This window comes from Phymastichus coffea, unplaced genomic scaffold, assembly GCF_024137745.1.
Source record: "Phymastichus coffea isolate CEN01 unplaced genomic scaffold, Cenicafe_Pcof_1.1 PCOF00046, whole genome shotgun sequence".
NCBI classification, from domain to species: Eukaryota; Metazoa; Arthropoda; class Insecta; order Hymenoptera; family Eulophidae; genus Phymastichus; species Phymastichus coffea.
The window spans coordinates 340,909-593,294 of record NW_026706857.1 but is presented as its reverse complement, the minus strand read 5'-3'; the positions used below and the strand labels follow the sequence as shown (position 1 = coordinate 593,294).

The 252,386-nt window shown below is 35.4% G+C and overlaps 35 protein-coding genes and 1 non-coding gene across 70 annotated transcripts; 23 read left to right on the top strand and 13 right to left on the bottom strand.

Annotated features, from left to right (window-relative positions):
- Window positions 1-13,277: 13,277 nt before the first annotated feature.
- On the top strand, window positions 13,278-25,678 carry LOC131664880 (homeotic protein labial-like). Its single transcript, XM_058936313.1, has 3 exons — window positions 13,278-13,292; window positions 13,387-14,346; window positions 24,794-25,678. The coding sequence occupies exons 2-3, from the start codon at window positions 13,443-13,445 to the stop codon at window positions 25,333-25,335; spliced, it is 1,446 nt and encodes a 481-aa protein (XP_058792296.1). The 5' UTR covers window positions 13,278-13,292; window positions 13,387-13,442; the 3' UTR covers window positions 25,336-25,678.
- Window positions 25,679-30,541: 4,863 nt separating this feature from the next.
- On the top strand, window positions 30,542-31,241 carry LOC131664863 (uncharacterized). The gene is made up of 2 exons (XM_058936287.1): window positions 30,542-30,977; window positions 31,060-31,241. Exons 1-2 carry the CDS (start codon window positions 30,861-30,863, stop codon window positions 31,237-31,239), a joined length of 297 nt encoding a protein of 98 aa, XP_058792270.1. The 5' UTR covers window positions 30,542-30,860; the 3' UTR covers window positions 31,240-31,241.
- A 319-nt stretch (window positions 31,242-31,560) lies between these two features.
- LOC131664862 (mitochondrial import inner membrane translocase subunit Tim17-B) lies at window positions 31,561-33,032 on the bottom strand. Its single transcript, XM_058936286.1, has 2 exons — window positions 32,802-33,032; window positions 31,561-32,062 (listed from the first exon to the last, which is right to left on the bottom strand). Exon 2 carries the CDS (start codon window positions 32,051-32,053, stop codon window positions 31,562-31,564), a length of 492 nt encoding a protein of 163 aa, XP_058792269.1. The 5' UTR covers window positions 32,054-32,062; window positions 32,802-33,032; the 3' UTR covers window position 31,561.
- Window positions 33,033-33,456: 424 nt separating this feature from the next.
- LOC131664861 (uncharacterized) lies at window positions 33,457-35,328 on the top strand. The gene is made up of 4 exons (XM_058936285.1): window positions 33,457-33,517; window positions 33,832-34,048; window positions 34,169-34,255; window positions 34,470-35,328. Exons 2-4 carry the CDS (start codon window positions 33,878-33,880, stop codon window positions 35,019-35,021), a joined length of 810 nt encoding a protein of 269 aa, XP_058792268.1. The 5' UTR covers window positions 33,457-33,517; window positions 33,832-33,877; the 3' UTR covers window positions 35,022-35,328.
- Window positions 35,329-37,042: 1,714 nt separating this feature from the next.
- LOC131664905 (speckle-type POZ protein-like) lies at window positions 37,043-38,735 on the top strand. The gene has a single exon (XM_058936356.1). The coding sequence runs from the start codon at window positions 37,210-37,212 to the stop codon at window positions 38,236-38,238; it is 1,029 nt and encodes a 342-aa protein (XP_058792339.1). The 5' UTR covers window positions 37,043-37,209; the 3' UTR covers window positions 38,239-38,735.
- Window positions 38,736-39,338: 603 nt separating this feature from the next.
- Window positions 39,339-41,732, top strand: LOC131664873 (speckle-type POZ protein-like). 2 transcript variants are annotated; one of them, XM_058936300.1, is made up of 2 exons: window positions 39,339-39,893; window positions 40,527-41,732. In XM_058936300.1, the coding sequence occupies exon 2, from the start codon at window positions 40,829-40,831 to the stop codon at window positions 41,555-41,557; it is 729 nt and encodes a 242-aa protein (XP_058792283.1). In that variant the 5' UTR covers window positions 39,339-39,893; window positions 40,527-40,828; the 3' UTR covers window positions 41,558-41,732. The 2 variants fall into 2 exon arrangements, with proteins under 2 accessions (XP_058792283.1, XP_058792282.1); XM_058936299.1 differs by having other exon boundaries at window positions 39,982-41,732.
- Window positions 41,733-42,613: 881 nt separating this feature from the next.
- On the top strand, window positions 42,614-43,928 carry LOC131664874 (uncharacterized). The gene is made up of 3 exons (XM_058936302.1): window positions 42,614-42,805; window positions 42,897-43,283; window positions 43,357-43,928. The coding sequence occupies exons 1-3, from the start codon at window positions 42,697-42,699 to the stop codon at window positions 43,776-43,778; spliced, it is 918 nt and encodes a 305-aa protein (XP_058792285.1). The 5' UTR covers window positions 42,614-42,696; the 3' UTR covers window positions 43,779-43,928.
- Window positions 43,929-44,505: 577 nt separating this feature from the next.
- LOC131664906 (uncharacterized) lies at window positions 44,506-45,761 on the top strand. Its single transcript, XM_058936358.1, has 2 exons — window positions 44,506-44,866; window positions 45,014-45,761. The coding sequence occupies exons 1-2, from the start codon at window positions 44,536-44,538 to the stop codon at window positions 45,601-45,603; spliced, it is 921 nt and encodes a 306-aa protein (XP_058792341.1). The 5' UTR covers window positions 44,506-44,535; the 3' UTR covers window positions 45,604-45,761.
- Window positions 45,762-46,163: 402 nt separating this feature from the next.
- On the top strand, window positions 46,164-47,318 carry LOC131664847 (uncharacterized). The gene is made up of 5 exons (XM_058936266.1): window positions 46,164-46,280; window positions 46,361-46,402; window positions 46,494-46,514; window positions 46,725-46,839; window positions 46,932-47,318. The coding sequence occupies exons 1-5, from the start codon at window positions 46,194-46,196 to the stop codon at window positions 46,994-46,996; spliced, it is 330 nt and encodes a 109-aa protein (XP_058792249.1). The 5' UTR covers window positions 46,164-46,193; the 3' UTR covers window positions 46,997-47,318.
- A 106-nt stretch (window positions 47,319-47,424) lies between these two features.
- On the top strand, window positions 47,425-47,497 carry Trnav-aac (transfer RNA valine (anticodon AAC)). Its single transcript has one exon. It is a non-coding gene; the product is annotated as a tRNA-Val (tRNA).
- On the bottom strand, window positions 47,477-49,331 carry LOC131664845 (protein AAR2 homolog). 2 transcript variants are annotated; one of them, XM_058936263.1, is made up of 6 exons: window positions 49,012-49,331; window positions 48,829-48,944; window positions 48,578-48,731; window positions 48,219-48,494; window positions 47,697-48,155; window positions 47,477-47,589 (listed from the first exon to the last, which is right to left on the bottom strand). In XM_058936263.1, exons 1-5 carry the CDS (start codon window positions 49,197-49,199, stop codon window positions 47,741-47,743), a joined length of 1,149 nt encoding a protein of 382 aa, XP_058792246.1. In that variant the 5' UTR covers window positions 49,200-49,331; the 3' UTR covers window positions 47,477-47,589; window positions 47,697-47,740. The 2 variants fall into 2 exon arrangements, with proteins under 2 accessions (XP_058792246.1, XP_058792245.1); XM_058936262.1 differs by lacking the exon at window positions 47,477-47,589 and having other exon boundaries at window positions 47,593-48,155.
- LOC131664844 (putative malate dehydrogenase 1B) lies at window positions 49,291-51,272 on the bottom strand. Its single transcript, XM_058936261.1, has 7 exons — window positions 51,126-51,272; window positions 50,846-51,058; window positions 50,488-50,801; window positions 50,127-50,416; window positions 49,880-50,064; window positions 49,683-49,821; window positions 49,291-49,624 (listed from the first exon to the last, which is right to left on the bottom strand). Exons 1-7 carry the CDS (start codon window positions 51,270-51,272, stop codon window positions 49,380-49,382), a joined length of 1,533 nt encoding a protein of 510 aa, XP_058792244.1. The 3' UTR covers window positions 49,291-49,379.
- Window positions 51,273-51,370: 98 nt separating this feature from the next.
- LOC131664846 (uncharacterized) lies at window positions 51,371-53,335 on the bottom strand. Of its 2 annotated transcripts, none has more exons than XM_058936265.1 (5): window positions 52,991-53,335; window positions 52,427-52,683; window positions 52,145-52,259; window positions 51,954-52,058; window positions 51,371-51,871 (listed from the first exon to the last, which is right to left on the bottom strand). In XM_058936265.1, the coding sequence occupies exons 1-5, from the start codon at window positions 53,052-53,054 to the stop codon at window positions 51,771-51,773; spliced, it is 642 nt and encodes a 213-aa protein (XP_058792248.1). In that variant the 5' UTR covers window positions 53,055-53,335; the 3' UTR covers window positions 51,371-51,770. The 2 variants fall into 2 exon arrangements, with proteins under 2 accessions (XP_058792248.1, XP_058792247.1); XM_058936264.1 differs by having other exon boundaries at window positions 52,145-52,355; window positions 52,991-53,333.
- Window positions 53,336-53,795: 460 nt separating this feature from the next.
- On the bottom strand, window positions 53,796-71,403 carry LOC131664918 (multidrug resistance-associated protein 1). 10 transcript variants are annotated; one of them, XM_058936386.1, is made up of 22 exons: window positions 70,975-71,403; window positions 69,549-69,851; window positions 69,186-69,323; window positions 68,994-69,107; window positions 68,716-68,915; window positions 68,499-68,515; window positions 68,227-68,416; window positions 67,515-68,151; window positions 67,278-67,424; window positions 67,006-67,090; window positions 66,725-66,924; window positions 66,150-66,651; window positions 65,478-65,655; window positions 65,291-65,420; window positions 64,989-65,208; window positions 61,780-62,000; window positions 59,350-59,535; window positions 57,337-57,626; window positions 57,008-57,134; window positions 56,410-56,932; window positions 56,084-56,330; window positions 53,796-55,996 (listed from the first exon to the last, which is right to left on the bottom strand). In XM_058936386.1, the coding sequence occupies exons 1-22, from the start codon at window positions 71,026-71,028 to the stop codon at window positions 55,879-55,881; spliced, it is 4,827 nt and encodes a 1,608-aa protein (XP_058792369.1). In that variant the 5' UTR covers window positions 71,029-71,403; the 3' UTR covers window positions 53,796-55,878. The 10 variants fall into 10 exon arrangements, with proteins under 10 accessions (XP_058792369.1, XP_058792376.1, XP_058792374.1 ...); XM_058936393.1 differs by having other exon boundaries at window positions 69,694-69,851; XM_058936391.1 differs by lacking the exons at window positions 59,350-59,535; window positions 61,780-62,000 and adding an exon at window positions 63,718-63,938.
- A 2,997-nt stretch (window positions 71,404-74,400) lies between these two features.
- Window positions 74,401-98,673, top strand: LOC131664926 (uncharacterized). 5 transcript variants are annotated; one of them, XM_058936405.1, is made up of 15 exons: window positions 74,401-75,279; window positions 86,423-86,612; window positions 86,702-86,849; window positions 86,926-87,220; window positions 87,292-87,630; window positions 87,706-87,878; window positions 87,980-88,140; window positions 88,698-88,778; window positions 89,328-89,564; window positions 89,876-93,490; window positions 94,056-94,163; window positions 94,394-94,504; window positions 95,075-95,179; window positions 96,111-96,320; window positions 96,414-98,673. In XM_058936405.1, exons 2-15 carry the CDS (start codon window positions 86,442-86,444, stop codon window positions 96,591-96,593), a joined length of 5,934 nt encoding a protein of 1,977 aa, XP_058792388.1. In that variant the 5' UTR covers window positions 74,401-75,279; window positions 86,423-86,441; the 3' UTR covers window positions 96,594-98,673. The 5 variants fall into 5 exon arrangements, with proteins under 5 accessions (XP_058792388.1, XP_058792389.1, XP_058792387.1 ...); XM_058936406.1 differs by having other exon boundaries at window positions 74,401-75,375; window positions 88,004-88,140; XM_058936404.1 differs by having other exon boundaries at window positions 74,402-75,375.
- Window positions 98,674-98,733: 60 nt separating this feature from the next.
- Window positions 98,734-100,184, bottom strand: LOC131664928 (protein phosphatase 1 regulatory subunit 42-like). 2 transcript variants are annotated; one of them, XM_058936411.1, is made up of 6 exons: window positions 100,044-100,184; window positions 99,672-99,977; window positions 99,357-99,591; window positions 99,138-99,257; window positions 98,931-99,068; window positions 98,734-98,858 (listed from the first exon to the last, which is right to left on the bottom strand). In XM_058936411.1, the coding sequence occupies exons 1-6, from the start codon at window positions 100,182-100,184 to the stop codon at window positions 98,734-98,736; spliced, it is 1,065 nt and encodes a 354-aa protein (XP_058792394.1). The 2 variants fall into 2 exon arrangements, with proteins under 2 accessions (XP_058792394.1, XP_058792395.1); XM_058936412.1 differs by lacking the exon at window positions 99,138-99,257.
- A 701-nt stretch (window positions 100,185-100,885) lies between these two features.
- Window positions 100,886-104,690, top strand: LOC131664927 (WD repeat-containing protein 35). The gene has a single exon (XM_058936409.1). It carries the CDS (start codon window positions 100,963-100,965, stop codon window positions 104,506-104,508), a length of 3,546 nt encoding a protein of 1,181 aa, XP_058792392.1. The 5' UTR covers window positions 100,886-100,962; the 3' UTR covers window positions 104,509-104,690.
- A 1,348-nt stretch (window positions 104,691-106,038) lies between these two features.
- Window positions 106,039-110,467, top strand: LOC131664869 (integrator complex subunit 8). The gene is made up of 11 exons (XM_058936292.1): window positions 106,039-106,244; window positions 106,410-106,833; window positions 106,927-107,164; window positions 107,233-107,469; window positions 107,552-107,797; window positions 107,875-108,124; window positions 108,216-108,659; window positions 108,730-109,219; window positions 109,290-109,408; window positions 109,497-109,843; window positions 109,904-110,467. Exons 1-11 carry the CDS (start codon window positions 106,121-106,123, stop codon window positions 110,021-110,023), a joined length of 3,039 nt encoding a protein of 1,012 aa, XP_058792275.1. The 5' UTR covers window positions 106,039-106,120; the 3' UTR covers window positions 110,024-110,467.
- A 6-nt stretch (window positions 110,468-110,473) lies between these two features.
- Window positions 110,474-114,530, top strand: LOC131664870 (importin subunit alpha-7). Of its 2 annotated transcripts, XM_058936295.1 has the most exons (9): window positions 110,474-110,667; window positions 111,169-111,378; window positions 111,458-111,655; window positions 111,725-111,945; window positions 112,016-112,279; window positions 112,348-112,552; window positions 112,647-112,950; window positions 113,109-113,424; window positions 114,485-114,530. In XM_058936295.1, exons 2-8 carry the CDS (start codon window positions 111,169-111,171, stop codon window positions 113,303-113,305), a joined length of 1,599 nt encoding a protein of 532 aa, XP_058792278.1. In that variant the 5' UTR covers window positions 110,474-110,667; the 3' UTR covers window positions 113,306-113,424; window positions 114,485-114,530. The 2 variants fall into 2 exon arrangements, with proteins under 2 accessions (XP_058792278.1, XP_058792277.1); XM_058936294.1 differs by lacking the exons at window positions 110,474-110,667; window positions 114,485-114,530 and adding an exon at window positions 110,744-111,028 and having other exon boundaries at window positions 113,109-113,312.
- Window positions 114,531-116,025: 1,495 nt separating this feature from the next.
- On the bottom strand, window positions 116,026-117,549 carry LOC131664871 (uncharacterized). The gene is made up of 3 exons (XM_058936296.1): window positions 117,371-117,549; window positions 116,398-117,267; window positions 116,026-116,323 (listed from the first exon to the last, which is right to left on the bottom strand). The coding sequence occupies exons 1-3, from the start codon at window positions 117,377-117,379 to the stop codon at window positions 116,030-116,032; spliced, it is 1,173 nt and encodes a 390-aa protein (XP_058792279.1). The 5' UTR covers window positions 117,380-117,549; the 3' UTR covers window positions 116,026-116,029.
- Window positions 117,550-119,941: 2,392 nt separating this feature from the next.
- LOC131664850 (palmitoyltransferase ZDHHC6-like) lies at window positions 119,942-124,463 on the top strand. The gene is made up of 7 exons (XM_058936268.1): window positions 119,942-120,262; window positions 120,674-120,852; window positions 120,937-121,021; window positions 121,099-121,373; window positions 121,446-121,658; window positions 121,727-121,914; window positions 122,001-124,463. The coding sequence occupies exons 1-7, from the start codon at window positions 120,208-120,210 to the stop codon at window positions 122,257-122,259; spliced, it is 1,254 nt and encodes a 417-aa protein (XP_058792251.1). The 5' UTR covers window positions 119,942-120,207; the 3' UTR covers window positions 122,260-124,463.
- Window positions 124,464-125,120: 657 nt separating this feature from the next.
- On the top strand, window positions 125,121-129,018 carry LOC131664851 (putative defense protein 3). 2 transcript variants are annotated; one of them, XM_058936270.1, is made up of 4 exons: window positions 125,121-125,200; window positions 125,749-126,093; window positions 128,491-128,701; window positions 128,850-129,018. In XM_058936270.1, the coding sequence occupies exons 2-4, from the start codon at window positions 125,892-125,894 to the stop codon at window positions 128,911-128,913; spliced, it is 477 nt and encodes a 158-aa protein (XP_058792253.1). In that variant the 5' UTR covers window positions 125,121-125,200; window positions 125,749-125,891; the 3' UTR covers window positions 128,914-129,018. The 2 variants fall into 2 exon arrangements, with proteins under 2 accessions (XP_058792253.1, XP_058792254.1); XM_058936271.1 differs by having other exon boundaries at window positions 125,165-125,200; window positions 125,857-126,093.
- A 3,974-nt stretch (window positions 129,019-132,992) lies between these two features.
- Window positions 132,993-173,402, top strand: LOC131664829 (uncharacterized). Of its 8 annotated transcripts, XM_058936230.1 has the most exons (8): window positions 132,993-133,102; window positions 133,426-133,604; window positions 135,450-135,726; window positions 162,746-162,883; window positions 167,455-167,595; window positions 167,726-167,840; window positions 168,328-168,515; window positions 171,190-173,401. In XM_058936230.1, exons 3-8 carry the CDS (start codon window positions 135,633-135,635, stop codon window positions 171,465-171,467), a joined length of 954 nt encoding a protein of 317 aa, XP_058792213.1. In that variant the 5' UTR covers window positions 132,993-133,102; window positions 133,426-133,604; window positions 135,450-135,632; the 3' UTR covers window positions 171,468-173,401. The 8 variants fall into 8 exon arrangements, with proteins under 8 accessions (XP_058792213.1, XP_058792218.1, XP_058792217.1 ...); XM_058936235.1 differs by having other exon boundaries at window positions 133,426-135,726; window positions 171,316-173,402; XM_058936234.1 differs by having other exon boundaries at window positions 133,426-135,726; window positions 168,328-168,542; window positions 171,316-173,402.
- LOC131664828 (uncharacterized PE-PGRS family protein PE_PGRS54-like) lies at window positions 149,853-151,754 on the top strand. The gene is made up of 2 exons (XM_058936227.1): window positions 149,853-149,950; window positions 150,284-151,754. Exons 1-2 carry the CDS (start codon window positions 149,936-149,938, stop codon window positions 151,658-151,660), a joined length of 1,392 nt encoding a protein of 463 aa, XP_058792210.1. The 5' UTR covers window positions 149,853-149,935; the 3' UTR covers window positions 151,661-151,754.
- A 3,518-nt stretch (window positions 173,403-176,920) lies between the features above and the next one.
- On the bottom strand, window positions 176,921-179,715 carry LOC131664948 (zinc finger protein 830). The gene is made up of 4 exons (XM_058936442.1): window positions 179,487-179,715; window positions 178,751-179,249; window positions 178,354-178,648; window positions 176,921-177,505 (listed from the first exon to the last, which is right to left on the bottom strand). Exons 1-3 carry the CDS (start codon window positions 179,582-179,584, stop codon window positions 178,355-178,357), a joined length of 891 nt encoding a protein of 296 aa, XP_058792425.1. The 5' UTR covers window positions 179,585-179,715; the 3' UTR covers window positions 176,921-177,505; window position 178,354.
- Window positions 179,716-179,773: 58 nt separating this feature from the next.
- Window positions 179,774-180,874, top strand: LOC131664949 (guanosine-3',5'-bis(diphosphate) 3'-pyrophosphohydrolase MESH1). The gene is made up of 3 exons (XM_058936443.1): window positions 179,774-180,082; window positions 180,198-180,529; window positions 180,628-180,874. The coding sequence occupies exons 1-3, from the start codon at window positions 179,941-179,943 to the stop codon at window positions 180,772-180,774; spliced, it is 621 nt and encodes a 206-aa protein (XP_058792426.1). The 5' UTR covers window positions 179,774-179,940; the 3' UTR covers window positions 180,775-180,874.
- Window positions 180,765-183,325, bottom strand: LOC131664947 (phosphoserine aminotransferase). Its single transcript, XM_058936441.1, has 7 exons — window positions 182,991-183,325; window positions 182,207-182,337; window positions 181,981-182,093; window positions 181,713-181,874; window positions 181,546-181,640; window positions 181,306-181,475; window positions 180,765-181,230 (listed from the first exon to the last, which is right to left on the bottom strand). The coding sequence occupies exons 1-7, from the start codon at window positions 183,054-183,056 to the stop codon at window positions 180,864-180,866; spliced, it is 1,104 nt and encodes a 367-aa protein (XP_058792424.1). The 5' UTR covers window positions 183,057-183,325; the 3' UTR covers window positions 180,765-180,863.
- Window positions 183,326-189,943: 6,618 nt separating this feature from the next.
- On the top strand, window positions 189,944-197,808 carry LOC131664853 (pyruvate kinase-like). Of its 4 annotated transcripts, XM_058936277.1 has the most exons (8): window positions 189,945-190,064; window positions 193,284-193,319; window positions 195,082-195,426; window positions 195,501-195,687; window positions 195,766-196,287; window positions 196,365-196,703; window positions 196,789-196,945; window positions 197,274-197,808. In XM_058936277.1, the coding sequence occupies exons 2-8, from the start codon at window positions 193,293-193,295 to the stop codon at window positions 197,284-197,286; spliced, it is 1,590 nt and encodes a 529-aa protein (XP_058792260.1). In that variant the 5' UTR covers window positions 189,945-190,064; window positions 193,284-193,292; the 3' UTR covers window positions 197,287-197,808. The 4 variants fall into 4 exon arrangements, with proteins under 4 accessions (XP_058792257.1, XP_058792260.1, XP_058792259.1 ...); XM_058936274.1 differs by lacking the exon at window positions 197,274-197,808 and having other exon boundaries at window positions 189,944-190,064; window positions 196,789-197,039; XM_058936275.1 differs by lacking the exons at window positions 189,945-190,064; window positions 197,274-197,808 and adding an exon at window positions 192,390-192,468 and having other exon boundaries at window positions 196,789-197,039.
- Window positions 197,809-204,903: 7,095 nt separating this feature from the next.
- Window positions 204,904-212,893, top strand: LOC131664858 (short neuropeptide F). Its single transcript, XM_058936281.1, has 5 exons — window positions 204,904-205,030; window positions 208,070-208,174; window positions 209,079-209,260; window positions 209,535-209,582; window positions 211,200-212,893. Exons 2-5 carry the CDS (start codon window positions 208,087-208,089, stop codon window positions 211,260-211,262), a joined length of 381 nt encoding a protein of 126 aa, XP_058792264.1. The 5' UTR covers window positions 204,904-205,030; window positions 208,070-208,086; the 3' UTR covers window positions 211,263-212,893.
- A 126-nt stretch (window positions 212,894-213,019) lies between these two features.
- Window positions 213,020-220,421, bottom strand: LOC131664857 (uncharacterized). The gene is made up of 12 exons (XM_058936280.1): window positions 220,347-220,421; window positions 219,277-219,538; window positions 219,017-219,161; window positions 218,355-218,554; window positions 217,690-217,796; window positions 217,049-217,270; window positions 216,437-216,643; window positions 215,979-216,299; window positions 215,339-215,437; window positions 214,751-214,906; window positions 213,925-214,278; window positions 213,020-213,585 (listed from the first exon to the last, which is right to left on the bottom strand). The coding sequence occupies exons 1-12, from the start codon at window positions 220,419-220,421 to the stop codon at window positions 213,226-213,228; spliced, it is 2,508 nt and encodes an 835-aa protein (XP_058792263.1). The 3' UTR covers window positions 213,020-213,225.
- Window positions 220,422-220,934: 513 nt separating this feature from the next.
- Window positions 220,935-222,162, bottom strand: LOC131664922 (frataxin homolog, mitochondrial). The gene is made up of 3 exons (XM_058936398.1): window positions 221,861-222,162; window positions 221,348-221,468; window positions 220,935-221,283 (listed from the first exon to the last, which is right to left on the bottom strand). The coding sequence occupies exons 1-3, from the start codon at window positions 222,091-222,093 to the stop codon at window positions 221,029-221,031; spliced, it is 609 nt and encodes a 202-aa protein (XP_058792381.1). The 5' UTR covers window positions 222,094-222,162; the 3' UTR covers window positions 220,935-221,028.
- Window positions 222,163-222,283: 121 nt separating this feature from the next.
- LOC131664920 (beta-1,3-glucan-binding protein 1-like) lies at window positions 222,284-225,455 on the top strand. The gene is made up of 7 exons (XM_058936397.1): window positions 222,284-222,458; window positions 222,539-222,624; window positions 222,823-222,959; window positions 223,410-223,573; window positions 224,501-224,874; window positions 225,120-225,221; window positions 225,318-225,455. Exons 1-7 carry the CDS (start codon window positions 222,329-222,331, stop codon window positions 225,429-225,431), a joined length of 1,107 nt encoding a protein of 368 aa, XP_058792380.1. The 5' UTR covers window positions 222,284-222,328; the 3' UTR covers window positions 225,432-225,455.
- Window positions 225,456-226,442: 987 nt separating this feature from the next.
- Window positions 226,443-227,590, top strand: LOC131664924 (uncharacterized). 2 transcript variants are annotated; one of them, XM_058936400.1, is made up of 3 exons: window positions 226,443-226,586; window positions 226,984-227,133; window positions 227,205-227,590. In XM_058936400.1, exons 2-3 carry the CDS (start codon window positions 227,037-227,039, stop codon window positions 227,588-227,590), a joined length of 483 nt encoding a protein of 160 aa, XP_058792383.1. In that variant the 5' UTR covers window positions 226,443-226,586; window positions 226,984-227,036. The 2 variants fall into 2 exon arrangements, with proteins under 2 accessions (XP_058792383.1, XP_058792385.1); XM_058936402.1 differs by having other exon boundaries at window positions 227,199-227,590.
- Window positions 227,591-227,615: 25 nt separating this feature from the next.
- On the bottom strand, window positions 227,616-228,793 carry LOC131664923 (small ribosomal subunit protein uS10m). Its single transcript, XM_058936399.1, has 5 exons — window positions 228,630-228,793; window positions 228,401-228,496; window positions 228,178-228,305; window positions 227,892-228,093; window positions 227,616-227,747 (listed from the first exon to the last, which is right to left on the bottom strand). Exons 1-5 carry the CDS (start codon window positions 228,642-228,644, stop codon window positions 227,700-227,702), a joined length of 489 nt encoding a protein of 162 aa, XP_058792382.1. The 5' UTR covers window positions 228,645-228,793; the 3' UTR covers window positions 227,616-227,699.
- Window positions 228,794-229,000: 207 nt separating this feature from the next.
- Window positions 229,001-237,294, bottom strand: LOC131664830 (uncharacterized). Of its 3 annotated transcripts, none has more exons than XM_058936237.1 (12): window positions 237,036-237,294; window positions 235,689-236,728; window positions 235,428-235,617; window positions 234,488-234,654; window positions 232,902-233,236; window positions 232,586-232,817; window positions 232,319-232,511; window positions 231,986-232,237; window positions 231,731-231,892; window positions 231,042-231,650; window positions 230,361-230,892; window positions 229,001-230,265 (listed from the first exon to the last, which is right to left on the bottom strand). In XM_058936237.1, exons 1-12 carry the CDS (start codon window positions 237,037-237,039, stop codon window positions 229,326-229,328), a joined length of 4,656 nt encoding a protein of 1,551 aa, XP_058792220.1. In that variant the 5' UTR covers window positions 237,040-237,294; the 3' UTR covers window positions 229,001-229,325. The 3 variants fall into 3 exon arrangements, with proteins under 3 accessions (XP_058792220.1, XP_058792221.1, XP_058792219.1); XM_058936238.1 differs by having other exon boundaries at window positions 231,731-232,237; window positions 235,689-236,066; window positions 236,157-236,728; XM_058936236.1 differs by having other exon boundaries at window positions 231,731-232,237.
- A 1,183-nt stretch (window positions 237,295-238,477) lies between these two features.
- LOC131664952 (glycoprotein 3-alpha-L-fucosyltransferase A) lies at window positions 238,478-248,164 on the top strand. 3 transcript variants are annotated; one of them, XM_058936450.1, is made up of 8 exons: window positions 238,478-238,900; window positions 240,821-241,104; window positions 242,036-242,131; window positions 243,353-243,544; window positions 243,617-243,841; window positions 244,011-244,199; window positions 244,308-244,543; window positions 244,891-248,164. In XM_058936450.1, exons 2-8 carry the CDS (start codon window positions 240,940-240,942, stop codon window positions 245,228-245,230), a joined length of 1,443 nt encoding a protein of 480 aa, XP_058792433.1. In that variant the 5' UTR covers window positions 238,478-238,900; window positions 240,821-240,939; the 3' UTR covers window positions 245,231-248,164. The 3 variants fall into 3 exon arrangements, with proteins under 3 accessions (XP_058792433.1, XP_058792432.1, XP_058792434.1); XM_058936449.1 differs by having other exon boundaries at window positions 240,818-241,104; XM_058936451.1 differs by lacking the exon at window positions 242,036-242,131 and having other exon boundaries at window positions 240,818-241,104.
- The last annotated feature ends 4,222 nt before the right edge of the window (window positions 248,165-252,386 follow it).

Below are 252,386 nucleotides of genomic sequence, written 5' to 3'. Positions count from 1 at the left end.
TATCGAAAATATGACAATGACAATAAATTAGTTTTCACGAAAAATGATGAATGGATTGAACTGAAGAGTGCCGCCGCAATACGTTACAATTTCCCAAAACGTTGAAAGCTCGCATGCTTTGGAGTGAGCCCCCGGGCATTCAGTAGTCCGAAATAACATAAAACCTAACGAAAAGAAACATACATAAAAAACATAAAGCGAAAAAGAGAGGAGAGAGAGAGAGAGAGAGAGAGAGAGAGAGAGAGAGAATCATGCCGGCGACGGAACGAGCGTGCTAATGGCTACTGACGTGCAGTTTTGATGGATCGGGTACCAGCGGGCGCACGAATAAAGAGCAGAGCACCATACGCCAGCATCAGCATCAGTAGAAGCGGCAGCGGCAGCAGCTCTTTCTCGTTCCAGCTTTTACGCTCGAGACGCGCGCATTCGGGGAAAATGGCGAATTACAGACTGAGGCGGTTGCACGCCCCGTGCGCTATATATACGCTACACAATGTACGCGCCATGCCAAGGCAGTGCCGTCCACCGTTGACTTATCTGTCCCCAAGGATATATATGCACTGTGTGCGAGCGTCGCGCGCCAACTTTCAATGGTTTTACACTTTATTTTATAATCTTTTACGCTTTAAGCCGTGTTTTTCAGTCGACTATTCCTGAACGAATTCCTTTCTGGCCCACAATTCGGAATAGTGCTCACGTGTGAACGCTGAGGGGCTGACTCATTTTTAGATATTGAACGAAAATCTGTACATATATATGGGAGAAAGGGATGAGGAGATGGCGGTGGTAGCACCAATGTAGGGCTTTTATTACGGAGTTTTTGAGGGTGATTGATAGCGTGAGAGGCAGTCGATGTTGCCACTGATCGGACTGATCGGGATGATAGCGGGTACTGTATATTATTTCAAGATTTTATTTGATACGGGTGCCAGCTTTGCTTGCATGCAAATTATTCGATGGATTATTTACAGCTGCTTTCGCCTCACATTATATTCACCAAAATATACCCTGAATGTCAGACCCATTTTCAAAATTAAATCTTATGCGTTTCGTATTCTATGATATCATTCGCAATATCCTTTAAAACTATATGTTCCATGCGTACACATCAATTTTCATGCCCTCTATCCATAACTTACATTGAATAAAAGAATCGTGCACTGATTGTTTAGCAGCACTTCGCTAGTGCACTTCGCGTAAAAACTATTCTAGGCAGAGTGAAACATGACTTTATTCAGAGATATAAGTGTTGCAACAGTCATGCTAGGCTAGTTCCTTATTTCAAAAATCAAACGTGGGTGAAAATCCCGAAAACAAGTGTCAATCAGCGTCGTAATAGCCGTCAAATAGAAAAAATTCAGTTTTTGTTCGACGCTTCGTAAAACCATAAAACTCTATGTATTAACCATGACTGCATCTCTTAGCGCAAGAACAGAAAGACATCGGAACTCGAGTAGGCAAAATTCTTAATTTTAAAAGCATGATTTATTACTGCTGTGTTAATATTTGTTTCAAATTGTAACTAAACATTGATGCGAATAAATGAGACTTAGAAAAAACCTAGAGTGCGTAGGATATGTAAGATTAGTTGTGAACACAAATTATATAAAAAATAGCGTATAAAATAGAACGAAAGTCTTTAATATGCTCCCTGAAAATAGTAATAATAAAGAAGAGCATTCAAGAGAACAAGAGTATTCTGATTTAATAATCTTGCAGATCCATTTCTCTTATTACAAGAACATATTTTTTCAACGCAAGATAAGTTCTACTCATCATAATAAAATCTGGTCTGAATGACTATTTTATTCATTAGAATAACACCTTTTTCAGTATTACAGGTAGTTTAACTCAATACGAATACAGTATACGCTAATTGCCGTGATGATTTATGAAGAATATATTACGAGGGCACAACTAATAAATGAATCTTTACAGTAACACGATTGATTTAATGATATCCAACACGAGCTATTGCAGTTGTGTTGTTGATAGAAATAGAACAATATATTTTCATAAGATATATTCGTAGATTCATAATATTGAATTTTAGCTCTCAAGACACGGACATGTGACAATGCCGTTAAGATTCAGAACATAGATATGCATTACGTTACTTTCTTTCGTGCGATAACATCATAATCAATGTATTTAGTACTTGGAAGAAAAAATGGAATTAGTTTGCCGACTTATTAATTGGTAATGTTTCTTTTACAATTGATGATAACAAGTCCTGGCAAATTGTATATTAACTAACAATAATTTTTCATCATTAAAATGTGTGTGTTTGAAGTGATATAGGTAAAGGAAATCTGAAGCTTTCCCAAATATTGCAGAAGGTATACCAAAAAAGAAGTTTGGTGCTTTTAAAAAGTCATCAATCAGGAAGCCATTATCTTGCGAGAGACAATACATGTCGAAAAGTTTGGTTGCAAGTGAAACCACCGAAAAGGGAATCCATTAATAATTTTCCGCAAGATATCCGACAATCTTGTTAAAGTCAAAAGACCGTGAGACTAGCCTGGAAGGAAAAAGCCTCACATACTCGGTATATCAACATATATCCAGCGTTATAGTCAGTTGCGTGCTCTCTCGTAGGACTCCGAGACTCGTGACTTGGAATACGAATCCTTGGGGATCTTGTTTGAAGAGAGGTCACACAGTGTACGTCCGTGTAAAGAGAAGACCCACGGCAGGTCCCCGGGGACTCGCGCGCCTTTTGACTTTTATTTTGCTCCGCCTGCCTGTGTGAGACCTCGTCGATACTGAGGCAGAAGGCTACGCACCTATATGCCTTTTGGTATAGCCTCGGAGAACAAACTGACATTCTTTCGTTATCGAGCAGGAAGCCCTGACGGCGACGCGACGAGCTGTCCTGCACGACGCACAATTGACGATGCTGTTACACATCTTTTCTTCGCATACAATTAATCATTGAAATGTTGAAAAACCGCAGGAGCCAATCTTCCTGTCAGAAAGTTCTTTCGAGACAAGTTCGAAAATCGTTGCATAGACCGTAAGAGGATAAAATTTCACAAAATGGTAAGCGTACATATGTTGCAGCAAAAGTAAAAGTAAAACGACAGCGACAAAAGTTAATATCAATGGAAACCGGATTACGTGTGTGTATATCGGCGCGATGCAACTTTCACGTTTAGTGACTCTGCAAAGAATCAATTAACCTGAAAGATTGACAGACGCGCATTATGTGAAAGAAATCACGATTACGCAAGGCAGTTTTGGTTCGCATAAGCGAAATCTTCGTATCTGTCGATCTGACCCACTGAAGATTCCATGTCAACTTATGAAATGTTTTGTGAATATAGGATATACGCACAACTCGATTGGCAGAGGCTGGAATAAGATGATTTTAGTAGCTAAAGAAATCGATATAAATACTCGCGGTTTCATAACCAATGTCCTTGTATTCAAAGATCAGATAAAAAGCGTTTAAGCCTGAATTACTTATCTTCACTTTAAAACTCCTTATGAAAATATTTTCTCTCCTTTTTATCACTGTATTTGTACAATATCGAGAGATTGTATAAGTTATAAATTTACATTTTTAGGCCTCTTTTTCAAATGTTATATATGTTGATATACAGAGTACGTGGGGTCTTTTCATCTCTTGATTATCTTTACGTATTTTTCTCTCACGATGTATTTTACCTTAACTCTTTTGAATTCCTTGTGTGTGTGTCATTAATTAAAACTTTAAGCCATAGCTTAGAATACAAATCTTAATAAATGTCAACGAGGTAATGGCAACTCTCGATTTCAAATATTCTCGAGAATTTACGTTTCACTCGAAGATCTTGTTTCCTTTAGCTCTCTCTCTCTCTCTCTCTCTCTCTCTTGGCCCAGCGGTCAGGTAAAATACATGGCATTTTACGACTTTAGGCCTAAGGCCGAAATTGTATTATTTCGTTACCTTTGGCGTGATAACATTGGACACTAATTGGCGGTCGTTCAACCTTCTAATTTCATTGAAATAAAAAAGATTAACTCATGCGACGGCCGTATCGGTAAAAATCAATTAGCTGAGAGTCATCGATGAACTTATATGCTCTCAGCTGTATTCCACAATTTCCTTCAAAGTAAAACGCATTTACTTTTCATTTTAAGTTCGTATCCGCAAACGGATGCCACGAGCAGTTAAACAAATTTCTTTTGACGGTAAGAATGTCATTTCAGATTTTATTTAAAAAATCACTTGTGCAGAAGTAAGGTTAATTAGAAAATAAGAGTGATACCGCAGAGCGAGCGAGCAAAAAGATCATATTGAAAACCGAAGTCAGTTATAAATTCCAGCGCTTGATTAGAGGACAAAGACGTAGAGGCGTTATCTCGACTGGAGAGAAGGTAGCTGCCAGTGAAACCGATGGTCACTTCGGGACACGGGGCTAATAAAGGTAGAGGCTTGGGATGACACGGCCGGAGAAAACTGACAGGTACACGGGCTCGTCGCCGTCGTCGGAGTCGAAGCCAACCTTACTGATATCGCGTCCTCGTATCTGACACGCAGGAGAGTAAAGGAGAGAGAGCAGCCTGCCAATACGACCGGCTGTCAACACACGGGCTACATTCAATTATAACTCCCTCTGGCTCGCTTTAATGACGCGGAAACCTAAGGTCTCCATACGCGCGCCTGAACTTGACCTCTTCGGCCTTATCGCGCCGATGTCAACTTTTTTTTCTTCGTTCGACTCTTTTACCTGTTCTTTCTTACTTCCGTTTCGCACTGATTAGCCATTTTTCTCAATGAATTTGCGTAGAAGCTTTTCAGTGTACGCTCATAATAGCCACATATTTTTGCTTCGTAATCTTTATAAAATAATTAGTGACTCCGCAACGGAAACTTATTATGGCTGGAAAGAAGGAAGAAAATAGGAAGTGCAAGTCCGCATAAATGAATACATAGCTTGATGATTACGATGATGATTATTAAAATGGCCAACATATTCAAACGTAGTAACACAACTTGATGGATTATGCGCGTGCGACGAGCGATAATTTGTTGGTAATTTAAATAACAGGCGCAACTGCGTGCTACTGGTTACACATGCCAATAGACTGATAAGCAGACGATTTTCCGTGATCTATGCGATTTTCACTATATTCAAACTCATAGTCATTATTTTACATTTGTGCTTAAGTTAGATAGCGACGAGAAGAAAAGAATTAAGGGAGTTTAAAGGCGCAACTTTATCTGTCACGTCAACATGTCCACTTCCATCGATGCTACGACTACTGACAACGCGCTATCGAAGAAGGTTTCTCTCTCTCTCTCTCTCTATATATATATACACGCGCTCGTGCATCGTCTCGATGTCACTTGAATCATCTTCCAGCTGGATGCTCACGCTGAGAACTCGACGCACGGCGGCGACTAATGATCGAAGAAAAATGATTAGCGCAACTAAGAGAGAAAGGAAGAGACATGGGAAGAAGAGAATAGGCGCCCCGGATGTCTACGACGCGGTTCCTTCGTTATAAAAATCTAGAAACTGGATTCTTCATACGTAACACTTCCTTTTGTGGATATTAATAGCGTCCTCGATCGACCATACACATCAATACTTTTTTAACTTGTTTTTATATTGGAAATTCGTTGATATTTATATCGTTCATTCTCGTTTTCGCTTATTATTTTATTTTATTTTTTTTCAAATTACTCACACTGCTCACAGCGAGTATGAGTAACTCGAAGTTGATAACAAGGGTGAGAGAGAGAGAAAACGCGAGCGAGTGAGAGCCAGTAGGCTTTGTAATGAAGTTAGCATGTTAATTATGACAGGCTCGTTACCAGCACGTCGCGCGGGATATGAAGTGTTAATAAATGGACGGAGGGTGAGCTGCCGACGCCACCGCCGCACCGACGCGCACACGTATATATATGTGGTATCTAGCGAAAGCACAGGCACGGTACCATCTCGTAACTCGCCATTACTCATATGCGTGTGTACTGTACGGGAAGGTGAATTCAAGGTGCACTCAATTTGCTTTCCACCTTCCCTTTCTTTATTTTATTTCACTTTATTTTATTATACGTTTTTGCTTGTCGACCGTACGACGAAAATGTTTTGCGCGTCAGAGTCTTTTTTAACGAAGAAAAAGTTTGACGCTCCGACGTTTTTTATTTAATCTGACAATTGGAAAACAATCTGTTGAGATAACGTCCACCTGCTGCGACAGGATTAGCGCGTAAAAATTCTTTGTGCCGAGGCAATATCACCGCGATAATAAATTTAAATCAGATATGTGCAATCGCGGTTATCGCTCAATCGAACGAATTCTAAGATGCGCAAACTCATCAATACATCGCCTGACCATTTTCGTATGTAAACAAAGCTTCTATATATTCATGGCAGTGCAATGTCAATGTCAAATTCGATCATGCAACGACTCGCAGATACCGTCTATTATTAACGATAACTTTTTTTGAAATTGTCATCGCTGGTATTCGCATCACGCGCACAAGACAACAAATACGTACGTATATAGCCAGCCGAAATGTATCAGCATGCCCACGCTCAAAGTTAGTGAGCACCTGTCGAAAATGACGTGGCGGCAAGAGAGCAGGAGCTAAAAATTCCCCACGCGCGATCGAGAAAGAAACTCGCGCATGAGAAATGAAAGATCTCCGAGTGATTAGCCAGTGCAGCTTGAAAGAGATATCCAATCGTAGTAAATATGCATTCCACCAGGCTGCACGACGTATCCGGAATATTATTATCAAAAGCTGTGTTATTGCCGAGAGTTCAGACTTGACCGCGCATACTCCCTAAAATAAACTTTACATATGTTTTCTCTTCCCTCTATAGGCACTTTGTTCGTTATCACGATCGCTATATCATCAACGAACGTAGAAGGCTAATTACGCCATTTGCGTTCGATAGGATCTTCGTGCCCGTGCTTTTACGAATTGTGTCGTGCACTGGGGGTTGATCAATGAGACGGCACTTTTTCGCGGGCAGGTAGTGTCTTTTGCAAAGTCATCGAGTGCCGGATGACATGCCAACTGTCCTGTACCTCACGCTAGTGTTTGTGACTGTGAAGGTAGCCTTTATATCTATTCTTATCTGAGCTTTTTTGTCTACATTTAGTCGCGGTGGTACAGTGTGTGTTGTGGCATGCTGTTACTCAATGAATTAAACGTGGAAGTCATTTGCATATCTTAATTTTCTAAGTGAAGTTTTTTCATCAATTAAATTTACTATTACTCAAATTTTCAATTGTCCACCACTCGTCTTGTCTGCCAATAAACGGTAGCGAGAAATTTTCTCAGATAAAATGAAGCCTATACCGTCTCAATAATTTTCTAGAGCCACATAATTAAACTGCCCTTGCATTTATATTAAGCAGAGAGAAAAAATGATCGATCAAATTGAAGAGCCGCATTAAAATAACTTCAGAGATAATATAACCAGTGCGCTCCGTCGTACGTAGCAATTCCTTGAAAATCCTCTCTCCGATATCAATCATACACGTACATTCATTTCCTTCAATAATATTTTTTACTCTCTTTCAAATGAAAACAGAATGTACGTGCGCGCGTCTCTTTCAGTTGCGCATCGCGTTAAAATCCAGTTTTACAACTTCAGTTGCGCAGCCTGATCCTTCTCAGAACTTGAAAACTTCGCAGAGCAAAAAAGAAGAAAGTTTATAACGGTAAAGTTAAAATCGCAGGCGTGTTATAATTCGATGGCGATACCGCTTCTAACCAAGAGAGAAAACTTGGCCCTTCGTCGTATGCATGAGCGCATGTTTGCAAATGTATTCGATTACCGAGTTCCCTTGCGAGGCACTTGCAGATATACACACGCGCACAGAAGCAATCGAGCAGCTCGTCATACGAAATGATTGATGACTCCATTGTGCGGGCTTCTATATAGATAAAGGTGTGTGCGCGCGTGTGTATATGTGAGTATAAAACTGCAACAGAGCGCGCGTATACGTTGAAGGGAAAAGGCAGTGAGCGCCATTGCCGAAATGGCCAGAAACTACAGAAAAATGGGGGAAAAATCCAACTAAACAGGAGCGCGCGCGAGGAAGATCGATCGGTTCGTGGCTCTGTTGTTATAACAGCCGAGAGGGTACTGCTGATATTGAACTCCAAAAGCGACGACATGTAAGTTGGACATGTGTGTGCATTTGCTCTCTCGTGCCGGATGGCTGAAATTTTTTTTTCTTTTCAAGCTTCGCTGTTTGATTCTAGAATTGACGAATCAATTATGGCGTCTATATATATATATATATATATATATATATATATATATATATAGTCATAGGATCAACTAAATAAACAATTCACATTTTCGTAAATCCTGCGATCATACGTGTGACTGCGTAATGTAGAAAATCAATAACGATCCAAATTTACGAGAAAAAAAGGACAAGAATTCACGCTGGCTTGCCCGCCGCTCGTACGCAAACATCCTTTTTTGATTTTTTAATCCTCGACAACCACACAAGGCCTTTCTGTGTAGACGTCACGTCTTAAACGATTTCAAATGCCAGTGGCACACCCGAAAAAAGATCCGTGTTTATGCTAGGCATAATAGGTAGCTCGCGATGACAATGAGTTGCACGCCTGCCGCAAGGAAAAGATTTCCTCTCAACCTCGAGGGAGCGAGCAAAACGTTCTTTGGATGGCTTGTACTTGTTGTCCCAGACATTTACCGTTACTCCGCCTTTACCAGTGTCCTTACAGAACCTCTTTTTTCACGCTAATGCCATGGATTCACATTCTTTTTTCTCTTATTGTTGAGCTCGCTTTGATTGGAAACTTTTCAATGAAATGGCTTTTCCTTTCGAAAACCACTTTTTTCAAGATCATTTAAAGTAGGAACTTTAACACTATTATTTTGAAAATTGGCAGTGCCATGGTTGAAAATTAATTTCGTAAACATACTTTTGCTGCATTAAAAATCCAAGATTTTATTTAGAAATTCAACGTTATTTGATATTATCAGTTTTAAATATGCATTCGATATTTGAAATACTGCGCTCTTTAAACATTTTAAACTAAGTAACATGATAGTGATATCAATAAAATCTTACTCCTCTTTTTTAATGAAATCTGTCCCTCGAAAATTTTAGAATTCTACTACATAAAATTCTGTTAGAAAATTGAACATTTGAAACTCATAGTTTGAAAAACTATATTAAATGTATAAATTGTGAAACTGACAAACATACGGTAATGACAATGACGGTTCACTATTTTCTTAGACTCCATCAGAGTCTTTGAATCCTACTTGAGGCAATCAAAAAGCTATATAATAAGTTTGCCGACTTCTCAGCCGGTGGTAACCCAAATTACAAGCGAAGTTAATCGCCCCCGACACTAAGAAGGTGCTAAATCCAACACAAGCCATTTAACCCGCTAACTACCGTGTTTCTCAAATTCCATTAGCTCTGAGTTCAAAAGAAAAAACTGACTCGGGCGCGCCTCCGTGAAAGAAATCCCAGGCAAAAACCATCGGCCCTGACACACACGCACGAAGCCTATACATGCGCACAGCAAACGGGGCGCATCATGCAAAATATTTACGTCAAAATTTCTCATTCTCCAACTGTCCGAGAGCGAACGCGAGATCGAAGATTCTAAGACCGAGAACCCATGGGTGGCTCGGCGATGCCTTGCAGTACAGCTTGAAAGGAAGCCTCAGACGTGACAGCATGACAATGCAGGTGCCTCATCCCACGTCAAAACTCAGCATGGCGCCGCGAGCGGCGAGAAAGATTGTACCCCGTGAGAGCCGAATGGACACTGCGGATAAAAAAAAATATAAGTATAGGACGATCGACTGGCCGTGCCAATTGTTTAAGAGGACCTTAAGCGTGCCGGACGACGTTTTGACTTTCTACCGTCTCAAACGCCCGAAATTTGTCTCGGGAAAGAGATCATCCACGACTGACTGGTCACCGAATCAGCTAAACACGATTTTTCAGAGCGGCGGTTTTTGAAATTTGAAAGGGAATCGAAGCCGCTTACTTTTCCGAGAGGATAATCTACTGTTTACCTCGTTAATTGGTATCCTTTTCGACGGAAAACTATGAGCCTCGAGAGAGATCTTATCAGCCACAAAATTACAACGTTTATCCGCGTTAGTGAGGCAACAATTGAACACGATTTGCCTCTCAAGGAAACGCAAACGACGCAACGTATCTGGGTTATAGGGAAGGATTTGTCAACTTTGACAAGAGGCTGTGTGTTGGATGACGAATGATGCCAGTGTGTCAAGAAACTGCCAATTAATCCTTAAAAGGGTTCGTAGTCGCAGCGCCGAGGCACCTGACAGTATATCATGTCTACGCAGCTTTCTCTTGCGAGCGATTAACAAGCCTGCATGAGCGATCGAGCACATAGCTTTGATGCAGTGGTTTTTTGAATGAAACCAACTGAGATTTCGGATTGGAAGTTTCCGTTGACAACGCTATTGATCTCTCGAAAATATCCTTTCTTTTTAAAAACGAGCTAGTCATTGCGTAACACGTATGCGTACCACTCACCGAGAGAAATGAATTCATCAAGGGGGGGTGGGGGGGGGGGGGGTGACAACAGGCTCGTTAGTAGAACAATCGCGCCTGACATTTAATCAAGGAGATCGTCCATACCGATCATGCCATCGAAGGCCACTGGTGGCGCTCACAATATCTCACACTCGAGAATATCTTACGGTAAGGAATGTGTCATCCTGTCAGTGAACTTCAGCCATGGCTATGAGACATCGGCCCTCTTTCTCTTCTTTTTACTTCTTCTTTTTCCCATCTCCCGTTCATATATTAGTGTCTTCGACGCCTCGTTCGCGATCATTTGCGCGAGATCACTTATTCAGCTGCTGCTGCCGTTGCTGGACTTGCTTGATCGCTTTATCGTGTTCAGATGTTATATGGCGTTGAGGCTCGATAAGCGAGCATAAAAATTCATGCGCTTGCTTTTCGCGACTTGCAATGCGCGCGCGTGAGTTAGACGGGTCCGAACGTCTTGTTCAGTGGTGATCTTCGACGATTTTTTAATTAATTCATATGCAATATCACTGGCCAGCATTTTCGCTCTACTTTGCATACTGGTTTTAGTGAAAAAAGTTGTTTTCAAATTATAAATGCATATTTTTACGTAAAAATTTGATGTGGACACACTGCTATAATTCTAAAAGATGCTATAGTTGAAAAACTAAATAATAAGTTGTAATATAATGTGATAGATTTGTGTAAGTGAAATCTGGTAAATTGTGAAATCTACGATGCTAATTTATTCACACCTCGTTCATTTTTGTGTTAAACTGCAATATTTCAATGCTGATATAACTTTATTTTCCTTAAAGATAAATTAAATACAGAACGGTGATCGGTCCGACATAAATCATAATGCAGCAACAGCAACAGTAGTAGCTTGTGAGCCAATGCATAATACTTAATCATCATAACGTCAAAGTGCGCTTAATCGTTACAATTACATTTTCATTAACAGCGCTTTCGTGTCGCCCAATTAACGCGATCATAAAACAATCCTTCAACTTTTCATCTCTCCAAAGTGTCATTTGTCTTCATCATCGACTTACCAAAAAGGATATATACACAACTTCTCGTGAATATATAAATACAAAAATATTGTAGGCATAAAACGTTTCACATATAGCGGTCCTATCCAAACCAAGATTGCTCACATATTACAGATGCCGATTGAGCGATCACAAATAAAACGAAGTTGGAAGCAGTTAACGATACTCTTATTCCGAAAATCCTCGTGACACACATCCTCGTGACGTGCATAAGATAGATCTGAGGAAGAAAGTCAAGGGGACTTTGCGTGGCTAAAGCTGCTGGTCGCAGAGGCGCATTGTTAGTTTAAGTTGCCGACGACACGCGGATGATGAATTCGTGGCGCAGCGGCGCGCAGCCAACGAATTAAGTGATCGCACGGCGCTGCTGAAACCCACTGAAAACTCACAAATTGCCTGAGCTTTTGTATCTCGCATCAACGATCGCGCCAGCAACCGAGCGGACCGTTTATACGGCAGTTTGTACCAGCTGCCATCGAGACAACAATTTCTTCTTTTTTTTTTTTTTAAACGGGCATATTTGTTCGGCTGGCTGGTAATTGGACGGCTATTTAGTATTTTCTTTCCTATTCTCTTAAAATAATTATACAATTTTTTTTAGGAAAATCGATAACTTTTTCCGTGTTCATATGTTGGAAAGGAATGTTTTGTAATAGAATGTAAGCGCTTTGTAAAAGATTTCACGTCGTCCCAATTGCATTTTTCCGCAGTAAGACTTGAGTGAATCACAATAACGTTAGCATTATACAAAATTCTGTAATAGCGATGTCAACTATAACTTTATTTAATTATTTCAAGCGCATCACACTTCATTGACATACATAAATAAGTTTTTAGTAATGAAAGTTTCATAATAATGAAATCTCCATTTTTCATATTTTATTTTGTAACAAAAAGATCCTCATTATACAAATAATTTCTTTTAGAATTTATTGAAGCCAACTGTAGGTAACGAGAATTTGTATGAAAATGCACTGAACGATTAATCAGAAAGGCAATTTTGTAAAAGGAAATCCATGCAAGTGAGCGTCGCTCTCAGCGCGAATCCGGAGAAACCGCAAGATTCGCATCATCGTATTTCACATTCGCGGGCACACATACATCGCTGCATGCGTCAGTTGATGAACTCGTCAAACGTCTCTTTTAATTAAATTAAAGCAAGGAGAGACAGGTGTGGGCTGGGTGGTAGCGTTTTGAAAGTTAAAAGCTGGGCGGCTGCATCGAGCCAGATAAAACGTACGTGAAATCCGCACACGCGGAGAAAGAGAGAGAAAAAGATGATCCATCACGCTGACTCTCGAGCAAAGCATTGGATTGGTCGTGAAACTCCGCCTCCTGACGATCACGTGGCCAGCTGGGAAACGCCTACTGTACAGAAACGGTTCAGCCCTCTCCCCTCGGCAACAAAAAGTGGAGTGAGAAACTGGCTTTTACCTGCGTCACCTGCCTGCCCAGTTAGTTCGCTCTTAGCAGTCGACGCCGGCGGTCACGCGCGACTTTCACGCAAAGAGAAAGGAATGAACAATATACGAGAGTGTGCGAACGATTGCTAAAGCCTTGGGGCACCTCATTGAACACACATGATTAAGTGATTTGATGGTTTATTGACTACGTATATTTAATGGTGGCTAGTCGTTCTAATCGATTTACAACAATACAAAATACGTGAACTAAACAGTTGTTTCGATCGCTAAACATGGAGTCTACGTTCAAATTCAAAATGTAAAGATTTACATGGAAATAGGCTAATTAAAGGAACATTGATGGGTGCATATGTGAATTAATTATTTAATAAACCGATAAATTACTCGTAAAGGACAACCATAAGTTTGTGCGCCAGCAAGAGAAGGTTAATGCAATTCCGGCGCGAGGATGATGATGATGGACATGGGCATGTACGGTACCTACGGCAAGTCTGACTCCTACCCGAACTACGGCTTCGCTGCAGGTGCTCATCATCACCACCATCATCATCAAGCGTCCGTCGGTCATCATCACCATCACCACCAATCCGTCGGACACGTTTCTGTCTCCTCATCACCCGAACTCGCTGCTACTGCTCATTACTATCCACAAACTCCATATACCTCAAGTAGTCCGGACAATTTCATACCCGACGGTAACAATGCAACCGCCAGTAGCAGTACGCCACCACAGCAAAACTTTTATACGACGGAGGAGGGTACAGCGCCGATCATCTCGTCGGAAAATGGATTGAGCTATACCAATTTGGACTATGCGAATACCCAACCGCCGGGGTTTGGAGCCGAGCATCATCAAAGTTACCAACCGGTACAGGCGATTTACAGGGCTGAAGAACACCGAGCACAGCAGCATCCAACGAGCTTGGGTCCACCGATTCTCAGGGCATCCGAGTTACCGGACCTTCAGCAGCATCAATCTAGTCATGATTCTACCGATTACCAGATCGCACCGACTTATCTTCATCCATTAAATGATGATACTCTACAGCAACAGTACACGTCTGCTAGCAATGTCCGACAGGATAGTGTCTATTCGCAACAGCAACATTTCAAAGAGGAGACTCCAGATCACGTGGTTTATCATGGCATTCAATCGCAACAGCCAGCGGTCCATCCGAACCACGTGCACTCGCATCACCATACGCATCATCATCCGCATCATCATCAGCAACCCCATCATCATCAGGCGCAACAACAGCAGCAACAACATCAAGTTTCTCAGCAACCATCGGCACAATCTGTACCCACTTACAAATGGATGCAGGTCAAGAGGAATGTACCTAAACCCGCAGGTGACTGCTTTTTAGTCTTTACAGCGTGAAATTAGAGTGCAAAATACGATACAAAGATGCAGCATCATTCAATCAGTTGCAGACTGATGATCTCGCGCCAGTGGCCGGGATAAAACATTATGCAGCTACGGGTAACGGATTCGGTATGGGAACGTTGCGTCAAACTGATACGACAAGAATTTCATTGCACTATAATGATTATTAATAACTTTTTGGATGAGGTCGCTTAATTCTTCAACTAGTTCATTTGAAATAAGAATATTTTTTTTAGAATTGCTCCATAGAAAATGCTGTTTGTCTGTGGCATCATTTTGATTCATTCTAAATCAAACTGTTTTGCGTAAACATTTCTTTATCAACATAAAAATGTTTTACAGTAAATTTCGGATGAAAATGTAAAAGACTCGTACCTGCCTATGCTCTGAAAAACTTCACCTCAAATTTTTAAAATATCATCAAATTAATGTTAATGCAAAATTAATATTTTTTTGTTTCTTTTGCTCTAATTATATTCAACATACAGACATTTATATCAGATAGTCCAACGCGTACTTTTAGCATCTCAATAAAAGCTAAACACAAGTAGCTAAAATATCAAGTACATAATTTGTAAATCAAATAAAACGCTACCTGATAAAATTGCTAATTGAATTACCATCATCGCCAGTAGCACACACATGATATTTTGATTTACAAAAAACCGTCCTACTGAAAAATTAAAACTACTACTAAAGTAATATCAAACGTCTCAATCTGCCACAAGTGAAAAAGAGAGAAAATTGAGGAAATCAGCGTATGGTGGCACACTAGAAGTGGAGTTGGCCAACGAGCGCAACAGATAAGTTACTCACAACGGATGAAAAGGGATAAGCGCGAGATAAGCGAATACGCGACGGGACGGCGGCCATAAATCAAACGTGACAAGCGCTTGCCAACTCTCTATCTGTCAGTGGCGAACGTTACAATCGCGCGCGCGCATGTATACTTCGCGCGCCACAGGGAGAAGCACTTACACCCTTCGATTTATCGCGAACGCGCATTACGAGTCACCAAGATAAACTTCATTATACTGAAGCCGGCAATTGCACGTCGATAGGACATGTGCATAGGTGACATCTGTCAAGGGCGCTGAAGATATGAGCTTGATGGTTTTATTAACGAAACTGTTATATTAGAATCATTAGTAACAAAATTTTGGTTATTTATTGATTAAATTTGACGATATACGTCAAATACAGAACTATTCGCTTAATCTTAGTAACTGATTGGTAATTTACTTATTTCTTTTTTAATTTGGAAATCTCTGTTTGTGATTTAGAATAATAGATACACTAATGAAGATAGACATAATAGTAACTGACGTATAAATTCAAGGGATAGTTAAAAAACACAATCGATTTTTAGATTAAACAAACAAATGTTTTTATCAATATTCGATTTCCGATAGAAGTATAAAGATAGTAGTATTGATTTTGTAACAATTTTTTCATTATTTGATAGACTGAACGTAAAAGTGTTTATATTGGTCTAACTACAATTTTTTCGTTAATATTACAGTCATTTAATTTTTCAACGCGATTAATATCCTTGAAGATGGAAACATGCGATTTATAAGCCGCGACATCATCGAAACTGTAACCCGTGAATGTAACGTTTTAAAGAGATTATTTCCTGCACGATGGCAACAAATCTAAAATGACGTAGGTTTATCAGTGAAATAATAGTCTAATCGTTGTTATATCACTAACTGATTGAATAATTGCCTATGAGTTTATCGAAAAACTGTTTCTATTAAGACGCAATGATTGGCGCACCGATAAGTGACGTACCAGTTTACGAATAATTGAACTACTAAATAATCACCTACGATTATCTCACGGAGACTACCGTCAGCTCTGCTGCGCATCATCAAGTAAAATTTTTTTTCAAAATACTGTGTTTGAACTTGAAATCCTCGAACGTTATTAGTTTGTGACCTTCGATAAGAAGTTATTTAAATTTGTGTATCATAGCTATTCTTGCGTTGATCCGCGAATAATAAATACTTTATGCTTTCGAATTATATATCCGATAACTAAAGAATGACAAAGATATGGTTCTCGGACACTTGACAAATTTGCGTCGTGATCTATGGTAACAAATATACATTCTTGGTAAAGTGAAATATGCTCGCGATAAATTTTACGACTGCAATTGATGTTTGAAGTAGCACTATGTTATAGAGTATAACAACACATAGAATAGTCAGCAAAATGTTGGTATTAGTGCTTATTTTGAACAAGCTACAAAGCAGTGAATTACACATTCTCACGGCGAGTCTTCAATCCCAACTTGATTATCTCCGCGGTTGTAAATAGTCTAGACGGTTTTCCTCAAATGATACCAAATCATTACCGTCAAGATTACAAGAAAATTCATACTGGTCAATGTGTTTATACATAAAGATATAAAGCAAAATACATTGAACTTTCTTTGTTAGTAATAGCAACAATGTTGCCGGGCTGTCGAAAATAATCGTTCAATCTAAAACAGTCCAATATCGGCGATCTAAGATACTGACAGAGGATAAAAAGCGGCACCAAGCGATACAGTTAACACGTCTTGTCACGAGTGGCTCGATCGGTCAGCATGTACGCACACTACGAAATCAATAAAATTTCTAAAAGATAATCGCTCTCGTCTCAAGTTTATCTTGGAATGGGAATGATATGAATTTTGCGTGTTGTTGTTCATCGGCGCGCTCAAGTTTGCGCCCCGAAGAGCGAACAAAAGAGCCAAGAAATTGTCGTGCACCTCGACTTCCCGTATAACATATCGACTGCGTAATACGTATACTCAAGTCAAAGAAATAAAAAAAGGAAGAGAGAGTCCCTCTCCCGCGTTCGTACATCCGCCAGCGCTCATATTTTTATCTAGAATGCGCTCATGCGATCAGCGCGGCAGTAAACGGGCGCGGTGCACATGCAGCGGGAATACGGCGTCTCTCGGCCGTAAGCAAGCTCAATTTAACTTAATAGCACGCGCGTTAACTGCCAATGAGCTCGCAATCTTGAACAAACCGCTCGTCTCTTCGGCTCACGCGCTTAAAAGCTCATTATAGTCGAATTAATAAAGGCAACGGGGAGATGATGACGGACCACGCGCGGCTCATTGCCTCCAGACATGCAAACCCTTCTCAGGAGAGCATTTCACCCTCTTCTGGCGAAAGCTCACTCCGAGCCAATTGCCGGCTTATCTTTGCCTTTTGTCAACTTGTTGCCATGCGTGCATGCCGTGCGTACGTGGATGGGGCCGAAATGTATACTGAAATTTCGCGGCTTCATTTCGATGCTTATCGCGAGGATTGGGTTTCGCGCTTCTGCGAGTGCGCGTGCTTTTTGTTAGCCTCGTTGCTGCTTCCGCACAATTTTACGCGGGCCGTTTTCATTTTCTTCCAATGTTAATAAATTGAGCTCAGTTTGTTTTTAGATACTTCATTGTTCATTTCGACAATTTGAATCTCGGTGAGGAGAAACTATTTCGCCAGATACCGCAGTTATTTCCGATGCAACAATAAATTCGCGTTCTTAACTAACAGCAACGAAAACTGACGCTCCGATTAGCATCACAATCGAGAAATGTCTCCTCCATACAGAATCATGAAGCTTAACTTGGAAAAAACGACAACAGCAGTATACAACAAACAATAGCGACTCGGGGCGTGGTTATACAGCTCGTGAAGCGATTTTTTTTCTTTCGGTAAATTCTGGTTGGCCGGGCCACATTACGCTGAATCTCTCGTCCCCCTCTCTCTTTCGTATCCCCCGAGATGAGCATTCTTTTCCTCCCCCTCCCCTACCCGTTGCTCTTTTCATCCCTCTCTCGTTTCTTTGCGCGTGTATAACGTGCGCGTGACGGCACGACGCGTCGCCATCAAGCCAAACACAGAGACGATCTATCATACGAAACTCGATTTCTTTTTCCCGGCGACGATGTACTCAATGGCTGACGAGAGCTGGCTCCCCGTTATACACACGTACACACAGAATCGGACGCGCCAGGAAATACTCGGCTCTCTTGTTTGAACGCTTTCTTGGCGTGCCTTCTTTCCCGGCCTTCATTCAATTTATTAATTTCGGTACAAACCAGCCAGCAAACAATAACAACAATTGCGCCTCCGCGGCTAAACGAAAGGCAAAACGTCGAGCAGAAAATGAGCACGTGTGAATCATACTACGCTACGTCGCATAAATGCACCAACTTTTACGAGGCTAAGCTCGCTCGCAATATCGCGATTGGCACATAAACCTTCGCGTTTTGTGTGTCGTTTCATCGGGTTTTACGGGACGGATTACGAGAGTTGCACTCGTGCGTGTGACCTGAAAAAGGAGAAGGATTCGGTTGCTTTTATAGCTGCGCTCTTTGAAAAATCAACGTTTTTAATACACGACCGAAAAGCTCTTGTTTTATAAATAAACAAGGCTTAATAGAAATCTTCGAATTAATACTTTTACCACGGACGAATGATTTATTTGCGTGGGAATTCCACGAAAGATTATCGCTCGATGACGTCATATCACAAAACATTAAAATGTACATAATCACAAGAGTAAATTAACTTGACCGAATGCTCGCATACAGGCATCTATGTCCTAACCAAGTCACGCCTGCCGGTAAAAAGGTAAAAAGCCCTTGGAAACAAAACTGAGAGAATAAAAACGCGTGCGATCGAAGCGAATTAACATGGTGATTGTTCCTTTTCTTCGACTCGAGCGGAGCGCAGACCGTGAACTTGATTTGAAAAAAAGCTCTGTTTCGTGTGACGGGGGTTTCGTGGAAAAGAATGAAAAAAGAGAGAGAGAGTCGCTGGGTTATAGTGACCGCGTTGCTGCAGCATTGCGAGTAGTCGCCGATATCAGTTGAGGGGATCAGAGGATCGCGCGCGCTCCTCGCGTGTTTCGAACGGCAGCCCCCCGCGAACCGCACAACGTCCACGTGTCTCGCGCCACGGTGATTTTCATTTCCGTGGGCACTTTACCACAGACCTCTCTCTTTCTCTCTTTCTCACTCTTTCTCACTCTTTTTCTCTCTGTATATATATATATATATATATATATATATATATATATATATATATATATATATATATATATATATAAATATATAAGATGTGGTTCGTTTTAGGACGTCGGTGACGAGCTACTTTCTGGAAGTTCAATATGGTCTTACGGGAAAAGAATGTAGCTTTGAGTATTTTTTTTCTTTCTGCAAAGCAGAAATAATTTTTGTAAAAGTCTTTGAGTAAAACGATTCTCATTCAACTTGTACATATCGAATGAACATACAGTTTGTTATTTCCACAGTTGAAGCGTTTCATCAAGATCCATGGGTAAAGCATAATAACCTTAAGCCAACAGATGGTATAACTCATACCCGACAAATCTTTGCCATTGTTATATTCGTGTTCCCGTATTCTACAGTATCTCACCAAGATCAAATTCAATGGATTGTCCGTCGTCCAACCGAGAAAAAAAATGTCAGAAGATTGATAGATCGACAAATTGATTATGAGCGACTTTGCTTCCCTTCTTATCGAGAGCTTTTAAAAAGCTCTTTCTCTCGAATCTGTTTTTTTCGCCAAGTCTCCCCTTCGTTTGCATGTGGCCCTCTGGATTTATACCGTGACTTGTAGTATTACCTATATCATAAACCCATTACCGATACAACGCGGCGCTTATGCGAGGACAATAATAAACGCCGCGAGTCGGTGGCTCTGATATTACCCACGGAGAGTGCCACTGAAAGATTTCACGATAGCGATTCAGCCGTACAGGGTGTTTTACCTGAGCGGTAGTAAGCACTGTTCGAGTTTTTCTGTTCTCCTTTTGGTATTTGCGCAAATCGATGTAACGGTGCGAGTCGGAATTCCAAACTGACGAATTGTTCTCGTTATGAAGTAGCAGCTTAATTTAATTATCAAACATCTTCGTCATCGGTACAGTTATAAGCCGTCATTCTCCAAACATGCTCTGCATGCCGTCTTTCTCTCTCGGTCTCGCTCGGCCCGAATTGATCTTCGCTCACGAGTTGAAGAAAAAAAAATCAGGATGACTCGGGAAGATCAAAAGCCAAGATAACCCGCTAAAGTTTAATCTAATAAGAACACATCACTCAAAGATCCTTTATCACATTACCAATGTTGCATTGCAGCGCGTTTCAAACTGTAGCGACGAGCAGAAAAGTAAATTACACGAGAATTCGGACGTATCAGAAATCCGTATCGAGCAATTTCTCGGGACTCGCGAGCGTGGAAATAATAATATCAAAAGCAACAGCGGCAGCAGCAGCAGCAGTGGCTCTCTCGCGGCTGCTCGCGCGCGCGCGATTTAATCTCATACCTTCGAACGAACATGAACTGAGTGACGTGCACGCGGCAACTCTCTCATACACACGCGTCTATGTGTGTGTGTACGGGCTTGAACCGTGAGCCCGCGAGCCAACCAACATTTTTCGTGCGTCTAGACTATCAGCGCCTAATTTGACTTTTAGTCGGGAGGGAGAAAAAAAAATGTAGGACTTGAGTGTCATTTTTAACTTGTTACTCGCTTAATCACTCTTGTCGTATCTACTACTTTTTTGATTAGTGAGATACAAAGTGCCGATAGAAAATCAAATTTGATATAAGCCATTTTTGAAATGTGATGCGGTAATAGTTGTGAATTTGATGAGGAGCTTCCGATGATATAATACACTTTTTCATACTCCAGCAACAACCAATGTAACGCGAACAATTGCAGTGAGTTTTTCCAAGTGGCAAATCAAATTAATCTGTGAAACGCCTAGCCACTAATAGTTAAATTGAAGCAAATCAATGAGATGATTTATTGTAACGGTCGGAAATAAAAAGGAATGTCTCTTAATACGGTTACGAAAATCGTGTCCGTACGAAACGATTGCGGCGATCTTGAGCGCGGGGCGCGGAAGAAAGGCTCAATCCGTTGAGTACACAGTATCATCTGCCTCCGACGACCCTTGTCGCGCGCATTATGCAATTCAAATATTATTCGAGCGGCTAAGGGCCGTTGCTGAGTAGCCGCAGATGATGCAAGAGGATATCGCTCGTGTAAACGCCGTGTTGCACATGCGGGCGCTCGATTCTCCGACTCGGCGGGGACGTGGCGATTCGCGTCGTCGAGCGAATCGATTGCGAGCCGCGCGATGCGATTCTCGAGCGAGAAAATTAAAAGTCAATTAAAGCAGCTCTCGCCAGCGAAGATAAGATTCACGCTCGTGACTTTTCGTGGCGGTGCGGCGGTGCGTTGGGCGGGAAGTCAGCGCGAGGGCGAACGCCCGGAAGACCAGGTGTATTTGATCGCTATCGAGTTTCCAGTCCAAAACAGATGCAATCACATGCTTCAAAGCAACCCATAAAACTCACGGTCTCCGCTTTTTTTTTCTTTTTTATTTTTTTAGTCGATGCTCTCTCTCTCTCTCTCTCTCTCTCTCTCTCTCTTCGAATGGGCTTTTAACGTCTTCCTAAATGCACGGGTACACGGATTATACGCTGTATTCATAACGGAAGAAGCTCACTTCGCAACGGAATAAATATACACAGCCTTTCTTGATTGACCACGTCAATTTGGATAGATATGATTAGCTTTGAGAGAAACGTCAACGCGATGGTCAACACAACAATCTACTTTTCGGAACGGCTTCGAGCGATTGATTAGCATAAATTTTGGCTGACGAGGAATCAAATAAGTGACAGGTCGATGCTTAATTACTTCGGAAATCGTTATATTTCTTAAAAGCAGCATTTTGACAGTTTCGTTCGTGGCTATCCGAAAGTATTCTAAGCTCCATTGCATCTAAACTAGTAGACTTGAACAAAAAAAAAACACTTTGTTACGTACAGTGAGAAAACAGTCGAATCACTCTACCATCCTAGCATCATGTATCATATAATATCAGTCAAAATTGTAAAGCAAATACCTCGACAAATTTGAATATCCAAGTATTCTCTTCACGCTCGGTAAGCGGATCGTGATTAGGCGGTCGAGCAGAGTTAAGTGCCTACGAGGAAAGAGAGAGAAGGACGACAAATCGATACAGCACACGGCACAAGCCGTAGCCCCGTTTTCCTTTGCGTCGAGGTCGAGTGCGCGGCTTACATATAACCGGACGACGTCTTGAGCAACCTCGTCTTAATATACAACCACCACCCTATGGCTTTTGGCTATTTGAAGTGCGTTTTATTTTTTTTGAGATTGAAAGGCTTGTTACATTTTTGTTCTTTAATATAAAAAATGAATATCAATAATGAAAAGCATTTCTTTGTTGTGGTTGACAGTTGCGATGTTAAAAAAAATCAGAGTTCTGAATATTTTAATAATGAAAAAACGAGTCAACATTTTGTCGTCCTTTGTTTTTATATTGGCACTTTTGATATCTTTCGATTTAGGCATATCGTGATTAAGCTTAAAAATGCGTTTTTTGTCAAATTGGCATTTCAATTGCATCATAAGAAGGAAATCTTACCTTACAACACACGTTAACAGTTAATAATTTTCGTACAGCTCATCCCTCTATGCATGAACATACCGTATTTCATTTATTTTTTCAAGTATCCTACTATCCAAATAACCTATAAGTTCTCATCGAGCGATATCCTTCGCACAATAAAACGTAAACCAAAAATAATAGCTAATTATTTATCTTTCAACAAGAATTCCGCGTCAAGTGGTAATAACGTGCGATATCTCGGCCTGACAATGTAATCACTGAGCGCACTTGCGGAAGCTAACACTTTTCTTGGTCCTACTTCAACGCGCTCCAGTCAGAAAGAGAGGGAAAGAAAGTTAATTAGCGACTCTCGTCGACGTCTGAACCCTTTTATTGCACTCGTTCGCGCAACGTCTGACTAGGCGCTGCGCATTGCTTTAACTATCGAGCGGACCACTTGTCAGCGCGACAAATAATTTCCGACCGACGGCCAGCGCGCAATCTGCGCGGATATCGGACCGAGCAAACGATGTGTGTGAATGTGTGAATGTGCGCGCAAGGAAATTATTTTCATTGGGTTCGATTGGAACGCATTCGAGCACAGCAATAACAATTATTTATCGAAAAGCCGCCGTTGTTATCGCCGAATTATTCGATTCAAAGAAAAAGTATCGAAAGACTTCCAATGAGATCGACGCGAAATCCCAAACCAGAAAAAAAAAGCGTCGCCAAAGTTTTCTTCCTATCGTGACCCGAAATAAGAAAAAACTATGGCAAAGGAAGAAGAAAAAAGTATATGAAATAGAAGCAATCAGTCACTTATTCGAAATGCGGAGTCGCGCGAGGCCGCAGAAGCATTTGCCGAATCAAGAATTTCCTAAGTAAATAATCGAGTTGGACAAGTTCTATTAAGCACGGGAGATAGAACGCCTCGAGTCGAGTAGGCCTTTTTTTGTTCTCTTTTAGCTGCTCGTTCATCAATTTAGCGACTAGCGAGAGCGAGAGAAGCGCAAAGCCAAACGGTAGGATAGGGATGCGTCGGGTTTTTTGCGCAGGCGTAAAGCGCAAGAATAACGTGAATTGAGAAGAGTTTTCAAAGTAGAATTTTCAGCTTAAACTTTTTACATTTATCACCAATAATTTTCGGAATGCACTTGACTTTTGCTCTGTAATACTACGATCGTAATATCGTGAACAGCAGATCAATTTTCAATTGCAGACGTAACATAGACATCTGCAGGCAGATGGCAAGTCTATTGTTTACGAACAATGTATAACTGATCAATTAACCAAAGCTAAGACATTCACTCTAGCGCAATAAGCTATATTAATCTATATTTGCATCTCAATACGACGCGACTTCTGCTTTAAGGAAAAATGTATGCATATATATATATATATTTTTTTTTTGCCCATAAAACAGGGAGTTTTTCCTTGCCCGCTTCCATTAAGTAAATTAGCGATGAGCACATATCTTGAGCGGAAGTGCTATGCCTAATTTTCATAATGTCAACGTCGCTGCTAGACAAGTGCATTAAGCAAACGCTTGATCGACGAGCCGAGTGTTAATTCCAGAACGAAAGTGGTTGAAAAATTTTAGCCGATTACGTAAAATAAGACTATATACGTTAAGTAAAGAGATGTTAGATGAAAGAAAACCTTTGGGGAAATGTAAACGGCAGATAGGTAAATATAGCTGCGCGCAATCATTGTGGAAGCAGCTGCGACGGATGGGTCAGTCTGTACGGGTGTCCGTCAATAATAGGGTTTAATCCGTCAGTTATTGCACTGGTCAGCTATAATCCTTTCTTCATTTCGTCACATTATTACTGTGTAAAGCGTTGTTCAAGATAATTGATTAAAAGTTGGCTCTTTATTGAGTTTTTCCAGTCCTATGACATATTTCAGAAGAAAATCGAGGAAAATGACAACAAACCTAACAGCAATGATCCGTTTTGTTTTTCAGCGCCAAAGACAAGTACGATCATCGGTGGCGATTTCGGCAATCCAGTAGCAGTGTCCACGGGGGTAGGTGCGGTGTATCCCGGTGCACTGGTACCTAGTTCCATCTCACCAGGAGGGAGCGGCGCATTGAGTCCTGCTGGAGTATCGCTGAGCGTAGCAGCGGCCGCGGCAGCAGCGAACTTCAATAACACCGGTCGCACCAATTTCACGAACAAACAGCTCACGGAGTTGGAGAAAGAATTTCACTTCAACAAGTACCTGACACGAGCACGCCGCATTGAAATAGCCACCTCGCTCAATCTCAACGAGACCCAGGTGAAAATCTGGTTTCAGAATCGACGTATGAAGCAGAAAAAGCGCATGAAGGAAGGACTCATACCTACCGCAGTTGCCGGTAGCGACAATTCGGTTGGCTTGGCTTCGAGCAGTGCACGAAGTACCAGTAACTCGCCAACAAGCTCGTCGACGGGCTTGGACTTGGGAATGGGTTTGCACGGATTCGCTGGCTCGGAAAACAGTCGCGACTCGCCTGCCAAGGACTGATACGAGTATTGCGAGTAGGATGACAATGACGCGTGGACTTTTTAACTACTCTGCATCGCGGTTGAAAAACAACAGTGACGATATTGCTGCAGACTTTCAATGTTTAGTTTTATAGTTTTTTGCGTGTAAAATATTAAGAGTCAAATGTAATGATATAAGAAACTTAAGGCTGTTAGATGGTGTTTTTCGCTGTGCCGTCGGAAGCGGGAGCGCGCTACGGACTTGTGTGCAGGATTTTGATGTGTAGAGAGTTGTTGCTGTACGTACATCGACTTTTCTGGATTTTTATACTAAAGCTGTTTATTTTAATTTTTTTAATCTTGCATTTGTCAAGTTTATTGTGCGCGGAAAATTTTTCTATAAAAATACTAATGATGATGCCATTAGCTTTTTAATTATTTTGAAAAGCTTATATGAAAATCATCTATAAGCTAACTATTTTAAATTTCATTGTTTATTTTCTTTGTAGTCACAGAAAATAAACGAACGATAAGTTATCAATGGAAAATCTATCGAGACTAATTGTGACTGACTTCTGTACAAAAAATTATGCAAATTCAATGTACGCGTATCGATATTTCAAGCGCATGCAAGGCTTGTCACAAATGTCTCCGACAAGTATATCAAGCAACTAACGTTACTAGAAGAAAACAAAATTGAATTTTTGTAGACAGTACGTAAAATGATTACGTCAGGTTATAAGATTCAGAAATTCCAGACAGAAAAGTGAAAGTAATAATCATTATTAAGTGGTTAAGTACGACTGCTTTCACTAATCACTTTTAGCTATTAAATAATTGAACTTTCATAATACATTAATACAAGTACTTATAATCAGATATAAAATTTTTTTAATTTACAAAACAATAACAGTAATATGATTATTGAAGACTGTACATACATAACGGACTACATAAAAGATGGCTTCAAAAAAATGTGATTGGAAATGTAACGAGTAGTGCCATTATGAAATAAAACACTTCCCCTAAGAAAATGCATCACACATAAATATAGTAAGTTTGCTGAATTCCCTTCGTACTTAAATGTCATTAATTGTTAGCGAAAAAATATTAAGGCCATTATATTTTGAAAAAGCCAACTAAAGTAAGAAAGTCTCGATCTTTTCTTAATTTGCACTTTCATCGCTCGTCAACATGCATAATTCTGCGAAAAAAATATAAAATTAATATAAACTATTTTGCTGCTGTATTGATAACGTTGATTCTAAAATACTGTAGAAAAAACCAAACATTCCATCGTTATGCATGGGCTACATCTATATATGTTACGATAATAAAGTCCTGCAATAAGACTGTACTATAAGCTATGAACGAAAAAAAAAGTGCTCAGTAACATTGACTATCTGTTGAATAATATGCTCAACCAAAGAAATAAATGGAAACATTAACCTGTTATTAAAGCGGTAGTATAAATCCAAAATATGATGATACATGTGTATGCGATAGAATATGAAAATGAGATACAAAATTTGTTGCTATAGATCGTAGAATATTATGTTCTACCAAATACTTCAGCTCCTAAATTGGAACTTATCGCTATTCCGATTAGTTTTGTCATTTAATAAAATTTGTCATATCAATTTGATATAGAAATATAAAAGAAATATGTAATTATTAAATTCAATTACTATTTCAAATGAAAAAAAAACTATCACGATAATCAAAATTGTATCCTATTACTGGATTATTGAAAAGATCATACATCAAAAACCAAGAACAGATGCAAATTAAATTTAAACTATATTTCTATCAAAATATCTTATGTATTGATATGTAAATAGCAGTACCTTGTGCAAATGTTATATTTTATCATATTAGCAGAGAAAATAAATTAATGGAATATAAATATTTGCCCACAAAATAATTGACGATTGTGTAAAAATCATCATTTTTTAGAGTAAATCATGGAAATAAATTATTCATAAATAAAGTATATTTTATGTTTGCACAAGTATCTTTATTGGTAGAACTTGAATATAAATAAATTAAGTTTTATCAGAAGCTGCGTAGTCAAGAATCAAGTAGGTTCGCACAAGCTTCTGAACCGGAAATTCCTATTATTATAAATTATTGAAAAAGTAATACTCCATGTAGAAATGATTGAATAATAAAGTATTACTGTATTTATACCTGTCGTGTTTTGTTTTTTTTAATATTTCATTTACGTATGCTCTTTTATCGTAATTAGATATAAATAATTTCTTTTTGTAATATTAATAAATGAAAACTAACTAACTTTACTCGTAGCCGATAAATCAGGTATTTTTATTTGATATGTAGAGGGCTTGAGTCGATTCTCTAATCAAAGGTTCGGTTCTATGTGCATGAGTTCTCGCTCGGATACAAATACACTATAAAATCTCGCAATAAACCAGATATCCTACCACACTGTACGCTACCTCAGCCGTGCGTCTATATCAGAGGTTTGTGGAATTAAATTTTACTGGTAATTTGTTTTTAAACAGTTTTTTCCCGCCTTTTAATTTTATTTTGTATTGTACTTGCAGATAAAAAATAAGTTGAAGTAAGGGGCGGAGGTCATAGGGATCATGCGTGGGTACCGAGATTTTAAGTGCAACCAACGCCTAAATGAAGACTCCGTCTTCATTTTTCTAAGCGTAACAAATTATTACAGTTGTAAATATTCGCAGAGCGCAGAGATTATTACGATAATGTGATTATATATTATTATTTTGTCCAATATTACATAATGTTATGAATTTTGGCTGTTTGAAAAAAGTATAAATTGTTAGTTTAATGCAAAATCAATTAGTTCCATCCGAAATCTCCGCTAATGTCACATAACTTTCGATTGGCTATTACGTACAGGCTACGGCTGCGGAGTGCGGGGTGCGGAAAAATTTAGGACTACGAAGTTAGCCCTCGGGTTTTCAAGAGAAATTGTATTGTTCAATTGCAGAAATTGTATTGTACAAGGGAAACGGTATAAATTGCCTTGGTCGTCCCTGATATTGATGGTAACGTCCCATTTTCAATTCGTAAATACAGAATAGATGGAAATTGAATTTATCCGCGTAACTAAACTATGGCGGTTTTCTTATAAAATTATTGATGAATCTTAACGTTTAAGAGCTTCAATAACGATTGTAATTTCCATTGTAATTCCTCGTATTCGCATTTGTCGTAAATACAATTGATACGAATGATAAATTATAATAAATAATCATTTTCGACGCTCGAGCGGCGGGAAAGCAAGACTATCGGTAAGTCAGAGCACTGTAGTTCTGATTTCAGCATTACACTTTTGCTTTCCCGCCGCTCGAGCGTTGAAAATGATTATTTATTGTAATTCAAAATCAATTATATTTATAACGAATGAGAATACGGGGAATGACAATGGAAATTACAATCGTTATTTAAGCTCTTAAACGTTAAGATTTATCAATAATTTTATAAACCGCCATACTTTAGCTACGCGGATAAACTCAATTTCCACCTATTTCGTATTTACGTATTGAAAATGGGAAATTACTATCGATATCAAGGACGACCAAGGTAATTTATACCGTTTCCCTTTTTTCACCAACAATTTCTCTTGAAAACCCGGCGGCCATTCGTAGTCCTGAAAAACTTGTGTACACTGCCCGGATATTAATATGCGACCAGCGAAATTAAAAATCCAAATTATTTTCGACGATTGAGCTTCGATCCCATCAAATGGATAATTTCTGGCAAGTTGCAGAAACACAAGTGACATAACTTGCCAAAATAAGCTCTTGACCTAAACCTCATTTGGTGTCATCCAGGTTATCAATGCTGAATAGTCGAAAATAATTCGGATTTGGAACTTCGCGGGTTGCAAATATTATGGCAGAGTATATAGAGGACTGCGAAGATAGCCCCCGGGTTTTCATGGGAAATTGTTAGTCAAAAAGGGAAAACGGCATTAATTGCTCTAATTGTCCCTGATGTATGTACGTGGTAATTTCCTATTTACGATTAATCAACGGAAATAGGGGAAAATTGCATTTTTCCGTTTACCTACTCACTAGCTGATTTCTCCAGAAATTATTATTCGATTTTTACAGTTCAGGTCTTAAAATTAAGATTATAATTTCTCACGCCATCTCCCGTATTCACATTAATGCTAAATATTATTAATTTTAAATAAAAATTCATAATAACATTGATGCCCCGAGTGGCGGGAAAACTGTTTCATTGCGTATTTCTACGTTTCGTGGACCAAGAAGCAGAGTGTAGTATACACGGCGTAGCCGGGGAGTTGGCTATAGGTATTAGGGTCTGTCTCCATAGGGCCTGCCTGAGTCCGTCCGAGCCGGCCGAGATTTTTTATGGGCACGCCATCTCTATAATTTCGTATCCAATGGCGAGTTTCATAGTGAATGGCTGCGTTTACATAAACGAGCCCGATCGGACGCAGCCAATACGAGAAACGCATGAACACGAAATTATAGAGATGGCGTGCCCATAAAAAATCTCGGCCGGCTCGGACGGACTCAGGCAGGCCCTATGGAGACAGACCCTTAGGTACTTTTATTTATTTCAAATCAAATATTTTATCATCGTTTTGAAGATAATTTTGATGTATGCTACTTTTTATTAGAACTTTTTCGACATATGAAAACAATTTATTTTCCAAATGTTATATACGTTGATTCAAAAGAAATAATGGAAGGATTAAGTATAGCTTTATACAACAAAAATTGTGACAAGTACATCGATATGTGCTTACAAAATATAACTATGGATTCAGTACAAGCAGTAAAAACTGCAATCAAATTTGATGCTAATTTTGTTATACATTGTTTTATTGAAAGAAATTATTTTAAAACAAATAATCACTGAGATTTATACGCAAAGACAATAACCCTTCTAAGCCAGTGTGAAAGTTTGCAGGAATTCCTAGATTTATTGAAAGATATTTTTGTCACTGCTGGAACAGAATGCGTAACTGCAAATAATAAAAAATGTAGCTCTAAGATTCAAACTGACTGAAGTCTATACGTCGTGTATAATACTAACTCATTGATATAATACTCTCTGCTTCTTGGTCCACGAAATGTAGAAATACGGAATGAAACAGTTTTCCTGCCACTCGGGGCATCAATGTTATTATGAATTTTTATTTAAAATTAATAATATTTAGCATTAATGTAAATACGGGGGATGGCGTGGGAAATTATAATCTTAATTGTAAGACCTGAACCGTAAAAATCGAATAATAATTTCTGGAGAAATCTAGTAAGTAGGTAAACGGAAAATGCGATTTTCCCCTATTTCCCGTGGATTAATCGTAAATGGGAAATTACCACGTACATCAGGGACAATTAGAGCAATTAATGCCGTTTTCCTTTTCTGGCTAATAATTTCCCGTGAAAACCCGGGGGCTTTCTTCGCAGTCCTAGTATATAGGGGGCGACGCCGAATTGTGACTTATTTTGTTGTGTATGTAAAATTCTAACCTGGAAAACGTAAGATTTATATATTGAAGATTTTCTTGAAAATAATGTGTAAATTAAAATAATGACTGACGGAGAAAGTTTGGAAAAACTGTTGGTTTACCAACAAGATCTTGTTGCAGAAGAGGAGTGTATAAAGAAAATGATTGATAAATTAAATGCTCAAGCTCATGCTCTTCAAGTTAGTATTTCAGTTTATGTTTACAGTGATATCAATGATCTCAATTTTAATATTCTCTCCATAATTTTTCCATTATTCCTAGGTTGAGCAGTTGCATATTCTAAATGCAATCAATAGCAAGGTACAAGAAACTAATGAAACTACAACCAATGGAACCAATGCTCTATTAAAAAAAGAAATCGATCCTCTTTCACAAAAGCTTGATTTAACAGTGTCAAGGTATCAGAGTAGTGAAGAAGATGAAGATGACATGGAAGACTGATTTATAAATTTGTGTACATAATATAAATAATTAATTTTTTATGGAATACAAGCAAAAATATTGAACATTAATTTATGAGTTGCAAACTGCTTGTTACCATGACATAAATATGTAAACTATTAATATAGTGGAAATCTTAATAAAAACAAATTGGCTTAACACAAAACAATTATTATTTTCTTTCTTAACCTAAGTACTTGATAATCTATACACATAATTCATTCAGGCAAATTGGAAGTTATCGCAGTTATTTTGTTGCTCATAGTCACTTTTATAATTGAAAATTGTTCTAAATTATTTAACATAAATTACTTTACAAATTTTACAATGGCTGTCCTGGTTGAGGTGGACCTAATTGTGAGGGATCATCAACGACTAGTGTAGGAGGTTTGAATTGTTCTGCAGATAGCCTTGTGAATAAAATACCAACACCCTCAATGAGTGCCAATAGAACTCCTCCAATAATAGCACTACCAGCCATAGCTGGTAAACCATTTCTTGCTGCCAAAATACCTCCAGTAGCTGCACCACTTATTATTGAATTCCAAGGATCTTCTTTTTTCCTGAAGTGAACTAATGTACAATCGATAGTAGAAAACATACCACCCCAGATTGCAAAGTTTCCAGCAATAATTGGTGATCTCTGTTTGATAGCCATTAAACTTCCCAACATTCTTTTGTTTATACCACTTGGTGCATTTCTAAAACCTTTTATACTCTGGAATATTGCACCACCTATCGCACCCATTGTGAAGGCTCCACCACAGTCATCAACTATCCTCCATGGGCATGGTTCTCTAGCGTATTCTTCCATTTTAATGTTCTGAAAATTCATTAGTCATTTATAAGTAAACTGTTATATAACAATGAAACAATTCTATATATCTTTGATAATATCAAGAAATTATCTATAGCATCAAAATTTTATATTCAGTATGTTATTATATATATTCTTATTAGACAAAAATAAGAAACAAATAAAAGATTGTTCAAAAAGAAGTAAACAACTTTTAAAATATTTTAAAAGATAAAACTATAACTAATAGATGTATAGAATAAATGTTACAAAAAATATTTGACTGTATTTGATTGTGAAAATGAATAATGTAACCAATGAAAAATAGGACACAACTGTAATTTATTTATTGTATTGTTGATCATTTTATGATCAGTGAATATTTTTAAATGAAGTTTTGTTAAATAGATTCAATTTATAAAAATATTCTAAACTATTTTTCAACGAATATAACAAGATTTAAAAAGCCTACAATAAAAAAACTGTAGGAATGAAAGTATCCAATAAAGACAAGTTAGGTAATTACGATTCATAAATTGTACGAAAATAAGTTTCAATATCGTAGTAACTTTAATTAAGTCTTTTTAAGAATTAGATTTATGATAAATAGCTTAGACAAATTGAATTTTTAGGCACATAAAAATAAGGTTAGAATGATGAAATAACGTAAAACACAGATATAATGATTATGATTTTTTTCTGTTTTTAATCCATCGCAAAACTTATGACATAAAAATATTAAATACCAAAAACAGTTAATATTTACCTATTAAAAAAAATGAAAATTAATTTTCCATTAACTAGGAGAATCACGCAACGTCAATTGCGAGTTGCGATATTAAACGCACACGGTCAAGGACCACGCGAGTCAGCGGCAGAACCGTCGTGCAAACTAATTAATTTTCACATTGCTAAGATATTGGAATTTCGTACTTTGAGGCAGTTTCATTAATATCTATACATCTGAAACTATGTTTCAGAAACTCGAAAACAATAAATTTGAAAAATTCTTGATACTCTCATTTTTGAGACTTTTGTTTTTTAACGAGAAACAGCATGTTCGCACTTGCGCCTTTACGCGGAAAGTTCAAAATGGTGCGTACAGACGACTGTCACGATAACTAACCAACTTTTGGCGATAAATTGTTACTATAACAAAATAGTTATTAACGCTAATAACATTTGAAGTTAACCCTTTTTTCAACAATAAAGAAAAGTGCGATGTCAATGTAAACATAGATTTGCCCATTTACATGTATGTACGTGTAGCCGGCGGCAAACAAGTATACGTGAACGTTCAAAAATAGAGTGACCGGAGAGTATCCAAAAATAAAGCCTATTTTTCGTTAGTTTGGATCAGGCCTGCGTGCTGGTATGTATATCTTTCGTGTGTTTTGCTTAAAATATCGATTAGATCTATTGCAAAAACTAAAACGCAGGTTCGCTTAATTAACTTATTGAGTTATCCACCATAACATTTATGTAAGATACATGTCAATTTCATACTGTTAATCCTGTAAAAATAGCATTCTATTTTACTTTAAAAATCGATGATGTTTTAAAAATATTTGTACAGTAATGCATTATGATTTAAATATTATGCATATGGCTAATTTTCTCTAATTAGTCCATTATTTTTTATTTAACAATTTTTTAAATAATAGTCTGTTATTTAATATATCCAAACTTTCGGATAGCTGACGTGTAGTAAAGCATCATGTTTTATATAGCTAATAGTGTTATCGTAAATAATTAATTTTTTTAATCATTTCGATATATTATTCTTTGCTAGATAGGATATTTGTTTAAGAATAGAAGTTGAAATCCCTAAAATAACGAAAAATGTCGGAAGCCCAAAATAATGCATGCAGTGATGCTAGTAAAGAGCCGACTGAATCAGCAAATGACTCGCAGGAATATTTAGAACCACCCACCCAAAGTCCTCAAAATCCTGTTGAGCAATCTCCACCTGCAGTTTGCCAAATTCCACAACACCCTCAAGATAATCAAAAGGTGATTCTTTGATAATGATATATACGTTAATTCAATGTAAGCTGTAGTGTGATAGTCAGTGACGATTTATTAGTGAAATCACGAGAAAATAAAAAGAAAATGTACAATTTAATGTTTTAGGATGACAACGCCAATACAAAAGAGTCTATCGCTGAAACAAACAATAATGAGGCTGGTACTATTTTACAGTTGCAACAAGAAATACAAGTATGTAAATGTTTAATGTTTCACATCGCTTTAGATTTTTTATTTTATTATTTTATTTTACGTTTGATTAAAGACTTATTTACATGCTAGAAAAGCATATTGCTCTACACTAAAACTATAAATCATCATTTTCTATATTAACAGGTCAATAAAATTTATTTTGGATTCTTTAAAAAAATTGTTATTGAAAAAATTGACTCCACAATGTTAACAGAAACGAACGAGCGAACGAGACGACTTTCGCAAGAAGCTTGAGGAGACCGAGCGCAAGCTCAACGCTGCCCTGGCAATCGTCTCTCCAAACAACCTCACAAACGGCGTAGGTAGCGACGATGGTAATCTTCGTCGTGAACTCGACGATCTGAAAAGCAACCTAGCTCAAACGAAACTCGTACTGGATGACCGTGAACGTCGCGTTGTGAGCCAAGAGAATCAAATATTAGCGCTGATCAAGCAAGTAAGCTCGCTCAAGGAAGTCGTGGCTATCACCAAGGACATGCTCAACATTCGGAACATGGAAGTGAAGCATTTGCAAGATGATGTCGACAAGATGGAATCAAGGATCACTGCTGAACGCGACCGACATAACGCGATGCTGGATAAGATGGATGCTGCGGTCAGACTCAACGCTGATTTGAAGAAAGAGTATCAAACGCAGCTGCAGTTGTTTCAAGATCTTCGTGGCAAGTACGAAGAAAAAGTAACACTGCTCAGCGAGGAGAATAAAGCTCTCGAGACTGCTGTACAGGCACAACCTGCTCAATGACTAGTATACCGTCTTTACAAGTCAGCCAAGAAGGATCCGTGATTTTTCTTACTCTGCTCTTTCTCTTATTTCAATAGTTTTTGTATGCGATTCTACCGTTCGACTATTTTTCAAATTTGAATAGCGCATAATTCTTTTAGACTCGATTCTACCTTGTGCTATTATGTTTGCTAGTTTTCTCAAAAACTATATGATACGTTTTTTGAATGAAATTTGAAAAATAAATTAAATGTGTAATAGAAAATTTTATACTACATAATTATTTCATATGTGTTAATATCAGATGTGCAATTTTGACAATAAAAACTTGCGAAAAATTCATTTTTATGTTGAATCTTGATTATAGTTCTTATTTTTAGCTTAACAAATCTATCTACCGTTGTATATAACAATTGAATCACTAAACCTTTCGTTTTTAAACAACAAACATAACCAAAATATCTTAATAATCTTTAAGGATTAGCTTCGTTTAAGTTTATTTTAGTGTTTCATTTTTAATGTGAAAATGATTACATACTGTTGTAAATAAAAATGGGTGACTCAGAAGAATGGTTATCGAAACTCAAAGTTATAAAAAAATGCTTCACTTGGAAAATTATAGACTTTAACAACTGCCTATATTAACGTCGGATCGTCTAGTATCACCTAATATTACAATCAAAACATTATTGAATAATATAATAAATTGCAATATAAGTCTTTCACACGAAACGTACACTATGTCGTTTTCTGAAACTGCAGTAAAAGACCAGATTTCTTTTTACTTTAATTTAAGCAAAAATGCAGGATTAGTAGAAACGAGTATATATAAAATTTTTATTATACGATAACCGACAAGAAGTTTACAAAAAATTTGAAAAATCGATTCAAGTTACACATAAAAATAAGCACAATAATGAAATCGCGCGTTGGGAGAATTTTTTAACACATAGCTCAGTTTCAAATGACCAAAAGAATTTACTTCTGTCAGATACTTTGACGATACATTGTGAATTTTTAACATTCTTCGGACAAAACAACATTTTACGGAAATCCAACGATTTGCGACTTCTGCACAAGCCAAATTGTAAAATTCTGTCGGATTTAAAACAATTATTCCGAAGCAAAAAATTGTCCAACCTCACTGTTATATCTTCAGACGGAATAGAATTTCAAGTTCACAAAAATATACTAGCAGCGAGAAGTATCGTATTCACAACGATGTTCCAGAATTATATGCTGGAAAATAAGGAAAATAGCGTCAGGGATGCTAATGTCGATGGCAAGATAATGCACGAGCTGCTGCATAAGATTTATACGGGCAACATTGAGTCGCTCACAGTAAGCAATGCTATAGATATTTTTCGAGCAGCCAATAAATATGCCGTTGAAGACTTGAAACAATTGTGTGAAAGCGTCCTTTCGGAAAGCATAAGCGTGGACAATGCTGTGGAAATATTTGTTATGACTGATTTACATAACGCTAACTTGTTGAAAATTGCATGTCTGAATTTTATCGATCAAAATATGGAACAAGTAATAAAGACTTCAGCATTTCAAACTTTGGCCTCGAATCGGGATACTAATTTATTCGAAATTTTTCGAAGACTGCAAAAAATGACATGAAATTGGATACTGTTGATTAATTTTATTATATGTTGTTGATTAGTATCCAAAATTGTATTGTATTGAACAAATAAAACAAAAAATGTTAAGTATTGTATTATTTAATTATGTAGAATTAGAAGAAAAGTCATTCTCAAAAAGATATTGGGATATTATTGTCAAAAAGAAATTTCATTTTCACCATGAGAGAGACAAATATAATTTTTATTTAAATATAAGTTCGCATTTTTTGTCGTCTACCTACAATGAATCATTCAATACGCATATTAAAATCCAGCTCTGAAAACGCCACTCATGTATCCGCATAATACATATTCTCACGCTTTATTGCTAGGTTCTATTGACAAAGCGGAAGGCTCTTGTTCCAAATGACTGGATCAGCAGTCAGTTGTCAACTGGAGCGCTAATAGTACATACTCACACGATTTCTGTTTCGTTATTCTTTTCAGTCGAACTTCTTACATCTCTTGTTCTCCATTCAGGATATTGTACATTAAGAACAAGACGATTTCTCGTAGCGTTAGATTACAAGACATTAAAATGTTGGCGTGAAAATTAAAATTAAGTTGAATTAGTGACCACAATGCAAGCAATAGAAAAGTGGGGTGTAACACGTGTGTTGGTTACCAAGTGCAATTATTCATGGACTATACAAAACTTTAGTTACTTGCGCAGAAAAACCGGAGAAGAGCTTGAATCTCCGTGCTTTAGCATAGGCAAGAATAGCGATGCAAAATGGTGCCTAAGATTATACTTGCAGGGCATCAACGAAAATTACAAAGACTTTTTGTCCGTATATCTTTACCGAAAATCTGGTACTGAACATCAATTGGACGGTAAATACACACTTTCAGTTTTGACCAATGATGGCACGAAGTTTATGGAAGAGAGCGAAGAATGCCAGTACAATAAAAATTATTCGAGCTGGGGCTTTCCGTCGTTTATCAAAAATGAATTGATTAGAGATAACTCGTTGAACTTACTTGTCAACGACTCACTGAAGCTCCAGTGCGAGGTCGCAATCGTGACGGGCATCGATGAGGTTTCAAGTGACGACACACCCCAAACGCGCGACAATGTAGCTCAGAATGTGCTCAGCCATTTCGAACAGCTGTTTCTTGACCAACGACTTGGCGATGTAAAATTAAGCGCAGCTTGCGGTAGAGCTTTGCACGCCCACAAAAGCATCTTAACCGCGAGAAGTCCGATTTTCGCGGCGATGTTCGAACACGATACGATGGAGCGACAGCAGAATGCGGTAGATATAAAAGATGTTGAGTTTAATGTGTTGAAAGAGATGCTTAGATTTATTTACGCAGATCGCATTGAAATCACCGACAAATCGACGAGCGATCTTCTCATCGCCGCGGACAAATACCAAATTGAAGGCTTGAAAGAACATTGCGTTCAACTATTGAGTGACAACATATCAGTAGAAAATGTCGCTGAAGTACTAGTAATTGCCGATCGTCATAACGTTGCTAGCTTGAAAACACGAGCAATGAATTTCATTAGAGCACACATCGCAGAAGTAGTCGACACGTCGGGATTCGAATCTATTGTGCAAGTGCACGTCTTAGCGGAAATAATTAAAACATTAGGTCAACGATAATGTCGCTCATCTTTTAGCACAGAGCACTCACCTTTACCGATTCTTCCAGAAGTGTGATACGTCATTGAAGAGAACCAATCTTTTACAATTTATTAATTAATTTGATTGAAATAAACTTATATAATATTATTAAGAGCACGCGATCTGCAATGAACGTCTTACACGATTAAAAATAAACATTAATTATTATTCCACGAAACAAATCTAGAAATCTTATATACATGTCAATAATGCAACTGTTATTGAAATTATTTATAAAGAAATAATAAGTGAACAAATAAACAACGATGCATTCTCACAATAAATAGCGTCATTATTACACTTTACCTCGACGGTTTCCAGCAAGAAGGGTCTAGCTTAGCGTCCATTTCAAGAAGTTGCTGTTTCGTGACGATACAAGTACTTCGCTTCGCTCGGGCGTAAACGCCACACGAGGCAAAAATATCTACTTTCCCGAACATGTGCCGTACCATATTTTTTGATACGACATGTGGAAAGTGCGATTTTCAACGCACGTTTTCTGCCGAGCGTGCGGAAAAGACACATTTTGCGCACGGAGTATCGAAAATACTATTAAAGCGACTCTTTTTTTAATTCAATTGAATCTATTTTGCTATAGTCGTCCACCTGTTATATGATCTGTGGTGCAAAACTTTTCCTATGAAATTCATATTCTTGTAGACTAAAATGCGGTGAAATAGATTTTTATTTTGCAATTCTAAATCGTATCAAATTATTTTATAGAAAAATTAATGAAATAGAATTCAAGACGGATAAGGTAGAGAGTAAACAAGAGACGCCGTCACTATCATTACCAACGCAACGACCGCAACGTAAAAAAAGTGGCAAAACCGATGATCCCCAACGCAAGTGGACATATGTTCAAAGGATCCTATTACAATTCATTGACAATCTGAAGTTATGTTGTATTCAGCATCACATTATAGATAAAGATAAATAGCAAGATCAACAACATCATATGTAGGTAAGACGATACTTTATGTATAATTTAAACAAAGATAAATAATTTTTTACAATTTCAAAATAGTTCAGACACTTCAGACTTATTACAAATTTCTAGGCTCTCTCTAGGCCCTCGCCACATATGCGCATACGCGTGCGTACAACGGCGTACAAACGCGTACAAATCGCTAAAAAGTTTGATAGTGCCAACAACAGAAAGTTACTATTATTTCTCGCATACCTCAAACGAACACACACTCCCAGAACAAACGTATCATAACGCTATATTATTGAAGGTTATGATACGTTTATTCCGGGAGTAAGTGTAATCATGGTATTTTACGTATCTTGGGCGAATCGAGGCCTCGATCGTTCTTCCCGTTCTGACCCTGATATATCACAACGATAGTGCCCACTGCCCAGATTGCTAACTATTAGAACCATGGAGACTATATACCGTCGATAACATTATTTGCGGCTCCACTGGAAGATGGCACCCGTTTCAATAGTTACACGATGAGTATTTTGGGCACTTTCTAACGCCGACGGCTTATATGTACATTGTGCTTCAACTCCTGTATATAGTCTCCATGATTAGAACAGAGCGAAACATGGCAAAATACCGCGCGGTTTTCTGACCCTCGGATCTTATCTGGAGAGAGCCTAAAAGAGAGATAGTAGATTATAGCTTAGTAAGTAATAGCTGTTACTAGATTTCTCATCAAATATGAATTTGTCATAAATTATCTCTCAACCTAACCTAAAATATATTTAAAATAGCACTAATCGTGTCAGAAGTTTTGGAAACTTAAGATTCATAAAATGTGCAAAGCAGAATATTATTATTTCAATACTAACCAGAATATTGATTGCCACTTATAAAGTGATATTTAATTTTTACTGGTTTCATTAAACTTACCCATTAAACCTACCTGTATGAACTAACGATCGGAAGTTGCAAGGTGAGGCGAGCGCCAAATCGAGCAATAGATCATACCTAAAGAGAAAACACGAGGAAAAGAAATTATTGAAAATCATCGCGTACTCTTTTGCCTTATTTTTCCATTGATTGAATGATATATTGACTACAAAACTTTACAAAGTTACAAGAAGACGGAATAATTTCATCAAACTTAGCGAGATACAAATTGATTGAACATTATCTAATATGTTATTATCTTATAGCATATTAAATCAGCTGAGCTTATTTTCTAAGCCAGCCATGTTGAGAAATATTTTAGAGACGATTACCGATTGTTGTAGACTTCTGTCGACATTTGGAATACCTTTGGATAGCAATAACATAATGAGTACTTTGACTATAGGATGCCTGTCGACACTGCAAGCCGTAGAGCATAAATACACGTGGAAAATAGAAAATTTTCACTATTGGCCAGAAACTTCAAAAAATGATTTAACAACACCTGAATTTTCGATTAAAATATTAGATCGCAATTTAAAATGTAATATAAAAATATGCCATAAACAGACGCTAAATCAGTTTAATGAGTTATTACTCCAGAAAGAATTAAACCTCAGTATTTGTTTCAAGCATAATCTCAATACTCAAAATATTCAAATACACGTACAAATTTCAGTGCTCAACAATCAATCAGAAGTTTATAAAATGTTTAAAAAATGGTGTTATCTTGATAATCGTAGTACAATAATAGATTGGTTTGAATTTTTAAAACATAATGAAATCATGGCAAGTGGAAACAATCTATTAAACAACAATGCGTTAACAATATGTTTCGAATTCATAATACCCACAGGAATAAACAATACTTTACAAAACAAAACTGTAGCTTCTAATGAGGTTGGATGCAGAATTATATTAGATCTAGAAGATTTGTTTAAGAGTAAAAAATACAGTGATTTTATAATCACAGCTTCTTGTGGTCAAAGATTTGAAGTTCATAAAGTTATATTAGCAGCACGCTGTAACATTTTTGCAGCAATGTTTGATAGTGATATGTTAGAGAGAAGGGAAAACAAGGTTGATATCTCTGATATTGATGGTAAAACAATGTACCAACTTCTCAGTTTTATTTATACCGGACAAGTAAATTTACATCAAGATAATGCTCTTCAAGTGATGCAAGCATCTGAAAAATATAATATTATAGATTTAAAACAAAAATGTGAAATCATTCTCTGGGAAAGTGTTTCCATTGAAAATGTAGCAGAAATTTTTACCATTGCTAATATCTGTAATGCAAAACAATTAAAAAATAAATGTCTAAATTTCATGGCAGAAAACCAAAAAGACGTAATAAAGACTTCTGGATTTAAAACTATGGCAAAAAGAGATGATGTAGATTTGTCAGAAATGTTATCATACTTTGTAAAATGAAACGTGCAATTGAAGAAAACTTCTTTTATAGTTTAACATTTTTTTTAATAAAGAATATTTGTACAATATGCATGTGTGTGTGTGTATGTAGTTATTTTATTCCACACAATGTTTTGATACATGCTTGACAAGTAATATCTAGTTAAAGCTATTTATATAAGTTGAATTATGAATAAAATCGTTGGAATTTCTATTTTAAGTTCTTGAATCATTTATTCCTATTTAACAAATTCCTTTCTTTAACTTTGATTAAATATATATAAAAATTTATTTTAGAATTTGAATATTAAACAAGTAGGTAATATACGAGCACCTACTGCGTGCTTCCACTCTCGCAACACTGCTATTGGTTCTAGCTCTGTCTCTCCTTTTCTTTCATTGGACTATTGTTATATATATATATATATATAAAGTTTACGTATATAACTTAAGTTTATTCCCGCCGTGCGGCACTGATCATACAAATTTTTTTTTTATTTTCGTTGTTTAGGTAGAATTTTTAAGCTTCTTATCTATCCAGTGTGATTGTGAATGTAAAGTTCGTTCCTAAAAATGGTTCTAAAATATTACAAACTAAATATCTGCGAACTCAGTACAAAGATAAAGCTAACTAGATCAACTATGGTTGCGCGACGTTCTAAAAATGAATGATTTAATATTATTCCTTTAAAACGATTAATCTGAAAATTAATTTAATTTTTAAACATTAAATATAATTCAGTAACTACTTCAATATTTTATTTCATATCCTTTTCATTTGTACAATTGGCATGTCGTAAAAGTGAGTCTGAACCAATTCATTCAGATAAACAAAACAAAGAAATAATTAAGATAATATAAATACAAGCATATAACACTGTCAAAACACATTTGGCAAATAACAAGCTAATAAAATGTATTTTTCGCATATCTATTGACGAAAGAATCATCGTAGTCGCAGACATTCGTAGTGATCCGAAAGTATAAGAAGCTTATATATACCGGCAGTGAGTCCCTAACAATGGCACGCAATACGCTCGCACAATATTCGAATAAACGTCAGAGAGCTCCAAAGCATTGGACAACAGCAGCGCAACGACGGAGCAAACTCGGACAGGTTCCTCACTCCACTGATTGTACCTCGTTCGACCTATAAATTGATGCCGACAATATGCGAGCACGCCAGTAAGCACCAGTGCAGTTGTGATACTGAACACGTACAGCGTACATCAGTCACGGCGATGTCTGTTGCACCGGCTGTGTTCACAGGTATTGTCAAAATTATTTCGCGACAAGTCGATAACTCTTTCTTTTCCATTGGTAATTCGTCTTAATTGTTTGATCAATTGTTACGAAACAGCGTTGGCTTTGGCCCTATTCTGCACCTCCTTCGATGCGGTTCGAGCTGCTTGCATCCTTGAACGTAGCGTGACGACGTCCCCCAGCGAACATGACGCCTATAGTTGCGTACGTAGCCAGGACTTCCAGACAGATCTCGACAGGTTGCCTGTTAACGTCACCAAACTTGTGAACGTTTCGTTCCGAGATAGCAAAGTACCGAAGATTGAAAAGGATTCTTTTCAAAAGCTTGGAACCAAAGCTCTCGGTATCAGCATTGTACACTGTGGACTCGAAACTGTGCACGAGGAAGCTTTCAAAGGGCTTACGGAAGTGAAGGCGCTCATACTACGTCGGAATCAGCTGACTGAGGTAAAAAAGTCCTGGTTCACGGATCTTGCAAAATTAGGTAAATATTATCTTCGAAAACTCTGTTTCATGTGCAAAAAATGACGTTGACTGTAATTTATTGATTTGTCCAGAGAGCCTTGACTTCAGTGGTAACAAAATTCGCGAATTTGACACTACCATCTTCGATCAAATCCCACTTATTGTGGAGTTCGAGATTTCCGAAAACCTACTCACCAAATTCGACGTGGAGGCTATGAAAGCCAAATGGCCGAAGCTTAAAAAAGTTGGTCTTCAATGGAACCCCTACGACTGGAGTGACGGAGTCAAAGTCATCGATTATGCTAATGCTTATCCGAGCATTGTCAAAAATTCCTATTCGTCGATAGATGGAATTCGTGAGACCATTAAATTGGTCAAAGAGTGCCAAGGTAGTATTGTGAAGAAGGACGACCCAACTGAACTGGATGATTGCGTGCAGACTAAATTAACTAAATCCATCGAATATCCGAAAATGCTAGAAGGCGAGAAGCCTACTGATCCAGTTTCTACGTAACGTCCAATTACTCCACATTTAACGGTTATTGTACACTAGATATTTCGACAAGTGCTTTGACACCTATAATATAATTTAGGTAATGAAGATGTGTATTGGATTTGAATAAAGACGAATAAAGTTGCTTCAATTTTATTTTTAAGTAATTGAATCAGAATTGTTACTTTATCTCAACCGAATTTCATTTCTTTGATCATTAATTTTACTTTATTGAAAATTATTCTTGGATTAAACTTTCCCTGCCCATTCTGAGTTCAACGTGATTGAAGTTTCATTCATTGTAACTATCAAATTACGCACATCGTTAACATCCTATCATAAAAAGCAAGGATACAAACTTTAACAAAGTATGATTCGTTCCATTGCCATTTAATCCCCGTATTTTGCACTCATTCAAGCACATATCACCTCATGGCACCGATCTAGCAAGTAACGTAGCCAATCAAAAGATGTTGCATACGAAGAAAAGCTCGCGCAAAACCATCGCAACCGCCGACCTGATTGAGGCGTATTACGAATGAATTCCTTTGATAAAATTCGATCTACGCGTTATCTTGCACCTTCGATCCAATGACATAAAACTCGGTAGTGAAGCACAGCGAATATTCGTCTCCCCCTCAATCTACGCTCCTATTATCGTGGATTGGCGTGCATATATCTACACGTACAATGTCGCTACATACACTTCGAATTGTGTCCTATTGTCGCCGTATAAAACGTCAAGCTAATCGGGCCGAGGGCTCAGTTTGACGACAAAATGCAACGGCTCGCCGTCGTCGTTGTCATTGTGGCAGCATTAGCCAACTACGCGAATGGTTTTTGCTACCGTAAAAATCCACCCAAAAGTCAAGAAAGCACCGAAGCGCTGCAGCAACCTGGTAATTACTCGATATGGGTGTGCGTGCAAAGTAAAGATTTCGCTGGAGATTTGGAGAAAGCGCCAAAACGGAATATCACGCAAGTATGGATGTCGATGTCACAAGTTCCCAAATTGAGCAACGATCAGTTTGCCAAGTTTGCCGATAAGCTAATCAAAATTGAGATCTGGGGTAGTAAGCTCGCTGAAATCGAAGACAATGCTTTCAGAGGTGAGTCTTATTTGAGTAAAATGGAGAACTCAGGAGTCGAATCAAAAGAACATTGAACGATTTAGCAAAACAGTAGCTACACATGACAATGAAAACTGCGCACTGATTAACGTTGAAACACCCAATAAAAGATCGATTGTATTTCAGGGCTGAAAGAATTAAAGGGTCTGATCCTTCCGCAAAACGAGCTTACTAGCATCAAGTCGGTCTGGTTCAAAGATAGCTCGAAGCTTTTGGAGCTCAACCTGGCATTTAACCGTATCCAAAGCGTCGAAATCGCCTTCTTAAAACTAGTTCCAGCGCTGATCAATTTAGATCTCCGCGGCAACGAGTTGGTCTCCGTGCCCGCTGACTTCGTCAAACAACTTCCCGCGTCGCTACGCCGCCTCAACCTGTACAACAATCCCATGAACTACAAGCAAACGATGGAGGCTGTCGAGTGGAGCAAGAGTAAAGACGACAAAGCGAACGAGCCCAAGCTGCGCGAGCTGAAACACGTGTTCAATGTGACAAGGGCTTGCATCGACGACAAGGCCGTCGAGAAAACAAACGAAGCGGTCGACAAGTGCGTCGAGGACAGGCTGAACAATGAAATATTAGCCGCCGCGGCTGGAATCGCTACTGTTGGGAGTGTTGCCACGAGCGCTGCTACGACCGTTACTGCAGCTCCTTCCTCTACTGTTGTCGCTGCCACTTCTACCCTTCCGGCGGCCGCTTCCACGCCTGCAAGCGCTTGAACATGCGAAGCATTGTAGTTTGCTTTACGCAATCAGAAGCGCAAGGAGACTCAAGAGCTTTCGTTCATGTCGGGGCTTACGAATTGTTGCCAAGAGGACACTGCATTTCTCATGTAATTTTGTTGAATAAAACATGTTATCGCATCAGTTTCAAGTTATTCTAACGTTTTTCGGAATTCACTGCGTAATTATGGATAAACTTTCTCTTTATCAATTTCGATGTGGCGAATAATTGATAAATGCTTTCTGATGGTATGCTTTAAAACATACTTCACTTTTAAATTGAAATCGACGTTAGACGCGAATCTTTTAACCGTAATTCTACTGCAGTAGTTAATGATGCGCCCGAACTAATTGGCGATTACGCCGATGCAAGTAAAAGTCGTTTACTTTTGAAAAAGCTTAGAATCAAATAAATTGATCTGCATAATCAGGAATAATTACATGTAGAAGACATTTATTTTTTTTTATTATTGGTAAGTTTTAATGAAGCAGTCTATAAAACGAGTTCATGTCGCATAAACGAACTAGTCGCTTCTGGACGGTCGTTTGTACGATTATAACAAGTTCCTAGATTTAGTCAGTGAAAAATGAAAATTATACTACTCTTTCTAATTTTGATGGTGTGCATAACGTTAATTTCAGCTCGACGTCATCGCCCGAAACCCGAGACCCCGGTACAATCTGTATAAATTCGTACTTACTTATTTTTGTATACTTTTTGAATAATCGACTTGACAATTTAACACTCTCACAGCAACGACCTAGACCTCCTATACCTCATCGACCTCCTCGACCCGTAAGTCAACTATGCAAAAAAATATTTTTTCCATACTAGAGTAAACTACACTTAATTTAGAAATGTAATAGGTGATATTTATTTTTGACAGAGAGTAAAACGTGAAACCAAGGTAAACCTATTTTTATATTCACGAAATTTGCAGATTATGATTAATTTTCTAAAAATATTGTATAATTGTTTTGTTTGACGGAATACTAATTTTTTCATTTTTTTAATAAATGCTAATAAATAACGCAATCAAATAAATCATCTTGCACGATATTGACCGTAATTGTAAAACGATACGTAAGCATTTAACCAAAGTTTATGCATTTTTAAGGATTCTCACTCAGCAATGGGCACGTGCACTGTAAAACTCTTAACGAAAGCAAATATGAAGAAAAAACCAAAATCTCCAGACAAAGAAATGCCTGGTGCAGTAATGATGACCCCATGTAAGTGTATCTTAGAATAAATCGAACAAAAATAAGCTTTTCTTATATTTCACTATTTATTTATATTCTATATTTATATATTTTACTTACAGCACCTAAAAAACGGATGCCTTTATTTATGAATTCCAAATTTTTGCAATTTATGTTAGCAGATTAGTTTGCATTTAGAGTAGAACGAAAAAAATCGTCATGAATATGAGTGAATATTCTGACATATGTACTGAAACTGCGTTCATATGTATAAAAATATATATTTTATATATCGGCTATTTGTTATTTAATAAATTAAACAATTCGTTCATTTGAATAACTGTTTTTAATCTGTAAATGCAAAGTAATATAATATTTACACGAATAGTTATATATTATTGCTTATTTAAATTTAGAATAAACATAAGTGATATAAAAACAGTTTATATATATTTTTACATAAGAATTTGAATCTCTTAAAAATATGGATATAAATTAACATAACTGCATGTAAACTAGGCTGAATAACATACGTTTCATTGGATTACTATAGCTCATGACTTCATGACTTGACTTCGTTAGGTTAGAAGTGAATAACAACTTTAGATTTTACGGGTTTCCGTGGTGTAGTGGTTATCACATCCGCCTAACACGCGGAAGGTCCCCGGTTCGATCCCGGGCGGAAACATTTTTTGTTTTATAATCCACATAAATATTTTTTACATTTTTAGATAATTACCATTTTTTATACAAGGTGAAAATGTATCTTCCATATTTTATCTGTAAATGATAGGTACTTTTTGATATAACAATTTTAACTGTTTATGATAAAAATGTTAATTTATTCTTTTAATTAATTATAACATGAAATTAAAAAAATTGTTTACTCAGAACGTATTATTTTTTTCACATAAAAAGATATGATTCCTTGTTAGTCGTCTTGTAACGAGACTACCACAGGCGCTTCGTCGTCTTCTTCTTCTTGCAAATTTTTGAAATCCCACAAAAACTTAGCAGTCAATCTCTCTTTCATTCTATTTGCATACGATTTCAGACGATCGTCAATATCCGAGTTCAATTCGATATTAGCAAACAATATGCGCAAATTATGATAAACAAAATTATTACTGGCTACAATATCACAAAGTACATCTTCTGGTACGAATGCTAGCTGAACTTCTAATACTTTCAAGAACTCAAAAAATACATTTCTTCTCTTTGATATTAATGAATCTGCTTTACATATCAATGACACAAGTCCTTTCCAATGTTCAAATGCTTCTAAACTTTGACCAGCTAAGAAACATACAAATGCTAGCTGCATTTCACCAATTATTTCTATAGGGCTGAAAAATGAAAAGTAATAATAGACTGTATTTATTAATAACATTTTAAAATAAAGTCCTTACTCTTTTAATTGACAGAATAATATATCAACTGCATAACTAGTATCCAATGAATGTCTTGTAATATCTGCTGGTGTAGCATCATCAGGATAAAATTTATTAGGTAATGGAGTCAACCTTAATTCAGTGCCTGCTTTTGGTTTTAAATCTGGCAATAAATTTTTTTCTTTTTCTTCAAGTGTAAGACCAGCTCCCCTTTTTCGTTTTCTGCTTGTTTCGCCACCTTTTGGTCTTGATGCATTGTCACAATTGACTAACTCTAATGCAGATTGCACAAACCTGTAAACAATGTTTATTGCTTGATGAAATAATTTAAATTTTGTACTAATAAATATGGAGTAACATGTTTTTTTCCTACCGACCCACATTCAGGTTTGCATCTCTCTACTATAGATACATCAATTTTATTTGTAAGATCTTTCCAACTATTCCAAATATCGTAAGGATATGGTCCTAAGAATCTATCCAGCTCCTTTAGATTACACTTCAGAGTTTCAATAGTTCCTGGAGGAGCAGCTTCAAATTGATATGAATGATTTTTAATGGATTATGTAGTAGAAACTATCAATGATATACCACAAATTGTTTGCAGTCTTTAATAAAAAAAACATACATTCACGACTAAGATCTTCGAGTTTTAGATCCCATCGCTTAACAACAAACTCTGATCTTTTAAAAAAATGAAAAAATCCAATTCTTGGAGCTGATTCCCCATATTCATCTATAGCGCTAAAAATGTGATAATTAAAACTTAATGTTTAGAATTTGAAACCTTTTCGTCTGCTAAAACGTTAACCTGTAATGAATAAAATGAAATCCTGGAGGAATCATTTTTATTCCCTTGAAATTTTCACCACTGTTCCATGATTTAATGTCCATACCAATTTCAGTTCCTGTTGGTATATCAAGAAGAACTAAAGTGCCTCCTTCAACTAACAAACGTTTTGCAAGTTCTGGATCGATTTCTATGTCTTCACTTTCCATTTTTATTAAATTAAATATCAAAACTTCAGCAAAGAAGCCAAATTGCAATTTTTAAGTTTTGTTTAAGTGTTAATTTATTTATAATTGATAATTTATTATAAAATCCATATCAAACGTTTACGTTGATCACTACATAAGTTGTAAACAAAACTTAAGAGATAAGTATCACATAGGTTAGGATCATTTTACTTTATTTATGACTGACGCTTTACGCGGAAATTTCAAATCTACACTAAATTTGCCATCAAATAAATTCATAGTTTGCAAAATATTTATTGCAGTATCAATGAAATTTTGTAAAATTGCTTTCATGTCTGCTGGCAAAGGAAATTCAGAATAAGGAACCCACACGCGAGAATTATCAGCTTGCACTTTTAAATACACAGGTTGTGAGAAAAATAAATTTTCTGGGAAATGAAATGTTCCTGGAACAATAAATCATGTGTTATGGAAATGCCGAATTAATGTAGCAAAGTTTATAACCATTTGATGCAACTCCTAAAGTAATAATTTCGTCACCAATCAATGAAACATCTTTTTGATACCAAAGTTTCAAAAGATCACAAATTGCTTTACATTTTTGAAAATCTTCTGTGCGACCTACTTGATATAAACATACTGCCTGAAAAAACAAATTGAAAATAAATTAAGAAGTTTATATTTCATTTTGAATACACCACCTTTCTATTTGAAAGTATTTCATGAGGTTTCTTATCAAAAGTCAAATAAGAAAACCATCTATTTTCTTCATATTTTATTCCAAGAGAAAGACTTGAACTATTGTATGAATTCAATGCTCTTTTATTTGGTACATAAACACTGCATCTTTGTAAAGTGTGACTCATATCAACATAGTAGTTAACACCTATTCAAGATAAAATTCAATGAATAACTGTAATATTATCGGTTAATAGCTTTATATCAAACCTAAGAATCCCCAAATTGGAGGACATCCAAATTCTTTGATACTAACATTAATGGATTTTGTAAACTCATATATCATTTCTAAACCCCAGTGTGCACTAACAACAACAATGTTATTTTTATTTAACTTTGTTGCTTCTTTCATCATGACATTTGCACAAAAACATGCTGGTCCAGTCGAACAAAAAATTACTTTCATATCTGCAGGTGCATGAACATTAATTTGTTCTGCTACATTCTTTGTACATTTGTAATTTTCTTTTAACCAATCATTTATTGAGTCTTGATCTTCTCTAAAGTTTGGAAAAATCGAAAAATCTAGCAATTATTCAATATTCATTCAAATATAATAAATTATATAAACCTGAGTGTTAAATCCAAGACAATAAGAACATTACAATTTTTCAGTCCATCAGATAGATTTTCAATATTTCTGATTGAACGTAATTCACCACCTATAGCTACTGCATCTTCTATAATATCATTAATTTTGAAATAATGTCCTGCTTTGTCATGTAATTGAATAGATACACCATCTTCATTTATTTCTTTTATAGTGGCCAATTGTGCAACTAAATCTGGACATACAGATCTACCAGCACCATAGATTGTAATTCTTAGAATATTGTTCTTACTTTCATTTAACTCATACTTTATGCCAAAAATAAATAACAATTTCTCATAGTATTCAATTTCATACAATTAAAATCATTGAAATAAACATAGATTACTAATGATGGGTTTAAATCCAGAACTTTTTCGTCCAATGTTGAGAGCACAGGATTTATACCATAATAATGTTGAATGAAATTTTTATATTCTTCAAGTCCACCAATATAAGTGCAACTTCCACCACATACTCCTATTTCTCTCCATATCAAAGGTGAAGAAGTATGTGACCATTTATGATTTTGGCATTTGTCTGCTAACCAAGTCTATTAAAATTTTGTCTTTTGTAAATATCCTTAAATATAAAATACAGTTTAATCTTAAAGTAATTACCTCCCAATCAGTTAACAGTATTCCAATTTTATGAACAGAAAAATTTGGCAAAAGTTCGGATAAATTATCAGTTATGTAACATGCATAATTAAAATCACGACTTTTTGTGCAACCAGCTACAACAGTAACTACTTTGTTCAAATACATGATAATCCTAAAAGAAGTGGATATATAAAGTTAACTGGTGTATCATGTTTAGTTGAAAAAATATTTGAAGTTGGTTAATTAAAAAAACTTATGCTCATTTATTTTTCAGCTTTGTTTACAAAGTTATTACACATTTTATTTTTATATATAACTATAGATCACAGTGATATTTACTTACGTACAGATTTAAGCACTAAAAATACATATTTTCTGTTGAGTTATATTCATTAAATAATTTACAATTTTTGACATAAAACTGCATGATGATAAAGATATAATTATGAAAGATTCATATATAATGTTAAATTATTTTCGATCCAAATTCAATTATTAAATAAAATTATTACAAACATGTCATGTACGTGATGGTGAATCCAAAACCAATACCAATCACCTTTAAATTAAACAGTATCTATTTAAATTAACAGATGGTCTAAAGAGTAATTTACAATCACTTGCTTATTTCAAAATATTAACAATAAAGTTAAATTTTTAAATTTAATCTTCACAATCTGAAATCTCTGGAAGTTCAACATTATTACAAGATATCTCTGGAGAAGATAAGCCAATTGAAACATCAAATGAGTCATGAGAAGAATCTGGTTAAAGAAAAAATTATTATTATTATTATTGTAAATATTCAAGTTACAATAGCCTTGTACAAAATAATTTGATTGTTACCTGAGATAAATCCTTCATCTTCCAGAGACACTGTTGTATTATTGTGCTTCAATACAGACTTGAGAAATTTGCGATCATCATTGAAAATTTGCTCTACTTCTTCATCTAAACAATCATAATCAGATGTAATTAGAAATGTTCAACAATTCAATAATTTTAAGTCAGAAGAGCTATGAAAAACATAAACTTACTCATGAATTGATATTCATCAATGTGACAAGCCAAATATTCAGGTTCAGGATATTTACTTAAGTTTTGCTTTGGTGTTGCTGGTTTCTTGAAAACAGTTAACTCACCTACAACAGTCTGTTGAATTGAAGACGATATTTTTGGTGATAGTATTTTTGAAGTGAACATTTTTGGTGATAATTTTTTTGGAGTAATATTTGTAAGTGATTTACTCTAAATGAATGAAAATAGACATTTTTATTCTTCTAATTAAAAAGTTAACATTCTTTTTATAATAATCATACCTTTGGAGTTTTCACCTTCAAGGGTGAAATAGTTTTTTTTTCAGGAATACATGATTTGAAGGCTATACAATCTTTAGGATGCAATTTTTTGCTGTTAGAGTTATTTGAAACAGCAGCAACATTTAGATCTGATTTGGAGCGTACCGACAATCCTTTCGGTTTCAACTGAATGTACAAAGCATTTTTAGTTGGCAAAAGGCCTGTGTTTTCGTTTGTCTTTAATTTTAATGAACCAAGCGGAAGTGATGTTTCTTTTCCTATATATAAGAAAAACTGAATTTATAATGCTATTACAATGTCACTTCATATTACATAATTTTATGAATTAAAAATACAACTAAAACAATGAATATGACTTGCATGGTGAAACACGATGTTATAGTGTAAATATTTTTTATATATTATAATGTAATAAATATTTAATTCCTCATCTACAGTAGGAAGCTTTTAAAAATGATGTAATCGTAACGGATTTTTTGAACGCAAAATCAAACGTAAACAACATTTTGGTATTCAATAGAACTCTTATTTTTTTTTGTAGATTGTTGTTATACTCCTGTTTACCTTTATGAATGGACACCGATGATCTATTTTCTGACTCACTGAATATGTTGAATATTCCTGACATTTTCAATAGTCTAAATAAATCGGAAATGAAAAATTTCTTCTTGACAGACACGTCAAAGATCTGGCACTAAGTAAAATAACTAATAATTAAAATTAACTAAATCAATGAATCAGAACAGAAAAACTTCAACGAAAACATTTAGATGCTTGAAATGACATTAATTTGTAGAAATATGCTAAAATTAAACGGGATTTTTTAATTTCGATCGAAAGACTAAAAAACCTATTCGTCACGATCGAGGAATAACCGACACTCAAAGCCATAACAATTGAAAGTGATTGGGCGGGATGAAGCTTTGCTCTTATTGGTTCTCGTGTGCTCACGTGACCTATTACTTCGCGATGCGCGAAGCTCAAAATCCGAGTTAATTTCGATAACTAAGCATCGATGACACCAAACGAAGTGAGGTCACAAAGGGCTCATTTTGGCAAATTGTGCCTTTGCAACCTGCATCTTACTAGAAAAATTGCATTTGATGTTATCAAAGCTCAATTATCGAAAATAATTTGGACTTGGAACTTGACGAATCGCGAATCAATGTCTGGACCAATGACAGCGTAAAATTATAGGAATAAGGTCTGTTCTAATAATTCAAAAAAGTTAATTTAAAAATTTTAGTTTATTTGCATTGTTTTAAAAGTAATAAATATATGTATTTATTTTACATGAATTATATTTAATGAATTTAATGCAAAACAGAATATTCTAAAAAAAAAGTTAATTTATTAAATCTTAGTCATTTTAGAAGATTTTTTACATTTATCGTTAAAAGCTTTTGTTCAAAATAAAACTATACAGATTTGTCAAGCATTAGAACATTTTTTCTGTTTAGTATAAAGCTGTGGAAAATGATATTAAATGATTACATATTAAGGAATGTTGGTTCAAGTTAAAAATTCGAGTATTATGAAATAAAAATGACAAGGGTTTCCTAGTTATTTCTTAATATTGTTACTACTGTTGAAGCTTTCTTATAATTCTTTATTTTTGTTTTAATGTACACATGCACAGCACCTAAAAGATACCAGAAACATTTAGCACTCGTATATCATTCTTACAAAAAGGCACTTATCCCATACATACGCATCATGCTGCAATTTTTTTATGCACCTGATTTTATAAATCTCTTTGTATGTTCATTTTCGGTATTACGATGGTCAATACGCTCGCTTACGTTGCTTTTTTATTACTGAAGAAAATAAGATATTAACTATTTTACAGTACGTAGTAAAATATTAGAGAACTAACTGACTTGCTAAACTAAAGTTCAAACTTGGAAGCATTTATTTACAAAAATTCATTTTTTATATTAATTGTTAATTGATTTGATATTTTAACAACTTTCTCTCTAAGTTTTATAGCAGCTTTTATTAAGATTGCTTTGATTTGATCTCACTCTAGCTGAAAATTTTATTGTTCTATTTATCTTTATGAACTTTCAGAGTTTAAACTTTCTTTATTAATTAACGAACAGAGATATGTACAACACAGGATTTTACAGTCGGTACTAAACGTGCTATTCAATAACTGCGGACAAAGTTAACACATTTTTTCATAACAATTTCTTATTATTTTGTTAAACTATACAAGGTTTGTTGAACCATCGATAAAACCCTGGATAAATGTCAATACCAAGCCAATATAGGCACGCATTAAAAGATCCTTTTTTTGAAATGCTATTTTTTGTAATCTGAAGTTTACAAAGTTTTTCGATTTCTGTTGTTATTAAATAGATGTATAACGCAAAAATAACCATTTCATCTATGATAAATTATCGGTATTGTTTTAAAAAAACGTATCATTAATATTAAGTAATTGTTGGTCGAAAGTAAGTAAACTGGCGAACTTTTTTCAATGTATAAGTAAACTTCTGCGTTAATTGAGACAAAAAGTGAACAAGTAATAAGTGAAAAAAACGGTCACTTGTGTGACATGACAAATAATTTCTTAGTTATTTGTTTATGATTAACTAAACCTAAGATAGCATATTTTTTTACAATTTCATGTAAGTTTTTGTAGAAAAATCAAGTATAATAACTTAAGTACTTAGTTTTAGGCCCAATATTAGTAGTATGAAAAATATCTGTTTTTTTTCGCTTAGCAATTTGAGTATAAAATACAAGTAACTAATTAACTACAATAAATCTTAATTAGTATTGTGTAGTAAATTTTACGAACTATTAGTATTTAAGAGATTAGTGCAAAAATATAATACTATTACTGTAAATTTGTATTATAGATTTTATGTTCCAGCAATCAAGAAAAGTATTATATAACTCAAAAATGAACACGTCTTACGTAATTATATCAAATTAAAAACTGTCTTCTTAACGTGTAATTAAGAAATAATATAATCTTAACATTGCATTGGTAGAATTGAATAATAAAAACACGAGGAAAACGTAATGCAGTTTTGTTCTTAGTACCATAAATTGTGATAATAGTTCTGATGGATACTCAAAAATATCCAATGTACCGAATTAAATTGATAACAATAATACGACAACTTGATAAAATTGGCAGTAGTAAAAATGACTTAATTTACATAGGTATATAGATTATAAGTAATTTTTGTTGGAAACACCGTTTAAATGAGATGCAAAAAATATTTCCTAAAACTTGTTTATAACCAACACATATACGCAAGCACAAGGTTCGTTGATTGCAAATTTTTTGCAAATACCTATTATAATAATTCGATTGTTTTTGTTTCTGAAAATTATATGGTTCTAAACTACGGTTATTATAAGATAGATCATTGTTACGACCAAAGCTCATAGGCAAGATTGTAAATTCGTTAATTGACAAAATCTACTAGTGCACCTCACGATAATGTTAACCCAGCGTCTTTGGCCATACTGTAGAAAAAGCTTTCAGGTTTCTGAAGAAGGATATTTGGTGCATCGAATTCAACGATTGAACCTTTATCTAGGACAATGACCCTGAAAATAAAAACATTTGCATGGTTTGTTTTAAACTTTACTAAAAATGAGGTCTAATAAAATTTAATAGAAAAAATAAAAATTTACCTGTCTGAATCAAGGATGGTATTAAGTCTGTGGGCTATAGTAAGCACTGTACACTCTTTAAATTCTTCTCGGATTGTTCTTTGAATGAGGTCATCAGTTTCAAGATCAACAGCAGCTGTCGCCTCATCCAAAATCAGAACTTTAGTTTTCCTTAAAAGAGCTCTTGCTAAACATATTAGCTGCCTTTGCCCAACGCTCAAGTTGTCTCCTCCCTCGGTCACCTCGTGTTCCAAACCGTTTGGCAAAGCTGTAAAAATAACAAATTTCCAATTGAAATTCCTATACTTAGTATTTAAGATTTGCATATTGAAAAAGAAGAATCTGACATTTAACAAAGTCTTTCAGATGAGCATGAGCAAGTGCCCTCCAAAGATCGTCATCAGAGCTGTTCTTGAACGGATCCAAATTTATTCTCAGAGTGCCAGAGAACAACACTGGGTCTTGGGGTATGATGGTCAATCTTGATCTAAGTGTGTGCAATCCTAGCTTGGAGATTTCGACATTGTCAATGAGAATCTTGCCGGCGGCAGCCTCGATAATTCGGAATAGAGCAAGAGTAAGTGAAGATTTGCCGGCGCCAGTTCGACCGACGATACCGATTTTCTCGCCCCCAGTGACATTGAAACTGAGACCGTTTAGCACGAGATCCAAACCTTCTCTGTAGCGAACTTTGTAATCGCGGAACTCAACGCTACCGCGCGATGGCCATTCCTTTGATGGATCCGTTTCCGGTATATCCCATGATGCTTCTTGAGGAGTTTCACCGTACTCTTTTATTCTTTCGACTGCTACGATATTCGTTTCTACATCCGATGTCATCCGCACAAGCCAATTCAACGTTTGCGTGATCTGCAATTAATTTTAACGACGAATAGATGTTTAAAATGTTTTTCGGCTAACTCTAGAGACAAGCTGATTTCTCACCTGTAACGCGTAACTAATGGACAAGCCAACAAGGCCAGCGTTCATTGTTTCCTTACCAAGAACGGCGAACAGTGCAGCAAATAAAATGATTAAATTTCCTACCATTTCCAAACGCACTGCGAGCCACCTGTTGTTGACAATATAGTAAAAAAATTATGTATTATTTATGATTTTTATTGAACGAACAACTGAGCTTCGAACTTCGAATCAAATTCGAATTCAAGTCTTGGAATTGAGTTCAAATCTATCTTAATTTATAGTTGAAAAATGTTTGAAAAGATTTACGTATATCAATATGCCATTCAATAGCAAAAAATTGTTTAGTATACCTGTTAGAAATGATACTAGGATAGTAGCAAACTTGATTGAAGTCAACTCTGTTCTCAGATTCCTTGATAAACCTGTCTTCGACGCCATAAGCCCGAATGGTTTGAGCACCGGTGACCGATTCGCCGAAATGCGAATAAATCGGCGACCTAGACACCGACTCCAATCGCTTGAGCTGCCGTGAGGTAGCGACATAGAATCGCTGGATAAAGTAATAAATCACGCCAATCGGTACAATTACGGCTATGAAAATCGGTGTACTGTAACTGATGACGAAGAGGGTAGCGATCACCTGTAACACAAAGTTTGCTTCAACACTGCTCTCCAATCATCTTCCACAATTACGGAAGAAATGGTGACAACAAATTTATGTCAATCGTTCGGCGCGAAACAAGTGCTCTGTCAAATCACTCAACGTGCTTTACAACCAAAAAGTAAAGGAAAACTTAAGAACATAAATAAAAAAATTATTTTGTTCTCCCAACCATTTTTTTGCTTTTCAAGCTTTGAAAATTTTTGAAAGCGTATAAATCAAAATGTGTTTGTAGAGGTGTAGAAACTAATATATTAGAAGCGAAGTCTCGTTTTAAAAGGATTCGAATGCCAACTAAATGAACGAATCTTTTAAGTCTCGCATGCATAGGTAATATATAAATCAAAGATTTGATACCACTCTAAAAGTATATGAAATTGACATTCGTACCCTTAATATGAATAACACGAAGGAAAAATGAGTAATCGAGTTGCAATGTCGTAAAAATCATCATACCATAAATACATCAGCTTAAAGACGCATGATTTTTACGATATTGAATTAACTCAGAGAGAATTACAAATTGTGATTTATGTGATATATGTAATGCAGTGATAACAACGAGAGTGTTTGCTTTTCGTGCTGAGCTGAGCATTCATTATCAAATGGAAAAAAATGCGGATTCTTGACTGATACGTCAAGTAAAGCGTGTCATTTTACACACAGCTCGAAAAGACAACGCTCTCAAAGTTTTTTTTCGTCTAAGAATACTTCCTCGCAATTAATATTTCCTTAAATAGACCGACTGAAATAAGCCTCAAAGCAACTTGAAAGTAAACACCATGCTTGTGATTTATAATTATATGTATGTGAAAATATACATGGATGATATAATGATAAATGATCCAAAAAAGTATACAACATAAATTTACCAAAGATATGTATTTTTCCGGCCCACCAACATGTACGTTTTTTTACAGTCAGTGCTTGTCGTAAGGAATAAATTTTTTTTGGTATTGTAATATATATATACATATACACACACACCTTCAAAAGCTTTATAAAAATACTGCTTGATATATAAATACACACAAAGAAAACCAATATGGTGGACACAATTATACAATTTCTAATTTGTCTTTGTTTTCTATAACGCTGTACGACACAAAAATAATTATGTAACACAGAATCATTGACTATTTGTTTGATCAAAATATTTATGTAAACGTGCAGATAAAATTTACATAAAGTGCCAAAGAACTGTTGATAAAACATTTAAAGTATAATCACAAGTTAAAATATAGTTGCAGTCTTACACGCGATTAACAAAATTAGCGTTTTTACTTGTACGTTTGATTAGGATTATGTATGTGTGATTATTGATTTGAATAAATGTCTAAGACGCAGATGTTGATCAAATCATAATTATTGATGAAAATCGAAATAAACGATAAAAATTTCGATGAAGTATAACAGTTTAGACTTTGATAATTAACTTACCAATGATGTGTGATAGAAACAAGTTAGTGTGGAAAAATAATGAAAAATTTTACTTGAAAAATTAATGACACCATCTTTATCCTATCACAATAAAAAAATTAACATAAAATTGGCCAGAAAAACAAATAAACAAGGGGGGAAGAAAGAAAAGTACCATTCAAATTTCGAGAATCTATCGGTAATATAGTCATGGTCGTCGCTTTGATTGGAACGAAAGAAAAAAAGCCGATGAAGACTTGGAATGATTGATGTTGAGAATTACCTCGAACGTACAATAGATGCTATCGGAAATTTGTTGGGGAAGCGACACGTCCAGGACATCGACGTCCTTAGCGAACCTGGAGATAATACGACCGATGGGTGTCGTGTCAAAAAAGGTGAGCGGAGCGCGCAGCACTCCGCGCAGCATGATGATGTGCATCTGACGTGCGGCCAGCCAACAGCCCAGCTGCGGAGCCAAATCACAGAAAAAGCTCGCCAAACCTAATATAATATATAAAGATCGCTACAACATCTCAATGCACACACACACACACCACACACAGTTCGTGCGTGTCGCGCGGCTCTTCGCCTCTCTTGCCCATTGTCCCTGTTACTTTTTCTCTACTGTTTCATATTTTTTTAACTTCGTTTCTCTTTCCTTTCGCGAGCCTATCTAAATACCATTACACCATTCATTTCGATTTTACATCGTGCACCTGTTTTCATTGTAATCAAGCTGCATGAGTGAAATACCCAATTTGCGTTTAGTGTAGGAGTCAAGTAAGCGAACAAGTGAGCGGAGCCACACACACACATACATACGCACACGCACACATGTATATATGTATGCATGTATGTATGTATAAAAAAGCTAAATTGAGCCTGTCCTTATTTATAAATGCATGCAATTCTTAAACACGTTATCTTAATAATTTAATTTTCTATTTTTTCCCATAACCGTTTATTTGCTTGTAAATATAATCAATTCCGCGCATTGGTTTGTGTACTGCAAGGGGGTGAAGTTTGCTGTGGCATGCTACTTTTAAACTGGTGACAGAAGAAAAGCAGTAAAAGAAAAGTTGTGAGAGATAATAGAGTTCATTGGATAACAGAAATGTTGACATTTACAATGAAAGTAGTATAGCATTTGTATTTGATATTTATTCAAAAGTAGAAAAAAAAGATGAAAGTAAAAAAATAAAAACAAAAATAATAAAACCAAAAAAAAAAACATCATTTTTTAAAACATGATTGTGAACTTTAAACTTTTAGAGTTCCAAAACACGTTTGCTGGAATGCTTAAAATTATTTGCTAGTAAAATAGTATTGCTAATACACTGATATTCAAAGTGAAACACTGAAATAGCGAACGATATGTTTTGTCGGTATTTGTATAACATATGAGTATAGTGGCAAGGCAAAATGATTAGATGAAAATGAATGATAATTGGCAGCAAGCAAAGTGTATTAATAAAGGGGTATATATTTCTAAGCACAAGCACATATTTTCTACTCAATTATGAATTCTTATAAAGTTAGTTGTATAATTGTGTCCTTAATTGATTCCGAAGAATTTTTTTCTTTCATTTATCACAATCAGATATACATTTTAATATGCCTCTTGTTCGAAAATGCTTTCTCTCTTGTTTTATTTCCACTAATTACACATTTTTTATTTTGCTTTAGAATTTTCGATTTTATTGAGTTAAAATAGAATATAAAATTTTTCTAGGGACTGTAAGTAATTTTATTATAAGTCATTGAAAAAAAAATTATGAAAGTATTATATGTTTTTTTTAATCACTTTATCACCAGAAAATATCAAAAAAAGGTGTTATATTATTGTCAACAATTAGAATTTCAAGTGAAAGTAAAGAAATCAACTTTATTTTTTAGAAAATTAAAAATATAGTGAAGCATTGGTGACATTTGTCATTAATGGAAACAAAATTCTTTATCTTATTAAAGTTATCGGCTACTTTATTCGTTAAAATGAACATTGTCTTTTGGACGGATTTTATTTTATTTTAATAGTTGTTGCATGCATTATTTCAGTATAATTCCTTTTTACTGAAAAAAACAAACATCATCATTCAGTCTTTACAAATTTTATGAAAAAAAAGATTGTTTCCATTATTTTACCCTAAAATTGTACCCGTTGACCAAAAATAACGATTTTTTCGCTATTTTTCTGTAATGATTGATCAAAAAATCCCAAAGAATGCTAGTTAGTTATTGACGTCAACTTAAAAAAAGTTACTTTATACGACCCAAGATGTCATCGAGCTATTGTTCAATTTGCTCACTTATTTAATAATCTTAACAAGCACTGAAGTACAGATTTAAAAAACCGTGTTAATTATTAGAAAGCTAAACAGTTGATAGATGGGATCCAAATAGTCATTACAATAAAGAAGATCGGCAGAATATCAGATAATGAAATCTAAGTATAATTGCTTTATGCCGTTGATATGTATATAACAGTCCAGGTATCCGGAAGCTCGAATCGATTCCACTTTTCAATGCCCAATAGAAGTAAAATGGGAGCAAATTTAAAAGCACAAGACATGGATGCATCTTTACAAGTTATTGACACATAAGCTTATTAATATAACTTAATTGTAATAACTAGAAGCTTAAATTGTAAAACAGGTGTTGAGAATGAGAGCGAGAGAAAGAGAATCGCGAAGAGGAAGCTTATACTGCTTACCCTAAACAAACACGATAGGCACTGCATAAGCGACATCGGAAGCTTGTTATCCATGGTATCAATATCGGCGCCGAAGCGACTGAGAATACGGCCGATCGGCACCGTGTCGAACAGGGACATGGGGCCGCGCAATGTGTTGTGTAATGTCTCACGAAACATGACGCTGGACGAGCGTAGTGTGCCGAGCTGTACGCTCAACGACGTGCATATTACGCTCAATACTGCAACACAACACTTACTTTTCTCACTATTCACTCATCACCTCTCCTTCGCACGCGTACACAGCTTTTCATTTTCACAATGACACTTGTTCATTTTCATGAGCGCATCGTCATTCTCAGATTTATTTAAGAAGCTAAACAACTGAACTCAAGAAACTTCGGGCTAAAATGTTATGATTTTTCGTGTACTCGGACAAACTCTATCGTACCATATGTTACTGTTTTCAGATTCGATGTATTTTTACTTTTTCATTTTCATCATAAATGAACAGACAGGATTAAACAAAGACTATACATCACATACACAAAAAGTTACACTTCCACCTTGGACGTTTTACAACTCACTATTTCTACCAGGCACTTATTTTCATACGTTGCTTTTCATAACGTAACATAATGTCTACGTATGGATGGTTCTGCGTCAATCGTTTATGTAAAATACGGAAATAATTAGGATTATCTATACTGCAGATTTTTGGTTCTACACAGCTTAAAATTGACAGATATAGCATTTGAAAAATGAATTCAATTTTTTTCCTTTACTCTCTAGTTGTCAAATAATACGTATGAGTATCTTAAATCATGGAATGATTTCACTTGATTTGGTTAGTAAATGTTTTCCGGATGCAATAACAAATTTATGATAGCATATGTGTCGGACAAATGAATTTGTAAAAAAACATTTGTTGTGCATCTTTGTTTTGTAACAAAAACATTAGATTTATTTGAAAACAATTAATTACCGAGAAACAACAAGTCATCCACATCCTCAGAATAGCAGGTAATATATTATCAACAGTATCAACGTCTTTACCGAGTCGATTGAGTATACGACCATTAGGAGTGGTGTCAAAAAATGACATCGGATTGCGAAGAATGTTTCTTATGACATTTTCAAAAATTACTTTGGAAGCAATTACCGATCCAATTGCCAGGGCTAATGATGTTAGAAGGTTGGCCAAGCCTAGAAATCATACACAGTCAACTAAAGTTATGAGGCCAACTTCAATTCTAATGAATTGAATGATGAAATAGCGCATAATGATTGCTATTAAAGCTATGAAATATATTTAAAAAAATTGTGACATTTAAAAAAATAAGATCTAGGGGAATTTTAATAAATTTCACTTTCGCGAATATTGCGCTGTGCACTGGCCATATTAATTCTACACTACTGAGTGCAATTTATTGGCGTGAATGATTCGGTTAGTAACGAACAAGTGTTAAGAATGTATGTACATAAACGTTAATTGCTGTTTTGTAAACAGCTACAAATTTGCCGTTGTAATTCGTTATACAAATAATAATGTGCATGGTCAACTCACTAATCTAATCTAACGTATAGCTTGTCAAATTTAAAGAAGTTCGTTATATTTTATTTGTACTTATTGGTGGACCACTTATTCAACATTTCATTGTATGATTATGGAATTATTAATAGGTACCACAGCCCACATATATATAACGTGATACTTTGTTAATTTAAGAAGAAAACGCTCTTAGTTACATTATTTAATTTTGAAATCGTGATTACTTTAGAAAGTAGCTTTGAAGATGCAAAATTGGGTTACGTTAAAATATATCAAAATTCCTCAAAAAGAAATTTACAATTCGTCAAGTCGCTATTATTATTATTGGCGTAAGATATTGAAACGTAAAGAAAACTAAACTAGTGCTTATTATTTGTTTGTGTGAGATCTGTGAAAGTCCCACGTACCGAGACTAGACAAAACAACCAAGTTTTAATGTTGTGTGGCAACACGTTGTCAATAACATCAACATCTTTTCCAAAACGATTTAATAATCTTCCTGATGGAGTAGTATCAAAGAATCCAATCGGAGAGCGTAGTATGCCAAACAATAACATGTAATGCAGTAGATTACTGCTACGGAGACAGCCAATAGCCATCGTCAATTGCGCAAGAAGCACAAATGTTGCTGAAATTTATTTTCAACTTGTACAAAGTATTATCTTTCAATTTTTCATTTTTGCTCCGACATTGTAAACAAATTTATACTTCTACGACGCCTGTTCATTTATGTACAAACCATATTTATTAAATAAGCAAGCATTGATTACATGACATTTTGTTAATTTTTTCAACATTTATTTTTCTTTTAAAATTTTTTTAGATTAGTATAGATAACACAATTCTATAGTGTATTTTTAATCGAACTTTTTACATGGAAAATTTGATTATTGTCAATGCGTTGATTTATTACATTGAATTTCGAATAAATATGGGGTTGATAAGTACACTAACTTCGTGTTCTATATATGGTATGAAAACAGACATATGCATAACTGATAATAGGGTATATCATGCACGAATCAAAACATATGTTTAATAAAAAGTAACGTATGAGAACTATGAAAAAAATTAATTAAGCTTAAAAAAATTTATTTTTAATGTTTCTACTGATAATTTTAACATTATCAAAATATCGATGCCGTAAAAATAAAAGCAGAATCAAATATAACTAAAATTCTTTTAGACACAGCAAACCACACTTTCCCTAGCCTTATGTATAAAAGTGTTATTGACAAATACACAGTATTTAGTCATTTTATTTTGTGAACAATTAACTTCTACTTCTTAGATTTCAGAAGAAAATACTATAAAATCTATATAATATACTATTTTAACTCGATTTTATAAGTTAGAAAAATGTTATTTAAATTATGTTATTCGGTTTATTTGATATCTTAATAGTTTATTTTGTAAAAACAAATACGCGAATATTTTTTATTGTTCTCACGAGTTATTTAATAACATTAGAAAAGTAAAATAGTATTTGACATAATGAGAAGCTAACAAATAAATAAAATTAAAAAAAAAATGTTTGTAAATTTTGAATAATTTCTACTTCATGTCGTACTGGTGATAGTAAAAAGTTCTGTTTGAAGTTAATTGAAAATAGTTTTAAATATATTTGATAAATAATTTTCCGAAGATTTAATAAAAAATAAAATAGCTGGATACATACCTTGTCCCAAACCAAGTGCACCATAAATACCAAGATATATTTTTTGCTTGGAAGGATCGTAAGTGGACTTATTATGTAATGATTTGTCGTCGGACCATTCACTCAACCACATATTTGAACCGATACTAAATGATTGAAATACCGCATTCATAATGATAGTAGATAGTGCCAAGAACCATCCTATAGATTTCAAATAGTGAGAATAGACTTTCCATTTCACCTGTACACATAATTCAAATCGACTTCAAATTTCTAAATGTACTTAGCATAATTAAACTAAAAGAATAATAAAATATACTTACACTACCAGTTTCAGCTTTTTCAGTCTCAATAAGTTTCTCTCCAGTTTTGTACTGAGCTTGTTCTTTCTCCTTCACAGTACTATTACTACGCAAAGGACTGCCCGATTGTTGACTATCGGTAGAATGTTGCCTGCAATCGCATATTTATATAAATTTGCTGTTGAATTAAAGTGAATCAATAAATTACCTATGTAGTGAACCATTGAGAGACTTTCGGTCGCCGATCGAACCAGATTCACTGATACTACCGGAAAGTTTAGTTCTTGCCTGACTTATCCTCTGCTGCAATTCTTCACTACCAATTGTACTCTCAAGTCTTTGTTTAATTTCGGCCAAGTCTTCAGTTTCTTCTTCTTCAGATTTCACTGTAATAATTTTTAAATTAAAAAAATATCCAATGAATAATAACATACACTAATCGATTTAGATAAAATCGAAGGTCAAAAGTTATATGATTAAACAATTTAAAAACCTAAAGTTCAACTAATTAAATTGTCGTTGAATTATTGAGAAACTAAGAAATTACTATGGAATACAACAATCTATACGGGTAATCTATACAGGTAGCTATGAACAACGGAAGCATAATACAAAAAGGGAAACATAGCATTCGTTAATGTAGTTACAACGTCCAAGGAGAAAAATAAAACTCGACTAAACTGTAGAATAAAGAGGAAAATTAAACATTTACAATATTGTTACATGATATCGCAAAGGGACAATTCTAAAATTACATAACAACTTACGATTTCCAACTTAGTCCCATGAAAAATACATTAAGTTAGATTATTAAAATTGATTATAGTAGATTTAAATTGAAATTGAAAAGATGACTAAAAATTTATAAGAAAACACGTACCTTCTTGTAAATGTTGCACCAAGAAATCTGCGAAAGCACCACGTTTCTCAAGCAGCTCTTTATAAGTGCCACTTTCACTAATTTGTCCATCTTTTAGCACTATGATATTGTCCACCTCAGGTAAGTATGTGATACCGTGAGTAACAAGAACTCTAGTCTTCTTTCTCATCAGACCTTTTGGTCCTATGAGATTTTCAAAAATATGTTTGCCTACATGTGAATCTACAGCGCTGAGAGGATCATCCAGAAAATAGATATCAGAATTATTGTACACAGCTCTCGCCAGCGAGACTCTTTGCTTTTGTCCACCTGACAAATTGATGCCCTTTTCACCGATTTCAGTTTGATCACCGGCCGGTAATACTTTTAAATCTGGAGTTAGAGCACACGCTTCGACGACGCGATGATACAATGCCTTTTCAAGAGGTTTGCCAAAGAGAATATTGTTTTGGAGCGTAGCGTTTTGTATCCAAGCTTGTTGGGAAACGTAAGCAATGGAACCCTGAAATTATCGAAATAAGAATAAATTTTGTTGTCACAAAAATAAGTATGAAAAAGTAATTTCAATTCGTTACCTTTGTATTAACTCTGCCACTCAATTTTTCCATTTCTCCGAGCATGGCTGAAATCAAAGAGCTTTTTCCAGAACCAACAGTGCCTACAACAGCAACTAATTGTCCTGGCTTGATTTGTAGATTGATGTTTCGTAACACGGGCTTTTCAATGTTCTCCGAATCCCATGCGAAGTTACCGTTTTCGATGATTAGTGGATTCACTGGAACGTAACCGTATTCAGTATTGTAAGTACTTTATATAATCTTGTTGATTACTACAAAATGAAAAGCAATTACCCTACCTTCTGATTGATCATGCTGCACATTGTCCGGATCCAATTCTTCCGAATTCATGAATTGATTTATACGTTTCACGGAAACTGATGCCTTTCAAAAACAAAAAAAATAGAGGGGGGCGAGAGAGAGAGAGAGAGAGAGAGAGAGAGAGAGAGAGAGAGAGAGAGAGAGAGAGAGAGAGAGAGAGAGAGAGAGAGAGAGAGAGAGAGAGAGAGAGAGATCCATTTAGGTCAATATTACAAAATCAAAGAAAAAAGTTTAATTATGGAAGACTTACTTGAACCACATTGCTTATCATCATGGGCAACATGGATAGTGGAAATCTTAAAATGTTGAACAAACTTAAAGACACGAATGCCGTTTCACTGTCTAGTATATGAGTATCATCTATCAGAATGAACGTGGCGAATGAAACTAAAGACACCTGTTGAATGAAATCATAAAATTTAGTTATTAACACCAATTATGTTTATTACTTATTAATTAGTGGGATTCTACATATATTAGGACATACCAGAAATGGTGCACAAGACCAGATAAAACTGGTACCCGCATTAAGATAGGCTGCTTCTTTAAGTACTTTGATTTCTTTGTTTCTAATATTCAAAATTTGCTCTTCAAATGACGGTTCCCAAGCATACAGCTTTAAAACTTTGATTCCACTCAATACCTCATTCATCAATTTCACTCTTTCGTCTTTATTTTTCATTTGTTTGATTTGTAAATTTCTTACTTTTCCAGCAAGTAATGCGTTCACAGGTATTAGAATAATCATCACTGCTAAACCGGCAAGTACCGCTGGACCTTCCAAGATTCTCCACAAGAAATATAAAGCCAAAAGAATCTGCAATGGTGCTGACCAAATCATATTGATGTACGCCGTTACGTCCATAAATCTTTGAGCATCTACAGACATTAAATTAACGATCTCTCCAACAGTGGATTCTTTTCTCGCTGAATTTGACATACGTAAAGCCTTTCTGTAAATTGCTGCTATGAGGGCAGTTCGCATGCGGAGACCGACTAAAAACATACGATGAAAATATTGTGATAACACCAATGTTTGAATAACGGCTGTAAGGAAAAGTAGTACAGCATAAAAAAAGCCTTTCCAAATGGGTTCGTCGTTTTTCACAAATTGAATGAGCAACCTGACAAGAAAAGTTAGCAAATTTAATTAAAGTAATTTTTACAAAGTTATTTATTAAAAATAATTTAATACTCACTTTAGAATTTGTGGACTAATAAATACCATGATATCTTGAACAAATTTCAACATAACTCCAAAGAGAAATATTGGTCCAAAAGCTTTGCATAACGGTAGTAATACTGAAGCCATTTTCTTCTTTTTGTTACTGCTAATATCAATTTGCCCAGAAGACTTTCTGAACGTGGCTTTGGCACTAGAAAAGGTATCTTTAAATTTAAAATATAATATTGACAAATTCTTTACTAAATCTAATATCTACTTCTTTACAAAACTTTTAAATTTACTCACAGCTGTTCCAAAATTGTCTTGATAGCAAACAAATACATTACCAATGTATTATATTGCTTAATTTAATTAAAAAACTACAATTTGTTCTTTTTAAATATAATATCAGAGTCAACAAGATTTTTAAATGTATAGATTGAGAATTTTTTTTCTATGAGTTTTTCAATCTAACAAATCAAGTTGATACTATATTCAAGTAATAACAAATAAGAATACTTACTTGTCAACTTTTTTAAGACTTTTGTTCCAATATTTATCGAATTTAGGTACTATTTCTTTTGCCATATCTACTGGATTCATTGACCATAAGTCTGTAATTTCCAGTGGACGTTTGAAACCTGTCCATGCTAATGAATCAAACCACCCAAAGATAAGACGAGATGGAAATGAGGCACTCTGTTCTGGACATGGTTTATCTACCTATAAATTAATAAACCATACATGTCATGTCATTTTAGCACAATGATAAATAATAAACAAGCCGATATGCTAACTTACTGGTTGGTATTCAGAGACTTTTGGTTCTGCATCTATTAGGAAATTAAGTAGGAACAATAGCACCACTATTGGAAAGTATATCATATACGATACATATTCGTAATACAATCTAAGCTGCAAAACACATTTATGAATTATTTATTGTAGTTTAATTATACAGATTAAAGGAATAAGTTAAGATTTGATGTTTACCTCACTATCACTTTTTCTTAATAATCTTCTATATTGAACTATACCACACAAACTAAGAAATAACCAAAACATCCACAGTAATCCTGAAGTTCTCATGCCATATTTCTTATTATAAAATAATAGCGCAAGTGCTAAGGTCTGCAAACAAACATAAAATAATTTCATATTAGATAGTTTTAATTATTGCTTATCAAACAGTTGCCAATCACATAAATATTAAATCAATCAGATATGAGTCCTACAGTTATATCATGTTGACACTCACATTTTTTCTTAAATATAGGAACAAGATAAGGTAAAGATTATTAAAACAGTCATATTTTGAAATTATTGACTCAAAGAAGAAAATAATCAGCTACTCACAAAGGTAAGGATTTTTATACAAGGTGTAACATAGTCAACACTGTAAACTGGTAACTCCAATATACTATCTCTTATTGATTTGCCTAAATCCATAATTGCAAGTACTATAAGTGCTAATGTCAATATAAATTTGGAGATGTATAACCATGAGACAGGAACATTTCTTCTTTTGCTGGTGAGTAAGTAGTACACCTCGAATGATGTACACAACCATAGAAAAATACATGGTACCCATATGAGACTTGTTTTCTGAAAACATTCTGTTAAATCTGGGTCATCTGTGTACCATGTGAGATTTGTGTCCTGAAAATTCACATTAATTTAGAATTAATAAATTATTATAATATCTTAGTTATGAATAATAACACTTTCAACTTAATCAGTACAATCAAGACTGAAAAAAAAAAATTTTAATCTACTAGAAAGGAAATAAACTCAGAAAAACTTCCAGATCAACACACACATACATAGCAATCAATTTAGGTTAATTATGTTCAATCATAAACACACACTATTTGCTTGCACAACAATGATTGAACATCCCACAAAGATTAAATTCTCACAACACTACAGTAAAATTTTTGCGCTGTCCCCTGATCACAGAGAAAATAAGTATTATAAAATGTAGATAAGATAATAAAATTAGTATAAAATATGTTTTGAGTAAATTTATAATAATTCCCAATGAATTGCAATAAAATTTGTATGTATCTGTATGTATATATATATAAATTATAAGCCTGTAATCTTAATTGCATATACATACATACATAGAGTAATATTTTTAGTAATCAAGGTAGCATTACATAGAAGTGTATACTTTATCAAACAACAGCATGATAATCAAATTTTCTAATTATAGTTTTTATCAAGTAATACTGCTATAAAAATATTATGAATAAGTATAATACATAATTTATTTTTGTGCAAACGCGAGTTTCAAAATTAAATGCATCTTTGAGAGCTTTAATATTAATAAATTTAAACACTGTCACAACCATAGATTCATAACATAGATAAGTGATAAATATATAGCTAAATGAATATCCACGGGAAAACTCAATCTACATAAACCCAACTATCATTGAATAAGACATTGGAAGTAGTTACAATGAATAATGCAAGCCGATCAATTGCTCGGTGTGGCGTATAAAAAATAAGAGTTTCCCATGTAAAAAAACACCATCGATTACATTCAATGTTACATCAATTCATCGACCTCATTGGCAACTTTTTTCAAACTTTTAATAAGTTATAAATATTTTTTTTAGCTCTCAAATGATTCTTAGTAAACCTCTGGATTTACGCAACACGGCCTGATCTGCGATGTCACGGAATTGTAAGAAAAATAAAAGGAAACGGAAAAAGACCGACAAACTAACGGTCGTGTGTGCGCATTGGTGCTTGAATCCGGACCGACACTTACCCAAAACTTAGTTCCGCAAAATTGGTCCATTCCCGTGGTGGTTTGATTCTCCATCTTGCCTGCACATTTATCACTGTGCGCATCAACCCCCGTTTGAATACAGCTATTCAAGAGAATTAAAGGACATGCGCGTGTGCAGATGAAAATCGACACTCACGCGTTTTATTTTTTACACTGCGGCGGCGGCGGCGCTTTTCTTTCTATATTTCGCCCTCTTTCTCTCTCTTTCTCGCTTTTCTATTCACTTGCACGCGCGCGCACTGCCAATATAGCACTGCTCGCCTGACGCTGCTGCTGCTCTGCGGAATCCGTTGACACGCGCAGTGAACCTCACGAACGGTAGAGGCTATGTAGCGTACGCGAAAGCCGTATGTATACGCAAGTAGGAGAGGGAAAAGAGAGAGAGAGAAAGAATGAAAGAGGGAGCGGGCTGCTGCTGTGCTGCTTCCGTTGCCAAGAATTTTTTAGAAAAGGTGGGGATAGAGATAACATGGAACGTAATGATGTTCGCTCGGCCATAGATGCCGCGCAATTTTTGATTCAGATACACTACTACACGGTCTAGCCCACCGTTGGTCTTTTCTGTTTTTATTTAAAAATTTTGTATTGCGTAAAGTTGCAAAATTTTCATACAGAGACGAAAGAGAAACAACAATCGATGACTTTGAAAAGCTATGAGTCAAGTTGTTCTTCCCCACTGAAGGCTAAGCGCGTGCACTTATAGACACTCTTTTACGTGTATATGGTAAGGACACTCAGTATATATGTGTGTGTGTGTGTGTGTGTGTGGGCGCGTGCGCCTGTGTGTGTATGTGTGGCAAACATATACTGACGACAATTTTAAAGTGATTGTTAATGTGTGTTGTGTGCGTATGTGTTTGGTCATGACGAGTCATTCGCGCGCCTGATAAACTATAAAAAGATTTGTAGCTTTTTAACTGGCTTGAAAATTTGCAGTCACATTGCGTAACTTTTTCCAAAAACGATAACTGTTGTTTTTATTCTTGCACTTTGCTGCTGCTTCTATACTTGCTTTTAAAATATTAGCTTGTTTGAAGTTATATTTATTGTAATGAATTAGCAATGTTCTTAAAGAACTGCCTTTCTTCTCTTCCATTTTTTTGCCGACCGGTAAAGAATTAATAACTGTAGCTGTAATCTTAAATAACTATCACTTGAAATGGCTCTAAATTCAAACATGTATGGATATTTTTTTGTATTAAAATATGTATTAATTGAGGACATTTTGAAAGTTATTGATTCAAACCAAAAGAGATATTATATGAGAACAATCTCTTTTCCCAGCTTAATCTATGACGATAAGCGTTATCAATAAAATCGAGATGTATTAACGGGTATCACTCTAAAAATATACCTATAGAAATACTTCTGTCAATTTAATGAAAATTTACATCATTTTCTCTTTACTACTAATAATAATGAAAACGACCTTTTTTTGTGTTAAATTTTCATTTGATCTTTATATATGTAAGGGTTGCACTCACGTATGGCGATATTGTAACACTTTTGAATAAAGTGAATAACTTGTTGCATGAAAAGATGTAATTATTTCGTGGGTTATTATTAAAACTTTCTCGCCTATAAAAACACAAAGTTATTATATATGTACATACATATAACTTATAAATGAATTTCTTAAAAGTAATAATCAATAATACATGTCCATTGTGTATATTTACATGTTATACCTGATTTATTTGTTATATAAGTTATTTGTTAGAGAAAAGTTTTGTTTTAAATTACGTGTATCCATTTGGGTTTATAGTTTAATGTAACATCAGTTTGGTGTCATCTATACTTCATATTCACACAAGTTAATGTGAGTATGTACTCAGAGTTTTTTGCATTATTTTCAACTATACTATCATTTTAATTATAGTAAAATCTATGAAATGGTATATTATATTTATAATTTATAATTTAAGAATCGATCGTTATCTTATAATACAAATATAATTATGAATAACATGATTCAATAATTCGGTATATGTAATATACGTACTTGCTTACAATAATTTTTGTATGTTGTGATGACAAGTTAAAATCGAATACATGTCAACATCAATAAGTCGTGTAGACAAAATATTTCTTTCACTCATATTGAAATACACTATATAGATGATTCTAATTTATGTTTTTAAATATTGGTTTTATATATTATCAAAACGTAGTTTAGTTTTGACAGTCAAGTTACAAATGTTATATTTTACCTTCAAACTATTCTATAGACAATAATTACACAAAATTAGCTCATTAAAGAAATTGTCATTCATATTGCATACCAATTACGTTTCAATCAATGGTAACATTTTCATTAAAATCGTCATTTTGAAACTCATCATAATATGTAGTTTATGAAACATTTTTTTAACTCAAAGTGGAACATTACTTTGCATCGCGCACTAACGCTTTCATTTCTTTAAAATCAAATAGCAACTCAATATTATTTTAAAAATTTCTTATACATGCATATTTTTTGTTACGTACTTTTTCACGTATAATACTACGGATCAATTGGTTTTACGATAGAATCTACATTAAAAGCACTAAAAGAGAAAAAGCACATATTCAACTCTGCGTATACGTGCGCGCGCGCATGTGTGTGGACGTTAATGTTTAATTCAAAATGCTATATTTGAAAAATCCTGAATTCTCCAAATCCGTCCTGTTTCCAGCTAATAGACTATAGTATTCAAGTAACTGCCGTCAAAGTTGAAAGCAACTTTAATCACAACAATAATAGTAATCAATCCATTAGAGGTGGACTAACTGTATAGTTCTACATCAACTTATATATATATATATGTTTATTATTTTCCATTAATCACAACATCGATAACAAAATAAATAAACATGATTACAAGCTTTGGAAATTTTAACTTGGAAATTCAATATTGATTAATGTTTGATAAAATAATAATTATAAAAAAAAATAATTCGATAAGCCCACATGAATAACAAAAATACTTAATATTAGCTTTTACTTTGCTGAGATTATAAAATGCACAATAGCTTTCAGAGAATACAAAAGACTAGGCAAAATAATTTATACGCAAGTCATGCGAATGATCAGCTATGGATTAAAGCAAATTGGGATTTCGATTACATCATTTGTAAGTAGTATAGTATTCCCAACAGTTCAATACATGAAAAACAAAATGTTAAACTAAAAATATAATCGTTGATATTTTATAGAAAATAAAAGAAATTGCAAAATGATCTAAATTTGAAACTGTCAGATGTCTCAGACTGGAAAAAAATTTTTTAGTCGTCTCGTTTCAATTATCCATGAGTATAATAGTTATTATCGAGAATCGAGAAAGGAAAACATAAAGGGTAATAGTGAGTTTAATTTGGCTAGAAATCGTGTAAGAGCCCGTGAAACTGCATTTCCAAAAGATGTATAAACAACACGGTCAATTAAGTAGTTTTTTTATTTATAACTCTTACATCGCTTTAATATCAACGTCAGCTCTTGATTATAAATAATAGCTGTAGATAATATCAGTTGATTTGTTTATTGTTTAACGAGTTTAATAAGGAGAAATACAAAACGGAGTAAAAATGTATTTTTGAAGCAGAGGCTGTAAAAAATAAAAATAGCGGCTGCTCCAAAAACATATTACACATACGTATATGTGCGTTTGTGCACCTGTTATCAACCGCAGCAAACTATCATCGAAAACTTTCTATTCTCATCAACAGATGTCTCGAGTATACCAATAACCACACGATCCCTTATAAGCTTTTATAGCTACTATGGAATTGGAACACCGTACACCAACACACGTTTAACACTGCCGCCTACCCGTGTGATAGAGCGCAGCTAAAGGTACAAGCTAAAGTTGTTTACGCGTTCAGCGCGCACAGTGCAGTGCATGCTCGGCGAGCAAACGAGACGGACTTAACTTTATACACGTATACATAGCCACAGCGACAGAGACGCCGCCGTCGTCGCAGCAGTAGCGTTGCGGGTCCGTGAAGTGTGAGCTGAGAGCTAAGCGGGGCCCAGCCCAGTCTCTGGCATTCCCTCGCGACTGACAGAGTACGGCGCCACGCTGTATATATAATAATCGAATCAAAGCTCTGCGTCTGTCTGTCTCTCTCTGGCTCTTTCATTAAGGGTTCGCATCGAGGAGAGAGAACAGTGTTCGATCGTCCGTACGGCGTCCTCGCAGCGCGCGTGGTGCAGTTTGATTTCATTTTTTTGTTTAATTTATCGGCTGTTTGCATCGCAGGAAGATATAACAACGAAAAGCGCAAGGAAGGAGAAGTAGGATCAAGGTGTGTGAAAGAGAGTTATAACAAAAGTTCCTTGGGGCTTTCTTTCATGGATAACTCAGTGGCTTGATACCGAGCGAAGGATCTCTGGAGAGTGAGGTCAGTGTGCAGTTGAGTTTTTGGGCGTCGGCAAAAATCCGTTCAGGTGAATGCGAGAGCTGAGTGCCGCGCGCGCGAGCCAGTTCTTTCGCAACACACAGCCAGTGGTTGTCACTACTATAGCGCGGGCGCGCGCGCGCGCCGTATACGTTTCGTAGAGTATAGTTTGTGCCATTATTACTATCCCGTGAGTGAGAGAAGGTGAAAAAGCTATACGTATATGCTCTGAGGCTTCATCATCGTCGTATACACAATGGGCGCGACGTGATTCAACTTCTTTTTGTTCTTTGACAAATACTACTAGTCGCTTTTTTGAGGGGTTATCTCATCGTGCCGGCATCTGATAACGTTCTAGCATGTCGTTGCATTGTATACTACGGGGTGAAGTTTCACCTGCCAGTACGTACTGCACTTGCGCATCGCGTTTTATTTGCAGTGCAGCACCAATCTCTTTCGCCCGCTGTACGTGTTAATGAAAGAATTATATATATCGACAGTGGTTAATGATGCGGTTAATGGCTCTTTTTTTTTAACCAACAAGAACCAGCAAAACGCTGATACGCTTTTGTTTTTCTATTCTCTCAAACCTAATTATCGATTCTCTCATTGCTGTTTGCTCGCCATGGCCGTGTTGCAATTAAGCCTCGCTGTAAACGTCAATAAGAATAAATTATGCACGATAGCTATACATGTATACTGTCATCTACAGAATTTATTTTACCGCTGTGTGTGTGTGCGTGTGTTCGTGCGTGCAGACGTGTGTACGTGTGCTGCTGTACTGTCTCGACACATTTGTTGAAATTCACGACAATGCACGATGGTCCTAGAGGGTGACATCGATGTAGGGTGAATTCCTCGATGGATTTTTTACTATGGATTTACTCACGCGTGGGCGTTCTTTGTTGTTCGGCTTTTCCTCAAAAGAGGAGTGCCGTCTAGTTTCTTTCTTTTTTTTCATTATTATTTTCCTCTCGGAAGTCGGTGTGTATTCGCTACCCCTGATGACGTCCAGCTGTGAGGTTATAAAACGCCACCGCCACGCTTTTGTTCTAAGATTTTCCTTCGCCACCCGCGCGTGTACGAGGATGTATCGCATAAAGTAACTACGTAGAAGAAGTAGGAGGATTAATTAGCGATTGTTGAAAAGCAATTAGGTTTTAGTCGTGCAGAAGCTTTTTTTTTGCCGACTACGGCAGTAACGGCTGAATGGGAAATTAAGTAGGCGCCTGCACACACAATGTGCACATTTGTGCATTGTCTCTTTCCTTTCGTGCGAGAGTGCGAATGTTTTCATTCTCCTCAAGAACGGATCGATTTAGACATGCGAGGGGTACAATACTTCATTGCATGCCACCCTCTCGTCAAACACAACCATTTTATTCTTGGACATAAAATTTACTTTGGCCCAGGCATTATATACTACTGAATATGTGTGTGCGCATGTTATTGTTGTTGCATGATCCAGAATGACAAGTATTTTTTTCTAATCTAATTTTAACATTGACGATGCTTGGAATGCGGTATATAGTATGAATTAATTACTCATGTTCTGATACTGAATGCATTTCTGTGTGTAAATGATCGTTTCAAATAAGCTGAGCACAGACTCCAGTATTTGTTTTGATTTTGTCAGCTAAAAAATCTGCATTATCGACGATTTTTCGCTGTCGTTTCGAGCAGGAATTAATATAAATGAACGCGTTAATGCAGGTTATCGTGTTAATATCAATGATGCTTGATGTCTACCAGACGAACTTATTGTTTGTTCGCTGAATCTACAAGAATTAACATTCTCTCGCCATACTCTGATATAATCTGTCGGATTAATGAAATTCTAGCATTTGAACGTCAGGGCTATAAATATAAACCAAGGCGCAACCGCTCAAAACAATCGTTAGTGTGTGTGTGCGTGCGTGCGTGTGCGTGTGTGTGTATATATATAAAACGAAAGTCGAAAAAGGAAAGATCGCACCCCCGTGAGTCTCGTAAATAAATCAACAAAAGGTCTGTCCGTGTGTGTACCAAAAAAGCGTGCGGGCGCGTGTGTAGAGCGCGCGTGCCGAGAAAAAGTAGCGTCACTGCCGAGACGAAGAGAGAGGGAAGTGGATGAACAGGATTAAGCGCAGGCTGACGTAGGCAGCAGCGGCAGATGCGTTGCGGCGTGATTCTCCCCGCAGTCAGCGGCGGCGGCATCAGCCTCCGCGCGCAAGTTCAATCACATGTACGTTATGTGCAATTCGTCTGTCGTTCTACTCTACTTTTGCCCGTCAGGCACGTTAGACGATTCGCCGTGTGATGCTTTCGGGGGACAATCGTACGCATGCTTGCCTTGACGACCGACTCTTGTCATTGAAGCACTCGGGTCAAGATTTTTCGTTCAGATAATGTTGAATCTGCAGTGGCTCGTTATTCCAAATATGCTACAACGGCATTTGAATTTCAAACACAGGCGAAGAAAGTAATTAATTAAAAACACTGCGAGAGGAAGTACGACATCGCGCATACGAACATTATCGCAATTTCAATCGCATGTCACGTTCCCCTTCCGTTGATTTTTTTCTTCACAAGTCTCGTGGGAATTGGTGTACGCGGGGCAGCCAAACGCCATCATTTTTATGTTAGTATTATTTTTAGGCTCTCTCTTTCTCTCATGCGAATGTTATTTTTCGTGGATGAGTAATGTGCATTACACATCGCTCCCGACGAGCGAACTCGCGTTCGATTTTCAATGAATATGTAGCGATGACATCATAATGCAACGCAACGTGGATTATGGGAGGTCTCGCACGGTACCGCTATTGTTTTAACGCGCTCTCGGGGGGAGCCAGAGGCGTTGATTAATTTCACTGGCCTATTGGGCTGTTTAAATGTGGGAACCAATTTGCTATATCATCCTATCTTGGAAAAGTAAGCGCACGCACTTGCCGTTTACAAGTGCCTCTTTGAAATTCCTTCACAAGCAGTAATTACTGCCGCATTCTTTTATATATAAAAAAAAATCACACGTACAGCACATGAAAAATATATAACTAGATCAGCAAAGACTTCATTTTTCAAGCCGAGCGAATGAATTGCACCACAAACGCTCGTAGCAGGGTTGAAAAGCCGGTTGTAGTGCTGACGACAGGCTAAATTCGCGTAAACCGGTTCGTTCATTTATACGCGCGTCGGCCACTCGCTCGCGAGAGTCCAGAGAGAAGCCAAAGCTACCAATAGGGCGAAATTATGGCATTGTGTACTGTTGGTTGCGTTTGTAACGCGGTCACGTGATCAGGAAGCACATAGTCGCACGAGCGTGTCGTCGCACGACGTGAAAGTAATATAGGCTTGAAGCGTGTGTGACTTTTCTTGGACTAACACGCCTCTTCGTCGTCGGTACTCTTTGGTCTCGTTACGTTGCGTACACGAAGCTCCTGGTTTTTCGCGTTATGCGAGCTCGTTTGGCAATACGTAAAAGTAAAAAAAATAAAAACAATACTCGTGCAGTTGCGCGCGATCGAAGTGAGAAAAACAAGACGTCGCGTCGAGAAACCGAAGGATAGGCACAGATAGATCAGTCGGGCGCGCGTCGTCGTCCGCGCGCTGCTGGAAACTGAAGCAAAGTGGCGGATGGTGGCGAGTCAACGAACGACGAAGGTGTGGCCGTCGAGGCGCTACGGCATGACCAGCTTGCTCACAATGGGCTCGTGCCGCGAGGCACGAGTATATATACGCGCTGGAACCGAGAGCCAAGCTGCGCCAGCGCTAACTGTGCCGTCAACGGTACATCTCGCGCCGCCGTCGCCGTCGAGATTGGTTGTACCTTTGCCGACTTGTCTTATCGCTCTGAGCTTTGAACTGCAACACCGTGGAGCGTGTCGCGCGAAAGCTCCTCGTGTGCACGGCTTCGTTGCAACTGCGAAATTCGCTTATCGCTTATCTCGTAAGCACCTTGCGCGTATAAATAGAAACTGGCTTATCGCCGATAACGGCTCCAATCGTGGAACGCACGCGTACTGCGTGCATCTCTATACACCCGCGCCACCTTATACTCTGCGCAGCGCGTAATACCGGAAGTCGCGCGCGCGACGAGTATCCTCTCAATGAAAGATGACCCGCGAGCACGCGTCTCCCGCTTGTTCCGTGCGCGCCTGCACGAGCATATGTGCGGCGGATTTGCGTGCGCGTGCGCGCTTGTCGACGAATAATTAACGAGGTCTCCCGCGTGAGTCACTCGCGAGCCGATGATTGTACTGCCAATTGTGCGCAACTCGAATCAAGCAGAAAGAGAAAGAGAGAGAGAGAGAGAGAGAGAGAGAGAGAGAGAGAGAGAGAGAGAGAGAGGCAGAGCGGTCATTAAGAAAGCAAAGAGACGGAGATGAAGGTTGGCTCTAAAACTGATTTATCCGCGAGTGTTATTAGTTAGATCGATCGAGGGAGACAAATATTCGCGCGAGAGGCGCACAAGTGAAGAGAGCTGACGGTACGATATAGAACATAATTGTCGGGCGAGTCACGCCGTTCGTCGCGCTGCAAAGAACCGGCGTAAGAAAAACAAAAAATAAACTATCAGGTTGATGGGTGCTTGCTCTCGATGAGCAGTGATCTGTGCTGCCTCGACCTGTGCTTCCTTTTGAAAAGAATGCTTATCCAGTGCCGCTTACTTGTCTTTCGTTTCTTATGATCGCGTGCAGTATAACATTGCGACATGATAATTATTTGGGAAGTAAGACGACAATCGTTGTCCGAGTTGTATTTTTTTCTTGTTCTCTTGTCACGCGGTTTTAACTGCGAGAAACGGCCTGGTTTTCAAATACGAATGAAAGAAAGATTGAGAATCTCGATGACACCACAGGCGTCAGGAGTGTAGCAGGAAAGTGAGCTTAATTGAGTTTCTGCAGGCGGCAGCAGCTCGGGCGTCGTCGTGGTTGTCGTGGCTGAGAGTTAATTCTTCGTTCCCTCAGCTCTTCCTTTTGAACTCTGTCGGACAATGCGTCATTTCTATCATACCGATAGGCAGCTGCAATGAACGCCGCCACGCGGTTTCCGGCTTCCGGCATCGTGCTTTCACTAATTTTGGATTTCGTTTCTGAAAGCTTTATTGCGCTTCCGAGATTAATTTTGAGATGCTTATGCTGAGGATTTCCTCAAGTGAGATGCTGTCAATGTCTTTTTTATAATAGAGCTTACTCTCGTATTTTAAATTCGTTTCAGCTTTTTTACCTACAAATTAATGTAAATGTATTCTCTATAATTCGTGACTTCGGACAATATCCGATATAAAAACTGACGGGGTTACATTATTTCGTTTAGAAATCAAAACCAGCAAACGATTTTTCTAGCAACAATGCTGAATTCCTCGTCCACGAAGACAATCGAGCTGAAACCCCAGCGTCGAGTCAACAACAGCTGGTGCGTCCTATCGGCTTGGTGCAAGATAAAGCGAGAGATCGATCAAATTCTCTGAAACGAGCAAATCTCCTTATACGGCCAGACGCGCTGATCGAGCCGTCCGTTTATTCTTTAATCGAAAGGGCAAAAATCGATAGCGCTCAGTTGAGCCCTCGCGCCTGGTTTTTACTTTCGTTTCACGAGGGGTTGCAAATTGCCAGGTTTCGCCAGTTATAGCCAAGAGCGAGAGTAAAGCGAGGGTGGAAGTGCAGAGAAAACTATAAGGTTGCGCGCTCCTTCTTAATGTTGTCTCCTGTTTTTTCTTTTTTTTCAACACAATTAGGAGCCTATTCGGCACGGGCTGGGCGGCTCGTCAAGGGAGCGATTAAGATATACGGTTACACGAAAGCTCGTGTCATTTTCTTTTCGCGAGGGTAACTGAAAGCTTTTGCGGTTTTAGCGCGGGGAAAATATGTTGTCTGAATTGCTCACGCGACTGCCTCTGAACACGACGACGACTGCGAGTGCTACGCGAAAACGGCTGCGTGTAAATATTTTTAGACGCGGTCGATAGTCCTATTATCTCGTAGTGTCCGAAAAGCAGAAAGAACGCAGAGTATTGCACGACGAACGCGCCATAGCAGCAGTAAATAAGTCCAAGGTTAATCATATGAAATACATTTCGTGATTTCCTGGTTGTCGGCTTGGCGCCGGACACTTGGCTCGCATTCCACGTGAGCGAGGTCCTCGTTCGGGTGTTAACCCACATTCCCCGTCCCAATGGATCAAATCGCTGCCGGACCTTCACCCACATTTAATGCCCGCTATCGACCGAAATGTAATCGTACGTGCATAGCTGCATCGCCTGCACACGTAGCAACGAACACCTGCGACCGGAAACCGTACAAGCCGTCACGCCCATGAGGCACGAAATTATTGTAAATTACCCGCTGTAAATATGCATCTGCCTCGGTGTATATCCGCACTTTGTGTGTGCGCGCGTACGCGTGAGTCATCGTGCAGCGTTGGCGAACTTTTTTGCCTCTCTTTTTCCGCATGCGTCCCTCTTGTCTATTTTCGAAGACGCGCCTTACGTGTACCTTTTCGACACGCCATCACTGTTTTTTACTCGCTAACCGAACCTAATTGTCATGGAGTAAATGTTAACGTTTTTACATCGACGAGTTGTTTAGCCCTCGACATGCATCATCCCTGCGCACACGAATGTTTATTCGTTAGCGAACTTGCAACGACAATTAACACACTTGCACAGTCGACATCGCTTTGACTCTCTCTCTCTCCCTCGTCCAGACATAAAGCCTCGAGGCAAAGCCATTAAAATATAAAAAAAAGAAAAAGCCATTTCTCGGTCCCCTTAATCACGCCAGCGCGCGGCGCGCGGAAAGTCCCCGAGCGCCAAAGCTTTCTTTTCACGGACACTTTGCGTCGCGCGTCGTTTGATTTTTCGCACAAGGCATTTTTGCTTCGTTAGTTTCCTACCTACGTGAATGCACGCGTTGCCTTGTGCCTCCTCTTACGCGTACTTTCGCCTTCGCTGATTTCCCCCATGCCGATGAGAGAGAGAGAGAGAGAGAGTGGGAGAGAGAGAGAAAATTGCTTCGATGTCAGCTCGTTTGGTCATTGAATAATCGTACCTTTTTCTTTGAAAAAAAAACGTGTATGAATTTTCACTTCCGCTCGTACCGCGAAAACGACCGCGGCTTCAAGGGGCTAAAAGAATTGTAACTCTCTCCACTTTGTTTTTACGATCGCGTGCTTTCCGTACGTACACACTTTCCGACGAAAATTTGCATTGAAAATAAAAACTGCGGTCAATAGTTCTCCCGTTTCGTGGCACTATGAAAACTTGTGTAGTTGCAGCTTCGAGATAAAATTGCCTCCCTTCAAAAAATATGTATGCGATGCATAGCGCGTCGTCTCTAGAAGGTATTATAAATCCGCTTGGCGATGACAGCCAGCAGTATACAATGCTTCCTCGAGGCAGACTGAAAGATTAAATCGCTTCGGTCGCGTTGCGATCATTCGGTCAATGCAAAAGATTCGTCTGCTACCGTCAGATGCTTATTACTCTCGAGTGGGAATGCACGTGGCACTTTTTCTTTTCGATTGGTCGATTTTTCATGTTGACGTGTGACTCTTGTCTGTTAGAAATGCAACTCCAAGAAAAAAAAATGACGGTAAATAAAGAGTAACGCGCTCATGTAATTCGATTCGCCTCGTCGACTACAAAAATTAGACCATCAGCTGTCTGCATGTCGAAAGCGCACCATTAATATATGACATCGCCTACGTACACTGTAATAAATTCACTTTTGTCATTTATTTATTCAGACTCTCGTGCACGCACATAGCATTAAATTGCAAATATTGACGATGCGTTCATAGAATATTGCACGCATTCAGAGGCGATGGAAACTGGAGCGCAAGCTCGTTTCTGGTTCGGAACATCAGTGCGTCGACGACGACGACGGGACGTAATGGCTCGATTTATCGCCGTCAATTGCGCTTCTACTATAATTTTCTCCCTAGCAAAAGAAAATTATCTCAAAAACGGATTAATGCGCTGGTATCGCTATTATCAATTCGCAGAACTCTCGAGATAGCGAGTAGAGGCTCTTGGCGAAAAGTAAAAGAAAAAAGAAACAACAGAGTCGCACGCGAGCTGCGCGTGTCCGCACGCGCACAAATAGTATTAGGCGTGGACGTGACGTCTTTTGAGAGGCATAATACCCAAGCGTAGGCGACATCGGCCCTTTTCGCGACGCCAAGCAGGGGGCTATTAAGAGGTAACATGTTTTCTTCAACAGAGCCTCTGCCTGCATCCTCATTAACCTCCTGAATGCGTCTCTTCATTCCACGTACAGTTGGTGCGTTGCTCCTTTGACCAGGTGAAGGAGCTCGTCGGGCTTAATATGAAATACGATTTGATATGTTCGTGCAGTCGCGTGTTTGAATTCCTCATTCGGCTAACAACGTCGTATCGTTAAACGAATAACCTTGTATTCGAATTTGAATCTACTTACCCTATTTTATACTGGCGTCACGAAACTAGAGCTGCAGTCGTGAATCCACAAGCGCATCTTTGACACACGAGCAACTCAATAATGTCTCATATGAACGATACAATTACAGCTCTCTCTCTCTCTCTCTCTCTCTCTCTCTCTCTCTCTCTCTCTCTCTCTCTCTCTCTCTCTCTCTCTCTCTCTCTCTCTCTCCTCCTCCCTACATAAAATTAGAGCATTACATTGTAAGAACGAGATGTGATCCGACACATCAAAAGAACGCACGAGCCTAAAACTTCCGTTTGCTTATGCGAGCGGCGTTTATTTTTAGACATTGCGCTATTCTTCGCTTGATTCTCCCAAATATTATTCGCATCGTTACACATTGATCTATATTTTTTAGTTATTCTCACGCGGAGCTTTTACAATCCACCTGTTCGAATCACTCCGGAAGATATAGGCGTGAGATTATCTCATCGCTTTGGTGGCTAAAGGTCAGCCTTTGGTATAGTGATGACGACATACCGCCAAATATCTCCATGACAACGCCCGCAGTATGTAACCTTCAACGTGATTAGACGCCACTGGGTTCTCTCTTTCTTTCGTCTTCTTTCTCATCGATTGAATTGGCCCGAAAAGAGAAAGAAAGAGAGAGAGAGAGACAAGATTGTCTTTTTGTCGTGATTGAGAGCTTCACTCACGACTTCGTTCTGATTGATCGGTCAATTTACTAACGACGTGACGACGAACGAAAATATTTTTGGTCGAGTAATGTTCGGCTGTGTGCTGTGAACGCGACACCTGTTAACAAAGACACGCCCTGAGCCATTTGGAAGTGTAGCTCGTCGATTATTGGTGTACGTTGCTTTCAGACGACTGAACAAACACTCTTTTCTTCGTATAACGACCACGGCTTAAGTTTTTGAGATAACGACGCGCGTGTAAAAGCACTGTCGTCGCAGCCAAAGCAAATGAAAGCTGAAAAATTCAATTTTTTCCACTAAGGACCCATTAAATACTTAATCTGCGATCAACGAGGCGATGGCGTTCCGCGCTCCAGCATGCATCGACCTAGTTAGAAAGAGAGGCACGACCTTGTTTAACGCAGCCAACGCCACACACATATACAAGCGTGTGGAGTGTGTCCATCCGCTTTGCCGTGCTAATACGCGTGTCTCGCTACGTTTATTGTTTGCGGCAATGATGCTGGATTAAAGCTTTGAGCTCTTTTTATTTTTTTTGGAGCACGCGCTAAATTTATTATATAGTCTTGAATTAATTGGTACTTTTGTCGACGTGAACACTATTGGAAATAACAAATGTATCGTTAAAGGTTTACCACACGGCAAAATGAATGTCCAAAGCAACGCGTAAGACTTGTTTTAACTGCATCCTCAGATAAGCATTTAACATGCAGGCCGCCAAAGCATTTCATTCACGAGGAAGTAGTAAAATGTGAAAATGACCTAGGAGGTAGGAATGTTGATAAGCATTCGTAGCATCGTTGCAATCGAAGAGAATAACGCACATACAACCGAGGCTCTCTTGTCGATTTTTAACGGGTAAGAGAAGTAGTGTATACCTCTCTCACGTTTAATTTTTTGTATAATCGTTCGCGCAGGCGATTTGTTCAACGAGAAGTGTCAATTTCATTGTAGCTGCAAAGACAACACATATTTCTAGACGTTTTTCTCTCTTTCTTTTCTTGCTTTCGTAAGCAAGCTACTTCGTCGACCTGTGCCGAAAAACGTGGTCGTTCTCTCTCGCAGTAAACCGAATGAATTTCTGCGGACAGAGATTGATGTGCACGAGTATGTCGAGTACATTGGCACACAGCGATCATATTGGTCGATAATTCGCGTGAGCAGTTCTTTCTGATCGCCGCCAGACGAATCTATATATTAGTCTAACTCATATCTAACTGCGGCGAGCGGCAGAAAGGCTTCGTCTTGCATATATACTTAACGCGATTGGCACTAATCTGCCTACATACTTACGCACACATAAAAAACGCACGATTCCTTTTTTCTTTCTCTTCACTGTCAAGTTGCTGAGGTTTCTCTTATGAACAAAAAAAAAGAAAAAAGGCACATCGAGCTGTAACTGTACGAGCGTACATTCGCATGAATGAAACCGGTTGTAGAGGCTTGAGTGTCTGGCCATCATCGACCTGTACTCATGTACTTGCGGCGTCTTCAAATGCCGCTCGGCAAATTTATCGATTATCTTACCCGCTGAAAGTCAAAAAAGCTTCTTTTATTCACCATTCCTCTTTCATTCCTTTTATTTTTTTTTTATTTTGGGAGTCGTTAAAGCGCAACGAGTCAAACTTGTCCGTCGGTATATCTTCGCATCGAAGACTACGCATCATATATAAATGCAATAGCTCGTCGTACTTTGCTCCTCAGGTCGAACCACAAATTCCTCGAGTTTTTATTATAACACTCACCGCACACGTACGTGCCGAGCTTAATTTGACACGCATATTGCTTATCTATATATTATACCGATGAAACTCGTAATGGAGGGAAAAATTGGTTGGCCTCGTTTCACCCTCACTGCCGAACATATTTGCAAGGCAAACGCGATAAAACTATTTTCTTTCTATCTTTCCTTCTTTTGCTTGATAGTTAAAAATGGTTTATTGCTTGCAGTTAAACGCAGAGGAGAAAAATGCCGGAGGAACGGAAGCCAAGCAGCGTTGAGCCGCCGCCGTCGTCTCAGCCGCAACCTACCACGGAGAATGGGGTTAACTCGCCGAGTAAGAGTCCTCATAATAAAGGCAAACTTACACTCGCCAGGATTACGCTGCTTGATGGCAATGTGAAAGACTTTAATATTGAGGTATATTATCATTTTATTTTTGTCTTTAGTGGATGCGTCGCAAGATCAAAGGAGTAAAATTGATGTAACCATTTTTTTCATTTCTGCAGAGAAAAGCAAAAGGTCAAGATTTGTTGGACAGAGTGTGCGCGAGTTTGAATCTTGTGGAGAAAGATTACTTCGGACTAATTTACGAGGACAAATATGACTCGAGAAATTGGCTCGATCTACAGAGGAGAATCTCAAAGTTCCTAAAAAGTAGGTGACGGTTCATCGTTTATTCGTTCACACTTTAGTAATACAATTACTAACATTTCTTTTTACACATTTACAGACGAACCTTGGAAATTCAATTTCGAAGTGAAGTTTTATCCACCCGATCCATCTCAGTTACAAGAGGACATTACGCGCTATCAGTTGTGCCTGCAGATTAGGAATGACATTATTACAGGACGATTGCCATGCTCATTCGTTACCCATGCGCTTCTTGGCTCGTATCTCGTGCAATCAGAGATAGGCGATTACGATAGGGAAGAACATGGCAAGACATATTTGAAGGACTTTCAATTTGCGCCTAATCAAACACCTGAGCTCGTCCAGAAAGTTATGAGTCTTCACGAAACGCACAAGTATGCGTTTACGAAATAATAAATAAAACTTTGAGAATTCTATTGATGTCATTTTTTTATTGTTGTTACAGGGGACAGACACCTGCAGAAGCTGAATTGCATTACCTAGAGAATGCAAAGAAACTAGCCATGTACGGTGTCGACCTTCATCCTGCAAAAGATTCCGAAGGTGTGGATATCATGCTGGGCGTCTGCTCAACTGGCATCTCCGTATACAGAGACAGATTGAGAATCAACAGGTTCGCGTGGCCGAAAATTCTGAAAGTTTCTTACAAGAGGCACAACTTTTATATCAAAATTAGACCGGGTGAGTTTGAGCAGTTCGAATCGACAGTTGGATTTAAATTAGGAAATCACAGGGCAGCCAAGAAACTTTGGAAAACATGTGTCGAGCATCACACTTTTTTCAGGTAATAGCTGTTTTACATGCTTAATTTATCAGCGCGTGCGATGTATGATCGTTTACAATGTTAACGTGTTTTTAGACTCATGAGTCCTGAGCCTGTTAAAAAAGTTGGACTACTGCCCCATCTAGGATCGAACTTTAGATATTCAGGACGAACGCACTACGAAACAAAAAAGATTCCGATCGACAGGCAACCACCGAAGTTCGAAAGATATCACAGTGGACGAAGAATGACCTCGCGTAGTATGGACAGTAAGTATATAAAATTGATATATTCGCCAAGTAAAGAAGTATTTCATATATTTGCGTTCAAAACATACCTGTGATGAATGGTCACATCAACATTGAAATAGGCTCGTCACAACCTGTGCTTTCAGCTTTAGGTGCGCAGAAGAATCTTGAACCTTACAGTTCCGAGCCGAGCAAAAGGCATACTATGAGCTACGAACCGGAAACGTTACCGACCATGGAGCACATTGATCAGAAACCAAGTCCCATTAAAAAGAAAGAAGAGGTATTATTTCTCATTTTGTTTGGAATGAAAGTTTGAACGGAAACATATATTTTTGTTAGGGTTTAGACAGCATCGTGCGTTCGACAGTACTTTCTATATTTTTTATCTACGTGATAAATTTTTTTGTAAAATATTATTTCTGATGGTTATGCAAACATTATGTGTGGATACAAATTGGCTCACGTTTGAAAGTAACATTTTTATATTAATCATCCGTACTGATTCATGTATCATTTTAATCATAAGCTCTATGGATTAACTAAATGAGGTGTGAATGAATAATTGGTTTTGGTATTAGCTCTGAAATAATATTCAAAATTGACATCTTAAATTCTGCTCACTTTGCACAATTATTAATAAAAATGTTATTCACTTAGCAATGCTTCATAAAAAAAATTGATCAATATTTTCACTATGTTTCTAACTTAATTTAACATTATATTGATTTACACTAACACCACTAATTAAACGGGATTTGGTTAATTTTGCCTGTAATATAATCTGTAGGGCTTTTTTATCATTTCTCAATGAACTGACACATAACTAACACTTGATAGCTGACGCGAAAAATAAGCGCTGGAACGACGTCAGCCAGCAGTGCGAGTAGCCTGGAAGGAGAGTATGACGCCACTGGCAAGGTACAGGAGACTACTAAAAACACCACCAAATCATTTACAATCATTCACCAATTCATCATTTTTGTAACTCATACATGCCTGTCGTAGTATTTTGATTATTGAGCCTATCACTCGGTGTTTTTATCGTTGATCTTGAAGCATGCCATTCTTTATCTTTTTGTCATTTTTAGTTCTCATTATTATTGGTATTTCACAATCTGTTAGTATATATACGTCAATTTTCATCAGAGTACACAATTTACTAACTCTATTATCTTTATCTTAATTTACATAGTATATATTTAATTATATTTTGTAAATACTTTGTTAATGTTTAATTTAGTTGTATACTCAAATGATGAAAATTTGTCGAAAAATCATGGATTCATGACGCATGACAGCACGGCAAACGCGTTATTTAGTTAGGTAGATAAATTATTCAAAGAACGTTCTAAATGTATAGATGTAGATATGCCAATAAATGATATGACTATTTTAATAAAGCTATCAGCTTTGATCGCTTATTGCATGAAGCGACGTGTGATTTTTGTGTATTCGTTTCCATTGTAGAAGCCTTTCGGTGGTATCGCGGTTCTACCGACCAGTCTATCGAAGAAGAAAAAGGAAAAGGATCAGAAAAACGAAAACGAAAAGGAAAATCGCAATGATCTTAACAAATCCGACAGTGTAAACGAGAGCATAGCTCTTGAGCCAATCAATGAAAAAACACCACCGAAAAAAGACGCGAAAAAGAAAGATAAGAGGACGCCAGAGAAGCCCGAAAAGGAGAAAAAGGAGAAAATCAAGGTAAGTCATTAGAGTGAGACTCGCACGATGCCCACGTACCGCCATCACCGCCATCACTAGTAGAACAAAAGATTCGTCAGATCTCACCCATCTCGAACGAACCAAAACGATCACACAAGTTTATAAATATATTCACTAATAGTAGTCGCCATGTGCTCATCAATCCCCCGTTAACCTGCAAATGCATCATTAACAAGCTCATGATCAAAACACAACTTATAAAGTCGAACTACATTGTTTTTGATTTTTGACCAAACAATGTTTTTATTGTTTTCTTTTTGTTTTTGTTCCGCGTGTACAACCAACCAAAGAGCCCTGTGAGTGCTTTTGGGCTGTTCGGTAAGCGAGATAAGGACGAGAAGCAGAAGAAGAATAAGAAGCTTGACGATTCCATGAAGAGTGATCAAGAGTCCGATGTGTCAATCTCAGAGAAAGCAAAAACACCCGATGAGAAATCGGACGCTGAAAAACCACCGTTCACCAAACCTTACGAGTATGTGGAACGCGAGATGTCGCCGTCGAAGAAACGAGTTGGTCCTCAAGGTTTTACCTACGAGACCAACAAACCGACTTCACCAAAACTTCAAGATCAACAGTCGCCTACTTCTGCTGGTAAAAAAGCTACTGGTCTAGCCTTCAATTATGCGCCCGGTGAACAGAAGAAATTAGAAGAGCAAGCAGAGAGGAGGAAAGTGAAGACTCCCGAGCCGATAACGACGGCTCCTGCTCTCCAGACCATGGGTATTAAGACACCTGGTCTGAACTACGTCGAGTCTGCAGGATTAAAGGAGCAGCAAAAGGGTGTGGCCCCACCAACTACGCCTCCCGCGACTATTACTAAGCCAACAGTACAACCACCTGCACCACCCACGACAGTGCCTGGCAGTGGCAAAGACCCCAAGAACTTGTCCGCAGCGTTCATCAAGGGTGAAGCTCAAGCTAAAGAAGCTCAGTCTGTTCCTGGTGTTATCGTTTCTGGTACTGAGAAAGTTGACACTGATTACCACGTACTGCCACTTCCAGATGGTTCAAGAATCATCGGAGGAGTTATCTTCACCAAAGATGGCAAGCCTCTAGATCAGAGCATCCTCGGACCGGAAGGTTCTCGTGTTATCGACGGCAAGGTCTATTCGAAAGACAACAAACTTGTCAAGAAGGCCGACTTTGGACCACACAGTCTGCACGTTATTGACGGTATAATCACTGGCAAGGATGGTAAACCAGTGTACCAAGAAGTCCTTGGAACTAATGGTAACTCTATCAAAAATGGCCTTTTTTACGGTCCCGATAATCAACTTCTTAACAAACACGCTCTTGGACCCGACTACACCCTCGTTAAAGATGGCAAGATTGTATCTAAGAATGGCAAGCCATTGCAGTATAACAAACTGGAAGCTGACGGAACGTACATAAAAGAAGGTCTGGTATTTTCTCACGACAGTAGGCCCTTGACTCAAGGTTTCTTTGGTGCCAATTACATCGTCGGTGGTATTGTTTGCAAAAATGACGGCAAACCTGTTACACAAGTTGCCCTCTTACCCGACGCCACTTACATACATGATGGCTTAATTTATGGGAAAGACGGTAAACCTTTAGATATCGGAGAGCTTGGAAATGGGGGTACTTGGGTCAGGGATGGCAAAGTTTACGATAAACATGGCAAACCTATAAAACACGTCAGCTTCGCATCAGATGGTGCATCAATCAAAGATGGTATAGTCTACGGCAAGGACGGTAAATTCTTGAACCAGGGTTCATTGCTACCCGCTGGAGCTCATCTGTTGAATGGTAAAATTGTCGGCAAAGATGGCAAATTCATTAAACATGCTTTCTACAAGCCCGATGGCAGTTTTGTCAAGGACGGTATAATCTACGACTGTGGAGGACGTCCCCTCAATCAGATTCCGCTTATTGCTGATGGTGCTTACGTCAAAAACGGCATACTTTACGACAGAAATGGTAAGCCACTCAACCAGAATCTGTTCAAAGCGAGTAACACTGGTATTAGAGAAGGCGTGATTGTAAATTCGGATGGTACCGCATTGAAAGAAGGTATTTTAGGCCCCAACGATCTGATTATCAAAAATGGACTAATCATGAGCAAAGATGGCAAGCCAGTGAAACATGAATCATTAGGATCAAACGGCAACGTTGCCAAGAAGGGTCTAGCTTACTCTAAATCTGGAAAATTGTTGAATCAAGATGCTCTAGTATCAGAAGGTCTTTCTATTAAAGACGGTAAGATTGTGACTAAGGACGGTAAACCCGTCAAATTTACGATCTTCAAACATGATGGCAGCTACGTTAAGGATGGTTTGATCTACGGACATGACAACAAGCTATTGAATCTCTGCTCAACTTTGCCCGAAGACAGTTATATCACTAATGGTGTGATTTTAGATCACACTGGTAAGCCCCTTAACCGAGATATCTTCGGTTCTGATGGATCATACGTTGCGAACGGACTGATTCACGACAAAGACGGAAATATTATTACCGAAGGTTTCTTTGGTCCCGATGGAAACAAAATTAAAGATGGATTGATTATTGGAAGGGATCACAAGCCTTTAACTCAAGATGAACATGGACCTGATGGTCTTGCGATAAAGGATGGTAAAATTGTTGATTCCGATGGCAAGCTGAAGAACCAGTCATCTCTGCTTCCTGATGGCTGCTATATTAGGGATGGAGTCGTTTACGATGTCAACGAGAGGCCGCTCAAACAAGGGGTCTTCAGAACTGATGAGACTTATATCAGGGATGGTTTGATCTGTGGATGGCGTGGACAGCCGTTGAATCGTGGAACTGCTTTGCCCAGTGGATACTACGTTGAAAAAGGACGACTGTACGCAAAAGATTGTCAACCATTGAACCACAGTTCATTTGGTCCAGAGGGCGGTTACATTGAGAACGGATTCATCTACGGCGTAGACCGGAAACTATTGAAACGAGGAACATTCGGTGACGACGGAAGCTACGTTCAGGATGGTTTGATTTACGGACCCGATAGAACACCTCTCAACAGAAATTTATCCATCGTGACTATTACGTACTACCGATATGGTCTGGTTTGCGACAAAAATGGCAAACCCGTCAAAGAAGCCATCTACAACGATGAAGGTGCAACTATTAAAAATGGAAAAGTTTACGATCGAAGCGGTCAGCCGCTTAGTCAAATGAAAACGAACCCGGACGGTACAATTGTTAAAAACGGCCTGACACTTGGAGTTAATGGAAAGCCGCTACTTCAGGGCCCTGTTGCTCCTGAAACTGCTTACATTAAACACGGCAAAGTATATGATGATAATAACCAGCTACTTACTCAAGAAGCTTTCGGTCCTGAAGGTTTAAAAGTCATGCAAGGTATTATCGTTGATGAAGCTGGTAAACCCTTAAAACATGCTTCTTTCGATTTCGAGGGTAATGCTGTAAAGGACGGTATAATTGTGACGCCTCAAAGCAAACCGTTGGACAAATACTACACGACAATCACGATAACGTTAATCAAGAAAGGTTTGATTTGTAACAAAGATGGCACGCCGGTATCTAGCGGCGGCTACTCCGAAGACGGCAGTTACGTGAAAGACGGAAAGATCTACGAAAAAACTGGGAAACCCAAGAATCAAGAATTGTTCGATGAGAGTGGTGCCTTTATCAAAGATGGTGTTATTTTTGCAAACAGCGGTCAACCTCTTGATAAGGAAGACGTCAGTATGAGAGATCTAAAAGCATTTGCTGCCAAGATGAATGTACCTAAGCAGAAGAAGGCTACTGTGTCTGTCAGTACACCGACGATTGTCAAGTCAACGACTAAGCAATCAATGATCAAGGACCAAGAGGGTGTCACTCAAAACGTCGTTGAGAGGGTTGAGGATCTTACTCCGGGTGGAACTGGACAGGTTACTGTTTCCACGCACACGAATAAGGTGAAGTTTTTTCTTGAACAGAATTTTAAAAACGAAAAATAATAGCGACTGTTTCGCAGTTGCGAAGATCTTTTAGAAAATTCATAGGGAGTACAAATAATTGTTTATATTTTTTTCCATTTTTTATTCTTCGTGTCTGTTTTAGATTGACGGAATGTTTTTTGTCATTGTTACATATTTTTCATATTTTCTATGAATATTTTTTAGTCTACTTTTCCATTCGTTTTGTGTATGTACTCCCATTTCTGATTTTGCAGAAAGCTTTCTTGCATGATACTTATCAACCTTTTTTTTATTTATTTTTTCATTTATACGTTAAGATTCGCTAATTTCACTGTAGAATGTCGACGTAAAGTATTACAGCTGTAGTCCTTAATTTCATTATTTCAATATATCTATATATTATATTCGTTACTGCATGCATCGTATTTCAAATTTTTCGAATTTGATAAACTATACTCATTAGCCGATTGTTGAATTGTCGATATATTTCAATCAAATCAATAAACATTAGTAATAGTAATCATCTTAAAAGTTGCATTAGTCACATAGTAGTTGTATTTAGGCCGAGGCACCTAGCGATGGTTCAGCTCCGTATATATCAGCAACTGCAGTTACCACCCGAACGGCAACGATGCACGAGGATTTAGAAAAGAATCAGAAAACTAGCCAGGTTCGTTATATATTATTATGTAATTATAACATCAATCATTGATAATAAATCATATTTTTTATAAAGCTAAATTGAATTTGTACAAAGTAGATTAAAATATTGTTATCGAAGTTAAGCCCTAATTAGATGATGATTTTTATATTCTTGAAAAAATTTTATTGAAATTGAAATTTTAGTTACTACTTAGGGTAATAGATTAGTAGTATTTGATTATTTATTTGTTATATTAGGTTGAAGAAAAGACTGTAGCACACACCACCTCCACAAGTGCCACTAGGCAAGAACAACGCACGATCACACAAGAAGTTAAAACTACAAGTCATGTACTCGCTGGAGAGCAGGTAAATATAACATTTTCCTTAGAGCACGATTAGTCTTTAGGATGCTCGTAAACGTTTGTATTTTTATGAAGGCATGTAACTATTGCGTCTCGTCTGTTTTTATATTTTTTAATTGAATCATGAGAAGTGTATTGAATTTTTCTAATTTTTATTTCCTGTAAAAACAACAAAGGAGAACTTTATCATATGAGTCGTCAAGGAAAAAGAAGTAACTACATGAATGAATTACCTATATTAATAACGTTTTTTATAACACACTAAAATATACAAAATTCACACCGCACTAATCACGTGCAAATATCACGTACACTTACATAAAAAACTAATATAACAGATAGTAATAAATAATAGTCTCTTAAAATGTTAATTCCTTGTTGCTTTTTACAACGAATGTCTATAACTTTTAGTTTGAAAATCTTCACGATGAATCGAATACATAAATTGTATTTAATGGCCATAATCATGATCAAAAAAACTCATAATTTTAATTTATTTTTGAACGTTCTTTTTATTTCAAATACTCATACATTATCGATTTGCCGGCTTTGGCTAACACATTGCATGATGTAGCTGTTTTTACGACGACTCAGTACATCCAGCTCAAGCAGTTGCGATTCCGGAACACCCATTGATCTTGATGATGATCAACAAGCTTTCTGCAATCAATACTACCAGGTAATCTAATTTAACCAACGTCATTAATCAGGTGATATTTTTAAAAAAATTGAAGGTACAATTATAATAATGACATGGTTTTTTTATGAAAGTAGTTGGAATCAAGCCGTCGGAATTCGCTTAATGATAAAACTCGTTATACCTAGTAATACCTAGCAAGAACATTAATCATTTGAGATTATGTAGGATCTGTATTAAAAGAGTCCATTCACGTACGTTGTAAAATACGCACACATATAGTTATTACATAAAGTCAACTAAACACATATCAACGTTTAAATGCTTAATCGACATTGTGTATTTTATCATATCGTTTAAATCACATTGGATGTATCATAAACACAGCTTTTAATCGCATAAATCATTAATTTATTATACCACAACACTTCCTCAACAGAAGAAATCGACAGTTTTAAATCTATGCGGTATAGTATAAAATATAAGAACAAAGTAATTGAAAATTTGGTGTGATTCTATATGTTTTCAAGTCTTTATGGAGTTTATTATAGTTGTAAATCAATTGTATGATCACGATTTACGACGTGAAAATTGCAATCAGGTAAGGTGACGATGAATGAATACTAGTTGTTGATTCAACTATAATGCATCATTGACTGTGTTTGGCGTGATAAAGTGTTGCATCTTTATTTTATGAAAATTACAAATATGTATGATTTGATTTTTGAGTGAATATCAACTAATAATAATTTTTTTTAACATTAAATTTATTTTCTTAAATATAATTACAGATTTTTTTCAATGCAGTATATTAAAAATGATCCTATCAAATAACCATAGAAATGAAAATTAAGTAGAATGTTGTAAATAATATGAATGATATAAATATAATCATTGTTAATAGCAAAGATTTTTCTCTAGCTTATACAATTAATAGCTCTGCAAATCTTAATTTGCAATGATTGCATTGTAGGGTGATCCAGCTGGAATAGTTGCAACGGAAAGTCACGTCTATACAGGTGAACCAGAGAATAATGTAACCACGACGACAACGGTGCCTTTAGTGGCGACAGAGTCCAGGAAAGTTGCGGTTGAAAGCGAAGATGGAAATTACAGCGCTACAGGCGAAATTGTTAGCTCACAGACTATTTCAAGCAAAACTCGTACTGTCGAGACGATAACCGTAAGTTGACGGATCATTTTTCAATAAAAAACAAAGAATAATTTGCACGTTTTCGACAGAATGAATCTGATATTTCTTTGATTTTCTTTACAGTACAAAACTGAACGCGATGGTGTTGTGGAAACACGAGTGGAGCAAAAAATAACGATCCAATCAGACGGCGATCCAATTGATCACGACAAAGCTCTTGCTGAAGCAATACAACAAGCTACAGCCATGAATCCTGATATGCAGGTGGAAAAGATAGAAATTCAACAACAGACGGCACAGTAAGGATCGTTTGATAAAAAACTACAGGGTACCCTAAATGTTAAAAGTAACATTTGAAAATCATTAATTTATGGAATGGATGTTCCATAAAAATCTTGAAATGTGTTCATGAGAAATACAAATGAAAAGCTATTCATTTTATCGTATTATTGAGAATAGCAAATCGTCAATTATGATAATCGACGATTCTATTTTTAGCTTGTGTTTCAATTTACTTTAAGAAGTAAGGATGCGTGCATTCAGCTTCGCAAATGATAGATTTCATTAAATTGCGTGGAATCGCGTATCATTAAACGTACTAGATATACATTGCATTGGCTTGAAAAAATCAACAGGGTACCCTATCTACGCTTCGCTTGAAGAAAACAAAGACTTCTATAAGTGTGAGCAATAAAATTGCTATGCATAAATGTATGATAATACAATCGTTTTTAATGGATAGAATATCGAGGAAAAAGTCATGATTCGACCGCGATTCAATCAAGATCCACTCTCATATTTTACTGTGTAAATTCATTTTTTGTGCATTGACATTGCCGAGCTTCAGCATTTTTCTCAGCATTTCTAAAACGTTACGTGTGTGTTTTTATAACGTGGAACTTAGTAGTTCACTTAGAAGCACGACATTTAGACGTAATATACCGAATCTGATGTGATGATCGAAACGTAACAGTTTTTAGCTATGTTACGAGATTGCCTGTATAATACGATACTTTGGTAGATATTTTAACATTTTACACAGCTATTAGATACTGATATAAATGCTAGAGAGTCAGAGGTGTCTTGGATATGAAATATTAATATATTATACATAGTATACATATATAATATTCTTAACTCGAGAATTTAAGTATCGCCACTACTTGAAAAAATTAATTTCTTGAAAAATTGCTGATTTAAGATATACAACATAAATATGGCAAAGGGTTGATAAAAATGTGTCATTTTTTTAAGTTCTTTGCAAAATATTAACTGTAACTATTAATTATAATAGATTAATAAATTATAAATACAAAATACCAATAGCGACGATGCTTTGGTCGGCGTATATGTCTAAATATAGCTATAAAGTGTGTAGCTCTAGATCTACATTCTTTGAATGAATTTTGTTGATTTAAAGATATTTTACTTTATGTTCACTATCCATCCATTAAAAGCAGCGATACTTTCAATTAAGTTAACTTGATTATTATGTAATTTAAAATAATTCATGTTAATGTTAATATGTGAAGTTGGACGCATAAAAAAAAGAAAAAATATCTCCGCAAACTATTATACTTAATATGCTGCAAATAAATCTTATCATTAACGATACTTTCAACAATCAATTTGCTCACAACTCATAATTATTTTAATTAATATTTGACTTGGATATATTTTTAATTATTTTATTTAGTCAATTGACAGACGATTATTTTTAAAAGAAAAAAAATGCTTGTATTTTTATTTTGTGACCAAAAGAAATTGAACACAATTTTATGTACATACTGGCCAGTTGATTGAATTTTATGTACTAGCCAGTTGCTATTCTCAGCATCTCCAAAGTGGCCTTTTTAGCCTTGCCGTCGGTAACATTATTTACCGGAAGTTTTATTCATTCACATTTTTTAATATTGTACCATTCCGCGTTTGTAGCGATTTTTGTATAATATATAGTGCATTTTATCATTGAATTATATTTATTATAACTTGCGCTTTAAAAATTCTCCGTGCTCAATTAAAGTAATTTGAAACGCTGCAACAGTTTTTTATTTTTATAAATTATTTTAGTTTTTTGTAATAACACTAAATAAAATTTTTATACATATATATATTTGAAGGTAACAACACCGTTATAGTTGAATGCTGTAAAAACATCGTTTGTAAGTTTTTCATGTAGTTTTTTGTTTCACCCTTTATAAATTTAACGTTTATATTTTAATAACAATTTATTATATATTGTAATAAGTAACTGTATGAAATAGGAGATCCTTTATTGTGGGACTAATATTTACATTTTGTACGAAGATTTTAAACATTCAGTCTCCTATATACGTCTTTTTTTCATTGTAAATTGTGATTGATTTTCTCTACAACGAGTTTATGAAATTAATAAATCAGATTATAAATAATAAGTTTTGCGTTTGATTACACAGATTTTATTTCATGTGAATGATGAGAATGAAACAATTTGACCGGGAAAACAATTTCTTTTCGATGATTCTCTTTTATTCTTCCAAAATGGTCGAGGCAAAACGTGATTATCTTTCTCAGCCTTTATTGATGTTGCTGAAATATATTTAAATTAATTAGACCTACGTGGCTAAAATATAGAGTAGAAATAAAGCGTGTTGTATGTACCTGATTTCCAAGGTGGAATAATTTGCGGTTGTGCATCGCCGACAATTGATATTCCGGGGAATGAAAATTTAGGAATGATATTTTGAAACATAGCTCTTGAGACTGATCTTTTGAACGCTGGAGGTAAGTTCAAAGAACCTAGAAAAGTAATTTTATGCATTAGCAGCTCTTTAGACGTGTATTAAAAAATAACATAGAGAATTAAACTTGTTATATCTTCGCTCAAAGATAGTTCAAGTTTCTTTCGAGATTGCTGAAGCTTTTCACTTTTAAATTTCATTAAAAATTTTCGAGAATTTTCAGAAATGCGGTTTTCGTCTAAACTAACTGCAATTAATATCACAAGATCATTATCTAATTACATTTGATTGCTAATAAAATTTATGTGTAATAAATTAAAGTCTAAGTAAATGAACAATTATTTACCTAATGAATAACTATTGGCAATAATATTTTCTCGATATCTACGGATTTTCGTCACTGGATTGCCTTGTAAAAGTAAATGTTCTAATCTTTCTAAAGAAATAACTGTTTCTGTTAAATCCGCAATGTTATTTATTAAATTATCCTTTGCTTCTAGTGTTACTAATTTTTGGAAATTATTGATTTCGTTCAAGGATATTATTTTATTCTTCGAAATATTTAAATGAACCAAGCCATACTGTCAAGTACAAAGAGATATGTAGATTCTGTAACTTTTTATGATTTTCATTATTTAAGGTTGATTGAAAAAATACCTACAGATAATGTTTTTGCACTTCTTGGGTCAAAGCATAAACATTCTCCTGGAGCAAGTCTTTGCTTTTCAACGTGTAAGTCGGTTAAATTTATCAATTTTTCTAATCCTTCAATAACCGCTATATTGTTATATCCTAAGTACAATTTTTTCAGGTTCACGAGACGATCTAATTTTTCTATCTTTGTGATTTCATTATGTTGCAAGTAGAGATGCGTTAAATTCACGGCAAAATCCAAGCTTTTAATTTTTTTGATGAAGTTTTTTTGTAGATATATGACTCTTAAATTGTTACAGACTCCAAATTCATCCTGCACAGAATAAAATTATAAAAAGATGCAATTAAATAATATAACACTGTACTTGATACTACTTACTATTTGGTCGATATATTGTTCATTCATAAACAAATGGGTTAATTTCTTCAAATGATCTTTATCAATTTCTTTTGTTAATGATTTTTGAAGTTGTTGATGCAGACATTTCTTTTCAATCAACGATATATTTAATTTAACCATAATGGAGCTTTTACGCTTATAACCCACTAATAGTTAAGTATAGAAATACATTATGAACATAGTATTTCCATAACGCATTTCCAATCTTTAATGTTTAAACATGTCTGGAATAGCGCATCCAACTTGTCTACATTTAAGTACATACACTTTAACAAATTTTATATGAATTAACCGAAATATATTGAAAAATATGTGCTTGCAACATATATATATATATACGTGCATTCGTAGGTTGCTATGGTAAACGTAACCCTGTTTACAATTTTTCAATCTTTCTCATCAATGTAATTGCAACAAATATTATACATATAAAACTGTTCAAGGTGTTTTTCGAATCATGTGAGTACTGAGTAGTTGTCAATAATTAGAAAACAAATGATTCATCTTATCTTGCAAGTAGGTACTATACTTATTTATTGAGTATACATTGAATTTTTATTATTCGCTTTTTCCATTCCACACAGCAGGAAATTCACTATAGGACGGTGTATGCATCTAACAAGTGCGCGCAAGGTGCACAGCATCTGTGTAAGCGTAAGTATATACGTATGTATGTCAGCAAATGTGTTCACTGACGCTCCATAGCAATATGAGCAAGTAAACAAGTCAAAGAAGTGAGGAAAGTGTAGAATGGTGCTCCAAATTGGTTGAATCCAACAATAAAATTTATGAAATGGATATTTAAAAAAAATTATTTAGTGCCTAGAACATCAAAATTATTTATAGTAAACTATAAAGTGCATACAATACAAGAAGGATTAACCTTTAAAAAACAACCATGTTTGCTTACTTAAGTAAAAAAATTGCAATACCGAACAATATTCGTTTAAATTGTCTTGCTTGGAATGAAAAGCAAGGATACATATCTGTGGGTGGTGAAGATGGGCTTCTTAAAGTTATACGAGCTGAACCCAATGTAACGACAACAGAGGCTGCAACTGGTAGTGGTAAAAATCGCTCTATGACTTCAACAAGTAATTTGAACATGAATCAAACTTTAGAAGGTCACAATGGTCATGTTCAAGTAGTCACCTGGAACGAAGAACATCAAAAATTAACATCAAGTGATCAAAATGGTGTTATTATTGTGTGGATGTTGTACAAAGGTTCATGGTACGAAGAAATGATCAACAATCGTAACAAATCTGTTGTCAAAGGAATGTCTTGGAGCTCCAATGGTCAAAAAATCTGTATAGTTTATGAAGATGGAGCAGTGATTGTTGGATCAGTTGAAGGTAACAGAATATGGGGGAAAGAATTAAAAAGTGTATCTTTGACTGCAGTGCAATGGTCTCCAGATTCAAAACTACTTTTATTTGGGTGTAAGAGTGGGGAAGCTCATTTGTATGATGATCAGGGTGTTTTTCTAAAAAAATTAGACAATATAGGTAGTAGCCATTCACAAGCTGTAGTTGCCATTAGTTGGTACAATGGTCGTAATGGATACACAGCTATCAATTGTCCTATACTTGCTGTATGTTTTCAAAGTGGTAAAATAGTTCTGCTACGAGACACGATGGACGAAAATCCTATAACAATAGATGCAACAATGTCTATTAATTGCTGTTCATGGAATAGCTTTGGGTCAACGTTTGCTATCGCGGGAATATCAATCAGTGAGGAAAGAAAAGATAGTAATGTCGTGTCATTTTACTCTCCCTTTGGAGAACTTTTAAGAGTATTGAAAGTGCCTGGAAAAGAACTAAGTTGTTGTTCATGGGAAGGAGGCTCTCTGAGAATCTGTCTTTCGGTGGACTCCAACATCTATTTTGCCAACATTCGTCCACATTACAAGTGGGCCTATTTCGGCAACACAGTTATCTTTACCGATGAGAAGGTTAGCAGAGACGGTGTTTGCGTTACGTTCTGGAACACCACAACGAATGCCCGCTACTCGAAGTACGTAAGGTACGTCATAGCAATCGGAGCTTGCGGTGAGCACTGCGTCATCGCTGCGCAAAACGATTCGGATCAAGCAGACGAACGCTACGTGCTCTACGTATGCAATGCGATATCAACGCCAGTGGACACGAAATTTTTAGATTTCGAACCACACCAAGTGGCAATGAACAACAGCATAGTGGTTGTCGCATCAAAGAGTAATTTCCTGCTGTGGACTTTCCGATCACCGAGAAGTTCCGGCCTCAACGTTGCCAGATCACGCCGCGATAGATTCTACCACGTAGACGACACGCCGAGTGGAGTGACTGAAACTATGCAAGACCTGGACCAACGTGACAAAATCGCCGATCGTCCAGTTGCCAGGAAAGAGAGCAGCGATCCTATCCGCAGCCTCAGCATTACCGACAAATTACTACTCGTAGGTCGAGATTCCGGCATGATCCAACAGTATTCGCTTCCTCAAGTGACGCTAACGAAGCGCCACTCAACGGGACGTCGTCCCTGTCAGATCTTCATCAACTGCGACTCGACGATGGCTGCGATTATAGACGCGCACTCAGTGATGCGATTGCAGGAGCTCGGCTCGGCCGGCGCCGCAACAAAGTCATCCGATGCCTCTTTCGTCGTCGCCGGGTCAAGATCTAGGGACGAAGACGTTAATCGATTTGAGCGAAAGGACGCATGGGCGGTGTGCTGGGCTCAGGACAACCCGCGCCTGGTCGCCGTCGTCGAGAAGAGTCGCATATACATCTTCAGGGGTCTGGAACCAGAAGAGCCCATCAGCTGCTCCGGCTACGTGTGCTGCTTCCGCGACCTCGAGATCCGTTGCGTGCTGCTGGACGAGCTGGTGCAGAAGCTCCAGGAAGCTCGCAGTGAGCTCGTGGTCGAGCTCCAAGTCAAGTCGCTGAGAGACACGCGAGAGCTGCTCAAGAGCGTCGGCCTGCGCGAAGCCGAGGAATTCGTGCGCGACAATCCGCACCCACGCCTCTGGCGACTGCTGGCCGAGCACGCGCTGCGCCAACTCGAGCTCGACGCGGCGGAGAGCGCCATGGTGCGCTGCGCCGACTATCTGGGTATCCGGTTCATCAAGCGGCTGCGCGGCGTGCGGGAGCCAGGCTTGCAACGTGCCGAGGTGCTCGCCTTCCTCGGCGACCACGAGGCAGCCGAGCAGGCTTACCTGGACCTCGAGCGCCGCGAGCTCGCGGTCGAGCTGAGTCAGCGACTCGCCAATTATCCGCGGGCCTTGCAGCTGATGCGCCTCGGCAGTGGCGATGCTTCGGCCGCAACGTCCGACGCGCAGCTAGAGACAGCCCGACTGCGCTTGGGCGGCCAGTTGGCGGCTCGACAGCAGTGGGCAGCGGCTCGCGAGCACCTCGCGCTGGCGACGAGCGGCGCGGACCTGGAGCGTCTACTCGAGTGCCATTACCGGCTGGAGGAATACGAGGAGCTGGCAGCCCTGGCTACTCGACTGCGAGACGGGTCGCCGGAGTTGCTGAGAGCCGCGCGTATGCTGGCCTCGGTCGGCATGTGCCAGCCGGCTGTCCAGTGCCTGGTGCGCTGCTCGGAGGTTCGCCAGGCGGTGGAGGTGTGCGTGCGCTCGAACCGCTGGGACCAGGCACTCGAGCTCGCGCGTAACTGGCGGCTGCCCGGGATCGCCGAGCTCCTCGGCAAATACGCGCGGCATCTGCTAGCCAGTGGTCGGCGACTCCAGGCCGTGGAGCTTTACCGCAAAGCCGAGAGGCCGCTGGAGGCGGCCGAGCTGCTGCTCGAGTTAGCCGAGGAGCAGGCGAGTCAGGGGGCACCACCCCTGCGACTGAAGAAGCTGTTCGTGCTGGCGGCTCTGCTGGCGCAGGAAGCTGCGGAGGCTGGGCAGCGACTCGGAAGCTCGGACCACTCCAACTTGCTGGAGCGCGCGTGGCGCGGGGCCGAGGCCTATCATTTGCTATTGCTGGCCCATCGACAACTTTACGCCCAGAATTACGAAGCGGCGATGCGCACGGCTTTGAGGCTGCGAGAGTACGAGCCGCTTCTCGAACCGCGGCCTCTCTACGCTCTGTTGGCGCTTGCGAGTTGCGGCTCGAAGGTGCTGGTCACCTGCTCGCGGGCACTGGTGCGCCTGGAGGCCGTCGATCCACGTTACGAGGAGCTCGCGCTTGAGATCTTTGCCAGGTACCCAGTTCGTGACTCTCAACCGCCGCCGCGACAAGAGTGCACCTACTGCGAAAGCCTCGTGCCCGAACATTGCATCGTCTGTCCTAATTGCTCCACTCCGTTTACGGCTTGTATTGTCACTGGACGACCACTCATGAATCCAACCACTGCCTGGTTATGCACTGTGTGTAAACATTATGCCGCGTCGGAACGTGATGTACTTAATGTCAATGGATGTCCGCTTTGTCATAGTATTATTACTTACATGTAAATCTAGTTGGTCAAATTTATTATATTTTTATTTATTTGTTATGCGTGTAAGTAGATCTTGGGTAGTCTTTTAAAACTTTCACTCTTGTACCGAAATGCATTTACTGTCAACGATTCCGTCCTTGTCGGGGTGTATAATTCTTGATTCATAAAATGTTAAATTTGTGAGCTCCTTTATCTTGTATGACATATCTTTTTGTTGTGAATAAATTAGTATGTTCAATAAATTTAGTGTGTCTGCGAAACTTTTTTACCTTAGATAGTTTGCCCTGGCTCGTCCTTCAATAACATACTCGATCATTAATATCTCTTATTAAAACTCTTGACAAACAATAGTATATGTACATAACATGTTTAAAGTAAAGTAGCACAATAAATTATGAAAAAGGTTAAATACGCATCATTACCCATTGAACGAATTTGAAATTTCAGACTTTGTTGAAAATGTTTGAATAATGATTTAATATTCTTGACCTGAAACCATTATACCCTTTCTTTCTTTCTTGTAACTTAAGGATAAATTAAATTTATTGTTTCGCGTCTTTGGAAACGTTTTTAGATCACACGTAAGGCATGAAAGTTACTGCGACGCAAGAACTACCAATTAAGGGCAGTTGCGTAAGATATTGGACTGGCAATAAATGATAAATTGATAGATCGACCTTTGCAACGAAGCATATTTACATAAAAAATAAAATCGATATTATACATGTATTTACGTTACGTAAATGTATAAGACTTTTTTTTTTAAATTGAGCTTTCGGAGTGGCTTGAGTTTTCTAGCTCATTGTACTTCGTGCGAGGCCCAAAAATGCCGTTAAACCTTCAAATCTACCCACATATTTGAATTTTCGAGCTCACAAAACAATTCTACCGTTTTAGTAACTTAAAATAAAAGTTTTATGTGACTGTTAAATTTTTTTGGAGAAGTTCGAAAAGCTCGAAAAATTTGAGCTAAAAGGCTCAAGTTGCTTCGATGTTCCGAACCCTGAAGTGCTTAATTTTTTTAAGTGCGGTTTTTTTCCGAAATCTTAAAATCGAATTAGATCAAATTAGATCAAATTAGAGTTAACTCGAATTAAATCAAATATCATGAGCTACATTAAAAAGATGATGTATCATGAAAAAGGTTCATACAATTATCTTAAATCAATTTTTAAGACACCTAAATTTAAAGAAAAAATGGACTTTCTATAGTTAAAGTCTCTCCATCTCCATCCAAGCAGATTTACCCACTCCAATAAAAATAAATAATATTTCATCAGACTTATATGAAATATATTCTTTTGTTCAAATAATTAGTTATAATAATCAATGGAGATTAAAAAGTTTTGTTAGTACATTATGCTTTATTCAGAACAAAAATCTATTTTGTCGAAAAAGATTTTTTTACATCTACATATAATATGTATTTCTAATGACATTTATATTTTCGTGAGTCATTTGTTTTCATTAGAGCACTTTTTAATCCACTTTGCTACACACACGCATGTCACAGAAGCAATCGAACCGCCACAACCACAAAGTTACAACTGCTAAGTCCGGCGAGAGTCAGTAACCTGCATTTTAAAAACTTAATATATTGACCAAACGTAGAAATTGTTTCACCAAAAATGACGATGGACGTAGATTTATTAAGACCAGGAACAGTACCAATAGCACCTGATACTGTTTTATGGTTTGAATTCTTATTGAATCCTTCATTATTACAATCTCATATTTCAAAACCATCCCCAGGTACGTTGTTCATAACCTCTACAGTATTTCTATTCTTAAGCGAAACCTTTTATTTTTTTAAGTCGCTCAAAATGTATAAATAATATTAGTAAGTTAAACAGTGTTATTTCAATGTAAATTTATATTTAATTAATTAATTGATATAATTCTAAAAATAATTTTCAGATCCATCACCAACAGATCTTATGATCAAATTTATGACTATTAATGCAGACCAAAACAATGAAGTAAAAATTATAGAAAATCAAAATGATGCAAATGAAGCAAAAATTAATTCAGTCAATAAGTGGAACTATAAAAATCTGGCTTTAAAAATTTTATCGCTAAAATTAGCAGCTTATTTAAAATGGGATCTAGAACTTTTGCAAAAAAAATTACCACTACAAATGCAACTAACGTTATGGCAGGATCTATTTTATATAACAATGGATAAAATTGTAGAAATACCAAATGTGCCTGAAATACATCCGAGTAATGCATCGGATAGAGTTTTATTTACTTTAGTAATGTACCATAGATGGTTGTTACGTGCAATTGTGTTTAGAGCATTGAACAATAAACAACAAAAGTCATTAGTTCTTATTAACAAGTAAGCATGTTTGTCTTTTGCATTATAACTAATATATCAATATAAGTTCAAATATAACTGAATCTTTACAATATAATTTTTGTTAAATTATAGTCAAATAATGCAAGAAAACAATTTTTGGTCACTACCAATGATTGATGAAATTATTAGAAAATTAGAATCTCAAGCAGGAAATAGTATTAATTTCCTGAATGGTGTTCTTCAATTAAATGACATCAAGCCTAAAGTACTCTCGTTTGATACATTTGAAATGTTAACAGAAAACAGTACTGAGATAAAACAAGATTGGAAGAATGTGTATACAATAACAGAGGATGAATTGAAGTGTCAGGTAGTTATTTTAATTCAAATATTAAATTAAAAATCTTAAATAATTTTCATAAATTTCATGATTTTTAGATACATTACGATCTTGGAGTATTTCATATTCTCAGAGGAGAATATCAAATTGCAAAACAAAACATTATTCAGGCCAGAGATCTGTTTATAAAATTAAATACTTCATTACCAATGGTTTACTGTAATGTGAAAAAGGATAGATTAGATGGTTATTGTGCTGCTTGTGAAATACCTATAGAAGGCGAAAATCCTAATTTAACACAGCAGTTGCTGACTTCTATTAGAGATCAATATACTGTAAATGAATTTTAATTTTAAATGACAATATAAAATAATTAAAAAATGATCATTTTTATACAATAATAATTTATTTTCTTAGAATATTTTACCAGTTTTACAAGCAGATAATATACAAAGAGAAATACCACAAGTTTACAGGGACAATTTGGAGTTAGATATTCAAGGTGGATTAGTTAATAGAAAAATAGTTGTCAATCGAGATCTTTTATTGCAAGTTCAATGCCTTAATTTGGTACGTAGAATAGTTGAAAGTGAAACAATTATCGGTGACTATACTACCGAAATTGAAGCAGCAGGAACAAAAGGATTAGAATTTCTTTTTGGGGTAATTGGTCATCAAATATCAATACTTATATATCTATAAACTTATGTTACACTAACTTTATTTATTTATTTTTTCAGGCACTGGATGATGTTCTGAAAAAGGCATCATCAGTTGATAAACAAAGGATAGCCCGTTATCTTTTATACCTTACCTTAGTAGGAGAAATTGATGGTGTAGCAAATAAAATTTTAAATGATGAGAAATATTCAATTTTGTTTAATGTAGATGAATTACAAGAAATCAAAAAAGCAATATCTCCTGAAGATTTGGATATTCCAAATTTACTATTAAATGATGATTGGGGCATTGTTCCAATGATATACACTCGTAAGAAACATTATTTCCTCTATAATATTATTATTATTCTTTCTACAATAAAATCATAAATTTTAAATTTCAAATGAATATCTGTTTACAGAAAAACAAAAGATAGATATATTTGAACTGGAACAACGTCTTATCCATTCGTATGACCCCTTTGAAATCCAAAAGATACTCGTCGAAATAACGCGATTAAGTAATTCAAATTATACAAAACCATTATGGCCAATAAACCATTCATGGGAAATACCTATTCCTTTACAAAGTGTAGTTGCTTCTTTGCCAGAAGGTTTCTTGCAAGATTATTCTTACATATTATTGTCAAAAAGCAAAGAACTTGTACTATCTAAAGATTTTCCCAGTGCAAAAATTTTATTGAGTATAGTTGAACATGAAGTGCAGCATCAGGCGCAAAACTTATCTGCAAGACCTCTGCTTGGAGGAATGAATTTGCTCGATAAATTTTTAAAACTACTTAGTTGGGAGGCATTATTAACTGATATATGTCACTGCTTACATGCTTGGCCTGCTAATAATATTTGTAAGTTTTTTTTAAATAATTATAACCCATTTTATGCAACTAAATTTTTATTGATTTGCAATGCATACAGGTGATACTCAAACATTGGTGGTTCAGAGCAAACAATGTTTGGCTACACTTCAATCAACAACTGATCAAGTAATACCAAGACAAGAAATCATCGAATATTGTACAGTATTTTTGTTAAATATGGCTGAGTGGGATTATTTGGCAAACTTGGAAAAACAATGGAGTTGTTTTGAATTTGCTGCTGCACTAAGCAATATAGCAAAATATAAAGGACAAAAGTTCCCAAAAGAAGCTTGGGATATGGTGTTAGCTGCTTCTAAACCAAATCGCGATATGCCGCAAAAGCGCAGTAACAGTAATAGCGGATCCGGTAATAATTCAACAAGGGATTTTTCAATAAATGTTTCTTCTACATTTAGTCGCCTTAGAGAAATCAACGTTCTAAATATATCGATTTCCCTTCTTGCTCGTCTTCATAACGTTTTGAGAGACGAAGCAAGTTTAGAACTTTATACTTCTTATTTGAATATGTGGCCTGCTACTGTACCAAAGTAAGTTTTTGATCGGAAAATAATTAAAAAATCACTATTTATTTTTTTGAAATGTTATATATTGTTACAGTGCAAAACAGTACAATATACGTATTGTAGGAGAATATCTATTTCAATTATTGTCTCAAGCTTTGAAGTATTATCCAAATAATGTTCCTTGGTTACGATTAATGGGAGATCTTAATTTTGGTAAGTTTTTTGTTTTAAAGAATATTATTATTGAAAGGAGGTATACATTGGAGACAATCAATTTAATATCTAAATGTACTTATTTTAGTGCTACAATATTATGAAAGTGCCATGAAATATTATTTAGAAGCAATCATAGTAGCTACAGATCTTTTTACCACTCCTGTACGAGGTCTGATAGATGATTTAGTCTACAGAAGAATGATCAAATGCTGTGCTCACTTGCAGTGTAATACTCAGGCTGTAGTATTGTGCCAATTTTTAGACGAAGTAGATTATGCGTTAGCTTTCAAAATGGCAGGAACAGAACAAAAAAATGCTGTTCCAAATGATGCTATGGATGCGTATTACCATTGTATTTGGGATACAACAATATTGGAATACTTGATAAACTTACACACAAAACGCGGAGAACATCATCGGAAACAACTTGCGGTGAGATATTCTCTTTATTTCACATTATTGCGATGATTCTAACTTTGAAAATTATTACAGATTAAAGTTATTGGACTTCTGGAATTAAATTCTAACAATAATGAAGAAATTCAAAGGGAAGCAGCGAATACTCGAAAAGCAAAATTCCTTCGAGCTCTTGCAAAGCAGTATGTTTACTAGAATTTTATACAATAGTTTTGATATTACGTTTTTGTAAATATTGTTTTCCTGACTAATTTATGAGGTATAATCAAGAGTATGCTACCCCCTCAATGTAAATATATATATATATATATATAATCATACTACTATTATACGTTGAAAATTTACATGATTAAGTAAAGAATTGATGTAAATATGTAATTTGTCATTTTTTATTTTCCAATTCAAATGTATAATACTCCAATAAATGAAACACTTCTAAATTGCAAGTTTACACAAATAGAAACTATTAGAATAACTAAAATAAGATGCATTTGTGTCGTTCAAATTAATCATCATTTTTTAAAGAGTTCGCGCTTTAGTTGGTGTAGATGGTGTTAAATTATACAAAATGGAAGCACACATCTGAAGGAGATTTTTCGATTATAAAAGCTCGCTCGCGCGCACACTCACACATTGATAAATCTAGCGCTGCTGCTGATGAATAGATAAGCTACTCCTACTATATGTGAAGATTGTGAAGTTGGCATAGCGCTTGTATACGTGTGCATGCTCTGCATCTGTGTGTAGCGGACGGACCGCGGCGTTGAATGAGAGATTCGAGAGGCTCATGAACTTTTCGTTTGATATTCGTTGTCTCGTAGCAACTAAATTACGCAGAAGTGAGTACGAAGAAATTAATTAATCTTGATAGTGTAATATATTCGACGGTTGAATATGATATCGAGTATGGAACGTGAGAAAACGACGCTTATCACTTTATGTCGCACAATGGGCGCATGTACGATTGCTCGCGCTGACATCGAATTGCAATGTCAATTGTAGGCATTGCGTCTCAATAATCAGTTTACTGCCAAAATATTCCCGAGTGCAACCCATTGTTGTTACAATGAATATTTATTTTGTACCGTGCAGTTTGTCTCTGTTTTGACGTTACTCCGAATGTGAAAATGAAAACCTAACCTTCTAATAACGCAACATCCGTATTTTCGTTTTCTAGATCTTTGCACGCTACCTGCAGTGGTACGTGCGCAACTCTATACAGCTTTTGACTTTTTTCGCAGTGTTGCGAAATTAGGACAAATTGCGTCTACTTCATGTTTTCAATCTGACAAATTGATTCTAATTATTTGAAGTCTTTTTTTTTTACGTTTCTTTTTCAGATGTCTAGTGCACCAGCACATAAGTATCGTTACAAAAATGTTGGGTTGGACTCCCAAGAGCTTAGGAGACGTAGAGAAGAAGAAGGGGTACAGTTGAGGAAGCAGAAAAGAGAACAACAATTATCAAAGAGACGAAATGTTCCTAATGTGGTTACTGATGATGATGGAATTTCCATCACTGAAGATTATACTGTTCCAGCGCCTGTTATGGTAATTGTCTTGGAGCTGATAGATTTCCATAATTTTTTAATATTCATTATAATCTATCCAATTTTTATCAATTGCATAGCAACCAGCTCAAGGCATAACTCCAGATATGTTAACAGCTTTGTACAGTTCAGACATATGTGAACAATTGGCAGCTACACAGAAATTTAGGAAACTTTTATCTAGAGAACCAAATCCGCCCATTGATGAAGTTATACATACAGGAATTGTACCAAGATTTGTAGAATTTTTGAAGAATGACACAAACTGCACTTTACAGGTTTGTTAAAATTGATAGAATGTATGTCTGATTATAAAATCCAAAGTGCTAATATGTTGCAATGTACAGTTTGAAGCAGCTTGGGCATTAACAAATATTGCCAGTGGAACGTCTCAGCAAACTCGTATGGTAGTTGATGCTGGTGCAGTACCTGTGTTTATCGCATTATTAAGCTCAGAGTATGAAGATGTTCAAGAACAAGCAGTTTGGGCTTTGGGTAATATTGCAGGTGACAGTCCAGAGTGCAGGGATCATGTTTTGGTCAGTGGCATATTACCTCCCCTACTCCAGTAAGTTTAATATATATTCAAGTAAGTGCAATAAATCAATTGTTATTTTAACATTACTTTTTGGTACTAGATTGCTTTCAAAACCAACGCGTTTAACAATGACGCGGAACGCTGTTTGGGCTTTGTCAAACTTATGTAGAGGAAAGAACCCTGCACCTGATTTCCAAAAAGTTGCACCGTGTTTGCCAATTCTTTCATATTTGTTAACCCATCATGATCCAGATGTATTAGCCGATGCGTGTTGGGCTCTTTCTTATTTAAGCGATGGGCCAAATGAAAAAATCCAAGCTGTTATAGATTCGGGAGTGTGCCGACGTCTTGTTGAACTTTTAATGTAAGTTTTTAAAAAATTGAAAATACTTTTTCATTGTATTTATTTTATCATACTTATCCATTCAATAGGCACGACAAGCATAATGTCACAAGTGCAGCATTGAGAGCTGTGGGTAACATTGTGACTGGTGATGATCTACAAACTCAAGTTGTTTTGAATTGTTCTGCATTACCTTGCCTACTTCATCTGTTTAGCAATCATGAAAAGAGTGTTCGTAAAGAAGCTTGTTGGACAATTTCTAACATTACTGCTGGAAATCCTCAACAAATTCAGGTTTGCTGATTTTGTAAATTATTTATTACCTCTAAATTATTTTACTAATTTATAAGACGTAAATTTGATTAATATTTCTTCAATGGATTTTTAGGCTGTCATAGATGCAAAGATTTTCCCTATTTTGATAGATATTTTAGGAAAGGCCGATTTCAAAACGCGCAAAGAAGCTGCTTGGGCGATTACCAACGCTACAAGTGGAGGAACGCCGGAACAAATTCGATATTTAGCAGAGCAAAATTGTATCCCCCCATTGTGTGAACTACTAACAGTAATGGATGTTAAGATCATTCAAGTAGCGTTAAATGGTTTGGAAAATATACTGCGACTTGGTGATCAAGACGCAGTTCATCATAATGGTGTCAATCCATACAGCGTTCTCATTGAACAATGTTTCGGTTAGTGATGCTTATAATTTACATCCACTGTAAAATTATTAAGATTGGAACTATTATAGTAGTTTATATGTTTTATATTATTTCATTCCGAAAAAGTCATAATTGAACTGCAGAACATTATTTTATTCTGTCATTACAAATATTATTTTACGTTTTAGGCCTAGATAAAATTGAATTCTTGCAATCTCATCAAAATATAGAAATTTACCAAAAAGCCTTCGATATTATTGAGCGCTACTTCGGTTCCGAAGAGGAAGACTCAAGAATTGCACCATCAGTGGATTCTCAGGGACAACAATTTCAATTTTCAACAGCCGACTCTTCTCAATTACCAGTTCAAAGCTTCCAATTTTAATTGAATGATCGAATTAAAAACAGCTATAAAGTGTGTCGAGGCATGCGTTAATTTTATTCATCGAATGAGCTACTGTCCATTTTAGGGAAAGATCTATCTCTAAAATAGAAATGAAACACGTAAGGAAATAGCTATTTAATTATTTTGTTTTTTAACTCTGGTTCGTATCTTTTTCGTATTGAAAGTTCTCAATTCGTTATATTTGGCGCTTCTAGAAACGAAACTGTAAAACTATCGTTATTAGAGCAGGTTATACTGTGAACACTTATAGTTTAAAAAAATGAGTTGAATAGCAACACTTGATTAATGAAGCTTTTAAAATATCGATTTTATCATAAATTATACATGTCGCATAAGTGAGCTCATAATTGCTGTGTAACTTACAGCTATAACAAGTTAAGTTCAATTTGAATGAAAAAAAAAAAAAATTATTAAAAAAATGACAAAATACGAAAAAAGTTAGGACTTAAGTAAGAATCTGAAAAAGTACTAAATCGATCGTCAATAATAATCGATAGTTAACTCGAGACACGGACATTACCTCGTTCGACGTCGACTGACCTGTTAAAACTAAAGAAAAAAGAAAACAGACTTGCATGCTACTTGCAAGACGATTAATGCGACTGAAGTACGCGACACTGTAGCCGAAACGAGACAACACTACGCAACTCGCTACTCCTCTCTTTACTACGCTAAGTAGGTACATGACCAATTAAACTTTTTTACTGTAAATACGTATCTAGTAATTTTGCAGGCCATTCTATACAGGGTGCCCTCGAGTCGATGGCGTGATATAAAAAAGAATGATATACGTTTTATACATATATGTAAAAGAAAAAAAATCGGAAGATTTTTAGAGTAAATTCGAAATTCGATTCGACGTCCGGAAACGCGTTTTAAACAGTCAGAGCAATGTTTTTTATATAGATTTTGAATTAATCGCTAAACTTTAAAATACGACAAAAAATGCGGCTATAACTAATAAAATCGAGAATTTTATTTGTTTTGTTTTTTAATTTTTATAATTTATATAAAGAAATTATGAATAATCAATAAAGAAACAGTCTCTTTATTGTAGAAAAAGCTTTATAATATAAGAATTATTTTATTTTTATACTTGGTTCACGTACTCAATGTATAAGTAAACTAAATAATTACCGAAATTTTCAATCGCTGTAGATATATTGAGGAAGGACTGTACAGCAACCAAAATTTCGGACATTCTGTATAAAAGGTCTGTGACTGTATAAAATGTATTTATTATTTAGGTTCGACGATACAATACTATGTAATACAAATACTATATATGCTACATACTTTTAGTTACCGACATGTGATTTCATGACACAAGAGATACACTACAATGAAAATCACTCGTTGAATATTATCTAGCGGAATACATTTTTCTTTCTAGAATTCAGAGTATCAACGAGTTTCTCATTGTCAATTTCCGATGTTTCCGCTGCAGATACAGCAGCATGCTCAACACTATTTAGAATCGTGCATCATTTTACACATCATTGAAATCCCTAAACAGTGATTTACTATTATATTTTAATGCTTACCTAGAACAGGATAAACACATCAAGAAAGTGACAATGAGTAGAAATTTTGTGATTTTGAGACGATGTCAGTAAATACTACAAGGACTGCCGACTGCTACGCTACAACGTGAAAGCGATGTTTAAAAACGAAGCATCGATTCATCTCATTTATCATTAAATTCTTATTAAGTTGAACTAATGTACTATTTCAGCAATAGAATATATATTGTGTATAATAATGCCAATAGTTTTATTAGCATCTTTTTACTTTTCTTTAAAACAAATTGTGCAAACTATATTAGTCAGCTTTTAAAAAATTACAAACTTCTCAATTGTGTAGTTTTCGATCTTTATTGCAAATTTAGAAGAAGAATTATTTTTTTTTACTAGTTATTTTCAGTTTTTTCCGCTTGTCATTAAAATTGTTTTTTTTTTTGTTTTTTTGAAAGTACATTAACGTTGTAAACGGTCAGTCAATTTTTATAATTTTTTTTCCTTGTGTGTACTATTAGTTTTTTAGAAAATAAAACTTATCAAAAAGTATATAAACCTTTGATAATTACTTTTATCTGACAAGGTAGATTTCTTTTATTTCAACGTATGTACATTATAATAAAGGTAATAAAATGAAACAAACAATTAGAAAGGTTGCATTTTATCTGTTTAGTTTTCAATAAAAGGTAGTTTTAAACGGGTACATTTTTATATAAAAAATGTTCACATTTCATTCAGTACAAAATGTCAATAAATAAAACATTACATATTGTTTAAGGACATACAATGAGTATTATTTATCTCAAGACTGCCTTTACCTTCTGTATTGCAATGAAATAGTAACATCAATTTTGTTAATTTAATGTTAAGAATATGTGACGGAAAAAGTCACGGGTAAACAAGATTTGATTACTGTTTCTTGTATTAATTTCCATTATAAAAAAATTTTATTATATATTGTTATATTTGTAGGTAAATTGAAGATCCATAAATTAATACTCTTTTAGTCAGACATTCACAATATTTTTGTTCAATTAAAAAAATAGTCTACTCTATTTTGTTTACATAATGTGTCAAAACTTCCATCAATATAGCTAAATATATAACAATTTCAAAAATACATAAGCATTATAAAAATACTCATTATTATACAAAAACGACTTACACTAAACATTTAACGTTATTTTCAAACTGTGGGCAATTGACAATCTATTAAATCTGGTTCAGGTTTTACTGACACAATAAGACCATCTGTGATCCTTGTGATCAAAGGCTGAATAAGATCTTTCTCCAGTTTGCCAGATAATTTTTTAGTAAGTTTCTTCTCAACATATTCAAGAGGTTTAATTGTTTTATCATAATCATCTGCAATAATAGTTATTATATAAATTACTTCTTCAATTAGGGGATTGATTCTATCACATAAATTGTGAAATGCTTTTAAAGCTTCTTCATTTATATTTAATAAGTCCCATATAATCTGAAATAAAAAGGAAAATGTAAAGTGCTAATAATAGTAATATAGTATAGTTGATAATAATATGCTGTACTAACCACAGTCTTTTTATCTTTGATACGTGAACGCAATGATGTTATGACAGATCCCACATCGTTTTCAAATTTTTCAGGAGTAAGTTGTAATAAACCACTGTTCAAAGCATTGCTACTAACTTTACCTAATAGTTTTGCCAAACAATTTAAAGGGTCTGATTTATCTCCAAGTAATATCATTATAAATGGCTTTTTAGGATGATTAATAATGTTCCTTATTCCAATAAAGAGATTTCCCCACAAATCCTTATCTTGATTATTATACTTATCTTTAATAGATTTTAACATTCTTTTTACATTATCTGTTGTACACTGCACATCTTCTTTTTGACATTTAAGAACATTAAAGTCTTCATCAGTTTCATAGTTATATTTATTGTACTGTAAACATATCAAAAATCCAATAAGTATTAAAACAAAGATCAACAAAAGACTTCCACTATTCCTCCAACATGATGAAGTGTATGTATTATTATTAACTGTTGTATTTTTAGATATTTTTTGATTTACTTGTTTTAAATTATTTTTTTTAGATTCAAGCTTAATATTTTGTAAATGATGATGTGATGATGAAGAACCTAAATTAAATGTTTTATTATCATTGGGAGTATTTCTTTGTTGTGGATATCTGAATCTAGTGTGAGTTTCATATTCTCCACTACTTGACTCTCTTCTGTATTGTATATCATTGAAGACCTCTTCCACATATGATAAATCACTCAATTCATTTTTACTACTTTCGTCTTCATTTATATCTTTTTGTTGTAATTTTTCTAAAGGTCTTGAAAGTTTTATAGTTTCATTATTTTTAATGTATTTAATTTCATCAAATTGCTTATTATCACGAATGGACATACGTTTACTTGGACGTGGCTGTAGTAAATGGAAATATGAATTATTTAAAAACATTGATTTAAAAAGCAGACAAAATAAAATGTCTGTAATCTTAGAAAATTTTTCTATTAGTTTTACTTACTTTACTCATATTTTCTGAAAATTATTCCACTATTAATTAACTTTATGATTCTATTTACGTTGTTTAGTTTCTTAACATTGTAAAAATTAAAAATAACCAACATATGATTTTGCAGTTTTAATACTAAACAAGTCAATTCAAGGCTGGGCTGAATCCCTGATGAATCTCCGCGATTCGCGTGGCGGGGGGCTTGGAAATGCGATTTCAGAGCTTAGGTTTGTGGTCGATGGCCGCTCAGTAGCTAAGGTCTATTTAATTTACCGCGCTCAGGTCAAATCTTTCTCGGAAACTCCGGTTCAAATCCCAATGAATGAAATTTTTTTACTCTGTGTTTTAATTATTTATAAGCGTACATATTATAAATGAATTTTTGATACTTTTAATATTTTCCAAATGAGATTATACTATGAAAATAAAAATATGAGGTAAAAGTGTCAATGTTAATTAAACTGTGGTTTATATATACTAACTAATATTTACTATAACTAATAACATTTATTACAATATTAATTTGTAAATGTCTACACAAATATTTATTTGTTTATATATTACGCTATCGTACTTTTTAATCTATAAATAAATAAAATGTAATAAGTAATCTACATCTGAGCATCAACTGCGATGACTAATGGAATCGAGTCAGAAATCGCGCACCTATTGTTCGAAACTTAATGTTTTATTAACTTATCTATTGAACTATTTAGAGACTATAAGTTTAATTTGCCATTTATTTCTATTTGTATGCATGTACTTTCTTACGGTCTTTATGTCGTATTATTATTGAGTTGTATTTGTCATATCACATACATTATTTATAAGTTTTGTCGTTTCGAAGTATTTTCAAATTCACTTGTAAGGTACAAAGTGCCTCGGCGTATTTATCAAGAAGTATTTTTATGTTACTATTTCTAGAAAGGTCTACAGTTTTACAGCCCTTATCTGCCTTTTTCTAACATTTAAAGCGACATTACAATTAGCATAGTATTAGTTTGTATGCTAGGCGATGGACTGCTCAATCGAACGACGGGGATCGTGCGACCTTTCAAGAATTTTCCGATTGGTACTTGTTACTTAAATTCTCTTTAGCTGGGCTAAGGATCATTATTGAGCGAGTCGAGTCAGTCGATCTAGACTAGAGGTCAAGTTTGTACGCTCGCATTGTACATGTTACTTACTAGAATAAACCTAAATTGATTTACTTCAGTTCACTTACTTTGTTGGAACTATTATTATCAATAATCACACTTCGTGTTAAATTAGTTTTTACCCGAAGAGCACGAGATTAGCAATTGTACAAATGCCATATTTGCAAACTTGCAGGATAGCATAAACGCTTTGTTTTCGTCCTTCGATTGTTTTTTAATAAAATCGGTTTTTTATTCCATTTCCGGCTTTTCCCTATCAATGTGAGTTTTGATTCATTGCAACATCCCTTTATCCTTAACATAAGATTAATTAATTAAAACGTTTTTAACAATTAATTATAAATAGTAACAGCTTTATAACATATTTAATAACAATAACAGTGCAAGATAAATAATAAGACGTAACAATTAAATTCAAACTTAACGTAAATAAAACATAAAATAAATACGTCGATGTCACCTTAAGTATGATAGCCTAACATGTCTTTTTACTCGCATATAGTCGCCGGACTGATGTTTAAACAAATGTCTAATATTAATTAATGTAACTTCGAATAATCTATTTTATATTCATCAATTTGGAGGATAAACATCAAAACTAATTTACGAGCGCTATAGACGCTCAGATGTAGATTACTCATTACATTTTATTTATGTCTAGATTAAAAAGTACAATAGCTTAATGTATAAATAAATAAATATTTCCGTAGACCTTTACAAATTAATATTGTAATAAATATTATTAGTTATAGTAAATATTAGTATATATAAACAACAGATTAATTATTTGACATTAATACTTTTATCTCATATTTTTATTTTAATAGTACGATCTCATTTGGAAAATATTATAAAGTATCAAAAATTCATTTATGATATGCTTATAAATAAATAAAACAAAAAGTAAAAAAATTTTATTTATTGGGATTTGAACCAGAGTTTCCGAGAAAGATTTGGCCTGGGGGCCTATTCTGAAAAAAAATTTTAGTACGGGGCCTATTCTGAAAAAAAATTTTAGCACATGTCATAAGCATTTATCACATCTAAAGTGATTAATTCTGTGGTAAACTGAAGTGACAAACTGATTTACCACAAAATTTTTTTTCAGAATAGGCCCCCTGAGCGCGGTGAACAGACCTTAGCTATTGAGCGGCCACGAACGCTTCTTAAATCATCTCCAGGCTGCTAAATCTTAATCATCAGCCCAGCAGTCCAGCACTACATTTGATATGCAATTTGATTTATATAGGGACTTTTAAAATAGAAATATTCAATGTTGGTCCTATGAAATTTCTAAAGTCGAAATATTTAGGTTACGCATTGTATTTTATACTTTACGTAGTATTTATCTTGATTTTAAAAAATTAATATAATACCGCAAAGTTCTACATACAAATTAAAATTTAATATTTTTATTTATCATCACTAATGTTACCAACAAACGTTATTGTCAATCAAGAGACTTCAAAATCCCGAGACATTTCAGACAGTAAAGGTTAAAGTACTACGAATGCGAATGCTAGAGGGGTCTGGAGTCTGGATACTTTGGACAACGACTGTCATTATCAAGACAACATGCATATTTTAAACATTCTTGAAGATTTTAGATTATTATAAAAAATAGGAAGGTGAAAAAGTTATAAACGACGAATTTAGTTGTGATAATTTTGCAAGCTACATGATATCAACAAAATGTGCTTCGGTCCATTTAAACGAATTTGCAATTGGGGACCGCTTACTGCTCTCGGTATGTCAGACAAAAACTAAAAAGCATTTATTAATTTTTATTGCATATATCCTATTTTATAACGTTTAAAATGATTTCATGTAATGGAAATTATATGTAGCAGTAATATCTGCAAGAACGTTCTATCGATATAAAAGTATAGGAAATAATTTATTTACCATGTATAATGGTAAACATTGCTCTAGCAGTAGTCGCTTTTGGCATCACTTATTATATTTTTACGTCATCAATGCCGGCATATTTGAATAATAATACCTTGCAATTAGTATTTGTTTGTTTCAATTTAGGCTTTTTAAATTAATCAAATATACTTAGAATCTTTTAGTTTGATTTAAAAATGATTTATTTTCATATTTATATTTGTTTTTTGAATCTTAATTTTTTTCTACATTATTAATAAATTTCTTTCAGCAATAATTAAAGTTATCACTTTGATGACGATACATTGTAGCAGACAGATGAGGGTCAGAGAAGAATCTACATACAATATTAGCTTTATAACATTTATATTTTTTAGTGGCATGACTCTATATCACTTTATTAATTCTATCTATGAAGGTCCTGGATATCTTCCATATAAGTGGGTTCCAGTACGTAGAATCGATAGTTCAAATTAATCTAAAATATATTTAAAATAATATACTTTTGTAGCTTTAAATTACTTTCTTATACAGAAAAATATAAAAGACTGCCAGTTTTTACAATTTTGTAATGTTTGCCAAGGATACAAAGCCCCACGTTCTCATCATTGCAGAAAATGTTAGTCACAATAGAAAAACTGAACATGTTATATATTCACATTTACAGTTTTTTTTTAATACCTATTTTTATTCTAGGCAGTCGCTGTGTCTTAAAGATGGATCACCATTGTCCATGGATAAATAATTGTGTGGGTCATCGAAATCACGGTTATTTCACTGCCTTTTTAGCAAGTGGTGTTTGTGGTTGTTGTGTTTCAACATATATTTTGGTCAGCTGGTTGATGACTGTGTTTTCAACTAGGCCTTTACCATTCAATCCACCTTCTATTTTTATATTAGTCTCGTCACTTTTTAGTATAGGCCTTTCGGTTGGTGTTGTCATAGCTGTAGGAATGTTATTATACTTCCAGGTAATCGTTATACAAATATTTTTAAGAATTAGTTATATTTTTAATGATTGCTGATAATTATATATGATACAGATACAATCCATTGTGAAAAATCAAACTGGCATAGAACAGTGGATTATAGAAAAGGCAAATTATAGAAGATCTATCACTGCTGATCAATTTACTCATCCGTATTCAAAAGGCTGGCTTTTTAATACTAAACAAGTACTCTCTTGGCATTGTATGGCACCAGGTGATGGAGTCACCTGGCCTGTCATTGAGGGATGTGATCAATATACTTTAACAGTTAGTATTATTTCATTAAAAATATTGACTACATATCAACGATTAATTAAGTAAAAAATTTTATTTAGCGTGAACAATTAGCACAAAAACAAGAAAAACGAAAAAGAGCCAAACAATATAGAGTTATCGCCAAAGTTACGGGATCTTGGGTTCCAATTAGTCATGGATGCAAAGTACTGTGTTCACCGCCAATCACCGACGAACCGCGAATAAAGTTAGATATTGGCGATACCGTTATGGTGACTCGATGGCGCAAGTGAGTCATCGATCTTGTGATTATATATGTACAATAAGTGTAATTTGATTGAAATTCAACAATAACCACTTATTTTTCTTTAACAGTCATTGGTTATTTGGTGAAAAGGAAGGTGTGATTATCGTATCAAATGGTAAAGATAATCGCGTTCGAGGCTGGTTTCCTCGACCTTGTGCAATACCAGTGAGCGGGAAAGATGGCCCGTTAGACGACTATTTTGATTTAGACTTAAATGCACAAGACTTCATTCCAAGCGCAAAGGTCACATCAAAATCGACTGAAACGGACTTTAATTATCGCGCGGAATACGTGTCTTCGAAAGCGTCCAAGAAAAAACATAAATAGTACAATTTAACGTATAGCTTAAGTAACGTAAATTTTCTAATATAGAACGTGACTATTTCATGACTACGGATATTATTTGTGTGAGATATTTTTACCTGAAAGTTTTGTATTTCGTAAAAATCGATAGCATTTTTGTATTCGTAGGCAAAAAATTAATCGACATTTGCAATTCACTCAGGCAAACACTCATTCCATTTTGTTACAGTCATTTCAAGCCTAAATACGTGTACAAATGAGTCTTACATGATAGTTTTTTGCAAGATATTTTTATCGATGAAGTGCCTAAAAACAAAATACTCTATAAATTTGCCAAACAAAAAAAAATTCTCTGCTAAGCAACATCAAGATAAAGGATACGTATAAAAAAGGAATTTGGATTCAGCCCACGCTTCGAAAAATACGGCCTGTTTAATGCAAGCGCTTGCCATTGGAAGATAGCCGCGAATTGCACAAATGTACGTGGGACAATCATGCCGATTATTGTGACAGACCGCGGACGAACATTCTTTTGAAAAAGACTCGAGAGTATATGTTGCGTACTGCACGCGGATTGTAAATTATCATTGGATGCAGACGTTCACCTGGATGTAGACAAAAGACGAATACTAGGCTGGGCCAATCAACCTTCGATTTTGAAAATCTGGTCGCATGTTATTCCGCTTGGAATATTTTAACCGCAACGCGCTGTTCCACGCCCGAATGAGCCGCCATTCCGATGAAAATCAATATATGTTAGTGTGAAAAGTCGCACGCTCGTGTGTATGTGTGTATTTGCGCGTAACACTACATCATACAGCACTAGCACAAAAAGAATGGGAGAGAAAGAGGGGAAAAACGGGAGTTTCGCCGTTAAACGTTCAGGGGGTAGTTTGGCAAGAGACACGCAACGCAATGGGCTGTCACGCAGAGCTAAACCTGAATATATGTATTTTTTTCCTTTTCTGAGCGAGTTTTGTTTAGAAACTGAATATTTTTTTCTCGAATATGTGTCAATAGTTGAAAGACAAGAAAATAAAATTTGTTTGTTTGTTGATTCTCTATTCTGTTTGGACGATTTCAAATTTAATATATTGAGTCACCAGAATTTTTCAAGTATTCGAAAAACAAATTAATGTATAATTTACTGTAGTCATGGCACTATAATTGGTAGAGTACACTAAAGAAATTAGTTTTATAAAATAACTTATAAATGAAAATTCAGATGAAGAATTTGAACCGGCATCAATCGAATATAATTAGCATCCAAAAGCATTTTATAATATTCGTTTGCACAAAATAACAATTCACCTAGTTATGTAGATTGTCGAAGAAGTATAATACGAGGATGATAATGTGGTGTACAGACAGCAGAGCTCGTGTTTAGAATCGTGTACGCGTGACCAAAAACGAAGAGAGAATGAGAGAGAGAGAGAGAGAGAGAGAGAGAGAGAGAGAGAGAGAGAGAGAGAGAGAGAGAGAGAGAGAGAGAGAGAGAGAGAGAGGCAGGCCAAATGCGAGAGCACGGCTTATACAGGTGTATAGCAGTTAATTTTCTGTATACGGCGAATATTGTACGGAATCGATTTGTATATGTATTGGTATTTTCTTTATCTTAAAAACGTTGCTTCGACGAATGATTTATCACGAATAGAGACCTGGAGGTCGTGTACGATAAGAGATTGTCTACCTTTCACGGGGGTGATTTTTCTTGATAGTGTGTTCAATTTGTTTCATTCGTTCATTTTTTTGTTGTCGAAACAACGATAGATAAGATATTCAATACAAATGAGGTTCTATCCATTAGATTGATTTTACTACATAGATTCAATTTATATATGGTAGTAAGGAGAGATGCCAATTTGGCCTCTTATGTGATTTTTTCTCTCTGTGTATCACAACGAAGATATATAATTTTTATTTTTGTACGTTACTTGTTTTGTTTCCACAATTGTAGTTATATGCTGTATACGTAACAACACCAATCTATACTTTCTTGAAAGTAGCCAAGGTTGATGGACCATTAAAGAATTAGACAATTTAACTTATACTCAGTCAACTCGAAGATTATATACGTAAAACTATTATGAAATGAAAAAAAACCACTGTAGATTACTAGTTTTAACGAATTGTGTGTTTTGATCTTAAGATGGGACATGGAATAAAAAAGTATAATTAAATTATAGAAAGTATCTACATTATTCAATAAATTATTCCGAATCACTTAATTTTTCTCGCATAAGACTACATGATATGGTAATTAATAATAGATCGATTTAAAAATAGATTATCGATAATGAAAACATTTTTTCGCATCATTTCTCGAAAATAAATCTATTTTTAATATTTTTTCTTGTTATATAAACACAGCAGGTACCTTGAAAATTTCAAGCATTATTGAACTTTGAAGTATATACAGAATATTTATTTATTTTACACTATGAATTATAGCGATCAAAAATTAATTTAATAATAAATCATCGAATCGAATTTAAAAATTTCCTAATCGTTTTTTACATCGAACTCCTTTATAATTATGATTTATTGATCTTTTCAAATCAAACATCATTGATATTCTATTCAAAACACAGTATCATATAAAGTCAGTGACTGACCTCCATTACAGCAATCAAGTCCTCCCACCCCACCAAAAAAAAAAGAAAAAATATACGGAGAATATAAAAATTGATCAGAATTGTTATAGCAAAACAACTGCCTCGACAGTGTGTGCACACATGTGTGGCTGAGAGTGAAAGTGACAATTAACGAAGGAGAATCCAGTCCAGCTGCGTATGCGATATATTCGATGGTGGGATTTTATAGAGAGGCTTTAGAGCAGCATTGAGAAAAGTCACAACTGACCTCAGTACTTCTCCACTCTTTTTCAAAGAACGAACTCCAGTGTGCGTTGTTCTTGACTGCAACTAACGTTCTTGGTTTACTGTAACTTTCTTCATACTCTAAGGTTTGCTTCGTATTTTTTTTAATCATTCTTATATTCAATGTACTTTTATTATTTTGTCTTTTGTACCTTACATTAAAAAATTATTACGATTCTGTCGGTGTACTGGTTTAAAAAATAACGGCTTAAAACTGGATAGAATTATATTATTGTTAAATGTTTCTATACATCATTATGTATGATTTTGAAGATAACGTTAGATGTCGTGGTGCATGTTGTCATTAAGTTTTGCGCTAAGTAAAAAGACGTTTAGTTTCAAAAGAGCATACATGGCTTTTACCGGAGTAAAAAAGAACGAAGTATTACACAACTTTCACGGCTTCGAAACAATATAAATATACTTTTTTCCTTAATTTTTGCGTCTTTGATTTTTTATTTAAAGAACATACTTATATTACTTTTTATTCCTATAACAAAATATCCGAATGTCATTTATACTTTCGCCATTCTTAAATTAAATAACGTATATTCATCTGACTATCAATACCTATCGCTAGAATTTATGATGTTAGCGATAGACAAAGATACTCATATGACACTCAACTGCACAGGTGTATTGAGCTTTCTTAGAAAACTCAATCTGCGTAAAATCTCAGGAACGCCTTACGCACGCACTGGCAAGTTTAGTTTGTACATCATATAGATCCTCTGCCATTTAGACTTGAGAAGCGTCTAAGAAAGAAAACACACGACTATGACAAGTCCAACAATCCTGACACTGACATGTCTGGCAGCATTGGCAAGTGGTTTTCCGGACGGTGCTCCAGTGGACACATGCGTGAAGCCAAGAGTCAATCAACCGTACCATGGCCAAGCTCGTAGTCAGCCGTTAGCGAGCAACCCTTACCAAGTGATTGCTTCGAGCGATAACTACCGTCCCGGCTCACAGATTACTGGTGAGTTACAGATAACCTTTTTTCTAAGTCCTTCGTTTGATAACAAGTTTTGCTTATTCTCTTTGTTGTTTATTTCATGAAAGAGGCGTGGGTCGCATACGCGTCCGCCGAAAACTTATAATTAAATCGTTATCGCATCTTCACCAAGAGTCTTGAGTTCCAATCTCTGCTGAAATAAAGCGAGTAAAGTAGAATATTACATACCATTGCTTACTTTTTGCGAGATGTGAACTTGTTATCGTGATGAAAAGAAAAAGAAATAAAACAAGAGTGGAAAAAAATTAAGTTGCTCTAGATAATAATCGGCCGTCGTGACGAGTATAGAGGTATAATGTTTTTTATTTGAAGTTTCGGGCGTAATTGTAATACGAGAAGAGCCGTGGAGAAGGCATACACAATAAATGTAACGTGCAATAAAATTTGACGAAGCGGAAAGATTCGAGAGTGCATTTCTCGCGACTTTGAACGTTTTTACATTGCAAAGACTCTCTGAAGGCATTCGTTGAATTCGAACGGAAGCTTTGCAACGATATCCATCACAGCTGGACTCGCTCGTCGTTAATCTTCGATAAACTTACATCTTTGGTCGCGAATTCAAAACGTCAACGCAAACAGACCTTTCATAGCCATACGATCGATAGCTACCGTAGAATGAAAAGGCGCCTTCGTGGTTCTCAATCAATCATGATTCACAAGACCTATAGTCTATTTAATTGGTCTCTCTCGTATCCTGCACAATTAGAATGCCTCGCCTCTCTCCCTCTCTCTCTCTCTTTCTCTCGCGAGAAAGCGATAAAACGTCTTTGTCATTAATAAGGTGTGAACGTATCGTACAAGGTCTCTTACGATTACTTAACGACGGATGCGCACACACGTACACACCAAGATCCTTATCGATTTTTCTCACTGCGGCTTTTATTTTTATTTTCATGATTTCTTGCGTAAAAGGATACGTTATAACAGTTATCCAACGACGGGAAGCTACACTATTCATGCGTTATTGGCGAAGATAACTCATACCTTAGCCATATTTAGACCATAAATCATGAATTATAATTACCAATATGATTGTCTATTTATCGTGATATATTTAGGATTGTTTTTCTTTAAGGCCAATCAATTCTTATAATGCTTGATTTCCGTTTAATCGCTATAAGCCAGTTATAATTAATTATTCGCTCGAGTAAAAGAAACAAAAACATTTTGATTATCTGAGATTGCAACGAATAAGTTATATTTTTAGGGGATATGAAATGAAATTAATGTTGTATCGTAAGACTGTCAAGTAATCTGCTAAAGATGAACCAGACTTTTATTTCGTTTTATTAAAATTGATCTATAAACGTAGGTATCGGTTCTCACTTTGGCGTCAATATTAGAGCCGGGAATATCATATACCGTATAGTTAAAAACACATTTACATTTCAATCCGAAAATCAATTTACCTAAGCACAAGTAACGCGACCAAGCTTCCAAGAATACGAAAAAAACACTTGGATAAATTAAATCCTCGTTCGTAAAACAATATCCGTAGCGCGACTTTGTTTGCTTAATTTTTTTATTCGTAGTTATAATCGCTCCACCGTTGAAAAATCGCCGCGTACACACGCGATATTATTTTCTTGTGGCGTTCGCTTCTGTGCCCTTGCTGGTTGTTTTTGAACGATATCTAATTCTCGGACAGATTCTCGTAGAGGAAATTGCCCGTCGGCATGGCAGCGATCAAAAGTCGAAACAGCCGCGAGAGAGCTACTTTAATTCTCCCATACAGTGCGCACCTGTTCTCTCTCTCTCTCTCTCTCTCTCACTCTTTCGCTTACGTAATTTTGTGAACGCCGGATGTTGTATTTTTTTTCTAATTGAATGATAATTGGGTTAGTGCAGTAGTTTGGAGTGACGGAATTTTTCGTGTCTGTGGTAAATGAAAGGAAAATAAGTGGGTTATGTCGTTATAATGACTTTTTGAATCTTCATTGGAGTGAAATTAATTCGCACGCAAAAGTAGAAAAGCAAAATGAGTAATATCCTTGTCAAGTTTATGGATTTCCATTTATTTATTTTTTACTTTTTAATATATATATATATGTGTGTGTGTGTGTGTGTGTGTGTGTGTGTGTGTGTGTGTGTGTGTGTGTGTTTGGGGATCGAGGATAAGCTTAAAAAGATCGACTATGAATAAACAATGCAATTTCCTATGAATAAATGACTTTTATTCAATGTACATATGGATTTGATAATCGATCAATAAAAAAAAGAGTATCTTATTTCCATACTTCTCAGAAAAAGGATATGCCAGTTCCTAAAGGGCTGAAGCTGTTTATCGCTGCGACAGCAAGTGACAAATTGATCAGCATAACAACTATGCGCCTTCTCATGCACACAATAATGCTTACACAGTGAAAATCCAAGGAGCAAACTTCAAGGGTTTCTTCCTGCAAGCTCGCGATGCGCAGACGAACGAATGGATCGGCTCATGGGCTAAAACTGCCAACACCAATGCTCACCACGAGTGTAGTGCTGTCACCCATAACGACCCGCGTGACAAGCAGCTTGCAACTCTCCTTTGGAATGCTCCTCAGAATGGACGAGTCGGCACTGTCTACTTCACGTGAGTATAATACACATTTATTTGCAGGACCGCCGATAAGAATTTTTGATTGACGACATTCTAATGAGATGCTCTTTTACATGGTTGTCAACCAATGTAAAAGAAACTATTAATTTTTTTTTCTACGTTTCCGTTTGATTTGTTTCAGGGGAACAATATTGAAAAATTATTCAACCTTCTGGTCCGACATCGTATCGCAAGTCGGTCGATAAGATTTCTTTTCTTCGTATTGAGCCAATATTAAAATGTAGTACGTGATCCCCAATCTAGCATACGACGAGAATCAGCGATATCATGTATTTTGTAACTTTTTGTTTTCCCAACATGTACTTAATAAAAATAAAAATTACTTGTTATTAGAGCACGTGTATCACAGTCGCGTGTAATTGATAGTTTTTTTTATCGAGAAGAGATCGTTTCATACGATGCTGCAGTCGCCAAAGGCGTAAAGTTGCAACTCGCTTTGCAGAGTTTTTTTCTATGCACCGAATCAACTTTTCCATTTTGATATGAATCACTGAAGCTGAGGAAAAGGTAAAATGCAATTGATATTGTATACAGCGTCTGTTTTTTTAATCGATAATGCACGTGCAATATGGTGGTATTGATCAGACTGCATTCGATTCTGCGTACTATTCGCTTCGATGAATAACAATAGGATGAATGATATTGTTGTTCCTCTGCTACGTTTATTACTTGGCTTTTGTGAAATCACGAGAGGCATCGCGTTCAATTTTGGTATATAGCAAGTAAATACAACGCGTCAAATATCAATCGGAAGCTTTTGAAACGTATAATATTTTAAATTGTTTCAACGTACAAATGCATATTTGCAAAAACATACATAATATGATATTAAGTTATAAATATGATATCGAGCACTTTTTATTTATTTATATAGCTGTTTCATAGTAGCCTCCGGGAAAAATCTTCATTTTTTCATCCACTCGTGTAATAACTAAATAATATAACATCGATGCATCGTATTTTAAAATAGCGTCTATCTCTACTTTGTGAGTCCTTCGCCATCTCTTATCAGTACTATAAAGTGTGACGTACTTTTGAAAGCTTAACAGCAAAACTATTGAAACAGTCGTATTGTTGAATTCTTAGTGTCTGAAGAATATGGAAAAAAATCTATATTTCACGCTCGCAAGCTCTATGTCCCAGATGAGAAAATTCTTGAGTAGTGCGCGCGGTGGAAGCAGGCACGCGAGGCTTAGGAGCCAAGCCAACCCCTGCAAGAAATTGAACTACGGCGTTCGCACGTACTTTATTCGAAATGCCGATATCTTCACAGCGTTCTTTGTTCTGTTCGTACGGTGAACAAAGTTCGCGTGAGGTATACGTGCTTATTAGAATGCAGCGTCAGCAAGGATCAAGTATCAGGATATTTGTGGTTCATGCGGTTTTAGCAATGTTTACTGCGTATGTTGTAGGTGTGTTTCATGTATGGGTGTATGTCTGTGTGTGTTTCTTTTTTCTTTTTTTAATGAGTTTTGGCATATTCACGCAAGACTGCGTTACGGTTTCAACACGAAAACACAAAATATATTATAAATATTATTTGTTAATTGCGGAAAAGTGAGAAAAAATAACAACTTTGTTAATTCGACATTTCTTGGTGGTTCAATGCTGATAAGGTGACATAAATGCGCAGAATTCTTTTACCGTGAAAGTTTAAGATCTTGAAATGAAAGTCGATAAATTGTAAACAAGTCATGTTTTGAGTTTTTTTTCTTTAGTAATCAGTGAAATTTTTGTATTGAAAAGGAATCAGTAATCGAGAATCTTTTCACAACCAAATTTACACGCGATTACTTCATTAAAAACCAATCCGAAATGAATCACACGCACAACTTTGGTCATCGCAACTTTTTCTTTCGTCAAATTTCTCTAATCGATCTCGCGTTTACCAATAAGAGCGGCGCCAAAGTTACGCGAAGCCGGGCGATTACTATAAGAGACTGGTTACACGTGCGAAAGCAAAAAAAGCGGTAAAAGTGGGCCACAGTCGCAACGAACGGGTTTCCAAAAGCAATCTGTCAATAAAGATGCGGCACCGAAAAGGAAAGTTGCCCCATTATGCATGACGACTGCTGAAGTTTCCTAATTGAGTATATACGCAGACGCGGCTGTCCTTTCTCGACGTCACGAGATCGATTTAGATAGTTTGGAAATGGATCTGCCACACACAACTTTGATCGAGTTTTTCTGTATATATATATAAACATTGCAAAAGTGAGATTTTCTTGAATATTCGAACGAGCGCGTTAAAAGAGAGGACTCTGCATTTTTAGGCATCGATCTTCTAACAAGGGCAAAGGTGATTGCACGTGCTCGCGCGCTCTGCCTTGATGTGACTCAACGCGCGCTGATTCATCGCGCAGCTTCTCGTTTGCACACGTGTATTTCGCAATTATCAGTGATCGCGCAATGATGTTTATTTGCTCGCATATCGCGAAATAATGAACTAGCATTAGTCGTAAACACCGTATAAATTAATATATTTCTCCACGCTATGAAATTCGCTCAAGGATATTATAGACAGCGATATACATATATCAAATTGAAATAACAATCTCTTGCCTTGTTTTTCATAATTTTGAACTAAGCTCAGTCGTATCAAAATAATAATAAACCTGAAACTCACAATGTGAGACAGGTGCGTGCTGTTAATTTTTGCTGGCTATATCGACTTGCCAACCTAGAAAACAATTTAAATTTGTATACCGTGCACACCTGAGAGAGCGAAAGAGAAAATGAAAACAATTTTCTCACCTGCGACACCATTTCCAGCTTGCGCAGAGAAAAAGTACAACGTTGATTATTGTAAAAGTGTGCTGCTTGAATTATTCCAACAACGTGTCGATTGAAATAATTTTCTGTCAGAGTTAATTACTTGACAATCGCACTCTCAACTTGTGCAATATTCCAGCAATGCTTTTCTTTCTCTATTGATGATTACCTAGTAAACTGTATTTCATGGAGATTGTAAATAAATGTGAATTACATTTCCGAGATAAAGTATAGCGTGGACAGAGATTAAGACCAAAATAATCGCGCAGCATAGAATATGAAAAGCTAAAACATTTCATCAAACCGGAAAGAATGTGTGAGAGCATTTCGATGTTACATACAGAAAACAAGCATAGTTTGCGGGCAGACACCCGAGGTCAATCGTTGTAACGAGAAGGCTGGAAAAAAAAGCGATTACGAACCCAATTGCAACTGTTTCATACTGCCAACAAGAGACAGAGCCTTGCCAAAAGGACGCGCGGGTCTTGGCTCGTAAGCCTCTTTTTTTGCTTTCTTCGCGTGAGACTCGGCTAAAGACTAAAAGAACGAGGGCTTTTGATGAAAAGATGGTCGGTTATATCAAATTGGATGCCATTGCTGGATTCTTGTTGTTTGAGCTTCTTCTTTTTTTGAGAGTGTTTTGATTGATACTCTTTATCGCGCGTTGCTAGACTAATGGAGAGCGCAGGTTATTTCGTAAGGTTGAGATTTCTTATATACTGAATTAAGTTTATATTTATTTTATCATAACTAAATAGTATGTTATTTAATTATGAAAATAATATTTATCAATTATACTATAGGGAATCGTAGTAAGTAAGTTGTTTTAACTGAGTGATTTTTATAATATCCGACAGAAGAATGTGACTTTCTGACCCCGTAACGCGAGGAATGAGAGTAGGAATGCAATTAACGAAAGGTATTCAGGGGTGTCCTAAAAGAAAGATGATTTATGCGTTTGAAATATTGAAGGATTGTCAATGAATACGAGAAATAGACGATTTAGAATTAATCGAAACGTTAATGGGCATATCCGCCTAGTATTTAAAAATGATCCATCAACTTTCCTGATAAGCTAGAAAATCGCTTTTTCATCACAGAACGACGACCAATCGCTTCTAGAAACAAACACAGAAAACGGAAAAATTGATAACCACCCCGAAACGAAGCCATTCATTCGTGTTTCTCAATCACGCAGCCTTTGAAAAATCAATCAAGCCAGTAAATCGCAAAAGCTCATTCGCAACAGAAGGGAAAAGAAAAAACGAAAAATCCGCATGCGAAAAAAAGAAGCAGAGGAAAATCGCATAGAGCAAGCACACAAGAGACAGCACGCGATGTAAAGCCCTCGCTTAGCATGGGCGCAGGAGGGGAGGAATGTAGAGCGCCGGCGCCCCGACGTCGTGGCGCTCGAACGACCATACGACGACGAACCGGCAGCTTTGCCGCGAGCTACGTAGGTAGCTGCGCGTCAGTGCTGCTGCTGCTGCGGGCCGCGCGCGCGCCGAGCCCGAAAATACAGAGCGAGCGTACTGAAAGAAAGAAGCAGAGTAGTGCTTGTAGTTGTGCCGCTGCGCGATATCAAGGAGGAGAAATAAGGGGGTTGGTATAAGCAAGAGAGCGAAGGCGCGCGCGCGCGAGAAAGGGAGAGAGAGAGAGAGAGAGAAACAAAAGGCATATCACGTATAATTGGACATCGAGCAGCGGGCTCTTTGTTCTCGCACGCGCTCGACCTGCATACGCTTAATTACGCGCTTTCGAGAAAAACACATACAGACGTAGCTGTTTTGCCGTTTGACTGCGGACTCGTGTGATTGCAAAAAGCTTTCTCTCTCGCGCTCGCTCGTTCGCTATCTCGGTCGCACGGCGTAGGGGGTTGCGCCAGATGACTCACACAGATACGCGCGCATACGCTGCTTGCGCAGGTGAAAGCCAAGCAGGCACACGCGCTGCCACTGGTGCTGTAATGCAGCGCAGCCCGAAGTCTGATCGATCAGCGGCGTGAGAGAGAGAGAGAGAGAGAGAGCGAGAAACGGCTAGAAGCGAGACGAGCGCGCAGTGTGCGGGCACAGCCACGCGCCACCGCAGATATGTGATTTTCCCGGTAAATTTTATCACCAGAACGACCATCAGATGTATCTTCACCAGCGGCTTTCCCACGTCTTTCTCACCTCTAGCTCATTTTCCTCGGGCTCGCCGTCGGTAAAGGTCATCGAGTGTAGAGTCGCACGCGCGCGAGCGCTATCGATGCGCCGTCGCATGCACGTCCCCGCGAGCGACCGCAAGGAACGCGGGTAGTTTTTTACACCAGCATGGGCCGATGCCCGGCAGTTTTCACGTGCGACTGACCTCTTCGTGTCGTATATAGCAGGCGACGTCGAGACGATTATATACTGCGTCGTGTACGCCCGTGAAGAATATCGGGCGTGCGCAGCAACGAGCAAATCGCCCGATGATTTGCTTATTCTTTTTTTCTTCTTGTTTCTGCGATCAAGGCATAGATTGCTTTTCTTTTCTTTGCGCTGCATTTCTTGTTTTTTCCTTCGCGAATCGGACTGCGTTTCCGTTCTGAATACATAACCACCACTAACAATCAAAACGGGTGGCAATTAGGTGTAATTTAAAGGGAAAAAGGCATGCGAGTGTAGTTCACGACACATTTTATAAACGAAACGCAAATCGATCAACTACGCAAGCGGCGACCGAAATATGTGCATTATTAACTTCCCGCGTTAATAAAACAGCAGCAAGCAATACCTCTCTCTATATACTGCTACTACAAAATATTTAATTTGGTTGATTTCAAAGTCGTATTTACGTAATTACAAACCCATGAATGCGATACGTGTGTGGCGTTAAATTAACATTTACCGTTTCGTTCGTATCGAACTCGACCATACGTACACCTTACTCAACAGTATATAGACTTTATTAATAAAAATGAGTTATTGCATTTACACCGGAAAATGCAAACATTTGAAAATCCCCTCTTATAGTATCTGTAGATCAATGCCGCGTTTCAATTACGTTCAAATATAATTGCGCGTGTGGGTGTTTGATATAAATCGGACGAACGTTTATCAGTCTGCGGCCCGTACGAAATGAAAGAACGGCAAAGCTTCAACAAACTTTTCGCGCTTAGATAAATCGGCTTTACAAAGTGCGAACGGCGTATTTTAACGAACGAAAATAAAAGACAAATAAAAGAATTCGCGGGGGTGTAGATACGACGGCAGGGGAGGACGAAAACTGAAAAAGAAACTTGTTCTGAACTCCCACGCACGCGGCGATGGCGGCAACGGTAGCCTCTTCCTATTCATCCTAACGTTTGCACATCGTTTAGCCGCGTTTCTCGTCCGTCGCAGTGGCCAAACAGGAAAGCAAAAAAAAACCTCGGCTGTCCCCGCTGACCTGTGACGTACATATATACATTCCAAGTCGCTTCGAGGAAATGTACACGTCAGTTCCATACGCTCAGTGCCAAAATAATAAAAAATAAAGATAAAAATACGACGCGAGCTTATTTCGGAAATTTACGTAATATTGATTTTAAAAAAAGCCTTATTTTGCGAAAGTAAAAGAGAACTCAGTGATTTAAAATTTTTCTCAATTTTGAACATTCCATAAACGTTATCTTATTAACAGTTTCCATTTCATTTCAAGCTGCAATAAATCTGCATTCACAATATTGATAATTTTTGTTATTTCCGCGTTTGGATTATATCAATTTGAGCGATGAAGTGTTCGTTCAAACAGCATCGAAGCTCGCTAAGCAAACTTTAAACTGCAGAGTATCTTTGGTGATCGGTTGACCAATATTTCAGTAATACAACTCTGTCAGAGTTACATTAAAATATTCCATGAGTTTCCGAGGCTCCGGTCATAAAAGCTCGCCGATCCACATCTTTCAGTCGTGTGATAAACAGAAGTGTTTTGTTTCTCGAGCAAGAAAGGCAGAAGAAGGGGGGCGGTGAAGAAGAGCAAGCGCGAGAGAAAGAGAGAGAGAGAGAGAGAGAGAGAGAGAGAGAGAGGTTGCCTTAGTGAATCGGAAGGAGCCTGGCAGCATCACGGGGCATCATCGGCGGCGGCGGCGGATCGGAGTGGCAGCGGCCTGACCGCGGCCCCCAACGAGATGCAGCGCAGCTTACTGTTGCTGCTACTCCTGCTGCCGGTACTAGCACTTGGCCGACCGGACCCACCAAAGCCCGACTCCACCGTTCAGCCAGGTGAGTCTGGCCTCTTTTTAAAGACACGTTTAAGCGTGTTACTGTGGTTTTATAAATGCAGGAAAAAAAAGACATTGAGTATAGTTGACGATTCACAAAGGAATAAAGAAGAAGCTTATGCCAGTTATTGTGCTGGAAAGAATTCACGAGGTTGGTCTGATATTTTATAGACAAGAGCCACAGTGCACTCTTGCATTATTGAACTAATGGAGTATTCTCTTTGACGTGATGCGTATTGTGTTAAATTCTTTGGCGCTATACATACTCTAGATGCCCTCGTTAAACGTTAATGATTTTAAATAAATAGACAGATATATAACTCAGCTTTCGACTAGATATATTAAATCAGAGCTAATGATATTTACAACATGTATGTGCATGTGGTTTCAAGCGTTTATGCTGTAACAAACCGAAAAATTGAATTACTCGGTAATTGTGGGTTTGTGCTCGAGTTAAGCAACAATGCGATCGAATGTTCAATCAATTAAGGCCAGTTTTGCTCTTTGAACTGTATTTTTCTAAACTGATTTCAATTAGTTTTTCATTAACGAACTTTTTGCCAATACCTCGATTTCATTTCAAACGGCGAAAAGTTGTTTTTCCCCTTTTATCTTATACACAAGTTAAAATTGGAAAACGTTGTACCCTGCGTAACATCTCTCTCAATCCCGTTTTCATTTTGTCGGAAGTAAATACTGTTCCTTTGAATAAACTGTCTTGCGAGAATAATTGAGTTTAATAAAACTTAACAACAAGCGATGTCAGATTTAGGTGAAATATTTATTTTTATGTATTCGTTTTTCTGTGATCGTTTCAATTTCAGTAATACTAAATAAATTAACATAATTGCAAATTATATTTCGGAAATTTTCGTATGAATCGAGATCGAGTGCAAAATTACTCATGAACCCATTGTAATCTGTAAAGTGCTATTGTTAACGGTTCTTTAACCTCATGTGAGTTTCTATAAATTTTCCAAGCTGTTTTGTAGTATTTTCTCGCTTGTGTTAATTAACTTTACGTATAAAGTATTTAAAAACTCATCATCACTTATGTAAACGCTAAATACTACTTAAAAAGAGATTTTAATAAATAGAAAAGTTTGACAATGTTTACTTAAAGAATCCCACATTACAAATTAATACCGACAGTTCAACTGTTCAAGAAACTAAATATAATAGCGTGCATAAATTATAGAAGCATATTGTGCGCTTGCTAACAGTATTAAATCGATAATTCATTACACTGTTTTTTCGTATAATTTGATAAATTTACGCAATATTGCAAGCTTGATAAAATACATGTATATAATATCAATTTCGAGCCTTCATAGCTCCTCTACTCTTTATTGATATTACCGTCTTACCCACGAAAAATATACTATTCGAGCCGCAATAATCATAAATAAGCACCCTAACAATAAAAAAAAATTAGTCCTACTATGAAACATTTATCGGACTGATTATCTTTAACGATCATTTTTATTGGTAAGTTATTTTTGTACGTCTTGAAAAACGCAAAAGCGACTTGTAAACTCGGAAAAAAATTTTCGTTTCACCAAGAGTCTTTTATATACCTTGAGCAACTGGTTCGCGTGAGTGCAGCGCGAGAGCGACTTTTTAAATATGAAGTGGCTCGAGGGAAAATGTTTGTTTCTTAAAGTTTGGACCATATTCTATCTCGTAAAGACGTTGAAAAGTTTTATGAATTGTAAGACGCGATGAACTTTAGAAAAAACATCGTTGCGCTCTCTCATATTTTCTTCTTTAGTCAAACTAATCAAACATTTGCGAATGGCCACTTGCCAAGCATCGTTGAGTGGCTTCGACGCCATGCACTTTGTGCTCTTGGCTGTATCATAGCCACGGGGGAAATGAACTCAACAAAGACTTGCTTTGTTCAAGTCTTTTATTGAAAATCAATGTTTAGTAACTTCTTTGTTATAGTTCAACTCTGCAAGGCAAAAACTTGTGTACTGTACACGGAACTAACTTGATACGGTCATTTCGCGCGTTAACGATTATTTTTATCAGCGTCGTTGGAAAAACTTCATCAAGGATGCACGCACTGTCAACGTTTTTATTTCAGATAGATATCAGCTTTCGATGTCACTAGCGATACTAATGCAAATAAATTTCTTCAAATCATTCTATCAGGAAAGGTCAATCTCAAATTCCTTTTTTTTACGCGAGCCTGAAAAATAAAAAGAAGCATGAAAATTTACGTCTGTTTCTAGAATATTGCTGCTCGTTTACTGTAATATCCCAGCGGCTGTTGGTTGCCACGCAGCATTATACAAGGCTCTAGGGAGCTGACCAAGAAACGTGAGCAAGTTTTTAGAAAAGCTGCAAAATCATGCGCCGTCGATCTTTCCACGTGGACTTATTTACTAGGTGAAAGCTTCCGCGTGTGAGCTCCTTCGAATACAATGCCGTTCGCAATTAGCTTTCTAAAGGACAATGGAAAAAGTGGGAATCTGATTTATCGGGTGGAGGATAAAAAACAAGAAAGCGCGAGTTTTCAAATCAGAAAACTTTGGCTCTGCTCTACAAAGCACTCCAATGAAGCAAAGTAGTAGAAATCAGTACACAAAACATGCCATTAATCGGCCAGATACTCGCGGCACCAAAGCTCGTAAATCGTGCGAGAGCTTGCAAGCTCTTCAGGCTAGTGAAACGTCCATTAGTTGTGATACACCTCGCGTCAAATGGGAAACCCATCAACGAGCTGCCCTTCGATGGCAAAATTTCCGGGATTAAAGTTCTGGCTCTGCCTCGGGAAGCTAGCAGTAGTGGATGACCGCGCCAATGCTCTCACTCGCGAGGAGGAAAAAAGGAGTGGGAAACACAGAGCTTCGCCCTCTCGAAATCTTCATTAAGCCGTGACTCGCTATTCCTTTCTTCAAGACAATGGGCTAAGATGCCGGAGGATACTTAATTACCCTTCGTCGCGAAGACGTCAATTTTTTCCTTTCGTGAAATTACATGCGACCACACATTGCTTTGTAATTAGGACATGCCCTGCGGGCCAAACTTGAGCATGCGGACAGCTCATGTAGGTGGAAACTACACAGGTACTGTTGTTGCTGCGCGTACGTGGATAGTAAGAGCTGAAGAGAAAGGCTGTAATGTTATAACTGTTCTAGGAGCGAGGAAAAGAGGGAGAGACTTGCTCTATACACACTATTTTCAATAGTGAGTCTGTTTCATGACTCAACTTCGTGACTTGCCTTCTGAGTTGGACAATTTTAGTGGTCATTTCGGGGGTTCAATGTCGCATCAGGTTGTTTACTTTGTAAATGTTGTCATTGAATACCTCGAGCTAAATTTACAATGTAACTTACAATTACATCCTATCTTTAAATTATTAATCTAGAGGTAAATTTCAATATAGCTCTGGAAAATATTAGTTTTAACGTAATGTTCCAGTTTAACCGACATGCATTCCTGCATCCGCTGTGTATCGCTGTGCTATTTGCGTTGCGCGAGAGAGCAAGCCAAAACAAAAACGCGCACGTGCAATTAACTGCAACTGTTGCAACTTATCTTTTCTTACCGTCGCCTGATGCCCGTTCTCGCTACAGCAGCCGCTCAATTTTCACATTGAAACTTTCGCCAGAGCACACGGTCGACCCTAATATCACTGGGAGGCAGGCGCATAAATTAGCGCGAGTGAGCTTTGGCTCTTTCTCTCATTCACTATGCTGGGCTTTAATTCATGGCAGCACCTGGGTATGCGTGTTTGCGTGAGCGTACTCATAATCCTATTACTCGTTCCGTTAAAATTTCGATGCTCCGTGATATTTGTTTCGTCGTCGCTCGGTTAAATTGAGATTTTCTCATCTTGAAATCAGATCCGTTAAAAAAAATGCGTGTTTATACCAAATCGAAGGAGATTACTGAAACCTGACTGAAAATTCGATCCGAACTAACGAGAAAGACAAAAAGACATTGAAATTCTCTTCTCCGAGCGAAGGGCGGAGGAGACTATCCGTAAGCCAATTTTTGCAGCAATCAACGAAGTCACCCATCGTGCGCACCAAATCGAAACTACTGCAATTACTCCTACGTCCGATTGCCTATATTCCTCGATAATGATGTAACTGCATTGGGCAACAAAAAGGAAAGGGGAAGTTTAGAGAGAGTGGTCTTGTACGGGGCTAAGAGGGACAACGCATTAAGTACAACATGCTTGCGCGCGACTCTCGTTCGCACCGATATAAATTCAATGTAACGATATGTGGTGGCCATGCCGATTTCTCGCGAGTCTAATTTTATAATCAGACTAGCCTCGCTTATTTTGTACTTTAGCTCGCGTGTACGAATGTAGTGTGAACATTTAATTTGATTTACGATTACACTTCACCTTTTGATTTAAAAATGATTATGTGCGTGGTGCAAACTTTTATCATCTGCATATTTTAATGGGGCATAAAAAATCCTCTGATGATTTGTATTATCACTGTGTTAATCCATTAGAATGACATTTTTCTCTTATCCATTTAATATTCTTCGAACACAAAAGACTAAGTACTTCAGCTTTGTCAGCGAAAGTTTTGACTAAAACTTATCAAAGTCCAAGCATTGACATTTTCGAAAAAGAATGTGAATGGCGCGCGCAGACCGTTAACAAAGCGAGCAAAAATAGATGCCAACGAGTAACGACAACGCAAAGCTTTATCTACTTTGCACTACAGACGCCATGTCATCGCTAATCCAAGCAGCTGCCTCGAACTCAAGCAGCTTTTCATGCAGCTCTCTCCGCCGTGTCTACTTGGAGGCAGCAAAATAAAGGATAAAAAATTGAGAACCCGCTAAAGCCAAGCCCACCACTGCCTGTCTGTCTCTTTCTCTCTCTCTCCCTTTCTCTTTAAGGGTTTCGAGGATATATCGGAGAAAACTGTCTTTTGCTCCACCACCTATATAAAGTGACTATATATACGGAAAAGTGGACTTTTTATTTCTGCACTTTCTACTCATTCATTTAGACTCAAAGAGCAATAAAAGAGCGGTTGGCGCTAAAGACGAAATGAAGGGAAGAGGTGTAGTATTTGAGGTTGGAATAATGGGCGGCGAAGGACACTCAAATGAATATAGAAACAGTCGTTGTCTAGTACAATTGAGTTCAGTTAAATGAACAACTATTGAATAGAGGTTAAAGCTTTATTTCTTGAAAAAATATTCTCTTATGGGATTTTCAATTTGAAATGTAGCTGCACGTATTTTATTAAGATGGACATTCTCTCTTTTTCGTTCTAATGCATAAGAAAAATATTCTCTTTTAGGGCGATATTGCATTTTATGCCAGGCAGCGCGCAGAAGGGGATAGAGTCTTCAATTCCGTACTCAAACAAAGTCAAATTGAAAAATGCTGTATGGAGAATTAAAATAGGAGGATCACGAAAGACATTTACGAGCGTGTGGTATACGCTGGCACACACGCGTAATGAACATTCTCCTCCCTTTACTCCCGCCGTGATATATGGTAGCCAAATGTTTACCTGCCAGCACAGATGGCGTTTTGAAAAAAGAAATACACGCGAGTGGCTCCCGATTGCACGGTTAGCTGCCTCTGATCTGTCGATTGATCGCCATCGTCTGCCGGCATTTTTTCGCGATTGCTTGGAAAAATGGCCGTGGTTTTACGCTCACTGATCTCTCGGCGACCGCCAGTGGAGCAATTTATCAGCCGTTATAAAAAATTTGAAATAAAACGTACATAATTTTATTCAATGAAAAGGTGAAAATTTAGTTTCTGGCAATAATGTTGCTTCTGCATTAAATTTTGATATCACTGTGTTTTTAATTTCGATACAAAAGTATTTTTAGAAGAAAAAGTAAATGTTTTGATAAAGTAGTTTGGACAAATTTGACAAAAGGCAAATATATACAAAAATAGTGATTTGGTCGAAACATGAAATATCTTGTTTAGAAGATGAACGTGCTAATAAAACTTCTACTGCTCCACAATACAGAAAAGAAAGGAGACTCAGGAAAAGTGAGCTACACTGAGTTATCAGTTCGTCGTAGGACGCAAGCTTGACTCGAATCACTTATAGCTAGAAGACAGATACATCGGATTTCCTTTCGTCAAAACGAGACCGAGCAAATGAAATAATAATAGTAAAAGTCATACAAGAAAAGATAAATAGGGCAAAATTAGGGTTCTAAGTTTTTTTCTTTACTCGTGAAATCGTAAGAGGCCTTCCTGGGTGCCTGCCACCCATTCGATTTTTTCCGACCCCTAGAGGTTCTTCATTATTGACACTCGCTCTATCTCCGCGTCGACTTGCCTTATTATCTATATAGGCCGATTTCTTCGATACAGTTTTTCTTTTACTCTCAATGTGCTAAAGTATCGGCAACTTTCTTTTGTTTTTTTTAACAATTTCAAAATGGTAGTGTTATTGTCCGCGATATTTTGTTTTTAGAAACGACAGGCGAGATACGAACGAAAAATCGATGTTGACTGTGTTTGGTTAATATGTTCATCCAATGCTACGGAATGTTTATGTTTCCGTAACCGTCAAAAGTTTACGAGACTCCGATATTTTTCGTGTTCAACCTTACTTTTACTGTTTAGCGAAGTTGAATCATTCAAATATAAAGTTATCTAAAGATTCATTAACATGTGTATACAATTAGAAAGTACGTTTATTAAACGATTTAAATCGGTGAAAAAGCTCTTGTTAATGACATATAAATCCCATAAACATAATATAGCTATTTACATTAATTTTGATATGTACTTTATTTTCTGAACAAAGTAGTTTAGAAAGTTTCGAAATAAACTCCGGATCCTTGTTTTTGACAGATCTCGAGTTTCAGGTCAGTCCTGCGTGACATTACCAGTATAATTCTGCTATGCATCCGCATAATTTTATTCGTGAGTTTAGAAGACTCGGATCGATATAAAATAATAATGAAATGATATTTTCATTTTGGTTTTCTTTTTATATTTTCCATCATAAATATTCAGTTATTATTTTGAAACTCTATTCGAACAATTAACGTCACAATAACAATTACGAGATCATTATTATACTCCCGTATACCAAAAATATTACAGCAAAAGAAAGACTCGTATCTCCTTAATTTCATATACCTTGTATTTTTTATTATCATTTTAGAACACAAAGAAAGATATTTTTGCTTTTGTATTATTATCGAACTAAGAATTTTCGTTAAAAATAGGAGAGGATCTAGTCAAGGTGCTTCTAATAAAAACAAACTTTGCTCAGTCTCATTCAACTTTTAAAAATACCTGCACAATTTAAACTTGTGCTGCTATCTACCAGTTTACCCGCATACAGACGTGAAAAAAACAAGAGATGGTATAGAAGCGGCAGTTACATAAGTAACAGTAGAAAATGGGGGATGCATATTTTGCCAAGAGAAACTGAGCTTCAAAAAACAATTCTTGCCTGCGTGGCTTCTGACAAAATCAGAAAAATCAATAACTTTTACGGTTGGCATTTGATCTTCGTGGATTAATTATAAACTTGGTAAGTTTCATTGGTTTTTGTAATTGAAAAGCTGTTCTTAATGGTTCACGAGAAGTACCTAAGACGAAAGCTTGGAAAAACCAATAAGTGTTCTTAGATGTTATCAACTTTAACGACGTAACACACCTTCTCATTGAAGATTGCCAAAGTGCAGGGTAGAAAACTAGGGAGAAAGATCGCGCAGGGCAAACTAAGACCGCAGAGGAAATTACGAGGGAATAATTTAATCATTTGTGAATATCTAATTGTAAATAATTCGTTTCAGTAAACACATGGCGCACTCAGAGTGGACGATAACATATTGAGCATGCAACTTTTTTTTGCGATTAGTTGTCTCTGTTCTCGCGTGCTCATACACGAACATTTGCTAATTACTCGGCAGCGTGGCTCGCGCACTGCACCAGAGAGAACGTATATGATTTTAACGACGTATAGGTCGAGTAATTTCAGAGTCATAAAAACACTGCGCCCGGCAAAGTTCAATGCGCAAAGTTTGTTCCACAACAACCTGTCATTCTATTAGCATAACGTATACAGTGTTAACGGCAATCTTTGTCTGCGAAAAAAAGAAAAGTGATAGGTGAAAATAACATTAACTGTAATGTAATATAAATAATAACAGTAATAACAATATGCGAGTACGTCCGTCGACGGTTTGCGCATTTTTTGCAAATCCCGCGCACACTATAATTCCCGTAGCCGATGAATTGTTCATCGCTTAAGCTCTTGCGGCACACTTATGCTACAGATGCACACGGATAAGCTTGCAGGCCGATTTTCCGTTGACCTGAAAATCAAAAAACCTTAGTTGAAATTGCACTTTCATACTTCGATATTCGTTTATATAAGAACAAATTACTTTGTTAATCAATTTTTACATAGCAGCAGGTTTAGCATATAGTCATTGGGTGGGTCGATAAGATATTTGAGCAGATTGCGCGCTCGCAGTAAAAAAAGATCAGATAAAAAGATACGAGATGCAGGGAAAGTGAGAGTTTTATGAAACTGCTGCTCCCGCTACTGCTGCCGGGATCTTAGAAAATTAAGGGACTGGAATTGACTGGTGCAACGACTTCTCGTAATATGAACACGAGCCTTGCACTTTTTTCTACCTCTAAAACATTTAAGATTGGTTTTTTTTTTAATTATCCATCTTGTTGGTAAATTGTCATTTCAGTTTTCGATTATCGAACAAATACGGAATATTAATAAATGGTCATAGAGTAGAAATTCGACCTGTCAACGTTATGGTCAAATGCGATCGCACAGGCTAAACATAATACGCTGCCTCGTAATTGCCTCATTTCGTTGCTCTTCGGAAGGAGGGTATGCGACGTGATAAGCATATAAGCCTCCTCGTCATCGTTGGTGGTCGATGAAGACGACAGCAAAGTGTGTGAGAGAGAGAGAGAGAGAGGTATTGGCAGGGCTCCATTTTTACCAATAGAGATTTATAAAGCGTCGGGCTAGTTATTTTTATATATAAATTTCAGTGCTGCTGTAGCAAAGTAAATTTTTTTTCTTTGTTAGCACGACCTTTTTAATAGAAAACTAGCTGCTGCAAAGGTGAACGGCATTGGCGAATTTATCAAGCTATATGTCGGCTACGTGCTTTGATTCGAGTATGAGCAAAAAAATTTCCAACGTTGATACGTATGCGCGGTCTATATAGTCTATTGGCAAATATTTGGAAATCATGCTCGTAAATTTTCTCAACGCGTGTAGAAGCTGTGCTAGTAAGATATTCCACGTACAAAAGATTCACAGCTGACTAATTTTTCATGCAGGAGTCAGAAGAAGAAGAGAGAAAAAGCTTAGAGCTTAAAGATTAAGGCTACACTTACATATGCGAACGGATCGATTCTCTCATCGGCAGCTGGCATCGACTCGAAAGATCTTGGACTTGAATTGTACCGGGGCTAGCAAGATACTGCAAATCTTAATGCTAATATCGATTCGGGAAAGGAACCGAAGTACTTTTCTCTATTTTTTTTTAAATTGTAGAGAAATCTCGATGGACCGGCGCATCGACAACGGAAAGATTTTTATCGGCTCTTTTTACGGAAGTTTAGAGTCCGAAAGCTTGTGGTCGTGATTAGAATAGTCACGCGCACGTGAGTAATTGGATCTGAAGATCGAGGATCGACAAATGAGATTGCCATGAATATTTAGAGATTAGCTGCATAAATCTATAATCCGCTTAAATATTACATTCCGCAAGCTCACGGGTAATCCACTATCAACGTATATGGGAGATTCAAAATTTCCAGCGATACTAACCAGATATCTTTCTTTCTTACGAAAAAGTAGATCTGTCCATAAAATCCGAATATCAGAAAAACGTTTTCAAAATTCACCAGTCTTCGGCTACCTTCCTCCTCGTTTTTGTGCCATCCTTTAGCGCATCCTTGCAACTACAAAAATAAGAAAGGGCAAAAAATAGTCGCGTGAGACAGATTAACGAAACTAATTTCAAAGTTTTATTATTACAAGACATAAGCTGCTGTGCACGTTCATTTTAATGGAAGACAAGAGTCAGAAAAAAACATTATACTGCGACGAGATAAAGCGTAGTACTAAAGTAAGCAGACTCCGATAAGAAGTGTGCTTTATGCACGTGTATAATATGTCTTCCGCAAGATATTGGCCTAATAAAAATAAGAACGATTCCATGCACGTGGTCGCAAGTCGCGTCGGCAATGCAGATGCTCAGTGAGCGCTATGCGAATGCAGCATCGACATGCGACGCGTCGCGCGGAAAAATTCGGCGCCGTCGACTTGCCGCAAGTCGATGAGCTGGAAAACATCGTCGCCGCCGAGATATCCGCTAAGCCCGCTGCCGCATGGAAGCATTGCTTGAACGCTCAAGCGCAGTCTTTGTTTAATCGATACGGCACACTTACAACTGCTTCATTCCTTGTCTGTAATACTTACTCTTCCTGTTGTTCTGTCGCGATGCCGTGGCTTCTTGCAGGCTTTTAAGCGCCGCCAGTGTGGCTGGCCTTGTAAAACTTTTCTTTTTTGGATTACAACTTTTAATCTGTTTGTACAACGCAATGCTCGGAAATACTAATCTACTTTGACATTACAAGATACTTCTTGAAAGTCATCGATTCGATTAGTGAAAGCTCGCTGTGATTCTCTAGTTTCATCAATTTTATTCTAGCACTTGGACCATCAACGATTTGCATGTGTTTTTAAAAACAGTTATAATATTCCAAGTCCAAAACTGAAAATATGGCACATTCCAAACGAATGATCAATGAAAAGACAATTAATTGCACTAATTATACAAAAGATAAAAATTTCCATCTAGCAGGTATAGTGTGAAATGTAAAAATGTCCACTGAAATGTTGAGTATAAAGTAAAGCTATGCATGTGAGCGTGAGAAAATAAATTGATACGACCAACTATACGCAAGTTTATTAATCACCATTCATGATCATGAAGTCTCATTAGAAAACCTCACTTGTATACGTATTAAACGGTGACATTAAACAAGTAAAGCCCCTAACAACGTCTCATTAATTTTAGCTCGTTAGTCTGGAAAACAAGACGAAAAATTGCTCGATTTAAAGGTCTCGTTAGCGCACGTCACATGCGTTGATCGCTCGTGACTACTGTTTTTTGTAACAGCGGTTTTATTGAAAAGCATCGGTTCCTTTCCGTAGCAGCAGAATTTCAGCAAGTCGTATTATACGTGACTTCTGAGAGAAAATAGGAAAAGACGATACGAATACGCCAAGCTTGCATTCATTAAAATATCGTTAAATTCAATTAGCCACGCGAGACGTCAACGCTGCGGATGTGCCAAAAGCACTGCTCGCGAGGTACCATCGATTAGTCTTCACTTGTCGCGAACAGTTTTTTCTTTTTCGACCGCGGTAACTGTATAAAAGATCGATGCGGGAATAATTTAGCTGTAGGAAGTTATTTCCAACTTGTCTATTGCACAGGGCGTCTTTTGATTATTAACTGAAAATTTAATTAATGTTGAATTTCTGACAAAAGAAAGTTATCAGTAACATTAATGATTTTGTTATTATGCTGAAATTTTGAATAGGTATGCATAGTTTGACAGATTTGAAACAATTAAAAATACATTTCTGAGCATTATTACAGTTTTATGTGAAAAATGTGTGAAATTACAAGATAAAAAAATCTCATTTTGCTCTGCCATTCGTGGTGAAATTCCTTGCTGGATGTGGTCGTAGAGCAATAAAAAAAATCTAGATAAAATGCACAACCATTTCAAACTTATCTTTGCCATAGCAGAATTTAGATAATTGTCAAAAATATAGATTTGTTCATTTATTCAGACTGTTGGTTACCACGTGTCAAGCTTTCGAACAACTTTAATTAGAATAAGAAATACAATGACATTATAAGGAGGCAATGAAACTTCAGCATGTCAGCATAAGTAGGTAAATTGGCATAACTTTCTCAAGACTGAGTGTTTTATTATTCAAGCTCAATGTGTCGTCTACTTTTAGTTGGTAATATAGGTTGTCAAGCTCATAAAAAAAACTGAATGATGTAGTCAGAGACATAAGGTTAGAACAGTGTATTGAAATGGCAATGCGCGTTATATCTATTTGAGGTTGTCTGCGAAAGTGTGACATTGTTACTAGATTTCTCTCTCAATAATTGGAGAGTACATAATACTTTTTTTATTTTATAAGTAAGTCAATAATTATTTTACGTAATGATCGCTATATATAACTATTTCCGTTTATTTACAATAAATGCTGTGTACACTTGACAGCTTGGCACTCGGACTATACATCAAGTGTCATGCGTATATTTTTATTATTGTCATATTTCCATAAAAGTATGTGATACAAGATAATATACAATAAGCAAACTGTTAATGATTAAAAATATTCAGTAATGCAATGTTGCTAAATTGAATAATATACTGTTTATAAAATGTATTCGTCTATTTGACTGTGTTGATCGTGAGAAAGGCAATAAATTTCCGTCAACGTTGTTTGAACAGCTGTTATATCATCAGAATGTAGAATTCAAAGTCACGAATCAAATTAAAGCCGCTTCATTGTTTTTCACTGATTCATGTGATCATACCCTTAACCCCTTGAATACCTCTGTCTGAGACATATGCACTCACAAATAAATACGCGTTATGTACGATTGCAGATATGTATGTAGCGGAGACTTTTTGAAATTGCGGCCTTCAGAATAAGTGCTCTTGTGTACTCACATAATAATGACGTACCTGAAAACAAAAAAAACAACTGGTTTAAAGTGAGCAAATCGAATCGTCTATTTTAAGAGATAAACTAATTGACTATATATCCTTCGTACATAATATCTATTTTGCTCAGTAAGAAAACAAGGGGGAGACTATCAATTTGTGCTACTAGGATACAATCTGTAATTAGAAAGGCAGGTGCGATGTGAAGATTACATGGATTTTCCGCTGTACCTGATGCTGGACAATATCCTACCCCTTTTTATTCCCGACCGCGACATGTCTAGTGTTGGCAATGAGGTTTTCCCGTATAAGTCTAAATTTACAAAAGGTAGATTAGCGCTTAGGTGTATTAATAAATGTAGTGTAGTAACATCAATAAGTGTTTGTCACTATCTTACTTTCTTCTTGTTTTCTTAAGCATTTGAAACGCAGATAACCAGAATACCATTTTTGACTATGTTCATAATGTGAATAGATTTTGCTTAACGAATGATTTTATTATTTACCTATTTTTGTAATATCCATTCCTTCAAATATATGAAAAAAAAGGTCAGAAAATTTATTATCTAAGCTAATATTTTTTTAGAGTTTATTAATTACAACTTCAAGTTATAATAAAGGTTAGGTATCAGGAAATTTATATTATTTTTTGTTCGTCATACAAATATTAATTTACTGTAGTTATCTATTGTGGAATATTGACTATTTTAATATATTCATGTTTTATTTATACATATTTTATTTACAAGGGAGCAAAAATTATATTTGAAAAATAGGAAGCAAATCATTTGTATTGCTCGATGAGGTACCACATAATTTTTTATAAAAAATGACCGATATGTTACACTGCGTAATAAAGATTTTAAATGTGTATTAAAAAGAATTAAAAAGATTAAAAATGTGTATTAAAGAGTCTTTACCTTCTATTAAGAAGGGTAAAAAATAGGATTAATGGGTTAACTTATATCATGTTAAGATTGAGTGATATTAAAACTAAACATAATTAAACATCAAGATAGCTGTTTGGCAATTAAATTTGTCCAAAATTGACGGTACGTATATAGTAATATAAACATTCGATAAACCCTGCATTATAAAAACATATCTTTTTTATAATGAAGATTCTAGTATTCATAGAAATATGTTTATATCAAATGACTTTCGTCGTTACCACATAAAACCTGATGATTTATTTTTTTTTGTATGGCAATATGTTGAAATATAATAATTTGATCAGTTTTTCAACTTAGTTGTATTAGCATGAAACAATGTTAACATTATCTCATTATCACAAGTGGAACTCAGAAATTTTCCCTGTTTGCTAACATCACCTGTGACGACAAAACAGATTAAACTGCACTCCGATACGTATTGTGTGTCGCTGTAATTTTTTTTATTTGTAGGCACAAGAAATGCCGCTAATTTGAGTATATAAAGAGAGAAAGAAAAGAAGACTGTACATACAGATCAGAGATTTGTAATAAGCAACATGTCAAGTAAACTGGTAAGTTATAGGACTGCAGCGTATTACTTATAATTTTCTATTGCTATCGAATTTTTACCTTGATTATTATATTAAAATTCATTTGCATGTACTAGAAAAAATGCAAAGCCAATTTAAGAAATTCGAAACATTTTAAAAAAATTAACTATTTTCTTGAAAACTTGTACCTTAAACCTTATAATTTGAGATATAAAAGATTATAATGATCAAGTTTACAAGTATCTATTTCGTAATGTAATAGTTTAATATGTCATTTGATAGACTATTATTTATAATATAAATATAATAATGATAGTTAATATTAATAAGATGATTTGTTTCCTCCAATAACAGGCTATTTTGGTCTTGTTCGGCGTAATTGCTTCGGCAATTGCTAGACCGAATCTAGGCCTTGATGGCAAAGGGAAAGGAGGTCTTAACTTAGGTGGTAGTGGCAAAGGACAAGCCAACCATGATATCAGTGGAGAACTAAACGTAGAAGGTAACAAAAAAGCTGGTAGTAATGTAGATGTTAAAGGAAAAGGTGGGCACAAAGTTGAATCCAACGTAGATGTTGATGGTAAAGGCCAAGTTAACAAAGGAATCAACGGAGGATTAAACATAGGAATAGAAGGTGGTCATAAAGTTGATACCAATGTAGATGTTAAAGGAAAAGGTGGGCACAAAGTTGAATCCAACGTAGATGTTGATGGTAAAGGCCAAGTTAACAAAGGAATCAACGGAGGATTAAACGTAGGTGTACAAGGTGGCCATAAAGTTGATACCAACGTAGACGTTGATGGAAAAGGTGGTCACAAAGTTGACTCTAATGTAGATGTTAAAGGAAAAAGTAACCAAAAAGCTGGATCTAATATAGATGTTAAAGGAAAAGGTGATCAGAAAGCTGGATCCAAAGTTGGTGGCAAAGGAAAATCGAACCATCGTATCAGTGGAGGCTTAAACATGGATGTCGGTGTAGTAGGTGGCCACAAAGTTGACTCCAATGTAGATGTTAAAGGAAAAGGTAACCAAAAAGCTGGATCTAATATAGATGTTAATGGAAAAGGTGATCAGAAGAAAGCTGGATCCAAAGTTGGTGGCAAAAGAAAATCGAACCATCGTATCAGTGGAGGCTTAAACGTAGGCGTAGGTGTAGAAGGTGGCCATAAAGTTGATTCCAATATAAACGTTAATGGAAAAGGCAACCACGAAGTTGATGCCAATGTAGGCGTTGGCGGTCAAGGACAAACTAGCCAAGGTACCGGTGGAAGATTAAAGGCAGGTGTAGGTGTAGAAGGTGGCCACAAAGTTGATACTAATATAGACGTTAATGGTAATGGTAATCACAACGTTGATGCCAACGTGGGTGTTGGTGGTCAAGGACAAAGTAGCGATGGTACCAGCGGAGGTTTAAACGCAGGCGTAGGTGTAAAAGGTGGCCACAAAGTTGGCACCAATGTTGGTGTTAAAGGAAAAGGTGACCACAAAGTTCAAGCCAATGTAGACGTTGGTGGTCAAGGGCAATCTAGCCGTGGTAACAGGGGAGGTTCCAACATGGATGTTAATGGAAAAGGTAATCTTGGAGGTCATTTGAGTATAGGTGGAAAAGGTGGCAAAGGAACTGCTTTAAATATAAACGGAAATGGAAAAGGTGGCGCTGGAGGTGGTTTGGATCTAGGTTTGGGTGGAATAGGTGGTAAAGGGTCTCTCAACGTAGGTTTGGGTCAATAAACTTGCCAAAATTAAGTGTAATAAATATTTTTATATGATGTACGTGTGATGATAAGACTCGTCACAATCTTTTGCCATTAAATAAAAGTTTAAAATATTTAATTATGTTGATCTAAATTATTTTATATATATTTTTTACAAGCCCCCCCCCCCCAATAAAACTTTATCTTTGATGAAACATAAGAGTGTACTTTAATAAAAGTAAGCTGATTCAATTTGAATGAAATATTAACTGAAAAAAAAAACGAAACAAACACACACACACACACACACATACATGCTACTTTTTATTTCCTATACATGGGCCAGAACTGTAAATCATAGGTATTTTTATTCCACAATTTCTAATATTATCTTATACTTATAACATTTCATAATTACATTAAATATTTATTCTAAAAAAACGGCATCGCTGAAAAAAAGAAAAATAACAAACAACAATTCATATTTTGTTTAAACTGGTCGATTTTCTTGTCATGTATATAGGTATTCTATTATTTGTCATTACAGAGTGTCGCTATCACTCGAAGAGAAAAAATGAGATATCTAACGAAAATAACTCTAAAAAAACAGAGCAAATTGATTCTTATTTCATTGCTTAAGCTGATACAAACAATTTACCTAAAATCCAGACAAAGCACGAGAATGATTCGTAGCGTTTATTCCTATTGCATTCCAAATGAATTGCTTTCGCATTTTTCAATGGCACCCCCTGTTAAAAGTAGAAATTAGGTAAATATAAAAAAAAATGTATCGTGTGTCAAGTGGAAATATGAGAGAACAAGATTCAGGCTAAGCAATGCCTTGAGCAAAATTAGGTAGAGAGGTTTAAAAGACTTTTGCACATAAAAAGAAAGAGAACGCATGCGGCTGACGAATCCCCGCTTTGCACTACTGCAGCACGCGTGCGACGCAGTTGGATGTTTGACTATACACTATCTTTTTGACTTGTAACTTTGGAGCATAACCACGCTGAAAATGCTTCTAGTTTTGTTTCTCTTTTGCTTAGCTTGTTGTTCTTTTTTAGCTAATTCACTGATATAGAATACAGCTTAATGAGCCTAGCTGTTTGGCTTGTTTGTTGGTTAACGAAAAAGTCATAAACTTATGTTTAAAACTGCGATGAGATAATGCACGTGATCACATAGTTAATACCATTGTAGATGTCAATAGAACAGGAGACAAGCTAGGAATGACACTATGGGAAATTTAATGCTTCTGCGATATATGTATAAGAAGAATTTTGAAAATATTTGAAAGTATACAAAAGGTGTAGTTAAAAATTAAAGTATTCAAGCTTATTTATTAAATCTTTTCGCATAATGTCTCTTATGCATATTTCCAACCTCATATCTAAGAAATTTCTTCGCTTAATGATTAAATAGTATGTAAGTATTTGCTTTCTTTTTATGCTGTAATATAGATGGTTTTTATATATCGTGAAAGAATAATTTTAAGTTCCGCTTAGTTAATAAGTCTTCTATTGAAGCTTTGTATAATATTTATATGGAGTTATTACCACCTGTCATTCATTCTCACAGTTTTTATACAAAGCAATTTTTTTCTGCTGCTATTTTTTATTTAATTAAAACTATTGTTTGTTTAATTAAAAACTCCTATATTCAAGATATCGCTTGCTTAAAAATGTACAAGTTTCTGCGATTTTTACTTTAACATACTATGAAAACGTAATTTAAATTATGCATCTTACACATCAATATGCATCAAAATATTTCGTGATGGTAAATTGCGTTAATGCAAGTTTCAAATTACGTTCACAAAGGGCCACTCGTTGGTTCACGATATCGCTCACATTTAACATGGTGTTGTATTTGGGTTACGCGGAGCAGGGATTTAGTCAACTATTGGTTTTGATAAATTCAAAACAATTCATTAACAAAGAAATCATTTAGTACGAGGTTTTACAATACAATAACGTGGAACACTTTGCTACTCTCGTGATACTTAAGGTTAAGCAACGTACGAGACGCGTCACTCGTCAAAACACAAACAAAAATGTGATTTGATCTTGTTAAACTCTAACACAAACTTATTACAGATTGCTGTCTGTGCTCGATACCCCTCTTCCCTGCTCCGTACTAGTCGCGTCATCTTTCAAAATCGTCGTGCCCTCTTGAAAGCTCAACGTAAAGCCCAACGGAACGATCGTGCGCCAGTTTTTGCTCTTGCGTTTGCTGAATGGCCACGACTCCGTTACAGTCCGCGCACTAATACCGAGCCAAAAGTAACTCAGCACCCTGGAGCTCTGCTTCAGGTGACATGCCAGCCTTAAGAAGTCTCATACTGATCTTGCTGCCATGCCGTGCAGCAAACGAGTGTCCTGTGCCTACCGCTCGACTTCAGTCAAAGCCTTACTTGCGACTTCGCACTTTTACAAGCTATTCGCATCCATCCTTTTTCGGTTTCATTACGTAGTTTCTAACAAAAAATTACGTAGTTATTAAGTAGTTCGCTTAACTTTAACAGAATGCGTCAACAATACTTTCGCAGCTATAAAACGTCACTCTTGATTACATTTCGATGTGCACAAAGGTTTTCCTAATTAACTTAAGAATTAGCGCATGTACTATGCACCGTGCTTACAACTCAAGACTTATTACATACACCACGTAACGTTTATTACTTAACTAGTACACGCAACGCTTACAGCTTAACTAGTGCACGCAGTTACCTAACACATTTGCTGAAAAACTACGCAAACGAGGAGATACACTAATTTGACTTCGCGACAAACACAGCGAGCCTTGTAAACGTTAATCTCTTCATTTATTTATTTATTGGTTTTTGGTCCCCGGTTTTCCCGCTCGTAAAGATCTCCAGGCACCCACCCGGCACATCAACGCTTACGACCCTCATTGTATGGTGGCCGGTTTTCTCCAGTATATGATATAATGCTTACAAGATGTATCAGGCTTCAGAAAAATGGAATGAAAAACGGCTAGAGTTCTTCTAAATCTTTGTTTATGAGAATTAATATAAATAAACTCACACACGTAATAATATAATGAATAGATATATAACACGAATTATTATCGATAAAATTATTAAAGGAAACAAATACTTCTTTTTGTCATTTTAATCATTGTAGATTGATTAGTAAAGTCTTCTTAATAGGCTTATCAGCATTCATTGTTATGTAAAACTAGAAGTGTTTATCTGTACAGCAGCTATATTTTACTACATGAAAAAAATTCGCAGCAAGCGTATAATCACTAACTTAAGCAGCCGTTGCGCGCGCACGCGCAATGTCCCTGGGCGCTATTATTTAGTGCAGTTGTGTCATGGTTAATCTCGGATAATTTATGTAACTGCAGTAGCGAGCCAGCAAATAAAGATACATGTTTAGCAAATGCCGACGTTGCGCTGCTTGCCGCATCAATCCAGTGATTGATTTTTCGAAGGATTGGTTGTTGAATTTAGCGGATCTTTTTTATCTAGTGATAGCATACTGTCGAGCTGATGATTAGTTGATGGACATATCATTTTTCTTATAAATATAGCACAAAATTTCTGACTCATTATTGCCCACGAGATTGATGTAATGTGGCATCATCTTGAGCTTGATATATAATACATTTTCTACAGAAAAATATTTTGCAGTGAATACAGCCATGCATCTCACGCTTTTTAGATTATCTCGCAGAATAAAAAGAGCTCGAAGAAAAGAATCGTGATGCCTAAAGTAGAGGCAAAAGAAAATGACTTCAAGGATATATATAGTATAGGGCAAATAATCTAAAAAGGACGTCGGTCTGGTAGAAAAGGAAAATGTTTTATACAGAAAATTTAAAGGTAAACGATAAGAGAAATTGGATGCCAAGCAATTGAATTCCAAAGAAAATATTTTATTAAAATACTCTTATGTCGGAAATCAATACTTCTTTTCTGCTATGACAAAATTGCCCCGCTTTTGTCGATGACTTTGTACGAAAATTTTTCGAAAATCTAGATAGCTACGTATAGACGCACGTCAAGCAGAAATAGTTACGGTTCTGATTAAAATTCTATCGTCCACGTGCATTCGCAACAAACTTCAAAAACATCTTTGTGATATTTTGCAAATTTTATGCGCGTTGAATATTCTTATCTTAAGATAGACTTTCTTTGTGAAATATGAATGACCCAATTAAATTACAATTTAGAAACGTTGACATGTTTTCAGTTGAACTTTAATCGGGACGAGTTGACCTTTTTCTGAAACATTAAATCTACTAATTATATAAATGAAGCATCGATAGGATATACATAAACTTTACACGTAATCTTATACACAGCAACCTAAATAAATGGTTCATCTTTCGGTTTTTGACTCTGATATCCGGTATAAACAAATCTTTGGACATCAAAAATATAGTGCAATGGATCATACAATGCATTGTTAAATACACGCGGTGAGCAACATCGCAGGAAAATCAAGAAAGGGGAGCTTGAGAAATTCAAAGAATCGGTGGCGCGGCGCAAAACTGCAGTGGCGGCAGGTGAGAGTCATTGGCAGTCTGCCACGATTCGCGCAGCCGCTGACCTACTTTCGACCGGCGACGGCGTGGATTGACCCGAGCGTGAGAGAGAAAGAGAGAGAGCTGCAACTTGCAGCAAGCTTTGCGTTACATATACAGCAATTACATAGCCATGGGCTTTTACTTTGCTGATTCGTGTGCCTCTTTTCATCTTCGACGCTTATTACAACAAACCAATCGTAACCATTGTCGAAGTAATGCGCATCTTCCAAATAAAGAATCGGACAACATGGAAGCAGGATTCCTGGTAAAAAATCTATTGAGCAATGAGAAATAGCAGAGAGTCGTATGACCAAAGCGTGAGCTTTACAACTGCCTAGCGCAAGTGGCTGGCTCCAACTTTTACGGCCCACCCACATAAGCTAACAGCGTTGTTTATTGCACAGACATATAAGCCAGGCCAATCAATATTTTACAATCGATTATCCTTTTTCGGCGAGGCTTTACATGCGGGTTTAGATTGAGGTCAGTGGCCCGTATGCTCGATGAGTTTATCATCGTCAATATTTCACACGACTTGTGTGTACGTATGTATCAATTAATAAACCAAGCGAGCTATACGCTCATGCTAATCCCTGAAATTCGCGCAGGGTGTATTGTATCACATACAATTTGTCAAGTTGCTCGATAAACGCTGTCGTCGAGGACTCGTTGGGTTACTTGAGGCGGCACAATCTACAGAAGCTGGATCATACACACCAAATATCATAGCAGCGAGCTCCGGGAGCTTGTTGACATCGGCTTAATCCATACGGAAACGATAAATCAACCGTTCGTGGCTGACTACAGTTACACTTTGGTTCGTTTCTTTTTACATCGATGGGAGAATCTTTTTTTAATTTTTTTTTTGTAAGTGTTTATTGAGTGACGAATTTTAGTTGTATTGGTTAATCAATTGCGATGTGTTTTACACGTTCAATTTATTGGAAATTAAATGGATTTTATAGCTGCTTGTAAAGTAATAGAATTGTAGCAGCTTACAAGCTATAATGGAAAGACATTTATTTTTTAATAATTGCTTAATTGGGATTAAAAAATCTTCAGAAAGTTTATATTATTTACAGCTTTATATTGAAAATGATGAAATTGCAGGAGGCAATTTATTTTGCATGGCAATCATTATCTTCCAGATTATTACACACAGAATCCTCAAACGCTATCAAATCTGCGAAATACACTTAAACGTGCATTGTTAGGGTTTTCCTTCACACTAATGAGAGTGCAATTCAGACTGTAATCGCGCATTGCACTTACAATGTATATTCATCGCAGACATACATTCTATAATCTCAGTTCCGTGTCTTCTATATAAACGAGCGATTAATTTAAGAAAAACATTTGTGACGCAAAAAGAAGAAAAAACAAAAATGCTTGCTTTTCGCGATAACTGCGTCTTTTCCCATAATCACTATTAGCGATAAGAACGTGGCTGATTTTTTTATAGCATCCAGGGTGAGAGATATCAGCTTGACGCATGGATAACAGAGTGTCGGAAAGTTTGCCGTGGCTTTGCCTTTTATCAGGGCTATTAAAGTCGTATTATAGGTTCCAAATAAAATTCGCAAATTCCCAACGGGTACACTCTATTTTTCTATTTACTAGCGAAACAAAATTTTTGTAAAGCTCGATATTAATGATCCTACCAAATGCATCAGGTATACGATTAAAAAACCGATGAATTCATTCACTCGCATTAGCATTTCAATACAGGTGTTTCAGTATTCGAAACGGAATGTCTGCACGTGATAAATTAATCTACAATACAACGGGAACTGTATATTTACAGTATGCGATACGGTGCGTTATTTTTATTGAAATTGGATTCACGTAAAAGTGCGAATGAAGCGAGTATATAATTGATGTACGTTTGACAAAGCCATTGATTATGAAACGAATTTCGTCGTGTTCGCATTTTTAATGAATGAATAATCGAACAGTCGTAAAGTTTTACTTAACAAAAGCAAAAGTATTGATCACTATGCTTTATTATTATTATTATTATTATTATTATTATTATTATTATTATTATTCGTACATGTTTATTTGAACAAAGATATTACACTGAAAATCACAGTAATCCCGGAGTGCGTATGACGAACAAACTTTTCAAATGGAAAACAGCAAATCTCATATCACAATGCGGTACAGTGAATGCATACTTGAAAATGGGTTTTGGCAGGAAGCCATTAATGGTCGTTCGTTATTCATGCACCCATTTATTACTAGTAGTCTCTTCCAATCTCATGATACGATAGCTATTTCCATATCAGCATATTTCGTCTTCGTGCAGAGCCTTTTTTAAACATTCATTTTATTAAACTATGCGCCCGAAGTTTATATTATTTAATGAGCTATCTTTTTAGAAAGGTTATAACAATAGACTCATAAATTCACAATGTGATCGATACGTCTATATAATATAAGAATGACAAAACGAAAGTCGACTTGATTAATTCAGACTAATTTGCCTGTTCAAGTTTCAATCGATCCTTCCGGAATATACATTGCGACGTGTCGACATCTACATAGTATCGATTTTGCAGGATCAACGTGATGATCAGGTAGACCGACGTTATCCTGCATAAATATACCAGCACTTAATCCGCTGCGTATATTAAATTGACTTATTGACATGTATACCTCGTTGTATAGACAATGAGTTATGGCGCGCTTGTACTTAACGAAAGCCAAATGATGTGCGCGCTAATGAATAAACATTTGCTAATTAATTGTCTTTGCCGAATGCAATCGATATATGCATTGAGGAATGAAAAAACATGGATATGATATTTTCAATCTTTCAATTTTGATTTCAATCTCGCACGCGCACTACTATTTTCACACAGAGTATTGCACAATGGAAAAGCTTGGCTAATAAATTTTCGGTCACATTGCGAGTCTGTTGAAAGAAAAGTCGATGCCAAATTTGACACGAAGCCACGTCAATATGCTTCACTTGAGATTCTTCCGGAAATCAGTGCCAAGATATTTTTAGTCTGCACTTGAAGTTATAGCGGTAAAAATGAATAGCTTGAAATTACTTAAACTCGATTGAAAAAAAAAAGAGAAAGTCACTTGACTTCATGATAGCCTTTGTAGATGGAAATGTATGCACGTGCTACTTTTAAAAGTATTTCCTTTTTGAAAACGGCGAGTGTTAATGAAGTATCAAAATTAGATACACCTAGGAAGATAAAAGTTTTAAAGCTTGGAAAAGATTTTGAACACGTATAATTAGTCCCGATTCACGGTGATTATTCTAAATTTACAGTCCCAATGGAAAATGAAACTGATGTTTAATTTAAACGTTGAATCCGAAATCAATTCGAACTATTGATTGATTAATTATGATCGAACAACGCTCGTCGTTAATAATAATAAATTCAAGGTACAGTGAGTTTTGTACGTGCCACGTGTTACTCTACGAGCATCTAAAATAGACATGAAATTCATTTGTCCGACTGGCACACCTTCCATCTTCGGTCAGATATATACACCGCCATGTATATACTTTCACCTCTGCAAAAAAAATCGAAGAGTTCAGTTGGGGTCAAAATGCGCGACATGCTCTCTCTCTCTCTCTCTCTCTCTCTCTATTTGAGCCCGATTATCTTGGTGCAGCTGCTGCTTCCGTTGCCTCACTATTGAATTATGGACATTTCAATTTTGGACGTGAAAGCAAGTGAGGTGCGTGGCTTGATTCATTGTAGGTCGGGCTGCTCTGCGGCGATGCGTCAATTTTAGACAACCAACATACTGTCAATTGTTACTTCCGTACATCCGTTTTGGCTTTGAGATAATATTACAAAAAAATAATAATACTTCTGCATACTGTGTCGATGGATAATCCAATCTAACAGTACTTTTCGCAAGGTTGTAAATGTTACAGTAGTCAATTGTAATTGGAAAGTTAAAACTCAAGAAATTTCTCTTAATTGAATTTCAATAGTTGTATTCGTGAAAAATAAAGTTACTATTTTCCATAGCAAAATTCTTTTTTTTCGTAAGAAGTGCTTAATTCCATCAAAATCGTAAAAAGCCGTTTATTTAAAATAGTAAACAGAGCAGAGTAGTGGAAAACGATGAAGTCGTATATACCAGCAGCTATCAAAAGCAAAAATCAAGAAAAAAAAGGATCAAAATGTCAATTGCGAAAAAAATCTGAATTGTAGGCCATAAGGGGGAGCCGCTCCGTTAAAAAACTGAGCAAACAAGCGCGCGAGCAACAGAGCATTTAGCAAATGAACCAGTTCGCTTTCTCTGAAGTTGCTGGCCTACGACTATTAAAACGAAAAGCAGCAGCCACGCGTGGTGTGCAAAAGCCCAAAGCGTGGTTTGCTGCCGCTGCACTGCTACATGTTTAATTCAGTGTCGACGGTTCAGCGAGGTAGAAACCTAGCATTTAGCACTCAGCCTCGAAGCTCGTAATATGACGCACAAGCCGCTGACTCGCGGCTAACACGATCAGTTACATTCGACGTGAGCGACGAGAGACAAAGCCACTTTGATGTTGTAAATTGCATTTCGATCGTTGCGAGAAGCAATTGTATACGTAGATCTATGGATTAAAGATTTATTGTAATTTTATATGATAAATGAAGGTCCGAGAAGCACTTTGAGACAATGTAATTTTTTTTTGCTTTTATCCAGATTTCTCTTTTATTCTTGATTACGAAGGATAGTAAATGCATATTCTCAAAGCGAACGGCCTTTTGAGGATTGGAATGACGCCGATTATCACGTTACGGGATTTCCCGTTTGACATTTTGATGGACTTTTGTTAAGTTGGACTTTTGAAATACGAATTTCAGAGAAAATGAATCACAGAGTAAAATGTTTCAGCAGTAAAACAGTAGGTATTGAAATTTGAACGAATGATTGAAATTGAAGATGGAAGATCATTCAGAAGATGCATGCATTTTCCAAATTCTCCAGTTTTCTAATTAAAAAACACAATATACAAGGAGTTTAAGAAATCATAGTAGGATAGGCTAAGAAGATTAGTATTAAACGTTAAACGATCTAATTACTGGTTTCGTAAGTAATACGTGGAAATAAAAAATTCATAAGACTTGAGGTAATAAAGTGACTCTTGCCCACGCTTCGCATACACTATCGCGCGCTTATCACTTAGAGAGAATTGGCTCTGGTATCTAGCAAGGATTAAGACGTCGTCGTTACCGTCGTGGCAAAGCTTAAACTTCAACTTTTGCCCAGAAGCAAGACCACCGCATTTGCCCCTTCTCCGAGCTTTCTAGTCTCTCGTCTCTCAAGGAACTATGCTTCACTGCATTTTACGTGGGATGCGCTAACGACGCGACGAAATCCGAAGAGGAACCTTGTTTCGATGATGTCAGTCTCTAGGCCATGTATTTTTCACGGGATATCAAATTTTTAAAAGCTTTTTTCTTAATTCGCGGAAAGGCACATAGTTTGAGAAAAAAAAGCGGTGGTACGTTGACTCGATAGCGTTACTTTATTAAAATGTAAAATGTTTTAAAAGTATTATCACGATCTAGGTCAGATTTAAATACAGGCATTTCAGTCGTGAGCACGCAACGCATTTTTTTAAATTTCTGCTACAAGCTACACAGACCTGATTTTTTGTTGTTGCACTTCGAAAAAGACGTATTTTGAATGTGAAGTCGAAAAAAAATGGCACGAGCAGAGTTTACTTTATTTTCTCGACTAGAAGTGCATGAAATACGTATTGTTTTAGAATATATAGAGATATATTCTGCTAAACTTTCTTTTCAATACTATACAATATTCTTGAACCGTGAAGTGTGAATTCAAATTGAAAAGCAAATGTTTCCAAGGTATCCGATTGATTTTGTTATTCTGCAGGAACTCACCCGAGCTGTTTCTTGAGTACATTGTGTTTATTTCTTCTTTGAAAAAAACTGCAAGTAAATGCAAGAATAGAATGGGTTTTTGTATAACTTTTTCAAACAAAAAGCTACATTTAACAAGATTAATGGAATACTACTATTTACAAATTAAAACAGGAACGATATATCAATTTTCCTAAAATCAAAATTATTTTAAATTTATGGATACCATACCGCTGTTTTATCGACTTTTTCTTTGGGGCATATTTTCTTCTAAAATACGTAACGGAGGACGTTCATGCTTCGGTTAATAATTAATTATTAGATATTAAAGCGAAGTATGGTCGACTTATTGATAAAATCGACAACAATTTTTTATTTCTATAGCAACATTTTATGGCGAGTGTTTATTTTTCTCAGATAAAATTATTGATCTAATTTTGTGTTAGAAATGTAATTTTTGTCAATTTCAACAACGAGTTCATCGTACTTTGCTTTATTATCTAACAATCAATTCTTAGTCGAAACATGAATGTCCTTCGATGCGTATTTTAGGAGAAAACACACCTCATAGAAAAAGTCGGTAAAATAAAAGTATGGCATCCCCTTAAAGCCCAAACGATACCACAAAAAAACAATATTGTATATCACATAAAAATATAAAATGAAAAGTGTAAAAAAGAAAGCGGTCGAATTGAAAATTCCTTTTTTTACAGGTACGCTAAAGTTCAGCGACGAATGCACAGAGGATCGCGAGTGCGGCTTCGACGGCTCTTATTGCGACCCTAAGGTTAGGAGATGTCTGTGCAGAGAAGAATTCCGCGCCACCAATCACATCGACAAATGCGGACACGGTGAGCTTTTATTCTCTCAACTATTTTCTTCTCGAACTTTTTTCTGCGGAATCGCGTGGAAAACTTCGTTCTTTTCTGTAGAATAAGTCAAACTCGAATTCCTTCATTGTGAAGCGATCTTTATCACGATACAGTCGTTACTACAATTTGAAAAATAATTATGAACAAGTACTTGATATAATTTAATCTCACTAAAAATTATTAAATCTATCTTTTTATTAAAAACAAGTGTCGGAAAATTTAAACGTAATTTTAAACTACTGGACTGCAAGCTTTCGTTCTGCTACAAAAACTTGCGACCTTTGTATTGTCGCGTTCAGTCTCTTAATTTTCCGTTATTAAAATTAATAAGGAGCTTCCGGCAGCAGATGGAACATGCGTTCGTGCATCTTTTTCATAACTTAGTCATAAACAGTGTTGTACAGTGCAATGAACGTTACTGAAACGGAAACTTATTACATCTAACAAGAATATTGCTCAGAGTGTTAACGATCAGTTTATAAAAAAGAAATGAAGCGAAGTTCAGAACGTAGTTTAAAAATTAAGATCTTTAGATTTATTATATTGATTTTAAAGATTAAAAACTTTGCATTCTAGCGTTTAACAAGTCACGTAAACTCAAACTCTAGTGTCTAAACAGAGACACGCCACACGCGTAATAAAAACACGGGCAGCATAGTATAATTGAGGTTCTTAGGTCGTTTTAATTAACGCTAGCTTCGGGTTTCTAAGTCGAAGTGGGAGGAAGTGGGAGTGGTGACGGATAAGTGATACGTCAGGTATAGCACGCCGCGATCGAGCGCCACTTGAAAACAAGGGCTGCGAACACAAATCGATCCTCCAAACGTTTATTGTTGCCGTTCGCCCGCATGTGTATACGCACACATAAACTCTACTACGCAATAACTTTCTTACTTGATTAAGATTGTTCAAACCGCGCTTTATTGCCTATACATCCAGAAATGATTTATCACTATAGCACCTACTTTGTATAAGTGCGTGTTTACCACGATCGATTTTTGCGAAGTGTTACCTCGTTAGATTACCATAATCGAATATCCGTTCTCTGATTTTCACGCATCGTCGATGAAAGACGTTGCTACCGGCGATTACGCGCGAATTACAGTAAGAGATTTGGTTCAAAGAATATTATCATCTTGCACAGGGCATTTGCAAAGAATACAAATCAGATCTTTTAATACGTTATGAAATTAGTAGGCAGCATCTTTAAGATCAAATGATTCAATGGTCGTGTCTCCAAACACGTTGACTTTTATTACTTAATGGAATAACTTCCTCGTAAAGCATTAAATCACACAATTTTTCTTTTGTCGCTCTTGAGCATTTAAAAAACTTAATTTATTTTCTTATTATCTCCTATCTTCATTTTTTCATCATTTTTCTTCCTCGCATGGTCAAGGGTTTTCTTCCTTCCGCCACTTGCTATTAATTTTTTTTTCTCATCCAATGACTCATCTGCTCTCTTTTTATGACCTTCCAAGGTTTAGTATCGTTTCCTTTTTTCATTACTCGTTACCCATGATTTCAGCTTTTTTTCTAACTGTTTCACTGATTCAGCGAGTTAGTGCGTTTCCGTAACATTCAAAGAAGTAATGATAGAAATTAACAAAGAATAAAAAGAGAAGAGGTGTTCGAAGAATAACCACTTCTAGATGACATAAATTCCGATAAGCGTAACAAGAGGGCTCCATCTCTTACTCTCTGTAGTTTCTCCGCGCCTCTCAATTTTCAAGCTTTTTATTTGTATTTGCCTTTCACGACGACAGACTCGAAGAGCCAATGAATTGAATACCCGAAGCTCTTTTGTCGAGCTTACATTGCCACATCAACATTTATTGACGTTTTGCTCTCTTTCTCTGTTGAATTTCTGAAGTACAGAAAATACTGCTATACATTGAATATGAAAAAAAGAAATGATTTATTACACGTCTGACTGAAATCGACTTATTCTACTTATATAGTTTTAAAATTTACCAGATTTCTGAAAAAAAAAAAAGTTTCACGATCGTCACTACAGAATTTAGAATTCATTTTTTTTTCTATAAGTAACTTTCAACGTCATAGAAATCCTCAAGAATAAGAGCATTTTCACAAATAAAAACCAATGCATATCCTAGCGAATGAATGAGTATGTAGGTGGGGAGAGATGAAATATATTTAGTTTGAGCGTAAAAGAAATACCAAGTGAATATGTCTTAGGCCAAAAATCTTATCTTTCATTTCTTTCACATTCATAATATTTTTCCCACTCTCGGCGCGAGCCCTAAACGTGTATAAGAGCAATTAGCAGTTTAGAAACGTTCATTTTCAACGCCAAATTTATACCAACTTTTAATTCACTTTGACAGTTAATTTTATCATAGGCGTACGCTGGAAATACTCAGATTCTTATCGAAAACGAAATGATAATTATTAAAAATTTGGTAAACTTGAACGTTCGATTTTGTCTAATGAACAAGTTTAGTAAAACTCACAACAACGCGTTCTTTTCCATTCGAAATCCTCGCGAAGTCTATTAAGATTTGCGAGAGCGGCCTGCGACGAGTGGAGTTTCAATCTCAATTACATTAAGATCGTTCGATACTTATGAATTCGTTTGTATACGCTGCAGCGAGTGAAAGCACACTGCGGAGGCTGCGAGAAAAGCAAGACGCGATAAGCTCGAATTACTTTCCAGAAGCTCTTGAAGAGAGTAGTAGCAGCAGCAGCAGCAAGTAAAATGCAAAGTAGTTGCCAGCCGCGGTGCAAGAAGAGAGAGAAAGCAAACTTTTCGCATTAGTGAGTTTTCAGGGTTTTTTTACTCCCTCCGTAGACTCTTATTGCTTGCCATTATGCTTATGCTAAAGAAATACGCAAGGAGGAGCTAAAGGGAGAGTCAATTGATTGCGGTAATTAAAATCGGCACTTTGGAAATTACAAATAATTTATCAGCATTGGATAAAAATTAATCGCAGGTATGATTCATTTGGAAGTTAAAAATATTGATTTATTAAGCAAACACCGACAGTGAGAAAAAGTGGCCTATACCCTACTGAAATATTTGAAAATGCATTATAATGCTTGCGTGTGTATGCATGATATAGTATGCTCACTTGCCAATATCTTTGCGAGCGATATTACCTTGGAGAATTCCTGTCTAGGAGATCTAAAGGCACACATACACACACGCGCGCGCGCGCGCACGCATGCACACGAAGGCTTATCGGCCTATTTAGCGGCGAATATTCAATTACCCTTGACTAACGTATAACGTATATGAGCGACGTCCGCGACGAGCTCTGCCGAGAATATCGCTTCTCTCGATTGCGTGTAATTCAATAGGCAACGGCGCGCCGCTACGTAGCCAGTCATGCTACGCTTAACTGATTATGTGATTTAATTGGATGAGAAAATCTAATTATTATATATTATGTGCTCACTCTAATAATTCCGTACTTATACGTGACTTCACATGACGTAATTGCTATGCAATCGAAATTTTTATTTATAATCTGCTGAATCGTCGTCGTGGCTGCTTCGAATTAATGACATTTAATTTTAATTGGTAGACCGCCTACGAAAAATTATTACGCGTAATTTCGTTTTAGCTTTATTTCACGGTGTTTCCGTACGTATGAATGTTATTCAGGCGATCGCTAGCCGAAGATGTATCGTCGTAGTTATATTATAAGGGTTTCTCGTCAACTTAGTGTCTCGCGCGGAACATATCAAATTTATTACACGTGATTTTCATCTAGACATTTTTTTGGACTCTGATTTATCAACGACTTCTGCCGTCGACGATAAAGTGGGTAGAATTTGAATAAACTGAAAATATTCGCACAGGCACCTTAATATATGTCTTGAAAAAGTTGTTGCCATGTTAACTACGGTAATAAATAAGAAATAAAAAATGAGGTTACAGGATAGTCAAATATTTTCTAGCGTGTACACCAGTTAAAACGATAATCTTTGTCATCAGGCAAATGACACAGCGTGGAGAAAAATTTTTTTGCAGATTCCTCGTCAAGTCAAGTACTTACGAAATAAATCCGTTAGTAGTGCGAAGTAGGAAAGAGGCCGCTGATTAAAATGGATGGACGACTAGCGACGGGTGTTGCGTTGCACAATGGCTCTCCGACGCCGTTCGCGGTTGCGCATTAAAAAGGAAATAGCGAACGCTGTATTTCTCCATTAAACGCGCGAGAAGCACCTGCTCGTCGTGTTTATTAACCTAAATCCAGCGACAATTACCATATTTCACGCGATCGCACCGACCTCTATAGAGAATCATGGCGTTTAAAAGGCAGGAGTCTGGTGTCAGAATAGCGGAATCTGTCATCTGTCTTAGCATTTTTTTGTCGAGTCTCCCGTTACCATGCGCATTCAAAGAAAATTTTAACGATTCTCTCGGCTGACGGGAATTCTCTTCATCCGCTCGCGTTACAATAAGTGCTCGTTTTTTGCCTTGTTCGACTGCTATCTGCAGCCGAAGAGCATCGGCCAAATATATTCTCTTTCACGTGGAGGCGTGGCTAAAGGAGGAGAATTCACGTTGATCTTGTTTTCAGCGGCGAATATCAACGAGTCGTGCTTCTTCACGGAGCAATGCGAGGTGAGCGTTGCCCAGACGGAATGCCGGGACGGCCGGTGCATTTGCATCTTCGAGAAGGTGCCCGTGCAGAACAAGGATGGCTCGATCCAGTGCATCGGTACGCTACAGCTCTCAAATTGCTATTCGACTATGTTTATTTCATGAGCTTACGATATTCATGATATTTCTTTTTTTGCACGTATATGTATATATCTTGAATGTTGCTTTTCTGTCATTTTATTCCGCAGCCGAGGTAAAGGAGCCACAGGACTTGAGATACGTAGACCCGGCGATGATCGGCATTCTCGCCGGTATGGCACTCATGTTCATCATCATCTGCATCGTTCTAAGGCTATTTAGCCAGTACGTAATATCAACGACTGATAAATATATACTTGAGCGATCACTAAATCTTCTATTTATCTAATTTGTTATTTACTAGAAGCACCGCGCGCCTACTGATCTTCCATTATTTCGAGTTTATTTAACGATTCACCGAAATTGAAATTCTAATTCGACATTTGATTGCGAAATAAAATATTAGAACTCTAATTAGTATATATCGAGTAGGATGTTTTAATAGTAGAGTAAGTTAGTTAGACAATTTCTTAATATTGACACGTTTGAAAACGAATCGATGTATATAATCTTATTAAACGTGAACTTCCACAGAGAGAAGAATTTTTTCTTCATAACAATACCTACAATTTTTTCAAAGACCATTGTACCTTTACTCCTTGTCTCAATCATTAGTGATATCATGATTTTGTTTAATTGTATCGGATCGAAAAGTAAATTACACATAGCGAACGAAGAGTCACAGTACAAATGGTATGTTTGTGTATTGCAGGGCACGTTGGCGAGACAATAGGACAATCTTCAATACGCCAAATGCTAGGCTGATGAACGTGTCGCTGTTGCGCGACAACAAACTGCTGCATGGCCAGGAGCGACGTGGTTCGCGAGCAAGCGTGAGAGGACCGTCGAGGCAACCCTCGATGGCCTCATTGCGCGCCCACTCGCCGAACGCCTCGCAAGGTGCGAAACACTCACAGCGAGTTAACCGTACGGGTTTTTATTCAATTCACTTACTAAGCAAGCAAGAAGTTTTCATATTATATATACATATAACTACAACTTTCTAATCTCTACTGTCCGAATTCACCTTCTTAAGAACATGACCCTATTATATGAAAACGTTTGTATATGTACAATATGCATATATATATATATACGGTTCGTTCGTTCGTTGTTACTATTCTATTACTATTGCTACTATTACTATTGATCTTGATTTTTATGAAAGTAAGAGAACGGAAAAGATATGAAATCTCACCTAGCGTACGTTGTTTTTTTGACCAAATAAGTATGTACGTAGGTACTGTTGAAACCTCTCTATTCTAACTAGATTTTATCCGAGGCTGTCTCTTGAAACTGACTGCACTTGCTCTAGTTAAGTGAATCAACATTATTGTCATCATCTTTCTTTATCTCATTTGCTGTTTCTCTCATCCCTCTTATATCTCTACGACACTTTTACAGTTCTTTTTACTATCTCTTTATCTACCTCACGGTTCATTTTCAATCACGTAAAAAACGTCAAAATTGTATGTACTACATCGGTTATTTTGGCTCTTGAACAAAAACTGACGAAATCGAAAAGACTGGCCTCGCGTTCATCACGAACAAACAGAAACAAGACGTAGTAGGAGCGGAATTTCGCAAGGACAGACGCCGAAAGAGATAACCGCTCCTATACAACTTGACGTTCTCATAATTCCATTTCCTCGTAATTAACTCTCTCTCTCTCTCTCTCTCTCTCTCTCTCATTCGTAACTGTTTTTTGCGCACACAAAAGCTACTGCACGCGCGCACATGATAATTCTCTTTTTTTCCTACCCATCCCATTTCTGCACGTTAGTTGCGCTGCAAGCTTCGTTTGGCCAGGCGCTGTTTTTTTATGAAGTGCGAGCAACGTTCGTATATGCTCGCTTCTTTCTGGCTGTCTTTTTTGCACTTTTCATATTGCACGAGCCAAAACGTCCCATACCTGCATGTATATTTTAGTCAGTTTTAGCCTGGTGACGCCAAAATCTTGAATGTTTCGTGCTCTCCTTTCGCCTGCTAATGACCTTTAGCTTAGTAATTGCAATGAGATGTTCATAGAAAAACTTTTAGTTAAATAATTTGTGCTTGGATGCTAATGTTCTGATATTTCTTTGCTTGGGTTTGCCTGATAAATTAATTGATTTATAATAAGCTTTTTCAGCGACTATGTGAACTCGTTCTAGTGCTCACTTTTTTATGAAAATGAAATATGTAAAATGGCCTTGAAAGCTCACATGGAGAATTCTTTTTGAAATATTATGATCTTAAATTATACGCAATTGCAATTGCAGCTATTGAATTTTTATCGATCAGAGCAAAAGTAACGTGGGCAAATGAAGACTGGTGAATGCTTGCGTGTGCAAATGTCATTTCGATGGATAATTACTCGGAACGTAGAATAGAACTAACTATGAAGATCTGTCAGTGGAAATAGCGCAGTTACGTTTGCGTTTGTAATGGAAATTACGTGTCTAATTTGAGGAGAAAAAGCATTTCACACGTGAGCAACATATCGCCAGACTTATTTGCACGTCATTTATTCTGAAAATTTAATACTGTCATGCAATATATTTTTCTAACTATTTGTTCTTTAGAATAATTTCTCTTGCGGATCTTAATATGCAATCAATGATGTTCAATTTTTACTGCAACATGCACTGCGAAAAGCCTTAATAGTAATATAGCAGTGTTTGCTTATGCTTCTTTGTCGATAACAAAAAGGATTTTCGCAATTTTTAAAGGAAAGTAACATGTATATGTAACAGTTTGAGTAATACTGAATCTTGTAGAATGTCTCTTGTTTGAAAATAAAATAACATTTAGCTTTCCATGACTGATGATTCAGACAAAATAATTTATTTTGGATTATTAGCGATATCAACAAGTAATTTAAAATAGTTCCATCTTACAATGTTGTACAAAATTTACTTATAGCCACTCACTTATTTTTCTCTTCGATCTTGGAACTGTTTTTGATATATTTGTGTTTGAATGTCTCTGTCACGTTTAACGTTATATGTTAAATGCGTCACGTCTTTTTAGACAACAAATTTTTTTTGAACTATATTTTTTACTCTTAAAAATCTGTTTTCTATCTCTCTTTTTTCTATACCACATAATGATGACGTCTTATAAAAAGCGTCATTATATTCATTAAACTCCACACGTAGCCTTTTAAATATCTAAACTCGAATCATCATTTGAAAAATGTTTATAAAATGCTTTTGCTTTTTGTCTATCCAGGATTTTTAAAGAACCAAAAACTTTTTTCTGCTCCTTTTTTGTTATGTAATCGCTATTTACGAAAGTTTTTTTAATAAATTTGTATACAGTTATGGCATCACCGAAAAAGTCAGCACCAACAAGCACTTGTGTGTAGCCACCCGACTAAAATTGGTACTCGCATCTCTCGCCATTGCCAAATATAAGAGGTAGCACTTTAATTCGCAAACATATAACGTTACACATGTCATCCTATGCCGCTGTCTCATTGATCGAATCAAACGAAAAACAAATTCGCACGCATTGTCAAAAAAGAAAAGACAAAAATGAAAGCACGAATGAAAAAAAAAGAATGATAATTTGTTACATATTACTCACGCAGATGAGAAAATCCTTTTAAATAACGACAAAGGAAAGCGTGGCGGCAGCGGCGGCAATGAGTGTGCTGCATTCGCCCCGATACAAGATACCCGAATAACGGACCATTGCACTTCGCCCTTGTCGCCAGGATCGAAGATGGGCTCGAGACGTGGGAGTCGTGGCAGTGGTGGCAGTCAAGCCGGCGGTCAAGCTGCCAACAAGCTCAACAGATCACCACCTAATCATCAGGAGCCTGTGCTCGAAAACGTCACCGTCGAGATACTCGAGGACAAATCCTAATACCCTTCCCTCTCCGCCTATTTCTATTTGATAGTCAGTCTCTCTCTAGCTCTCCCTTTATTCTCCTATCATCGATCGCCACTTCCTACAACTATCATTTTTATCAACAATACTGTGACGCTTAGATAGCAAATATATTATATATAACTTTTCTTACTGTCGATTATGTATAAGGTTAATTTAATCGATATCACACGGGAAAATTATCTTATCCAAATTTTTAATATACTGTAATTGTCTGTATACCTGTAAATGTCCAATCGATTTTGTTTGAAATGAAGAAAGATCATAAAAGATATTTGATTTATCAACTTCCCATATTTCAGTAATCTAACAGAAAGGGTGCCAGAAATTTTCCGTCTATATTTATAAAATATGGTAGTGCGTAGAATGAGAAGTGGAGATTAGCCGCGCGAAAAGAAAAATTACTGCAAATACATAACAATAAAAAACACGCCCGTGCCGTTCTTTGCCACGGCGCTTTTTTCACTTTTCTCGGAAGAACAAACAAAATGAATTCATGGCAAACGTAAATAATAAGTCTTTATCGCATAAATAATAAGCTTCATGAATTTTTCGACATCATTTTTATTGACTTAGAATGCGCTTCATCAACTAATGCGTAACACTGCATTCGAAACAATTTTAGATCAAACGATATAGCATCGAACTTCAATTTTCTTCTTATTTCTCCACATGCAGCCGTAAATTCAATTATACATATAGCATATAAGATAAAATGGGAAGCAAATAAATGGAAAGAGAAAAACAAGCATCGAGTAAATTAAGACGAAATGAAATTAAACATTACTTTGTTTGATCCAACAAAAATACGATAACAACCGCGAGTTTCTTTCTGATTGAGCGTTTTTATGCGTGTATTAAAACATTAAGAATTCAAAAGGCGTAAAATTGGTGTTGTATAAATAGCTATGATTATGACTAATAATCTCTCAATCATTTACTTTATCTTGAATAAATTTTACATTTTATCTACTTACATTATATACGCGGACAAAAATATGCTTGCAAACAAGTGTTCAAAAGAAAAAATTCTACAATCATAAGTCTCAAAGCTTCTTTCTATATACCATTTAACGTATACAAACGTTATCTCTGATCGTGTTTGAAGTAAATTTGTGACACAAACCAAGCTGACAAAAGAGTGTACACACCGTTAAAAGAAAAGAGCGTTGATCGATTGGATTTAACCAACAAAGAGTTGTAATCATACGAAAGGGACCATATGAAAGTTTTGTAAATCGACCACCCAGGAAAAAATTTCAAAAGAAAATTGATAATCATGACACAGTTACAATGTTATATTAAAAACCAAATTCTTGAAAGAAAATGAAGAAAAGATGCAAATATGTAAATTACGTGTGTTATATTATACGAAACCAGTACATGTAAAAAGCAAAAATCAATCAAACAAAAAACATCGACACAATGACGTAGTAATTTATAAAAACGAAAAAATAATTCTGTTTGATGATAATCAGGCAAAAGATTTATGTTTGGGTCACCTAAAATCACGTATGTATCATTATAAACCCTTTTAGTAAGATGTAAAAGACTAGTATATATACTATCAACAACAATTAAAAGTTTTGTTAATCCGCACTACCACTCAACTCAGACTGTCCACGATGTGAAAAAATAACGTCTAAACTATGTAACCGTCTTTTTACGTCTCTATATGCGATTCGGTGCCTATGCTATCAGTACATGATTATTATTAAAGAAAACAAATATCGCAATTTACATAATAAAGATTACGAAGATTATTAAAATCTATATATACGAGATTATATAATGTGCTATATGAGATGATTATACAAATATAAAATATTTAAGATATTCAGAAAGATAAAAAATATATATCAATTTAAGCGTATTGAAAAAGAATATCATGTTTTAAGGGTTTTATATATATATATATATATATATATATATATATATATATATCTATCTATCGTCAGAATATCTATCGTAAACTATCCGACTTTATTTTGTTTTTGTTTCAGAGCTCTCTATGAATGATACATTCTATTTAAAGCAAATATAGCTATATTCAAATAAAAACTATAGTGGAGAGACCTATAGTAGTCGTTGCGCTGTACTCTGTGATTACGTATGCTACTTAAGGGCAGATCGCGCGAGCGCGATCCTCGAACAAAAATTAAATATAAAGCTGCTTAAGGTATTGTTATGCCCTCGCGTAATTCTACCAAATATTATAGATTTGAGCAAATTATGCATAAAGATTAAGAAGATGAAAAACTTTGTGCTGTTTGACAAAAGAAGAGTTAGAAGAAAGGAGAAGAAAATCAATAAAAAAAAATAGACGAGGATAAAAATTTTTCTAGAAAGTAGTCATACATACATATAACCAGTGTAACAAGCATATAATCGTGCACACGAGAGTCGTTGAACTCGACAAGCAATTACCATTGATTAACACTCAGCGCACTAAATGTGTGACAGGTGCTTTAGACGCGCACATATATATATATTTACCCAAATATTTTGAGTGCAAATGTAGCGCTGTCTTTGAATTTAGACGTATAATGCTGGATTTCTATAAAATACAGATTTTAGCTAAATGGGAACACGTGCAAAGTTGATATATTGTATGTACGATCAAATCCGATCTTGAAAGGAAATTAGGGGAAGGTTTCCTTTTTCGGGATGGGAGGGATTATTATCTTTGTCAACTTGTTTTTACGTAGTTTAAAAATTTTATGCGATCAAGTTGTACTTAGGTGCAAGAATATATATTACGTATATAATGATTCTATCTATAATAATGATATGTATAGCTGCATTTTATAAATATATTACGATGATAATTCCGAGGGTATATCCTATATATATATATAAATGAAATATATTATATTACGATAGCGAAGTAAGAAAAATATTAGGGTAAATAATATACAACCTTAGACGTTTAAGGATTCTTTCTCTTTACTTTCGTCGAGCAGAGTGCCTCTTAACATCCTCTTTAAGCCAAAAATATACACTTCTATACAAATTCTTATACTCTTCACCCTTTTTCAGCTTTTTCGACGACGTCTACAAACTCTTTCAATTTAAGCATCTTTTGGACTTTTATTGTATGTTAGGTATACGTAATATAAAGTATGTACGTGAGACGACGCACAAAGTTTTTGAATACTTAATTCGCATTAGACACTTAAAGTTCTGTGAATATTATTAACAAATATTTTTTTAGCATATCGAAATTCTTTACGCGAGGTCACTTTGAGAATTTATCGTTATATCGACGTCGAGCGTTCAAATAAAAATAATATCAATCGGGGAAGTTCTTGAACGATCGGCACCGATTGAACTTATGTAATCAATTGCTAAAAGACTTACTCATTTTTGTAATTACAGTTAGGATATGAAGTATGTTTATTCAAAATCTAATGTTGAACATTTTTTTCTTGAAGCACAAAGCAGTTATGAATATTTAAATAGTAAACCTATTAAGTCTTTTAATTTGTTTAATATATGCCGTGGCTATGCCAATTTATTAACCTTATTTTTTTATTCAAACATTCTGTCTTGGGCAGTAAACACGGAATATTTCGCGCACTACTTCCTTCGATATCGCATTAAAAAAACTGCTCTAACTTTTCTATATATACCTAACAAAATAAAGTAACGAACTCCGAATGGACGTAAATAAAAAAAAATAATAATAACAATAATAATAGTAATTATAATAATAATGATAATAATAATAATAATAATAATAATAATAATAATAATAATAATAATAATAATAATAATAATAATAATAATAATAATAATAACAACAACAATATAGTAACGTCGCTCGTTGCGACACAATTGAACGCATCTGTGATCCAGAAGCGCTCTTCGCGAGGAAATTACACAGTGTACACGTGAATTTGCTCAAATCTTGCGAGATCGAGATAAGCTTCTGTATAAAACTATAATTTCGCATCCGCAAACACACTGTCTCGCTGACATACTTTTTCTATCCTCTTTGTTTTTTAATTTTTTCTCTCGCACATATATTATAGAAATTATTCAAAGACGTAAAAGATGCGTAGGACGGATGGTTTTGAAAAACGCGTTTTCACTGCGGATTAACACAAGCAGTAACAACAATGGTTTAATAGCAATTGCAATAAGTTATATATCGATTCGGGTAGCATGTATAAATCCAACGAAAGTCAAACTCTATAGGCGTATTACTTTAGGTACTAAAACAAAGAATTTGGGAAAATACCAAAGAAAATGTAATGAAATAATGTACCAAAAAAGTAATTAAACTTTATTGAATGATATATACCAGCCATATAAAATCAACAGAAACTCTAGCTCGTCCTTATATCACTGTAAACAAACTGTAAGCGCCAGAAAGCGCTGTAATTGTAGAACAACAAAGATAATCTATGTATTAAAGAAGGGAAGTTTGAGAAAAAGAGTAATGAGCTATATGAAAGAAAACACTCGCACAAGTAACATATTCTACACTAAAACTACTTCAAGTAAGCCAGATGGAACTACCTGTCGTATCTATATAGTTACCAAATACATTTGACCAGTAATTCACACATCGAAATGAAAATTTGGACTCGATCATTTCAGTATGACGATTACTCTCTTCTAATCGCGATATTATAATGTAACTAGTGATTGAAGTATTCAAGAGAGATTTTTCTATATCACCCACATTAATTAAACTTTTCTCATATTTGAACTTTTATTAGACTATATAAGCTCCTTTTTCTATCAAACAGAATAACAATGCTTAGAATTAGTGTATAAATAAACGATATTTTTATGCATTACAATATGCTTTTCCTGTGGTCTATTTCATTTGTTATCATTTCAGATTATCTGTAGAACGACGCCGCATTAAATAAAAATAAATACGAGCTTTAGAAATTGGTCGATCTGAAAATTCTTGGAACGATTGATTTTTTACGTATGTTAGAGGCAATTCATGTCGAGAAAAAAAAGAGAATGTAGGAAAATAAAGAGTGTAGTAATGTCGTCTTCTACCTTTAGAGACTTTCGATTGTCGAAGGTCTATGTGGCGATAGTAATGATTAAATATTAAAAAAAAACAGTGCTCTTTGTGACGGCGACGTAGAGAATATTTCTTGTATTTAATAGTCTTTATATTCTGAGATTTCGTATTTATAGCTTATACGAAACAATGATAAATTATACGTCTACATGATTATATTATACTGTATCTTTGAACAACTTATTAACTGATGAAATCTTTAAATTCATTTTAATAAAATCATAATACATTCATACGAGTTATTCATTTTTTTTAAATTATCCTACCTTTATCACTTCTTTTTCTTTTATGTTACATTTATGATAATAAATTTAATCAGATATCAAATATTTTGGGAAAAAAATAAAGATCAGCTTCAATTTTATTCAAGTTTGTTTATTTACAAAATAAGTCAATTTTTTGTCTATTTTATTAACATAAATATCTACATATGAACCACTCGGACAATTCTTGGCTATTTCAAAGAGTTTAAAACATCAAATCACCAATTTTGTTCAAAGTTGGTAGATTTGTTACCTATACAGAGGTCAACATCTGTGCAGAGTTTTAGATCAAAATATTGATAAGGGGCCGACTTATCAACTGTTGAAAAAATATTGGACTTTTTTTTATTAATTCGATTTCTCGAAGACTAATAAAGATATGGACATGATTCTTTTTTTAAAAGACGCGAAAAGAGTTTCACTTTTAAAATGTAAATAGTAAAATACCAAATCATTTATTTATGTCATTGTTATAAACAATTTTTTCAAAAAATCGACGATATGTCAAAAAAACGATATTATTTTTTAATTTTTGCACCATCGTGTTCTTTGTCATTTTTTAATTAAGAAACCGTTAAGAAAATCAAGTGCCCGCTATTAGGATTAAGACAACACTAAAAGCCGACAACACTAAGCGCTAGCCGCTCTGCCGCTCGAAGGTCCGCTACTCGTGCGGTTCCAACGTTGCTTGCTGCAATTGCCTTTAAGGAATAAATAATTTCATATTCTATCAGTCTATATGTATTTATTTAAAAAATATATAAATTAATTGATTAAATCAGTAATGTAAATGAACTATTTTTTTATATAATCTGATACATTATTGAAATTAAACATTTTCTACCATATATTTTTGAATATACGTCATTCTCACGCCCGATCAAACGCACAGAGCAAATGTTTCATTCAATGTTGTTTCAGATTGTACAAAACAATAGTCCATTTATATTACTTATGTTACTTTATATTACGTTATATTAAGTAAACAAGTCATTAAATTTAATTTAAATTTAATTATTTATTTAATTAACTTTATATTTATATATTATTAAAAGTGAAACTCTTTCCGTGTCTTTTAAAAAAAGGATCATGTCCATATCTTTATTAGTCTCCGAGAAATCGAATTAATAAAAAAAAGTCCAATATTTTTTCAACAGTTGATAAGTCGGCCCCTTATCAATATTTTGATCTAAAACTCTGCACAGATGTTGACCTCTGTATAGGTAACAAGTCTACCAACTTTGAACAAAATTGGTGATTTGATGTTTTAAACTGTTTGAAATAGCCAAGAATTGCCCACTCATTAAACACTTTTTGTATTTGTGTTAAATTAATTCTGATCTAATGAATTTTTCTTGTTATAGTTTGTTATATTTGGAATAGTTTTTAAATATTATTTTTATTTGCTTATACAACAGAAAATATTATTTTTCTAATGGTACAATGCAATTCAATCTTAAATTACTTTTAAGATTTTTCAAACAATTAATATATAAAATATGTACAAAAATAAAATTCAAACTAACATTCACAATAGAAAACCACTCACATTATGACTTCTTTGTTCGCCAATCTAAAAATTCTTCATAATCTTCTTCGCTAGAAGTATCATCATTATCTTTCATTTTCATTGTAGATTGCAACTGCTCTTTAAGTTTTTCCATTTGAACAACTCTAGACCAATTTCTCATTTGTTCTTCAACTTCATCAATTTGTCTTTCTGTAGCAGCTGACTCTTGTTCTTCTCCAATAATTTGTTCAGACTGAGTAGTCTCTTCCTTGATTTCTTTTTGGAACCTTTCCCATTCCTCTTCTACTGGATCTTTATATTCTACATTTCGAGCCTAGAAGTAAATACAGATCAAAGTAAAATATTTATAAAATTACTTAATGCAAATATGATTTGTACAGTTTATTTTTAATAAACACATTGAATTTATTATTACCTTGGCATCCATAACTGGATCATCGAAAAAACCTTCTGGAAGTGTTGATTGAGTTGAATCTTTAGAATTTTTTGTTTCGGTTGCTTCTGTTGTCATTTCTAGTTTTTCATTCAGTCCATTTGTCAAATTTGTTTTGAATATTATACCATTTGTTGGTTTTTGTGTACCATTACACATTAATTTTGGTATATTATTGCTTGTGCTAGTTGGTTTTTCAAAGAAATCAGCAGGTAAATTAGGCTTTGCATTTGTTGATGGATTTCCAATATTTTTTAATATTCCTTTAACTTTTTTTGCTGGCTGTGGCTCTTGAAATGTAGTTGACTGTCTTTTATGAGTTTTTGGTGCTCGAGCTGTAGCCTCTAATTTTTCTTTTGTTTGTTTAATTACAAGAACATTATCTTTGTGAGTTTTGGAATTCAAATGAACTGGCCATACAGTTTCACTTTTTATTACAGTTTTGCATAAAACACAGGTTAGCTGATTCAATTCGTTGTACGTATTAATGTGGTTAAGAAAAGTATTATTTACACTTAACCTTCATATGAATTATTTAAGAATATTTGATGAACAAATTATTCAGACAAGTAGGAAGTACTTTGACTTGAAAATGAGATGCATCCAAATTATTGAAATCTTTATTCATTATTTTAATAAAAATATGATGAAATATAATAAAAAAGAAATCGAAGTTAAATTTAAAACTGAATAATTAAAAATTTTATGTAAAGGATATCTGGCTAGTGGTGATTCAATCTTCTTTACGCCACCTTGTTTCTTTTTTGCTTCTAGCATTGCTCTTCGGAGCTCTTCTTTGCTAATTTTCTTAGCCATTATAATATTATTTGTTTTTTTTAACGATATGAATATTATTTATCGTTTAAATGAAAACAGTCTATAATTCAATAAAACTAAAGCTTTTAGGTTATGTTTAGACGACAAAAGTGGTCACTGGTCACTGGTCAGCGATGAGATGTCACTTTTATAAACGGAGAGTGACTGCTTAGTGACTGCCATTTGCATGGTGCCATGCCATCTCCATAGTGACTGCATATTAATACATCTCTATGACTTTAAGTATAAATAAGTCGATAATTATATCCATTTGATCTATCATCTGCTTCGGAATCAGATTAAATTTTATTTTTGTCTTGTTGAAATTTTATTGAATATTAAATTAACTTTTAAAAATGGAAGAACACAATACTCGAATGACGCCTCAAGATGAACTTATATCATTAATAATATATTGCGCAAATTTCGCAGCTGAAAAACATAGTCGACAAAGGCGATGTAATAAAGAACAAACACCATACATAAACCATCCTATTGGTATTATTTTTAATTTAATAAATTATTCATTTAATTTTGCTAATTGTATTTTGTAGATTTCATAATCAATTAATTTTTATTTTCCATAAATGATAAATTGTTATTTAATTCTCAGGTGTTGCGAATATATTGGTTCAAGAAGGAGAAGTTTTTGATCCTGATGTGATAGCGGCAGCTTTATTACATGATACTGTTGAAGATACAGAAACAACATTTGAAGAAATCGAAAAATATTTTGGTGAAAAGATAAGGAAAATCATAGAAGAAGTAACAGATGATAAGTCGCTGCCCAAGCAAGAGAGAAAACAATTACAAATTGAACATGCTGCAAAAAGTAGCCAAGAAGCAAAATTAGTAAAATTAGCTGATATACTCTACAATTTGAGAGATTTAGAAAAAGAAACACCTGTAGGATGGACATCGGAACGAGTTCATGAATACTTCGAGGTATTAATTTAATTTTTTTTAATAATTCTTACATTATGAAATTATTTTTATTCTTCAATTCTAAAAAATATAAAAAATTATATTTAACAATTTTATAGTGGGCAGAATCTGTTGTTAATGGATTAAGAGGGACTAATGGAATAATAGAAGATTATTTAGATGAAATTTTTTATAATCATGCAGTAATGGAAGAACAGAATAAGAAAGATAAGTATCATGATAATGAAAGTGATAAAAAATCATAAAAAGTATTATTATGTACAAATTCTTGTATATATATTAAACAAAGTACAATGATAATAAAAGATCTTGATAAAACTATAACTAATATTGCTTAAGTATCTTTGTGCTGCTTGTAAAATGATTTCATGTACAAAGCTAGAGTTTGAGCTTCTTCGAGTGTAATAGCATTGTAGAGAGATGCTCGAATACCACCTACTGATCTGTGTCCTTTTAGTCCAATCATATTAAGAGCTGAAGCTCCAGCTACAAATTCATTTTCAAGTTTATCATCATTTTTGATTCTAAAGGGTACATTCATTCGACTACGATTTTCTTTCTTAACTGGGCAAATATAGAACCCTTTTAATTCTTCTATAACATCATATATAAGTTTGCTCTTTTTATGAGCTAATTTAGCCATGCCTTCTATTCCACCATTCCTCTTAATCCATTCGAACACTCGACCAACAAAATAAATTCTAGAAGTAAATGAAAGGAATTAATGCTCAGAGTAAATTACAAAAAGATCATTTACTTGGAATAGTTTTACTTACTGAAAAACTGGCGGTGTATTATGTATAGAATTTTCTGCTACTATCACTGCAAAATCAAATATAGAAGGACAAATAGGTTTTGCTGTGCCAATAAAATCTTTCCGAACTATTAATATAGTGACACCTGATGGTCCAACATTTTTTTGAGCTCCAGCAAAGATTAGCGCAAACTAAAAAAAATGTATAAATGATCATTTATATTAAGAAAATATGCAGTTGCTTTTATATCTCTCAACTTACCTTTGATACATCAATTGGCTTTGATGCAAAGTTAGATGACATATCTGCTACCAGTGGTACACCTTTTGTGTCGGGAATATCATGGAATTCAATACCTATAATTATTTATAGATTAAAAAATTATGTAAAATAACGCGTTAAAAATTATACGTAAAAATAAAAGGTACCATGAACCGTCTCATTAGCGCAATAGTACACGTAGTCAGCATCTGGACTAAAATTCCACGTGGATTTGTCAGGAATTTGTGTATAACTGGTGGTTTTCGGTAAAACAAAATTTACTTGGCCATACTTTAAAGCTTCTTTGGCTGCTTTTGCAGACCATGTGCCTAAAAAGAAAGGAATGATTTTTAATTATTTTGTTTTAATCATGTAATAATTCTATTCTAAAATATTTTTTCATAAATTATAGATATTTCAAAAATTTTAATTCACCCGTGGTAATATAATCGGCCTTTCCAGTCTTCATCATGTTGAGAGGTACTGCGGCAAACATACCGGTACCACCACCTTGTAAAAACATCACCTTGTAATTGTCTGGTATTTTACTGAAACGTCGTAAATATTGAATAAAATTATCTTCAATAAATTTCTTGATTATTATTGTCAAAGCAAAATATATATCCAATCAGTTAATTTACTCTAAATAATTTAAACCTACAGTAGCTCCGTAAGTCGTTCTTGAGCATTTTCAACAACTTTTTTGAAATCGTCAGAGCGATGACTTATTTCAAGAATACTGACTTTAGTATTGGCGTAGCTTAACAATTCATCCTGGACTTCTTTCAAAACCTGAAATACGAATCATGAAATTCAGATTTCCACATAATTTAATTAACATTTTTTTTTCGGTAAAACTTAATGATTACTGCGACCATCTGCAACCTTTACCGGCATTGATATTTATAGTTTTCTAATTTTCGTAAATATATATTATTAGTCTCTTTTTATCATTGATCGAATTGTAATTTGAAATTTATGCACTCTGTATGTACTGATATTAATGACAGTGGAAATGAACTTGACACGGTTACGAAATTGACTGTAGCGCTTAGTCTGTGGTGTTTCATTAGCTTTTGTTTCCGAATGTACCGATTGACGCTTCTCAATGGCTGGATAAGAAGATTTCGTGTAATTTAGTCGTTCTCATGATTTATTTATTACGTCACGTTTTTTAGTCTTATTGGAATATATTTCACGTTATTTTTTTCTACAAAGCGATTAAAAATACGGCAAGTTTTAATTCATCGTGATAAAAGATCAAATGGATTTTCAAAAAATAATAAGTTACAGTGCACTATAAAAACAATAGTTTCATGTATCTTAAGGTTTAATTTAAATGCCTATTAAACGTAATTCAGCAACAATTGAAATCAATTAGCATGATTCAATCCCCGCGCAAAATATAACACGTCAATTTTGAAAATTCCAACATAATACTGTACCTCAAATGGAAGTTTTCCAGGCCCTGCGCCGAAGTTGATGGCCCTCTCGTTATTATTCTTACTCATAATTGCTGTATCACAAACTAATGCAATCAAATTCGACTGATGTGTTTCTTTATCTTGCTACGGACTTTATCTTTGGACTCCTACCACGTAATAACGCTCTTATCTGCACGAACTATTGGATGGCTCCCCGTAAGGGTTTCCAGTGAAAGACCGTGAAAAAAGGAGCGAGAGAAACTGCTTCTGTGCGTGGATTGTCAGTTGTAGTTGTGCGTGCCAATTACCAACTAAACTGGTCGTCAGACCGGCTCGTCGCGTACCGATTACTATACTTTCCGGCCGCTAACTTTTCCTTTGAGAACCGCTGCCTTCGCTCGCATACACGCGTGCTCCTCCCTCTCGATACACGCGTTCAAATGTTGAGATTTTTTCTTCGTGATTTTCGTATAGAATGGGCGGCTTATGTAAGCTGGACTAGTTCTCGCGGTATTTTGTCGTTCCATTTTCGTCGGTTGGAATTTCGTAAAAAATGTAATTTTTAATTTTATAAATTAATCAAATATTTATTTACTACCTTGGAAAAGGATGAGTATAGGATGGCTATTTTGATAATCAAACGAACTTACCTGTATGTGAAGTTCGATTCAAATTATATTACATCTAGTTCGAAAATATTACTATGTAGTTCGGCTCTCAGCCGCGAGATGTCACAACTCTTCAGCACAACGTAAAAAATTGCTTTGGGCATGTATGTACGCCCGTCCGTCCCCCTTCCTGCACAGCCGGACTGCCATCTAAGCTTCATATCTTTAGCGCGATTGTATAATTTATAGAATGGGCTGGGCAATAAATGATATTCTACGGGTGGGATCTAATATCTTCGAACTAGATGTAATATAATTAGAATCGAACTTCACATACAGGTAAGTTCGTTTGATTATCAAATTATATTACATCTAGTTCTCGATATTACTATGTAGTAGTTTAGTGAAATGATAAATTATACAATTAATTAAAAATTATGAAAAGTAAAAAGGAGATAACTAAATATCTAAAGTTATTGATTTGCAACAAAGATATTAACGCTACATTAACGCTACATTACTATTACCTCTTGATTTTACATTTAGAATAAACATATGTATGAGTAATCTTAAGATACAAAGCTTGACAGAAAAATTAGACCAAATAAAATGTAATTATAATGAAGTAAACAGAGTAGGATGCATAGTATTAACTAAATGCTGTAATCCTCCAAGAGAGCCGTGGCGAAGTCTATAGGATCCGATCGTAGAATTGGTCGATCGTAGAATTTTGCGAAAGACTGGGAATTAGCAGTCCAGCCAGCCATACGCCTGATGGTATCGATATCTATTCCAAGGGTTTTAGCTTTAGAGATTGCGGCTCCTCTGGTCGAGTGAGCACCGAAAATGCTGGTATCTATGCCACTGTCTATGCCCTGTAAAATTTTCTTAACCCATCTGCTGATGGTATCAGAAGAGACCTGTTTGTGGAGCTTCTTCGTAGACAGGAATAACTTTGATGTTTCAAGAGAATCGTCTCGAAGGTCTTTCGTTCTCTCAATGTAAGCCACGACAGTCGAGGCTACGCAGATCTTGGGGTTTTGGCCATAATATGGGAGCCAAAGCAAGGGTTGATATTTGCCCGGAGCTGATGTCTTTATTGTGTCTAGGATACGGATACTCAAACCCTTAGAATCAAACGAAAATTCTCTAGTTTGATTTTAGCGATTGTTTGAGCTCTGTGGCCGGTGCATAGCATCATTAGCATGTTTGTCTTCTGTGTAATGAGAGTAAGCGACGAATTATCTAAGGGCCAAATGGTTTCTAAGTATCTTAGAACAATAGAAACATCCCAAGTGTAGTCATATTTGGGTTTAGATGGACGCAAACTTGCTGCACCCTTTAAGAATCTTGAAACCAGGATCTTCTCCAATCTTATCGTTAGAAATTAAAGAAATAGCACATCTAGTTGAGTTATGGGTGCCGTATTTGGCGCCTTCCTCGAATCTGTTAGTTAAAAAGGATAAGACTGAGTTAGTTGTAGGTTTAAAACAGTCTTCTTTAGGAAAGCTGTCCTGATACTAAAACTGCTAGCAGTGAGAGATGTTGCGATTTTGGATGTTTCCTGGACCCGCAAGGAGATAATAATAAGTCATCTCTAGGATTTAGAGTAATACACTCTTTAGTAAGAGATAATAGCAGGGGATTTAAGAATTAATGAGAAAGGAGAAAAGGCGTAAAAATAAAACAGATTCCAGCTCATGGTGAATGCATCGACCAAGTAAGCATTGGAGTCTGGAAACCAAGAACAGAAAAGTGAGCATTTTGAATTACTATAGTTAGCAAAAAGATCTATCAATGGTTCACCAAATCTTTTAATAATGCTTGAGAAGGCACGAGGGCATAATTCTCATTCAGTGTCTAAGTTCCTCACTCGTGAAAGCGTATCAGCTTGATAGTTATCTTTGGAAGCGATATAGGATACGAAAATAAATATACTTCTTTTCCCTGCCCACTACCAGATCTCTCTAGCGAGTTTGTTATAGTTTGTGAAACGAGTGCCTTCCATTTTGTTAATATAAGCTATAGCTGTGGTGTTGTCCACGCGTAATAAAATTTAACAATTGGATAGCTGGGAAGCAAGCTTTTCTAGAGCGAATTTAATAGTGAGTAGTTCTTTATAATTAATGTGGAAAAGATTTTCTCTACCGTTCCAAAAACCAAAAATGCTATTATGACCATCAATAGCACCCCAACCAGAGTTAGATGCATCGGTGAATATAGTTAGATCGAATACTGTAGATCTAATTTTACCAGTAGTGGAGTTAATATTATTAATCCACCAAAAAAGATCTTGTCTTATGTAATTCGGGATGGGTACTTTGGCTTTGTAAATGTGATCATTGATCAATAGGCAAAAGGTTTTATAATGTTCCAATTTCTTGGTATAGAGCCAACCATAGTCGATAGCAGGATAAGCAGCGACTAGCTTGCCAGTTAACTTGGCTAGATCGAAAATTGAGCAGTGCGAATTGCGAAGAAAAGTGTGAAGCAGAGACAATAAATTTGATTTAATGGCAATAGGTAGACCAATAGTAAACTCTTTGAAGTTAATAATAAATCCTAGAAATTCGCAAAGCTGAGCAGGGACATCCGTACCTTTGTCCAAGTTTATGATGAAACCGAGATAAGACAAAATTTGAACAATACGACGTTTTAGTTTTATACAAAGAGCCTTATTTTTCGCAATTCCTAAAAAATCATCTAAGTATAATACTACTGAATAGCCTTAAGATCTAAGAAAGGAACCTTCATGATTTTAGTAAAAATATAGGGTGCCAGGCAAAGTCCGAAAGGTAAACACGTAAATTGATAAGTGACGTTATTAAAACAGAACCGAATGTAAATTCTGTTCTTCTTATGGATTGAGACCGTAAAGAAAGCATCTTGTATGTCTGTGGTACACATAAAACAGTCGGAAAAAATAAGTTTGGTAGCCGTGCGAAGGTCCTCAATCTTAAAATGAGGAGTGTCGATGAACTTATTTAATAACTTCAGGTTAAGAATGAATCTATCTGTACCATCTTTTTTAGGTATTAAAAAGAAGGGAGAGAGAAATTGATCAGGGCTTGCCTCGCATGCCTCAATAGCCCCTATGGACAGGAGTACGTCAATAGCCGCAGTGTATCTAGCGGTGTCTTTTTCGTGTATATTAATAGAAGGAGGTGTAAATTGTACCGGTTTACTTTTAAATGGGATTTCATAGCCTTTGATAATCCTTAAAATATGTTCATCAGCAGTAAATTCTTTCCATCTTCGTAGATGATTGCTTGAGATTCACGGTAACGTCTTCGGAAAACTTGGACAAGGTCATGGTTTCCTTAACCCTGTCTGATAGGTTAGTGTTGTAAAGAAATTCACCAATATCTGATTTCTTCATTATCTCTGTCACGTGTGTATATACGTCGTTTTAGACGTTGTTGTATATACGTCGCTTAAGACGTGTGTATATATACGTCGTTTTAGACGTGTGTGTATATATATCAGATGTAGGACTCGCTCAGGTAACGAAAAATATATAAAACGGGCGTCGCTTAAGACGCGCAAATCGGCACGCAGACGTAGGTTAGCGAAAAAAAGACTGATCAGGTTGCAATATTAGGGGAGGCGTCGCTTAAGACGCGCATATCGCCAAACAAGCGTAGATTAGCAACATTTTTCCATAAACAAAATTTTAAAACGTAATGTATGGACATGACATCGTCCAAGGTGCGCAACCCTGCATCAGAGCAAACAACATCAATGCCTAATGTCGTCTCCAATATGGCATCCTTTGACCCTCATTCTTATCCGCAATAATCCCATCTTCCGGTAGCGAGCCGACAGATGAGGCAGGTGGGGTTTCCGACGAGGAAGATTCACCATCCGAGGTATGTGGACTGCGATCGAACAATGGCGGAAGTATTTCCAATTGGGATTTCAATCTCTTGAATTCCTCTTGAAATTCCAACCATTTATCACAATCGCCCGGTCCAATCTTCCTCTTAGGCATTTCCTTTTTTTTTTTATTTATTTAGGCGAAAATTTGAGTAAAAAACGAAAAAAATTTTGTGCCGATCACGGAGAGAAGTTGACATCCGCGCACAAAGAAACGATATAACACACATGATATATCACAACCAAAGCAATTTTTTACGTTGTGCTGAAGAGTTGTGACATCTCACGGCTGACAGCCGAACTACATAGTAATATCGAGAACTAGATGTGATATAATAATCTTCATCAGGGACAAGCTCTTCAAAGCGAAGGTAAAGTGTATAATAAAGAATATTGTAAAATATATTTTAGTCGAGCCAAATATCTGATCTCTTAAGTACGTAGTTCAATATTTAATGTTAAATTTAGTTTTCTGTATTATTTAAGCGATGAGAACCGCTGATATTCTTAACCAATTCATCAAGATAATTATCCCCCGCGAAGCTTTATCTCTCACGAGAAAGATAACTTATTTATTGACCTCACTGAGCATATATATAAATATTTTTTTTTATTTATTAAACTATTTTAGTTATATTAAAGCAGATCTGCTTAAATAAACAACTAAAATTCAGAAAATAATCATTTTACAGTATTTGCAGGTTGATTAATGAGTATTGCTACAGGTTGATTGATTGCAAGTTGATTAAGTAAATATTCTAACCATTCTTACATTCATTTTCTTCTGAAAAAATTAGATTTTCAAAATATTGATATTTTATAGTATTGCAATAAACGACTTTTAATGCGACCTGTTTCACTAACGATTCATCTTTATAAATTCAGTAGTTCATTTATTTTACAATTTTATGATTGAAACCGTATATGTTACCATTTGTTTGAATTCTTATTTTTACTAACATTTCTATTTTATCATTAATTTTACTGAAAGCCATATCAGATATATAATAAGTTCGACTAATATATAAGCGGTCGTTGGTATTGAATCGATAAGTAATACGTAAGAAAGTGTCTTTACCATACACTCGCTTTCTATTTTAAATTCAAATCAATTCATCACGCTATGCTATAAGCTTATAATTATTATACATTTGATGATGCAAGTGTTTGTTCAAATTAGTAGTTTCTATAATTTGTCGAAAATGGCATTTTGAGTTCATTAATTGTCAAACAAATTTTTTTTAATGTAGCTTTGATTATTTTTGATTGACGTATTTAGGCGCGAAAACAATGTATTTTAATAGTAACAGTTCTAAGCTTTATCACTGCAATAGTCATACGATAGCTAGTATCATATGGCTAGTATCTATAGCATATGTAGTGTTAAATAGATAAACATGAATCACACCATGAAGCTATTACGATTAGATAAATAACTCCAAACTATATTCGCTTAATTCTTTATTATCCGGATATTACTGGTTCTATCGATACCATATATTCAGTTGGTTTTATTTTTACGGCTCTAATAAAGCTCTTACTTGAAAAAAGTTCATAGATTTTATTGTTCATATGCTGATAAAAAAACAATAACGGATTAGCAGTCATCGAGGAGTGTTATCCTCGCGGCTTTGACTTAAAATAGCGAATTTCCAAAGGTTTCAGTAAAAATTGTTAACGTTGTCATACCACAATTTAACAATTACTAATTTTATTATTTTCAATTATATATTTCTTGTTCAAATTATTGCTTACTCTTGGGAATTTATTTTGCAAATCTATCTTAGAATTCGAACTTAATTTTTATAACATTCTTGTAACATCGTTAAAAATGGCCAAATAAGTGTTTGGCTTACAGAATACAAAATTAAATTTTTAGAGCTAGAGTAATTCATTTATATTATTACCTCAATTTTGCACGTTTTATAGCTTTCTTAGCAATTGTAGAAGGATGCTATATTATATCCATGTTTAAATATTTCTGGTACAATTAAAATTTTAATTTATTAAACTAGTAGCAAATATATCGTTGTCTAAATAAAGTGAATTAACGGATAGTGAAGGTATAACTTATATTAGAAATAATACTATTTTATAATGTTAATACATAGGTCTGAAATGTACCTACAACTAAAATTCATTAAAATAAGTTTATATTTTGGCGCTACCGTTATTTAACCAATCAGTGCTTTTTTACTCAAAAAGAGTGTGTTTGTTCATCGGTAAGTCAGAGGTTATTGATTGTCATAGATGGCGTACCTTTCCAACGCACGTTTTTTCAGAGCCGTATCAATAGATTCTAAAAAGCTTAGATATTATATTCACGATATATTCCATCATACGCCAGTATCAAACCTCAATTTTTCTGTTAAACAGTATTGTGATCCTCTTTTGAAATTTTATTATATCTTTTCAAGCCTAAAGATGTTTAAAATGAAGATTTTGAAAACTTTAGGTGACAGCGCAACTAAGCACATGTATGAATTGCTTTCAGAGTCAACGTGACCTTCCGCGTCCTCAAACGTCAGTCAGCAGCAGGCCGCAGATCCGTTAACAGCTTTGTCAATCGATACCTACATTTTCCCGTGCAGCAACCGTTCACTAAATCAAGGTAAAAAAAGATAGAATTAAATGATAAAAGCTATCGCGATCTAACGCGAAAGATATCATCGTCTAAAAGTGCAAGAGATTGGCTGTTGCCATTGATAAATCATTGTCGTTAAAATGAATATTATTGGCACGCACCTACATGCGTGCGCGAATGAAGTTTGCGACTGTATAACAGCGAATAGCATTTGTAACCTTGAAAGAAAAAAAACACGATAACGCCAAAAACACAATTTATACAATATAATAACTTGTATAATGTTCAGTTTTAAATCGTTTGTCAGCTCGCATAAAGATGAAAATCGTGCTCATTGAATTGCAAGTATTTCGAGGAAAATGTTAATAGAGACGTAGGTATCGAAGTTACTAAGATACACAGTCGTGAATTACGCTAATTTCTCCAGATGTAGCATAGATGATGCCTCCAAAGCGTGTCGGCCATTATAACATTTATAATCGCGTCGGTTACCTACGGATATACGTACAGAAGTCGATCGCCACGTGATTTATATTAAAAAATTTACGAAGTCCAGCAGTCAGTTTTTGTTGTAAAAGCGTCTAATTATAAAACCGGTTGTGTTTAGAACAACTACAAAATACAATACAGACGCCCATATGATACATTTCTTACTCTATGCATTAATTTCAGTTATATACATATATTTTATTGTTGTTAATTTAATTTTCTAATTTTAACTCAATTTGATTGACTATATAGCAGTAAGAATTGAATTAATGACACCTGGTTCATTCAATTCGTAATAAACATTCAAGTTAGACTAAATCAATTGCGGCGTTCAAGTATAAAACTCCAATAGAATGTGGAACGTTCGCAAGTATTTTATACGAATAACGAATTTGATAAATTACATATTGTTGTTGCATTTTTTCGGGATAAAATTCTTCAACAATGTCACAAAAACGTGTTTTTCCAATGTACGTGCATCTTTCATCAAATTTGTTATGTAAACCTGAAAAATGCTGCTCTCTTTTAAGGTTAAAATTCTTACAAGACTATAAAGAAAGCAACGTGATAGTCGCAACTCGCGATAACGCAAGGTGCTCATATTCACACTTGTCACTTGTAATTTTCCACGTATATGTGTATGTAGGCGCAGATGAATGACCGATATAAAAAATATGGTAAAAGAGGAAGTATCACGAAGGTCAATGAATTGATGAATCTGACGAGCACGTGAACAGCAGTTTTTTCGTCACTAAGTCGGCACGTGTACGCGCATGCTCGTTCCGTACTGCCTGCGACAAGATCTCTGTCGACAAGTCCTCGCTCTTTGCAATCGTCTCTCTCGTTTGATGACCCTGTGCTCTCGCGTAGATTTCATAGTACATGTACTTGAAGACTAAAATTACCCTTTTACTCGAGCAGCTAGCTTTCTCATTCTAAAGGTGTCTTTGTTTTCGTATACGGAATAATAAGCGGTTAGTGTACTATAAATCGGTTTGCCCGAAAACAGAAGGGCACGACGCGTGAAAATTTCCGTTGATATTAAATTATGATGCGTGTTATTAATGTTTAATGATAGGTACGCACATAAACGCCATTTCGAATTTTTGTTTATTCGTTTAAAAAGAACAGCATGGAAAATTGTTGAACTCACCAAATTTTTTTATAAATAACAACACAATGACGCAGCGAATCTTGCATATAAAAATTAGAATCGTGCGTCAGACCCGACGAATTTGACGCGATATAATCACGAAGAGTATTCGTCACAGTTGATAAGAATTTACATCTTATCACCCGGACGTACTTCCAATCGTACAATAAACAATATCAATCCATGGTAGACAAGTCATTTTAATAGTTACATTGAAATTATTCGTGTAATGTTAAAATAATAGGATATTAATTGATTTATTGAAACTTAACATAGAATATTTAAGTAATGACGTTCGAAATATCATTCAGTGATAACACAAACTATTATTTTTTAATTTTCAGCAGCATTATTTCGTTCATTTTTTTTCTACACATCATTTATTTATCTTTATTGCTTTTTTTCATATTGTATCATAGTCACAAATCATGTAACTAATAAACTTACGAACGCATATATTTTCGTATTCATAAAACAGTCAGAAACCATGCCATATTTTATACTTGAAAACGTTTATACACTGTAAAAAAGTCAACGAAACAACTACACAAAAGATAATTAGATTTACGCTGTTGTAGTATAAAATAAAGAAATTATACGTCAGGTCGATGGAATTTTACGGAGAATACTGCTAGCTTCTTGTAATGTTTTTTACGGTCTGCGGTGTGCTGAACAATGCAGAAATACTCCAGTCACCTAGAAGAACTCGAAAGAGGTAGAATACTTTTCAACCGTGTGACTGAAACAGTGAATTATTTGTTATAGTTCGGTCGAGTGAAAAATTCCAAAGTATGTACGATGCTATAAACAATAAGTAATGCATTGAAAAGTTTAAGAAAGTGTGATATTTTTTGAGTTGAAAATCGAACTGTCGCATATATATCTAATTACGCAGTAAATTGTGCGACATCGTCGTTTTGCAATTGTCATTTTCATGAATTTATTCGCAGTTGATAGTGCTTGTTATACTGACTAATAGATAAATACAGTTTGCTTTTAATTCGGATATCGCAATAAGACCAGTGGAAATTATTTCTTCTGAAAAGTAAAGTATTTTAAAAATTAAACATGTAAATAAATTTGAAATTATTCTGAAATTGAAGATCTATCGGTTGGCTGCGTGTTTTGTTTTGACATGATTTTTAGGTTACAGTAATAAATACTCATTTCAATTAAATATTTATTGTAAAAATACATTGTTTTAAATAACTCATTTGGAGAACTTGTGGCAAACGCAATCAGCAGTTTCTTAATTAACAATGTAGCTGTGTCGAAAGCACTCGTGACGCAATTACGCAACAAGCAGTCCTTCCTGGTCAACCGTGACAAAAGAGCAAGAACAAGCTCGAATGGAAAACCACTCGGGCTTACGGATTGGTTAGGCACGAGCCTGTCTCGCGCGAACGTAAGGGCGCTAACAGGGAAAAGCTATAGGTGATCTCTGTCACTTTTACTCGTGTGTTATTTTCCACTGGTCAGCGCGCATCACTGTGCCGGCTTTCATGCGCCGAATTCTCGCCCTCTTTGCAAGGCGTACTTATTACTATTATCACCACAAGGAGCATCAGTTACTAATTCGTGACTTTATCCCTTTATTCTCGCAGCCTGCCAATATGGTCTGGATAACCGCCGACGATAAGGTACCTAATCGCACACAAAGACCCCAAGCAATTTGTTTTGTAGTTGTGTAACTTAATCACTCTCTTCTTTTTCTTTTTATTTAAACAAATGCTAGTTAATTTTTTAATTCTCTTTTTCATACTTTAGCTTATTATTATTCTTTTTTTGTCCCCTGGTTTCTTGCTCCTTTTGTTGTTGTTACGTAACCAATCAGCTACATGCGCTTTTTTTATAAACACATGACAACACGATTTAATTTTTTTTTTAAACAACATCCTGTGTGTTATTTTTTAGAGATCTTGATAATCATAGTTTACCGTTTAGATGTGAAACAATTAATTTGTTTTATTATATATATTGGTATCAAATCATCTTGAGTGGTATCGCGCCGCACTGCGGTAAATACACTCTGGCTGTTTTTTTTTCAATTATTGTAAAAAACGTACATAAATAAATTAGTCACGCTATATAACTTTGCAGTGTAATATTTTTTATGACATTTTCTTGCAGCTCGATGAAAAGTACATGGATTATTCTTCATTTGTCATTAAAGTTTGGCGTGGACTTAGCAAATTCGTAGGTCATGCTATTAACTAAATTTTTTCTTGATGTGATCAATACCCGAAGAAGAGTTTTGTGGAACTCTTGATCTCTCGAATCACATTAACATTAACTATATATTTTTTATTGTCGACGTACAAAATTTTGAATCTTAACGTAAAAACCCAACGTCATGTCAGATCTTAATATTTTTTATCAAATCCAATACGTATAGCTAGCATTTTCTTGTTAAAAAAAAGAGAAAATAAAAACGTAGAGCTGCATTTCGAAAATAGCGATGAAAGCTCCTCGTTCAGTTGTGTGGGGTCCCCGACTATTTTTGAAGCGAACCGCCGTGCACAGCATGTCTTACCGCGCATAGTGCAGGCTCGTCTCGAAGCATCGGGGAGCCGTGCTCGTTGCAACTAAAAATGAAAAATAATCTTTGAGGACTTTTTATTGATGCGAAGCATTCAAAACTTTTGTACATCTTTCTCTCTCTATCTCTCTCTCTGCATATCTAATCCGAGCTTTACTAACGCATGATAAACTTTTTCTTTGTTGTTCGTTTCCTCCTGCACTAATCAGCATTCTAATCGAAAGATTCTCATCCGAATGTATTTGAGCTTTTCTTCATCTCAAAGACGTCAACTCACTATCATAAAACGCTTATTAGTGCATGCCAAAACAATGTAGTTATCTTGCCAGTAACGATTTTCATGTACATATTCCATTATATCTCTATATGTCGCTACTTGTGCGCAATGTGCAAGTAGTAATTTTTTTAACTGAAATTTCTACGATATCGCCACTGCTCGTGGCATAGTATTGCAGCTCGAGCAGTGACTCAGCGACTCTACTGTTTTACTTTCAAATGAAAATGCATACATATCTTAAAACAAAGATAGTGTATATACGAGCAATGTCAGCGTTCCGCTCTCTTGTTTCTGATGATTACAAACATATTATACGCTTGACTTGAGGAAGTAGATTGACTGAGTCGTCGCTCACTCGGCGTGACGAATCGATTGAACTCGAACCGCGATAAACCATTGTACTTTCCTTTTAAGTCACAAGCTTATCTATAGTCGCCAGTGCTGGTAAGCTTGATATATATAAAGAAAGGCTTGGTCAGATCTACAGACTCTCGCACTCAGGCGATAAGTGTTACTCGAGCCACAGTAACGTTTTGCTCGACGAGTATCAAAAGTTCATTAATCCATGACGTGGATTGATTCCCAGATGGCTGGCAAGCCGAATTTTACCGCACTCAACGCGCAGAGCCACTTGGACCACATGTGCGCCCTCGACATTGATTCTCACACCCTGTTCACTCGTCTTTCTGGGATAATATGCACGATTGGACCGGCCTCAAGACCCGTGGAGATGCTCGAGAAGATGATCGAGACCGGCATGAACGTCGCTCGGCTCAACTTCAGCCATGGATCTCACGAGTATCATGCCGAGACGATCGCCAACGTGCGCCAGGCCCAGAAGAATCTCACCGAAAGGAATGGATTCTGTGTACCAGTTGCTATCGCACTTGATACCAAGGGACCGGAAATTAGAACGGGCCTTCTCGAAGGGGTAGCTAGGACAATCACTTTTTAACAGTTTATCAAACCAAGGATACAAATAAACCTGTAATAATGTCATTGCAGGGTGGCTCAGCCGAGGTTGAACTGAAGAAAGGCCAGACTTTCAAATTAACGACGGACAAGGCTTATGCTGAGAAGGGCAACAATGAAACTGTCTACGTCGACTACGATAATATTTCCAAAGTATTAAAAGTCGGCAACAGAGTGTACGTTGATGATGGCTTGATGTCCCTGATCGTCACTGCCGTCAGTGAGTATACGCCAATTGTTACAAAACCAAGTTTGTCAATCCATTCAATTTTCTAATATCTATATATTTGACTTGTAGGCCCCAACACAATTACAACAACGGTTGAGAACGGCGGCAGCTTGGGCTCTCGCAAAGGTGTCAATCTTCCAGGAGTTCCGGTTGATTTGCCCGCCGTGTCCGAGAAGGACAAATCTGACTTGCAATTTGGTGTTGATCAGGAAGTCGATATGATCTTCGCCTCGTTCATTCGCGACGCAGATGCGTTGACCAAAATTCGCGCGATTCTCGGCGAAAAGGGAAAGAACATCAAAATCATTTCGAAAATTGAAAATCAACAAGGTATGACCAATCTTGATGAGATCATAGAAGCATCTGATGGTATCATGGTTGCCCGTGGTGATCTCGGAATTGAGATCCCACCCGAGAAAGTGTTCTTGGCTCAGAAATGCATGATCAGTCGATGTAACAAAGTTGGAAAGCCCGTGATATGCGCTACCCAAATGTTGGAATCAATGGTGAAGAAACCTCGTGCCACGAGAGCCGAATCTTCTGATGTAGCTAATGCCATCTTGGATGGTGCTGACTGTGTCATGCTTTCTGGTAAGAAGTTGTTTTTTGTGCTCTTCTAGTGAATTTTGGTTTAAACATTGAAATTTAAACTTTAATTAAACTTACAGGTGAAACTGCCAAAGGAGAATATCCATTGGAATGTGTGCGCACAATGGCCAACATCTGCAAGGAAGCTGAGGCTGCGATCTGGCAAAATCAACTGTTCACTGATCTGTCGAACAAGGCCGTCCCACCAATCGACGCTACTCATGCAGTAGCTGTTGCTGCAGTCGAAGCGTCTGCTAAGTGCCTTGCCAGTGCCATCATTGTTATCACCACTTCTGGCAGATCTGCTCACTTGATCTCCAAGTACAGACCACGATGCCCAATTATTGCTGTTACCAGGTTCCACCAAGTTGCTCGGCAATGCCATCTGTATAGAGCTATTCTGCCTCTTTACTACACAGGTAAATGTTTTTAAAAATTTTCCAGTTTTATAAACGTGAATTTAAAATGAGTATTTTAATAAAAGAATTTTTTTTTTTATTTTAGAGCCACCTGTATCCGACTGGCTTAAAGATGTTGATATCCGTGTTCAATACGGTTTGAACTTTGGTAAAGGTCGTGGATTTGTACGAACTGGTGATTCTGTCGTCGTTGTCACCGGCTGGAAGCAAGGTTCCGGATTCACGAACACTCTGCGCGTTGTGTACGTAGATCCAGAAATAACGATTGAACAATCCTGTAGTATAACTAGTGATTCTGATTCTGACGAATATCTATATTAAATTTTTATTTGACCAAATATTTTTGTTATTTAATAATTATAAGACGGTTTGAAACTAATTCATTAGCTGTTTATTAACTATTTACTAAATATTTCAACTAATGCATGCTTTATCTTCTTTCTATGAGTGTGTTGGCAAATAAAAATATGTACGGTTCGAAGTGGTTTTGTAAGAACCAAATCAAGTATAGTTATTGTGTGATTAAAATTATGACGTAATATTTTATTAACAATAATTTATTGTTTTCAGGTCTGCCGAGTGAATTGACATCAGAATTTCTGATGTAGGAAACTAAGCCAATCCTGTGGATAGATTTATTAAATAGGAAATAAGTAAGATCACCAGTTCCAAAATGTTTCGATGTGTGCATATTTGTATGCGATCACTCATACATTGATAACAATATTGTGTATGATTATAATAAGTACTGTTGCGTTTGCTAGTCTTTTTTCGATGCTGTGCTTCGCTTATGTCTTAGACTTGCAGTATTATTTTTAATTAAATTAATGCTACAATACAGCACACAAAGAAACTTTAAATAAAAAAAGATAATTATATTATCTAATAAAAAACAGAGTAATGTTAAAATAAAATATAGAATCTCTACTGATAAGAAACACATGAAAAAATAATTTACTGTAATATCATTTTAATGCCAGTCAATTTAGCAAATTTCAGGTTTTTTTTCATATTTAATAATTCAAACATTTCTTTTAATTACGTTGTTAATTGGTATACTATGTTATCAAGTGACAATGTAATTTATATATTATGCTTTAATAAAATCACACGCTTAGGCGTTGAAAATTAAAAAATAATTTTTTATTGATCTTATTACTAAACATTATTGTGATTTATTACCTAAAATCTTTATACCTAAAATTTTCATTTATTATTTATTACGCGTACTTCAATAATTAATCTCGTATTTGATTATTGTTCAAGTATATCTAAAACATTGTTTAACTTTATAAATCTGAATATTCTTCCTTGTGATTTTTTTCTTTCATGTTTTATAGTTAAACGGCGTCTTTATTTATTTATCAATACAGCGTCATCTTCTCATTTAAAAATTCGTCACTCATACATATTTTTTAGTAGTGATGTATATAATCAGATTTGAAAAAATAATCAATTCATGATTTTTTTCAATTATATGTTCTCGTTTCACTCGAAAGCTAACGTCCATACGAGACTGAAGTAACTTCCTCTCACTAGTGTCGAAATGTATTATTGAATTTCAATAACAGTTGAAAATGCATCATGGGTGAAAACCTACAAGTTATCCATCTATATGATCTGTTGAAGGTGTCAGCATTCAATTCGTAAGCACGCAATAACAGTAGGTTGATCCGTTCTTTGATAAAATAAACAATGCATCTCTAATATTAATAAACTTCATATTAATGTGAACGCAGCAGCCATATGAATCACGTTGATCGTTTTCGCATGAACACGTATAAGTTTATGGGAAGTTGTGTAAGAATAAAAAGGAATTGTGTATATTTTTTACCAAATAACGTGCTATTTAGTGATTATATTTCACTTTTTAAAGAACTTATTATTTTCTAATTTCGGTGATATTTAATCAATTGAATTGGATTCAATCATTCAAAAATTCCATTTAATGATTGCCATAATTATTTACAAAAATAATAACTTGTAAAATACAGCAGTATATTGCACATATAGTAAAGTCATAGTCTAATATAGTAAATAAAATTACAGGTAGTCATCATTAAACGAGATTTTACATTAATTTGAAAGTTCTTGGCAGCCGCTGATACAATTAACAACAAATTTCTGCACGTAGCTTTATTTTATACTATTAAAAAAAATTGAATACGAATAATGTTAAAATAGAATTCATCATAAATTAAAAATGCAACTGTCATTTTTCACTCTTTTTTAATGAGCAGTCAATTTTGCGAAAGCAGATGTAAAAAAAGTTCCATCTATACTTGAAACATAAAGCACACGATGCGATTGATCGACGCTGTCATCATTAACCTGGTAGCCTCTAATTAAAGCTGGATCTGTATGGTGAACAACAACAACGGTGGCATTCTTTTGATGTTTTCATTAGCGACCGGGCACCGAATCGTAATTATCTCCAACTAGCCATATGTGCAAGCGGTTCGTTATCGTGCAGCCTGTCCAGAAAAGTCTGCGAATAGTCAACAAGGTATAGCCTACACGGTGCACCTGTAAAGATATTACGTCCGATCAGATGTTTGGCCGTAAAAATAAAATTCTACCGATATATATCGATGTAATATATTACGTTATGTCAGAATTATAAGAGCTAGTGATTTGCTATAATTGTGGAAATGTATAGAGATTTTTTAGTAAGATTGATATAGTTAAATGTTATTATTTTAAACATAATTCATAATGTTGATTTGAATCAACACTAAAACATTATTAGCCGTTAAATAACACGATAAAAATTGTTATTTCAAAGTTATCTTGATATTTGAATTGTACTCGTATTACTACTATTTTATCATTTGTACATGCTTTTTGTGACTTTTCTAATACAATTTGTCGAAATAACTTAAGTAAATAAGAAACATTTCAGATAACTCGATCATGATATATATGGCATTGTATTAAAATTATCTTATCACAATACTCGATTTAATCCAGTATGTAATTTTTTTAGTAAATAGTATTTAATATATTAGTGACGTTACACGCGTCTCGCCCGTTTTTATCTTCTTTTTCATTTTTTATCATAATAATTAACAAATTTAACTCAAAGTACTTTTTTCAAACGTGAATTTTTCAAATTTTGTACAAAACACATATCCTGGCGGAAAAATATGTATTATTACATTAATTCTAAATTATTTATGATTTATGATATCGAAAACTGCTATAAATAATTTTTTAGTTCTTCTCAACTGTATGTGTCAAATTATTATTGAATGTTTGTCCTATTCTTTGAATAAAAATTGCTGCATTACAACATTTATTTGAAGCTTACGCATACAAAAATCATATTATGGATTAGTAATAGAAGTTTCATAAAATGAGTATTTACAATTATTTATTGCACTCTTCATGTTTTGTTGTTAAATGAGTGTTACAACAATAACACTATATACAGCCACATTTTTACTTTTATTATAAGAGGATTATCTTCAAAGTGCTCAGTAACTATCATGATAAATTAAATTTTTATTATTAAAATCTCAACTCGAAATCATGTACATACACACTTATTTGCCGCCATATATATATATTATAGTATATCCAGAAATATCGGCTAATTAGATTCCAAATAAAATGTTTCAATATGGCATCTATCACTTTTTCATAAGAGGAAATATCTAGCTTTACAGTCAATGTCCTCTTAGTTACAAAACTAAAATTTTCTGATCTTGTTATAGATTGAAAGTTGAACTTTTACGTTACGTTTCTTTCAGATAGAAAAGTGAGCAAGTTGATTACGTATGAAATATATAATATATTTTTAGGGATATGAGAAAAATGACTTAAAATATTTTACTTTTCTTCACAAAAATTTATAGGTATTTTAATATAATATCAACGTTAATAAATGATCGAAAGATATTGAATCTTGTGTATGTAAAGTATTGAATCATCCCTATCGAATGTTATCCGGAATCAAACCCAAATCCAAGAGAAAATTACCTCAATTTCTACAGATATAGATTAAAACATCAGAATTAATATCTATCTAGAATAATATCTCTAGCAATTAAAGATATCATGTTACACTCAAAGTTAGTATTACTAAAGGCAATTACTTTTCATATCTCTGCTTATATAACATTAACACGTCAAACTCTTTACGCACACATCAATCATGCTATAACAATTCATCCATTAAGAAGAAAAGCCGAGGGAGAAAGAGGACGCGGAAATCAAAACGACGTTGATGATGACATGATTTTTTTGGGACTTTCTATATTTATCTTTATAGATATTTTACTGCAAAGGAATATCACAAGGGCGTTCCCGTACAGACTCGCAGTTTGTGTGGCTAAACTAAGCAGGCTCCTGTAGTTCACGTGGGCACGCTTGAGATGAAGTGAGATGAAAGGGAGGTTGGATTACAACGTCTATAAGATTGCTCCATATTTGATTCATTTGAAAGGGGTCTGCATCATATGAGCTTTGTTTGCATTCATATTGATGCGGCAGAGAACTCTGTGGTAATAAATCAACCTAATGCTGGTGGATTTACAGTGCGGCTGACTATATTTGCTCTTTACTACTTGTTGCTTGCTGCAGTGTAAAATAGCTCATTTTTCATCGTCTAACACATTGTACATTTACGCTAGATCATACAAGCAGTATATGACGTGCTTTTATAAATTATTTTTAAGTTTGGAACGTAAATTATTAAGTATTAACCAGAAATGTTTGGTGTTATACTTATACGGAATGAAATTGTAACATGAATTCGATCTAATAACATTACTGCGTAACGTTATACTTATCGGATAAATTTAATAGATAAATTAAACTTCGTACGTCGCTTTAGTCATTAATAAACTCGTTTATCATGAAGTATAAATTTAGGGAGTGTGTTTATAGCTTAATGTATAGGTAATAATATGGATTTTTCATTTACGTCTATACCGTGACATGACATCGGCGCTCTTCTTTTCATATTTATTATTGAATGTCGGCATAAATACAGTGATGAAAAAAAGGAAAAAGAATTATCGCATGGCCAGTGAGCTGCGGAACGAATTCGAGCGGAAATGATGTTATCAAACAATAGGTTGAATACGCATACGTTTCGTTACTGTAGAAATTTGCCAGAGCTTCAATTGACGAGATTGAAAAAAATTCGAAGATGAATTATTAAATATGCCGTTATTTATCCGAAATAAAATTGTGCGCGGTTTTAAGTTGTTGTAGAAAAAAAATAACGTTGAAAAGAATAATTTTTGTTCCACAGTACAAATCACAACAATGTATTTCCTCGAATCCATCTAGTGAAACCATAATAACATAATGATTAATATTTCTTGTTTTGTACTCGATTACACAGATTGTTGATTTTGACATTAGCAGAATATTACTGCGTACCCTAGCAATAAGTGGTTTTGTGAAAAGCTTCATTTTTAAGTATGGAGCATTTTTCATGTAAGGTGATACGAGCTGCTAGCGAGACAGTTGTGCATGTCAGTTTCGCATACGATCATCGCACTTGGCCACTTGAGAAAGATAGAGAGAGAGGGGAATGAGAAAGAGATGACGATTGTTTGCCAAGGATCGATTTTTTGTTGTCCTATTCTGTGATTGGAAAACTGTTCTTACATCACAATTTCATGATAACTTTATAATGAAATTGAAGATTATAGATAGTTGGTTTATATGACTTTGAATTATATAATTCTTTATATTTACAGTTATATGATTATTTATCGACTCATCTCGCGACATTTTATATAACTAGAATATTTGCTATGCTTATATTCATCGAATTGTTGATATTCATCGACAAATTGTAAAATTGTTGTTTTGAAATTGCTTACTTCTTATTCCTATATGACTAACATATACTTTTGAACCCAATGACGTAACGAAGCTTGAAATAGAAGTAGGTCAAAAAAGTGTTTCGTAAAAAACAAATTAGAATAAACGTGAATGATATAAATAATGAACTTAAATGTGTCTAGGTTTTGCAGCAACAACATATATGAGTAGTACTTATTCATGTACTGGACTGTATTGAAGATAATTAATCTTACAAATACATTCGAATCGTTCGAAAAACTGTGAAGAGCGATAGAATGAGTCTATTGCGTAGTGACCTTATTGCTTTAACATCAACAGATGGTAATACTAAATTGTTATAAACGGAAACATAGAAATCACTTATTGATTCCGATAAAAACATTTGATACCTAGTTCAAATAAACGGAAGTACGTATCATAAAAGTTTATTTCATTGTTAATAGAACATGATACGAATGTAACTTACTCAATTTATTACGATAAAATTTCGCATATTACTCGAGCATTATCAATTCAAAATGCTGTTGAGTTTCTTCATACAAAGAACTGTCCTGATTACATATGATAATACTGGACGTTAATATTCTGCATCTAAAAAATGATATTGTATTGCATTCTTGATTTTCGTCTTCTCGATTATTCTGCCTATAACGTATGGTGCAATTTAATTAGATGACTTGGTAATTCGAAGGGAAAAACTTTATTTTTAGCGTCTCGTTGTGCACGCGAATCATCGCATCGAAATTCACGAGCTTGCACCATCGTTACTAACAAGTTGTAGGATTTTTTGAATTACGTCTTTAGAAGTTGAATCGTCTTCCTTACAAGTTTTCTCACTGTACTGTAGTCGATAGAGCTTACACTATTAAATATGCATTTGACGGATGAGGATTTTGCAATAATATCCTTATCCACGAGTCGCTTACTTGAGTTGACTTTTAATCTTGATTTTATAATGAATAGTAAGCAACGGCAAAAGTTTTTAATGATAAACTAACGGATCTTCTGTAATAAAAACTCCATCGACTTTATTTATTAAAGAGTAAATTTTTTATGTTATTTGTTAGTTTTACGACCCAAAAGTTATGAAAGTATTAGTAAGTAAAAGAGAAAAACTTTCTATAATAAAATAATTTTTATTGTTATACCGCTGAAAACGAATTCCCAATCAAACTTATAGAAAGAATGTAATATTAACTATGTTATTAATGATAATATTTTTTATTTATAACTGCATTCAATCAAAAATAGCAGGTGCAAGAGATTTTCTAGAAACTTTATCAAGTTCTGTAAACACCATTCTAAAAATATTTTTCTAATTACAATTGTAGCTTCTAGAAACAATTCTTTTTCCACAAAAGTACATATCAGGTTACTATTTATTAGTTCTTGTTATTTGTATAAAAAAGTATTTTATAAAAGTGTATTATTATATTCTTTCAGACTTTCGAGTAAATGTCATTAAAAGTCGCGACGTCGACATTAATAAACTATTAAAAAAAAATATTTTTGTTCATTATCATATTATACATAGAACCGATTTTTCTACTTTAAAGAAATGTAAAATATCAATGACAAGTCATGTAATATTTGTAAGCATGTTAAGGTGTATTCTTATATCTCCAATTTTCCATTTTTGTGGACCAAAATATTTTAAATTTTTACAAACTAGCTATAGATATATTACTGATGTATCATCTGTAACTAAATATTTTGTTCGTGTTTTTCTGATAAATTGGGAATTTTTATTATTTTTACCATGTATCGTTGAATGTTAAACTGTAATTGGATTGGGATTAAGTATGCAAATGCAGTTACATTATCATTGACGTAATTATGTAAAATACAAATATCTAACTTAATGTAGTTCTATTATTTTCACCAACGAATAATTCATTTACCAATATAAAGCATAGTAACCGGAATGCAAGAAAAATCAATCTCTCTTTCAGCACAAATGCTGAAACTTTTCACATTTACCACCTCGAAAATAACTGAAAACTACTTTACATGTATCTACTCCGCAACAACTCCCTGATTAATTCTCTCGAAAACTTTCTGCCAACAGAATTAAAAAGCCACGTGTTCCCCCATAAACAACGAAACTTCCAATAATCCGATTGACAATGCACTCTTCATCAGCCATTTGCGTTATTATTTAGTTGCAGAGTTGCGCGCGCTTACGTAAAAAAAAACGCAGAGTCGAAGAAGAAAAGTAGGGAGGAGAGGTGCGCGTGAAAATCTGTGAGCAGCCACCTGTGAACTCGAGATTGTCCTCCCTCTTTTCCAACTCGTGTAGAGACGAGAAGAGAGGGGACACCCTTATCCGCTTTTGCCGCCGGTATATATACTCTGGCAAGCTGGCGTACTGGCCATACAACTTGGTGTTATTGCTATCCGTCGCGCGCTTTTCTCTCGCTGTTCGTCCGTCCTTGTGAAGTTAGGTGAGGTGCAATCTATTAGAAATCGACTGGAAGATTCAACAGTAACGCTTATTCCGTAAGGTAAAGTTATAAAGTTTATGTTACTCCAAGTTGCTTATATCGCTCGGATGGGTTTTTTATTTCGGGAGTTGGTAATTTTATTGCAAAATTTATGGTAGGAAACGCAGATCCAGGTGTATGAAATCCGGGCTAATTAAGTATACGCGATCACATACACGGAATAGAGGTGTATGTCCTTATAGTGCCGCGGAGTGATGCGCGTCCTTATTTGTTATTAATTTACTTGGTTTGTCAAACCATAAGGAATTTATTTTACTGAAATTTTGATGACGAATGCGACTGTCAGTTGTATATGCTTCACCTTACAGATGTCACTTCATTATTCTCTGCTTTTGTATATTGTAGATTACACTTGATGAAATCACGTGCGGATTAAATGCTTGCATTTGTCACATCGCGCGACGATTACTTACGATTAGGGCATCACAAACTAATGCGTGAGCACATATACACTTGTGCAAAGTAGTTTCATATTCATTCGTGCATTTCGACTACTACTAATTTTGTTTCCCGATGAAATAATAGGGTAGTTTTATGAAAAACGCTGCTTAATATCGAATGGTTTCCATTTCCAATGTTGACCTGACTTAGCGATAGAAAAATAGACAAATTCGAAGTTGAAATTGCAGTTATATGTAATGTTTCAAACGTGTGCGGAATGGATTTCAAAATATTTTTCTAGAATTTTACGCTTCACGTTGATATTAGGAGCGAAAAAAGCCTGTTTCATGGAAGTATAACGACTTCCTCGATAACACGACTTTTCGTGTGTGGTTTCACTTTTTTGAAACAAAAAAACAAAATCTTTGCAGATCCTAAGTCTAGGCAAAGTTTTTTCAGACAGAAACAATGTGGAATTATAAAGATCATTACATATGTGTATTTTTGAGGAGTCTTTGATTGGCATCGTTAATAATCTGCTCATTCAGTAGATGAGTTCCGTGGTTCCAGCAGCTCAATGCATTTTACATTATAAACGGTAAAATGTTAATGCCCGAGGAAATTGCTTCTTCAAAGTAATTATTAAACTTTGTTTGCATATTTGTCTTCGCAAAAGAAAGCAAGAATAAACTATCGTTCCAATAAAAAAACATTCTTCCAGCGATTTTCGTAAATAAAGGAGAAACCATAACTCGACCAGTTAAATGTGTATATCGAAATATTGAATTCGTCGATTTGCATTCATTAGGACATACCATTGGAATATACGAGTATAACTCAATCACAGACTTAATATTTTCGGGGAACATGTACCCGTCAATGTTACGATTAATACGTATATTAGGTATAATGATTATTCATATTCGTTTGTATCGATTCTTATTTTATTTATATATTGTTTCAAGTAAAATATAGGAATCACTTATAACTTTTCTACTAGTTTAATAGTTTAATAACTTTTGACTTTCCTAACTTGAAAAATAAAAATAATCTAAATCCTGATCTAGTATCAATAATTACTTTGCATTGAGTGCTATAAATTTAAAAGTTGAAGACAATGTTAGGATAGAATTGAACGGTCTGTCTATAATATAAGAAGTATGATAGCAAAAGTCAGTATCAAGCAATAATATAAAACTTATTTATCGAATACATAGTAAAATTTGAATGATTGCATAATTAAAATTTTATAATTAAATTGTCGCATTCGAGGTGTACTCACGTCATTGTTTTCTTGTTCAAAACACCATGGAATATTTCGTAATTCTCAAAGTCAACTATGACAAGTATTAACAATTAATTTACGGTATTTTGATTATTATATAAATCTAGCCGGTAGAATATAAAGTAAAGGCACGAATATCGGATTATTAGGGAATAAAATCATCCAATTAAAAACTTTTTATAAGTACATTATAGTTGTTTCGAGGATGTACGACAAACATTTTTAAATCATATAAGTTATGAAGAGCAAACACCATACGGTATTGATATATATTGAATTTTTATACGGCTATTGAAATGAAGTACAATAATGGTAAAAGCGTAATACTTTTATGTTATTTCAATGTCCATGGGTATATGTTTTACATATAACAAGATTTAAAACTGTTTTGTTTTAAAATTAGTAATTACTTTACAGCTTACAATAACAACATGTACACTTTTCACTATTTACAATATCACAGTATACCATTAAAATATAAATTGAGTAACTCGTTTGATTGAACATAACTTATTTTCGTAAAGCGCTAAAGGCAACAGTATAATACAAATAGTATAGTTCGTTAATGTTGATGTCCTGCAGCGACGGATAACTTAAGAAAATTCAAGCATAATATATCCGTCACCGAACGCTTGCAGGCATTATAAAGATTGACGCTTATGAACTTATGCTTAGCCTTAGAAAATGTGGTATATTTCATTAAAAGTAAAGTCGAAGTTCGAAGAAACGTCAGTTCTTTAAAAAAAAATGGAAACTTTCGATTAATTAGAGAAATAATTCCAAAACAAACGCTGGTTTCTCTTATTTGAACTTTGTTGCAGTCATTCCCAAGAATCGATCAATGAAAAATATCTTGATTAATGCATCACATTACGTGATTATCCCAGTTATCATCGATTACATAATTTTCAAGTAATATTTACTGGATTTCAATTATTTCTTAGATTGTTATAGAGTTTACGTGATTCCTCCGTGCATTTCTGATTTGCGTGTCCTGATCTAAATGAATTTTCGTCCCCGCATAGTAAAGTAAAAGTGAAAAAAATTATACATTACCCACGTAGATAGACCATCATTTTATCTGTCAGTGCATATATCTGTTATGCATAGGGCAAACTTTATCGAATCTTTCCGTACAAGCTCAACTATTACACGTGAATGTAGACCGAATTGATGCACAGACGGGTTGAATATTGAAATCGATATATCCAGTGCCAAAAAGCTCTATCGTTTTTCATTCAACATAGTTTAATCAAGATATCAATATCTAACGTTTGCACGGGAGTCATGTGTTATGAATAAAAACGTTCGGCGTTGGTGAAATTCTCGTTGTGAACGACTGTACACGATTATCGCTTCGTTTCTTATTTCAGGAAGTACAGATACAAAGATGGCGAGCAAAAGTTATACTTGGGTGATGTTACTCTTCTTTGTGATCGGAGTTGTCACAGCAGTAGAAAACTACATGGACTACGGCAGTAAGTTTCGAGAAAGAATATCACAAATCGATCTCGCACACAAAGAAAGATGAATGACTCTTAATTACCCCGTGAGCTTTTCATCAATCGCCTTTCAAGTGTTTTAATGCCTCGTGAGTCATAAACGAAAATAGCATGGGAGTCGATGCGGCTATTAACTATGAACCGCTTATAATCGTAGCTGTTACTTATCGTTAAAGGATTTAGTATACTCTATAAATTTTTTTCACACGAGATTTTCTTTCATTTCCTTCCGACGGTTTAAATCTTCCTCGAGCGGAGTAAAATTAACTGTATGAATAAACATATCTGTAATTTTTTGGTGTAAATACTCAAATCTATTTTCGTGATTTTGATTTACATTTTCTAATTATTTTCAAAAGGTTATTTTGAAAGATTTCAAGGCTAGATAGTATTTATCAATAGCAATCTTCTAAAATAGTTTGCATTGTGAATTTCAAAAACACATAAGCCAAAATCACGTAAAATGGACCTAAGCAGTCATGCCGGAGTCATAATAAATATTCGTAATTTCGAGTTGCGGTAAAAAAAAAACTACGAAGTTCATTTATTTTTCCTAGTTGATCATGATTTTCATATGCAGCGATTAGCGCGGCTTCAGCTACTGAATAGTAGGATCACTACAAGTAATTTGTTATTTCAATTTTGTAAATAAAGTATTAAAGATTCTTTAAGATTTATGCAATGCGAAACATTTGTAAAAAAGTCAAATTGAAGTCTTTTGTTTTATGGACATGTTACGATGAAGCTGAACGCATTCAATGCTAAGTTCAAGTTTCTATTGACATTTTGGATTGTCAATTAAAGTACTTTCGTCTATATACTGAAAAGGTATTTCAGTTAAAGTCTTTGTCTTGTGTCGATTGTGTTCCATGGTTAACAGACGAGGCTCCGAACAGCGACAAGGCAGCTGCGAATTTACGCGAGCTTTATAGAATGTTGGTGCAGCGTAGCGTCGACGATTCCGATAGCCTGAGGGATATCGCGGAGCATCTGCAGCCGAGAGCAGTGGAGAGATCGCCCTCGCTACGTTTGCGCTTCGGGCGCTCTTACCCAAAGTATCCGGTAAATCATTTCTACCAATATTCTCATCGTGCTTCACCTTATACTTCAAGCACGTCAAGATTGCGTGGGCCTATCTTATATTTTTCGTATTAATGGCATTTCCAAGAGAGATAGACAGAAAATCGTAAATTTATATTTATGCTCGACTATATTTTAGGATTATTGTCTTCGGTCAAAACATCAATCGTCCAATTTCTTTTACTACGATTTCTTTTTAATTACCCAGTCGGACGTCATAATGTGATCGATAATCAATTTCGTAAAAATGTTACAGCGATCTCCCTCGCTGCGACTTCGTTTTGGACGATCGTCCCCGACTATGGTGAGTTGTACAATATGATTCACAATTCATAATAATAATAATTCATTAATAATTATTCATGAATAATAAATAATAATTCATAATATGTTTTTATAATTCTTATTGATGCACTGTTAATGGTTCAATTTTTATCATACCACATATAAAATGCTATGCAAACAACTAAATGCAACTTTTTAAGATAGATACTTCATATTTTTTCAGACATTATGAAATCAAAAAATTTTGATCATTATTTCTATTTTAAAAGTAAGCTTTATTTTATAAATACGTGTATTTCTTTGATTAATGTCGATTAATTCAGAACAACTAATCACCCAAATACAATGTGTAACAAGTCGTATAACAAATATCCTTACCTCAATCGTGGTCACGCGTAATTCGCAGCAATCAATCAAAGAAACCTGTAGCGTGTAGTGATAAATTCACGTGATTATTCTTCAGGCACCCGCTTGGTCATGGATATGGAAGGTAAAGCGTTATCGCTTAATTAACTTGATAAATTTGAAAAACAAAGCTGACACAAAAAAATGAATAATTCTTATTTCTCGAACATCCCTGTTACGATATGATAACAAAGAAGCACTAGTTAGCGATCTTAGCTTCAAACAAATGAATGATAATTTTAACAGAAATCGCTTCGTTTCTTCATCCTGCTTCTCTTTATCATCGAATGCGACTTTTATCACTTTTCCGACGATTCACATTAGTTGGATAGCTTACGTCACTACGAAGGCAAATAATAAAAATGAGACATAATAAATAAAACGTAAATAATTAAAAGAAAGACTGATAAATTACTAAAGTTTTCCCCACAGGTAGATAACTGACAGAATGTTTGTTTTTCGCTTTTTCGACATTTGGATAATCTCTTTAAGACGGCGCAAAGTTTCACATGACATTATACGCAGTTTCACTTATGATGCAAATTATCCGATGGCATCAAAGTTGATGTGTTTTGAATCTAGGTATAAATCACTTGGAATGGACTATAGGAATTAACAGTCAACAATGCGTGTGGGATTTATTTTGTTTTCCTTTTTTTTACTTCAAAGTATAAATTAGTATTATAAAATTATAAAAAGTATTGTTGTTCTGCCTACCATTCTTGAATTTCATATGATACGATAATTAATACGATATCAATAAAAGTTTAATACGTAAAACATTTTCTTAGTTGTATTGGTTACTTATAACTTGCATTTAACGTTGTATTAAGTTATTTGAATCAAACTTCTCCACGGGCGCGAAAAACTTTGAACCTATATTCACAGTAAATATTCATGTTTCGAAGTGGAACAACGTAGATGATTAAAACTTTAATGAGTTTGTAATAATATTCTGATTTCAATTTATTGGGGTAATGATGCATGATCTTTGTAGATTCGTTCTTCGTATATGTTATAAAAAATCATGACAAGTTGTAAAGCGATAATTCTATATCAAACGATCTTATACAACTTTGTAATATAGTATAAATACATATAAGCTTATGCCTCACTAATTTGACTAATTTTCCGTAACAAAGTAACTTGATATAACAGCCATGCTAAAATTATCAATGAGTTAAAAAATAATGAAAAGGAAAAAAAAAAATTTTCTATCTTATGCTTGCAGAGTCTTTTATCGAGATTGAATGCCGGCGGCTCATCGGCAGCAGCGGTTTTCGAAGAGAATTAATGATCGTATCTCCTTTTAACTACAATAGCAGAGGCTTCACATCGCTACTGCACTATACGAATTTTATGTTTTGATTTAAGATGACATTATGTGCCACATTGACTTGAATATTTTTTCGTTCTAAACTGGAACTTTATACTTGAGCTTACAAATCTAGTGAGCTATAATTTTCTCTATCTCCTCTGTCTTTCTTAATGTTCACTGTTTTTATGAATACAAAGAAAACTAACTAGAAAAATATTTGAAAAAAAAACTAGAAATAATATAACTACGTAATAAAGTAATGACTTTCAATCTCGCTATAAAATGTCAAGTTAAAGTGTATTGTCTTTTGTGATTACAGTCAATCTTTCAAATGAATATGTGTATTAATTATTATCACATTATCTAGTATTTTTCTGATAATTATACATGTAAAAGTATGCTCTTACGAGAAAAATAAAAATCGAAGTTCTGGCCTAATGGAGTAGGCAAAGTATGTAGAAATTTCTAGGTGAAAGTACAGATGAAATAGAAAAGTGACATAGCTTTAATCGAGTCTCACGCACCTGTGGCTAAATTTAATGCTAATGAAAAATGAAAAATGATAATCTATCTGAATTAAAAAAAATTTTCAGTTACTAAAATATCAATTGGTTTCATTGGATCTGATTGATATAGCAAGTATTGCGTGATCATTTTACATAAATATACTAACTTCTAATAGATAAAGTATATTTTTGTCTCTTATAAGGGAACATTTTCAATCCTCCGCCTCCGATTTTGCTGCAATTGGGATATGTTATAGCTTACTGAAAAATAAAATACGTATTTTTTTTCATCGGCAGAAAAAGTTTTTAAAAAGGTAAAAATCGCCATCGAAAATCACTCCCCAGAGCAGTTTTCTATCAATATTTTTGCTTTCAATTAATATTTTTCAATGAAATAAAATGAAAGTTAGTTGGTTTTCCCTAAGCAAATTTTTTTCTATTTTGTTTCATAGAAAAATATTAATTGAAATCAAAAATATTGATAGGAAACTACACTAAGAGGTGATTTTCGAAGGTGGCTTTCACCCTTTAGAAAGTTTTTTCCACCGATAAAAAACACATATCTTTTATTTTTCAATAAGCTATAACACATCCAAATTACAGCGAAATCGAAGGTGGAGGGTTGGGACTGTAAATATAAGTCTAATGCCTTTTGATTTATTATATTTATTATTATGTTTTTTTTTCAATAATTCAATAAAACTCTGACGTTTTGAATAATCAAAATATTGTTAAACAATCATGGTAATTTTAACTGTTTCATAATCCAATATAAAATAAAAATCCATCGCATTTTACAAATGAGATAGATCACAAGATAGATGGCTGTTGAAATCATTATATTTCATAACGTATATACTAAATATATTCTAAGAAACTGTTTTAATTCAATGTAAATGTTTATAGTAGGTAGCCACAATTATGGTTTGATATAATATTGAAATTGTTAATTTGAAACGTGTAGACATTGTTGTTTAAAATAAAACAGAAAAAATTCTATTAAGTGGTTGACTGATATTTAAGATTCGAATCCGAAATTTAGTCGACATAGTTTGAATGCACATTATAATTTCAATTACTTAATCTCTCTTTTTACATTATATTATTTTTTATATTGCAATTTTATTGAATTCAAATTAAATTACTTAATGAAATATTCATAACACAAATATTACATACCTTACAAATACAATGATGAATTTATGAAAATGAACAATTACAAGAAAATTTAATTATCATCATTTATTCAATCAAGTATACATCATTCTTTTTTATAATAATAAATGCTTAGCCATGATTTTGCTGTAATATTAATATTTACTTGATTTTTCCCGTTTCACCTTTGTTTCTACGCTTGATCATCATGATCACTTTAGAAAGCTATTACAAACAAAATAACAATTTAAGATTTTCGCGAGCGACAACGAAAAACTTCAATTGCGCCTTGTAAGTACGCCAGTAGTACAGAGCTGTTTGACAAAGTTTGCAGCTTCGCGCTCGTCTTGTTCCAACTGCAAAATGTTAATAAGTTCAGGCCTTGATAACACCTGCGCACGAACTCGTTGACTCGTCACGGATAATGGAATTTCAAATATCTGTTCCCAATTAGCTCCATTGTAATCCATGAGTAGACGATCGAATGGAGTCTCGCCAATATGAAACATGGTATAAGTCAGAGGTTTGACTGGAGTGGGGTAGAATACGAGGACATGCGAGTCTGCAACATCTTTACTGCCGTGGCTTAGTATGCGTAGAAGTGCATTCGAGCTACGCAAGATATATTCGTACACGATCTGAAAGGAAAATAAATTTGAGACACGTCTGACCATATCGAGTTTTCACTACTGATTACAGATTACATAATTGATTTTTTTTAAACTCCGTTCCATTTTTCTTTGAGTTTTCATACAAATGATTTATTTTGTTGTAAGAAATAAAGTATAAAGCTTTGCTAATGGGTTCAAATGCAATTCTGTTACAACCATTTGGTAGGCAAAATATTTTTTACACGTGTCCGTGCAAGTAACAGTGTATCCGATGAGGCATTCTGTTTACCCCATTGTCATTCAGTAAAAACGTATTTTTTACGATTCGCACGGCAATATATGTGAAAAAATTGACGAAAGAGAAACCTTGAGCGAATGGCGTCCAATATCAGTAAAAGCCAGTCGGTCGGTATACATCTCGATGATCGAAGTAACATCCTCCACACCTTCGATATTGTTCGTAGCACAGCGTCTGTTGATACTGTCGCGTATCGCAGCTAGTAGATCATCGATTTGAGCCGTATGTTTGTTGTCCTCGTCGATGCTACACAACGCTTCGGACAGCGCAATAGCCGAGGCTGATTTGTTTTGCGTGTCGATCGTGCTTATCTCCGGCTCTTGGATTCGGACTCCGGCGCGTAAATTTCGCTGCTGCAGTGCCGCACTGTCTAAAGAGGTGGCTTCGTCGAGTAATGCCGAGTATAACGTCGAACATATCACCTGGAGCCCAACAAGAAGATATACAGAAAACACGATTACATTAATAACGAGCAATACGTAAGAAATTTCTTCCTTGTTATCTTCATTGTCTATCTTGCCTCGTATGCGACAAAATAATAACGGAGGCTGAAATTTAAGCGAGTAGATTCAAGGGTCGATCAAAATTATACGTAACTTTCATAAAGAGACATGTGAACGGCAATAAAAATGGCTCGTCGGTCACAAAAGATTCACGAAGGAGTTCTAATGAAATTTTGCTTAGAAAATAAAGAACACTCTTATCTTGCATGACCATACTGTAAAATTGCGATATAAAAGTGAATAAGCCTGTTTTAAAAGAAAAAACACAAGCAACTCTCTTTCTCAATTTTTTTTAAGTCATAAAAGCAGTACTATATCGATGTTTGTCCAACTTGAAGTTTGCGCGACAAACTCCATTAATTGTAATTAGTTACCAGGATTATAAACCAACCTGTAAAATTACTGAACCACCAATTGGTCGGCAGTGAGCCGGTACATTCTCGTCCATGGCCAATGCTATCTGCAATACGCCAAGGGGCATGCAGTTGTGTAATTCGTCAATAGAGCACAACACCAGAGACATCGTTTGGTAAATGCTCGCCCCTGTCTGTACGAAATAAGTGGATAAGTTTGCCTACATCTGCTTCTTGACTTATTTTACATTGCATGATTATGAAATGGAATAGCAGAATTTATCAAATATATAAATCAAATTTCAACATTCGACAATGCGTTGGTCGATTAGACTATGAAATTTATAATACAATTGAATAGTTAAATGCTAAATTAAATTACGCTCTTTGATTATTATTCAAGAAAATTATGTAAATATTTGTGAGAAAAATTTTCTCAATATATGTGCGGGGGTAGTTTTTCTTTTGAGATTAAAACCGAGTCACATTTTGCATGTAAATGATTCTAAACTTTGTTAATGGAACATACCGTACCATACCAATTCAAGGGAGTTTTAATTAAATTTTTCTTAGAAAAAATTTAATTAAAAATGTAAGAAAAAATAATAATGCAAGAATCTTCTCACCTTCATCGCTTCCAGGAGCGTGTTCACGATTGGCGTCATGACAGGGCGTAAAATAGCAAGAAGCGCGTTGAGCCACGGTGGCTTAGCTTGATTCCAAACCTTATGCATTACGAGAATATGAGTAAGAAATATACGTGTCTATTTTTAGATTTTGATAATACACGTAAGTTGCGACAACTGTAACAAATCCAAAGAAAAAGTAATAAAATATATTATTCATTTTTTAAATCTCTATATTAAAAACGCGTGGAAAGTCATTTTGTATACTCGTAAATACAAAAGATATAACTTTAATAATTGAAGAATTGGCTTAAAACGCAAGTCTATAGGTTTGACAATCAATACGAGCACTGTACAATTTCAGTACTGCCGTTAGGCGCACGCGTTCGAGATCACTAATTATTTCAATTATTACAGAATTCTTTATTGATTCTATAGATTCTCCCATGCACCTATAAAAAAACGTACTGTATATTTCATTCTATACACACGCGTACACGTGCGATTTCAACTTTAAAAAAATTCAATGCCGAACGAGTGGCAAACAAAGGGCATATTTCCATCATCTCTCTTACGCGTATGAAACAATAAAAAAAAAGTTGTCGAGCTTATCGTGCTTTGAAAACACTTGTATAAATACCTGTTGCCTATCGAGATAGGTCGACCATGTGGGATCTTGTTTGAGTGCTGGAATAACAATGCGTTGAGGGTCACAAGCACCACTCGCGAGAATGTACATAAGTCCATACAATCCCATGGCTGGGCTGATAATTAATGTGCGTTTGCATGATTTGCCCGGACAAAGGAAGCCGCCGCATTTGTCCGGATCTTCTTTATTCTCGTCCATTGTTGACACAGAATTCATTGGTCGGGACTCGCCTTGGTTCGTGCAGCCGATACATTGACGAACGAGAATACTCAACAGTTTCATTGCCACTTTGTAGTCATTCATTGACAGCACCTGCTTGCCAAGTGGAAGTGACTTCAAAGCATTCAGTAACATAAGTCTATTTGTGAGACGACGCAGTTATATAAAGCATCAGAGAGTATGTGGCCCTATCTTTATTAAAAATTTCAAGTAAAAATGATTGACTTTACTTTCATTAATTGAATCCAATTGGGTTGCGGTTGTGATTTTAATACGTTTAATTCGAGTATCACAGCTTGATCTTCATTCAAATCTTGAAAACCTTTGGATTTCATGTCGGTTACGCCAATCAAATTAGGCGCGCAAATGTATAGCCAAGGAGCTGGTCCATGACGAGACTTCGATATGGTTAAATTATCCAACCCTTTGCGGAAGACCTTCAATGTTAACAATAGTTTGTTAGACTTTCATTGTATCATTTATTGAAACGTAGATCGATACCTATTATTTATTTTTTAATTGTAACGCTCATTAAACGAAGTTCTTAAATAATTAGTAGCACGAGCTGCAAAACGCGAATGGAACATCATTTATACATGCTTAAGCTTCTCAGCTTTGAAACCCATTAAAACTGCTTTCCTCACATTATAATTGGATCAATTGGCAAAGAACTTATACAAAAAACTTTTAACGAAAAAGAAGGCATAAAATATTCGATGATTATGCAATAGGAAAAACTTCAATGACACTTTATTTTGCAATCATCCTTAAAGCTCGATAATCAAATTATGAAAAAAGGACTTAAATAACATTATAACAATTCGTCAAAGTATAATGATCACCTGGAACAAAGTCTTGAGCGGAGCACCACGGAGTAATAGACAAATCAGAAGTTCATTGCACTTGGCATGAATATCGCGTACGTAAGTCGAAAGTCCATCGCTGTTATATCCAATCATCTCGTCACCGGAGGTGCACACCCCCAAAGCTAAATACGCCGTGCAGGATAACACGTTAAAGGCGTCAGCCCAGAATTGCATGGAACGTGCTAAACTTGGTCGACCCTTTGGAAATATAGACAAATATGTTTGTTATTTTTTCTTGTATATGCTGATCTACGTGATTTTTTTACTATTTTTCGTTGCTTTATGAATATTGCAGATTTATGATAAAAATATTACGGTGCTATCGGTTATATATCGAAAATCGGAAGGCGATATATAAATTTCATAGTATTAAAAGCAAAAGCATATTCGAATCAGGTGTTGCATTGATATCTCGTGTATATTCTCGTACGGTCGACGACGCACGTCGTCCAACTGTCGTCAATAGATGAAGGAGGGAAAGGCAAGCGACCGAATAACAAGCGACTCGTTCACTTTCTATGGCTGATATTCAGGGTGGCGATGAAGCAGCGTGTGTGATTATATGTACGAGGTGGGGGAATATCTGAACCGCAGTGGTGAGGGATTGACGTACTTACGTGGATGAAACGGGCGACAATGATGGAGAGAGATTCGTTGAGCATACCCGAAAATACGCGCTGTGCCATTTTCGGGGACACCGTGTTCCACAGATCCGTTTTCGTTCCTTGGATATAATGCTTGCTATTTAGTTGCCTAAATATCGTTGAGTGGTTCTTCATCGAGGTGGAAATTACTTGTTTCGATGTCCCGTAATTTTTTTTCATCGTATTGAACCTCTTTGTACCATTTATTCGACGCGACGTTTCCTCGTATCAATATATTATTGTGTGTAATAAAGAAATTTCCATTCCGAATGAATTTCAGCGAGTCTCGTCCAATTTTATTATTTAGCAAATAGCACATTGAATAATTTTTGTGAATCCACGATAAATTATTTATGCAACATGAAAAATAATCTCATATGATAATAGGTTTAAAGAAAGATTTTGCATTACACGCGCAGGCGAAAAGAATCACTAGAAAATTTTTCGTTGGAAGCGGTGGACAACAATAGAATACCAATATTTTACTTGATACAGCCATATTATTGAAGAAATGAAAAAATTGGCTCATCAATAACAATTGATATACGTTAGGAAAAACCTATTGCTAGAGCCGTAACCGAAGCGAACGCTTGTTTAAAATTATGCAATTGTTTTGCCGCACATAAAAATCCGTATACCTTGCATATAAAGCCACCACATCTGAATGACGTAAGAGCATCTCTCTCTCTCGAAGAACGATCGATCGCTCTGCCAGTTTAACGAATCGGCCTCGTTCAAGATATACAGTGATATGAGCCGGCAATGAAGATCTAAAAGTCTCTCCGCGACAGCCTCGGCCATTTCATTGTAGGACTTGTAACAGTTGAACAACTTCACGCTGTAAACAAAATCATAGCACGAGTTGAAAGGGACTTCTGCAATGATTTGATTATTATTTCAAAGGGAAAAAATTCAAGGACTCGATCTAGGTTACAATAATCTCAATTTGTTACTTTGAAAAGTCGACGCTTATATAAATTTAGAATTACGCGACTACCAAAGCAACGGAAAATGCCCTAATGAACGAGTTCTTTTTCTCTTGGTAAACGCTAAAGTTACGTGTTAATGGCATTAAAACTTGAACTTTCTGAACTTTGATTTTACTCTAATGCAAGTAGAAACAACGACGAAGGCGAGGAAACCTCGGAAAAAGTGAATGTAAAGGTTGAAACCCTATTCACCATTTTTACGATGAATAAGAGAAGAAAAAAGCGAGTGTGAAACATTTCACTGTTACTTCAACTTTTAACTGAATACGCTTCTTAAATTTTACCGCGGTAACTACAAATCAATAGTTTACCTTGCTTGCTCGGATATAGAGTTTTTGGTTCGTTGATTGTAACACCAGAGGCAATTACGGATAAGCGCAGCAGCTCCAAGCGTCGCCGTAAGCACTGTAAGGTCCGCATGATCCAAGGATTCTTGGATTAGAGTGTGCAGGTGCTCTGCAGTATTAGAAATAATTAATTTTATTGCTTCACCAGCGAGAACTTCCATAATTTATCAAAATACAATATGAATCGTTTTTATTGTAGAAAATGCGGAATTTATTTTGCCCACCTATAAGCTGTTCGGAAGTCTCAATAACTAGCAAAATGAAATCATTCGGCTGGATTTTTTTAACAACCGCACCGTCATCGGCACTTTCGGTTTTATGCTGGCTGGTAGAACTTAAGCCGGAAGGTCTTTTAAATGTTGCTAGGAATTCGGCTTCCCACCAGGTGACGATTTTTATTGCAGCAAATGAGGCGTGACGAGGAAAGTCGAATTTCCCACCGCTCACTCGTACGCATAAGGGCTCTCGTAGCACCGTCTGCATTTCCTATTTGCAGCAGTCGTTTTTAATTGTTTTGACATTGTTTCGTGCAAGCTTTGAAGTTAATACTACGTTATTATATTTGATTTAGAGCTCGGTAAGTTAATTAGACTATTTCTATTAATAACTAAAGCTCTATTTGAAACTGTTTATAATGTTACAGAACAATGTTCATTTTATTTTCACTGCGAATGAATGAAATATCAGAGAACCAATATCAGAATGACTAAAATGCTTTTCGTTCTTCCATAATTTAAAAATATCTCTTGTCGACTGAAGTATTTCTTTTGTAACGCTTCAATAATTTAGATAAATCAAAGCCTAATTATATATTCATGCGATATGAATCAGACAAATATATTATCACCTCACGAAAGAAAATTAAAATTTAGCAGGCGTTATCGAATTAAGCTTCTCGGACAAACAAGGAGGATGACATGAATGTTTCAAAAGCACTCAATAGAAGAAAAATAGCATATCGAAAACCTCAGAGAAGAGACTTATCGATTTATGTTTATATTTCGTATAACTTTGTAGATAATGAGATTCACGTTTTTATTTGTGCCTCGTTTGGTTTGCCAACAGCTCTACACGTGTATATACTTAGTATGATACTTATCATCAGATCAGCTAAGGGGAATTTAATCTGTAGACTGTGCATGTTCAAATGTAAATACATATCGAACGTCATCAACTGAGGAGCCATATAGACTATTTTTTACTCGAAAAAAAAAATGCGCTTATGTGGGTTTAGAATTACACATGAATGGGATGGTATATAAGCTCACTTGAATTTTCTTTGAATATAATTTACCTGATAGTATTGCATGTCGCGTTGCAGAAGAATCCTCACTCTATCTACCAAGTTTCCATCTTCCATAATCTCCATTATGACTTCCAAATGCAAATAATTTATTCTTTTTTAATGTTCACGTTTGTGGCAATTGCAATATTGCTGAAAATATTTATAATAAATTTTATATTTGTATTTGAATTGTAATAATCAAGGCCAACGTACATTACATATCTGCGTATGCAAATTTTGTGAAAAAAGATAAAATAAATATTTATGAATTTTTCAGATCTTGTAAACAAGAAATATTCCTTAAGTTGCAACTGATATAATTTATGTATAAGTCAATAAATCATTATCAACGTGAGCTTTTTTTCGCCAAAGCTCTGCAACCAACGCCAATCGTTGGAAACTGAATACTGACGGGTTTGAGTATACAATGATAAATTATGTTTTTATTGAAACCGGCTTCATTGTATTAATGAAATTATGAATTTATTTATGAAAATTAATATTGTTTAATTTAATTATAATATACGATATGGTGTTCTAGGTATGAAAAATAATAATAAATAAAAATTCTAAATTTTGTTTTTTTTTATTTGAAACTTTTCGATATAGTTTTATTTACATGTAATATATACAAGCAATAATGTACTTCATAATAAAAAATAACGCTATATACATATATAATCTAGATGATTCAAACAATTGACTTTTTGATACCATAGGAGCAATCCGTAAATAAAACCGGAAATTTTACAATATCTGCTATTTCCTCATTTAACAATTCGTGTAATGATTTCCCGTCGTGTTTGTATATCCATGTGCCATCTATGAAATCATATCGTTTCGGTCCTGATTTTGGTGATGATAGCCAGATTTGTAGATTTGGAATTTGCCTGTTAATAACATAAGTTCCATATTCAGATCCAAATTTGACTGTAAGCACTCCATCCTATAATAAATTAAACATTTATTACAAATTTAGATATTGTTAAATATTATTTCATAATACTCACCCCTGATGATACATCTGCATCTTGTAAATGAGTTGCTTGTTCTATTATTTCATCAAAATATTCTGAAAGTGACTCAAGGGTTTCAGTTGACAATTTGATAAAATTGATAGATTGGATATCTCTGAAATAAATAAAATATGTTAAGAGTATAAATTTTTTTAAAATAAGGTGCTGTGAAATATTCTTTTGCAAATATTGTGGTGTGCATTTGAAATAAAGTGACTTATTATAGAAATAAAATAATATCAAAAATACTTACTGAGCTATCAGCAATGTAAATAAATTTAATAAATTTGAACACTGAATAATCACTCTTTTATGCACGTGACAATGATTACATATAACCATTTTTACAAAAGCGTTAATTGGAAAAAAACACCACAACATTTGCAAATATAAAATAAAGTCATGGTTTCAAAAGAACCGATAAAAAATCACAATAAGCGATAACAAAATCGGAAAAAGTTACACGATCAGTTAATTGACAAAACTTATTAAAAATAAATTACTTACTGCTCAGTAGAAAATTCTCGTCCAACACAAAGTTCACTAATAAACAGTTCTGTTTTACAAGATATTATATTTTTTAAATGCCAATTTTTATTAGAGCATGTCACAACATAACCTCTGGTACAAGTCGCACATGTGATTTTATTATGACAGAAAATGTTTATCAGTGACTTTCTTTCCGCGAAATATGTTACTAGTTTCTGTAGCCTTACACTTTTCGTCGATATGCCACTCATCTTACACTTGTTTATTCGATAAATTATTGATCAAACACGAATTCGGAGTAATAATAATAACGCAAAGGTTATCGCCATTTGAAAAGCACTGTAGCTACATCTGTTGATCATTCTCGTATATTACCATTTTGTATCTCAGTTGATAACGAAGACGTTACATATGTGCATCTAATTTAAATCCCCTCTTCGATCTTGGTATTCCATACAATTTTGTTTTTGTTCTTTTGACCTATCGATGAGTTCGAGAAGAGCTACAGATTCATCGAACATGGAGTTGAAGCTCAGACTTGTTTCATTAACGTTCCTACTTGTTTTAATTAATTGGAATGAAGAAAACGTGTTTTGCAGTTCTCAGAGTATAAATAGTAAGTATATGCACGTAACTACATGTTGCATTATAGATGCGTTTGCTTTTTAATTTGAAACGTTGCTGTGTTATTCAAAGGACGTCTTATATTTGAGGAAAACTTTGATTCATTTCGTTTAAACAAAAATTTCTGGAGTAGAGAAATAAGGATACCGTTAGATCCGGTAAGTGGACATTACAATTATTTGTAACAATTTCTGTAGAAGGAATTAACACTGAAACATCAAAATGTGAAAAAGAATTTATCAGTATATATTAAGTAACTAATCGCGCTCGAACGTGAAAAAAAATTATTTTTTCAAAATCTTATAATTTCTACTTAAAGAGAACCGTATTTTATTGCTTATTTGTCTACATTTCAGGAATATCAATTTTGCGTTTTTCACAAGCACGACGATACTATAGAAATAAAAAACGGCATCCTCCGTATAAAGCCAAGGTTGTTTGAAGATGTTTACGGAGAAAATTCAATTCTTCTTGGGCAATTACGTCTGGCGGAGTAAGTATTATTTTCTCAGTCAATATATAAAAAACTGCCCCTTTTTTACTGAAGGCTAAAGCTGCAAAAAGTTCTAAAGATATCATTATTTAATTATTTCAAGGATAAAGGGTTCTTCGAATTTTATTTATTTTATTACAGTCGAACAATATTTTAATAATCAAATTTCTTACCTAAAATTTACCGTCGATTGTAACGTTTTACGATTTGAGAAAAAAAAGAAGATAAAAAATAGTTTTGAAATAGAATTATTACGGAATGTTATTTAGTATACTAACTGTAAAGTAAACGGCATATCATTCTCACCGACATATATGTACACGCGAAATCCGTAAAATTGGCATTAATTCCGAAAATGTAGCGCATTTAAAAGCATCTCGCTGAAAACGATCAAGTGCTTAAAACTGGATACACACGATAATAACGAACATTATGCCGATACACACACAGCTGCACCAGCTCGAATACGCAAGAATGCGAGATGCAGGCGGCTTCGTACCACATTCTTCCACCCGTTATTTCTGCAAAGCTGATTACGAGAAATCACTTCGAATTTCGATACGGTGTAATCGAGGTCCGAGCCAAATTTCCTGAAGGAGATTGGTTATATCCAGGTGAGTATACTAACTTTACACTTGCTCAATATAGTGCCGTATGTCGGTGTAGGTGATTGAACTATTTATGCAAATTTTCAGCTTGCATTTATTTATCAATTTTCGGAAAACTTTTTTTGTTTTTGAAGCATGTAACGATTAAAGAGATCATGATATAATAATAAAATATAAGCTATTTATACGCAATCTGCTATTAATATCTTTTTTGTTTGCTTGTTAGAAATGATAATGTTTTCCTTTGTGCATCTCTTAGCAAAAATATTTTTATTGGTGATTCTCAGTAGATAATTATAGATGCATGCTCTCACTGGCGAAGACAATAAAACATCTGCAATATTACTCTCCTATCCCATCTGCATATTTTACGTCATAAAAGTTGTTGCGTTGATTTCGCATCAAATCAAGAAAAAAAACTTGCTTTACGGTTTTTCAAGAACACGTAATCTGCCTAGCTTAACACTACGTCATAAAATATTTAAAAATAACGAGTCTAACGTCCACGTGTTGACGGCATAAGCACTAATAAAAAATGTAATCTCCGCGGCATCTTCAGTATAATAGAACGCGTGTCAGTCACATCATTAGACATATAATTACGAAGAAATGCATACACACGAGTAAATCTAACGAATGTCTACAATACAGCAAAAACCAGTCGTCAGTCATTATTTAGAATTTTTAACACTTGCCACTATTGAAACTAACAAGCACCTTGCCAATCTTGTACGCTTTCATTGATTTTCAAATGTCCCCCATAACATAATAAAATAATAAAAACATATATATGCCTTTTTAAACTCGAAATTAGATTTTTGTCGTTTCTCTTCGCATAATCAATATGCACATGATTAAATTATCTTCTCCCTCTTACCTCTCTTTCTATTTTCTCGATTTATTGAAATAACATCGAATTGCTCTTAAAAAAAGAGATTCGGTTGGAGCCGCTGTACAAGAGCTACGACCCGCGTCACGCGAACGCGCGAATCGAGTTGGGAAGAGCTCGTGGAAACAGTATTTTAACATACGACAATGGATATACAAGAGAAGACTATGGTGGTAAATTGTTGGAGTTCGGAGTTGGCAACGGCACTGGCTCGGTATTTCACGAACAGTTGGTTACTAAATTGAGTCACACGAATAGCTGGACTAAAGATTTCCACGTTTACAAAACCACTTGGACCTCGCAAGGACTTAGATTCCACGTGGATGACCAATATGTTGGCAAACTTACTCCGACGAGTAGTGGATGGTCCAAAAATGAAAGAGCTGTGTCGGATAGTATGGCACCTTTCGATGAGAAGGTTTGTAATTTGTTGCCATCGACCAAATAATTATTTGTTTGGAAGCCTTGTACATACGATTAGCTATCAATTAGAATCTTTTGATAGTCGGCAATTTTCTAAAATGGGCACAAGTACTCATAAATTATTCGCTATACTCGATCTATAATTATTAAGGTGACTTAGAATCGAAACTCAACAGCGCGAAAAGAGTATCACTGCATCTACTGAGGAGAGTTTGTTATAGAAAAAACAAATGCTTTCAGTTTTATCTCTCAATCGGATTGGGCGTCGGTGGCGTACGTCTTTTCCCAGACGAGACACAAACGAACTCTTACGTAAAACCCTGGAAAAACATCAATGCTAAGGTATTGTACGCAGAAGTTCATTGCATTTACAATGACAACTGCATTGTTCAGTAATTATAATTCTATTTGCAATTGTTTTTTTTAATTTTTTTAAAGGCTATGCTGTTGTTTTGGCAAGCGAAAGACAAGTGGCTACCAAGCTGGCAACGAGAACACGGAGTTAAGACTTCTTTAGAGATTGACTACATTAAAGTTTGGTCTTTGGACTGATAGTATTTGTATGTGACAAATAAATATCTATAGAAAAATATGTTTTTCGAAGATTACAATTCTGTCTAATTAAGTAAAATCAATTTATACTTTATTTCATCTTCTTTTTTTTTGAACGTGGAAATTGTTTTCTTATATTATCAAAGCTATTAATAACATTAGTTTTTAATTTATACCGTTAAAAACGGCAGCAAGATGAAAATACATAATATCTAGTAGCTATTCATACTAGCGTAATCATACTAATAAGTGAAAAAAGAAATGGTGTCAGATTTAAACAGCTGACTGTATTCGTCGATAACAATTTTGATGTTCTCATTCGAAATTAAAAGTCCAATTGCTGATTTTCGGATTTGTTTCTCCATAAAAAATTGTTTAACGAATTGTTGGTAATTAAATTGTTTTCTTGTCGTGAACATAAAGTCATTTGCTGTCCAGATCGAGAGACACTCGCAAAGGGGCATAGGTTCGAGAAACGGAGCGCAAAAAGGGACGGTGCTGCGAAATCTCCATAAAGAAATCTTAAGTACAGAAGTGCCAGCACAGTTAAGTACAGCAGTTCGCGCAAGTCTCGAGGTTGCTGCTACGATTTCTTTCTGTCTCTTTATTCTCGTCTTTCGAAGTCTTCACTCGGCTCTCGAAGAGAGCGCGCATGGGAGCTAATCACTTTGCCATCTCCGCCGCCTCACACGCGGCGTAATCACACCTGCCTGTACCCGTTACAAGGTCGCGCGCAATGAATATCCCCCGTCGAACGCGAACGACTATTTTTTTCCCAAGCAAGGCACGGCCTTTTTGCCCTCTCGTGTGTGCGCTGATGATGATTTGCCGGCAATGTCGCGTGCAAACCGGTTCCCGAGGAAGCCTCAAAAGTTTATTGTTTGCTTCGCAACCGCGAGAGGAGAGAGAGAGAGAGAGAGAGAGAGAAAATCGCCGGCAGGGAGGTCGTCAGATCTCAGGAGCTTGGGATCGATTATCAATTTCACAACGGGGCCTCGCTGCTCAGCGCGCAGTCGGCTCATGACTTTCATCGCGCCCTGTTACCGATCGCTCTTGCTGCGCGCGCCACGTTTTAAATTTTCTCCAGCGCTCTGTCATTCCTTGTTATTTTGACCAATTGCTGTGTTTGTGAATGTAAGGCGAGGCTGCGTATTTGTAAGTTCAAAAGTTTATTTTCTTTTCTTTTCTTGCTTAGTTTTGCATAGACGCTGTTGATTGTTGATTTCATATTTTTTCAACATTGGGTTTTTATGTACTTCAGGTTTCTTTTGTACGGCTTGAATAAATTATTGTATTATGTCACAGACACTTTTAAAAGATTTTTTTTACTATTGCTTGAGAAATATATTCCAAAATGATAGCAGTCGAAGAAAGTTCATTTTGAAAATATAGAACATTTTTTAAAAAGAAATTTGATATTATAAAAGCTTTGAGTTAGGTGACATAATATTTACAACGAATCTATAGTAAAATTAAAAAAACGACAAATTTCGGAATAGAATAAGGCAATCTACCTACAAAATATGCTAATTGACTTTTGTCATTTTTTCAGTTTCTTTTTGTAGTGACATCAATATACTATTAAAAGAAGTTATTAACGAGAAAATGAAGAGGAACGTTATGTTAGTAATTTTAGGGATCGCAATTATTGGTTCCTGCAATGCTGCGAAATTGTCAGATGTTTTAAATCTAAAGCGTGGTGGTAAGAATTAATGAGATATGTCATTTTCACTCAATGTATGATGATAACGGTACATTTATTTGCAGAATCAGATTATATTTTACGCAGCTGTATAGCGAGCGCCCAGTTGACCAGAAGACTTAGTACAAATGGCGTGTCGCAATTAACTTCAATAGAGAATCCTATTTTATCAGAACCACAATCGGATGCTTTATTACTCAACAATGTTGAAAATAAAAACCTCATAAAACGTTCTAGAAGTAATACGAAAGCGCATCCTAGGTTAAAAGCCAGGTATTTAGTTAATAAGAATATCGATACTCCTCTCGGGACTGTTGATGTTAAAACTTTACGGAAAGATATTCCAAAAGTGTTTAAAAAAAAAGAACGTCTTCCAGAATTAGACAGTAGACGTGGCGCTGCTAGAAACATAGACACCGAAGCGGATATTATTTTAGTTCAACCTTTGAAGCATTAAATAAAAAGTAAAATTGTATGTTAAATTCTGTTCACAAATATATTTTACTCTAACAAAATAACAGACTGAGTGAGGAAATAAAGAAAAAATTAAAAGGCTTTACATGAATTTAACTTGGTGGAGTACTGACAGATTCTGGTAACCTTTGAATTTCAGTCTGAAACAGAAATAAAATTATAATTAGCAAATTACTGATGTTTCACAAAAAGTTTTTTGTAGACTGTATAATAATATTAAAAATCATTCTTTATGATTTTAGAGAGTAATAAATTAAGATAAATAAAAATTGTATATAATTCACCTTTGTTACTTTCATTGCTACACCTTCTGGTAAATTTCTTTGAATATATTCTAAAAACGTATCAGCAGTTGATCCTGTCATTTTCAAAAATTCTAAAAATCTATAATATGTCCTAAATTCATACTGAACTCGATGTTTTTTATAAACATGCTTAGCTTTGAGAAGAGTCAATCGTTGATGAGTTGCTTTGCGAGGAGCAAAACTAAAAAATTATTAATAACCATTAAAATTATTTATCGATGAAAAATAATGGCTAGAAGATCTTTTTATTGAAACTACTACTTACTTGCCACCTACTGTAATACCTAGATGATCTGCTGCAGTTGTAGCAAAAATCCCATAACTTTGTAAAACAGCTTTATCATTTCCTCGTACTTCAATTTCTATTTTCTTGTATAACTTGTCAGGCTTAGCCTACAATAGATTTTCATTAGTTATCAATAGTATTTTATTTTTGTAATTAATAAAACTATGTGTTATAGTGTTATAAAATATTGTAATATTTTTACAGTTTCTGTTGATATAACATCACTTGAGAATGTTCTGCACATTGGAAATGAAAGATTGATACGTTCGGCGGCTATGTTGAAGCATTTATTCCAAATCTAAAATAAGAGCTAACTTTGAAATTCAATTTTCAACTATTTGTATTTATTTTATAAAAAAAATTGATACTTTTTTCAGATGTTTAAAAACTGGAATCATAACCTTAATGTTCAATTATAAATGAAAACTCACCTTTGCCGAAAACATGGTTTCCAATAAGATGTCAATTGATGATTATATAAATTATTATCTCCTAAATTCTTTTTTTTATTATAAAAAATTAAATAATTGATATCTTCATAATATATATTTTGTAACTTTATTGCTCAAGAGACGAGTGCAGGCAGTCAGGCATTTCGTTCACTTCATTGCCGGTAATAACGCTATCGATAAAACAGAATTATAATTTTGTTAGGTGCATTAATATATATATATCGCACAGTATTATAATACATGATTGCGGGATAACTTCAAATTGATAGTTTATTATACCGTATATAGGTGCTGCAATAATAAAAAGAATAAAGTTTCTGAGTCATATGAATTTATTTGACTATATTATTACATCACTTATTGATAACAATGCACAACATAATATGTATTTATGCCGGTCTGTACTTAAAAATACATCAAAATAGTAATTTTAAGAACTATACATATATAGATATATATATATATATATATATATATATATATATATAGATATGATATGAAAAAGTGTAAGAAAAATGTCATTCAAGCTAAATTAATTTTAGCGATATAAGAATTGTTCGAATGAAAATTACCAATCGAAGAAAGGAAAAATGTAAACCACTTACATTCTATCGCTAGAATAATTTTAACAAAAAAAATATATATATATTCTTAATACTACGTCACAACGATGCTTCAGCGACGGTTGTTCATAAAAGGAGCATTATTAAATGGTCTTGCATTGAAATTGGAAAAGTTCTGTTGGGGTTGTTGCCAATTGTTCAGCACATTTCCTAATAAATTGAGTGATTGATTGGGCTGCATAACTCCAGAAGAATTATTACTTGCTTGCCAATTGTTTTGGGGTATCCAGTTGGTATTTCTGTTTTGAGTTTGCTGAGTAGTTGGTTGCCATGTAGGTGGTTTTTGATTATTCATACCCATGTTCATTCCCATGCCTATATTCTGATTTTGATTTGGCATATTGGAAGTCAAGCTCGCCCCATTACCACTCAAATTCTTCATAGGAAACGTTGGATTTTGTTGCCAATTTGTCTCAACTGGCTTATCTCTGCCCCACGTATTTGATTGATTTGGTTGACCGGACGGTGCCCATTTTGGGGTACTTGGATGATCATCATCCCACGGATCTCGTGCATCTTCTGGCAAGTCATAATCATTCTTCTCTGGAGCCTCCCATCTGGGCTCGTGTCTTGGTTCTGATCGTGGTTCATGTCTAGGCATCTCATGACGTGGAGGAGATAACGGTCGTCGCGGTGGCTCATGTCTGGGTTCGTGACGTGGTGGTGATAGTGCACGTCGTGGTGGTTCTTGACGTGGAGGTGGTGATAACAAACGTCGCGGTGGTTCGTGACGAAGATCATGTCTTGGCTCATGACGTGGAGGTGACATTGGTCTGCGTGGTTGCTCATGTCTCATTTCATGTCGAGGCTCGAATCTTGGCTCGATCTGTGATGGTCCGTGACGAGGTTCATGTCGAGGCATATCGCGAGGAGGGTCTTTCTTCACATCCCAATTAGATGGTCCACTATTCAACGATCCTTTCCACGGACCACTGGGTGAAGCATTGTCCCAATTGCTGCTTTCCGTTCGGTATCTGTTGCCGTTACTACTACTATTGTAAATAAACAAAAGGAAATATAACTTTATCGTAACTGTCAATTTAACAATAATAAAATTAAATGATCTTAAAAAATCGAATGAACGTACGTTTGATCCCAATTAGATACAGGTGCTGCATCCCACGTTGCCTTTTCTTTCTCGGGTCTCCATCCGCTCTCATTGACAGCACCTCTAGTAGGAATATCCCATTCATCCGCATAGCGTCTAAGAGGTGATTTTTGTCTTGGCGGTGAGATTCTATTTGCAGGTGAGAAAGGTCTCCTTGGAGGTGTGAGCCTTCGTGGTGAAGAACTCTGACGATTACCACTTGGCACATTTCTAGAAGATGTGGAATGATGGCGAAAAGCCGGTGATACTGGTCTTCGTGGAGGGGACAAAGGTCTGCGCGGAGGTGAAGCTGCACGTCGTGGAGGCGAAGCTGGACGCCTAGGAGGAGACAACATCGGCTGTCGTCTCATGAGCGGCGAAATAGGTCGTCGAGGTGGCGATACTTGACGTAGAGCTGAACGAATAGGTTGACGCAGCGGTGATAATGGGCGTCGTGGTGGACTAGATTTAATATATCTACCCGGTACTTCTTTGTAAAGTGGTCCTTCAGGTTTTCCTTTATCCCATGTTTCTATAAAATTAAAGCACAAAAATCAAATTTTAATCAAAAGTTCAAAATTTCAAAAATCAAAATAAAAAAAAAAATAAAATAAAAAAAAATAAAAAAAAATATTCAAATTTTCATTAGGAGCGTTAACAAAATAAAATTCGATATCTTACCCGATGGTTTTCGATAATTGCTATCTTGAAAACGATTGGGGCCAGGTTTATGGTAAGGAACTGAACTTGGTTTGCTACCAACACTTTTGAACTTATTACTCGCAGCTACTGGTTCTAGTAAAATTGGTTCTACTGGTGGTACGTTGCCATATTTCTTACTTTTTCCAACCGGAACAGGAGGTCTGTTAATATATCCTCTATTATTGGCAGTAGTTATAACGATTTCTTTAGGTCCAGTTTCTTTAACAAGGCGTCCTCTCATTGGAGCAGCTTTATCGTCTAACTTTCCTTTAACTTCGTCTTTCGCATTTTCCTGAGGCGGAGCAATGCGATCCCAAACCGAACGAGGAGGCAGTTGATTTTGAAGTTTATTTGTCTTTTCAATGGCAAGATTTAACATCTCTTGTAATTTTTTGACGGTTTCATTGTCTACAGATGAACTAGCCCCGCTAAGTTTCTGTTTTGCAGCATCAAGAAGCTTTTTCTGCTCTGATATTTCATTGACTATTGCTGCTGGCTCCAATCTGTTACTAGAAAGCCGAGCGCGTAAATCTTCTTCGTCCGTATTGCGTGACTTATCGTACATGGGATTGGGACGAATATTAGATCCTGAAATTGTAAAATAATAAAATTAAAAATAGAACTCGGAAAAAACGGATTGCTAAATGATGAAATTTGTAGAATCATACCTTGCCAAGTTTTATCGAATTTAAACTTTTTAAATCCAGGTTCAAATTCATTATCGTCATCATCAAAAGATCTTTTTATAGTAAATTTGTTGACACCTTTGAATGGGGGATTTCCAAAGCCTCCTCTTGTATAACCACCTCTAGCAAATTTCGCAGGCAGACCTTTTTGGAAAGGTGGTATTTTAACGTTTTCAGAGTTCTTTTTAAGAGCTTCTTGTTTCGATTTACTAATAAGCCCGACAGGATTTATTGTACCTTTTTGTGCTGGTATTTTCAATAGATTTGCCATTGTTCTGCGTTCCATTGACATTACAATATCAAATGCAAAGTGTTTTGGTGTTGTATCAACAATACAACCTTTAATAGGGATAAATGGATTTCCATAGGTATCGTTAGCCGGCTGTACAAGTTCCAAAACTATTCGATTGGCTAGTTTTGTTAAATTGGTAATCAGAACTATGCGGCCTAAAGTAGTAATCTTTCGTAACCCTTTGATAACTTTTGGTGCTGTATATCAGGATTTATGTTAATTTACTCTTTGAAAATGTTACTATTTTCTAGTTATTAATATTATTGAAAGTTACTTACATTTGCCAAATACACTGTTTGTGTTAATTACTGCTACAGCTTTAGCATCTTCAAGACACCTGGCAATCTCCTTTAAGAAAATTTCAATTTTGCCAGTCAAGAAAGCTACATTTGTAATCCCATTCAAATTACATAATGTTTGAGCTTCTGATACTTCTTTTTCTATATCCACTCCTATAACTTTCTGACATTTCTAAAGCGAAAAATAAGAAAATGATATTGACTTATCAAACTGTAAAATATATACTCACTACTCTTTCAACTTACCGATGCAAGTAATAAGCTCATTATTCCTGAACCGCATCCTATTTCCAATACAGTAGTATTTTGTGTAGGAAGCAAAAATTCTATAATTGTATTTGACAAAACTTCTACTCCAGCTAAATTAGCCCACATGTTAGCTTTTGGTGGCAGATCAATTTTGATAGAACCTACAGTATCACAGAGAGTTTCTGATCCAAATAGAAGAACGCTGTCAGTTGAAATGACGTTATTTTCTCTAAAAACAAATTTGCAGTGAAAAATTGATGAGTAATCAAGTAGTATGATGAATACATTTTTATGTATTACTCATATAACTCACTTTATAATTGATTTGCAATAAAAAGACTTAATATTAGCATCTTTTCCAGAACCATTCAGAAAGTAGTCCGTGACTCTATCTTTAAAATCGTCACTAATGTTTTTACCAGTAATATTCATCATTATATCTTCAGAGCGATTACATCGGATTAAAATTACGAATCCATCAGGGGGAATACATATCTTTTTCTTTTCATTTTCTTTGGATTCCTGAACCTCTTGAGATGTTTCAAGTTTTGTGTGTTGATTGTTTTCTTCTGGTGTGGCTTTTTCATCGTGAGACTCTTTTGCATTTTCATTTTCAGCTTCCAATGAGTTCAGGAATTCTCCGAATAACTAAATGAAAGAAAATCAATGTAGAGTTGAAAAAAAAGTTATATTTTTGTATTTCATTCTTAATTTATAAATAAAAAAGTGTTTTTTTTATCATTAATCAATTTCAAAATAATAAAATTAACCTATATATATGTATATATGTATATATGTATATATACACCATAGTTACGGGGTTCGCGTTTATAATTTATTATGTATTGATGTCTTATTATGATAAATGCAATGGCAAAATGTAAAAATGACATCGACTTAAATTCTATATAGGCGGCATTTGTCATCAATTTCAGAACAGTCAAGAAAGTGGCTAGTTACCAGCAAAATGATTTATTACCAACACTGATCTTTTTATCATGCTTATAACGTTTGATAGTAGTAACAAGTACTCTTGCTCTGAATAATCAAGATTTCACTTTAAATAAAGCAAAAATCTTATAGCTGTTTCCTTTTTATAAAACATATTTCAAGTAAGTACGTAAGGGACAGATGGACCAATACATTTCCCTTAAAGTATATTCTAAAGTACTTTAAGTTTTGCGATTCAAGTATGGATAAATAATATATTTATCCATTCATTTTTTTTATTTCTTTTGCATCAATATTTTTGCAATATCATCTGGCTTTCTGATCAATGCTTCACTCTGCCATTTGAAGTAAGATCCAATACTTCGGGAAAGATTTATCAAATTGCTTCAATAAATAACATCTTTTACTATCTTGAATGCTTGATTAAAATGATCTCCTGCTCTTGATTGTTTCTTGGTCTTTCTCTGAACAAGTGTTTATAACTTATTTGACAAAGATGCTTTCAACTGCTTAAAAAGTCTTATCATGTAAATCATGACTTTCAAAGGTTTTGTCACCATTAGACTGTTTCAGTAGTGATTCCTTGCAATATTTTGTAATTTTTGTAAATATATTTCACAATAACTACAAAATATTATTTCCGGTCCACATTTTTTCTTGCTTTTACCTGTAGTTAATTGACAGAAAAATAATTTTCACTGCCATTTTTTAAATCCAATGTCAAATTGTCATTCTTATTCCACACAGTTTTCATCCACACATGTTTCACTATAAACCTAAACTTACACTGAAACTTTATTAATCAAAAACCTAAACACATCATACTCTTAATATTGTAATAAACGTTTACAGCAATTGTTTTATCCATCCATCCCTTGTTATACCGTACTACTTTTTCCTATAATAATGTTTTTTTTGACTGCGTTGATTTATCAAAAATGAAGGTACCTTTACAACACGCATTATAAAAGGTGGATATTCTTCAGTATCTTCTAATTTTGCATCTGGAACACCAGGAACCACACTCCAACCCCACTGTATGTTTTTACTTTTTGGAATATCATCTGCATTCTCTTCTTGCTCCCTTGTTGCTTGTTGATTTTGTTTTTTGTTGCCTAAACATGTCATATAAAATAGATAACATTCAAGCTTAACATTTAATATAATAAAGATTACAGATCCACTTTTACAATCACAACAAATTTCTTCTAGATTCAAAAAAGGTAAATGTACAGGTTTTGTTTAAACATTAATAAGATTTTGAAATTTGACTTTGTACTAAATAATTCCAAAAATTACATTTCAATCATACAAAAAACGAAAATGGTATTTAAAATAAATAGCATAATTATTGATAGTACTAAACTGTGTTATTCACACAGTTTCATTGAAAATTCCAGAAAACTGGCAACAAAAAATGTGTACAAATGACACATAACTGTATTTCTAAATATCAAAGAAATACAATGTTAAGTTATTTCCAATTTCTAAATAGAAATAGGAAATTCTCTATATTACTTTATATGGTTTGTAATTACTCTAAACAATCATTACGATTGTTGGTATTATATCAAATTAAAATTTGATGTGCCGATTAAAAATATCTCTTATCCTTTCTCAGTTAAGGGTTAAGGATTCAATGTTTAAGAAAATATCACCACCCCATTAGAAAACACATCTTCTGATGACGTATGAAATCTACTGTAATCAATTTAGAATCACTCATTTCAATCATTCTATTATCCTAGGTTAGGAACAGTTTTGTTTCCTTTTTTCTAATACAAGCTATCTGAGCAAAGCCCGATAGCTTTTGTACCTTCACATCTGACAAGTACATACAAGTCAGTGAAGTGAAAGCCAAACTAATTATGTAACATTTTATACTTACATACAAATTTCCATCGATTATGATGTAATTGATCTAAAGGAATATGTCTATGTGGTTCAATTTTACATATAGCTGTTCCATATAATACGTCATTCCTATCTAACCATTTTTTGTAGCATGGGTATGAGTAATTGATCAAACCAGCCAGTCTTGAAAATTTAATTTCTAAATTTTCTTGCTTCTCTTTCAACTAAAAAAAGTTGAAAAGTTACAATTAATTTTCAATACTAAAATTACATAACAGTTAGAAAAAAATCTTACTTTGTCCTTGTACCATAGTTCACTTTCCTTGAACTCTTCTTGTTCTATTTTAAGTTGAGTTTTCATTTTAGTAGGAACAATATCTTTATCCCAATCTTCTTCTTCATTATCATTTTTCTTTTCATCTTGGATTTCTTCTCTGTCAGTCTTATTAAGTTGGCTGCTGTAATCCTCAGTACTCTTCTCATTCTTTCCTGCTTGATCAACTTCTTCTTGAATAACAAAAGTGTCAGATGTTAAAACTGTGTTTTCAATCTCATCAAAGTGCATCATAATTTCTTCATCTGTCAAATCAGCTTTTAGAAATACTGATTTTTTTGGTGTAACATTTGGTTTATTTTGTTCGGTTTTTTTCTGATTCATTGCACCAGAGTTCTTCTGAGGGGCTGGATTAGAATTCTTTTGAGGCAGCATATTAGAATCATTCTTTTTTGAAGGGACACTGGTATTTTTTTGAGGAGATTTCACTGGAATTTTCTGAGATTCGTTTTTAGAATTTGCTTCATTTTCGGTATTATCATCTTTTTCTGACTTATCAGAAAAAGTTATTCTCTGAATAGGTTTTTTAACTGGAGGTGTTGTAATATTCATAGTTTTGGATTTGGGTCCTGGTTTCTTTCTTGGAACCGGAATTTCTTCTGGTTGGGATAGAAATTTTTTAGTTAAAGAAATGTCCAACTTCTTGAGTTGAACAGTAGGTTCTCGTCTTTTATTACTGAATTGAGGAACTCTTGGACGCTCTTCTTCTTCTTCAATATTTTCAGAAAAATCTTTGGCTACACTCTCTAAAAACTCATTCTCTTCAAAGTCAATGGAGACGTCTAAGATATTGTCAGCATTGTCTCCGCTATTCTCATCTGCATGTGAAAAATCCTCATTACCACCAGTATCTTGTTTTTCCCTTTCATAGTCTTCAAGGTCTTCATTAATATGTTCCTCTTCATTGCCATCATACGAAATGACCTCATCCTCATCCTCCCCGACACACTCATCCAAAACTTCAAAGTCACCCATATCCAATGTAGGATAGTCAGGTTCATCTATATTGATCCATCAAGTAGTGTGAGTTTAAAAGTAATATATAAATAATGAGTACAGATATAGATAAGAGACAAAGTAAATCAATTTAATGTTGAAAATTGTGCCGGATCTCTACAAATTCCAACATTTAAATCAATAAACTAAAAGCGCATTCTTACTGATGGACGATTAGAACTTATTAGTCTCTTATAGAATAAAAATAATATTATGTTACATGGCCAGTTATTATCGTGAGAATACAAGTGCCTATGATGTTTGAATAAACCGTGATATGCTAGTGGGGAAAAAAGTCATCATATCACTTACCCATGATTAAAATGATTCAAGACGAACGATTCACAGCAATTTGATCCAAATAAATTGAAGCTCGTTATTTTTTATTAAAAAAATATCGCACACTGGCCCGTAGATAGTCGGCTGTCCAACACAATGCTGTTATGAATCCCGTTGCATTCACCTTTTCCGAAAATTTCTTCTCCCTCAAGAAGGCACGTTACGCCATAACATTCCCAACGCCAGCGAATGCGATGGCCGCTGAAAGAAAAGGAGCGACCGGAACGACTGCTCTAATCAAAATGGCTTCTCTCTTCTGGCCTTATGCTTTGCGGATGCGTACAATACAAGCGGCAAGCCGTGTTGCGCTGACGGGTGGCGCGGTTGACCGACATTCACAATCGAGAGTCTCGAGATTCGAGTCAACGCACTCACCGGAGTCCCACTGATTTAATGGCGCTAAAATTAAATTTTTATGTTATATTTATTGAAGTAATTATATTAATAATTCATATAAGTCATTTGATGTTATAAGAAATAAATGAATAGTGCTATAGCAATTTTTTAATCTAATTTTTAAAAATAAAATAGTAACTGTATACAAAAAAAAATTATTTTAAATTGCTAGACTTTTTTTGAATATATCACCATTGTCATCGCTGAAAGAGAAGTCTTTGTTTTAAGTTTGGATCAATTATTGAAATAATTTTACAGCAGCTTCATTTTTCAACTAATTGAAGAAAGCTTTCTAACTTCAGTTACTTCAATATCTACTCGCATCATTCCACGAACATCTTGTCACGAACATGTGTCTCTATATTAAAATAGCAAGCTTGGCGTGTAAAGAACATTTCAATCTATTCGATCCTACATTATTTAATTGGGTCGAGCTTCGATTCAACGTAATTGAAAAAAGTAAATTAACTGTAAGCTGAATTGAGCATTTCATTATTTATTGTCAAATGTTTTCAAAATTTATTATTATGCGTCTTATATCATAGTCAACGAGCTTGTTCGCATATTTTGCAGTATTACAGACCCTTTATAAACGAATATCTCAGTAATCTCTTTATCGTCGTTCCTTCACTCCTTTCGAAGAAAAATCACTTTCGACAATTACAATTCTCCTTAAAAAAAGCTCAATCCTGAAGCAATCAACTAAAGCATGTGGGCCAAAGCGTGAAAACGAGCCAAAAAAGGGATCGAAAATCAGTAGTTAGAGTCAGTGTATAGCTCGGACACGTATATATCCCTCTGTTCGTAAAATAAAGGAGCGAGAATCACGCAAAGTCGCTGCACTCGCAACGACGTATACGTATATATTAGGAGGGGGTGGCAGCAGTCCTCACTGTAAGGTAGTACTTTGGTGTAGGTGTCCGCATGCAGGGGTACGAATCGCGCAGACGCGTCGTTTATGGATTTTCCTCCGTGGAACGAGAGAACGAGGAGGCGAACAGCAGCAGTAGCGTCGCGGCGCTACACACTCGAGTCGCTAGCCTGTGCACACAACCCCTATCGTCGTCGTCTCGTCGACCGGCGCGTAGGGGGGATGCATACATCTACATCGCTCTCTCCGTCTGTGTGTGCGACTGAGAGAGCCAAGAGTTTTCTTTTTGGTTTGAATGCCTATTCGCATCGCTAAATTCATTGTCATCGAGTTTTTATTTTCATATACTCTCTCTCTCTCTCTCTCTGTCTCTCTCTATTTATCTTTCGTTTTGTGGACGAGAGTCATGTGACTGTGCATGTGTGTTGTGTCTCGGTGCGCCGAGGTGCGCAACTGACAACACGTTGTGCCGGTCTAAACTGCTGTCTAAGAGTATATCTGCATTTCACTTTTTTTCATCGATGTCAACGATTACCTCGGACCTAAGATAGATTCGCATATCTGCTGCTCGGTAAGTCTGTTTTTCTTTTAATCGAAAGGGGCGTGTTTATGGTGATTTTGATGGCCGTTAAGGGAAACATTTTTTTTCTTCGACACAACTTTTCCGAAGGTGGGCGTTGCGGAATGTCCTTCCAACTGCAGTGAACACAATTCAGAACGTTACACAGAGACTTTGGATCACTTTCCTAATATGATCACGTTTGCAAGTGTTGTGACAAGCCTGGTTTATCTTTGTTGTGTGCTCACGATAAATATAGGTTATTGAGTTAATACTGATTTAATGTCTTATCGTAATTCACTATCGTCGTTGTGATATACCATGCTGTTCATACATAATTAAAACGAAAATCGCTTTCTATCATTTTTAAAAACTTTCGCTGCAAAATGAACGAAAACAAAACTCGGAATAATAAAATATCTATCATTGCAACATGTCATGAAAAGTAATGAATTACAAAACGCGTAAAGTATGATAGTTAAGTAAAAGTTAGTAAATTAATTTGAAATACGTTATTTGCTTGTACATAGTACATTAAATAATAGGACATTGCGTGCGACAAGCTAATAAAAATAGAATTAAGAGATTTATGCGTACAAGATTTTTGCAATGATGACTTAATTAAACATGTATAATTACACTCTTCTATCGATCGGCTAGCAACGTGGGCTATTCCAAGAAAAAGTAAAACCACAAAACGTTTCGCCTTGTTCAATTCTTCTGCGATAAAAAACAGATGAAATATTTCTCTTACCAAATAATACCGATATACTTTTAGAGTGATAAATATGTCACTGTACAACAGAAGCTCGCTGGCACGTAAAACTTTTTGAGTAGAGTGTATCGGCAATTAATAGTACAACACCGGACGACGTAACAAGGCTCTCTCTCTCTCTCTCTTTCTCTCTCTCTCGTGCCAATCCGTAAGCGATAATATTTATGCTCGTGGTCACTATTTGCGGTCAGGATAAAAAAATATTTCTTCGTTGTCGGGTTTTCGCTATTAAGTCCAAGCGACGGTAGGTAGCAAGCGCAATTCATAGAAAAGTCCTCGACCGCTTGTCGGCTGCGTCGATAAGATATTGTCAAACTAAATTGCGCGACAGCCATGTGCTCGCACCCGTGCCTCGACATGCTTTAGTCAGCTTTTGACTTGTCATCGTTTGGCTTATGTTTCGCTTTTTTTTATCTTCTATTGATGCGAAAGCTTACGCAAGGTTCAAAGTGATTGGGATTTGGAGTGTCGAGAGAGCTTGGCCAAACAAAACGATTTTAATTAAAACCGCCAGGCTTTTATTTTGAAGTGTCATTCACAGTAACATAAATATTAGACGTCAGAATGAAATAAGCGTACGGTAACATATTTTTTTACTCATACTGTGACGTCTACTTACTTACTGCAGCGTGCAATTATTTATTTTGTGTGACATTTATGACCAGTGTGAAAATCTGATGATATAACATTTAGTGAACCTGTTTAATTGGATTTATCGCAAAAATATGATCAATGTTGAATATAAGCAAATGTATTGGTTATAAATTAACGTAGAAATATATACTTACAATTAATTATAAATATATACTTACAGTTAATTTATCTATATGTCAGGGTCTCAAGAGTCTCGTGACATTGGCTCAATTATGTTGTGAAATTAAGCAAAAACTTGTCCTTCTGTAACTTCTAGTTTGAAACGTTTGTTAATTCAGTAAATATTTTATCTTGTCTGGTGAGACCTATTGATGAGTATTTTGTTTCAATGACCTCTGAAGTATTTTCGGACAATTTTTGATAAAGATCGGAATAGACTTGTAAATCACAACTATCGCAGACCACAGAGAAATGAACACCCAAACACACACGCGCACGCATACACATACACGCACACACACAGATGTCCAACTTCAAAACTAATATTAAACGCAATTCAGCAGGCAGACAAGCAGCAGCAGCGAAATGTGTCTACGGCAAATAATGGTGATCATCACCTTACTAGACGTTTCATAAATTAAAAAAGGGGAGGTGCTGCAATAAACATAGTTAGAGAGTCGGCATGGCTCTGCCGCGGTTATCGCTCAAGAGGTGCTTCCTATATGTGGTCTGTCTCACGGGGATGCTACTTGTGTTGGTGAATGTACGCCAGAAGGGCATTTGGCCAGGAATCAGATCGTCAAATGAGCAGCTGCAGCCTGCCAAAATCGTAACTGAGAACATCAAAGTAAGTTTATTGTGATTATTCTTTATTTCAATTCGAACGACCGGTTCGTTCTATCATTCTGCACGCGCGTTCTAGTTTAAAAAAGGCACGTGGTATTTATTCATTTTTATTTATCTGCGATTTTTTCAATCAATCTATCAATGTGACCTTCGAGGGCAAATGTATTATTTTTGCATTTTTTGTGCAGTGGTTATTGAAAAATTGTAGGTATCAATAGGAGGAAAACTTTACCGTTGCTTTTATACGATGTATTATTGAGTTTATACAAAGAGAAAGAGAGAGAGAGAGAGAGAGAGAGAGAAGAGAGAGAGAGAGAGAGAGAGAGAGAGAGAGAGAAGAAGAGAGAGAGAGAGAGAGCCAAAGTGTGACTACCATATCTAAGCTAATTACTCCGATAAGTAACTTTGTAATGAACATAGAAATAAATTAGCTTGCACACTGCATAAAATTATTACGCGAGGATTTTTATTTTATCAGTGCTGTCGATTTATGTGATGTCATTTTATTATATTTATATAGTTTTTCCATGCATGCTTTATGTTGATGTGTTGGAGCAATTATTTGAATAAAAGGCTATTGATCATATGAAAAATAGGTTTTACAATTAAAAATCTTACAAATATAACTCACATAAAAAATATGAATTTATAAACATCTTTCTAATTGGCAATAATGCTAATGTTAGCTAGATTTTCATAATAAGTCCTTCCAGCGAAAATTCAAGACGTATTCATGAGAGAAAATGAAATGAATAAGACAATCCATTAGAAAAATGACATGAACGACAGACAGTAAAATTGTCTCCTTCCACTAATTTTTTTTAACTAGCATAGCGTTTTGTGATATTGAGGTGTAATCCGATAGTAAAGAAAAATGTTGTGCTCCTTGCGAATTAAAAATTTTCATTTTGTTCGAATTTCACACAATGCAGATGAAACCTCTATCGCAGCCTGCGAAACCCGTGACAAAGGCGAAGAAGGTCTCGCGAGTACAACTGAGACCCGTACTGAGAAAGTTTCCAGTTGAGGTAAAACGCCGTGCAAAATTGTGCACTGGGCTGGCTACTTATTAAACGTACATGACTATGTAATTATTATATACACATTGTACTATGTTGTTATTCCTTAATATAATATAATAATAGTACTAAAATTACCTTGTAAATAAAGAAAAGTTATTTACATATATGTACATATGCTAGCTTCTAAAAGTCTAATTTATTATGGACGATAAAGTGAGCTTGCATAATGCATTGAATTCTGTAGTGGCATGCAACAAACTGTATATCACTGAAACGTGATCAAAATAGAGAACAGAGTCATTTATTATTTTCCAAGATTAATATATACATAGATTCTGCGAAAGTGCAATATTATAGACTGCGAATACATCAGCGTAGATTTTGCATGTGGAAAGACAATGTAAAGAAGTATAAACATGATGAATTTGTTTCAAAGTGAGAACTGACTTTTTAAATAAGTACCCAGCCCATGTAACATCGAGAGTAAAGAAAAATATTTAGATGACTGCAAGCGTGAACGCGCAAAGTATATATACAATGCCGAGAGCGAACTCGAAAAGTTGCACTGCAGCAAAAAAAGCACGCGCAAGCTTAGTCCGTTGTACTATATATATTTGCTTTTAAATCAACGACCCCATCATACAAAATTACATTTTCGCATTCTAGATACATAGATTACAGCTCAAGAATGAAGTGGCTTGTTAACTTTTTCTCTCTTAGAGGCGAAGAAGATTAGAATTTAGGCAATATAAGTGTATGATTATGATCATATTTTTTTTTAAATAAAAATCACGAGTAAAAATCTTTCATTCAAACAGACGAGTTTCTAGTGTAGAAATTTATAACAAAATGAGTTTATTTAATTTGGTAGATTTTTACTCTTCAACACAAAAAAGCTAAGGTGTGTTTTATAAATTTCACTCTACCCACAAATGCAGCTCTTGCCTCACCACTTTATATATAGTATACATTTCTATATAAAAGCATTAATATAACACTGTGCGTATGGAGTGCTTATAAAAAAATTCAAGAAAAAGTTGCGTTTCTGCACTTTTTAAATCCACACTTTTTAACTTTACTATGTGCAATGACTGCAATTTTTATAATAAAAATTTGTTTCACACATTATCTAAATGCAACTATTTGAAATTAATAGAAAGCAATTGATAGCGATAGTGATTTAAATAAAATAATAGCTACATGCTAAAAAGAATTTCGTTGATGCAGGTATTGAATACAACAGGGATTTTAAATGCTATCGAGAGTATAATAGACATAAACGACCCATTGAAGAAGCCATGGTACATGAAGGGCGGATTAAAAAGGCCAATCCCGGCTGCTAGGTCGCGTCGTACTGGTCGAAGACTTGCTCGACTTTGGCCTGAAGAAGATCCTCATGATGATCGAGTGACGAATCAAGTAAAATTATTACTTAATCATACAAAAATTTCCAGTTGTTTTTATTCTAAATTGAATGAATTTTTGTTATAGCTGATGTTTTTACCACCGGAGTACAATAAGTCAAGTCCAGACATACGCTTCAAGAAGATTTACATTCCACATGGTATGAATGATGCGAAGAGTGGCCCAGATCTCTTTTTTCAACAAGGTTGTCCTGTAAACACTTGTATGATAACACGTGATAATCCTAATGACGCAGACTTGATCCTTTTTAAGGATTACGTAACGCATGTAGGTCGACGAAATCCCAACCAGGTAAAACAAATACTGTCATCTTTTACAAATTCGAAGCTTCTGTCACGAAAATCTTGAATTATTTAAGAGAACGTTGAAAGTATTTTTCAATATTACGAGACAAACATAAATCATAGATCTTGCCAACTACTTTCAGAACGACAATAATAATTTAGGATCGTTTTTGCAGGTATGGATGTTGTATTTTTTGGAATGCCCGTATCACACTCAAAGTGTGAAAAGTGCTATAGTGAATTGGACTGCAACTTATCGACGAGACAGCGATATTGTTGCTCCATACGAACGATGGCAGTATTACAATCCGAAGATCATGCAAATACAACAGAATTTTAATTATGCTGCCAATAAAACAAAGAAGGTAAAATTATCGTTGCACAATTTTTCAAAGTTGCATGTACAGATATATGAAATTACCCAAAAGTATAACAAGAATATAAAGACGACCGATATTTTCTTATAATTACAGGTTGCTTGGTTTGTGTCTAATTGCCATCCACGCAATCACCGTATGCAGTATGCCAAAGAGCTTTCAAAGCATATTCAAGTGGATATTTATGGAGCTTGTGGCACTTTAAGGTGCTCGCGTACACAATCGCAAGCTTGCTTTGATATGCTCGACGCCGACTACAAGTTTTACTTAGCATTTGAAAACTCCAACTGTCGTGATTACATTACTGAAAAGTTTTTTGTCAATGGTCTAGGGTAAATATTTTCTTATAAACACTTAATTTTATAATGTATTATTCATTTTCGAAAACTAAAACTTTGCTGTCAACTTCTTTATAAAATGCATGATCAATATTGTAATTAATGTCTGATCGGTGATCGGTACAGTAGGTTTCTGTAAATGGAATTTTTAGAGTATGGTGATATAAATTTATATGAAAACCGTTAATTATCTCTGTTGATGAGATTTAATTTTTATTGACAAAAATATTAAAACATAGATATTTGAAGCATGTTGACCAAAAACGTACTTTTCTACTTAATTAATACGAAAATAAATTTCGCCGAGTTGCTGCAACTAACAGGAGTTTCATATTATGCAGGCACAACGTACTGCCAATTGTGATGGGCGCCCATCCAACGGATTATGCTCGAAGTGCGCCATATCGTTCCTACATTCACGTGGACGAGTTTGAATCGCCTCGAGAATTAGCCGAATACCTTCACCGACTGGACAACGACGATGAACTTTACAACTCGTACTTCAAGTGGAAAGGTACAGGAGAGTTTATCAATACGTACTTCTGGTGTCGAGTTTGCGCGATGTTACACGACGAGCGACGAAAGCCAAAGCACTATAAAGACGTGAACGAGTGGTGGCGAGGTGACGGTGTGTGTGCCGCTAACTCCTGGCGCGAACTCGATCATTTGAGAGATACCTGAGAGGAACTCACAACAGCCACTATGGCTGATAATACTTTTACAATCTTTATCAAGGGAATAAATCGATAGAGGTTTTCAAAGCTCCGTTTTGGCATAATGGTTTTGTCAAGTGAATTCTCGGAGTTCAAATTGACAGGAATTGTGATTATTTATTTTCAGACAAGTATATCTCGGCGCACAACTCGGATTATTTGTTGATGTCATGTTTTTATTAATTTGGCTGATTTTCATGAGTTACAATTAGGTGTAATACTTTGAACTGAAGTTCAAAACTATTCTGAAAAATTTAGTGTTACATAAATTAACAATAATATTATAAGACGGAAGTCCTAAAATAAAAAAATGGCACATTATATTCTGTTATGATGAATTTTCACGTGAAATATGTCAACAAAGCTGTTATATTCTGATAGATAATATATACGTTTATGCAGAAAAGGAAGCTTAGGTCTTTATTAAATTTTATTAAATTGATATGATTAGATCGATTGTTTCTAATTATTAACTTCAGTTATTACATTATTGTTACTTTATTAACAGGAAGTCATGTAAAATATCAATCATGTTTAGAAAAGCCCTTGGTACTAAACAAAGACGAAAGACAATGATGATTACAATAAAAATAAACAAATAGTTTTGAAGTATATCGGAATGTTCAATTTCTGATGGTACTTCAAAATTTCATTATTAGGATAGAAATCAGAGGTGTCTAATATAAGGCCCCTGAATATTTTTTTAGCGTAGAAAAAAAATTGCATGTGTTTCGTAGTAAGTAGTCGCAGACACGTCTGGCGAAAAATTCAGAATATAAATATGTGCCATTTTCAATATGAATCAAAATTAATGGGAAATAATCTTGTACAGGAACTTCATATTTTCAGAAACTGCTTGAGGAAACATTTGTTTTGAAAAGTAATATAAGATCTCAAATATTAAACGTATGAAGCATAATAAAATAATCAACTAATCAACTTACATGGTAAAAGTCTATATATTTTTCGGTGCGATATTAGTTTCATTTACATTTATTTGTTTCACCAACCTGCAGACAGCATTTTCAATAATAAGTCAAACTGAATATGAGCTGTTTTATACTTTTAGATAATACGAACAAAAAATTTAATACAATATAGCGCATAAATCATCGCAAAATGCGAGTATTTTGACGTAGCACAATTTTTTCATATTTTTAATGTATGTTACAGCATATACATAAATTTAAATAGTTCCTAGGGTATATTTTATACTTCAGTGATCGCGAATGAGCACCCGTTACATTATTATGTAACGTAAATCGAAAGAAACTGATGGGATTGAATCGATGCCATGAGTCGATTTTCTTGTATATTTTGGATTTCAAAAATGTGTTATGATGTTTTGATAATTGAAATAGATGTATGAATTTCCGTTGCAAATATAAAACTTAGATGACACTCACTTGTGCATAACTTAATCAAATTTTTTGATTAAAAGATATTTTTCACTTTCTTCGCTATGACTATGATTTCCACAAAGTTATTTGTATTTGTTATACAATTTGATATGTTTATCAGTCATTCGAATTGACTTTTATTTTCTCGGCTCATTTTATTTCAATCCGATTATAGTTTTACGCCAAGGATCATATGCATTTATTTAACATATGTTAGCTCATATTCGTCACTCTTCGTTAAATAATATTATTTAACGAAAAGTTATCATTTTAAATGCACAAAAGCTAGTTGCAATAGGAAGATACCGAAAAATGTAATTCAAATGCGCCGAATGGATTACTGTTAATGACAAATACCGCGACTGACTAAATGATGAAAAAAAATCGAACGAGATTTTTTTCTCGACTGTGTTAGACGACGTTCGACATTCGAAATACAGTCCATACTAATTAAGAATAACAACTGAATTAGTTAGAGTGAAGTTTGTTTAAATGATAATTATTACTCAATAACGACGAGTTGATCTTGTCATTTTGTAATAGACTAAAAATTTCCATAATACGAATCTTGTTAAAGAATTGTCAATTGTCACGTAAATGTTATAGCACATTCAATTGCGTAAAAACTTTTGTACAGTTCTTTCAAATTGTAAGGATTATCAATTCGATTGACATATCGTTTTAGTTAAAGGGTTTTAAATATAATTAGGTAGGAAATTACATATGATATAGACATGGATTTATTGTATCCATTTGAAAAGATTCTTTCTACAATATTGTATCTCAATACATTATTTTTTTGCATAAAGATACTTTTTATGTCAGTTTGTTAAGTCTATAGTTAGAAAAAATTTTCGTAGTGACTCAATCATATTTAATAAATATTGATTATTAAAAATTTAATGCAAACACGGTCTTGTCAAAAGCTCGAAAAAAATGGTGCTGATAGTTTTGTATAAAATATGATTTGATTCTATACATTTTACATCGAATATATACGTAGGATTCTAATTAATGAGCGGTTGTCTGTATTATATCCTGTATCTAGTCTACGATTAATGATTTTGTAAATAGTAGCTTGTAAAACGTTAATCGTTACTGTGCTCGTAAAGGTTATGTAAAAAATGTTAGGTAATTTGTACGAGAGAAAAGAGAATGCAGAATCTGCATATAATCATAAAAATAAAATGTAAGTGCAATGGAAATCTGTAGTATTGAAATATTTTTGTAGTTAATTGCTTTAGTATTAATTGCTAATAATTTATTATTTAAAATTTGCCACGAATAATCAAAGTTTTATTCGAAACACAAAAGACAAAATAATACAAATTTCTATGAGCATTTAAATATTTTCTAGTCATTTATAGAGATTTGGATGCTTTTAGTTAATTGTTACAAAATTATTTATATTTCATTATATTTGACTGATTCGTATTACATCTTAATCATTTTTATTTAGATTTTCATATTTTTTTAATATGAAATTTCTTTATTGATGTTTCAGTTCTACTCATCATATTTTATTCAACGTAAAATATCAATGTTGAGCTATTATTACGAAATAAAATAACGATAAAAACGAAAATAAAAAGTAATCAACCTTCTCATTTCCCTAAATATCCTTAATCATTCTTTGATTAATATCATACGAAGAACTAAAATATTTAGACTTAGATAATTTCTTCGGTGCAGGCAAGCTTATTTTTCAATGAAATTTTACTTTAATACACATTGCTTTTCCAATAAAAATTGATGAAATGTTGATTTTGTAAGAGTATTAGGAGTTTATTTTTAACAATTTCGTTTATTACATACATCTCGACTGCTATATCATATTCTAAGGATATTTTAACATATTTCTACAGAAATATACATGTCTGAAAAGTGAAGGAATGCAAAGTGAAAGTCAGTCGAATACCCAAGCGCATTGGAGTTAGTAGGAAGTTGTGGTCGAACCTGCTCGGTCGAGCTTACAGATAGATCTCCAATTGTTTCCAAGACCCATAGTTATATTGAAAAAATTGCTGGAAATCTGTTGCTGAAGTAGTGTCAAGAGGGAAGATACGAAATATTCATAAACGTAATTAAAACTCGTTTACATTTTACTGAGGAGGGCCAAGGCGCGTAATGACATTCATGGCTATAGCTACATTATTCATCGACATTCTAGCTCCTACTGGGGTACTGTACAAATTCTCTCTCCCTCTCTCTCTCTCTCTCGCTCTCTCTCTCTATCTATCTATATATTTATCTATCTATCTATCTATCTTTGCTTATCTATATGCATGCATTGAGGCACGATCGTAGCTGAACTATTATTACGAGGCATTTTCGTCGTTCTTGATTGGTTTATTGCACAGCGCATTGGAAATAATATCGAAGCTTTATCCATTGGTTTTGCGTTTAGTTTTATAGGTAATTATAATTTATATTCCGGCACACCAACGTGTCTGTAAATTAAGTTACTTTATGGGCCTAATAACAATGTACTTTAATGTCTTGTTTTAAGTTTAAAAAAAAATAATTTTAACGAGTATAGCGTATTTAACAAAAAGAATAAATATTGCTTCAAATAACAGTGTATTAAATTGAACTCAATGAACCGATAGAAAGTTTATTATAAACATATATCAATGAATAAGCAATAGCATTATCATCCGATATGAAAATCCTTTTGTGATAATGAGTAAATCATAAATTTTATTACAACGATGAAATAACAATATTGTTATGTGGCTATTATATTAATGTGTAGAATACATAAACTTATTTAATTCTTCAATGTAACTTCACTTTTTAATTAACCATCTATAAATAGCAATTTATTTGTAACAGAGAAAACAATTGTTTTTTATTGACGCAATTTGCACGAAAAACCCCAATAACGACCAACTAGTTATTATAAAGCGAAGAGAAAAACAGCGAATTTTCAAAGAGAATAGAAGATTTTTTTAGGTATATACTCTTGAGCGAGAACATTTCACAGTTTGATGCACTTTCTACGAATCAATTCGCACGCTCGATTGTACATCTGAAGCATAAGCCTCAGGGTAAACTAGCGTGTGTATTTTTTTTCTAATCTTTTTTTATGTCTGTTCTTTTGAAAAACAACCGAGAGAGATTTTCGAATTATACATCGTGCAGTGGCTTCCTTCTTTTTTTATTTTGCTTCCCCACTGGTTCTGTGCAGTGCGAAGTACACTTTTCGGGTTGAAACGCGGTAGAATAGAAAGGGGTTAGCGGCTAGATGCCTCAGGTGGATTAAGCTCACAACTTCAAACGATTATTCTTCTTTTTTTTCTCGCTTGCACAAGTTGCACATGCTTCAGCTCTCGTTTGTTAGTTGCTAGCTCTTTTATTGTGAGCGTGGTTACTCTTTGTCGAACAATATATATTTTGTTCGATATTTTAAGTTTATTCTTGTGGTTGTTCACTCACAAAATAAGTTGAGTAGTACAGAAAACAAAACTTGTGTTAGTTTACTATAACTATAGGTCTGATAAATTCTTGCAATAATCATGGAACGAAGCCCAATTCTTTTTTCACATCAAGCACCGATGGATTTGACAGCACCATCTAACATAGCCAAGAGTGAGAGGAAGAGAGAGAGAGAGAGAGAGATAGGGGGGGGGGGGGAGGGATTAATCGTGTCTTTGCCTTGGAGCGTAGTGCATTATACAAGCTATCCCCGTATGCACAGCAGTAAAGCTCTCTGCAAGCCGTCAATCGTAACTCGCACGTGTGCTAATTGTTATGTGTGTGCACGTAATGCTGTTATCTTGGCGAAATTTTCCGCGCTAGACCAACGTGAAATGAGAATTTGCACCAGGTAATATTCGCGATTCGCACGAGTGGCTAAGCAATTTTAGCATTGGATTTCTGTTTGCTTTTAACTTCAACGCTGCCACACACAAGTGTGGTATATTTCGTGAAGTTTGTAACAAGTAAAGCAAAGTGGATAATCGTGTTTGAGCGAGCCCCTGCGAAGCTTAAGCTTGATTTGGTTATTAAAGTATAACTTTGATAATAAGATGTTACAGGTCGAGTGGTCGTGCATACCTAAGTCGGCTCCGATAATGAGCATTAAAATTTAATTATTAACCCGACGGAGGGAGGAGGAACAGGAGAGGGACCAAGTTATTAGGCCTACTAATTCTATGTTGCCTGAAGTTTCATAGCATTATTTACTCAATTTGATCATTTTTCGAGCAAACTAAGATTTTCTTTTTTTAACCGTTTGATTTGATTGCGCACGCTAAAACACGATATTATGGCATAATTATTCTCAACGTTCCCACAAGAGCAAGCATAATAGAACTTTCCATGAGATCATGAGGTGGGGAAAAAAGAGAGTAAAAATAAAAGTGAGCACGGATTATTATTGAAAACTGATTATCTCCGCGAGAAAGCACAGCTTTACTCGACGATTAGGTGCGCGCGGTCGAGTAGCTAGGCCTTTTTTTATTTTCCTAAAAATAGCCGCGCGAACGCCTCGCGGTCGATTAGTCCCTTGTTTTTTCTTGCTCCTTCCCTCTCACACCTTCGCCCCATTCGTAGAACAACGCACTTACGTGCAAGCACCGTGAGCGCTTATTGAGTAGCCAAAGCTTTCTCCAAGCGAATACACGATTATCGGGCAATAAGCGCCGCGCAATACACGCAGAGAGACATGCATACGTATATATAGCGTATACGGGAGCGAGGGAGGCAACGACGTGGCTAATGCGCTTGGCAATTTGACAAACCGAGCGAAGAATCTGTTGGCTCGCCCGGTGAAAGTGTTAATATATGCGCGAAAATTGCTATAGGTTTGCGCGCCACATGCTTCAGCACGTAACGCGGTCGCTTCCTTCGATGGGCGCGAACGGACGAGACTAACTCATGTGAAGTATCGCGTGTACACGCGTTGAAGCTCTGACGGACGGCCTTCTTCTCCTCTCTTCTTGTGTGAACGATTTCACGGGCGACGATTTCTTCTCTTTTGCCGATCTCCTGTCTTTTGCTCGATTCTCTGTGTATTTAATAGACTCTTATATATACGACGGAGAGAGGACTTTTTGCACCCTCTTTTCCTTTGCTCACAAAGGCTACTGTTGCCACTAGCGGACGGAAAGGGGTTTTACTCGTACAAATTTATTAGGATCAATCGCGATTAATGGCGTGTGGCAACCAAAATTTTTTTATCATTCTCCGTTGTTAATTTTATCTAAAGTTTTATCGTAGATTATAGACAAGATAATTTTTTCACTTTATTTTTTTATCCTCGTCGAATTTCGAACTACAAATAGCAAATGTTATTTGGAAGTTTTCTGTTTCAAAGCTTAACATGCGATCAATCGGTGACTTTCTGCAGGACATTGTAATTACTTTCATGTCAACATTTTTTCGATAGGATGGGACTACTGATGAACCTAGAAAAAGCTAGGAAGAACATGGAACTGAATGGAATAAAACGAACGTTACCCTCTACTTTCGCACGTTCTTAATTTATGCAACTCTGGCAAACAAACTTGCAAGAAAAATTCAGCATTGTCACCTTTTACGCTGTGAGCACGTCGACGTTTTTTTCTATTTTTTTTTCCATGTGTCAGCGTCACCAGCCCCCTTTTTCGCTTCTTTCGCTCTTTTCGTTTCATCTCCCTTCCTCTTTTTCTAAAGCTTTTTCATACATGTACACACGCTCTTTCTCTAGGCTTGCGTCCCTGAAAGCGTCACGCGTACTAC

Bases quoted from the DNA above. Each gene is read 5' to 3' on its own strand.
- LOC131664880 (XM_058936313.1), top strand. From the start codon at position 13,443: ATGATGATGATGGACATGGGCATGTACGGTACCTACGGCAAGTCTGAC. The intron at 14,347-24,793 runs GTGACTGCTTTT...TTTGTTTTTCAG, and splicing joins GAATGTACCTAAACCCGCAG to CGCCAAAGACAAGTACGATC.
- LOC131664863 (XM_058936287.1), top strand. From the start codon at position 30,861: ATGACTGACGGAGAAAGTTTGGAAAAACTGTTGGTTTACCAACAAGAT. The intron at 30,978-31,059 runs GTTAGTATTTCA...CATTATTCCTAG, and splicing joins CTCAAGCTCATGCTCTTCAA to GTTGAGCAGTTGCATATTCT.
- LOC131664862 (XM_058936286.1), bottom strand. From the start codon at position 32,053: ATGGAAGAATACGCTAGAGAACCATGCCCATGGAGGATAGTTGATGAC.
- LOC131664861 (XM_058936285.1), top strand. From the start codon at position 33,878: ATGTCGGAAGCCCAAAATAATGCATGCAGTGATGCTAGTAAAGAGCCG. The intron at 34,049-34,168 runs GTGATTCTTTGA...TTAATGTTTTAG, and splicing joins ACCCTCAAGATAATCAAAAG to GATGACAACGCCAATACAAA. The intron at 34,256-34,469 runs GTATGTAAATGT...CAATGTTAACAG, and splicing joins AGTTGCAACAAGAAATACAA to AAACGAACGAGCGAACGAGA.
- LOC131664905 (XM_058936356.1), top strand. From the start codon at position 37,210: ATGCAAGCAATAGAAAAGTGGGGTGTAACACGTGTGTTGGTTACCAAG.
- LOC131664873 (XM_058936299.1), top strand. From the start codon at position 40,370: ATGTTATTATCTTATAGCATATTAAATCAGCTGAGCTTATTTTCTAAG.
- LOC131664874 (XM_058936302.1), top strand. From the start codon at position 42,697: ATGCCGACAATATGCGAGCACGCCAGTAAGCACCAGTGCAGTTGTGAT. The intron at 42,806-42,896 runs GTATTGTCAAAA...GTTACGAAACAG, and splicing joins TGCACCGGCTGTGTTCACAG to CGTTGGCTTTGGCCCTATTC. The intron at 43,284-43,356 runs GTAAATATTATC...TGATTTGTCCAG, and splicing joins CACGGATCTTGCAAAATTAG to AGAGCCTTGACTTCAGTGGT.
- LOC131664906 (XM_058936358.1), top strand. From the start codon at position 44,536: ATGCAACGGCTCGCCGTCGTCGTTGTCATTGTGGCAGCATTAGCCAAC. The intron at 44,867-45,013 runs GTGAGTCTTATT...ATTGTATTTCAG, and splicing joins CGAAGACAATGCTTTCAGAG to GGCTGAAAGAATTAAAGGGT.
- LOC131664847 (XM_058936266.1), top strand. From the start codon at position 46,194: ATGAAAATTATACTACTCTTTCTAATTTTGATGGTGTGCATAACGTTA. The intron at 46,403-46,493 runs GTAAGTCAACTA...TATTTTTGACAG, and splicing joins CTCATCGACCTCCTCGACCC to AGAGTAAAACGTGAAACCAA. The intron at 46,515-46,724 runs GTAAACCTATTT...TGCATTTTTAAG, and splicing joins GAGTAAAACGTGAAACCAAG to GATTCTCACTCAGCAATGGG.
- LOC131664845 (XM_058936263.1), bottom strand. From the start codon at position 49,199: ATGGAAAGTGAAGACATAGAAATCGATCCAGAACTTGCAAAACGTTTG. The intron at 48,945-49,011 runs GTTAACGTTTTA...TCACATTTTTAG, and splicing joins TTTCATTTTATTCATTACAG to CGCTATAGATGAATATGGGG. The intron at 48,156-48,218 runs GTAAGGACTTTA...TTCATTTTTCAG, and splicing joins TTATTCTGTCAATTAAAAGA to CCCTATAGAAATAATTGGTG.
- LOC131664844 (XM_058936261.1), bottom strand. From the start codon at position 51,272: ATGTATTTGAACAAAGTAGTTACTGTTGTAGCTGGTTGCACAAAAAGT. The intron at 50,417-50,487 runs GTTTATATAATT...TCCAAACTTTAG, and splicing joins GTCTTGGATTTAACACTCAG to AGAAGATCAAGACTCAATAA. The intron at 49,625-49,682 runs GTTATAAACTTT...TTATTGTTCCAG, and splicing joins TTTAGGAGTTGCATCAAATG to GAACATTTCATTTCCCAGAA.
- LOC131664846 (XM_058936264.1), bottom strand. From the start codon at position 53,054: ATGTCAGGAATATTCAACATATTCAGTGAGTCAGAAAATAGATCATCG. The intron at 52,059-52,144 runs GTAAGTTTATGT...ATGATTGTTTAG, and splicing joins TGATGAATATCAATTCATGA to ATGAAGAAGTAGAGCAAATT. The intron at 51,872-51,953 runs GTAACAATCAAA...TTCTTTAACCAG, and splicing joins AGATGAAGGATTTATCTCAG to ATTCTTCTCATGACTCATTT.
- LOC131664918 (XM_058936386.1), bottom strand. From the start codon at position 71,028: ATGGAGAATCAAACCACCACGGGAATGGACCAATTTTGCGGAACTAAG. The intron at 66,925-67,005 runs GTAGGGTAATTG...GTTACGTTCCAG, and splicing joins GCAGCATGATCAATCAGAAG to TGAATCCACTAATCATCGAA. The intron at 65,656-66,149 runs GTACGTGTTTTC...AAATTATTACAG, and splicing joins GGTGCAACATTTACAAGAAG to TGAAATCTGAAGAAGAAGAA.
- LOC131664926 (XM_058936405.1), top strand. From the start codon at position 86,442: ATGCCGGAGGAACGGAAGCCAAGCAGCGTTGAGCCGCCGCCGTCGTCT. The intron at 94,164-94,393 runs GTTCGTTATATA...TTGTTATATTAG, and splicing joins AGAATCAGAAAACTAGCCAG to GTTGAAGAAAAGACTGTAGC. The intron at 95,180-96,110 runs GTAATCTAATTT...ATTGCATTGTAG, and splicing joins TCTGCAATCAATACTACCAG to GGTGATCCAGCTGGAATAGT.
- LOC131664928 (XM_058936411.1), bottom strand. From the start codon at position 100,184: ATGGTTAAATTAAATATATCGTTGATTGAAAAGAAATGTCTGCATCAA. The intron at 99,978-100,043 runs GTAAGTAGTATC...TATTCTGTGCAG, and splicing joins AACAATATATCGACCAAATA to GATGAATTTGGAGTCTGTAA. The intron at 99,069-99,137 runs GTTTAATTCTCT...TTACTTTTCTAG, and splicing joins TTTGAGCGAAGATATAACAA to GTTCTTTGAACTTACCTCCA.
- LOC131664927 (XM_058936409.1), top strand. From the start codon at position 100,963: ATGTTTGCTTACTTAAGTAAAAAAATTGCAATACCGAACAATATTCGT.
- LOC131664869 (XM_058936292.1), top strand. From the start codon at position 106,121: ATGACGATGGACGTAGATTTATTAAGACCAGGAACAGTACCAATAGCA. The intron at 106,245-106,409 runs GTACGTTGTTCA...AATAATTTTCAG, and splicing joins TATTTCAAAACCATCCCCAG to ATCCATCACCAACAGATCTT. The intron at 107,470-107,551 runs GTAAATGAATTT...TTATTTTCTTAG, and splicing joins CTATTAGAGATCAATATACT to AATATTTTACCAGTTTTACA.
- LOC131664870 (XM_058936295.1), top strand. From the start codon at position 111,169: ATGTCTAGTGCACCAGCACATAAGTATCGTTACAAAAATGTTGGGTTG. The intron at 111,656-111,724 runs GTTTGTTAAAAT...TGCAATGTACAG, and splicing joins ACACAAACTGCACTTTACAG to TTTGAAGCAGCTTGGGCATT. The intron at 111,946-112,015 runs GTAAGTTTAATA...TTTTGGTACTAG, and splicing joins ATATTACCTCCCCTACTCCA to ATTGCTTTCAAAACCAACGC.
- LOC131664871 (XM_058936296.1), bottom strand. The intron at 116,324-116,397 runs GTTAGTACAGCA...TTTTTATTTCAG, and splicing joins TCAAAGATAAAAAGACTGTG to ATTATATGGGACTTATTAAA.
- LOC131664850 (XM_058936268.1), top strand. From the start codon at position 120,208: ATGTGCTTCGGTCCATTTAAACGAATTTGCAATTGGGGACCGCTTACT. The intron at 121,374-121,445 runs GTAATCGTTATA...TATATGATACAG, and splicing joins GAATGTTATTATACTTCCAG to ATACAATCCATTGTGAAAAA. The intron at 121,915-122,000 runs GTGAGTCATCGA...TTTCTTTAACAG, and splicing joins ATGGTGACTCGATGGCGCAA to TCATTGGTTATTTGGTGAAA.
- LOC131664851 (XM_058936270.1), top strand. From the start codon at position 125,892: ATGACAAGTCCAACAATCCTGACACTGACATGTCTGGCAGCATTGGCA. The intron at 126,094-128,490 runs GTGAGTTACAGA...ATGCTTACACAG, and splicing joins TCCCGGCTCACAGATTACTG to TGAAAATCCAAGGAGCAAAC. The intron at 128,702-128,849 runs GTGAGTATAATA...GATTTGTTTCAG, and splicing joins GTCGGCACTGTCTACTTCAC to GGGAACAATATTGAAAAATT.
- LOC131664829 (XM_058936230.1), top strand. From the start codon at position 135,633: ATGCAGCGCAGCTTACTGTTGCTGCTACTCCTGCTGCCGGTACTAGCA. The intron at 167,596-167,725 runs GTACGCTACAGC...TTTATTCCGCAG, and splicing joins TGGCTCGATCCAGTGCATCG to CCGAGGTAAAGGAGCCACAG. The intron at 168,516-171,189 runs GTGCGAAACACT...TTACTCACGCAG, and splicing joins CTCGCCGAACGCCTCGCAAG to ATGAGAAAATCCTTTTAAAT.
- LOC131664948 (XM_058936442.1), bottom strand. From the start codon at position 179,584: ATGGCTAAGAAAATTAGCAAAGAAGAGCTCCGAAGAGCAATGCTAGAA. The intron at 179,250-179,486 runs ATATCCTTTACA...CCACATTAATAC, and splicing joins ATTGAATCACCACTAGCCAG to GTACAACGAATTGAATCAGC. The intron at 178,649-178,750 runs GTAATAATAAAT...ATTTACTTCTAG, and splicing joins ATCCAGTTATGGATGCCAAG to GCTCGAAATGTAGAATATAA.
- LOC131664949 (XM_058936443.1), top strand. From the start codon at position 179,941: ATGGAAGAACACAATACTCGAATGACGCCTCAAGATGAACTTATATCA. The intron at 180,083-180,197 runs GTATTATTTTTA...TTTAATTCTCAG, and splicing joins ATACATAAACCATCCTATTG to GTGTTGCGAATATATTGGTT. The intron at 180,530-180,627 runs GTATTAATTTAA...ACAATTTTATAG, and splicing joins GAGTTCATGAATACTTCGAG to TGGGCAGAATCTGTTGTTAA.
- LOC131664947 (XM_058936441.1), bottom strand. From the start codon at position 183,056: ATGAGTAAGAATAATAACGAGAGGGCCATCAACTTCGGCGCAGGGCCT. The intron at 182,094-182,206 runs GTAGGTTTAAAT...ACGACGTTTCAG, and splicing joins GAACGACTTACGGAGCTACT to TAAAATACCAGACAATTACA. The intron at 181,476-181,545 runs GTAAGTTGAGAG...CATTTTTTTTAG, and splicing joins AGCCAATTGATGTATCAAAG to TTTGCGCTAATCTTTGCTGG.
- LOC131664853 (XM_058936274.1), top strand. From the start codon at position 193,293: ATGGTCTGGATAACCGCCGACGATAAG. The intron at 195,688-195,765 runs GTGAGTATACGC...TTTGACTTGTAG, and splicing joins CCTGATCGTCACTGCCGTCA to GCCCCAACACAATTACAACA. The intron at 196,288-196,364 runs GTAAGAAGTTGT...TTAAACTTACAG, and splicing joins TGACTGTGTCATGCTTTCTG to GTGAAACTGCCAAAGGAGAA.
- LOC131664858 (XM_058936281.1), top strand. From the start codon at position 208,087: ATGGCGAGCAAAAGTTATACTTGGGTGATGTTACTCTTCTTTGTGATC. The intron at 208,175-209,078 runs GTAAGTTTCGAG...CATGGTTAACAG, and splicing joins AAACTACATGGACTACGGCA to ACGAGGCTCCGAACAGCGAC. The intron at 209,261-209,534 runs GTAAATCATTTC...AAAATGTTACAG, and splicing joins GCTCTTACCCAAAGTATCCG to CGATCTCCCTCGCTGCGACT.
- LOC131664857 (XM_058936280.1), bottom strand. From the start codon at position 220,421: ATGGAGATTATGGAAGATGGAAACTTGGTAGATAGAGTGAGGATTCTT. The intron at 215,438-215,978 runs GTATTTATACAA...GTAATGCATAAG, and splicing joins CCTATCTCGATAGGCAACAG to GTTTGGAATCAAGCTAAGCC. The intron at 213,586-213,924 runs GTTTCTCTTTCG...TTTTCCTTTCAG, and splicing joins TTGGACGCCATTCGCTCAAG to ATCGTGTACGAATATATCTT.
- LOC131664922 (XM_058936398.1), bottom strand. From the start codon at position 222,093: ATGAGTGGCATATCGACGAAAAGTGTAAGGCTACAGAAACTAGTAACA. The intron at 221,469-221,860 runs GTAAGTAATTTA...TATTTATTTCAG, and splicing joins CGAGAATTTTCTACTGAGCA to AGATATCCAATCTATCAATT. The intron at 221,284-221,347 runs GTGAGTATTATG...AATTTATTATAG, and splicing joins ATGCAGATGTATCATCAGGG to GATGGAGTGCTTACAGTCAA.
- LOC131664920 (XM_058936397.1), top strand. From the start codon at position 222,329: ATGAGTTCGAGAAGAGCTACAGATTCATCGAACATGGAGTTGAAGCTC. The intron at 222,960-223,409 runs GTAAGTATTATT...ATACACACACAG, and splicing joins GGGCAATTACGTCTGGCGGA to CTGCACCAGCTCGAATACGC. The intron at 223,574-224,500 runs GTGAGTATACTA...TCTTAAAAAAAG, and splicing joins AGGAGATTGGTTATATCCAG to AGATTCGGTTGGAGCCGCTG.
- LOC131664924 (XM_058936402.1), top strand. From the start codon at position 227,037: ATGAAGAGGAACGTTATGTTAGTAATTTTAGGGATCGCAATTATTGGT. The intron at 227,134-227,198 runs GTAAGAATTAAT...ATTTATTTGCAG, and splicing joins TTTAAATCTAAAGCGTGGTG to AATCAGATTATATTTTACGC.
- LOC131664923 (XM_058936399.1), bottom strand. The intron at 228,094-228,177 runs GTAAGTAGTAGT...ATAATTTTTTAG, and splicing joins GGTATTACAGTAGGTGGCAA to TTTTGCTCCTCGCAAAGCAA. The intron at 227,748-227,891 runs GTGAATTATATA...TTTCTGTTTCAG, and splicing joins TAGCAATGAAAGTAACAAAG to ACTGAAATTCAAAGGTTACC.
- LOC131664830 (XM_058936236.1), bottom strand. The intron at 232,238-232,318 runs GTAAGTAACTTT...CCTGATATACAG, and splicing joins AAACAGTGTATTTGGCAAAT to CACCAAAAGTTATCAAAGGG. The intron at 230,266-230,360 runs GTACGTTCATTC...TATTTACAATAG, and splicing joins GTATCTAATTGGGATCAAAC to TAGTAGTAACGGCAACAGAT.
- LOC131664952 (XM_058936450.1), top strand. From the start codon at position 240,940: ATGGCTCTGCCGCGGTTATCGCTCAAGAGGTGCTTCCTATATGTGGTC. The intron at 241,105-242,035 runs GTAAGTTTATTG...CACACAATGCAG, and splicing joins TCGTAACTGAGAACATCAAA to ATGAAACCTCTATCGCAGCC. The intron at 243,545-243,616 runs GTAAAATTATTA...TTTTTGTTATAG, and splicing joins ATGATCGAGTGACGAATCAA to CTGATGTTTTTACCACCGGA.